This window comes from Natator depressus, chromosome 5 (genome assembly GCF_965152275.1).
Source record: "Natator depressus isolate rNatDep1 chromosome 5, rNatDep2.hap1, whole genome shotgun sequence".
Classification (NCBI taxonomy): Eukaryota; Metazoa; Chordata; order Testudines; family Cheloniidae; genus Natator; species Natator depressus.
Genome location: NC_134238.1, coordinates 9,924,988 through 10,213,345, shown reverse-complemented (window position 1 = coordinate 10,213,345; position 288,358 = coordinate 9,924,988). Strand labels below are relative to the sequence as shown.

General features: G+C 42.3%; 2 long non-coding RNA genes across 3 annotated transcripts; both read right to left on the bottom strand.

Moving 5' to 3' along the window:
• Nucleotides 1-143,933: 143,933 nt before the first annotated feature.
• On the bottom strand, nt 143,934-148,454 carry LOC141988051 (uncharacterized). 2 transcript variants are annotated; one of them, XR_012639642.1, is made up of 3 exons: nt 148,357-148,454; nt 145,412-145,605; nt 143,934-144,552 (listed from the first exon to the last, which is right to left on the bottom strand). It is a non-coding gene; the product is annotated as an uncharacterized LOC141988051 (long non-coding RNA). The 2 variants fall into 2 exon arrangements; XR_012639641.1 differs by lacking the exon at nt 148,357-148,454 and adding an exon at nt 147,270-147,330.
• A 419-nt stretch (nt 148,455-148,873) lies between these two features.
• On the bottom strand, nt 148,874-258,212 carry LOC141988052 (uncharacterized). Its single transcript, XR_012639643.1, has 5 exons — nt 258,082-258,212; nt 169,337-169,450; nt 167,798-167,865; nt 159,243-159,279; nt 148,874-149,026 (listed from the first exon to the last, which is right to left on the bottom strand). It is a non-coding gene; the product is annotated as an uncharacterized LOC141988052 (long non-coding RNA).
• Between the last annotated feature and the right edge of the window lie 30,146 nt (nt 258,213-288,358).

The following is a 288,358-nucleotide window of genomic DNA, read 5'->3' as shown; positions in this document are numbered from 1 at the left end:
TGGCTGAGGTACCATGGCTCAGGGCTTTTTGGAATAGTTTGCATGATTTCTGCCCATGAAATACCTGCCCATTAAATACCTGCAGTGGATAGACAGACTGATAGCTAGATTAGTGTGTGACATATATAGTAGCAAAAGGAAATAACTCTAATCACAGCACCAGTGTGACCTTTTCTGTGAGTGGAAGGATCACAAGGATGCCCCCTGCAGTCTCTTACTGACTTGGCATGTTAGCTCCACTGGAGAAACAGGATTTGTAAAAGCCCCCTGTGGTACTACGAGTGGAAACAATGGCATAAGAAAGGAGGTGGGGCATTCAGTGCTCAGCACTTGGAAAGCTCAGTTTAGAAAAGAAATGGTGGATTCTCTATCAGTTGAAGTCTTTAAATCAAGATTAGATGTTTTCTAAGGGGCTGTCCATAAGTTACGTAACACATTATTTGGTGATTTTTCAAGACCTGCTCATCCCCTTGTAACACTGAAACAAACATGCAAAATTAAAGACCCACCCACCCCCTAATGCTCTCTGTAATTTATGGATACCCCCTAAAAGACATGACCATGGATTGCTGACCATCTGGCTTCGTTCATAACCACACTTACAATACTTTTTTTCTTTATAATTCAAAGTGCATCCCTGCCAGACCAAGTTTATGGTCTGATCCAAGTTCATCTTTGCTGCAAGCCCTCGTTTTAAAGGCAGATAAAAGATGGACAAATATCCTGTATTTAACTGCATGCCAACTTCTGTGTCTTTTGTAACTACCGAGTAATTAGATGTTCTTGCAGACTGCTATCTAATAAGCAAGATTTTTGCAAACAAGTGTCTACTCTAAATGGCATGCATCTAAATATGTACACATGTTATCTGTGTGATCACTGAGTACACCATACAAATTGCTATTTGGGTAATAGTGTGTTCAAATAGTTGTCTGCACCCTCTATTTTGTTTGTATCCTGGGGCAAAACTAATTGCCTATTTAGAAAACGTACCCCACTAAATTCAGAGGTAATTTTCCAAATGCATGCTAAGTTAATGCCCATGCAATGGAGAATCAGGCTGATTAATTTTTAGGTCAAAATGTAGCCCCTCCCCATCTGACAATTAGTGCTGTTCTTCATTTCTCATTTCTAGGTTAGGTGTATAAAATGAGAAGCCATTGGATCTGAGAGGTCTCATATAAGTAGCATAATCCTCAGGCTGTCAGGGTCAAACCTAAAGTTTGATTAAATCAGAATAAATCTCCAAAAGTTTGGTTGCTTCTCTGAACAGTATCACTGAAGCTTTTACTCATTATTAATATCAGTGAGTATTACAACATGGTGGTCAGTTCTTTTTCCATAGGGCCATGTTCTGAGGCACTTAATCATTTTTTTATTCATCCCCTATGCAGGCAAAATTCCCCTTGAGTTCATTGTGAAGTTTGCCTTAGTAAGGTCAGAATAGCAAATGAAGACTTCAGGATTTGACCAACAGTGAAAATAAATCTCTTCCATTATAATTTTCTCTTCCATTTCACAGTGAGGAAAAACCCAATAGAGCTGAAGAGAGAACGATAACTTTCCAGGAGGATTCTGAATTCACTTTGTAAGATTTCCTATAGGATTTTTAAACTAGCATATGTTACATTGACTTCAGCTGAGGTACACTGATTTACACCGTCTGCGAATTTGGCCCATTGAGTTCTATAGCAGGGATATAATTCTCTGTAAAGGCCTGTTGGTTGGTTTAAAATTCTGTGTAGAGGTTTTCATTCTCTGTAGGATTGTACAGTGATTTCTATAGAACCATATTGGTTTCACCTCTTTTAAATTCTACAGGAGCTTAGGAATGATGTCTCTAATGCCAACCCAATTTGTAATTAGCTGATGAAAACTCCCATAGAAAATTGGAGAAAATACTTTGTACAGTTTGGTATGAAATCCTCATTTTCAATTTGTTAGATACGTCCTGCATTACACAGTATACACCAGATCCCCCTCCTCATCAGACTTCTACAGCCCACTAAGCCCTGCAAGAATATGTCTCTCCCTTTTACTTAAGAACTAAAAAGAACTTTTGATACAGTTTTACATGGTTTACCCAGTAATCTTATAGAGGTTACCATACAGCCTTTTGCTGCACCAGAATATATTGCCCTTGATAAACTCTTAGTCACTGCTGCCAAAGTGAATGCCACATGCCTTATTACAGATTCCAGCCAAGTACACATATTACCCTTCCAGTTCACTCCCTAGCATCTTTTCTTTTCAGTTTTGGTTCAGTCAGATTGCAATTCCTCAGTCTTTCTTGCCACTTTGTATTCAGTTGTGCTTGTGTCTGCTAAAATTTCTGGCTAATAACTGTCATTCCAAAGCGCAGCCTTACACAGCTCCTAGCACACTGGTACACACTGCCACGAACTGTCAGCTCCCACTGTAGCACTGAATTCTCGTCTAAATGGAAACCACCTTGCAAAGGCTTCAAATTCTGGATACTGCTTGGCCAAAGGGGCAACATTATCCTCACATGCTTGCCACAGTTATTGCTGATGGAAAGTGCTTCTAGCTTTCCAAATCCAAATTTACCTGATTGAGACAAATAATAATATTAGCAGCAGTGGTATTGTTAGGAGCACCTAAAAATCCTATTTTGGGGTTCAGATCCAACTGGCTATACCTAGGCACAGTATACAAACACAATAAAAAAAACAGTCCTTGCTCTATACAGTTTGCAGTCTAAACATAGCTGTGATAAATGAAGTAGGAGTTAGCTCCCTTTTGTGGACACCCAGCCAGCCGGTAGCTGTAAAATCCCTGTTAGTAGCTGTTCTCTACTTGCTTTACCTGTAAAGGGTTTTAAAAAAAGCCCATAGGTAAAAGGAAGGGAATGGGCATCTGACCAAAAGAGCCAATGGGAGGGCTAGAACTATTAAAATTGGGGAAAAAAATTCCCTTTGTCCATCTGTTGTTGTTCTCCAGAGAGAGGAGATGCAGAGCAGGAACAGGGCTGAGCTATGCTGTAAGAAGCTTTAAGCCAGGTATGAAAAACCATCAGATCATACCTAGAAAATACTTATTTAAAACCCCCAGATATGTAAGTAGATCAGGAAATGTCTAGGAAGACACGATTAAGTTTCTCTCTTTTATTTCTTTATGGCTTGTGGACTCCTCTGTGCTATCCCCAGGTGCTTTTGTTTTGCTTGTAACCTTTAAACTGGACCTCAGGAAAACCACTCTTGATGCTTAATTTTTATATTTGCTCTTTTTAAATCTAGCAATAGCCTACGTTCCAGATGTATTTTCTTTCTTTTTGTTTTTAATAAAATTTACCTTTTTTAAGAACAGGATTGGATTTTTTATGTCCTAAGAAGTTTGTGCATGTGTTGTTTAATTAGCTGGTGACAACAGCTGATTTCATTTTCTTTCTCAGCTGTTCCCTAGAGGGGGGTGAAAGGGCTTGAAAGTACCACACAGGGAGGAATTCCCAAGTGCGCCTTCCTGGGTCCAAAGGGGTTTTTTGCACTTGGCTGGTGGCAGCATCTACCCATCCAAGGTCAGAGAGAAACTGTGACCTTGGGAGTTTAATACTAGCCTGGAGTGGCCAGTATTAATTTTTAGAATCCTTGCGGGCCCCCACCTTCTGCACTCGAAGTGCCAGAGTGGGGAATCAGCCTTGACAATAGCACAAGGCCTACAAAACATCTGGTCTTAGGTAAAGCCATTTGCTGTCATGCCAGAGTCAGACTAGGAGCTTTCTTGACCTTTAGAGCTCTCCCTGAGGATAGAGTAAATATACACATGCAATGATGCAGGACACCTTAACAATGCAAGGTAGCCTATCTCCCCTTGTTTTTTTCCTACAAACCCCCCCCCCCCCCAAGACGTTCTGGTTAAACTTGGATTATTGCTGTGCACATTGTAAGATGAGCTATTGCCAGCAGGAGAGTGAGTTTGTGTGTGTGGTTTTTGGAGGGGGGGGTGTGTGTGTGGGGGGGGTGAGAAAACCTGGATTAGTGCTGGAAATGACCCACCTTGATTATCATGCACATTATAAAGAGAGGTTTCAAAGAGGGATGGGCTATTACCAGCAGGAGAGTGAGTTTGTATGTGTGTCTGTGGGGAAGATAAGCTGTTACGAGCAGGACAGTGGGGTGGGAGGAAGTTTTGTTTCATGGTCTCTGTGTGTATATAATGTCTTCTGCAGTTTCCACAATATGCTATGCATCCGATGAAGTGAGCTGTAGCTCACGAAAGCTCATGCTCAAATAAACTGGTTAGTCTCTAAGGTGCCACAAGTACTCCTTTTCTTTTTTCATTAAAGGTGGATGCTTTTTATCGGCAGGAGACCCTACAGACAGCAGCTACGCTGAGTGACTTTTTAGTGGCACGGCTGTAGCAACACAGACATGTTGTGAAAAGCTCTATAGAGTAGACATAGCCTGACAGAGAGTTTACCCTTGGGAGACTTCCTCAGAAACCCTTAATGGACAAGCCATCACATATCTTGTTCTGAACAACAGCATTTGCACGGTAGCTGGCATTGTTTTTAACTATTTGATGACTTCTTTATTTTTGAAGGGACAAATCTTGAAGTCCTTAGTACTTATTTAAAGCTGAGATTCAAACTCAAGGGTTCCATGTTCCCTGGATGTAAGCATAGACAAAATTACTTAAATGCATATTTCCTGGGAGAAGTATTTGCCTTCTGAACTTTCAGGGTCAAATCCCAAACTGGTATAAATTGGCCTAGCCCCGTTGAAGCCCATGGAGCGACACTGATTCACACCAGGTGAGGATCTGGCCCTCAGATTGGTAAAAATCAACAAAACAGGTAAAAAATTATTTTACTTCCTGTTAAAGGCAGCTGGGAAGGTGAGCTCTCTGGCACTGTATTATACATCCTTGGGGACCTTTACATTTTTCAAAGGCACCATGGCTTCATAGTTAACTACACGCAGGTCTTGATAACCTGGTGCCTTCCAGATGGCCAAACACATTCTGCAGTTATACTGCTGAGGCACCAGCCCTGGGGAGGATGTTCTTTCTACTCTGATTATTCATCTTCTCCATCCTAAGTGCATGATCCACTGTACCAGGGATCACAAATTTCTCTTCATTTCCACAATATAGACATGCAAATAGAAGGAATGCAGGAGGCAGCAGCTGAGTTCGTGTCACAGCCCAGCCCTCTGGTCAGGTAACTGGTAGGGGAATCCGGGCCTGCCACTACTACAGATTCCAGTCCAGGACCCCATGACTAGCAATCCAGGTCTGCTCAGTCTCAGATGCTGTTGTTGTTTCCTTGGGCTCCTTCCTACCCCACCTCTATCTCCTTGCCTATCTCTGGGTTTACCACAGGAGAGTCCTCTGCTCCCAGGGTACTTCACCTTTCTTGGCCTCCTGCCAGACTCCCTAGCCTAGCCAGGACTCCAGGGCTTACTCTCCCCCTGGATCTCCTCTTGTCCCTGGCCAACTCCCTTTCTCACAAAGGAGTGACGGCAGCCCCCTTCTGCTTTCCACTTCCTGGCTTTACACTAATCAGCTTGCTCCTGCCCAGCTGGGCTTCATGAATAGTTAAACCTGGCTCTCCCTCCACAAGCAGCCAGGTACCATAATTGACCTCTGAGACCCATATTAACTGCTTAAGGGCCGGTGTGGGGTTGCACACCCCACCACACTCCCCACCATGCATGGTTACATTTGCCCCCTTCGCAGAATACCTATATGGTTAATATACTGCCCAGCAAAGGAGGTCTGACCAGGGAAAAGGGAGGGAGAAGCCATCAAACAGGTTTCCTAAACTAGACTTTTCCGCCAGAATTGTGCGTGTAGGGCAGCAAAAGGAGACTCAAACTCCTGATGCTTGTGCCAATGTTGAATTATAGCTGCGCACTCTATGGGTCGCATCAAGTCTTATCAACGGTAGGAACACAAGTGGTATCTTAAAATGTGTAAGATAATATTTCTTAATAATCACATTCTTAAACACCAGTTAGCACCTAATGGAGAGAAAGACAGTGATATTGTCTCACATGTCACACTATCTGGAGTGGCTCACGATGGTGAAATCAAATGTCAGGGCAGATCGCAAGAAGCAGGGCAGAGACCCCAAACTGGTGGTGTGTTCTACAATTAGATTTCACCACCCCAGTAACAAATGTGAATTCCTGAAGTGCTATGAGAGTCTTCCCATGGGATCACAGACAGTCTCCTTGGGCATTCCAGTCTATCTTGCCACGTAGGCAAGCTAGAATTAATGATAAGTGGTTGCTATACACTAACACAGAATATTCAGGTTTCTCCCAGTCCCAAGAGACCAGTTGTCAAGGTTCCTCCCCCACTCTGAACTCTAGGGTACAGATGTGGGGACCTGCATGAAAACCTCCTAAGCTTACTTTTACCACCTTAGGTTAAAACTTCCCCAAGGTACAAATTAATTTTATCTTTTGTCCTTGGAATAACCACTGCCACCACCAAACTCTAACTGGGTTTACTGGGAAACATAGTTTGGACACGTCTTTCCCCCCCAAAATCCTCCCAACCCTTGCACCCCACTTCCTGGGAAAGATTTGGTAAAAATCCTCACCAATTTGCATAGGTGACCACAGACCCAAACCCTTGGATCTGAGAACAATGAAAAAGCATTCAGTTTTCTTACAAGAAGACGTTTAATAGAAATAAAAGTAAATAGGAGTAAAGGAATCACCCCTGTAAAATCAGGATGGTAGGTACCTTACAGGGTAATTAGATTCAAAACATAGAGAATCCCTCTAGGCAAAACCTTAAGTTACAAAAAAGACACACAGACAGAAATAGTCATTCTATTCAGCACAATTCTTTTCTCAGCCATTTAAAGAAATCATAATCTAACGCATACCTAGCTAGATTACTTACTAAAAGTTCTAAGACTCCATTCCTGTTCTATCCCTGGCAAAAGCAGCATACCGATAGAGAGAGACCCTTTGTTTCTCTCCCTCCTCCCAGCTTTTGAAAGTATCTTGTCTCCTCATTGGCCATTTTGGTCAGGTGCCAGCGAGGTTACCTTTAGCTTCTTAACCCTTTACAGGTGAGAGGATTTTTCCTCTGGCCAGGAGGGATTTTAAAGGGGTTTACCCTTCCCTTTATATTTATGACACCAGTCACTTACCCCAGATCCATTTGTACCTTAGATGTCACACCAAAGACAGTGCTTTTAGCCAGTCCTATAGTATACTATCTAAGGATTTATTAACTAAGAAAAAAAATAGAGTGTTATTACAAGGTTAAAACAGGCAAACATACAAACACAAATATGTTACAGTTTATGGTTTTAAAAGGTTACAGAGTTGTAGTAATTTGTCAGCTCTGAACATCTTTTAGGGGCTAACCCAGGTTGAGGATCTGGGGATCTCTGCTTCTGTTTCATAGCTCTAGCCTTGTGAGAGTCCAACATGCACAAGAGATGAATGATTTTCTTGTCAGCTGGTTTTATTTCCTTGTTCCATAATTCAAGCTGATGAAACAAGCCCTTTTGCAGGTAGCCTACCTCTTCAAAGTGTGAGGGGGGCAATTAACAAAGTCTTTGTACTGTGACGTTTCACAATGGCCCATTTAGTTTTGATAGGTTTTTTTGATGGGCAGGAGATGATCCCTGCTGACTGGGTTCGGTTTCAGAGCAAACAGTTTTACAGTTATAAAGCAAAAACTTAAATATTGCCTTATTGCCTGTGATAAAGATATTATAAGTGAAATTAATGCATGAAGCAATTTACAAACATTCTATAAAGTCTAAACACTAAACACATGGTTATAAGCTCAATACCCATGTGAACCATACTAACACACACAGGTGAAACAGACTAGTTTCCAGAAATGAATTTGTCAGTGCTCAGCTGAGGCCTAAAGCCTTGGCAAGAACGGGCACCTGGTCTGCCAGCGTCACAACACGTTTCAAAGATCACGGGCTTTGTCTACACTAGGTGCTAAGTGGTGTATAAAATGTAATAATTCATACATTAACTAACCAGTTTTCAAACATCACTCATTTCCACCTCTAGACGAGCCTGCAGAAGGGTCATAGAGGTCTGTGGAGGACAGGAGAGCCAGTGACAACACTGTGTGAATGCAGCCCTGCTGCCAGTTCTGGTACAGTGGTCAGAGATGAATGAAGACGGAATGTCTCTCTAAATAGCTGGAATAGGTCAGCAACAGGCTGGAGCCTTGCATTCCCAAACAGATCCAGACTCTGCAGCTTTTTCTGCCCCTGCCCTTCTCCTCCATCTATTAAAGGCAACACAGAAATTTGCATTAATTTATTCCCTAGTGTGTATGTGAGTGGAGCCAACATGACACAGTTTCCAAAACCAAATTAAATCTTTCTTTCTTTCTTTGTTCCGAGGGACTGGTTTCTTCATGGTGACTTTACAGAAACATCTTAGAAGGTCATGTCCCTGAAAGATCTAAAAGAGGTGGTTTCCCTATTCTGTTGGGACCCTAAAGCATAACAGTGTCAACTGGCGAGGGGGTTACAGGAATATCCTGGTCCTGGTATGTACATTCTGGGTCACCAAAGAGTGTCATGTGACATCTTAAATGAAAGCCAGGCTCATGCTGGTTATTAATATAATTGTTAAATGTATGTACAGATACTATGTAAGGAGTTATGTGTGCATAATGAAAATATGTTCCTGAAGTCTGTGTCAAGGCAGGGATGACAAAAAGATTTCTGCCAGACAAAAGATATGTATTCACCCATCACTCTGGGTGACAGGAGATGGATCACTTGGTGATTACCTGTTCTGTTCATTCCCTCTGGGGCACCTGGCACTGGCCACTGTTGGAAGACAGGATACTGGGCTAGATGGACCTTTGGTCTGACCCAGTATGGCCATTCTTAAGTTCTCTTGGTTCACATGTAAATTGAGCATTAGAAGCCAACACAATGAAAGTCCCATTTACATACAAAGTCAACAGGGCGATGTGAAGTCAACAGGGAGAAAAGACACCAGAAAATGAGCCGCAGGGGGTTGTCCTGTCTTTTGGGAAAACAATGCACTTTGTGGAACATAAAAAGGCAAAGAGACACCCCTTTATTCTGTACCTAGGAAATAATCGGGCAGTGCGATTACGTTCCTGAAAACAGGATCACAACCAGCCTTGGCTGAAATGCTGCAGAAGACCTTTGGGGTGAGATAAATTGAGACAGATTGTTAGCCTGTTAAGTTTAGTTTCTAGAAAGCATGTTATACTTGTGATTTATATGTAACCTGTTGTTTCCATTATCCTTACTCAATATCTCTTAAATTTTGATCTTTGATAATGAACTTAGGTTTCTTCTCATCTCATTATAACTATATCTCAACTGTGGTATTAATCGAGGTGCTGATCCTAAGTTGAATCATACAGATATACTGTTCCCTTTGGGTCAGCTGACCTGGTATTTCTGTGAGTGTTCAGTTGATAAAGGGCTGGACACTACAGATGAGTGCTTTGAAGAGACTTGGGGTATACCTGTTGTTACCCTGCAAGGCACCGTAAGGGCCGGTTTAGCCCAGGGGAGATTGTTAGCTAACAGGCTGGTAGTTTCAGGGAGCCGACATCCAGTCAATCACAAGCAAGCCTCTCTCTGGAGGGAGGAGGGTAACAAGGTGACTCATACTCCTGGGCAGCCCAAGAACAGTCACATCTGTATGTGGCATTGTCAAGGTTCCTCCCCCACTCTGAACTCTAGGGTACAGATGTGGGGACCTGCATGAAAACCTCCTAAGCTTACTTTTACCACCTTAGGTTAAAACTTCCCCAAGGTACAAATTAATTTTACCCTTGGAATTTCCACTGCCACTACCAAACTTTAACTGGGTTTACTGAGAAACGTAGTTTGGACACGTCTTTCCCCCCAACATCCTCCCAACCCTTGCACCCCACTTCCTGTGAAAGATTTGGTAAAAATCTTCACCAATTTGCGTAGGTGACCACAGACCCAAACCCTTGGATCTGAGAACAATGAAAAACCATTCAGTTTTCTTACAAGAAGACTTTTAATAGAAGTAAAGGAATCACCTCTGTAAAATCAGGATGGTAGATACCTTACAGGGTAATTAGATTCAAAACATAGAGAATCCCTCTAGGCAAAACCTTAAGTTACAAAAAAGACACACAGACAGGGATAGTCATTCTATTCAGCACAGTTCTTTTCTCAGCCATTTAAAGAAATCATAATCTAACACATACCTAGCTAGATTACTTACTAAAAGTTCTAAGACTCCATTCCTGTTCTGTCCCTGGCAAAAGCAGCACACAGACAGACACAGACCCTTTGTTTCTCTCCCTCCTCCCAGCTTTTGAAAGTATCTTGTCTCCTCATTGGTCATTTTGGTCAGGTGCCAGCGAGGTTACCTTTAGCTTCTTAACCCTTTACAGGTGAGAGGATTTTTCCTCTGGCCAGGAGGGATTTTAAAGGGGTTTACCCTTCCCTTTATATTTATGACAGGCATATTGAAAAATTAAAAGCTACCACTTTAAATGTAAGCAGTTTCCTGGACCTGCTTGCAGCCTGGGGGCTCTGTAGGGTGGCATGAGATCTGGGTATTCAGGCACTGAGTCTGGAAAGAAGCAACCTAGAATGTAGTAGGGTGAGTTGTGCTTCTCTGCCTCTGGAGCGCCCTGCTTTGACTCTTTCTGGTTTTGATTCTTGTGTGTTAAGGTTCTAGATTTTAAGAAATAAAGTACTGTTATGTTGCAGCGAGAGTATTTAATGTTTTAAAATCCAATTTATTTGTTTATCTACTATGAACATTGTATACCTGCTGTGACGAACACAGAGTGGACAATTTAGATGGACATTACAAGACTAATCAAAGATGTTTTAAATTCTATAAACAGTGCAAGAATCCAATATGAATTTATATTATTGGTGAATGAAACTCAAAAAATATGGATCTAAACTTAAATCTGAAAACTTAGGCTGGAAATCATATGCAATATGTGTTTCCAAGGAGTCACATTGCTTCTAAATTCTACTATGGATAGACATTTCATCATGGAGCAGCTGTTTGTATGTAATTTCAATGCTTCTGCTCAAAGCTGGCACCAGAAATTGTACAAATGCCAAACAACTTTATTTTTAATACAATATCAAACTTTTTTTACTTCAAAGTAATATTGGTTTTAATTTGGGGCAGATTTCCTGTTTGGTTGTTATTTTATCCAGACCAATTTGATGAGTGCCTTTTAAAGACTACAGAGCCTGATTTCATAATTGTCTGCTATGTTTCGCACATGTAAAAGTATATATAATATTGTGAATGAAATTTGTCCATGCAAGTACTGTGAATGTACATGCAGATCAAGGTGGTTCCCCACCCCTGCCTCCAAAATGTCCAATTGCTTGTGCAAATTACCATTTGCTCAGGCAGTTACCTGATCTACATATGCAATCACACTTATTAGACATGTAAATGATGTATGTGCTTTTGTTTGCACAAATGCATTTGCACAGTTTAAATTAATTAGGCCCTAATTGTGGCCCACTTTAGAGATGTTGGACCAGATTCTCAGCTAGTTTAAATTGGTGTAAATTGGTGTAACATAGTATTCAGTGAAGCTCTGGTGATTTACACTAGCTGGGAATCAGGCTTGTAAAATGTTGGATAACTTCTAAGAGTTGTTATTTGTAGATTGTTTTTAATGTCTAGTGGTATACCAATCAAATTGTAAAATGGATATTCATAAAGCGAGTATCAATGTTCCCAAAAAAGAAAACATCATTCTGGGATATATTAGCAGGCGTGTTGTAAGCAAGACACAAGAAGTAATTCTTCCACTCAACTCTGTGCTGATTAAGCATCAAATGGAGTATTGTGTCCAGTTTTGGGTGCCACATTTCAGGAAAGATGTGGACAAATTGGAAAAAGTCCAGAGAAGATCAACAACAAAGATTAAAGATCTAGAAAACATAACTTAGGAGGGAAGATTGAAAAAATTGGGTTTGTTTAGTCTGAAGAAGAGAAGACTGAGGGGGGACATGATAACAGTTTTCAAGCACATAGAAGGTTGTTACAAGGAGGAGGGGGGAAAGTTGTTCTTGTTAACTTCTGAGGATAGGACAAGAAGCAATGGACTTAAATTGAAGCAAGGTCAGTTTAGGTTGGCCATTAGGGAAAACTTCCTAACTGTCCTGGTAGTCAAACAATGGAATAAATTGTCTAGGGAGGTTGTGGAATTTCCATCATTGGAGATTATTAAGAGCAGATTAGACAAAGACTGGTCAGGATGGGCTAATACTTAGATAATACTTAGTTCTGCTATGAGTGCAGGGGAGTGGATTAGAAGACCTCTTGAGGTACCTTGAAGTCCTATGAGTCTTAGAAATCTTCCACTCCTGGTTCAGACCACTCAAGTGAAGTCCCCTAAAACTACTTAAAACACTTAGTTAAAGTGATCTTTGTTGATGGTTATAACAGATGGAACCCAATGAGCTTTAGAAAAACACAACAAAAATATTCTTTTTGACCAAACATAACATAAAAGGAGATTTATCTGGGATAGAACAATATTCTATATAGTTCTATTATAGTAGAACCTCAGAGTTACGAACACCAGAGTCACAAACTGACCAGTCAAACACACACCTCATTTGGAACCAGAAGTACACAGTCAGGAAGCAGCAGAGACAAAAGGAAAAAAAAAAGCAAATACAGTGCAGTGCTGTGTTAAATGTAAACTAATAAAAAATAAAGGGAAAGCAGCATATTTCTTCCACATAGTAAAGTTTCAAAGCTGTATTAAGTCAATGTTCAGTTGTAAACTTTTGAAGTAACAATGATCAGAATTACGAACGTTTCAGAGTTACGAACAACCTCCATTCCCGAGATGTTTGGAACTCTGAGGTTCTACTGTATGTGCTTTAGGAATGGGGCTAGGGAGAGCTAACAGCAAGTCAGAGAGATGTTATCACTGGCTGCATTCTTATGCCTGTGATAAAAATAGCAGCTCTTTCTCTATAAAATCTTTTTTTTAAAAAACCACCAAGTTTATATCAGCGGTTAGCAGGAGAAAGCCACAGACATTGATCTTAGAGACCCTTGGTGGCACTTCTGATTTCCCCTAAAAAAATTTAATTGAGGTTATCAAGTGCCATGAAATTTAACTTAAATAAAGCTTAAGAGGATCCAGCTCTGTTCAAGAATTACATAGTTAGCAGAATTGGTCAGCAACCTTTTTGACCCAGTCAGACAGCTGGTTCATATAGAAGTTGAGCAAAGTTACACATAGTAATATTACTTTGTAATTTAGGAAGCACCTTGTTTCAACCCAGACCTGTTCTTCAATTAAATGCTGCACCTAGGAGCTTGAGGGACGATGGCTTTATAATTAAGGACTAGCGGTTGGGAGCTTTGCATTCAGTTCCCAGCTGTGCCACAGCTTTCCTTTATGACTTTGGGTAAATAATTTAATCTCTCTGTGACTCATTTCCCCATCTGCAAAATGGGGATAATAATCCTTCCTGCCTCTACTTAGATTACAAGCTCTTTTGGACAGGGACTCTCTTGCTGTGTTTATTTATGGCATCTATTTTGGTAGACCCTACCATAATGCATATAAATATATAAATAATAGCAACATCCAATACCACTGAAATGCACACACTTCTGGGGTAGAGGGCAGGAGCAAACACCACAGGGCCTTGGAGGGAGAAGACACAGTGGCCAAGGCTCTCAAGCAAACCTCTGTTTTTTTGTGTAAAATGATATGAGATCTTTACTACCCTTGTAGAGTAGATAGTCTCTGTAGTATGAAGTCTCATCCATGCATGGTAAACTTCATGATACTCAATAAATCGCCAAGGAGCCAACATGTTAAAAAAACCTAGGCCCCTCTAAGGTGCCACAAGTACTCCTTTTCTTTTTGTAACACACAGCCACTCAGTGTTCCCCTCTATCGGTGGCTGAACCATAGTTGGAGATAGCCAAGGCTTTAGCAGGCAAACAGATGTGGCCCACACTCTGAGGGGGGTGTCTGTTGATTTTAGGGGCAGGATCTGCCCCCCACTCACACACATTCTGAGGGAGATCGCTGGGGATACTAGGGGCTGGGGCTGCAACCACAAAATACAACATCAGTGAGCATTAGAGCAAATGGACTTTTATTTTATTGTAAATAGTAGCTTTCTACACAAAGTATGCTTTTAGCACACAGAACCATTGTTTAGGTTCATCATAATAAGTTCCAGGCTATTTGCATGTGTGTGTGTGTGTGCGCGCGCATGTGTGTAATAAAATAGTAATAAAATAGTGTGTTTGGTAAAAAAAAAATGATGCCCATCATTTCAAGGGGTGTTCTCCTTCATTCAGGGTCATTTTTCCTCATGATAGAGTCTGGGGATTTAGAGGTATTTAGGTATGTTACATGCCCACTTTCTTCACACTTTGTATCAGTGTAAATGACTACACAAGGAACCTGGCAGTGCAGAATCAGTCTCATGATGTGTAGACCACTAAAACATCACTATTATTTGTATGGCTGGAGCCGCAAAGCCAGAGGCTGCCCTACAAAATACACTGCATAGACTCTATGGAAATGATCAACAGTAGATCTTCATATTCACAGGTTATATTTGACATGGGTTGTGATATAATTGACTGACAGCCAGAAAACTCCAATGATATAAGAAAAGGAGTACTTGTGGCACCTTAGAGACTAACAAATTTATTTGAGCATAAGCTTTCGTGAGCTACAGCTCACTTCATCGGATGCATTCAATGATATAGGAATTTTATAGCCATTTACGAGTATGCTTATTACAATATTACCTACATAGTATCATACATTTACATGGTATTTTATCAAGCTCCCTGCCCCAAAGATCTTGCGATCTAAGTTCTGATCCTGCTGTCAGATCCATATGGGTAGATACTGTTGTCCATGAAGACACCCACTGAGAATGAGATACCAGTTCTAAATGGGGCCTTTTGGTGCTACCATAATACAAATATTTTGTACTAGTGCTCCTGGAATGGGGTTCCATATGAGATTTGCACAGATCGCAATTTCAGAGCTAGGGCCTGAAACAAACAAAACAAATACACAGGACAGCAGTCCGGGTAGACAGCAAGCTGGGATAGTAGATGGGCTGATGCAGAACTAAGAACACAGCATAAGAAGGGTCTGAATGAGCTCTCCCCTGACACCTGGTGATGAGCTGGAGGAAAAAATTTCAGGTGCAGACCATGTTTGCATAGATACGCCTACTCTGCCTAGGTGCGCAGCAGATGAAGCTGCTTTGCCAAAATGATCATTTTTGACTGGTTTGGGGTTACAAATCACTCTAGTATTGAGAACAGGGGTAAAGAAAAGTTGTTATCCTTATTGTATGAGTAAAGGGCAGCAGAACTGTGCTTAGCCTGTCCTGATTGAGGGGGGTCATGCTACACTGAACCTCACTTGCTAAGTAAGGGGTAGGAATGCCAAATGCAAGTGAAGAGGAGAATGTGTAAGGACAGGTATCTGTAGACATCATTTGACCTGTTCTTTGCCAGCATTTAATGAAACAGCTGATTAGACTCAATTGAAAGTTCTTGTTTTCAGTGGGTGATTCCTAGTGTTGATATCATGGCGGAACAGGACTAGGAGCTAAGCCTTGTGTGGGGATAGTGAATGACGACATAGAAACTGCATTGGTAGTGAGGTTCCCCGCTACCTGCTGAAACTGCTGAGAGCTGGGTTAAGTGGTGGAACCTCATAATGTGATTTGCAGGACTAACAAGCAGTGGTGGCTAGTGCAGCAGAGAAACAGTGGCCAGCGCTGGCAGAGAAGCAGTAGCAGCAGCAGAGGCATTGCTCAACTACCCGGTGGGAGGGAAAGATGAACCCTGCAAATGCATCTCTGAACTCTGGGTCTTCACTAACCAGGGACATCCAACTGTGCGTGGGGTGCAGCAGAGAGAGAGGGAAGAGATCTGCTAAAGGTATATTCATTTGTTGGAATTTCCCACCACAAGGTGGGAAACTGAGGCAAGGGACACTACCCAATATGCTGTGGGGTGAGGTTTGCTTATGGTCATGTGCTTTTGAATGTGCTTGTGGTGTTTCTCCAAATTAATGCTTGGATCCCTTTTCCTTTTAATAAAAGTTCCATTTTGTTACACACAGGCTCAGTGCATGTGAGTGGGGAAATATTGCCTTTTAGAGCAACCCCAGGGTTGTGTTAGGTTTCTCCAGATTACTGGGTAGGGGCTCAAACTGGTTCTGTTTTGTATTTTCAAGAGGAACCCCTAGATATTGAACCTGGCCCTTGCTGCTGACTTTCACCTGACAGAAGGGTTGCAATAGTAATGCACTCTAGCAGATGAATGTCACACAAATCTTCCATAAACCTTGCAAGTTAGAACAGTTGCAAAGATCACTGTGATATCAATTAATTAGACTCTGCTCTAAGGTGCATTGATATAAGCAATATCGGGATTTGGCCTGATGTGCTTTTTTTTTTGTATGTAGGACAGAAACTACTCTTTATAGGGATTTTATTTCTTTATACAATTAGGCTCCTATTCAGCCAGGCACTTAAGCATATGCTTTAAACAGAGCCCCAGAGCAGCATATTAATTCAGTATATTACTCATTTGGCTGCAAAGCATTTATGCTTTGAATGTGAAGGGATAAAATTCATCATGTCTGCAGATGATCAGGACTGAGGGTGGTGAGTATGTCCTTTCCCTGCTCGGTTGGGTTGGTTGGTTTGTTTTCCAAGCCAGGGAATTCTTAACTAGAATGAAATATTTGATAAGCAGAGAACCTTGGTTGTCATTTTTGCTTTCAAATTGACTGTGTTGAAAGAGGTTGGAACATCAGTGTGCAAATATTTCCTCCACAGAATTTTTGGGGTTGAAACTTTCACAAAAAGGAGCCTAAAGTTAGGCTTCTGAATCTATATGTAGGCTTCACCCCAATTTTTCAAAAGTGGATAGCACCCACCAGTTCTCACTGAGGTCAAAGCGCAGTCTAATCTAGTGTTAAGGCTTTTCAGCAGGAGTGAAGGTTTAGTTCAATCTGAAGAAATGTCCATAAAGTCCCTATGCTTCTTCAAACTGCTGGCTGAAAGTAGCACAAAAGAAGACTCTCTCCTGGGACTGTATTTCCTGCTTCAGCATGAGCTGGAAATATCACAGGCACTTACAGTATTTCTCACAATATCTTGGCACTTCAGGTCTCAGAGGGAATCAACAAGGAGAGCGGAGTGTGAAAGTACTGAAACACTGTAATCATTTAAAAAAGTTCAACAGAATATTTTAGAATTTCAACTACGGTTCAGTTCTAGCGTCAGATATTCTCCGGATTCTTATTTTATCCAAAGTAGCATGACCAATTTAGTATTATAATAATTTAGCATTTTAGTTGTTTGTTTAGCTCTTTAGATCAAGCTGTAGAAACTCTTGCTTTCTACTAGAACTGGTCAGAACTTTGCTGACTGAATATTTATCTGTCATGGAACATATTGATTTTGACAAGATTGTAATGGAAATTAGGCAGGATGTGGATGGAACCCTGCCTGGTTTCCTGCCAGCTGCCGCACCCCCCCACTATTCCTCAAAAGGTCACGTAGCAGGCTGATGGGTAGCTATGAGTCTGGAAACACTGGTTTCCAAGCTCCCAGTTCCTAAGCAGTCCCAGCTCCCAGGCCTTCTTGTTCCCCAGCTTCAGGACAACTTCACTGAACCAAGGACCTCCAGAGGTAAAAAGTAGAGCTACATGGAAATTGGAATTCCCATTTGGTGGAAAACTCTGAATTTTCATAATAAATAATAAAATAATAATAATTAATAATTAATAATATCCTTCTGAAATGGAATTAAAAAAAAAACTCCTTTGTATAGCACTTTGAAATCTACTTGTGAAAAGTGCTGTATAAGAGCTAGGTTTGATTGTAGCTGGAATTTGCCTGTGGAGATCTACAGAGTCACAGGATATTCATGGGCTGGTTACCATGATAAATAACATATTACCACAAAATCTCCATCCATCATTCCTGTCAGTATCCCGAGACTGTTGGTTCCGCTTCAGGGCAGACGGTTCAACAACAGTGACATGAACCCGGTGCCAGCTGTGGCTCTAACTAGCTAACCATACTGCTTATTAGCTCCCTAGACTTTCACCAGCCTCAATGTAGAGTTGAAACAGTCCCCTTGGAAAGGCCAGTCCCTCCTGACACCAGCCCTTTTGCCATAACGTTAGAGAAAATCCAAGTTCCTCTGTTCCAAAAGGAACATACCACAGCCACAAGTCCGTTCCTCCTCAGATTCTCCTCCTTTACTCAATAAGGCCATGCTCAGTCTGATCCCATAGTAAACTCATGTTGGCTTTGTTAATTAAATGAAAATGAAGCAAGTGTTTTCACAGTGCTAAGGATACTAAAGACACAGATAGGCAAAAGCATAAACTTAGGTTATTGTCTTATAAAACTCCTGTTCAACATAACAAAGTCTCATAGGTTCATCTGCTGAGGCTTATCCCAGCTGTGGCAGTCAGGGGTCCTTTACCTGGCAGACAAAGTTCTTGCCTCTTAGGAGCCACTTTGGCAAAAAGAACCTTATTCCCTTCACTAGGCAGCTTTTATCTGAAAACCCTTCCATATGACCGTTCTGACCCCAAGGCTCATTGAGGCAAAGGTTTGTCTCTGGGGGCCCCTCAGGTAATTTTTTGGTGAAGTCATCCTGCTGGGAGTTTCCCCTTCTCCATTGTCCTGAAAACTGTATTCTAGCTGCTGTACTGAGAATTGAGGAGTTTCTTCCGTACATGCTGCTTTTCAATGGGTATTACTTGACCACTTTCTCACCTAAGGGGTATAGCCATTTCTATGGGCGACACTCAGCAACAATTAATGGCTCTTGTTATCATTGAGTCTGTCCCAGCCATGTGAGAGTTATGTAACACAAATGTTCAGATATTACTCTTAACATGAGAAATACAGAGATTAGCACATATGAGTATTAGAGTCTCCTGTTCACCAGCATTTAGGAAAGTCCAAGCACTGCATATTTTACTGCCATTTTAATTATTACAACTTAATTTTAATAACCTTCTACCAGCACTAAGCCTAACAGACTCTTAGAGTATGTCTACACAGAAAAGAAAAACCCATGGCTCATCCGTGGCAGCTGACTCAGGCTCATGGGGCTCAGGCTGCGGGGCTGTTACACTGCTGTGTAGACTTCTGGACCCTCCCACCTCACAGGGTCCTACAGCCTGGGCTCCAGCCCAAGCCCAGACGTCTACACAGCAGTGAAACAGCCCCACAATCCAGCTCTGCGAGACTAAGTCGGCGGAGATGGGCCAACAGCAGGTGTTCAGTTGCTGTGTAGACATACCCCTTAGGTGATACATAGGCCCACAGTATTCTTAAGTCACCAGCGCCACACCATCAACGAGATGCCAAGACATACAACAGGAATGTACCATTCCTCATAATAAAAATAAATACAGTTCAATATGTAGTACATCAAAGCAGATAATTACACATAACCCCTATGCAAGCAGAATTTAGAGAAATGACCATTTCACATGATTTATTTCATTGCTCCGCAGGCTTGGTGAAATGCTGTACATCTCTATTTTCCAGGAAGGTGGAAATAAAGCCAAGACGATGCATCTGTTAGCCTGGAAATATGTCTATGGCATTCAGTGAAAACATGGGCTAATGACCCCAAATTCTATAATCACAGGGGAAATTCACTACACTCCACGCTTAGTTTTCACTGCTTAGTTATGTAGGTTTTCTGTGCTATACAGAGACACTGTAGGCCTGACATGATGAATTGCCCCCTTGGTCTCAGCAAGGATAATTATTCTCCTAGCTACGCACACAGCCACCCCCATCACACAGAAAGAATGCAAAAGTCAGGCTAGCTGATATGAATGCGTGGGTGTTAAGGCTGCTTAGGCTCAACAGGTGTTTGAACGTGAACTGAGCTGATAAACACCTCTCTAGAGTGTTGCAAAGTGACAGCTGTAAACACTGGTTCCCAAGGAGGTGAAGAAGTGTTCCACCTGCTAGGATCCCAGCCTCCTGTGCCAACGGAAAGAATTTTCCAATTGACAGAAATGTTCATTGCACTTGGAAGCAAAACCTATACCGCCCAGAGGGGTAAGTGATGGCTGCAGTTAAAAGGATAAATGGCACTTGCTGGGCCTCTTGACTTCAGTCTGAATCACCTCTTTCCCCAGTCTGCCAGCACAGTGAGCAGTGCTAGTGTGCACAGCGTAGAGAGTACAAACGCACCATGATGCTGTCAAAATGAGTAAGGGGGAGCAAAGACAAAGTAGGAAGTGAGGGACTTCAGAATTGCTATTGATTTTATCTGCAGGGTGCTCAGATACTATGGTGATGGGTGGCAGTATAAAACTCTAAGAGAAATAGAGAGATTTTGATCATGGGAAATACAAGTATGTTTAAAATCACCCAGTGGTTATCCCAAGAGAACAATATGAGGGGTTGAAGAAAGGACCTAACTATTTCTAGGCTCATTTTGGGCCAGATTCTGATTCATTTTGGCCTGATTCTGCTCAAAGAATCATTTTCAAACTCCCTTATCAGAATGATTACAGATGCACTTAGAGGGCCTCCACTGAGACTGAAATTCCACTACGGTAGGTGCTGTGCAGCAGCCACAGTCTTGAAAAACTTACCAACTAAGTAGACTAGACAAAGGAGTATTCTCCTATTATACAAGATAGAGATCTGAGGCACAGAGAGGCTAAATGAGTTGCCCAAAGTCACACGGGAAAGCTGTGGCAGAGCTGGGAATCTTCTCCAGTACCTTACCTACAAGAGCACTTTTCTACTCCCCTTTGCCTTATGGAGAATCCCAAAAGATTTAACAGAGGATGATAACTTCCCTATAAGATCATCCTTTAGAATGTAATAGAAAAATATTAGTTCCCTACTATACATGCTCCTATGTTCCTATAGAAATGAGACCATTCACTGTTATATCCTGTGGCTTGCATAGAGTCTGGTGTGGAGCCAGCCTGCCCCAGGGGAAGGGATTGTTTCTAAGGGCACTGTTTGCTTGCTGCCCCTCCTGGAGCATCATGGACACAAAGGCAGCAGTTTCGTCAAATCTGAGTGAGCGGCGTTGTGATCTGGCGCATGGGGTCACAGTGCTACTTACATTTGGCCCAGCCACCTCTCCATTGTGACGGATAGGTGGCTGGACCGAACCTGAGTGGTGCTGTGATCCTGTGCACCAGGTCACACCACCCAGAACCAGGGAGCCAGACCCAGGCCCTTGGGACAGGAGCCACTGCTGTGGAGTGAGTGCTCAAGCTCCCGAGGGTGTTCCCTCCACTCTCAAGTTTGGCTCGGGGTGGCAGCGCTGCTTAGGTTTGGCAGCATGAAGCAGCGGATACCTATCAATGGAGTGTCAAAAACAACAAAAAAACCCACAGTGTTTTTAAACCCTTGGTTTTATGATTTTTGTGGGTGCCACTGAATCCATGAATCCGTGTTAAAGCTGCCCCTGGAATAATGTCCATAGAAAGTGACTGGTTTTGTCCCTATTAAATTCTATGGGACTTTTCCCATCAGGACCAGCTCAGTCAATTGTGGTATGAGACAGGAATCAGTTACATGGGGTGGGAGAAAAATATTTCTCACCCTTACCCAAAAAATACTACAGCTGACTGGGTTAGTGTGACCTGATATAGCTGGAGACCAAGGAGATTATATTGCTGTGCTGTTGTGTGCCACAACAGAGAGTGGTGAAGCCCAGGGCATTGGTCTGTGAAAGGGTTAATTGGATTATTTGTGTTAAATCCCCTTTATGAGTCAGCTGGAGAGGGCTGATTGGCCAAGACCTACCAAATGGTGTAGCTAAGGGACTATAAAGCCCGCTTACTCCTTCTGAAGTTCACTCCCAGTCTGGGAGTTTCAGTCTAGATGTATGTCACTTCAGCTCTAAAAGGCTGGTTAACTTTCAGAACTTTGTGTAGGCATACACCTGTTCAGAGGGTCTTACTCTGGATGGAAGCTGTAATTTAGCTGTGAAGGTTGCTTTAGTTTAAGAAGTTTATTCTGCACTGGAGAGATGGGTGATGTTAATAAGGTGATTGCAATCATAAGCTTTCCTACTCTTAGCAAGGTAGGTATTTTACAAGAGCTGTTTTGGGCATTCTAGTAATTTAAGGTTTCAGAGTAGCAGCCATGTTAGTCTATATCCTCAAAAAGAAAAGGAGGACTTGTGGCACCTTAGAGACTAACAAATTTATTTGAGCATAAGCTTTCGTGAGCTACAGCTCACTTCATCAGATGCGTGCAGTGGAAAATACATTGGGGAGATTTTATATAAACAGAGAACATGAAACAATGGGTGTTACCACACACAGTGTAACAAGAGTGATCAGGTAAGGTGAGCTATTACCAGCAGGAGAGAGAAAAAACCTTTTGTAGTGATAATCAAGGTGGGCCATTTCCAGCAGTTGACAAGAACGTGTGAGGAACAGTTGGGGGGGGGGGGGGAATAAACATGGGGAAATAGTTTTACTTTGTGTAATGACACATCCACTCCCAGTCTTTATTCAAGCTTAAGTTAATGGTGTCCAGTTTGCAAATTAATTCCAATTCAGCAGTCTCTTGGAGTCTGTTTTTGAAGTTTTTTTGCTGAAGAATTTTTGTTGAAGAACTTTTAGGTCTGTAATCAAGTGACCAGAGAGATTGAAGTGTTCTCCGACTGGTTTTTGAATGTTATAATTCTTGACATCTGATTTGTGTCCATTTATTCTTTTACGTAGAGACTGTCCGGTTTGGCCAATGTACATGGCAGAGGGGCATTGCTGGCACATGATGGCATATATCACATTGGTAGATGTGCAGGTGAATGAGCCTCTGATAGTGTGGCTGATGTGATTAGGCCCTATGATGGTGTCCCCTGAATAGATATGTGGACACAGTTGGCAACGGGCTTTGTTGCAAAGATAGGTTCCTGGGTTAGTGCTTCTGTTGTGTGGTGTGTGGTTGCTGGTGAGTATTTGCTTCAGGTTGGGGGGCTGTCTGCAGGCAAGGACTGGCCTGTCTCCCAAGATCTGTGAGAGTGATGGGTCGTCCTTCAGGATAGGTTGTAGATCCTTGATGATGCGTTGGAGAGGTTTTAGTTGGGGGCTGAAGGTGATGGCTAGTGGCTTTCTGTTCTTTTCTTTGTTGGGCCTGTCCTGTAGTAGGTAATTTTTGGGTACTCTTCTGGCTCTGTCAGTCTGTTTCTTCACTTCAGCAGGTGGCTATTATAGTTGTAAGAACGCATGATAGAGATCTTGTAGGTATTTGTCTCTGTCTGAGGGGTTGGAGCAAATGCGGTTGTATCGTAGAGCTTGGCTGTAGACAATGGATCGTGTGGTGTGATCTGGATGAAAGCTGGAGGCATGTAGGTAAGTACAGTGGTCAGTAGGTTTCCAGTATAGGGTGGTGTTTATGTGACCATTGTTTATTAGCACCGCAGTGCCCAGGAAGTGGATCTCTTGTGTGGACTGGTCCAGGCTGAGGTTGTTGGTGGGATGGAAATTGTTGAAATCATGGTGGAATTCCTCAAGGGCTTCTTTTCCATGGGTCCAGATGACGAAGATGTCATCATTGTAGCGCAAGTAGAGTAGGAGAATTAGGGGACGAGAACTGAGGAAGCGTTGTTCTAAGTCAGCCATAAAAATGTTGGCATACTGTGGGGCCATGCGGGTACCCATAGCAGTGCCACTGATTTGAAGGTATACATTGTCCCCAAATGTGAAATAGTTATGGGTGAGGACAAAGTCACAAAGGTCAGCCACCAAGTTTGCTGTGACATTATCGGGGATACTGTTCCTGATGGCTTGTAGTCCATCTTTGTGTGGAACGTTGGTGTAGAGGGCTTCTACATCCATAGTGGCCAGGATGGTGTTTTCAGGAAGATCACCAATGGATTGTAGTTTCCTCAGGAAGTAAGTGGTGTCTCGAAGATAGCTGGGAGTGCTGGTAGCGTAGGGCCTGAGGAGGGAGTCTACATAGCCAGACAATCCTGCTGTCACGGTGCCAATGCCTGAGATGATGGGGCATCCAGGATTTCCAGGTTTATGGATCGTGGGTAGCAGATAGAATATCCCTGGTCAAGGTTCCAGGGGTGTGTCTGTGCGGATTTGTTCTTGTGCTTTTTCAGGGAGTTTCTTGAGCAGATGGTGTAGTTTCTTTTGGTAACCCTCAGTGGGATCAGAGGGTAATGGCTTGTAGAAAGTGGTGTTGTAGAGCTGCCTAGCAGCCTCTTGTTCATATCCCACCTATTCATGATGACAGCACCTCCTTTGTCAGCCTTTTTGATTATGATGTCAGAGTTATTTCTGAGGCTGTGGATGGTATTGTGTTCTCCACAGCTCAGGTTATTAGTAATTTAAATGATCTTTCTTGTTAGTGTTCTACAATCAAAAGTTCAGGCATTATTTTATATTTTAATGGACTCCTAATAACTTTTTTCCTTCCCTGTTTTGATTAGCCTATGCCCCTCTACACGCCTTCTCTTCTTCCCACACTCAGGCTACAGCTGTCGCATGATAATTGCTTTGAATCAAATGCTTAAGAAACACTACAGAAGCTGCTGAGCTACTCTGGTGGGTGCAGTACAAACTACAGCTATATAGGTACACATTTCTGTAAAATGGGTTATTCTGCACAGTCATAGAGTTTAAAAAACGTAAAAGATGTATTAGGTTAATTGTTCTTTTCATTGCACTTCACAAAACCAAACAAGATGAGGAAACTACTAAAGCGAGCACAGTCGGGTCCTAATGAACTGTGTTTGTGAAAAGAATGAGGTGTACTTGTGGCACCTTAGAGACTAACAAATTTATCTGGGCATAAGCTTTCGTGGGCTAAAGCGCACTTCATCCGATGCATGCAGTGGAAAATATAGTAGGGAGATAGATTGATATAGATATATACACAGAGAACATGGAAAAATCGGTGTTGCCATTAGAGTTGGTATGGCAACACCCATTTTTTCATGTTTTCTGTGTGTATATCTCTCTCTCTTCCTACTGTATTTTCCACTGCATGCATCTGATGAAGTGCACTTTAGCCCATGAAAGCTTATGCCCAGATAAACTTGTTAGTCTCTAAGGTGCCACAAGTATTCCTCATTCTTTTTGCTGATACAGGCTAACACGGCCACCACTCTGAAACCCGTGTTTGAGAAATATGCACAAATACACAAGACCTATCTAGCTGCATACTGCTGCTCCAGCTGGCTACTGGCAATTTCTAAATATACCGTACTAGATGGCTTATGAACTATTTAAAGTGTTGCTGTTGTTGTAACACCTTGTTACTTTATTTTAAGGGATACTGATCTATTCCTGCACACTAAGGGTATGTCAACACTATAATGTAAGCCTAGGGTTAGTAGAACTTGAGTTGGCAGACCCTGAGTTTGTTAACCTAGGGCTAGAGACTCTACACTCACTTGTAACCCTAGGTTAGGAGTTGTTGAACCCTGGGGCTCTGGCCTCTACACTGCATTATGCAGGCCTGAATCCAATCACTCATATCCCAGATTTCCTAGCATCCTCCCAAAATGTGGCCACTCTATCCATTGTTTGTAGTGCAGTGTGGAAAAACTTGACTGTCAACCAAATGTGACTGTCCAGAAGACAAAGTAAGTCAGTCCGCAGGATACTTTTGGTGGACTCCCAGAGCACAAGTCCAGTGGGGCTGCATCTACACTGCAAAACAATAGACTTGAAACGTGGGTCCCAGCTTGCACTTTCCACCCCTAGGGGGTCCTGGGTCAGCACAATTTGTGTATAGACAGAAGTGGGGTTAGGCTTCAGCCTGATTTTGAACCATGGGCTTACATTGCAGTGCAGACATGTAGAGCCCTGCGCGGACACACATTTATACCCGCGGATGTGGATATCTGTGGATATAAATCGGTATCCGCGGAACTGCAGGGCTCTCCCGAGAACTGCAGCAGCAAAAGGAGCAGAAAGTGGGGCTGCCGCTCCCAGGAGCCAGCACCCAACACTGGCAGCTCCTCTGATGTGGCTGTACCACGCCTAGCCCTGCCCCCATCTCTTCCACACAGATGTCTGTGTCTCCTGTCTGGGGGCATGCGTGCTGCTTGAACACAAGAGCGCGACCAGGGACAGCTGCCGGTAAGCCTGGTGCCCGCCCCAGTGGGCAGGGCTGGGGGCAGTACAACCACACTGGAAGAGCTCCTGGTGTGGGATGCTGGCTCCTGGGAGCGGCGGCCCCACATTCTGCTTCTTTCGCCACTGCAGCTCCCAGGAGAGCCCTGCGGTTCCACGGATACCGATTAATATCCATGGATATCCACATCTGCTGGTATAAATTTGTATCTGCGCAGGGCTCTACAGACATGCCCTAAATGTACCTGTACTCTAGCCAGTTACATTGTTCCCTACAGCACACCCTCTGTCTCTGTGTTCAGTCTAGCTTTAAATACCCCAGCATGGGCGATCTCATTGCCAGGAAGGTTTCCGTGTCAATTCAACTCACTGTTCCTTTCTTTAATTTACTCCCATATTCCCTAGTTAGTCTCCTTTTGTATTGCACGCAACAAACATTTTTGTCACAGGCCATGGATAGAATGAGGTGATAAGCATTCAATTACTGACACATCTCTGGCAATAATGTATTTAGCGTGAAGTATTTATTAGAAGGAAATGAAAGTTCCAGTCTTCTTGAGGAAGTGTAGCCAGCTTTCAAGATTAACTGACAAGGAAATATATTGTGCGCTACTAATGGGAGATGTGTCTCATACCGTGGCTATTGAAGCTGCCACACAAAATAATGAAATACTTTACAAAATGTGCCCACAAGGTAATTTATACAGAACCGACACTTGTCATAACGTTGGTAGCGAGTGACCTATGATGTTCTAATGTGCCTGTAACCTCATTAGTTATTTTGAGGGTGGGGAGTGTTGCAGTCAGATGTCCTGAGATTGTGTGATGGAGGGAAGAGAGAGCATGAAAACAGACCCATGCCGACAGCCGTCTCAGATGATTACAGAGCAGATTTGTAAAGTTTATATGAAAAGTTCCTGTAGAGAACAGGAGATTGTCTCAGTTAACACACAAACAAGCTTTGAAGTGTGCCTGAGGCTGACCCACTAAGAAATCAGATCCTATCACATCTCACAAGCTAAGCAGAGTTTGGAGCATGGGGTCAGACATAGACCAAATAGATAGCTGTCTATGGAGCCTGTTTTTAAAGGAGCATCTCAGCCCCATTCTGCACCAGATGGGAGTTGAGCCAGCATGGCTATGGACCCTTTAAAGGTGATTTATGCTTCATTTGTGTCTGGATCATCTGCCATATCAGATCTCACTCTAGGGTAATGAGTAAACCCTAGCTTTAGTGTGGCTGCTTACAACATGGCTTCTTCAACCACACGGCTTGCCCGACAGTTGTTCTGGAGGTGTCCCTTCCAAACGGTTCCCCCCAGGGTACAGCATACTGCCTGAAAAAGTGTCTGCTAGCACTTTCATACTGCTACACCCCCCAATATCAATGGCATCCAGGACTGGGAGCCTAGAAGCTGCCACACTCCATCTCAGCTGCATCCTAGTACAGCGTGGGGGTAGAGGGGAGTATCTGCCCCTTAAAGGTAAGGATGCTCTTACTCCCCCCTCAGTCTCTTCAGCCCCTCCCCTCCCCCATCCCATAAGCAGTAGGGGCCAAGGCAAATGCTGGGAGCAAAGAGCTGCTGCTCCCAAGTTGTTATGGACCAGCACCCTGCCCATCACCAAATTTGTAGGTGTGGTGTGTGGAGTCTATTGCTAATGCTGGCCCAGATGGTTTGGGGACAAAAAAGTTGTTGGATAGGAAACCTCTAAGGAAGCATTTGGGGCTGCAGGGGTGGAGGTTGGGGATTAGCAGGTAACAAGCAACCTTCTGTGCATCCCAATAGCGAAACACTATTCCACTGTGCCTGAGGGACACATGCTACTGGAGATGTTCAATCACATCCTTGGCCCCCTCTGCAGCTTCTTTGTGCCACCCTGTTGACAGACCATAAAGCTGGCTTAATGCTCCAGCTGAGGATTCCCTAACACAAAGGACCTCCCGAAGTGATGTAGAGCCAGTGAATCTAGCTATCTGCTTCCCCACTCATGGCTCTTGGGCCGGGGGAAGGATATGGTCATAGCACCGTCACATTTTGATAATCACTGGCTGCTGGAATGGCCCTTGGGCTGCTCTAAATTGCTCTCCAGGTCTGGACCAGTGCGCAGTAGCCTAAATTGTGTGGCCAGAGAAGCCACACAAAATCAAAAAAATGCAGTTACCTTCCAATATAAGTGTTGCAATCTCTGGGCTAGATGGTACATCCCTGAGTAAGCGGCAGTCATAGTGGCATTACCACATGCAGAGTCCCTGGAAGGTTTGGTGCCTCTGAGAATCACAGGTCCTCTCTGCACTGGGATTAGGTCACTTTGACATGACTTGGCATTATTGCTGCACAGGACTTCTGAAAATTAGAACAATCTTTGTTAAACATTTCATGAGCTTTTGTACTTAACAAAACATTGCCAAGTGCACAGGGCACTAGATGAGATTTCAGTAGACCTGGATTCCATTCCTAGCTTTGTGGGACCTTAGAGACTAACCAATTTATTTGAGCATGAGCTTTCGTGAGCTACAGCTCACTTCATCAGATGCATACTGTATGCATCCGATGAAGTGAGCTGTAGCTCACGAAAACTCATGCTCAAATAAATTGGTTAGTCTCTAAGGTGCCACAAGTACTCCTTTTCTTTTTGCGAATACAGACTAACACGGCTGTTACTCTGAAATCTGATTTGCCTAGCTTTGCCATTGACCTGCTATGTTCTGTTGGGCAAGTCACTTCACCTCTCTGTGTCCGGGAAATGACGCTAACAATACTAAGTACCTTCCTTTCGAAAACAGATTAAGATCCATGTATGAAAAGCTAGGTATTGGTATAGCTTGGGATAAACTTCATTGAAACTGGCGAGTGTTAACAGCTGCCCTTCATTCAGAATAAATGTAGGAAACAAAAGGGACTTCAAACAAAAACACAATCCAGGTTCCTGCCCCAAACCCATACGAGTCCACTCAGAAATTTGAATAATGTGGGCAGAGGGATTTTACTGGGTCTTGTCTGGTGTGTGCCAGAGCATCAGCAAAAGCATCAGCAAAGCCCAGAGATAGCAAGGAGGCCCAGAGACAGCCTGAACAAGCATTGAGTATGTGGTGCTGAGAAAAGTTTAGAGGAGAGAGTTTTTGTGCTTCGTGCTGGCTGAAAGGGGCTTGGAGCTGTGGGCAAAGAAACAATCTCATCTGTTTGATTTCTCCTCTGTAACTAAACAGAATTGTCTCAAAGATACCTGACTCCATTACCAATTTTCCCTCCTAAAGTCAATAATGTGCAGGATCCTAGAGGGTTGAAAGGGGTAACAGTATGATTGAAAATGTTTATCTGTCAAAAGGGTTTGAATTTGCACAAAGAAAATCAAGTGTAAATCATCTTTCAATTGCCATTAAAGAACTATATACAACTAAAATTAAAGAGCAGGTAACACTCATGTTACTGGACTGATTGCACAGTTGCCACAATAAAATCTTCCTTCTCCTCTGACTGCACTTTGGCAAAGAGCATGAAGAAGTAAAATGCAATACTGATCAAAGAATATGTGTAACTAATTATCTGAATCTCTCTCATTCCTCCTTCTCTCTGCAGGCAATGACGAGTAAAATGAAATAGAGTTGTGAAGTAAGATCAAAAGAACATTACCTGAATGTGCATGTCTCTTTTCTTCCTCCCACCCCCAACAGTCTCAACTTCTCTCTGGTCTCCTGATTTTAGCTGCTGTTTATTGCACATCAGTTATTCTTTTTTTGTCTCTTTACTTTTGGACAGAGAGCTGTCTTGCGCACATTTAAGGCAAGAGCATGTGAAAAATAATTGTTCAGCTGGTTGGTGATCCTTTCTATTTTTCTCCAAGGAGGGGGGAAAATGTTTTCACTAAATTTAAGCAATAAAGGTTAAAAATTTCAGCTTACTCTGGCCTCAGCATTCTCTAAACTGAACCAGGAAAACAGAGACATATTCAAGAGGTGAGACAGAGAATTGCTGAAACTAAATGTCAGACCAAAAGCCTCTGTTGCAAAACCTGGGGTCACATGAAACTTGCTTCATTACAAATCTCAGCCCTGGTCTACACTAGGACTTTAGGTTGAATTTAGCAGCGTTAAATCTATGTAAACCTGCTCCCATCCACATGATGAAGCCCTTTTTTTCGACTTAAAGGGCTCTTAAAATTGATTTCCTTACTCCACCCCTGACAAGTGGATTAGTGCTTAAATCGGCCTTGCCGGGTCGAATTTGGGGTACTGTGGACACAATTCGACGGTATTGGCCTCCGGGAGCTATCCCAGAGTGCTCGATTGTAACCGCTCTGGACAGCACTCTCAACTCAGATGCACTGGCCAGGTAGACAGGAAAAGAACTGCGAACTTTTGAATCTCATTTCCTGTTTGGCCAGCGTGGCAAGCTGCAGGTGACCATGCAGAGCTCATCAGCAGAGGTGACCATGATGGAGTCCCAGAACTGCAAAAGAGCTCCAGCATGGACTGAACGGGAGGTACGGGATCTGATCGCTGTATGGGGAGAGGAATCCGTGCTATCAGAACTCTGTTCCAGTTTTCGAAATGCCAAAAGCTTTGTCAAAATCTCCCAGGGCATGAAGGACAGAGGCCATAACAGGGACCCGAAGCAGTGCCGCGTGAAACTTAAGGAGCTGAGGCAAGCCTACCAGAAAACCAGAGAGGCGAACAGCCGCTCCGGGTCAGAGCCCCAAACATGCCACTTCTATGATGAGCTGAATGCCATTTTAGGGGGTTCAGCCACCACTACCCCAGCCATGTTGTTTGACTCCTTCAATGGAGATGGAGGCAACATGGAAGCAGATTTTGGGGATGAAGAAGATGATGATGATGATGATGAGGTTGTAGATAGCTCACAGCAAGAAGCGGAGAAACCGGTTTTCCCGACAGCCAGGAACTGTTTCTCACCCTGGACTTGGAGTCAGTACCCCCCGAACCCACCCAAGGCTGCCTCCTGGACCCAGCAGGCGGAGAAGGGACCTCCGGTGAGTGTACCTTTTAAAATACTATTCATGGTTTAAAAGCAAGCATGTGAAAGGATTAATTTGCCCTGGCATTCGCGGCTCTCCTGGATGTACTCCCAAAGCCTTTGCAAAAGGTTTCTGGGGAGGGCAGCCTTATTGCATCCTCCATGGTAGGACACTTTACCACTCCAGGCCAGTAACACATACTCGGGAATCATAGTACAACAAAGCATTGCAGTGTATGTTTGCTGGCGTTCAAACAACATCCGTTCTTTATCTCTCTGTGTTATCCTCAGGAGAGTGAGATATCATTCATGGTCACCTGGTTGAAATAGGGTGCTTTTCTTCGGGGAAAATAGGGGCTTTTCTTCGGTGCCGTTCCTGCTGGGCTGTTTGCCTGTGGCTGAACAGAAATGTTCCCTGCTGTTAGCCATGGGGAGGGGGGACAGTTGAGGGGGTAGCCACGTGGTGGGGGGAGGCAAAATGCGACCTTGTAACAAAAGCACATGTGCTATGTATGTAATGTTAACAGCAAGGTTTACCCTGAAAGAGTGTAGCCACTGTTTTATAAAATGTGTCTTTTTAAATACCGCTGTCCCTTTTTTTTTCTCCACCAGCTGCATGTGTTTCAATGATCACAGGATCTTCTCCTTCCCAGAGGCTAGTGAAGATTAGAAAGAAAAATAAACGCACTCGTGATGAAATGTTCTCTGAGCTCATGCTGTCCTCCCACACTGACAGAGCACAGACGAATTCGTGGAGGCAAATAATGTCAGAGTGCAGGAAAGCACAAAATGACCGGGAGGAGAGGTGGCGGACTGAAGAGAGTAAGTGGCGGGCTGAAGACAGGGCTGAAGCTCAAATGTGGCAGCAGCGTGATGAGAGGACGCAGGATTCAATGCTGAGGCTGCTGGAGGATCAAACCAGTATGCTCCAGTGTATGGTTGAGCTGCAGCAAAGGCAGCTGGAGCACAGACTGCCACTACAGCCCCTGTGTAACCAACCGCCCTGCTCCCCAAGTTCCATAGCCTCCTCACCCAGACGTCCAAGAACACGGTGGGGGGGGCCTCCAGCAACCAGCCACTCCACCACAGAGGATTGCCCAAAAAACAGAAGGCTGGCATTCAATAAATTTTAAAGTTGTAAACTTTTAAAGTGCTGTGTGGCATTTTCCTTCCCTCCTCCACCACCCCTCCTGGGCTACCTTGGTAGTCATCCCCCTTTTTGTGTGATGAATGAATAAAGAATGCATGAATGTGAAGCAACAATGACTTTATTGCCTCTGCAAGCGGTGATCGAAGGGAGGAGGGGAGGGTGGTTAGCTTACAGGGAAGTAGAGTGAACCAAGGGGCGGGGGGTTTCATCAAGGAGAAACAAACAGAACTTTCACACTGTAGCCTGTCCAGTCATGAAACTGGTTTTCAAAGCTTCTCTGATGCGTACCGCGCCTTCCTGTGCTCTTCTAACCACCTTGGTGTCTGGCTGCGTGTAACCAGCAGCCAGGTGATTTGCCTCAACCTCCCACCCCGCCATAAACGTCTCCCCCGTACTCTCACAGATATTGTGGAGTGCACAGCAAGCAGTAATAACAGTGGGAATATTGGTTTCGCTGAGGTCTAAGCGAGTCAGTAAACTGCGCCAGCGCGCCTTTAAACGTCCAAATGCACATTCTACCACCATTCTGCACTTGCTCAGCCTGTAGTTGAACAGCTCCTGACTACTGTCCAGGCTGCCTGTGTATGGCTTCATGAGCCATGGCATTAAGGGGTAGGTTGGGTCCCCAAGGATAACTATAGGCATTTCAACATCCCCAACAGTTATTTTCTGGTCTGGGGATAAAGTCCCTTCCTGCAGCTTTTGAAACAGACCAGAGTTCCTGAAGATGCGAGCGTCATGTACCTTTCCCGGCCATCCCACGTTGATGTTGGTGAAACGTCCCTTGTGATCCACCAGAGCTTGCAGCACTATTGAAAAGTACCCCTTGCGGTTTATGTACTCGCCGGCTTGGTGCTCCGGTGCCAAGATAGGGATATGGGTTCCATCTATGGCCCCACCACAGTTAGGGAATCCCGTTGCAGCAAAGCCATCCACTATGACCTGCACATTTCCCAGGGTCACTACCCTTGATATCAGCAGATCTTTGATTGCGTGGGCTACTTGCATCACAGCAGCCCCCACAGTAGATTTGCCCACTCCAAATTGATTCCCAACTGACCGGTAGCTGTCTGGCGTTGCAAGCTTCCACAGGGCTATCGCCACTCGCTTCTCAACTGTGAGGGCTGCTCTCATCTTGGTATTCATGTGCTTCAGGACAGGGGAAAGCAAGTTACAAAGTTCCATGAAAGTGCCTTTATGTATGCGAAAGTTTCGCAGCCACTGGGAATCGTCCCAGACCTGCAACACTGTGCGGTCCCATCAGTCTGTGCTTGTTTCCCGAGCCCAGAATCGGCGTTCCACAGCATGAACCTAGGACCATGATGCATGCATTGGCAGGGCCCATGCTTTCAGAGAAATCTGTGTCCATGTCCTGATCACTCACGTGACCGCGCTGACGTCGCCTCCTCGCCCGGTATCGCTCTGCCAGGTTCTGGTGCTGCATATACTGCTGGATAATGCATGTGGTGTTTAATGTGCTCCTAATTGCCAAAGTGAACTGAGCGGCCTCCATGCTTGCCTTGGTATGGCATCCGCACAGAAAAAAGGCGTGGAACGATTGTCTGCCATTGCTCTGACGGAGGGAGGGGCGACTGATGACATGGCGTACAGGGTTGGCTTACAGGGAATTAAAATCAACAAAGGGGGTGGCTTTACATCAATGAGTATTTCAGGCAGGACTTCACGGAGGGTTCCAATAAGAAATGGTGCACCTAAGTAATTGTTCTTATTGGAATAAGCAGGTTGGTCTGGCCTCTGATTGATACATGGCTAGATTTACCTCGCTGCACCTTCTCTGTGACTGACTGCAGTGTGACCTAGAGGAATGAGTCCCCTAGACGGGAGGAGGGGGGGAAGCAAATGAGTACAAAACAAATCTGGTCTATTTCTTGTTTTGATCCACTCCATCTATCTTTTACATCTTTGGCTGGCAGCAGACAGTGCAGAAGGACTGCAAGCCATCCACATCTCATGGCTGCTCGGCAGAAGACAGTGCAGTAGGACTGCTAGCCATCCTCATCTCTTGCCTGCCTGGCAGAAGATGGTACAGTAGGACTGCTAGCAATCCATATCGCCTGCCTGCTCACCATAAGATGGTTCAATAGGACTGACTGCAGGACTAAAGAGAATGACCTGGTCAAGTCACTTCTAATGTAGTCCCTGCACCCATGTCTGCCCAGGCGACGTGGCCAGGAGCACCTCAGACATGACGATGACGGCTACCAGTCCTACTGCACCATCTGCTGCCACAAGGCAAGGGGTTGCTGCTGCTGTGTAGCAATGCAGTACCACATCTGCCAGCACCCAGGAGACATACAGTGATGGTTACCTGAGTGGGCTCCATGCTTGCCGTGGTATGGCGTCTGCACAGGTAACTCAAGAAAAAATGCGCGAAACGATTGTCTGCTGCTGCTTTCACGGAGGGAGGGAGGGAACGGGGGCCTGACAATATGTACCCAGAACCACCCGCGACAATGTTTTAGCCCCATCAGGCATTGGGATCTCAACCCAGAATTCCAATGGGCAGCGGAGACTGCGGGAACTGTGGGATAGCTACCCACAGTGCAACACTCCGGAAGTTGACGCTTGCCTCGGTACTGTGGAAGCACTCCACCGAGTTAATGCACTTAATGCACTTAGAGCATTTTCTGTGGCGACACACACACTCGAATATATAAAAACGATTTCTAAAAAAACGACTTCTATAAATTCGACCTAATTTCGTGTGTAGACATACCCTCAGACTCAGCATAGGTTTGTGAGAAACAAAGCCAAGTGTACTGTAAACCAGGGCGCTTTCGCAATTGAGCATGAAAACGATTTGAAACTTGGCAAAAGTGGAACAATGTGATAGCTTTGGCTGAGTCTTGCGTTGACTTAATAGATCAATTTGTAACTCAGAAACACAAAGCAAAATTGGAAGGTGTTGTGAGAGAACAGTAGAAACTTGGCACAAGCTTCTGCAAAATTAAACCACTGACCTTCACGTAACTCAGGCTATAGCATACGAGATTTAACAAACAGAGGAATGGAGGTGGGCCAATAAAATTGTATTTGGATCTAGAGTCAAACTAAGGCTTCTGATTTGGAATTGAAATCAAATCAGTGTTTGTGTTTGGGTTCTACAGCCTGGAAATCTCTGTGGTGGTGTTTGTAAAAAGCCTAGCAAACTGGGACCTCATTTTTGGTTGGTCTTTAGGCACTAATCATTCATAAATGAATAATAGCTTCTATAAATACATTATGAGTAAGAGAAAGGCAAAGTGTAGGTCCTCTGATTAGCAGAGAAACAGAGCTAATAACGGACGACCTCTGCTCTTCCCCAGGCCCCACACCCACTCCATCCCTTCCGCCAACGCCCCCACCTCTTTGTGCCCGGTCTGCCCTCTGCCCCAACTGCATCCTGTCCTTGCTCTTCACGCTCCCCCACAGCACCTCCTCCATGCGGTGGAACAGCTGATCCTGGCAAGTGGAAGTCTCTGGGAAGGAGCAGGAGGTGCTGATCAGTGAGGCTGCTGGTTCGTGCTCAGCATCCACCATTTTTTTCTCATGGGTGTTCCAGCCCAAGAGCACCCACGGAGTTGATGCCAATGTGAGAGAATCCATAGGAGAGTAACAAAGATGATGACAGTTTTAGAAAGCCTGACCCATGAGGAAAGGTTAGAAAACTGGGCATGTTTAATCTTACAAATGGACAGCTGGGGACGGGGGGACCTGATAAGTCTTCAAATGTGTTAAAGTCTGTTATAAAGAGGATGGTGATCAGTTAGTCTCCACATCCACTGAAAGTAGGACAAGAAGTAATGGGCTTAATCTGTATCAAGGGTGATGTAGGTTAGATATTAGGAATAACATTCTAACTATAAGAATAGTTAAACTCTGGAATAGGCTTCCAAGGGAGATTGTGGAATCCCCATCAGAAGACAAGAATATGTTAAGCGAACACATGTCAGAGATGGTCTAAGTGCTGCCTCAGTGCAGGAAGCTGGACTAGATGACCTATCCAGGTCCCTTCCAGCCCCATTGCCAGAGGGTGAAAATATTGTTTAGGATGGTCTGAGTAAAATTTAATAGCTCCCTCAGGGGAGGGCTGGAAAGTGAGCCCATGATGTCCCATACTCACCACAGGAAGTGGTGGTTCCTGTCCCACAGGGCCAATGTTATGAGAGGTGACTACAAGAATTTGGTTTGTTTAGCCTAGCAAACTGAAGGCTGAGGAGGGATATGATTGTTCTCTATAAATACACCAGTGGTAAATACCAGGGAAGGAGAAGAGCTATATAAGCTAAAAGACAATGTTGACATTAGAATAAATGGGTATAAACCGGCCAGGAATAAATTTAGGCTGTAAATTAGAAGACTGTTTCTAACCATCAGAGAACTGAGGTTCTGTAACAGCCTTCCAATATGTGCAGTGGGTGTAAACAGCTTAACTAGTTTTAAGATGGAGCTTGGTTTATTAATGGGATGTTATGATGGGGCTTCCTATGGTAGCAGGGGACTGGACTCAGTGACCCATAAGGTCCCTTCCAGTCCTATGTTCTGTGTTCCTAAGTCAGTGCATACTTACTTTGCATTGATGTAAATGACTACACAAGATGCGGAGAAGGGAGAATCGGATGCATGAGCTCCAGCATCAAATATCCAGCTTGCATTATAAAGAAAATGAGAGACCCAGAAAGAGCAATGGAAATTTCTCACTGAAAGTAGGAGAGGTGCCCAGGGAGAAGTGAATGTGACACTCAGTTATAATAACAGAGCAAGTGAAAGCCACAAAATTGCATACCTGTAAGTCAAATCTGTCATACCCGCCTGCTCTCCATTTCCCCTCTTCTTCTGCTCCTGCTGCAACAGAGGAAAAATTCTTGTGCTACTGACTGCAATCAAAGTAAGAGTTCAAAATGACAGATTCAGGGGAAAGACAAGGTGGGTGAGGTAATATATTTTATTGGAACAACTTCTACTAGTGAGGGAGACAAGCTTTCAAACCACACACGCGCAAGGGAGTCAGTGGCACTGCTGAATCTATCAGTAGCACTGGGCAACAGCAGGTTGACACAGCAGTTATCATCTACCTGGACATTAAAAGCCTTTCAGTATGCTTCTGCTAAAAGAGTAGTGTAGAGAAACGGGAAGTTCTGTGTTCATGGTGAAATTCTAATCTGAATGGAACATTGACTCAGTTACTGGGAACAGAGGGGAGTGGGAAATGGACACAGATCAGGGACAGATGACTAGGGAGGAGTATAAAAATATTGCTCAAGAATGCAGGGGTGTAATCAGGAAGGCCAAAGCACAATTGGAGTTGCAGCTAATAAGAAATGTGAAGGGTAACAAAGGGTTTCTACAGGTATGTTAGCAACAAGAAGAAGGTCAGGGAAAGTGTGGGACCCTTACTGCATGAGGGAGGCAACCTAGTGACAGAGGATGTGGAAAAAGTTGAAGTACTCAATGCTTTTTTTGCCTCAGTCTTCACAGACAAAGTCAGCACATGCACAAGTCCATGGGGCCAGATGCAATGCATCCGAGGGCATTGAGGGAGTTGGCTGATGTGATTGCAGAGCCATTAGCCATTATCTTTGAAAGCTCATGGAGATTGAGGGAGGTGCTGGACAATTGGAAATAATCATCTTCGATAATGATCTGGGTGATGGGATGGATTGCACCCTCATCAACTTTGCAGGTGACACTAATCTGGGGGGAGAGGTAGATATGCTGGAGGGTAGGGATAGGGTCCAGAGTGACTTAGACAAATTGTAGGATTGAGCCAAAAGAAATCTGATGAGGTTCAACAAGGACAAGTGCAGAGTCCTGCACTTAGGACAGAAGAATCCCACGCACTGCTACAAGCTGGGGACCGACTGGCTAAGTGGCAGTTCTGCAGAAAAGAACCTGCTGGATTACAGTGGACGAGGCGCTGGATATGTGTCAGCAGTGTGCCCTTGTTGCCAAGAAGGCTTATGGCATATTGGGCTGCATTAGTAGGAGCATTGCCAGCATTTCCCTCTATTCGGCACTGGTGAGGCCACATTTGGAGTATTGTGTCCAGTTTTGGGGCCCCCACTACAGAAAGGATGTGGACAAATTGGAGAGAGTCCAGCAGAAGGCATCGGAAATTATTAGGGGCACATGACTTATGAGGAGAGGCTGCGGGAACTGGGCTTTTTTAGTCTGCAGAAGAGAAGAGTGAGGGGGGATTTGATAGCAGCCTTCAACTACCTGTAGGAGGGTTCCAAAGAGGATGGAGCTAGGCTGTTCTCAGTGGTGGCAGATGACAGAAAAGGAGCAATGGTCTCAAATTGCAGTGGGGGAGGTCTAGGTTGGATATTAGGAAGAACTATTTCACTAGGAGGGTGGTGAAGCACTGGAATGGGTTACCTAGGGAGGTGGTGGAATCTCCATCCCTAGAGGTTTTTAAAGCCTGGCTTGAGAAAGCCCTGGCTGGGATGATTTAGTTGGGGATTGGTCCTGCTTTGAGCAGGGGGTTGGACTAGGTGACCCCCTGACATCTCTCCCAACCCGAATCTTCTATGATTCTATGAGAGGGCTGTGAAGAGGGAAGTGACACTCCCTGATTGACAGGCTGGGAAGGTGACTTCAGCAGCTCACCTCATCGGAGCATTTGTGAGGATTAATTCACTATTTACAAAGTACCTTGAGATCATCAGATAGAAGCTGTTATGCAAATGCAAAACGTTATGGGCTTGAATTTCAGAAGTGCTGCAGAGTACCTGCACCTCCCATTGATTTCAGCGGGATCTGAAAGTCCTCAGATCAGCAGCCAAAGAAAACCAGGACCCATAGATTAATGTTTTATTGTCACTAGTACCCACCCGAACCTAGACCCACATCAGACACACGAGACTGGAAGGGTTTCATACCTATTACCCAGGACCACCAAATACCCTTTGGCTAGTTTGTTTCATTTAATAACTTCTTTACTCTGAGATGCTCCACTCTTACTATCTATAATATTGGTTGGATTTACATTTCACAAGCATGTGACTATACTTTCTTAGAGTTGCAGTGCATATTGTGCGAGATCCACAATCCAATCTGTCACCTCTAGCTTTTCTTCTCTTAACTGTAGCTATGTCCTTCTGGTACATACCTCCATGTTTCAGTTAATCTTAACATCATTGCTCTAATCACTCTGTTTTAACCACTATGCATCCTTATATCATAAGACCTTCTGTGGGTTGTCTCTTCTTAATCTAAGACTAACTGTCAAGGAAAATTATGTCCTAAAGGCCTTTTTCATTAGCTTCTTTTGAACTTCTAAATGCTTTCCCTGGGATAGAATCATAGAATCATAGAATATCAGGGTTGGAAGGGACCCCAGAAGGTCATCTAGTCCAACCCCCTGCTCAAAGCAGGACCAATTCCCAGTTAAATCATCCCAGCCAGGGCTTTGTCAAGCCTGACCTTAAAAACCTCTAAGGAAGGAGATTCTACCACCTCCCTAGGTAACGCATTCCAGTGTTTCACCACCCTCTTAGTGAAAAAGTTTTTCCTAATATCCAATCTAAACCTCCCCCATTGCAACTTGAGACCATTACTCCTCGTTCTGTCATCTGCTACCATTGAGAACAGTCTAGAGCCATCCTCTTTGGAACCCCCTTTCAGGTAGTTGAAAGCAGCTATCAAATCCCCCCTCATTCTTCTCTTCTGCAGACTAAACAATCCCAGCTCCCTCAGCCTCTCTTCATAAGTCATGTGCTCTAGACCCCTAATCATTTTTGTTGCCCTTCGCTGGACTCTCTCCAATTTATCCACATCCTTCTTGTAGTGGGGGGCCCAAAACTGGACACAGTACTCCAGATGAGGCCTCACCAGTGTCGAATAGAGGGGAACGATCACATCCCTCGATCTGCTCGCTATGCCCCTACTTATACATCCCAAAATGCCATTGGCCTTCTTGGCAACAAGGGCACACTGTTGACTCATATCCAGCTTCTCGTCCACTGTCACCCCTAGGTCCTTTTCCGCAGAACTGCTGCCTAGCCATTCGGTCCCTAGTCTGTAGCGGTGCATTGGATTCTTCCATCCTAAGTGCAGGACCCTGCACTTATCCTTATTGAACCTCATCAGATTTCTTTTGGCCCAATCCTCCAATTTGTCTAGGTCCTTCTGTATCCTATCCCTCCCCTCCAGTGTATCTACCACTCCTCCCAGTTTAGTATCATCTGCAAATTTGCTGAGAGTGCAATCCACACCATCCTCCAGATCATTTATGAAGATATTGAACAAAACCGGCCCCAGGACCGACCCCTGGGGCACTCCACTTGACACCGGCTGCCAACTAGACATGGAGGATTTCGAGGACTTTCAGGCTGGCACTTCCTAACAAGCCTTTTGATGTAAACTTTCATGCCACTGTTACCATGACAATAGTGTAATACTGCAGCAGTGTTAATTGGAATTTCGATGACTTCTTTCACTCAGAAGGCTCAATAAGTTTTAACAACTGGTTCAACTGTGCCTCAAATAAATGCTTCCAGGCAAAGCTAGAATCTTTTGTTCTCTGTAAATTCTGAGTTAAAAGTTAGAGCTACAGGAGAGGCAGGAATGGGGGGTGTAAACGCCATCATAACTCAAACAAAATCAAAATTTACTGGTTTGTTTCATACATGATTTCCTATGATCAGCCCTTAAATGTAAAACATGCACCGTTGCATGCCTCAGAGGGAATTCTTACCCAGCTTCATATTATGTTTCCATGCCCAAAGTGCAAAACAGGTGACTCTAGCCTAAACTGACTTTTATCTTAGATTGAGGAATAAGGGAAGAGAGAACAAAAGTAATGTTTTCATGAGAGATCACAGTGTATGTGTTTTTCTTCTGGAAAAGGACACAGTAAGTTTGTGGACAAAATGGCTGCTTTCTCTGCAGATTGGCAGAGTTCTTGGAAATTTAAAGGTGCACTTCATAGAAAAGAAGGACATGTTATACAGATATACTACACTTCCCCTCACAGCTTAACTACTAGAGTAACAGGTCCCTTAGATAGGATACATAGAAAGGTATTGCATTACAGGTTGGGTTATTCCTAATCCAGAGCCAGAAATGCCAACATCCCTTTAGAAAAGCTATTCTAAATTATGTTTGTGGACAGGTTCAGTTGCAGAATATTCAATAGTCTCACAAGAAAGTCTGTTCTTCGGAGAGTTCAAGCAAAGGTTTCCAGGCCCAACTGCTTTGGATAAGCAGTGACTTCTAGATGCTTATTTAAACTCAACTCCAAATCTTTGGAGGTTCATTGTCTCTGGTAATGGGGGTGTGTTATCAGATGATAACCATGCCTGTTCATCTGTGTCCCCACTGTTCCTTTTTGGCCTTCTAATCTATTAATCTACCTAGATACAGATGTTTGACAGCTGAAGTGGTCAAGCTACACCAAACATGGAATCACTCGGCTAACCAGCACATGCTTTTCATAGCACTGCAGTAAAATAAAGTTTCAGTCACTGTGGAGAAGGGACTATGTTAACTTGAAATTGTATGAGAAGCTATTGTAGGGTAAGTGTTAAGTGAAATTGTATGGTGGGGTATGTTGTGAGACAACAACCAAACAGAACATATGCCGCTGGGTGCACAGAGACACAGAGGCTTGGACTCTGGGTTGGAAGTTTCACCCATACTGCTCATTTGGAACTCTGGGGGCTTGAATTTGAAGGATCATTGGTTGGCTCCTGAGGGAAGAGGAAGGAGGATCCCAGCCGGGGGTCAGGGAGCTATACTATGGTCAGGAAAGGAAAAACTGCTGGCTCTTTGAAGATGAGCTTTCCCTGTTAGAGTAAGAAGTAGGAAGGTTACTGAACACTATTGTTATATTTACATTTTGCTTACTATTGTTAAATAACAACTTAGTGATTTTTTTTTCAAACCCAGCGTTCAGAGGCATAATCAATCAGTGGTATTTTGAAAAGATCCGCAGCAGGGTCCTCAAAATGGAGTTAAGGGAAGCAGCCAAGATCACCTGATACTCACAGGCAAGTGTGCTGGGAGAAAGATTAGAGGGGTAAAAAGGCTGTACTAGTGTCCCAGAGACACTGGTGTTGAACAAGGTGTGCCAAGGAAAGGACCAGTCATGACCGTCATCAGGAATTTCTTTGAAGAATTCTAGAAGTAATGAAGGGTGTTCAGCACAAAATAAGCTTTATTCATTATTCTATCTGGATTTCAAATCCCCATTGTCAGTAATTCTGACTCCCCAGCCTATAGGCCTTGCTTAAACTGGCCGTTCTATTCGTGTCACTGGACATTGTGCCCATAAAGATACAAAATCCATCCTTTACTTGAGCAAAGTCATAATGTAAGTTGTCCTGTACAGCAAACCATATTCCCACATTATCAGAGACATGTAGCGTATACGTGGCCCGGAGAAATCAATAGGAACTGTCTTGAACAGCTTGATCAATGTCTGCCCCCACCCATCTCAGACTGGATATTCATCTCCTGTTGTACTGCAGACAACTCACGGATTAATAATGAAGCATAAAACCAAGTTAGTGGTGGCATATAAGCAGAGAAGATGTAGGGCCATGTATTTCACATTACGGCCACTCTGTACCAGCAATTCATCACCCTGCTCTGCAGTGTCTCCCCTCAAACACCCACAGATTGGAGACCACAGCTGGTTACTGAAATCAGTAGGGCTGTCATGGTTTACATCAGCCGAAGTTCTGTTTAGAGTAACTTTCTGTAGAACCCTATTGTTTTTATCCCTATTAAATTATACAGCATTTTTCTATAAGAACTATGACAACACTCTGGGGAGGTTTTGGGCAGCTGTGAGATGGTGATGTAATCCACTGTCCAGTAACTATTACGTTTCTGTGTTTCCCTGGCTGGGATGATTTAGTTGGGGATTGGTCCTGCTTTGAGCAGGGGGTTGGACTAGATGACCTCCTGAGGTCCCTTCCAACCCTGATATTCTATGATATTCTATGATTCTATGTCCCCCTCTGTACTGATCCACATGAGTCTAATATAGTTTCAGCTACAGGATATAGGACTTTAGCTTAAGCTATTGTTGCCTATGTTTTTAGCTGTGTGGAGGTCTTGGTTTAATCTCTGGTCATGCCCAAGATGGCAGTCCTTTTCTTCTTAAATCTGTCCTTCGCCAATTGTTTTCAAACTACAGGAGATAAAATCTTTTTTACTCTTAAAAAAAACCCAAAAAACAAATACAAACAAAGATCATGAAACTACTACTTTGCTGCTCCATTACTTGGCATCTGCCTTTTGTGTTTACACATTGTCTATCAAGACAGTGAGTTCTCTAGGGCAAGGCCTTCATACCTGCCTGTGAAGCATTTTGACACTCTATTGGCACCATACAGATCATAATAATAATAATAGTTAATAAATAATAAATTGTTCATTTTTTTCAAATTTCATTGAAATTTCAACGTTCAAATTATGAAAAAAAAATTGGGAATAACATCAGTGAAATAGTTCTGCATTTTCCAGCCAAGCCATTGAGTTGATCAATACTGCTTTGTTTTTGTATTTGAAATTTCAAATTTTGAAAGTTAGAATTTTTAAAAATGGGGCAGGGGAATATTTTGCAAAAAGATTTCTCTTCTTTTACAACCAGGTATTATAAATTATGCAGCTACCTAATAGGTACGTTAGAAATCTGATAGACAGCCACCATATCCATAACCAAGGATATTTTCAGGGGTGCTTTCCTGGTGAACATGGCAAAGGGAAAGTGCTACTGGTTTTAAAGCTGTGAATACCAGGTCCATCCTTTGCTTTGACACAATTTGAACCAATATTGTAATTCTGTTGTAAATATCTTACTCTAATTTCCCCAGGGTTCTCTAAAGCTTTCCCGGAAATCTACTGCTTTGGACAAACAAGAAAAAAAGAAAAAGACTGACATTTTCACGTAAAAAAAATCACATCTGCTCAAATCACTTTGCCTTGCATTTTCAGCTCACTGACAGAGCTAATAAACTGCAATCAGAAATCATATGTGAACCAGACTCTGTTAAACATATGCAAATATTGGGCAGGATAGTGGTGGAAAAAAAGCAGGCATTGGGAATCCTTGTAATGTTTTGCTTGTATAACGCTTTATAATTAGTCAGAAGGACCACACTACAGCAGCCCACTGTCTACAACTGAGTAGAAAAACCTAATCTTCTTAAGTGAGTGAATTGACACATCTTAACAAGACTGAAATACAAATACTGACTATTTAGGGGATTACATAGGGATTTTGGATTTAGTCTTTGCCTGCCTTCCTGTTTTGGTAATACAAAGTGAATGTTATTAGTAAAATTAGCAGTCAAATGAGAAAATCATCTTAATAACAAGAAGCTCTGCTACAAGATTAATTGTCAAGCATGACCCTTGTAGTGTAGAATCACCTACTGTATTTAACGTTCCTTTGAATGAATGGCCCATCAATGAATATTCCAGTAGGTTTTATATGAATCTATGAATCTATAAGTGATGGCCAACTCATCCTGTTAACCTGCCCATACAATGAAACACCAATAACCTGCATGATTACCTCCCAATTTAACTAATCTATTCTAGTAGATCTATTAGACTATATAATGATCTCCTAAAGGAAGAGGTGAAGACAATTACAACTAAAAAAATATATGTAGAGAATCATCCTTCACTAGAATGACCAAGAAGACATTCAAATATCTCATTTCTATGATCCTTGGCATCTCTGTTGATTGGATGATAGAGATACTGGTTTTGGTGATATGAACAGTTGCATGCAGGAACTAGACTAAGTTAAAATCAAACAAAAAGGTTATCAGTCACTCTTGGATGATTAGCCACTACCCCCTTTACTGAATATGAACTAGCAACCCAGAAATCAAAAGATTCATAAAAAGAACAGGAGTACTTGTGGCACCTTAGAGAATAACAAATTTATTACTCCTGTTCTTTTTGCAGATACAGACTAACACGGCTGCTACTCTAAAAGATTCATGTGCCATTATTCTTCCTTGAGCCATCTGGTTCTTCAAAAGTGTGATTTTAAGAATTACACAATGTGCCCACAAACTGAAAAAAATATACCCAAAACCTCTACACCAGGAGCATGATTTTCACACTTGTCACAATAAGCATAATCCTAATGTCAAGGAAATTAATCCTCCTTACTGAGCACTGTATTATTGAATTGCCTGGGACTGTTGATTTTGTACTAACAGGCTCCCTGTTTTTTCAACATCAGTTTTAAAAGTGTTTTGAAATCTCCTTACGGATATTTATTTTTGAAGAGAGCCATGATTTTCTGAGAGCAGCTCTAAAGTCGCAATTAATCTATAAGTTTTAGCAAACACAAAGGCCTCCTATAAAATGCCTCCTTCAAATTTCCATTCCTTCCTGATGCTAGATTACTCTACCCTGCCCAAAACAAGTTTCAGAGCAGCAGCCGTGTTAGTCTGTTTCCGCAAAAAGAAAAGGAGTACTTGTGGCACCTTAGAGACTAACAAATTTATTTGAGCATAAACTTTAAGCTATGAAGTGAGCTGTAGCTCACGAAAGCTTATGCTCAAATAAATTGGTTAGTCTCTAAGGTGCCACAAGTACTCCTTTTCTTTTTCCTAAAACAAGTGTTACTTTAACTCCTACTTTGTCCCCATATCAAGTGTGGTGTTGGATGTAGCCGTGAATTGAGTTCTGCATCACTAATACAGGCATACAGATAATGGAAAGAAAGTATGATATATGACAATTCTGCTACTAATGTTTTAAATGCAAGATCAAATTTGGGGCTCTCACCTCCTCAGACATTTAAATTTTCCAACCATGCTTATGTTTTGGCTACCATTAATCTACGTACAACCACTTGTGTGTTGAAGCAACCCTTCCTCTCTTCCTCTGCCTTATTTCTCCTATGCAAACCTGCCACCTGCCTTTGCCCACTTAGTCATATCTTCCTACATTCCCATTTCTCCAATGTGCCTTTTCTTTCTGGCACAAAACATAAAGCAACTTAAGAGGAAGAGAGAGCATTATCCATAAGAAGGGGTGGTAAGGGCGGAGGACATAGGACCTGCCTGAAATAGTTCATGAGTATTATATATTCCATTTATCTGATTGTTACTACATTGTTTGCTGTATGGTTATGAAGGGTTAATTCAAGGAGGAGTTAACTGCAGGAAAACATACAGCTTCATTTACTTATACTCAATGGACAATGCAAGGATCATTCCCTTTTACATTTACCTCTGATCAAGCTTTCAATACCCTGGGCGACACAGAGGAGGAGGAAATCCAAGCAGAGAGCTGAAACAAAGAACTTTGGGATGGATAAAAACTCATCTCCTTGCTCACAGGAGAGAGAGAGAGGCAGAAACTGTGGGGAAGGAGACTGAAGCCCAGTCCCCAGAAGTGGGGGTGTCTGGGATAAGTGAGGAGGCCTACCTGTGCTTTGTGTAAGGCAGATATGTGTGTAGACTGTTGTGTTAAAAACCTTTTTTCTCTGTTAGGTTTTGTTCCTGCTGTTGAGATTAATTAATACGTTGTTTTGTAAAGGTTGTTTTGGGTCACTGTGTTCACCAACTGCTGACAACTCCCAAAGGGAAGAGTTGAAGGTAGCCATACCTAGTCAGCTGAGCAATTACAGTTGTTACATAGGTTACTTGTTCCCTGGGACTGAGTCTGAGAGTGGGAGAATCATGAGATTCCGCCCTGAGAGAGTGAAGGTTCAGTGCTCCTCACTTGAAAGGGTGCACTCAGCCAGACTAGAAAGGACTCAAAGGTGCAGCTAGCCCTGAACTGTGACTATCACTGATGAAGGAATGTAAAAACATTCTGGTTCCATTCAAATATGTTCCCCTCACATTTGGATCGTAATCTAAACTGTCTGAGTGTCCTGAGTATAGAAATTTGGGCTGGAAGGCTAATCAGAATATTTCCATAAGATTTTCCGTATTTACTGCTTCTGGACAGGCCAGGAATGCCACCCAAAACAGCATTTCTTGTAGTGTTTCAGCTTTTCCTGTCCTGGTCAAAGTTCAGAAATTTAGGGGCATATGAAAATATTACCATTAATATTATTAATTTGTAACTTTATAAAGTGAAATGGTCTCTTGAGAAAACACTTGGTGTGCATTTGGGCAAAGGACTGGTGGAGGGAGTCATTATATTCATACCTATTCCACAAACCCTAGTCTTAATATCTCTTTGAGATACTATGGAATAAAATTAAATTGAGAATTCTCCCAAACTGTCATCTGGTCTTTATATATATAAAGATAATATAGGAAATTTTCCTTCTCTTCTCACTCAGTTCAGTCTTAAAATTGTGTCCCTCCTTTCTGTGACTGTGGGTGAACCATGAAAATGACCCTCACTATACCATATTGACCTCTGCATATCTTTTTCATAAGAACATAGGAATAGCCATGCTGGGTCAGACCAAAGGTCCATCCAGCCCAGTACGCTGTCTGCCGACAGTGGCCAATGCCAGGTGCCCCAGAGGGAGTGAACCTAATAGGTAATGATAAAGTGATCTCTCTCCTGCCATCCATCTCCACCCTCTGACAAACAGAGGCTAGGGACACCATTCCTTACCCATCCTGGCTAATAGCCATTAATGGACTTAACCTCCAGGAATTTATGTAGTTCTCTTTTAAATCCTATAGTCCTAGCCTTCACAACCTCCTCAGGCAAGAAGTTCCATAGGTTGACTGTGCGCTGTGTGAAGAAGAACTTCCTTTTATTTGTTTTAAAGCTGCTGCCCATCAATTTCATTTGGGGCCCCTAGTTCTTATATTATGGGAACAAGTAAATAACTTTTCCTTATTCACTTTCTCCACACCACTCATGATTTTATATATATATATATATATATATACACCTCTATCATATCCCCCTTAGTCTCCTCTTTTCCAAGCTGAAAAGTCCTAGCCTCTTTAATCTCTCCCCATATGGGACCCATTCCAAACCCCTAATCATTTTAGTTGCCCTTCTCTGAACCTTTTCTAATGCCAGTATATCTTTTTTGAGATGAGGAGACCACATCTGTACGCAGTATTCAAGATGTGGGCGTACCATGGATTTATATAAAGGCAATAAGATATTCTCTGTCTTATTCTCTATACCTTTTTAAATGATTCCTAACATCCTGTTTGCTTTTTTGACTACCGCTGCACACTGTGTGGACGTCTTCAGAGAACTATCCGTGATGACTCCAAGATCTCTTTCCTGATTAGCTGTAGCTAAATTAGCCCCCATCGTATTGTATGTATAGTTGTTGTTTTTTCCCAATGTGCATTACTTTACATTTATCCACATTAAATTTCATTTGCCATTTTGTTGCCCAATCACTTAGTTTTGTGAGATCTTTTTGAAGTACTTCAGTCTGCTTTGGTCTTAACTATCTTGAGCAGTTTAGTATTGTCTGCAGACTTTGGCACCTCACTTTGGCACCTTTCCCCAGATCATTTATGAGTAAGTTGAATATGATTGGTCCTAGGACTGACCCTTGGGGAACACCACTAGTTACCCCTCTCTATTCTGAAAATTTACCATTTATTCCTACCCTTTATTCCCTGTCTTTTAACCAGTTCTCAATCCATGAAAGGATCTTTCCTCTTATCCCATGACAACTTAATTTACATAAGAACCTTTGGTGAGGGACCTTGTCAAAGGCTTTCTGGAAATCTAAGTACACTATGTGCACTGGATCCCCCTTGTCCAAATGTTTGTTGACCCCTTCAGAGAACTCTAATTGATTAGTAAGGCATGATGTCCCTTTACAGAAACCATATTGACTTTTCCCCAACAATTTATGTTCTTCTATGTGTCTGACAATTTTATTCTTTACTATTGTTTCAACTAATTTGCCCAGTACTGACGTTAGCCTTACCGGTTTGTAATTGTTGGGATCACTTCTAGAGCCCTTTTTAAATACTGACATTACATTAGCTACCTTCCTGTCATTGGGTACAGAAGCTGATTTAAAGGACAGGTTACAAACCATAGTTAATAGATCTGCAATTTCACATTTGAGTTCTTTCAGAATTCTTGAGTGAATGCCATCTGGTCCCGGTGACTTGCTTTGTTAAGTTTATCAATTAATTCCAAAACCTCCTCTAATGACACTTCAATCTATGACAATTCCTCAGATTTGTCACCTACAAAGGACAGCTCAGGTTTGGGAATCTCCCTAACATCCTCAGCCATGAAGACTGAAGCAAAGAATTCATTTAGTTTCTCCACAATGACTTTATCGTCTTTAAGTGCTCCTTTTGTATCTCGATCGTCCAGGGGACCCACTGGTTGTTTAGCAGGTTTCCTGCTTCTGATGTATCATAGGTAACCTCTGTACCCTAATACTTCCTAATTCTGATGCATATTTCAGAATAGAATAATAGAACATAAGAATGGCCATATTGGGTCAGACCAAAGGTCCATCTAGCCCAGTATCCTGTCTTCCAATGGTGGCCAAGGCCAGGTGCCCCAGAGGGAATGAACAGAACAGGTAATCATCAAGTGATCCATCCCCTGTCACCCACTCCCAGCTTGTGGCAAACAGGGGCTAGGGACACCATCCCTGCCCATCCTGGCTAATAGCTATTGATGGCCCTATCCTTCATGAATTTATCTAGTTCTTTTTGAACCTGGTTATAGTCTTGGCCTTCACAACATCCCCTGGCAAAGAGTTCCACAGATTGACTGTGTTGTATGAAAAAATACTTCCTTTTGTTTGTTTTAAACCTGCTGCCTATTAATTTAATTTGGTGATTCCCTACTTCTTGTGTTATGAGAAGGAGTAAATAACACTTCCTTATTTACTTTCTCCACACCAGTCATGATTTTATAGACCTCTATTATATCCCCCCTTAGTCATCTCTTTTCCAAGCTGAAAAGTCCCAGTCTTATTAATCTCTCCTCATACGGAAGCCTTTCCATACCTCTGATAATTTTTGTTGCCCTTTTCTGAACCTTTTCCAAGTCCAGAATATCTTTTTTGAGATGGGGTGACCACATCTGCACATAGTATTTAAAATGTGGGCATACCATGGATTTCTATAGGGGAAATACGATATTTTCTGTCTTATTATCTGTCCCTTTCTTAATGATTCCCAGCTTTCTGTTTGCTTTTTTTTTTTTTTTGACTGCTGCTGCACATTGAGTGGATGTTTTCAGAGAACCATCCACAAGGACTCCAAAATCTCTTTCTTGAGTAGTAACAGCCAATTTAGAACATTCAGGAAACCACTAACTTCTGAGCTCGATTTCAGTTATAGGAAAGGTACGGTAATTATCAATAAGAGAAGAGACTATAAAACATTTAGAAATGCATAATTTATTAAGGGGCAGTCAGGATGGACTCATAAAAAGGAGAAATGTACTAGCATTGTTGGAGTACATTATTGCAGATATGTTATAGATAAGGGGGAAACTAATAATGAAGATTGTCTGAATTTCAGGAAAGCATATGGTAAGGCAATATATATTACATTGATTCACAATCTGAGGAATCAAGGAACAAGGGAGGCAGCTCACTAAATGGATCAATGATAGTTTAGGGAGAGAAAACTGAAAAAAAAATCTGTTCAGAATACTATAGAATTTTAGCCATGTGACTCCCAGGAAAGTCCTGAATAGTTTGTGCTAAACATCTGTTCTATGGTTTTGGATCTGAAGATTCTAAATTTTGGCTATCTTTAGGTTGTCTCTGATATTTACAAGGCACATCGCTAAGTATCCCCTATCTTGTGTGGGATTTCTGTATGGCACAGCTGTGGTATCTGTGCATACAGCCATGGATTTATTACAAACTCTTTGAAAATTGGAGTCCCGTGTATCAGCGAATGGGAGGAGCTCAGATTGGACAAAGCTGAAAAGTTTGGTTGTAAAAGTCAGGACTAGAAAACGTGGCACTGTCTAATTTCTCTTCTGCCAGAGGGTAGCGTGTCAGTGCTTGGCCTAGCTTGTGGGTACATATACCTAGGAGCCTCTGAATCACCCAGATCACTAGCCCTTTTAAATGTTTCTTTCCCAGATTTATTTATTCTGCATGAAAATTTGCACTGGGGCAGGAATGTCTTTCCCTAGCTGGCCTCTGTAAAATCGAAGAAATAGGATGGAACACGTATAAATACCTTTCTGGAGATAAATACCTTCTTATCTCCTTTACTGCGGTTTGGAGTTCATTAAGGCTATAGATTATTGTAATTATTTACTATGGCAGATACCACTTTTGACTCTCATGGCACCCAACCTCCAGTATGTTGCAAGAACTGGTTTCTATTATTCAGATGCTTTATATTTGGGGGGGAAGGTGAGGGAGGTGAGATCTCTTAGTAATTTTTCCATATCTCTTGTCTCACATTCATAACTGTTCTTATGGTTTTGTGATGGCAAAACTAGATGCAGACAAAGAAACTAAACTTAAAAAAAAAGAATTGCATTGTCCAAAAAAGATCTGGAAGATCTTATCAATGAGCAATTCCCCTTCACTGTTTGGCTCATTTTAAATAGGAATATAGTTGATTTTGGATGACCGAGTTCCTTCATTCTCAGTAATTTGTCAAGAAGCCTGATAAATTTGGTTACAAGTCTTGATGACCTGTTTTAAGACACCAGCTTAAGTCTAGCTTTTTAAAAATAACATTAGCTCCATGGGAGATCAATGCTGAATAGAGCACTGCCTGCTGGAGAGACTTTGATCAATGGAGAGTTTGGTGGGTTTTATCTCATTGATACTTGGATGAGCACAGATAATGACAAGGAAATAACTCCTTGATAGTTGATATATCTCCTTTCTCTTTTAGTTTCTGTGTATACACAGAAGGTTGACAGACAAGACACAAAGGACTGATAATAAGTTGATGAAAGAGACAAGCTCTCAAACTACACAGACCTGGGCTGAGACCTGAAGAAGAGTTGTGTGTAGCTCGAAAGCTTGTCTCTTTCACCAACAGCATTTGGTCCAATAGAAGGTATTACCTCATCTCTCTAATAACCTGGAACCAAGATGGCTACAACAACATGGCAAACAAAGTATAACAAAGGGAAACTTTACTGGGAATTGGAAAATAGGATCTGAGGTTCGGAAAGGTTAAGTGGGTTAACCAATTAGTATCAAACATTAACAAATCAACAAATTCCTCACCTCCCGACATTCACAATTGATCTTAACCCCCACCTCCCACCTGAGCATCTTCCCAGGGTGGTAACATACTGAAGATGAGTCCACAGGCTTAAGCAAAAAGATCCCCTAACAGTGTCGTTGCCCTGGGTGGGGCAGGGTCATCTCCGGGCTCCCCGTTTGAAGTCCTGTGGAGGCCTCAGGTGGTTCTTGGAAGCTGGCTCCAGGCTGGTTCTCTGCCACTCTCAGTGCTGGACTCCATACCTGGCCCATGCACTAGATCCCACGGCAGTTGAACCCCACCCCCCTTTTGTGGGGCAGGGGAGTTAATTAGAGGCTCCCTGGGCTGTTCTGCTTCTCTCAGCTGCCAGACTCAAAGTTGAAACTAAACCCAGTCTCTCTGCCTCTGAGTCAAACTGTGCCCTACCTCTGAGAGGCTGAGCAGCCCTGGCTCATCATTGCCCCAGCAGACTGCTTGGTACATGTCACCCCATGCAGAAGCCTCCCTACTGGCCTCCGCAGGAATTTCTAGTCCATTCTGTCCCCACATCTGACTTTCAGCATGCTGGGAAATGATGGCAGAGGGCTCTGGTTCTTACCCCAAGATTTAGATCACAGGCACTCCAATGACGGTTTGCCTAAGACTATGCAATTTGCTTTATCCAAAAGGGTAATAAGGTAGTGGTCCACCTTAGAGGAATTGCCCAAGTGTTACCAGGGGGCTTGTCTGTGACCCACAGAGGGCTCCCCAGAGCAAACTAATTTTGCGAACCCTTAGAAGGACATGATACAGCCTTCTGATCAAGGATGGACACACAAGCGGTAATTCTTCGAAAACAAACTAATATTTATTTAAAAGAAATAAGTGGTTACAATGTATCCAATAAAGCAGAAAGAATACATAAAAACATAGTAAAATACAATAGAATTACATTTAAAGAATCGTAATAATAAAGCGGCATCAAAAAAACCCCACAACCCACAGAATATACAGGATACACAGACCTTATAGCAGTTACACTGGAATAGGCATATAGAAACCCTGCATACACAAAAGCCTTAGTGTTAGTATAATGTAGTATGCATGACCTTTACACGCACGTACAAGAGACTATTACAAGGTTATCGATGAAATGAAATCATTAGGTGCACGCTGTGAGCGGATGGGTGGGATGGATCTCACTCAAACACAGGCATCCTGCTTTATTGACAGGCGCACCCAGACACCCTTTAAGGGGCGATGGCACAGTCACACTTACTCGCTTTCTTCTCAGTTCCCTCTGACTCGTCTCAGGGGGTCCTTCTGTTCTGTCGGTTGGGTGGGGTTGGCACCGGCGACGGTGGCCGGTGCTGGCTCCGCGCAGTCGAGGCAGCCGTTCGTCCTGAAGGAGCTGCCGCTGTAGTGGCAGTTAAAGCTGCTGCCGGCATCTCCCTCAGGACGTCGGCCTTCGAGGCTCCCGTAGCTGCGGGGTGCTAAAGCTGCTGCCCTCCAGAAGGCTCAACTGCTGCTGCTTCTGCAGGTAGCTGCTTTCCGGAAGCTTCTTAAGATGCTGCTGTTGTTGGCTCCGGTGCTGCGGTTCTTGCTGCTTCTTGAGGCTTCTGATCTTCACAAACCCCGCAACTAAGCCTCTCCAAGGTCTGCTCGTTAACATAATTTATTGCCCTGGCTCAGCCGATCAGCTTCCTGTAATTAGACTATTTCTAAATCCTTCTTATTCCATCATACCTATTTTTAGATCGCTAAGCTCCTCTCTCTGATGCCATTTTGGGTAGAGCGTCTCCCCCTGACCTATTTTTAGATAGCAAAGCTTCTCCCTTTGAGTTTCTGGAACTTTCCATACCCTAGCCCTGTGCTTTCATAGAGGATTATTGCATCTCCCATTTTGGATTTCTAATTTTAAACTATCACTAATTACTATTTATCTAAAGCCTTAATCTTAAAACGAGCTGCTGTTTTATGCAAGTCAAAGTATCCTGATACTCTCACCACCTTAACTATATTAATGGGGAGAGGTGAAATTTACGATATTTAAACCCCTTTTTTCAGTTTTTCTCTGCCGCTCTCTGTCAGGGTGCTGCAAGCCTTTTCAAAACAGCTAAAAGCAAAATTTCTCGTTATGTGGTGGCCATTGTTGCTGTAGTGCACAGGGTAGGATCCCTTAGAAGCTCAGTCCAGAGTTCAGGAGCTGGAAAACTTAAGTGGGGGTAGAGGAGGAAATAAGTTTAATGGGCATAGGAGAAAGCAAGAAGCTGGAGTTGCAGAGGGACAGCAAGGTCATGTAGAAAGGGGGGGTGATTGCTGCTCATGTAGGCCCTGATTCAAACCCCATTGAAATCACTCCCCATTAGAAATCTAGCAGCATGATTAGTGGTCCATAATTTCACAGCTCTTTAGTGGTATTTAGAATATAAAATAAATTTCATTGTATGTTGGCAATGATCAAAATAAGATATCAGAATAAAGAGAATCACCCATGAAATGCAACTCTATTAATCCAAAACATTTTTTTTTAGCTAAATGGCCAAATCCTGTAGTTACTACTCAGTTCTTACTTACAGTAGTCACTGGGAAATTTGCCTGGGCTTTAAGATTTGACCCTATTGGGAAATATTTTGAATTAACCAAAGACATTTCATAATATAGTCTGTACCAGCATATATCTGTTTAGGAAACAAAAGCAAATCACTGCATTCCCTTTAGGTAGACTGATAAAAAGGATTAGGTGCTGTGATTGAATGACAGATTGAAATAGGTTTGGAAATGCAAACATTTGCTGGTTAAAAGGATACAGTACACAAACCCAATGTGATTTTCTGGATTTTACATCCCGTAGTGGAATCCAAAGACACCATCCTTTTAAATATGTCTCATCAGTTTTGCTTCATTTTGATCTTCATAGAGATGTTCAACAGTGCAACAACCAGAGCTGGGCAAAAACTCCAGTTTCAACCTCAAAGTTTTATGCAAGTATTTTCTTCAGTTTTCATTCACATGCGTTTGCACAAGTTTCTCTTTGAGCTGTGGGTTTAAATGTCTCAAAATCTCAAAGTGAAACTTGGTGAACATGATCAAGTCTCATCTTGCTCCCCAATTAAATTGTGCAGTTTGGTAAATTTCCCATTATTCTGATGTGGGAATGTGGGGAAGAACACAGGATCATTAAAAACTATGTCCATGTTCACTTAAATATTCAGAACAACTTAGCAAACCTTTCAGTGAATCTGTTTGGGTTTGTAAGAAAACACATAGCCCATGTGAAACTGATGTAGTTTGTGTTTCATTATGTGGTGTAGTTGAAAACTATGTTGGAATTTGTAGGCCGTCATTTTAATTTGTACAGGGTTTCCTGGTCCTGCTTGCAGACTTTGGGGCTCTATAGGGAAGTGTGCAATCAGAATCAGTCTGGAAGGACCCAGCCTAGAACAAGGTGAGATGAGTTTTTCCTCTCAGTTTTAGGGAGCAGGCTGCCTTGTCTCTCTCTGTTTTTGTTACCGTGTGTTATCATTCTGGATTCTAAGAATAAAAGTAGTGCCTGTTAGGGGGCTTATTCCTTCACCCACTTACTTCCCTGGTCCTTCTCGCATGAACAGAGAGCAACAATACCCGAAGTCCAAAGGTGCAAACAATTCAGTGTTTATTGGGGTGAACTTCCAGCAAGCATGATTCCAGTTTCCTTCCTTAGTATCCTCCTTCCCAGCTCTGACACCACAGAGCCTTACACCTGTGTCCCTGTTCCCATTTCCCCCTTTAGCCAAACCTTTTTGCAACCTTCTAGAAAGAGTATTTGAAGTCTTTATCTAACTTTTCTGTTTGTATGTGTTGCAAATCTTTTATATGCCTCTAGAACCTACCCACTACTCTCTGATTTTGTTTCTAGAAATGCCATCAGTGATGGCCTTCACTCGTGGGGAGCATTGCTGAATATGCAGGGCTTAGGCCTTTCAAACTGGGAGGCGGGGTTGGTAGGGGATACCAAACCCTCCTACTCCACTGGACTCTGTGAGGGCTATCAAAGATCTGACAGTCTAAAGATCTAATTTTATAAGGGGCTCCTTAAGGCTGCAGTCCCTGGACCACTTCCTACTACCCCATGATTGCCCGAAGCTCACCGTCTGTGGTAAGGAGAGGTTCAGGGGGTAAGCTCACTGCTTTGCAGACACTTGTGGACGTACATGGTATGGTAAATCTTTCTTTTTTGAGGTGGTGGCTGCCTCCTCCTCTGGCTTGGCCCTCAGCCAGTTCAGTTCCAAGTGTCTCCCCTGATAGGGTAGTCCATAAACACAACAAGGGCAATTAACACAAACTGAGTCCACAGGGGAGAGAGAGGGGTATGCCTCCCTCTCAGGGTATATCTGAAGCAGGTCCTCTCTTCCCTCAGGGAAGGACCTTTGGGCAGTTGTTATAGGGAGAGATCTTGCCTTCCCTCAGCTTTTCTCTCAGGAGCTACAAGTTGCAGGTCTGCTCTCTTTCCTGGCCTGCACCCAAGTGAGCTAATCTGCTCCTTTTTAACTTCTCCTCTAGCCTGTGCATCTCTTGCAGATGTGGCAGGGTGGGACTGACTAAAGCCAGAGCAGCTTCTTAATCCCTTATTTTACCCAGTGTGGGGTTCATATAGCCATCATAAAGAAGCATTTAGTTCTTTCTGTAATGGCATTACATCACAGACCTAAAAGCAGTGGAAGAATTAAAATTAACTATGGGCCAAACTCTGAAAGTGCGGTTGAGGTAGTGCACAAAATTTTGGATGCTTTCCTGATGCTTGACTAAAGTACACATACCTTGTGAGTGTGCAAAATTTGGGTCTTCATTCTTCTTTCCGCACAAGAGCAAAATTCCCATTGAAACTGGCAGGAGATAAATGTAAGTAAAATTTACAGGGACAGGACACAGGAACATAAGAATTGCCATACTGGGTCAGGTCCATGGTCCATCTTGTCCACTATCCTATCTTGAACAACATGTCTAATGAGATTTCCAGTGCTTCCATCTTTTGTCTGAGTCACAATAATCTTTCTCATGGCAGCTCAGTACTTAGGGTCCCTGCTGAAACTCATAACTACAATGTATGAAAACAGTGTGGGGAAGTAAACAACATTCTTTGAAAACACCAATAAAATTCAGTTTGCCAGAAGCTGGGAATGGGCGACAGGGGATGGATCACTTGATGATTCCTGTTCTATTCATTCCCTCTGAAGCACCTGGCATTGGCCACTGTTGGAAGACCATTGGTCTGACACCGTATGGCCATTCTTATGCTCAAGGTTGGTTGAAGGTTCCAGGAGGTTCCTATTTTACCTGAGCCGGTTTTATCCATTAATGGCAAAAGCTGTGTGTGTTTGTGTTTAAGAGGAAAATTAGGAAGAGTTGAAGAAGAGGCATGATTTGTTCATAAGAAGGTGGAAGCTCTTTGAAAGGGTAACATGCTTAGAGAGATAAGGATATGCTGTGAATCAAAGCAAAGGTCAGGCACCTGGGGAGTTTAGGAGAAAAGTCTTTATGCACAGTGTAATTGGTGTATGAAACAGACTCAGACAACAAGACCATTAGAACTGTGCAACTGCGAACACATTTTAAAAAGGCATTAAGTAAGAACTTTGAAGAAAAAGCACAAGTTCCAGACTGATGCTAAGATATTACAGTGATGGGCATAGTATAAGCAGAGACATAGGAATGTAGACAGTCACATGGTCTCCTTGAATTATTATTACAGTGCCAGGCTTTTGATAGTATGGTATTTCTGACAAAGACAGTAACATCCCAAAAGAGCAAAAATTCTATCCTACCCACCTGGCGAAATGTTCTGAAGGCAAATAATTCTTTGCGATTAGTATAGCTCTTTATATGTTCAAAGTGCAATACACACAGTAAATAATCAATGGCCCATTAGAAGTTGAGATTATTAGTCATGACAGTATTTCTTACCTGGAGTGTCTCTTTCACAACTCTATGAAGCTACAGACACAAGAGTTATGTGTGGGGCATAACTCCCAAGGGAGTTAAGGGGCATCGTGTTCATACCACCAAAGATAAATGCACTATTGGTCAGTAGATTCCATATCTGACAGAATACATTGGTCACTCTTGCAGTGTGATGGTGCTAGCCTGTCCAGCTCGTAGACGAGTGCCATAAAAAACCAAAAAGCATGGTTTAGTAAAAGGCTTTGTTACTCTCCCCCCCCCCCACTCACACACACAGGAACACAGAAGTCCAGGTGCACTTAACCTATTGTCAGAGTGGATACAATGGAGAATAAAGTTCCATGCTTTTTACACTAATCAGACATGCTTATCAACAGGGCCCTCTCAAATGCAGGGTCCATTTTTGTCAATTTAATGGTCATAGGATTTTAAACATGGTAAATTTCATGATTTCAGATATTTAAATCTGAAATTTCACAGTGTTGCAACCGTAGGGTTCCTGACCCAAAAGGGGATGGGGCGGGGGGGTTGAAAGGTTATTGTAGCAGGGGTTGCAATATTGCCACCCTTACTTCTGCACTGCTGCTGGTGGTGGTGCTGTCTTCAGAGCAGGGCGGACAGAGGGTAGTGGCTGCTGGCCGGCAGGCCAGCTCTGAAGGCAACACCACCGCCAGCAGCAGCAAAGAAGTAAGAATGGCATGGTATGGTATTGCAACCCTTAGTTCTGCACTGCTGCCTTCAGAGCTGGGCCCTTGGCCTGCAGCTGCCACTCTCTGGCCACCCAGCTCTGAAGGCAGCAGTGCAGATGTAAGGGTGGCATGGTATGGTTTTGCCACCCTTACTTCTCCGCTGCTACTGGGAGGGCACTGCCTTCAGAGCTGGGCGCCCGGCTGACAGCCACTGCTCTCCAGCCACCCAGCTCTGAAGGCAGCCCAGAAGTAAGGGTGGCAATACCACAACCCCCCTACAATAACCTTTCAACCCCCCACAACCCTCTTTTGGGATAGGACCCCCAGTTTGTGAAATGCTGGTCTTCTTCATGAAATCTGAACAGTATACGTTAAAAGTACACAAACGACTTAATTTCACAGGGGAGACCAGATTCCATGGTCCATGATGCGTTTTTCACGGCTGTGAATTTGATAGGGCTCTACTTATCAAAGACTTCCCCTTTTGGGAAACTCCTAATGAATTTAATAGGAAATGATAAATATTCTATGGTTTTAATCATCTTATAGACTTTAGCAGTGAAATATATGCCTTCTGTAGAATTTTTAAGGTGGTTACCAAAAAACCTGTTCAATTGTACAGGACTTCAGAGTGATCATTATAGAGTCTTGTTAAATTTCCATTGAACTTTATTGGTTTCGTTGCTATTAAATTCCAAAGGACATTTGTATAATTGGTACTATTATAGAGCAGTGCCCACACCTAGTGATGAGCAGGGACTCAGGTGTGCCTGGCCTCTGCATCGAATGTACCCCCCCCCCCCATTGTACAGTCTCAAGCTGGTTGAAAAAAGGAGAAAAAATATCATGAGCAGTTGTTCTTGTTTTTTTAAATCCCCCCCACGCCCCCCCCCCCACTTTTTCTTTTTAAGTTGCAAAATGTAGAGATTTGAAAAAGTTGACCAGGTCTATAGTTGATGAAAAATGTGGGGACTTTTCTCCCACAGAAATGTCACCATTTTTCCTATTTTTCCCTCAAATTTAATTGCTTTTTCAGACTATGTCCACCAGGTCTAGTTTCCATGCAAAGATAATCTATCCTTTTCAGCTCAGTGATAGGTCAGTTGGTTGGGCCTTCAGACAAACCCAGGTTAACTCCCTAAGACCTTTGTCACAGTTGCTAAATTTATGACACTTACTTGCTATTGCATGGGAAAAAATAAACAAAAAAAAGATAAAACTTAATTTGCAGGATTGATCTGCAAATTAGGAGCTTAGACACAGTTAGGAGCTAAGACACAGGACCAGAGACTGGGTAATTAGCCTATCATTTTTAAAGTGATTAACCGTTTAAATATTAACATCAGAGTTGCACATTGGTCTCTGATGAGCTCGCTCTTCGGTGTCATAAAATGGCAACCTCTTGCCTGATTGACTTCCAGTATGGCAGAAAAATCCTAACACAGCTTCAGACCTTGCCTACCAGATTTGAGGCTGATATTTTTTTGCTTGTCTGAGGTTAAGGGAAGAACTGAGTTTGTTAAGAAAGCTGAATAGCAACCTTAACAATGGAGCACCCACTGCCTTTTCATGATTATAATTCAGGGATATTCAGTTATTCCATTAATCTATAATAATGCATGAACTACTTTTAGATCACAGAAAACCATGTAGAACTGAGTGCCATAGACTTAGCAGTCTCCACTGCACATTATTGCAAAGGTAATAAGGGCTCTAAATTGACTTTTGGCCTCAACTTGACAGTGGTTTGGTCACTCTGAGTGCTTCCGCCTTTAGACTAGAACTCTTTCTAGGCTATTAGGAGTTGAGGTTTGTACCATATGTCATTCAAATGATCCTTTTCCTTAGATTTCCAATAAAATTGCAGATTTGACCTATGATCTTAGTGTGACTTATGTTCTGGCCTTTATTCGAAAGGGTGTCTCTGTAATTTGTAATGATGGAATTTTTCTCTGAGTAGGTTATCATGTGGAAGAGGAGGTATGGGATGAATTAATTTTAAAGGAAAAAGAGATTATCAATAAAACTTAAGTACCAGGTTGCCTAGTGTTTTATTTTACTAGGCAACATTTCAATATAATCATTTCATCTTTAGTGTGTTGGGTGGAATAAAAGAGGTAAAAAACTACTATATAAAATTCTAATGAATGCAAAGACCTTGAAAGTGTTAGTGGTTCTGCAAGCCAAATGCTTATCCGGCTGATAGAATATGCAGGAATAAAATGGTTAGCAGTTAAAATGCGGCGCCACAATAATAATCTGCCCCTATAATTCTATTTCTCATTCCCTGATTATTGTCTGATTTTTTTTGTTTATCACTGAATCATACTCAGTCCCTTCATGTGCACCTCCCTGCCGGGGGAAAAAAACACGCATGTTCAATCTTGAAGAACACAAAAGACCACGAGAATAAATTTAACAATGTTTCTCTTCCACTATTTTTAAGCTGCAATGGCCCAGATAATTTTTATTTCTATTTTTAACAAACTTCTGCCTTTGAAGGATAAGTGGATCTGATCTCCCCCTAAATTACATGAAAACACCTGTGTTCTGCAATTATTGATATTTTTTCCGGGGCTCAAATGTACGTTCTTTGTTTAAATTAATGAGCTTGAGCAGAACTTATCTCAAGGGAGCCAAGCATGCAATTAAAGTGTGGGACACATACAGTCATGTTCCTCTGCATGGGAACGGGTGGGTGTGCATGAGGACTGTCCTCAGCAATGTCATCTTAAAATTGTCTGCAGCGCTGTTCTGAAAAAGGGGAGATCAGTGCGGGGTCTTACGTAAGAGATACTCACAGAATTGGCGTGGAAGTATTTGGAGGCGAAGTAAAAACTAACGGGGGAGAAAAATGCACACATGAGAAATTCAAATATTTGTGTTCACACCGCAGAGAAAGCAAACTCATTGACTTTATGAAACTTAAATTTGTATGGAGGATAGTAAAGGGCTCCATTTTCCTAGATAGGTGGGAATTCTAGGAGCTAAACATTTGCACATCTTAAAATTAAAGCTGCAATGAGCTGCTTACCTGTGATTCAGACTCAGCTGAACAAGATCACTTGCTGGAGCCCTGAATGAGTCCTGTATTTTTTTTTCCCATGAGGCCCTTGATAGACAGCAAGCTTAGAATAAAGCTGTAAATCCAAGCCACTGGAGGAACATAAGTGCCTCCAAACCTGGTAGCCAAAGGGGAGCTATTATTGTACTGATAAGCCTCATAGTGAAACAAACATGAGCAACATCATTATGATACAATCTCAGTAATGATAGGTGAATAGTTATGTTTGGTTAAGCACCCAAAAGTCTGGCTACTCCTCCTTATTTTACTTGGATTTTTGTGTGTGCAAAACAGGCCTGGAAATCTCTCCAGAAATGACTTTCATGCAAAATTGCCAGGGTTTGTTCTTTTAGTGCCTCGTTCATCTGGATTATTACAACCCTTCCCTACCTCTCTCCCCTTTCCAAAACACTTCAGCTAAAATAATCGTCCTGTCATCCCTCTGCCCAAATCTGCATCTTTGCTGACTTCCTTCTCTTTTAGGGTAATCAGATGTCTAGATATGAGGGGCTTTATCTTATATACACAAATAGACACCCCACCCCAAAAAAGTGTCCTAATTTTTCACACTTGCTATCTGATCACCCTATTCTCTTTCCAATTCAAGCTCAACCTCCTTGGCCAAATTCTGCTCTTAAGCACACCAGCACACTACCAGAGTAAGTGCACTGAAGCCAGTGGAAATACTCCAAATATAAGACCCCATAATGCAAATAATTACGCAAGTGCTCATCTTTACACACATGAGCCCATTAAGCGCATGTGTTAGTCTCATTGAGCTTAGTGGAACTATTCACATGTGTGAGGTTAAACATATACACAAATGCTTGCAGGCCTGGGTCCTTTCATTGGTTAAACTGATTGCAGGATTTGGCTCCTTGTTCTGGTCTTCAAGGGACTACTCAGCTCTGTCCATGTGATGTGTCAGTCTGTGAATCCTTCTATCCCATTTTCTTTTCCCCTGCTTTCTTCCATTCCTTTCCTCTTATTACCCCTTTCATTTCTGACTCCCATTCAAATCTCCTGCTCCTGATTCTCTTTACCTTTACATCGGTGTAACTCTATTGACTTCAAATGAGTTATTCTATTTAAAATAGTGTAATTTGGAATCAAATTATGGCCTCAGCCTTTTGTCATGCTGTCCCTTGTGCCTGGAATGGCCTCCCTAAGCTAGGACCAAACATCCTCTCACCCTCCTTATTGGAGTCTACCACTGAAATGGGCTTCTGCAGTTAGCCTCTCACTACTAACCTCCACTCCAGGGCCAAGTGCTGGTGATCTCATTCACCCAGATAAGAGGTGGATTAACAGATCTGCAACCCCAAGTTGTTTGCTTATCCTCCAAACAGAAACAATACAGGTGGCAGTCTTGCAAATTCCCACACCCACTACACCTCTTCCCTGAGAGGTGAGACGGTAACTCAGTCTCCACTACCCCCCCTCCCCTGGGTCATTGACCACTCTGCCATGGCTGTCAAAAGAGGAGCCAATTGCTACCAGTCATAGGGGTGGTTTTTGTTGTGGGAAACTGGGCTGAAACCTCATGTAGGTGTCCATCTGACAATATTTTGCAGTCATTGCTAACCTCAGTTGTATTTGAACCAGCTGTTTAGAGAAGTCTCTGCAGCCCATTACCCTGAAATGTCCAATCTGCTTGCTTCAGCTCTGATGTAGGTGGATGTTTTCTGAATAAAAAGCACAGTATATTGGTCTAAGATTTTCTTACCTAAAATACATTTCCATGGCATCCTCAGAAACTTTACCTTACTCAAGGTGAGGGTTTAAAAAAACCCAGCAATTCAAAGCTCACTTCCTAATGGGACTGTGATGCTTTCTCAGGAAGCCCAGAACTATGGGTGACTTTGTTACCTCACTGCCTTAGCAAAGAAGAGACTTGCTGGAGCCAAACGTGGTGACAGAATGTCACCCCAATCTGTTAGCCAGCCAACCAACCAAGCTCTGCCAGCTTTTACTTTTCCTTGTAGGTAACACTTGAGGTGCTCTAGTCCCCGACCCCCCCCTTCCCGGAAGCCCATTCCTCTGCAGTATCCAGCCCCTGTCACTGGATGCTCAGAGAAATTGCCCAGTGTTTAAAGAGACATTATGCACACCAGCCCGTTAGATTAGCAGAGGATTCACACTTTAGCATTACAACACTGAGAAGAACTTATAATAAAATCAAGAATTAGTTCATTTACAAAGGACAGAGATTTAAGTGATATTAAGTAAAGATAATAGAGACAGAAATGGTTACAAATAAAACAAACCAAAAAAAACCACAAAAAACCCCAACAACCAATCTTGCTTCTACAAGACTAAAACATAATTCTAGCAAGTTAATCTTATTTAAAACAGATTCTCACCTAAAACACTTCTGTACAGCTGGTATTCAGTCATACCAGGATCCAGATTTCCATTATTCCCCTACACCCTACAAGGGCTTTCCTCAATAAATGGATAAATTCTAAGTCTTTTCCACCTCTTCTTCTAGTCCAGTGCACCTTTGAAATGTAGGGCAATGGAACAGACTACCTACGGAGGTTGGGGAAGCTCCTTCACTGGAGATTTTCAAAAAGAGCCTGGAGCCATCTGTCTTGGATGGTTGAGATATAACAAATTCTGCATCTTGGCAGGGGGTTAGACTAGATGACCCTTGCAGTCCTCTCTAACCTTCTAATTCTATGTTCCTTTGAAGCATATCAGTAGACTGAGTTCCTCGCCTCCACTGTTTATTCTTCATGGTGTATACACAGTGCTATGTTGTTCTTTTGTTAATTTGCTTTTCTTGTTGTCGCACTATGCAAATATAACCTCCACTGTGTTTTGCTAAGTCTGCTTAATTTACATTACAGACAGGGAGATAAATACCTCCCCTCCTGTCTGAAAGAAAACCTGTTTTTCCGTTTGCTTGGTTACAGAATTTCATGCAATCATAGAATCATAGAATATCAAGGTTGGAAGGGACCTCAGGAGGTCATCTAGTCCAATCCCCTGCTCAAAGCAGGACCAATCCCCAACTACATCATCCCAGCCAGGGCTTTGTCAAGCCTGACCTTAAAAACATATAAGGAAGGAGATTCCACCACCTCCCTAGGTAACCCATTCCAGTGCTTCACCACCCTACCAGTGAAATAGTGTTTCCTAATATCCAACCTAACCCTCCCCCGCTGCAACTTGAGACCATTACGCCTTGTTCTGTCATCTGCTACCATTGAGAACAGTCTAGATCCAGCCTCTTTGGAACCCCCTTTCAGGTAGTTGAAAGCAGCTATCGAACTCCTCCTCATTCTTCTCTTTTGCAGACTAAATAATCCCAGTTCCCTCAGCCTCTCCTCATAATTCATGTGTTCCAGTCCCCTAATCATTTTTGTTGCCCTCCACTTGACTCTTTCCAATTTTTCCACATCCTTCTTGTAGGTGGGGCCCAAAACTGGACACACTACTCCAGATGAGGCCTCACCAATGCCAAATAGAGAGGAACAATCATGTCCCTCCATCTGCTGGCAATGACCCTACTTACACAGCCCAAAATGCTGTTAGCTTTCTTGGCAACAAGGGCACACTGTTGACTCATATCCAGCTTCTCGTCCACTGTAATCCAGCAGGTCCTTTTCTGCAGAACTGCCATTTAGCCAGTTGGTCCCCAGCCTGTAGCAATGCATGGGATTCTTCCATTCTAAGTGCAGGACTCTGCACTTGTCCTTGTTGAACCTCATCAGATTTCTTTTGGCCCAATCCTCTAATTTGTCAAAGGCCCTCTGTATCCTATCCCTACCCTCCAGCATATCTACCACTCCTCACAGTTTAGTGTCATCTGCAAATTTGCCAAGGGTACAATCCACGCCATCCTCCAGATCATTAATGAAGATATTGAACAAAACCGGCCCCAGGACCATCCCTGGGGGCACTCTGCTTGTTACTGGCTGCCAACTAGACATGGAGCCATTGATCACTACCCATTGAGCCCGATGATCTAGCCAGCTTTCTATCCACCTTATAGTCCATTCATCCAGCCCATACTTCTTTAACTTGCTGGCAAGAATACAGTGGGAGACCATATCAAAAGCTTTGCTAAAGTCAAGGAATAACATGCCCACTGCTTTCCCCTCATCCACAGAGCCAGTTATCTCATCATAGAAGGCAATTAGGTTAGTCAGGCATGGTGAATCAATGCTGACTGTTCCTGATCACTTTCCTTTCCTCTCCTTTATGTGCTTCAAAATTGCTTTCTTGAGGACCTACTCCATGATTTTTCCAGGGATTGAGGTGAAGCTGACTGGCCCATAGTTCCCTGGATCCTCCTTCTTCCCTTTTTTAAAGATGGGCACTACATTAGCCTTTTTCCAGTCGTCTAGGACCTCCCCCGATTGCCATGAGTTTTCTAAGAAAATGGCCAATGGCTCTACAATTACATCCACGAACTTTTTTAGCACCCTTGGATGCAGAACATCTGGCCCCCATGGGCTTGTGCTCATCCAGCTTTTCTAAATTGTCCTGAACAACTTCTTTCTCCACAGTTGGTCACCTCCTCCCAATACTGTGCTGCCCAGTGCAGTAGTCTGGGAGCTGACCTTGTTCATGAAGACAGAGGCAAAAAAAGCATTGAGTACATTAGCTTTTTCCACATCCTCTGTCACTAGCCTCCCCCATTCAGTAAGGGGCCACACTTTCTTTGACCTTCTTCTTGTTGCTAACATACCTGTAGAAACACTTCTTGTTACTCTTAACATCCCTTGCTAGTTGCAACTCCAAGTGTGATTTGACCTTCCTGATTTCACTTCTGCATGCCTGAGCAATATTTTTATACTCCTCCATGGTCATTTGTCCAATCTTCCATGGAGAATTCCATGCAGAATTTAAAGCATAATATCAATAAGTATCACTAATTTCTCCTATAGTGGTAATACATATATTTCACAATAATATTTATGACTGGTGTGTTATAAGTTTTCATACGATACCTTACACAACATGCTTTATGGATAAATGCTATCAGAGCAATGTGTTAGGTGAAGTGAGTTTGTGAGGCCTGATAGAAGTTGCTGTTATAGGACAGTGAAGTCTTATTGAGGGCCTCTTAGGGTCACAAGCTGATCAAGAAAAAGAACAAACAAACACATAAGGAGGTGCATCAAAAGTAGAAATCCTTAGATCCATGCTGCAGCAAACACAGGCTGAGAATGAAGACAAATAAGGTAGGGCAGCATAATCACCAACCATCTGCTTCCTGTGGTGTTTTTTTTTTTCCATTTGCTTCTTCAAAGAATTCCAGCAGTTCCTCCTCTGAAGTGTGACTTACTTAGACTAGGAGATATTGTACGTAAATTTTGTCTCCAGTACTTGGTACAAAGTGGCCCATTGCTGCAAGCAATATTACTCAGTGTCACGAGCCTGCCCCGCCCCGAACATAACCTCAGGGAGTATTCAAGCTGCCATCCTTTCAGCAGTGTATTTGGGACATGTTTTCTGTGACAGCTCTAGGATATAGTCATTACCAAACGGCAGAGGCTGAGGCAGGACGAGGATGTGGGGAGTAACACTTCAAAAAATAAACACAAAGGCGTTTCATCGTGCCCCCTGCTGCTGTGGCAGCTCTTGTAACTCCTGACATCGATAGCGATGATGAGGGCTGTATAATGTCAGTTCAAGATGAGTGGCTACTGCACAGTGGAAAAGATTCCTCTGAAGGTGAGTCCCATGGCAGCAGAGTAGCACTTAGCTGACTTTTTGCTGTCTAAGATGTGACAGGCTGAGAGGGCCTGTGAAGTGCCAGTTAGGGACTAGATCTGCCTGGCTATTGTGTAAGGGGCTGTGGGGCATGCACAGAGATTGCCCCCTCCTAGTGCCCCCTGGAAGGGAATAAACCATCCAAAGGGAGAGGGGTGGGAAGCAGAAACATGTCCAGTGGAGAGAAGGAAGCCACCATGTCTCCTTAAAAGGCAATACAGAGTGCACATTTTCCCTCTTTTCCCCAGATTTCCTAGAGGGATTTTGCCTGGATATCTCCACTCTTTTCCAGTGGGTCAGTGTACTATAGTGTAGACCAGACCAAACACCCATCCGACGGTAATGCCATTCAGAACAGTCAGACTCTGCCTGCATTTCATCTAGTGTCAAATGGTCTCTATAAGTTCTCCTGAGCCACTTGCATGTCGAATACAGTCTGATTCTGATATTTCTTGCTGCCTTAATTTTATTCTGTCTTTTAGATTCTCCATTAACTTTAATCTCCTCCCAGACAAAGAAACTGTGGTCTGAAAGTCTGAAGTTGTTTTCAAAATGAAGAGGAAAAAGTCTTGCTTGCTGGGTGTTTTTTCCAGCTCCTTCTTCTGCACAGAACAGTATTGCATCCTTCAGATCTCATTTTACACAGTTCACACAGTTCTAACTCCTATGGTTTATGAGCAAAGAGTTTCACTGGAGTCCAAAATAGGATCTAAAACAATATGAAAACATCAGACATATTCCACTCATCAGACAGGAATCTACAGAACCAATCTACAGAAGAGGCCAGAGATCATAGAGTCAGGATGGGAGGTGTGAAACTTGCAGTTTTGGATACAAACTCACACACCATGGTGTCTTTAAAAGAAACATCCTATAATTTATCACAGCGGTTCTCACTATCGCTGGCTGGAAAACAAGAATTCGGTAAAAAAATTCAAGGTTTCAACATTGGTTTTTGTTCTGCATCAAAACAAAACTGAGACCCTTCAAAAATTTTCAAAAACAAAAGGTCCCCCCCCAAAAAATACCCAAAGAGTGAGAGACAGACAGACATACCCCAGAAGAATCAAAAAGCTAGTGATTACGGCACTCCCCTGGGATGTAGGAGACCAAAGTTCTAGTCTCTGCACCGAATCAGGAAGACAAATGTCTGGGTTTTCCATGTCTCAGCTGAATGTTCTAACCACTGGGCTATTGGCTACTCTGGGGTGGGTCTCTCTCAACCGGAAATTGCATCCTGGACCTGATAAACCTTTCCCAACTGAAATTTCATCAAAAACAATATGTTTCTGACAAATTGGCAAAATAAAAAATAAAAGAAAACATTTTGCTGGAAAATTCCCAGCCATCTCTAGTTCTAACCCTTTTCCACATATGATCCCCTTTTCCATATCACAGCTGAACTCTTCTCCACACACACACATCACTACCACTATGGATAGGGCAGGGATGGCATGATCCCTTGACACCTCTTTCTGACCTCCAGGTTGAGCACCCCCTCTGTAAACAATAGTTCTGGATACTGAAATACATCCCTGCATGTTAGGAAGATCCTATATGAATTGCATAAGTTATTGCAAATCACATACATACCCACCTATTTTTATTCACTGGGCTCAAATCTACACCTATAATTTAAGTACAATTTGGCCTCTCCATTCCTCCACATTCTTGATTCAGTCACTGCTTGTTTTGCTTCATGCTTACTGTGTAAATGGATTTGTGTGTGTTTTCTTATTGGTAGAACTTCCAGGCTGGCCACAAGATTCACTGTAAGGTCTTCTCCTTTTGATGGCTGCAGGGCTCCTATCCCACCCACCCAGGGAGTGAAGGAATGGAATCTGGGTCTCTTATGTTGTATAATACAAACCACAGGACCCTTAAGTGAGTTGTCACGTGTTAAATGCTAAGGGACAGAAGAAACATAATGTATGTTGCTACATTATTTTTGAGCACAAGACATTGTGGCATTAGCTGGTACTGGAACACCTAGGAACATTTAAAGGCATGCATTTTGATGTATAATCCATGTATTCTCCAATAGGGCCTGAGCCAAAGTCCAGCAAAGTCAACGGGAGTCATTCCAGTGGTTTCATGGGGTTGTGGATCAGTCACTTACCTGAAGTGGCTGCCTTGTAACGTGGTTTAGCCTAAGTCCATGATTCAGGAGATCTGATAGAGGTCATGCATGATACAAGTTACCAAGGTAAGTTGTGAAATCTTCATCATTGGAGGTTTTAAGCCTCCATTTCCCCATCTGAGAAATGGGAATAATACTTGTCTACCTCACAGGGATGTGGCGAAGATTCTATATTAATGTTTTCGAAGTACTTTGGGATCCTTGGACACTTGTAAAAGGCAAAGTATTTCCATTAAGAATCCATTCCCATTGTTGAAATTTGAAATACCATGAAATAAATAAACCAACAGCCATTTCATCTCATTGTAATTACAGAGGCAGCTCTTTCTAAACCTATTCTCAGTTTGGCCTCTTCCTCCAAATGCTGAACAAAGTGGACAGTTGTCACTCAGATTTATGATGCTGTCCATTTTAAACCATTTACTGCAAACCTCCATAACTACTGGACCATAAAGAAAGTAAAAACTACTATTGAACTTTAGTTTGCCCTGCACACTGTTGAAATGCAGATATTGGCTGGTAGCTTAGAGCTATGTACGAAGAATAGATGTATATGTCATGAAAACTTCCAACTCTACTTTTTTTTTGTCATGGAGAATTTATCTTTTTCAGTTCTGCCCGGTATCATTTTTCACATTTGAATGGCTTTATGCTAGTTATAAGATATGCTTCTTTCTGGCTATAAAGATGAGTAATGCTTTTGAGAAATGTTTGATTAAAATAAAGGAATACAAACCATTTTCTGTCATTTTTTGGTTTTTAGACACAATTTGTACATTTTACATCTCCATCCAAACAAATGTTACTTTTCCCAAGAGGATGCTGCCTCAGGAGTACATAAACAAGAGTTATTGTTTGGAGGAAATTAGTTGTTCTAGATAAACACACACACACACACACAAGTTGTCTAATAAAAATCCATTAAATCTCCATATTATATGTATGTCCGACTGTGAAGCAATTAATAAAGCTACAAATGATGAAATCTGTAAAAAATCTTAAGGAGTATTTGAAATTCTAATAGGCCCATAGAGGAGACTGAACTGCAGCTCCAACGAGGCACCACAGCAGAATTCCAATTTCTGGGTCACTTATCCAAAGAATGGTTTCTGTGGCTGTGGTATCGGCTGTGGTATCTGTAGCACTCAGAGCCCAGGTTGATAACAGACTGGTTCCAGTCTGGTCACCTTTAACTGACCAAGACTATGGGGCTCTCTCACACATCCTTTGCTACTTAGGGATTGGTTCCTGATGGTCAAATTGATCCTTACTGGGTAACTTTCTGTGGCCTCACTTTTAGACTTGTCCAGGCAAAATTTTTGTTTTCTTGTTTTGATGAGCACACAGGAAACTCAAAGGACTAGATCTAGGGAGGCCTTCCTCATATAAGTACACTCATTGATTTTAATGGGGCTAAGTACTCATCCTCAATACTGTAAGTACTCATCCTCAGTAGTGAGGCCTGCACAATCTAAAACTTTGTCCACCACTATTTAAATTATATTAAATATGTGTTTTGAGATACCTACCATGATCAATTTGGGTGTATGACACAACGCAACAACCTGTGATTAACACACTCTGTGAAGGTCCTGTATTAGAGGTCCTGTATAATGGATTTTTGTGGTGAATTCTCCATCCCTGGCAATTTTTAAACCAAGATTGGATGGTTTTCTGAATGATATTATCTAGCTCAAACAGGAATTATTTCAGGGAAGTTCTATGGCCTGTGTTATGCAGGAGTTACCTCACAAGTGGAGAACCAGTGTTGACAGGGCCAATTTGATCAGGGTGGATGTGGTCCACTCCCAATAATAGATGAGGAGGTGTCAATTCCAGGAGAGGCAAAGCAGCTTCTGTAGTGAGCCAGCCACTCCCAGTCCCTATTCAAGCCCAAATTAATGGTGTTAAATTTGCAAATGAATTTTAGTTCTGCTGTTTCTCTTTGAAGTCTGTTTCTGAAGTTTTTTTGTTCAAGTATAGCTACTTTTAAATCTGTTATAGAATGTCCAGGAAGATTGAAGTGTTCTCCTACTGGCTTTTGTGTGTTACCATTCCTGATGTCTTATTTATGTCCATTTATTCTTTTACGTAGGGACTGTCCGATTTGGCCAATATACATGGCAGAGGGGCATTGCTCATTACAAAAGCAGCTTTGCCTCTCCTGGAATTGACACCTCCTCATCTATTATTGGGAGTGGACTACATCCACCCTGATCAAACTGGCCCTGTCAATGCTGGTTCAGTATATTTATACCTGCATCTGTAATTTGCACTCCACGCATCTGAAGAAGTGGGGTTTTTACCCACGAAAGCTTATGCCCAAATAAATCTGTTAGTCTTTAAGGTGCCATCGGACTCCTTGTTGTTTCTACCTAATGGAGCTACTCAGAGTCACCGTCCCTGTTCCTAAGTATAGCAAACTGCAATAGCAAAACCTGGTATGGATCCCAATGGCTATATTAGAGTCTCATAAGATAGACGTGCCATTTTCTATGGAAGAGGGGTTTTTAAGTGGTGTGGCTATCTACAAGCAATGAAGAGTCCAGAAGGATGGCTAACCTGCAGACTGGCAATGGGGTGAAATCCACTGATTATTTGATTATTTATTATCTGTATTACTATTTATTTTTATTTGTATAACATCTAGCAGCCCCAGTCCACATGAGTGCCCCATTGTGTTAAGTGCTGTACAAACACATAGTAAGAAGCAGTCCCTGCTTTGAAGAGTTTACAGTCCAAAAAGACAAAGGGTGAGAGGGAAAACCGAGGTGAAGAGACTTACTCAAGGTCACACAGCAGCTGAATGGAATGGAACCCATTTCTCCTTTCTGCTGGACCAGTCCCCTAGCCATTGGTCAAAACTGCTTCTCAGTTTAGAAATATTTCTCTCTTTTGATCACATCTGTTGTCAGTTGTTGGCTGCATGTGTTTCATCTGTGTGCTGCGCCAGGTCGCCAGTATAGCAGACCTCGATCAAAACTGCCCAAGAAGAGCTCATACTCTGTTCAGTGGTGAAGGTGCTCGGCCAGGTTTATTGCCAAGAAAGCACAGTCTCAGTGCCCTATATGTGCTACAGGTACACTTAATACATGTATGCCCATGACAATGGACCAGCTCAGTGAGCAGCAGGACTTTCCGCTCCCCCCCCAGGCCAGAAAAAGTGTTAAGGGGAGACATCCCAACTATAGACTGAGACAAACAACTTGCATATCACCTTACATGTTTCCTGACATGTGGGTTACCTCCCCTTGTACCTTTCTTCTGATGTTTCAGATGAAACATCACTATTCATTTCTTCTGTCAAATCATGTTATCGTGTGCTAGGTTGGGCAGTTCTTGTCCTAGTCTGCCGGAATGTATTTACATATTCAGTGTGTTTTAGCAATGCTAGCAAAACTGGTGCCGAGTTCATGTACCAGACAGAGAACTTGCAGGCAAACATCTGCTTTTAACATATGCTTTCGCTCATAGCATAACTTTCATAGAATCATAGAATATCAGGGTTGGAAGGGACCTCAGGAGGTCATCTAGTCCAACCCCTTGCTCAAAGCAGGACCAATCCCCAATTTTTGCCCCAGATCCCAAATGGCCCCCTCAAGGATTGAACTCACAACCCTGGGTTTAGCAGGCCAATGCTCAAACCACTGAGCTATCCCTCCCCCCCAAGAAATAAATTAAAAAATAAAAATAAAATTCTGAAGCTGATTGCCCCACCTCTCCATGGGGCTCCGCTCCGCTCCACCAGCCGTCCCACGAATCACTCTGTTCTGCCAGCCCCCCATGAGCTGTTCCAGCCGTCCTGCAAACAGCTCCACTCCGCCAGCCACTCCACTCTGCCAGCTGCCCCATGAGCTGCTCCACAATATATCTTCAGGCTCCCCCACTACTTAACACAACACTCAGTGATTTCAGCTCTTAGTAATTTTAGCTCTTTTGTGATTTCACCTTGTAGTAGAGGCACCTCATTGGTGGTGCACCATCAGCCCAAAGTGAACTTTTGCTGCCTTTGGTTCAGGCCTTGTACCAGGCCCCATGCTCCAGACTCTGCTACAGCATCACCTCAGCTTTTCCACATTACTGTTTGAACCCACTGTCCTTCATTCAGGTTCTAGCTTCCTCCATGCTCTAGAACATCTGCAGGGAAAGAGTAAGCTACACAAGGACTCTGCCTTGCCTCCAACACAGATGTGCAGTAAAACTTTGGATTGATGAGGACCAAGAAGAGAAAATAATAGGGACAGTAATTTAAACAGACATGTTCTACGCTCGTTCTGAGTGAGAGTGACAGAATCTGGCCCTTAGAACTGATTGAAGAAAAGGAAAGAAAATAAGTGTGTGGAAATAGTGTTTTTGTTACTCATGGTCATCAGGAAAGTGTCCCAGCTGGATCAGGTCACTGTTTTTTCCCCCCTTTCCTTTCAGATTTAATGACTGTTATTGCATAGCTCTCTTAGTTCTATTGTGCAGTGTCCTGTTTTTCTTCAACAGCTTTTAAGTGCAATGATGTTCTCCCCACCCAGCATTAGTAAATTCTTGTCAAGAAAAATGAAAACACAATTAACCTGATCTATTCAATCTCTCATATATCTTAATTTAGCATGCTGCTGCTATCTCAGAGCTGGTTTGACCGTTGCATAATAACTAGTGACCACAATGGCTCTGATGAAGAGATAGATAGAATAATTCAGAGGAGAGAGAAGCGCATCTTGTGAAGTTCAAGGATTTGCAAAATTAGGTCAAACACCTTTTCTCCCTCCCCCATAATTTAACTTCTTTTAATTCAAGGAAGATTTTTGTTTTAAAAAGACAACACATTTTCTAGCTAAAGAGAAACAGATGTAAGGCATAAATTACGTGTATGCCTACAGGCACCAACTTTCTAACGTGCTGGGAGGGTGGTCCCCCTGGCTCCGCCACAGGCCCCGCCCCACCTTTTCCCACCCCGTTATGCCCCCTACCCTGAGCACGCCCCACCCTCGCTTCTCCCCCCGCTCTAGCGCCTCCTGCACACTGTGTAACAGCTGATCTGTGGCAGGCGGGAGGCGCTGAGAGAAAGGGAGGGAGAGAAGAAGGGTGAGGTGCTGATCAATGGGGCCACTGGCCGGTGGGAAGTGGTGAGGGGAGCAGGAGGTGCTTGATGGGGGGCTTCCAGTGTGTGCTCAGCACCCACCATTTTTTTTCCCATGGGTGCTCCAGCCCTGGAGCACCCACGGATTCGGTGCTTAAGTGTATGCCTACTTTAAGGCCTCTTTACCCTGCCTTTGGTAAACCCTTGGATCCTCTGCATTTTTCACTCTGCCTACACTGTGTGATTTCCCCCCACTTTGCACTTCCATGCAGATAGATGAGGGATGGATTTGGCCCTAGTCCTCTTCTTCATCAGCAGTGATTGATATCATGCATACATATTGAGCAAAATCAAGCAATAAGGAATGCCGCTCAGGAGCATAACTACCAACTCATTCATAGAAGATGAATGGATAGATTAATAATGCATTTCTCTGACATGGGTGTCCTAGAACATAACGAGGGTGATCAGAGTGGGTTCCTGAAACCTGATGTTTGAAAATGGCTGCTTGTGCTTTGGACTTCTGCAGGACGAGTACTTAGGTGATATTTATCTTTACAAACATCTCAGGAGTCAGAGAAGAGATTCTGTTGAGAGATATTTAAAAAATGGCTTCCTACAAATGCTGCTCCCATGATACAGCCAGATTAAGAAAGTGGGACTGAGAATTATTTTGAACATCTCTCCAGCATGGCAGTGCTGACCACCATTACCAGAACACTGAACCCAAGTGAGAGTGAAACCACATTCCTCACCAGAAAGGAAGGATGGTCATAAACTCAGTATTGGTCCTGGACTTAAGCATGTGCATAAGTCTTGTCAGAATCAGGGGCTAAAATTCTACAGATGCAAAGATCTCTGCTTGTTACTTCTCCCTTTGGGGAATATGGCCCAGTGTTTTCAGACTTGCCCCAGCAGCTGTCATTGGGATGTGAGTTAGGAACAGACACGGAGCCTGAATTCTGAACTGACAGATGTCAAAGATTACATAGGATCTTTGGTGGGGTTTTCACAGATTTTGATTTAGAATCTCTATGGAGAATTTTAGCCTGGAACAAAGTTTTGTGACTATGTTCAGATCATCTTGGAAACAGGGGTTTTCTCAGGATGGGTACATTGATAGAGATAAAATAAGGATTTTGCTTCCCCCCAAACTTTAACTGGGCTTTGGTAGAGATTTGAAAGGTTTGGGAAAAAACAGAAGCGTGAATGCTGAAATACTCTGAGAAGTCAGGATCAAGGAGAACCAGTAATATCATGACACAGCTTTTTACCATGAGAATTCAAAATGAGTTTTGTAGACCCAAGCAAATGAAGGCTCGATCTGATGAAGTCTGAGCATCTCCTGATTTGGGGCTGAAGGCAGTAAACCTAGTATCATGTCAGGCCCATAGCTACACTTTGGATTGAGGGCCTAATTCTGCAGTCATGAGCCATGTTAAATACCATTGCACTGAGGCAAGTAGCTCTGTTACAGTGTGATTAGAGCACAGAACTGGGAGGCAGGGAGCTTGATCCCCAGTCCACCAATTGCTTCCACACAAGATGAGCCCTGCACCAGTGCAGAGCCTCATTGTAGTTAATGTGGCTCCATGCAGGCACATAGACTCAAAGATCAGAAGGGACCATTATGTTAATCTAGTCTGACCACCTGCCCTAGAACCTCACCCACCCACTCCTGTAATCGACCCCCAACCTCTGGCTGAGTTACTGAAGTCTTCAAACCATGGTTTAAAGACTTCAAATTACAGAGAATTCATCATTTAAACTAATTTAAACCTGCAAGTGATCCATGCCCCATGCTGCAGAGGAAGGTGAAAGACACCCCCCCAGGGTCTCAGCCGATCTGACCCAGGGGAAGATTCCTTCCTGACCCCAAAAATTGTATTACATGACTCCATCCGTTTGGAGGCAGTTCTATTATTAAGGCCTTGGATTGAATATTTGGAGCTCTGATACTGACTTGCCATGTGAACTTGTGCAAATCACTTCACCCTTCTGTGCTTCTATCTCCCTGCTGGTAAAATGCTGATCCTGATATTCTACCACCTTTGTAAAGTGCTTTGAGATCCTGACTGAAGCTTGTTATCAAAGTATTATCATTATTACTATTGACTCAGTATGACAGCTCGAATGAGTAAAGCACTGCAGAACTGGGCTTTGTGCTGAATCCCCAATACTTGGGATGTCTTGCCTGTCAGCTGTTCATATATAATAGAAATCGTGACAGACTCTTAACAAGAACACTTGTAGCAGGCAGCACTCACATAAAAGCAATCCTATTTACAGCAGGCCTCGAGATGTTGCTTTGAGTTGAAAAGTTCACCAGTGACTGTTTTCCTTAGCTTGTCTCCTTTTGTGCCATTTCCCCTGCATGCAGCTCAAAGTCTTGAATTTTATTAGAAAGGAAATAGAAATAAGAAAGGAAAAATACAAACTGAAGCAAATTCTTTAATACTGCGGGAGTCCCATCTCTTGGAGTTTAATGGCAGTGCGTTCTACATTTCCCTGTCAAAGAGACAATGCAGTTCTTATAAACTTAATCTACAATATCACATATCCTTTGTATGTTTGTGCCTGTTATTATCTGTTATCCATGGGCATTCAATCCTAACTTAATTAAGTTGGCAAGCAGCAGTACGGGGCTGTGCAACAGTCAGTGTCTGTTACGTTCACAAATCGGCATACACAGCTGGGTATCAAGATTCTTTAGCTGCCTACATTTCCTTTTGATCTTTGTGACACAATAAATCGAGTCTGCTACCAAGGGTGCTTGGTTCCGTACCACTATTTTCCTAAGAATTGGCAAACTAGATTCTTACACTAAAATTAAAAGCCATCCCTTATCCCTTAAGTCCATATGAACCCAAACTCAATCTTATTTTTCCTCATTTGATTTTTGGGGGGAGGGAAGGGTGTCAGTGTGTGTCTGCGTGCGTGTGTGATGTGCTACATTCAAGAACAGAAAATTCTGGCTATGTAGAGGCACAAGAGGTTGGCATGAAGCATCTATGGTTACACTGGTCAGCATTTTAGTACCCATATAGGATTAGGTTCTGGTTTCAGTTACATGGTTGTAAATACAGATGCGAATTAGGTCCAGTGTTTTTTGGTACTGGCATATGAAAAACACATTTATCTGGCCTGACTGATTCAACTCTTAATTAACAAAACAGATGAGCTGAATTGACCTTTTTGATGTGTGAATAACGATCGGTAAGCAGTCGAGTTTCACATAGGTACCAACTGAAAAAGAGCTTACGATTCACTGTCAGCAATTCCTGACAAGCCTAACAAACTCATTACACCCAACACATTGGTACAGGAATATTTATCCTTAAATCTTTTAAGGTATCAAATAAAATATTATGGCATATTGGTCATCATTGCAAAATGTATGTATGGATGTCACATAAGGAGCTGTATGTAGGTACTGAAATTATATTTTAGAGACCTAGACCAACAAGACACACACAGGTTCCCAAGAAGCCCACACTCCTCAAAATGAACCCACAAAACACTAACTGTGCTGATGTGGATTCGCCCAACCCCCACTCGCCCCCCGCAACAGGACCGGAAGGCATTAAGGTGGCCAGGTAGGCCTATCAACTCCTCAGGCTGCACCTGGAGGAAGAGCCAGGGAGCAGAGATGGAGTGCAAGCAGACTCAGCTGGGCAGGACGAGGCAGGGCCTCTAAAGCCAGGAAGCTGGCAAGAGAGAGAGAGAGAGAGGCCGCTGCTGGGAAAGGGCACTCGCTCCCTGGGAGGATTTGGAGCTGGTACACCCAGAGCAAGGAGGAAAGCCAGGAGTTTTAGGAAGCAGTCCAGGCAAGGAGGAGAAAGCCCAGAACTGGTAGCTGTAGGGTCCCTGGACTGGATCCTGCAGAAGAGGGCCCGCCCAGGTTCCTCTTCCAGCCACCCAGGGCATGGCATAGACCAGGCGCAGGGCACTGAAGGGTATGACGGCCTGGGTCACTGAGGTAGTGACAGAGAATGGAAGCACTGTACGCCGGAAGGGGGGAAACGCCGAGTCACCTAGCCGGAGGACTTAATCCCAAAAAGGACAGCTGCAGCTCCTGAGAGCGAGAGAGGGCTCTAGAGGAGTAACTGACAGGATGTAACCGCTGGTTGGGGCGTTGGCCTGATGGGGTCTATTCCCCAGAGGAGCCACAAGGACGCGCTGTCCAGCGGTGAGTGGACCCGGGCCATCACACTAACCAAATGGAAAGAACAGCAGGAAAAGCACCCCCAGAGAAAGACAAGCCCCCAGCCCCTCCGAATTCACCATAGAGCAGCAAAGAAACCATGGCAAGGGCTTGTGTGGGATTTCTCGCACCCTAGGCGAGAATCATCTCTCTAGACCAAGAAGCCCCCCTTGCCAGGGAGGGCTCGGCATGCCTTGGAAGTTTGGGAGAAACAACAGGCCGCTGTCGGCATAAAGTTGAAAAGGACTGCTCCTATCTTCACCTTTCCAAGGTCATCTCCAGGCTGGGTCTGTCACACCCTTAGAGCAACCAACCAAATGTACACCCTATCGCCACTCTCACGCCACAGGCCTGGGGAGAAAAACACAGGCAAAAGTTGGGGGGGGAAGAAAGGGACAGTGGCAAACAGACCCTTTTGCAAGTGCTTGTCCGGGAGTTGACCCCAGGGCCTCTCGCACCTGAAGCCACACTTGGACTCGCAAAAGTCAACAAACCATTTCTTTGGAGCCATAGCGAATATCATTTCTCATGATTTTCGCAACCAAAGCAAACAAAACCAAACCAAGCCCCACAAGAGCGGGCAGAGTTAGCCCTAAAATGAAAAAGTACTGTGCCTGTCTTCACCTTTCCAAGGTCTCCTCCTCGCTCTCTCACGCCGTAAGTGAGAACCATTCACCTGGACCCAGGAACCAAATTCAGACCCGAATGCAGCCCTCACTCTACAGGATGCTGGAGGGAAACAGGAAGAAAACCCCCTCAATGGTCAGCTGCAAACACAGGCTTGGCAAGGGCTTGGATGAAATATGGAGCCGGGATCTCTTGCTCCCAAAAGCAGACTCACGCTCCAGTCCAACTAATCCTTTTGGAACTCTAATGAAAGCAGCATTTCACAGGCATTTCCAAAAAGCAACCCAGAAAGAGCCTGGAAACACAAAGGTAGAACAGGAAACACAACCTCAGGGAGGGCTTGTCTGGGATTTGAACCTGGGACCTCTCTCACCCAAAACGAGAATTCTACTCCTAGACCAACAAGCCACCTTTGGCTGTGGTGTCTGCCATTGTCTGGCCTCAGAAGGTTAGGCCCAAAACCAACCTTCCTGTAAGTTTTCACCACTTCTAAATGGTGCCCCTCCAGTGCCATGATACCGTAGGCATTCGTCTCTGTGTGTGCCATTGGCCACCGGTAGGTAGAATCGAGTGCCTGCATCTTCACCTCCCAGGGAGGGATACGTTGAGCCCATGACAATCAGGAGAAGACTGGGTAGAAGAAAAAAGACAAAAAGTTGCAAGAGTTCTCCTTTCTGGCTGAGCTGAGTGCTCAATTCTCCACTCGGGGGGCTGCCCCGTACAGCTGGATGGATAGGGTGCGGACAACCCCAGCTCTGGCTGCACTTTCCTGGGTGAGCCGGGCACTCCATTCTTGGCTTCGGGGTGGGAGCGTCTGCCTCTGCCTCTGCCTCTGGGCGGATGGGCTCTGGGGAGCTCCCAACCGAAACAACCTGCGGAGGCCCACCCTTAAGCCTGTCCCTTTTCTTGGGGTGCCCAGCAGAAAGCCTCCCCACTCTGTGCTACAGCTCGATTCTTAAGGCTCCCTGCGTGGCTTGTGCTGGGGAGCATGAATCTCCACTGGGCTGCATTTGCGGGGACATCCCAGCAGGAAAGGATTTCAGCCACCAGGTCAAGCCTTTGGGCCCAATGGGTGGAAGATGACGCTGATTCCCCGTGCTGCCACCTCAAACCGGTTCTCCCACCAGTGGCCGAGGCCACTGCCCAGCCTCCCCTTGCCCTGCCCACCCCAGTCGCCCTTGCTCCACGTGCTCAAGATGCTTATTCCACCATTGGGAGAGGCAGCCACCCCGGCTCACCCTCTGCATCCCTAGCTCTGGCCCCCAGGCTCTGTTGGCCACCAGGGCAACCCCAGCATTACATTGAGACACTAAGGCAGCTGCGGTTCAAGAGACTGTTGGAAAAAAATGTAGGTTTGACAAAGCTTTCCAGGAAAAGGCACTGTTCTTGGGCTTGTCCAGGGCTGAAACCCATTCCCTCTTGCTCCCAAGGGAAGAATTCTGCGCTTAGACCTGCAGTTTTCAAATGTGGCCATCGGAGTCTTTTCTTGTGGTCACAGCTGTCACACAATCACAGGGTGGTGATTGTGGGGATTGCCAAGCATTGGCCCCTCCCCTGCATCTGCAAGTAGGGGCTGGGCCATTCTCTCCTTTTCAATGAAAATGCCGGCAGTATAGATAGCCGGTTCGAGTTCGCCAGCTTCCTGTGGCCCGTGGGGCTCAGGGTTCTGGCTTCAGCTCTGGGGTTGCCGGCAGCAATTCTCGGCCAAGTGGCAGGAGGCTCTGGCCACTGGATTTCAGGCTCACCACCACCCTCATCGCCTCTTGCCGCATCACTTCCCATGGTGCCTGGCCTATTCACCCTTGGCTTCCAGTGTCTCTCTACCCACTTCCCCATCCAGTTCTTAATGTGTCCCCCTGCTTGTCAAGGCAAAGTAAACCTGGTGAAAAGTGTTATTTGTATGTTTGTTAATATCACTTTTTACTGCCTCCCTGCTAGTTAACAAGTCTGTTGCTTTGAAAAGTGATATTAACAAACATACAAAGATCACCTTTCACAGAAGCAGATTTACTAGCTAGCAATTCTATTACCCCCCCCCCCAAAACCCAGAAACCTAAAAAGCAAAAGCTACAATGACCACAAAAATACAAGAACATGCAAAACACCTTATTAGTGTTTCTATTCTGTTTAGGTCCAGTAAAGAATAGAGACAACTGTATGACAACATTTGCAGATCATACAAAATTACTAAAGGTAGTTAAGACCCAGGCAGACCGCAAAGACCTACAAAAGGATCTTTCAAAACTGGCTGACTGGGCAACAAAATGGCAGGTGAAATTTAATGTTGATAAATGCAAAGTAATGCACATTGGAAAGCATAATCCCAACTAAAATGATGGGGTCTAAATTAGCTGTGACAACTCAAGAAAGAAATCTTGGAGTCATTGTGGATAGTTCTCTGAAAACATCCACTCAATGTGCAGTGGCAGTCAAAAAAGCAAACAGAATGCTGGGAATAATTAAGAAAGGGATAGATAATAGGAGAGAAAATATCATGTTGCTTCTATATAAATCCATGGTACGCCCACATCTTGAATACTGTGTGCAGATGTGGTCGCCCCATCTAAAAAAAGATATATTGGATTTGCAAAAGGTTCCGAAAAGGGCAACAAAAATGATTGGGGTATGGAACGGCTTCTGTATGAGGAGAGATTAATAAGACTGGATGTTTCAGCTTGGAAAAGAGGATATGATTGAGGTCTATAAAATCATGACTGGTGTGCAGAAAGTAAATAAGCAAGTGTTATTTACTCCTTCTTATAACACAAGAACTAGGGGTCACCAAATGAAATTAAGAGGCAGCAGGTTTAAAACAAACAAAAGGAAGTATTTCTTTACAAAATGCACAGTCAACCTGTGGAACTCTTTGCCAGAGGATGTTGTGAAGGCCAAGACTATAACAGGGTTCAAAAAAGAAGTAGATAAGTTAATAGAGGATAGGTCCATCAATGGCTATTAGCCAGGATGGGCAGGGATGGTGTCCCTAGCCTCTGTTTGCCAGAAGCTGGGAATGGGCAATAGGGGATGGATCACTTGATGATTACCTGCTCTGTTCATTCCCTCTGGGGCACCTGGCGTTGGCCACTGTTGGAAGACAGGATACTGGAACAGATGGACCTTTTGTCTGATCCAGTGTGGCTGTTCTTATGTTCCTCTGTTTCCAAAGTGCCAGTTGGGATTCTGAAGTGTGGTGTCCTAAGATCATTAAAACAAATTTCCAGGCCTTCTGCTCTTTTGTAGTTTACTCTCTGCTGCACAAACTGCTGCTTAATGACTATAAAAATTTTGCTCAGTTTCATGTCACTTGAACAACAAATATATACAAAGGAAATGGGCTTCAGTGAAAGCTGGGGGTATGTTTAAAATTAGAGGTAGCCTGAAAACTGCTTAACACATCCGTATTTTTTAATCTCAACCAAAAGAGTTTAAGCCACCTGCCTTGAAAAGAGGACTTGCTATGGGAACCACTCCTTAAATGTTTGACTCTGCAACAATTTAACAAGCCTGCTGACCATTTTTTTAAATCTGAAATAATTTTTTTATGGGTTCAAATTTATGACTGAAGCATATAAATGAAGCCATATATCAAACAAAGTGCACTATAAATTCCTGCAACAAAATCATTTGATGGTGAAACTAAAATATCCTTTTAAACACAGGCCTACAAATTAATCCATGTTAGAGTTTAGGGCATTCTGGGATGACATTGAGCCAAGGGAACAATTTGAAGTAAACAAACTTGCCTTTCCCTGCTTCAAAAACTAAAAAAGAGAAGAGCATGTTTGCTAAAAATAGAAAGGGTTAAACTATTGATGAGCTCATGCTAGAACAATTAAGAATGGACCTGAACCGGAATGCCACACCCAAACCCCGTCAGAGTTTGGGATGTGGATTGGAATAGAATTGTCCAGACTTTTCTCTCCTCTCAGTCAGGTGTTATTAATAATAACTACTGAACTTTATGTAAATACATGTTTAGCAGCATCTCAGACACAATTATGTTCACTTTGTCACAACATCTGGCAGCTTGAAAAGTAAAGATGATGAGGCATGTCGGGAAGTCATTGGGGACTTTAACACTCATATATTCTATCAGCATTGGGCTGAACAGGGAAGGCGCTGTGGTTGCTCACAGGTAATAACGATGCTTTGCCTGACAGATGGTTGAAAAATCTTCACCACACTTATACCCACTCCTTGTTTGGGGGAAATGGACTTTACTTTAGGTTAGTTTACCCACTTCTTCCTTCCTTTTTTTTTTTTTACCACTACAACCACAGATCTGTCATATCTTAGCCCTGTGCCCTCACCATTGGGAGAGAGAGCCTGTCTTCATTTCCAAAAGTCTAATTTTCATTCCACTGTAATGCAATGCAAACAATTTTTGAAACGTCAAATGTTTTGTGGAACAAATTAGTAGTTTTCTGGCCAGCCCTACAGATAGATAACATCATGCTTGTTTCCTTGACCTGCTTCCTGGATTTTAAAACAATATTGGTAATCTCGTGTGACTAGTCTTCAGGGATTGATCTATAGCTAAGGATATTAAAAATGTAGATTTACGTTACATATAGCCCCAATGCAGTGCCCATTTAAGTCAATGGAAAGATTGCAATTGACTTCAGTGGGCACTGGATGAGTCCCAGAAGGTTAGATGTTGATGCATTTATTAACACAGAGTGGTACCTTACTGCATGAGTAGTGCCACTTAGTTTGACCGGCTGTACTGATAAATTAGAATAACATACCAAGATCCACAGTGGATTTGACAGAGGACTCTACTCTTCATCCTTCCTAGGTTGCAATAAGCAGAGCCAGATGCTGAGTCCAGGAGCCCTGACTCCCATTTCTTTGCTATAACCACTGGTCAACATAGTCTTTTTGTTTTATAGCTCTGGTTTAGAGGTGGATATACGCACCTTAAGAAGCAAGAAGAAAGAAATGCAATACAACTTAATCCATTGTTTACATGATCCAGTCACTGTATTGCTGCACAGGAGAAATTTGGTGTCGTGGTGATGAAATCCAGCCATCTCACAATGCCAAGTGATGCACTAGTAGCCATGGCAACAAGGTATTTCCTTCCAGCAAATGCCCGTAATGGTGCTTTTAAGACTGTACATCAAAGCCGTAGCATAGTGTTGAATCACCCCTGAGCAAGTACCAATGTCCAAGCAAAAAGGTCAGAACAATCAGTCTTAAATGGAGAATAATTCCTTTCCATAATGTGACTTCTTTTTTTTAACTTTGGAATATGTTTCTAGATAAAAGTGGAACAGAGCATTACAGCAACTCTCCCATTGCTCTAGAGCAGGGGTTCCCAAACTTGTTCCACCGCTTGTGCAGGGAAAGCCCCTGGCAGGGAGGTTTGTTCACCTGCCACGTCCCCACGTTCGGCCGATCGCGGCTCACAGTGGCCGCAGTTCGCCGCTCCAGGCCGATCGGAGCTGCTGGAAGCGGTGCGGGCTGAGGGACGTACTGAAAAATATTTTGTCTAAGTGTTACATATGATGTAGATATTCTTATTCTTATTCTATTCTTATTAATAATTCACAAGCATCATTTTGACAAAGTCTTTTTGGCAAAACAATTTTTGGAGACATTTTTTCGTTTTTTATTTGTTTTGTTTTCTGAACCAAATTGAGAAAAAAGAAATCAGTGGCTAGGATTTACTTTCTATCCCTACTCATGAATGGTTTCCAAATGGTTCTGAGGACTGTGGCATTGAGTTCCACACTCCCCAAACTGAGAGCTGCAGAGGCCTTTCGGGAAGACTTTTATGGTCTTTTGGACAAATTGTGAAGCATTAAAAGTTCTGGTCTGTCTAGAAATCTAAACCCACAAACAGTTTAATTTTTTCCTAAAGCAAGTTCTATTGGGGATAGTGGATGAAATAATGTAATTTTGTCTGACCTCTTTTGCTTTTAGTTTAGTTTTCTACCTTGTGGAATTGGTGTCTGGTGGTTGTAACAGGGCAGAGGTGCTACTGGGGGGTTGATTTACAGTAAATGAGAAATAGGATGAAATTCAGAATAGGAAATTTATTGCAGAATATCAGGAACTGTTTGTTAACAGAGAGATCAATATTCTTATGACTAATATACTAAGGGAAATGGTGGAAGGCACAAGACAAGAATACAAGACAAGGGGACATTCAATGGAATTAAAAGGTAGCAAGTTCAAACTGATAACAGGTAATACTTTTTTCCACAAAACTTAATTAAACTGTAGAACTCATTGCCAAGGGAGTCATTGAGGCAAAAAAAAATCAGCAAGAGTCAGAGAGAGATTGGGCATTTACACGGATAACAACAATAGCCAGGGTCAGAACAGTAAATGCTAATAGGTTTCAGAGTGGTAGCCATGTTAGTCTGTATCAGTCTGTTAGTCTGTATTACAAAACCTAAACCTAATTTTCCCCATACTAATTTCCCCCTACTGTTGCTCACACCTTCTTGTCAACTGTTTGAAATGGGCCACTCTCATTACCACTACAAAAGTTATTTTTCCTCCTTTGGTATCCTGCCGTTAATTTAATTGTCTTGTTAGACTGACCTCACACTTGGTAAGACAACTCCCATCTTTTCATGTATTTATACCTGCTCCTGTATTTTCCACTCCATGCATCTGATGAAGTGGGTTCTAGCTCACGAAAGCTTATGACCAAATCAATTTGTTAGTCTCTAAGGTGCCACAAGGACTCCTCATTGCTTTTAGTAAATGCTAACAAATTTTGGAAGAGATATTAAACCTTATGCTTCAGGGTTAAACCAAGCTGTAACATGTAAAGATGAGGGGGAGACTTAATGTGTGTGTGTGGGGGGGGAGGGGAGCAGATAATCTCATATCTACCTTACCGCAGGTTTTTTGCTTCGTCCATTAAAGTATGTGGTGCTGTCTACTTTTGGAGACGGGATATTGAGCTAGATGGACCATGGATCTGATGCAGTATAGCAATTCCTATTTTTCTATCAATGTACTGTAAGGAACAATCCTGTCCTAGTCAGGGCATGGGATGGTCTCTCAATCTGTTTTTCTTCTTTGTCTTGTCATCCTATGAAATCCCAGAGGATGCTGTCATCATTTGGTCCAAACTAAGAACAATGGGGGGGGGAGAGGAAATCAGGAAAATAAAAACTAAATAATAAAGTTGGACCTGAACCAAAATCTGAAGCTGGACATCATTGAACTAAGAGAGGTCTGAAACCCAGATCACAATGGTGCAGCTCTTGTCTATGTAATGTCAAAGACAACTTCTTGACAACAAAATCTGTTAGTGGCTTAGTCTCCCAAGAATAGTGTCCCAACCTCTACTGGGACATTTGAAACTATGCCACGAAAAGCACTGGAGAATACGTGATAGGAAGCAGCCTTGCATTGGTCCTTGCACTGGTCTTGGAAGATGGTGAAGATAAACTAACAGGTTTTTCCATCCATTTCTTAATTATTCACAGTGTTACTGAATTCTCATTTTAGAATTCTTTTCCCCACCTCTGTCAATTTAGTTCTTTAAATTTTCTTCTCCAAAGCCCCAATTCAGCAAAGCACTTAAGCACGTGCTGACTAATTCAATTAGTTTGTTCTTTGACCAGAGGAGATGAGCAGACGATTGATTTTCTGAAGGATAATATGTCACATTGCTGTGTCACCGAACCTGTTAATAACCATCCAGTGTTCCATTTGAACTATTTAACCAATCTTTTTTTCAGGAACAGCAAATTATATACCTAGAAGTGAAAGCAATTCATCTTTGTAAGAGCTTTCATTCTATGCAAATCAAGGGCTATTTAGCAATGCTTAAAATTGTGATCATTTTGCCCCCACAGAGGTCGATAACTGCTCCAATAATTGCTCACTTGTATTGCTGTTTTTCTGCTTTTCATTTAAGCAAAGAAGCTTAATTAGAATTTGGAGAGTAATCTGCTCATTACGTGGGAAAAGATGCCAACCTCAGGGCGTGACATTCAAAACAAAATCAATACTTTTGCAGAAAATTTAAACATCTCAGGTAATATCACAGTACCCAAGTAATCTGTGCCATTTTCAAAGTTCTAATTAGAGATGCAACCGGAGTAGGGAATGTGTTTCATCATTACTCAGTCTGTGCTTTACCTCCTTTACTCATACAAAGCTATTGATTATATGTGCATGTTTATTATGCCTTCTTTGTTTTTTCCCCTGCTCATGAGGGTGAGAAATGAATGCTAGGATGGATGGAACATTTTCATTCCCTGTCAAGTATGTGATGCACTCAAGGTCAGAGGCAGATAAAAAAGAAGGAAAGAAATGGAAAGGTTCTGTTTAGGTAGGACTGAGCTACAGATGATTTCTATTTCCTAAAATATCCTCTTCATGTTCATCAAGGGAGTCACGCCTCAGAGCAGTAATTCATATTGTAAAAGGGGTTAGATTTGCTGAGATCATGATAGCCCCGATGCTTAAACAAATCTAATTCATGGGCCAGTTCAGGGACAAATCATGGAACACTTATTTACGTGGAGCGATGCCTCACTCCACAAGTTGTCCCAGTGTCTTCAAGAGGAATAGTTCAGGGAATAAGGTACTATTCAACATGAATAAGGGTCCTAGAATCTGACCCTCCATGTTTTCTTTAAGATGGTCTCTGTGTATTCCTCTGATACCAATGAACCCTCAGAACGTTTGAATATGTAGAGGAAAGAGTCATGAAACAACACACAGATTGGTAGTCCTGGGGGAATTCTGCACCAAAAATTTAAAAATTCTGCAAAATTCTGCATATTTTATTTATCAAAATAATGCAATATAATCACTCTGGTTTCAATTATTTCAGTAATTTATTTAAACTACTATACAATGGATGGAGAATGGGAGTGGGGAGCATTGGAGGAAATTCCTAACCCCCCTTTCCTAATAGTAATGTAGCTAGGTTTGACCCTTTATTTCTAGTTATTAGTCAACAAATATATGCAGCCATATGTTTAGTGTTACATCATAGGCAACTGAAGAGCAAGTGAGGGCTGGGGAATCAAAGTCACAATTTATATTGGCTACTGCCCGTCTCCGGAAAGGTCAGTAGCAAACAGTTCATGGAGCACATTTTGATAGGAATTTTTTTCAGTCCAAAAATTTAGACCAGTTCTTATCACAAAAGCGCCATAAGCATTTATAAGGCCATACTGTCCTTTACACCACTCTGGCAATGTGAAGGAGCCTTAAAACTTTTACACCTATTTTATACTCCTGGGGAAATTCACAAAGATAATGGGAACAATTCACTAAACAGGCAGCTACATTCTGCTCTGCATGAGTGGGACAGAACCTGCCCCACACCTACCTCCTCAGAAACACCCCAAAGCCCTGCCCCTCCATGCCAAGCGTGCTGCAATAGTGAGCGAGAGGAACAAAGTATGTGTGTGTCTCTCTCTCATTCTCATGACTACCAAGCCTCCTCCCAACCCGGCGGTGATTTACGGCTGCTCTGGGCACCCGAGCCAACCTGACTGTGCTGCCAGGGAGAGGCACATGACCACTCTTGCAGCTTCCCTTTGCTTTCCTGTCAGAAGTCATTTTTCTGCGTGGAAGCAAATAAATCTGTGGGGGACATGAATTCTGTGCACATGCAGTGAAGCAGAATTCCCTCAGGAGTAACTTGGGTAGATCATTTTCTGCCTAGCTGGAGCTGTGAGAATCAAGAAATTAATTAATAGATTCTCAGGTAGTTTTCATTATTTTTAAAGGGTCAGATGCCACCCTCTTGTGTGTGCAAATCCTATTATTTCAATGGGAGTTGAATGAGCATTTCTGATAGCAGAATTGAACAAAAAAATTTACACAACTAGGGTTGGAGATTCTTTCCTTGTAATGTTTAAGGGCCTAAATCTTGCCACCCTCTACTTCTACTGGGTTTGTCCTCAATTTACTCCCTTTCTGCGGTTTGCCTTTGTGTTTGGTGTTATAATGTTAACAAATATTACCCTAAGTGGATACTGGTGAATGGTAATGGAACTACTTGTGTGAATACAGCTAACTTAGGTGAGCAAAGCTGTGCAAAACCAGGCAGCTGATTTGTTGTGTAGTCTCACTTCATCTCTCTCTGCTTCACTTATCCCATTTGTACAATGGTTATGTTTGTGGACATTCGTACAGTGCATTGGGATCTATGGTAGAAAAGTTATATATAGATAGATGCAAAGTAGTACAGGTAAATGCTGATTATCCAAAACCCAGTTATCTGAAATTCAGAAATGTCCCCCAACATCAGAATTCTGAATTTCCAAAACCCTGATATTCTGAAATTTTGATCTGTCCCCGGAGCCATTCAGATAATCAAAGTCCACCTGTATCATTAATGGACAATTATCTGGACTATCATCATTAATGTGCAATCAAACATTTCAAGGTCCCTTTCAGTCCTACAATTCTAAGATTCTATTATTATGATTATGTAAGTGCCACCTGCCTAGCTATGATCATGTAATCTCACTGGGGCAGGGCACATCTTTTTGCTCTGTGTTTGTACAACACCTAGCATAGTGAGGTCTTGGGCCATGCCTGGGGTTCCTAGGTGCTCTGGCAATACAAATAATAAATAATAATTAGGTGGTCAAGCTGTCTGGAATGGCTCACGAACAAAGGCGCCAACTTCAGGGCAGACTGTCACAAACCAGGGCACAAACCCCAAACTGGTTGTGTGTTCTATAATTAGATTTCACCAACCAAGTAACAAATGTGAACACTTCAGACACTATAACTGCCTTAACATGGAATCACAGACAATGCCCTTGGGCACTCCGGTCAATCTTGCCATCCAGGCAAACCTGCCTTTGTGATAGATTGTGCCTTACATCAAAAATCACAACAATATTCAGGTTACTCCCAGGCCCAGAGTCACTTAGCCCACATCAATTGTACCTATGATCTCAAACTAAGGACAATGCTTGTAGTCAATCCTATAATAAACTAACTAAAGATTAATTAACTAGGAAAAAAGAAATAAGAGTTATTTACAAGGTTAATGCAGGTAAACTTACACACAAATGAATTACAATCTTAGGTTTCAAAAACTAATAGAAGCTGCTGTAGTGTGCAAGCTTTATATGTCCTTTAAGGTTAACTCAAGGTAAGCAACTTGGGAATCCCTTGCGTATTCTTAGAAATATTGTCCTCTTCAAATTCCAAGCAGCAAAGTGAACACAGTTCCTTCTTGTCAGGGATTTTTATTCCCTTTCCCCAGAGTTCAAACTGATTTAGTTGGGGATTGGTCCTTCTTTGAGAAGGGGGTTCGACTGGATGACCTCCTGAGGTCCCTTCCAACCCTGATATTCTATGATTCTATTATGGGACAAGAGATGGCACCTGTCTCCTCTTCATGTGTGTGTGTGGCGGGGGGGACGGGGATGACAACAAAATATTTGTCATTTGATGTTTCAGAGTGTCTCATTTGGCTTCCATGTGCCTTCCTGTGCACATGATCACCACTTTAATTAATTAGTGCTTCTTTCCTGTTTGAATTACATACTTTACAATGCAAAGACTCCATATAACTTTATATCATGAGATCCCACAGATAAGTGAGATCAATACATGCAGCATCCTACAAGCATTTCATTAAGTCTAAATACAAACCACATTCTTAAAAACATTACATCTATTTTAACAATGGTAACCCACAGGTCAGGTAGACTGGTTTGCAGATATGCATTTGTAAGTGTTCAGTGAGGTCTAGGGGCTTGGCCTGAGCTGGCACCTGGTCTGCCAGCATCACACTATCACAGTAGAGGTGGGATTAAAAAGGGATTAGAAGGAAGACAGGGTACATTTGTTCAGGGTATTAGAAGAAGGTATTCCTTTCATAAGGGACATTGTGGAAGAAGACAGAAAGGTGCTTATGGGAAAACTAGGTAAATGGGGATGGAGTCTGCCATCATTAAAAGAAAGAGAGGATGGGGGATGAAAATCATTCAAGGATTTTCTCTGTTCTAAATGTTACTTTTGCTAATATAGGGCAAAATATGCTTCTTTTTTAAGCTTGAACCTGGGAATGATTATTATGGAGCAGCCCTCTGGAATATATTTGCTGGTAATGGAAATAAGGCTAGTCAGTTGATACATTTTCTATTCAGTGAGGTTATGCTTTGAAAATTACCAAGTCTTTCAGCACTAAGATAATGCACTGCATGTAGCCATTCAGGCTCTGTTAACCATTAAACTAAATAGAATGCTATTTCATGCATGATTTCTTTCCGTTAGATGAAGAATGCAATAGTGGGTCGGAAAAGGTAATGGGCAAAAGTGGAAATAAAAAATCCTTTTGTCGGGTGGCATTTTCTTGTGACTTTAAATGCCTTATTAAGAGATCATTATGGATACCCCATTTTTGTGAGCTGAACATATTAACAGATGATTCTGCCCCTGATGTTGATAACACAGCTGTTTGTCTCTCTCCCAATAGAAAGGAACAGATTAAGTCTGGCTACTTGTGACCTAGGAGACTTGCATCACAGATAATAAGCACATTCTTTAAGTGCTCCTGAAAACACTGGATGGCATCATGCAATCAGTCTAATGAACAGAGCCCTGTAACTAACAGCAAACTAAATGATGCTATTTTCCTCAGATTGGCTGACATATTTTTATTCTATTCATGCCCTTTTTTGTGGGGGAAAATTGTGCAGGGATCCATGATATGCAATTCTCATTCCTGACTACACTGGCTACATCAATACAAGGAAAATAGTCACTGTGCTGAAACATGGCTGGGCCTGGGTGCCACGCGCTAGCTGTAACCCTCGTAAAGTACGCTATTCCCTTGTGTTATCTTCCAATAAGACACATCAGCTGCATCTATAGCTGTGAGAACCCTTCGTGCTGAAGTCTTGTTGGAGACATTCAGCACCACTTAACAAACCTTTTCTTGAACCTTGGGGTTGCCCCTGTACTCCAGACCACAAAGGCAGGGCATTTAGTGAAGCATTTACTCAAAATCAACAGTTTGGTGCTAGTATTTCATCTTAAAATGAAGGAAAGTCTCTGGCCTCATAGCTAGTGAGATGATTAGAGAGCAGACGGACCATCACAACTCACTGATGGATCAAATGGCATGTGTTGTTTTTCTCCACGTTTTGTACTAGATTTTTGGGTTCACATTAGGGTGACTAGGTATCAAGTGTAAAAAATCGGGATGTGGGGGGGGCAATAGGTGCCTATATAAGAAAAAGCCCCCAAAATTGGGACTGTCCCTATAAAATCGGGACATCTGGTCACCCTCGTTCACATGAACCTGATGGTCATGGGGCTGCTTCCAACTTGAACCTCTTAGGGAATCAATGTGTTTTCTACCCTCCAGGACATATCAAGCAAACCCCTTGCTTCTGTTAACATGAAACTTCCCTCTAATTTACCCTAATCTTCCTGCACAAACACACAGATCTATTCTGGATGAATTTATTATTCCCCTAGATGCATAGAGTTTAAGGCAGAGGGGACCATTACATCATATAGTCTGACCTCCTCTATATTGTAAGCCATTACATTTCACCCAGTTCACTCCTCTGTTGAGCCCAATAACTTGGGTTTGGCTAAAACACAAGTTTGCAGTCCTGATTTGAAGATACCAAGAGATGGTGACTTCACTACTTCCCTTGGTTACTTGTTCCACTGGTTAATCACACTGACTGTTAAAAAGAAATATGTCTAATTTCTAATTTAAACTTGTCTGTCTTAGCTTCCAGCCATTGGTTCTTGTTACATCTTTCTCCGCTCGATTAAAGAGCCCTTTAGCACCTAGTATATTTTTTCCCTGTGGAGGTACTAATACACTGTAATCAAGTCACTTCTGAAAACCTTTCTTTGAGACCCTAAACAGACTGACCTCTTGAAGTCTCTGTGTGAGGCATTTTTTTCCAGCCCTCAAATAATTTTTGTGTCTCCTTTCTGCTCCTTCTCTAATTCTTCAAAATCCTTTTTAAAATGTAGACACTTACGCACTATTCCATTATCGGTCATACTCATGCCATATATAGAGGTAAAATCACCTTCCCACCCCTACTCATTACTCCCCTGTTTATATATCCAAGTATCACATTGCCCCATCTGGCCACAGCATCACACCGAGTGCTTGTTTTCATTTGTTGGTCCACTATGACCTCTTTTCAGAAGCGTTGCTTTCCAGGGTGCAGTCCCCCATTATGAAGGTATGGCCTGCATTCCTTGTTCTTATATATATGTGACTTTGCATTTGGCTGAATTAAAAAGCATTTTGTTTGATTGGGCCCCGATTATTGAGCAATTTCGATTGCTGTGTCTGACTGTACTGTCCCTATCATTATTTACATCTGTGCCAGTCTGTGTCATACATACATTTCATCAGCAGTGATTTCATATTTACTTCCAAATCACTGATGAAAACGTTGAGTATCGCCAGGCCTATTACCAATCCCCTCCCGACCCCACTAGAAACTCCCCCATACATAGAGTGACCAGATGTCCCGTTTTTAAAGGGACAGTCTATTTCCGCCTATTACCCCCCCAACCCTTGTCCCGTTTTTTCACATTGCTATCTGATAACCCTACCCATCCAGTGCTATCTTCCCATTGACAGCTACTTTATGAGATCTGTCAGTTAGCCAGTTTTTAATCCATTTAACATGTGCTTTATTGGTATTCTGCAGTGCCCATTTTTTAAAATCAGAAACTTGTGTGGTAATAAGTCAAACACCTTATGAAACTCTATTACATCTACACCTTTATCAAGAAAACTTGTAATCTCATCGAGGAATGAAATTAGATTTGTTTAACAAGATGTGACTAGCATGACAAGAGGTGGTTGACTAGCATTATTAATATTCCTATCATAATTCTTTTTCAGTTCAATCCCATATCACTGTTTCCTTTATTCTGCCTGGGACTGATGTCAGACTAACTAGCCTTTTGTTACTCAGGTCATCCTACTTGCCCTCTCTCAATATTGGTACAATGTTAGCAATCTTCTAGTTTGGTGCTGTCTGACAAGCAAGCTGGGGTGGGGGAGAATGTTGGCTCAGCATTAGCACTCTTCCTGTCTTCTGGAATTTCTTCAGTTTTCTGTGGGTTGTTACAAATTAACTTAAGTGAGCCAGAAATCTCCAAATGTTTTTAGGACTCTTGGATGAAAGTTATCTGGTCCTACTGATTTAAAATGATGTGTCCCTAGGAGATGATGTCTAGCATCTTCCTCAGTTATTAATGGACTGGAAAGTACTTTATCATCCTCATATGACAGGAGTACATGATCTTGCTTCTTTCCAACTACAGAACAGAAATGTTTGTTGAACACTTCTGCCTTTTCTGAATCGTTATTAACAATTTTGCCATCTTCATTTAGTAATGGCCCTATACTATTGCTAGGATTTCTTTTGTTCCTAATACACCCGAAAAACTCCTCCTTATTGTAGGTAGACCTTCCAGCCATGGCTTTTTCCGTTATATTTTTAGCTTCCCTTATCAATTTCAGCATCCCAATCAGACTTAATCACTTCCAATTTATAAATCTATTTCCCCTGTTTCCATTTGTTATATAGTAACCTTTTATTTCTAACTGCTGCCTTCACTTTGCCACTCAGTCAGAATTAATTTTAACCAAAAGTTGACCTCTTTCTTCTTTGTGGAATTGTGTCTTTTTGGCCATCTAATAAAACTTGTCTTAAAGAACTTCCAATTTTCATTCACATTTTTTTGTCTAAATGTTTCCTCCCAATTAATTTCATTCATATTTTCCTTCAGTTTTGGGAAATTAGCTCTTTAGAAGCACCAAATATATACATATTAGTGGTTCAGGCTGTTTGCCCACACTGAAGGTCATTGGTCCCTTGGCAACAACCAATTTCCAGCCAATTAATTAATTCACCTTTATCTGTCATAATGAGGTCCAAAATAGCTATCTGGTAATTGGTGAACACCACTCGCCTTTTTCCAATATGTTAAACAGTAACCATTTAGTGTCAGGTAAGGAGAAGAAAGTCAAATCCTCTTGGACTTGCAGCCAGTCATTCTAAACCAATCGTTCCACAGAGGGACCCAGACTGGTAGAAGTGGTGGTCAGCGGGGGTACCCCTGAGCTCTGAGCTGCGCGGGGGACCCTGGAACTGCGAGCTGCCATAGGCAGTAGGCCCACAGCTCCTGGCTGCTCTGGGCAGTGGGGTTACCCTGGAGCTATGAGCCACTGGCGGCGGCAGGGGACCCTGGAGCTCGGAGCAGCCGCCGCAGCTGCCCAACCTCTGCAGACGGTGTGGGGACCCCGCAGCTGAGCTCTCCATTTTGTCAGGGATACTTTAGTAAAAGTCGCAGACAGGTCACGGGCTTCCGTGAATTTTTATTTATTGCCCATGACCTGTCCTGTCTGTGACTTTTACTAAAATTATCTGTGACAAAATCTTAGCTTTGTCCATGAGAACAGAATTTGAACCATAGCATTTTGAATTCCTTCTAGTATAAGCTCTGAGTCCAGTACTTGTCAGAACAGGAAACACCAGTTGAACTACACTAGTCAGAATCTTTAACAAGAACCTAAAGCAGAGTGGAATACTAAGAGCAAACGTCAAATTATCTCTTGGCTTCTTCCTAACACATGTACAGTACCTCCAGAGAAGCGTTCAGGAAACCAGGCAACCACAAAACTTCACCCAAACTTGACAGAATCTAAAAACCAGCCCACACAGCTCTCATAATTCCCCTGTTCACTGACTCCTGTCTTCATGTCTCGAATCACAGAATGGGGCTGGTGGAAAATTTTAAAATATTTTTTAACAGGAAATTGAGTTTTCAACTAATTGATATGTTTGGTGGAAAGCATCTGCTGTCCTCAAACAAGTTAGATTTTCCCTTGGAAAGCCAAACTTTTTTGGTTTTCAAGTTTTTAGTTTTTTGATCAAATATTTGTAATTGTGTTGAAATTTTCTATGGAAGAAAAAATCCAACCAAATCTATTAGAGAATCCTAAAAGTTAGAACTGGTAAATACTTAAAACACCAGGTTATTTAGTGCATTCCTGGGGCCAAAAAGAAATATTGTTTTGCTGAGACTGTGGGGTTTTTTTTAATTGAAGAATATATTTAATATATTTGCATCATAAAGCTTTTCTGGCCCTTTAAAATGCTTGTCACAGCATCGCTTTATCTCTCCAAACAGTGCACAATTTACAGCTTACGGACACTGGCAAAGGTTCTCTGCTCTCATTTCCTTTTGTACTTGCAATATTACCAAGTCATTTAAGCGTAATTCCCATACAACACATGCACTTTACAAAGTAATAGAACAATATAGTAGAGTAATAACCCTGAAGATAGCCCCACAAATTAGACAAAGTATGCTCAAAATACAGCTTTGAGAGTCAGTTTAAATGAGGACAACAAACAGGCCTTTATTTCTTTAAAGAGGCTAATCTCCGGATAAATGACTGCAAAAAAAGAGAAACCATTCACTGTGTGGTTTCCAGGGAGTCGCTGGAATACATATGAGCTGCCGGTGGAAGATCATATGCTACAGGATGGCTGATAGGGAATGAGCAAGACAACAAGACAGGAGAAAGATGGATTATAAAGAGTATTGGGTGGTAACAAGCAGAGCTGTGCTGGCATTGCAAAACCCATTATTATCCCATAGTGTTTACAGCACTTTCTCCTAGGTCATAGGAACGTATAAGAATGTGAAGAGCCCAGTTCCTCTCTGGTGTAACTCCATTGTCCAACATATCAGAGAAGGAGAAAAAAACACAAAGCTGAAGGAATATTTTTAGAACGATTTCTGATTCATCACTGGCTGCTGCTGGATGGGACTATCTTTAAAAGGCAGCCTTGTGTTGTGGATGAGTGAGCGGGAAAGATTTTCAAAGGCACAAATGGGAGACAGGAGACAATGGGCCAGATTCCCAGCTGGCGTAAATCAGCATAGTTCCATTGACTCTTTTACAGTGTGGCTCTGACTCTGAAAATGGTTGAAAACCTGCATCTAAAATATTTCTACTCAGATCTGTCCGGAAGCACCAATCTTAATCTGCAAAGCACTGTAATGCCATGGCCGCCACCACCCAAGTGTACCCCTCAAGCCCAGGGGTACCTCTGCTGTGCCCCTGTTTTTCCCTGCTTCAGGGGTCTTTAAACAAACTCCACACTGCCTTGCTCACCATGTGCAACACTTTTTGGGGTGTGGTTTCTACATTAGCGCAGTTTCAAAAAAGCAAGCTCAACAGTAAATCCTCCACTCTGCCTCAAATTGTACCCCGTGAGGTATGGTCCCTTCCTGCTGTCTCAGGGGCCAACTCCCTTCTTCAGGGACCACTGCTGGAGAGCCTCTCTCTTTTTGCTTCTCTCTGCAGCTCCCCTTCTACCACCACACTCACTGAACTCTCTTTGACCCTCTGTAGCCCAGGGGCAGCCCTGGCCCCTTTAATGGGCTCACTTGGGAGCACCTGCTCTGGCATGGAGGAGCTGGACCTATTGCAATCACAGGAAGCCAGCCACCCTGTGACAAGAACCAACTTGTGCGTAAAGCCATCGGTTAGGAACTATAGATTTCTGAGGTTTTGGCTCTGCCAGTACTGTGATGTTGGGCAAGACACTTAGTTTCTCTCTCTCTCTGTAACCCAGTTCCCCATCTGCAAGATGGGATAATAGCACTTTCCTACACTTCAAAGCTTCTTTGGGGGGCAATTCATTAAGGTTTGTGAAGAACTAATTTATAGCGAGGAGTGTCATAGAAAAGCCTCTCTTTCTCACTCCGCTCCCCTCCCCCAAGAAAATTAAAAATGGAAAATGCTATCAATTCTATGGAATCTGTTTTGAAGAGGACATTTTAGATGATAGCTATAGTGAATAACATTGATTGTGAATTTTTGCCAATTGCCCCTCAATAGTTCTTCACAAATACAATTTGCCAGCTCTGTAGAAAGTTAAATTATAGTAATCAAACACTTTATGATATTTTCTATCATCTATAAATGAATCATGTATTTGCAAATTATTTCCCTGCTCAATCATCTTTATCGTTAAGAGATCCAAGAAGCTCTCCATCATATCGTGAAAATAAAATGTATGTCCACTAAAAGCTGATCCAAAGTCCATTGAAATCAATGGGTCTTTCAATTGATTTCACAGGCCCTATTTCTAAGCCTCGTGGCAACAGTGTTTCCAACTTTTTTCCCCCTAACACATTCAGGAAAAAAAATAGAGAAGAATCAATGCAAAATGTTTCCGTGGTTTTCCATTGTTCACTGACTTCTGAGCCAGGTGTAACACGGCAGTGGCTTTGAAATATTGCCTCCACCTAAGAATATGATGTGACATACCAGGGTACAGTCTAGATCAGTGAAGGGATGTGCCACCCTTGCAATTTTGGGTGCCTTACAATGCCTTGCTGAAGTAGCTCTCACCTGGGCCGCTCACAAACAGCCTTCTGGCATGCAAGTCACACCCTGAGTATCTGTGTGTAACTGCAGCCTGCCAGCCAGACGTGGGTTACACTTGGGCTCTTACCTGCCTGGGTTATACTGCAGGGTGACCCTAGCACACCCCCAGTCCCAGATTTACCCCCAGAAATGTATGTTCTGTACTGCCCAGCCCTCTCCTGGACAGTGCAAATATTTTAAGTCCGTTATTCCTTAAAGGGAATAATATGCTAGCTTCTGATCTCAAATAGTTATTCAGACACTTCAATTTAAGCACACTGGATCTGATAAAACAGTAAAACAAGCTTATTGACTACAAAGAGAAAGATTTTAAGTGAGTACAAGTAATGAGGCATACAAGTCAGATATGGTTACAAGAGAAATAAAATGCTTATTAATGCCTAACTTAACAAACTGTATCAGAGTCACACAAAGTTTCTCACCATGTGCTTTCAGCACTCTTACTGAAACTCTGTAGGTCAGGAACCTTCCACCAGAGTTCAAAAAATGCTTCCTTTATCTCTTCAGGTGCAGTGAATGTGATGGGCAGGGAGACAGAGAGGGGTCCTTTGGGTTGTTTGTCCTTCCTTGTCATAGTTTCAAAGTCCCTCTCTTTAAAAACATCTCCAGCTGGGCCCTAGGAGACAAAGAGTCTATATGGAAGGATGTTCCCTGCTGGCTTTTTCTCACCTGTTCGAGCTTTTTTTTTTCCTGTCTGCTTGATGACTCTGTTTACAGTTTAAATGCAAAATTAAGCAGAGCACACATTCCTTTGTTTAGGACAGACGTTTTTGCCAGCTTCTGTTTGGGGAGGGCTGTGGGGTTAATAACACCATACAGGGAAATCTTATAACTTTACATACAATGTTGCCACACATTTTATCAGGACAGTACTGACCAGCAAATGATGAGTTTTCAAATTGTACCTCACAAGACATACTTTGTACAAAGTTTATTATAATAATGTGTAGGGTGTGAATACGGGGGTATATTCTGTCACTCACGAGTCCGGATAAGAAGTAATATTTTCACCAAAAAAGCAAAGGAGAGGACAAGTCTAGTGGGAGTGAGCAAGGCTGGAATGGCAATGAGAAAGCGGAACTAGGCAAAAGTAAAATCATTCTTTAAACAACCCTAAATTAAAGCAAAATGTACAGCTGTGGCTGCAATGTACATAAGCATCCAGCATACATTGGGCATTGTGCAATGGGCAAGGTATGCCCCTCAGATCAATAACCTTTTCTTTCTGATATAATAGCTACTACAAATAAATCATTGCTTCTCCTAGCTTCTCTTCCCTTCCTCCCTTTTCTCTGATACTTGACCCTGCATTTTATTCTTTCTGTCTCTGTTTTCTCTTCTTCCCATGCTTTTTAACTCTATTTTGTTCTTCCTGTTACTTCATTTTTCAATTTTCACAAATATTCCCATTTATGAAACAGGAGCATTCCTTCTAAGGTCATGTCTTATTGAATGAAGGGCACACTGACCTGCAAGAGAAATGGATTTGTTGTATCACACTGAGCTGAATAGGAGCTATGTGGGGAAAGAAAAGTACAGGTTTGATTCTGGGATGGATTCTCACCTGTCATAAATCAGTGTAGCTCTTTTGAAGGCAGGTTGATGGACTCACTCCATCATCTGCACAAGTGAGGCAGGGGTCTTATGGAAAAAACAGTATGCAAACATGTATTTAAAGACTGCTTTGTAATTAATATGTGGAAGTATGCAGAATTATGGTTGCTCAGAGAACCTTACCTCTGGTATTTCCTAAAATTTGAGCACTGGGGAGGGCAGGTAGCCTCAGAACTTTTCTTGTACAACTGATGGGCAAGCTCCAAAATATTGCCAAGCATTGGGGGGAAATAATCCAGGGAACTAGGGTTTTATTTAGCCCTGGAGTTTACCAATGCTGATGGTCTTCAAATACTACATATGAGAAAGAAGGACTTTCACTTGAAGTCCAGTGGATTGATATATCTGCATGCAGTGATGAAAAATTGCTGGCATGGATATGGTGCACATTAATAATGAAGAGAAAGTCGACTGGGGAAACATACTGGATGCTCTCTTGTCTCAAAATTGTAGCTGTCAAGTGATATATTAGCTCCACCTGGTGACCACCACTAATTCTGCTAGAATCAGATACCAATAACGCCATGTTGCATGTTTGCAGAACATAAGGATGGCCATCCTGGGTCAGACCAAAGGTCCATCTAGCCCAGTATTCTGTCTTCCGACCATGGCCAATGCCAGGTGCTTCAGAGGGAATGAACAGAACAGGTAATCATGATGTGATCCATCCCCTGTCACCCATTCCCAGCTTCTGGCAAACAGAGGCTAGGGACATCATCCCTGCCCATCCTGGCTGATAGCCATTGATGGACCCATCCTCCATAAATTTATCTAGTTCTTTTAGTTATAGTCTTAACCTTCAGAACTTTAGATATTGTCTGAACTAGAACCGAGTGAGCTGTTTATTTAAAAAGAAAAAGAGTACTTGTGGCACCTTAGAGACTAACCAATTTATTTTTGCGAATACAGACTAACACGCCTGCTACTCTGAAATCTGTTTATTTAAAGAGAGTCAATCACTGTAAAGATATTCCTCAAGGGTTCAGTTTTGCTCTTAGTTATATATGTCCATGAGATCAATGGGAGATGGGCCTTTGTATTTGAGAGCAGAAGTGGGCCTGAGAATTCTGAGTCTAACTTATTATAATTTACAAATTCTTCAGGTCTCCTCAGCATGTAAATAACACCAGTTCAGTCGCCCTACGTATCACTTCTGCATCTGCAATGTGAAGTACCCTGAATTCGAAAAGTGCTATATAAGTGTGAGGGATGGGCCACACTTCTTCAAAGTGTGAGTGTGGGAAGATTTTGGGCAAGGGGGAATCTGCCTAAAGCCCTATGTCTACGATTCTCGTTCCATTTTGGATCCAAAACTGGAAGGAACTTCTTTTTTCTGGTGCATGAAAGCTCACAGGAACTGTTGTTGAGGTTTCATCTTTTTGCTTTGATTTGTTTTGCATTTGGACCCAAATCCTTACTCTGTTTCTGTCTTATAACCATAACCCAAACACGGTCCTAAACCTAATCTGAATGCTGGTGCCTGTTTAACGCACATATTATATTTACCATCATTTTCTATTTGTCATTTAGCAATTATACAATAGTCATATAAAAGAATGCAGTATGCTGTTAAAATTGAGTAAATTGGCAAAGTGCCAATGACAAAGCACTGATATAATCTGCTTACAGGAAGCAGATTATATCAGTGCTTTGTCATTGGCACTTTGTTGTCCAACTCATTTCTGGGTGTTATTCTATAAAGGTCATAGTTTGGGTCCCAGCTACCACACAGGTTGCCTCTTTCTTCGTGTGTTGCCATGGCAATTGCGATTGGCTGGGGTCTTGAGTTAGCAGCCCCTGGATTGAAATGGGAAAGGGGTGTGGAGGCAGGGTGTTGACAATGGAATACATCTATGGTTTTCCAGGTTCAAAATTTGTTAGCAGACCAGTCAGATCAGGAAGGTTTTTCTGTGGGGAAGGCTGAGTGTGTACGAATGGATGTAGAGATGCTGACGAGGTGGTTTTAGTTTGGATGGGCAGAGGAGGATTTGAGTTAGGGACACTGGTGTAATTTATAGTTTATCCTGAGCAAATTGTGTGAATGCCCAGAGAGTGATGGCTAGGTGCTCTTGAAATAAAATCTAAATAAATAGAAATATGACCCTCCCTAATAGAAACTCCGAAGACCTGTTGTGTGAGCAAGTATAGTTCTGAAGCATGTGCAGCATGCAAGAAATAACATAGAGGTGTGAGGATAATGTGATGCTACAAGACAGTATCAGCCATTTAAAATAACTCATACATGTATTAGCCTGCAGCAAGCCAAACCCCCCTATTCTCTGTCTCCTGACTGCCCCACCCCCCGAACCTCCGCCCCATCCAACCGCCCCCTGTGTCCTCACTGCCCCCCGGGCTCTCCTGCCCCTTATCCAACTCCCCCCCGCTTTACCCTTACCCTCACCCTTACCAGGCCTCTCAGAGCAGCAGGACAGGCTTATTTGAAAGTCTGGAGGTGGGCGGGTGCAAGCTGTGCTGCCCGCGTGGCAGCGTTGCTGCGGGGGAGAGGGGACAGCGGGGGAGGAGCTGGGGACTAGCCTCCCCGGCCAGGAGCTCAGGGGCCAGGCAGGATGGTCCTGCGGGCCGGATGTGGCCCACGGGCCATAGTTTGCCCACCCCTGCCATAAACAATATGCATGTCTGTACAGGGCCTAGCACAATGAGGTCCTGGATCATGACCGCGGCTCTTGGGTGGTGTTATTGCAATACCAATTTATTATGAATTACCCCAAGCTTCTTCCCCAGCCATCTACTCTCACTTCCCAACCACTCACTCCTGCACTGGCAAAGAGGGGAGGTTCAGAATGCTAAACCAAAGGGAGGAGGTGGCGTAGAACTGGAAGTGGGAAAGAGGAGGGTGGCAGAGCCCATGGTACTATACTGCAGGCAGGCAGTGTGCGCCAATACCTATTGGACGACTACGTAATAGGAAGGGTTTATTTGGAAGAAGGGAGGAAAATCCCCCCACCCTGACAGACTCCCTCACTCTGTCTCCAGATGAGACCCTTCCCATACACTTAATCTACCTTGTCTATCAACTAGGCAGCTGGTGTGCTGAGACAACTATCTATCATGCTAGCTCATACTGTCTCTTTGTTTTCTTGTACTCCCTTGTCAATCTGTCTGGAACCACCTGTTGTCTCTTGACTTAGATTGTGAGCTCTGTGGGGCATGGACCATCTTCTTGTTCTGTGTTTGTACAGCACCTAACACAATGGGGTCTTGGTCTGTGACAAGGGCTCGTAGATGATACCACAATAAAATAACAAATAAATACAAATAAAATGAAGAGTGCTAAGGATGAGCATATATCTCACTAAAACTGTACAACCTGCTGTATGGAAATGGTTTCCTATAACACCAAATGCACCTTCTTGTAAGAGGAGATGATAAAAGTGGGATTTGTCAGTTTGGACATCTGACCTAGTGCATAGAGCACTAGACTAGGACTCAGGAGATCTGGTTTCTATTTCCAACTCTGCCAATAGCCTGCTGGGTGATCTTAGGCAAGTCACCTCACTGCTCTGTGCCTCATTTCCCCCATTTGTGAAATGGGGATAATCATACAATCCTCCTTTGTAAAATGCTCTGAGATCTACAGACTGAGAGCATGGTATTATATGTTATGCCAGTCATTCATAACCTAACAATATGGAGTATGCTGCCCATCTGGAAATAGGCTGGCAGACTAACCTGAAGAAGATTATTAAAATGTCTGTGGCATCGCTTCTCTGTCCTTCTGTAAATACTGTTTTGGTTCTTCTTCAGGGGTAAGAAAGTGCTCCATTTGACTAGAAGGGACTGTCTGGGTCACTATTCTAGTACCTTGCAATCACAGGAAACCCCATCATACAATCTGGTGCATGGTCACACAAGTAATCTGTAGCAGAGCAGGAAATTGAAACTGGATCTTCTAGGTCTCATGCTAATGCCCTAAAAACTGGATAATTCTCTAGTGAGTGTGTAAGCTAACTCCCTAAACATCAGAGAATTCATGTAATTAGGAATGCCTGAAAAATGGAATTGAATTCCCATAGAAAATATATTTTGACATTTGTTTTAGATGAAAAGTCAAAATATCAAAACATTTCACAGATTGAAAAGTTCCAAAAAAAAATTGATTTGGAAAGGAAAATGTTTCATTTTGACAATTTTTATCAAATGAAACATTTTGATAGTTTCAGAGTGAAATAATTTGTTTACATTGTCCTGATGGGAAATTCCAACAAAATCAACTTATTCCCCTGGAAAATTTCAATTTTGATAAAGCCCTGATTTCCAACGGGAAAATGATTAACTCAATTTTTTTTTACCAGCCATACTATCAGCTCTCCTGGCTGATTAATACATATTCAGATTTTCCAAGTGTTCCTTGGCTTGCCCCTTATTATTAATTTTCTTTTGTATTTTTCCATACTCATCATATAAACATCTTTACTTTATTTTCCTTGTTAACAGTTTGCCATTTCCGCCAGTTTTGAGTCCTCTATTTTCATTTTCCTCTTCACTTATAAAAAGGCTTGTTTTCTCCTTACCACTGCTCTTTCCCCTGGAAAAAAAATAAACATTTTGCTCCTAGTTACTGGCTAATGTGTATAATTTTCAAAAGCATCTAAGTGATTTAGGAGCTGAATTCCCATTGACTTGCACTTAGATTGTCAGCTGTTTGGGGGCCAGAATCATCTTTTTTGCTCTGGGTTTATACAGCACCTGGCACCGTGGGGTCCTGGTCCCAAACTAGGTGCTATCACTATAAAAATAATAAATAATAATAGGCAGTTTGGGAAATTTACTCAGCATTAACAGATGTTCCCTTACTTTGTTGCTTGCAAGCCAACTAACATGAAGAAGAGTTGTGTGTAGCTCGGAAGCTTGTCTCTTTCACGGACAGAAGTCGGTCCAATAAAAGATATTACCTCACCATCTTATCTTTCTAATATCCTGAGATCAACGCAGCTGCAACAACACTGTACAATTACAACTACAAACAAGTAAATGTGAGTCACATGTTTTAATTCACTCAATATCATTTATTTGTGTCTGATGCTTATGCTGCTTGTTACATAGCATCTATTATTTCTGTTGAAAAAAAAAAACAATAGAGCTTATCAGTAGAAATAATAGAGAAACTAGTGTGATTAAGGGAAAAATAAATTGTCAAACCTGGATTGAGAGAGCTAACCTCTCCAGCCTTCCTGGCTTCTCCAGTGTCCTATGGGTTCTACTTTTTCTAATACCATGTGCTGTAGAGTGATTCTGTGTCACGAGCTGAATGGTTCATGTCGTGTTATTGTTGGAACATGCTGCTGTGTTTGACAGGGGGTGTCTGATTGTGCTTAGCCATGTGTGCAGTTCACCCTCAGCCTTTCTCAAGCTCTCATCTGTATGTATTTAAGCTGAGAGCTGAGCAAGTGTACTCTGCGCCCCAGTCCACAGTGTGTCATAATGGCAACACCTAGGAAACCACCCATTAATATTTATGGGATTGGAACAAAGAAACCAAGCACTCACTAGGTCTTTTCATTATGATTAGATTAAAACATTTTGGAGAGGTCAGTGCTGGTACACACGCAAGGGGAGCCTGAAGCACGCATAATACAGAGGGTTTTATCATGATCTAGGAGAATCATGAGAATCATGCTCATTTCCTCCAGTTCAAGTAAATAGAAGTAGTTTTTTTCCCCCATCATCACCACTTTCATCTAGGATATTGCTTTTTGTTACTATGTTCTAACAAGCTTACAGATCATTGCCATAAAATATCAGAAACAAAGTGATAATCATTCCATCCATGAGTTTATTTTTTTTTCCTCAGAGAAACATTATGCGATGATATAATCATCCATGCTCGTCGTTTACCAAGGCGTGGTTAGCAGATTGCCACGTGAGCCTCTTTACACCAGGCAGCAAATATTTAATCTCTTTTGTTGCGTGTTTCCTAATAAGCACTTTGTCCCTGATCCTCAAAAGCATTTAGGCTCCTAATTAAGGGCCATTAGGAACCTAAATATTTTTAAGGATCTGGGCCTTTCGCCTCATTGAGGACCAGATGGTCCCAGGCCGTTATACAGGTGTATAAGGGGAACAAACAGCTTTTGTCCTCACTCACTCTCTTATATAGTCCATACAGGGGTCATGAAGAATTGATGTCTTGTGTACAGTGACTCCTTCACTAGTCCCCCAGATGCCCATATATCCTCACTGGGGGCAGAGAGGAAGAGAGATCACAGCTGCCACTTTCTTTCACCCAGGCTCATCAGCAGGACTGGCACAAAGAGGCTGCTCCTTCCATCCTTGAAGAGGTGCATTAATGAACCCCTTTCTGTGTAGATGGGATGGGTGGGCTGCAGAGTCCTTAGTACAGGGCTCTGTCTGCAAGGCATTATCTAGCCCTGCTATCATAGAATTCTGCAGTTCTGTAACATTTCCCAAGTGAGTGCCTTAAAGTGTTTTGCAAACAAATGTATCATCTAGCTAGGTATTTATATCATACATATTACCATGGGATCTGGGCGCCTAATGGATTTGGCCTTACTAACACCCTTGTGCGGATGCTAGGTAAATATCATTCACTCTCTTTTACAGATTGATGCACTGAGGCAGAAGGAAGATAAGTGATACACCAGTCAAGGAAAAGCAGTGCAGTCCAATGGGTAGGACATTGGTCTGGGACTTAGGAAACCTGGGTGCTATTCCTGGCACTGCCCAGCTGTGTAATCATGGACAAGTCAATTTGCATCTCTATTTCCCCACTCATTGTCTGTTTAGCCTGTAAATTCTGAAGAGCAGGGACTGTTCCTTACCATGTTGTATGTACAGTGCCTAACACCATAGGGCCCTGGTTTTGGTTAAGGTGTTTAGGTCTAACCGGAATACAAACAACACTAAATAAGTCAATGGGAATAAAACCAGTGTCTACTGACACCAGTTGTATGCATTAGACCTATGATCATCCTTCCTCCACCATCGTCTGTGATGATTGAGAGTACCGCATTCAGTACAGCTCTGTGGCCCAGGAATAGTAGAACGTGCTATTTCCCCAGCTGCAACAGAATTCTTTGTGCAGGACAAATCCTTTCAGTTTCATTTTTGGCAGTTCCAGGAGCTCATGTTGGGCTCCGGGTGTCTCATCCAAATCAAACTGCGGGCCCCTCTCTCCCACTAGTCAGAAAATAAAGGGATTTGCATGACTGTAAACAGAAGGGTCAAAGTCCTTGACTGTCAGTGCCTACACTGCTGTTGCAACAAAAGACTCAGGGTGCAGCATTTGCCTCTTCTACTGTGAGCTGCTTGATTTCCTACTGCTAGAGCTTTTTCCTTTAACTTCTGGCTCTGTGTGTGTGTCTCTCTCCGTCATCTCTAGAGTTTACTTGAATTTAGTTGTTCACTTTGTATTGTGTTATCTGCGGTATCAGCCTTGCGAAATGAGTCTGAAAATTTACCAGGGCAGGCACAAAGTCTATTCACCTGCCCTTTACTGCAAAGATAGATAGCAATTAAAAAAAGAAACAACCCTAATGATATTTTGCTCCTTTCCCATTATAAACCCAGGTGAGTGGAGTTTTGCAAGACTGCAGTGCATTTTTTTTCCCAAATGTTTTGCAGGTGCCTCTGAGATCGAAGGGAATGGCTAACCAGCTGATCTGTGCATGAAAGAGCAACATTCTTCTTCCATCTACCACCCAAAAGCCTCTTTGCAAGGGCACAGTCAGTATCTCGCTACCATCACACACTCACTGTTACCCAATTCTCCATCCCTCCCAGACCCCCAAACCCTCTGGGTCAGATTCTCAAAGATATTTACGCTCCTAACATCCATTGATTTGAGGATCTGAGCCTTTGGGTATATTGTCTACCTGTTGTGTTTTGTTGCAACATAGTCCCCAAGCTTGCCAGGAGTTGTGCCTGTGTGGACCCCTGTGCCCACACACAGCCCCATTAACAACGGTGGGGTTCTGAGCAGACACAGGTCTATTTCCACAAAGCACCATAGGGAACTGAGAATGTAGACTGCAAGCTGTGTGGGGCAGGGACTGTCTTGTTAATAAGTATATAGTGCTTAGCACAATGGGGTCCTTATCTTTGAGTTAAGCTTGTTTACCATGTCATATTGGTCTCCTTTCTCTAGTTCATTCTGATTTTAAAAATCTAACATTAGAAAAAGTAATATAGGAAAAGTATTTTAATTTTCAAACCCAGGCAATAGAACAGGGACTTCCAAAAATAAATACATCATATAATCATAGAAGTGCAGGGCTGGAAGGGACCTTGAGAAGGTATCAAATCCAGAGCCACCTTCACTGTGGCTGGACCAAGTAAAACTAGACCATCCTGAACAAGTGTTTGTCCAACCCATTCTTAAAAGCATCCAATGATGGGGATTCCACAACCTTCCTGGGAAATCTATTCCAAAGTTTAACTACCCTTATAGTTAGAATCCCCCCTCCCCCCACCCCCCCAATATCTAACCTAAATCACCGTTGCTGCAGCTTTTCTCCTTGTCCTACCAGCAGTGGACATGGAGAACAATTGGTCAAAGTCCTCTTTATAACTTTTCATAGGCTATTCATAGACTTTAAGGTCAGAAGGGACCATTATGATCGTCTAGTCTGACCTCCTGCACAATGCAGGCCACAGAATCTCACCCACCCACTCCTGTAACAAACCCCTAACCTATGTCTGAGCTATTGAAGTCCTCAAATCGTGGTTTAAAGACTTCAAGGTGCAGAGAATCCTCCAGCAAGTGACCCGTGCCCCACACTGCAGAGGAAGGCGATAAAACCCCAGGGCCTCTGCCAATCTGCCCTGGAGGAAAATTCCTTCCTGACCCCAAATATGGCAATCAGCTAAACCCTGAGCATGTGGGCAAGACTCACCAGCCAGCCACCCAGGAAAGAATTCTCTGTAGTAACTCAGATCCCACCCCATCTAACATCCCATCACAGGCCATTGGGCATATCTATTACTAATAGTTGAAGATCAATTAATTGCCAAAATTAGGCTATCCCATCATATCGTCCCTTCCATAAACTTATCAAGCTTAGTCTTGAAGCCAGATATGTCTTTTGCCCCACTGCTTCCCTTGGAAGGCTGTTCTAGAACTGCACTCCTCTGATGGTTAGAAACCTTAGTCTAATTTCAAGTCTAAACTTCCTGATGGCCAGTTTATATCCATTTGTTCTTGTGTCTACATTGGTACTGAGCTTAAATAATTCCTCTCCCTCTCCGGTATTTATCCCTCTGATATATTTATAGAGAGCAATCATATCTCCTCTCAGCCTTCTTTTGGTTAGGATAAACAAGCCAAACTCTTTGAGTCTCCTTTCATAAGACGGTTTTTCCATTCCTCAGATCATCCTAGTAGCCCTTCTCTGTACCTGTTCCAGTTTGAATTCATCTTTCTTAAACATGGGAGACCAGAACTGTAAACAATATTCCAGATGAGGGCTCACCAGTGCCTTGTATAACGGTACTAACACCTCCTTATCTCCACTGGAAATACCTCATCTGATGCATCCCAAGACTGCATTAGCTTTTTTCACGGCCATATAACATTGGCGGCTCATAGTCATTCTGTGATCAACCAATACTCCGAGGTCCTTCTCCTCCTCCGTTAGTTCTAATTGATGCATCCCCAGTTTATAACAAAAATTCTTGTTATTAATCCCTAAATACATGATTTTGCACTTTTCAATATTAAATTTCATCCTATTATTATTAGTCCAGTTTACAAGGTCATCCAGATCTTCCTGTATGATATCCCGGTCCTTCTCTGTATTGGCAATACCTCCCAGCTTTGTGTCATCCGCAAACTTTATTAGCACATTCCCGCTTTTTGTGCCAAGGTCAGTAATAAAAAGATTAAATAAGTTTGGTCCCAAAACCAATCCCTGAGGAACTCCACTGGTAACCTCCCTCCAGCCTGACAGTTCACCTTTCAGTGTGACCCACTGTAGTCTCCCCTTTAACCAGTTCCTTATCCACCTTTCAATTTTCATATTGATCCCCATCTTTTCCAATTTAGCTAATAATTCCCCATGTGGCACGATATTAAACGCCTTACTGAAATCTAGGTAAATTAGATCCACTGCATTTCCTTTGTCTAAAAAATCTGCTACCTTCTGAAAAAAAGAAAAGGAGTACTTGTGGCACCTTAGAGACTAACCAATTTATTTGAGCATAAGCTTTCATGAGCTACAGCTCACTTCATCGGATGCAAGCTGTAGCTCACGAAAGCTTATGCTCAAATAAATTGGTTAGTCTCTAAGGTGCCACAAGTACTCCTTTTCTTTTTGCGAATACAGACTAACACGGCTGTTACTCTGAAATTTCTCAGAAAAGGAGATCAGATTGGTTTGACATGATCTATCTTTTGTAAAAGCATGTTGTATTTTTTCTCAGTTACCATTGACCTGAATGTCCTTAACTACTTTTCCCTTCAAAAAATTTCCCAAGATCTTGCATACTACAGATGTCAAACTAACAGGCCTGTAGTTACCCGGATCACTTTTTTTTCCTTTCTTAAAAATAGGACCTATGTTAGCAATTCTCCAGTCATACAATACAACCCATGAGTTTACAGGTTCATTAATTTTTTTTTGCTAATGGGCTTGCAATTTCATGTGCCAGTTCCTTTAATATTCTTGAATGAAGATTATCTGGGCCCCCTGATTTAGTCCCATTAAGTTGTTCAAGTTTGGCTTCTACCTCGGATGTGGTAATATCTACCTCCATATCCTCATTCCCATTTGTCGTCTTACCATTATCTCTAAGCTCCTCATTAAAGACTGAGGAAAAGTATTTGTTTAGATATTGGGCCATGCCTAGATTATCCTTAACCTCCACTCCTTCCTCAGTGTTTAGCGGTCCCACTTCTTCTTTCTTTGTTTTCTTCTTATTTATATGGCTATAGAACCTTTTACTATTGGTTTTAATTCCCTTTGCAAGGTCCAACTCTACATGGCTTTTGGCCTTTCTCACTTTATCCCTACATGTTCTGACCTCAATAAGGTAGCTTTCCTTGCTGATCCCTCCCATCTTCCACTTCTTGTAGGCTTTCTGCTTTTTCTTAATCACTTCTCTGAGATGCTCGCTCATCCAGCTTGGTCTACAACTCCTGTCTATGATTTTTTTCCCCTTTCTTGGGATACAGGCTTCTGATAGTTTCTGCAACTTTGACTTGAAGTAATTCCAGGCCTCCTCTGCCTTTAGATCCACAAGTTCTTCAGTCCAATCCACTTCCCTAACTAATTTCCTTAATTTTTTTAAGTTAGCCCTTTTGAAATCAAAAACCCTAGTAACAGATCTATTTTTGTTTATCCTTCCATTTAGTTTGAACTGAATTAGCTCATGATCGCTTGAACCAAGGTTGTCCCCTTAACATATATGTGGACTATTATCAAGGCCTTCTTTAGTCTCCTTTTCTCAGGACTAAACATGCCCAGTTCTTTTTCACCTCTCCTCATAGGTCAGGTTTTCTCAATCTTTTTATCATTTTTGTTGCTCTCCTCTGGCATCTCCAATTTATCCACCTCATTCCTAAAATGTGGCACCCAGGACTGGAAACAGTACTCCACTTGAGGCCTCACCAGTGCTGACTAGAGCAGGACAATTACCTCATGTGTCATACACACAACACTCCTGATAATAAACCCCAGAATGATATTAGCCTTTTTCACAACTGCGTCACACTGTTGACTTATTCAATTTGTGAACCATATAACCTCCTGGTCCTTTTCAGCAGTACCACCACCTAGCCAGTGATTCCCTATTTTGTAGTTGTGCATTTGCTTTTTCCTTCCTAAGTGAAGTGCTTTGAACTTGTCTTTATTATGTTTCATCTTGTTGATTTCAGACCAATTCTCCAATTCGTCAAGGTCCTTTTGAATTCTAATCCTGTCCTCCAAAGTGCTTGCAACCCTTCCCATCTTGGAGCCACCTGAAAATTTTATAGGCAAACTTTCCATGCCATTATCCAAGAAAATATGCAATAGTACCAGATCCAGGATAGACCCTTGTGGGACCCCAATAGATACACCCTCCCAATTTGAAAGCAACCAATGATAACTGTTCTTTTGAGAATAATATTTCAATGAGTTATGCACCCACCTTATAGTAATTTCAACAAGACCACATTTCCCTAGTTTGCTTATAAAAATGTCATGTGGGACTGTGTAAAAAACGGTACTAAAACCAAAATATATCATGTCTACTGCTTCCCAACATCCAGTAAGACAGAAATTGTACAATTTATTCCAGTATCTTTCCAGGTATCAAAGTTGGGCTGATTGGTCTATAATTCGCTGGGTCTTCTTTGTTCCCCTTTTTAAAGATAGATACTATGTTTGCCCTTCTCCAATCTTCTTTGACTCATCCATCTTCCAGGAGTTCTCAAAGATGATTGCTAACGGTTCTCAAAGATGATTGCTATTGTGTCAACTAGTCCCTTAAGTACCCTCAGATGAATTCCATCGGGCCCTGCCAACTTGAATACAGTTAATTATCTAAATATACTTTAACCTGTTCTTTCTCTGTTTTGGCTTGTGTAACCCTTCTGCCCATCAGACTTGGCAGCAACAAGGGCCGGTTTCAATATCTAGGGGATCCATTCCAATAACACAATGCAAACCGGCTCGAGCCCGCACCCGGTGACCTGGGACAAATATATACCACCCCCGCTGGGCGCCTCCAAGAGGCAATACTTCCCCTCTCGCAAGCACATAGTCTGAGTGTAGCAAAAAGCCTTTTAATAACAGAGAGAAACAATGTGGCATTATGTTGGGGAAACACCACCAACAGGATTCATAACACAACCCATGAGCAAAAATCCACCCCAAGCAAATTGGGGCATGCCCTTTCCCTTTGGTTCTTGAGTCCAGCAACCCGAAATCACCCAAAGTCCCCAAAGTCCAATGACCCAAAAGTCTCTGTCCCTGGTCAGGGCAGCCCCAGAGTTCAAAAGTTTATCTGCAGAGCTTTAACTCCCAACCTGGGTGGAGATGGGGGCGGGGGGAAGAGAGAGAGAGAGGTAAGGGGCACCTTACATGATCTGAAGCTGACCACCCCACAGCTCCATAGGCCTTCACTCCACTCCACTCCACCAGCCGCCCCACAAACTGCTTCGCTCGGCTCCACTCCGCGTCCCACAAGCAGCTCCCGCCGTCCTATGAACTGCTCCACCAGCCTGTCCACAACGCATTCCAGCCGTCCCACAAACTGCTCCACAATATATCTTCAGGCTCCCCCACTACTTAACACAACACTCAGTGATTTCAGCTCTTAAGTGAATTCAGCTTGTAGTAGGGGAGCCTCAGTGCTGGTGCACCATTAGCCCAAAGTGAGCTCAGCAGCCTGTAACTAGACTCCTAATGGAATCAAAATTAGCTCTGATATTCCACAGTGGAGAGAGGAGGAAGTGCAATCAGCATGTAAGGCCCTCACCCAGGGGCCCATGCCGCCAAGTATTAATACTTGTCCCCAGCCTCTCTCAATTCACAGAGTTTTGGAACCCATGTCCCTTGCCTAGCAAGTGCTGGTTAGTTGATAGCGAGTCCTTCCATCATAACAAAAGGCCCAGTACAGTTCCAAGCACAGTTCCCATAATCAGGGTAATAACAATAACAAGTGACCATTTGGGCAGCTATGGGCTCATGCTAGGCGGGGTGGGTGTGCCTATGCAAATGAGGTCAGCCTCTGAAGTTCTTTTCCACAACTTGCCACACCTCACCACCAGATGTCAGGGTGGAGCTCATCCTGACTCTGCTTACATCTGCATTCCTTTTCCCTTGTTATTAATAGCAATTGTGTTGAATATCTGGTCACCATAAATCTTTTTAGTGAAGACAGAAGGAAAATAAGCATTAAACATCTCAGCCTTCTTGATATCCATTATTAGCTCTCCTTCCCTAATAAGTAGAGGAGTTACACTATCCTTTGTCTTTCTCTTACTCCTAATATATTTAAAGAACCTTTTCTTACTTCCTTTTGTGTCCCTTGCTGGGTGATACTAATCTTGTCTCTTAGCCTTCTGATTTTGTCCCTATATGCTTGTGCTGTTCTTTTATACTCCTCTTTAGCAATGTTTCCACTTTTTGATTTTCAGATCACTAAAAATCTCCTGATGGAGCCATATTGGCCTCTTACTCATCTTTTTATCTTTCCTTTGCATCGGAACAGTTTACAGTTGTGCCTTCAAATTGTGTCCTTCAGAAGCTGCCAGCTCTCCTGAATTCCTTTTTCCTTTAGATTTTTTTCCCATGGGACCATACTTACCAGTTCACTGAGTTTGTTAAAGTTTGCTTTTTTGAAGTCCATTGTCCTTATTCTGCTGCTATCATACCTTTCTTTCCTTAGAATCATGAAATCTATCATTTCATGATGACTTTCACCCAAATTGCCTTCCATCTTCAGTTTTGCCACCAATTCCTCCATGTCGGTAAATGAATAAATAAAAGCCAGCAAACTGTGTGGCTGGCACCATTGATGCTGCACTGATGTGGAAATTTGAACGAATCCATGAAAATAACATTTATTTCATCTTTATATTAAAGCAGCCTTACTAATCAATAATTTTCTTACAGTGGAAGCAAAGTTTGAATTCAGCCTGGCCAAAGTCAGCAAAATCAGGATGATCAATGGCGATAACATAAAATAAAGAAAGAGTTAACTATCCTAGCACAGGTCCTAATAAGGTGGAATCCACATCAGAAATGTTTGACACATTTGACAGCGGGCACTCCAAAGAAAGGTTTAGGATTAATTGAGCATGGAAAATGAACAAGCATCTCAATGTACTGTCCTCTAGTTAAAGGTTGATATGCTCTGGTGAAGCCAGAGACAGAATTTACCTTGTGGAAATGTCACTGTCTCACACTACAAGGGAGCTGTGGCTTAAAAAAATAAATAAATGAAAGCAATCGGATAGTAATGGGTATTAGTTGGAGAAGAGACTGACAGCTTTACCCTTTCCACTGCACACAGTGATTTTACTTCAGTGCATGACTTGCCAGCTGTCGAAATCTACCACTGCAACCCAAGGAATAGCATTCATCTGAATGTGCTTAACTGTAGGTTTCATTCTGATCAGCTGACAATTAAGACAAAGAATTAACCAGTTGCAATCACATGGGGTTTTGCAGATATAATATTTTTATTCATCTGGCATGTGCCTTATGGCCAAAAAAATTGTACAAATATTTTAGGTTCATTTCATGGGGCAGGGATCTATGGATTTGTGAAATTTCTGTAACATGATACATGCAGAACTCATGCATTTTCACTGTTGTATTGACGGGGCAGGGGTGTCTTGGGACCAAACAAGGTTTACAATGTTTTAAAAGCCTTGTTTATTATTCCAGCAAAGTGTGTTTCAGAGATTTGTCTCGAGTTCTCCCAATCTTTTACCCATTTAGAGCTAGTTGGGAATTTTCCAACTAAATACTTTTTGTCAGAAAATGTGGATTCCTCAAAACCAGAAGTGTTTGCACGAAAGAGTTGGTTCTGACAGCTCCCAGACTGCTGCGCTGGGCATCGCAACATGGGGAGTAGATGGCCAGCCCTCTGTGGAGAAAGAGGTGGTTAGGGACTATTTAGAAAAGCTGGACGTGCACAAGTCCATGGGGCCGGACGAGTTGCATCCGAGAGTGCTAAAGGAATTGGCGGATGTGATTGCAGAGCCATTGGCCATTATCTTTGAAAACTCGTGGCGAACAGGGGAAGTCCCAGATGACTGGAAAAAGGCTAACGTAGTGCCAATCTTTAAAAAAGGGAAGAAGGAGGATCCTGGGAACTACAGGCCAGTCAGCCTCACCTCAGTCCCCAGAAAAATCATGGAGCAGGTCCTCAAGGAATCAATCCTGAAGCACTTACATGAGAGGAAAGTGATCAGGAACAGTCAGCATGGATTCACCAAGGGATGGTCATGCCTGACTAATCTAATCGCCTTCTATGATGAGATTACTGATTCTGTGGATGAAGGGAAAGCAGTGGATGTATTGTTTCTTGACTTTAGCAAAGCTTTTGACACGGTCTCCCACAGTATTCTTGTCAGCAAGTTAAAGAAGTATGGGCTGGATGAATGTACTATAAGGTGGGTAGAAAGTTGGCTAGATTGTCGGGCTCAACGGGTAGTGATCAATGGCTCCATGTCTAGTTGGCAGCCGGTGTCAAGTGGAGTGCCCCAGGGGTCGGACCTGGGGCCGGTTTTGTTCAATATCTTCATAAATGATCTGGAGGATGGTGTGGATTGCACTCTCAGCAAATTTGCGGATGATACTAAACTGGGAGGAGTGGTAGATACGCTGGAGGGCAGAGATAGGATACAGAGGGACCTAGACAAATTGGAGGATTGGGCCAAAAGAAACCTGATGAGGTTCAATAAGGATAAGTGCAGGGTCCTGCACTTAGGACGGAAGAACCCAATGCACAGCTACAGAGTAGGGACCGAATGGCTAGGCAGCAGTTCTGCGGAAAAGGACCTAGGGGTTACAGTGGACGAGAAGCTGGATATGAGTCAGCAGTGTGCCCTTGTTGCCAAGAAGGCCAATGGCATTTTGGGATGTATAAGTAGGGGCATAGCGAGGAGATCGAGGGACGTGATCGTTCCCCTCTATTCGACATTGGTGAGGCCTCATCTGGAGTACTGTGTCCAGTTTTGGGCCCCACACTACAAGAAGGATGTGGATAAATTGGAGAGAGTCCAGCGAAGGGCAACAAAAATGATTAGGGGTCTGGAACACATGACTTATGAGGAGAGGCTGAGGGAACTGGGATTGTTTAGTCTGCAGAAGAGAAGAATGAGGGGGGATTTGATAGCTGCTTTCAACTACGTGAAAGGGGGTTCCCAAGAGGATGGATCTAGACTGTTTTCAGTGGTAGCAGATGACAGAACAAGGAGTAATGGTCTCAAGTTGCAGTGGGGGAGGTTTAGGTTGGATATTAGGAAAAACTTTTTCACTAGGAGGGTGGTGAAACACTGGAATGCATTACCTAGGGAGGTGGTAGAATCTCCTTCCTTGGAAGTTTTTAAGGTCAGGCTTGACAAAGCCTTGGCTGGGATGATTTGATTGGGGATTGGTCCTGCTTTGAGCAGGGGGTTGGACTAGATGACCTCCTGAGGTCCCTTCCAACCCTGATATTCTATGATTCTATGATTCTATGATGAGTTTCCCAATTAGACATTTTTTTAAAAAAGTTTTGAAAATGTCCAGTCTGTTTTTTTATTCAAAATGACTTTTCATTTTGAAATTTTAGATAACTGATGCTAACAATGTTATTTTTTAAAAAAATCAGTATTGAAATGAAGTATTTCAAAGTTATGGAAATGAAACATTTCAGGTGACTTGATCCAATTTGTGTTGTGGGAGAGGAAGGGCAGAGGGGATTATCAGTTTGCAAAAAAAAATTAAGATTTCAACTTTTTGTCCCTTTTTGGGATGCAAAAAATCTTGAAATCTCAAACTTTCATGGGACAGGAAAACCATTTCCTGCCCAGTTCTATTCCCATTGAACCCCATTAAAAATCTTTTACTATTTATATATTTAATGAGATTTTAAATAATCAAAAGATGCTTGTCCAAGACTTTAGGTGTCCTAACACCTCATTAACAATTCAAGGATCCCAGCAGCATTAAAGTATTCATTTCAGCAGAAAAAAAGACAGAAACCAACAGGGATTCCTTTCCACCCTTTCTTCATTATGGGAAGCAGAAAAAAGAAAGGGAAAACAGTTAAATAATTTTAAATGTAGCAAGTAATGCTTCCATTTTAACAATCTCTTTTATTCTCTTCCCCTGTAGTAGTAGAAGGTTTTTTACAGGGAAAAAAATGTCCCTCACTTGACAGTGCTTCGGGTGATATTAAGAGAAGGCATTAACAGTCCTTGTTAGGGAAAAGAAAAAAGTCAGTACAGAAGGTCTTGAGCCATTGTTAAAGTTTGATCCTGTTTCTTTAAATATAGAACACAAGAGATGCACACACATGGGGAGATGAAGATAGAATATGTAGATCTGGCCTTTGTGTTTTTCTTCCTTGCAGTCTACCTGCTGGGTAGTTATAGGCACCCACCAAGACTTAGCCACTTACCAGCCACTCCATGACTTGTGCAATTGGTACATCTGACTTTGCCATTTTAGGCAGATGGTTTATCAGACAGAATATATGTTAATTACTTATGCTAAACTATCTGTTCAACCTTGTATTTAGCTGTAACACTCAGAGTACCTTTTCCAGACCTGAGGAAGAGCTCTGTGCAGCTCAAAAGCTTGTCTCTTTCACCAACAGAAGTTGGTGCAATAAATAGGGCCCTTCCAAATTTGCGGCCATGAAAAATGCATCACAGATTGTGAAATCTGGTCTTTTGTGTGCTTTTACTATATACTACAGATATCTCACGAGGGAGACCAGCATTTCTCAATTGGGGGTCCTGACCCAAAAGGGAGTTACTGGGGGGTCACAAGATTATTTTATTTTAGGGGGGTTGTGGTATTGCCACCCTTACTTCTGCATTGCCTTCAGAGTTGGGTGGCCAGAGAGTGGTGGCTGCTGACTGAGGGCCCAGCTCGACAGGCAGCAGTGCAGAATTAAGGGTGTCAATACTATACCATGCCATCCTTACTTCTGCGCTGGTGCTGGTGGTGGCTCTGCCTTTAGAGCTGGGCTCCTGGCCAGCCGCTGCCACTCTCCAGCCGCCCAGCTCTGAAGGCAGCACCGTTGCCAGCACCAGCACAGAAGTAAGGGTAGCAGTACTGCAACCACCCCTACAATAACCTTGTGACCCTTCCACAACTCCTTTTGGGGTCAGGACCCCAACAATTACACCACCATGAAATTTACGATTTTAAAATCCTAATTTGGTAGGGCCCTACCAATAAAAGATATTACCTCACTCACCTTGTCTCTCTACTCTCCTGGGACCGACATGACTACAGCAACACTGCATATGAAGGTAATACACAGAAAGCAGTGTGCATGTAAGAAAGAGTGCAGACATCACCCATTGGAAGGAGGCTGGTTGGAGATTTTCTATGGAAACTGCTTTTTAATGAAAATTGTGTTTTCAGCTATATATATGTGTGTGTATAAATATATATACCAGCCACAAATATAAAATCTGTAAACACTGTCAGCTTCCCATGATTGTATGCAGTGTTGTTGTACCTGTGTTGGTCCCAGAATAGAGAGGCAATGTGGGTGAGGTAATACTTTGTATTGGACCAACTTCTGCTGGTGAGAGAGACAAGGTCTGGGACCTGAAGAAGAGCTCTGTGTAAGCTTGAAAGCTTTTTCTCTCACCAACAGAAGTTAGTCCACTAAAATATATTACTTCACTGACCTTGTATCTCTGCTTTCCATGAAACATATTGAGGTTTCATCAAAAACGTTTTGGCTGAAAATCCTTGGACCAAAAATGTTTTGATTTTCATTTTTTTGATGAAAACTCAAAATTTCCCAAAGATAGTATTGACAAAAACAATATTTTTTTTTCCATTTTCAGTGAAATTTTCCATGGACAGGGGGCAAAATTCTACCAAGCTGTAATTAGAAGATCAGGACAGAGAAACTCATGGGTTCAAAGAGGGAACTTGAAAAGATTTTAAGGAAAAATCTCATAAGTAGTGATAAGAGCGTCTGAAAAGTTGCATAATTATGAATGAAGGCAATCTGAGGTAGACAACTGTCCTTGGGAGAGATTGTATGCAGTGTTGTAGCCATGTTGGTCCAGGATATTAGACAGAAAAAGTGGGTGAGGTAGTATATTTTACTGGACTCACTTCTGTTGGTGAGAGAGACAAGCTTTTGAGCCTACACCAAGCTATTCTTCAGGTCTGGGAAACTTAGGTTATATCAATACTGTAAATTACTTTGGTACAACTTATGTCGCTCAGGGATGTGAATAATCCACACCCCTGAGCGACATAAGTTATATTGACCTAAGCCCTGGTGTAGGCAGCGTTACGCCGGTGGGAGAAGCTACCCATAGCTACCCATATTGACATAGCTACCACCTTTTGTAGAGGCAGGAGTTATTAATACCCATCCAGTTATAAGGAAGAAAGGAAGGAGGGAGGAAGAAAGTGAGGATCGGGGGTGTTAATAGTGGATTATAGATTGTTGTAATAAGGAGAGAAATTCTCAGACTGCTGTTTTTGCTTAATAAAGCTAAATGCTGTCAATTTAAAGAGTCAGAGCTCACAAGAATGAGCAACTGTTCTGTGGGTACCAGTGCTGATAAGCCACGTCTGTCTGATGTGGAGTGCTACCAATTGGTAAAACTATACCACAGGACTTTACAGCACCCTCTTAAAGGCAGAAGGGAAACCAAATAAAGAAAGAGCACCCCCCCCGCCCCCACCACCACCCCCATCCTGATGTTCAGCTTGGTCATTTCTTTTCATCTGCTTAGGGAAAACCACTTCTGGGCAGGGCATCTTGATAGCAGGGATCATTAGTTTTGAAAAAAGGCAAATGGAAAAGGGGGAATTTGTATTTCAGTCACAAAGCAGATCAAAGGAAACTTTCCTAGGGCAAAGAGCTGTTGTCAAGTTTGTCCTGAAGAAAGGAAAATCATTAAAGAGGATTATATATAACGGTGGCTCTCAACCTTTCTTTCAGCTTGTGTACCCCAAGGCAATACTTCAGTGTGACTGATTGTGATTGCCAAATGCCTAGAAAAAGGCACACATTTACTCTTATGTTTCTACACACATTCTGTACAGAGACTCAGGTTTTATTTTATTTTTATTTTTATACTCACACATACTCTAGTTTAAAAAAAAAATCCCTGAGTCACATTTCTTTCACATTCTGTCTTCCAGGTGATAAAATTCACTGAATTCAGTCAAGAATGTCTTCTGGTTTAGATGATCACAATACCTACTCCATTACCTTTCCTCAATGTCTGTAATTAGAGCTCTCTGGATGTTCTCATATGGCTGTTGATGAGCTCTATGGGTAGTGTTTAGAAGTACTTTGATTGATGATGAGAAGGCACAGTGATTTCAATAACTGCAGGAGCAACCAAATCAGTCTAAGTCTTCTCAGGCATCTGGAACCATACAGCACATAGAGCATGTTTGTCAGAAACAGTGGAGCTCTTAATTGTAGCTCTTTGTTGCAGGGACTCTCTTTGCTCTGTGTTCATACAGTGTTTAGCACAATATGGTCCTGGTGCGTGACTGGGGTTTTCTAGACACTACCACAGTAATAAAATAAAATAATAATAATAATAAAATAATAATTAATAGTAATGAGAAACCTAACAATTACCAGAATATTTTGTCCTACCACCTGTAGGTTCTCCAAGCAATGCACCACGTCATTCTGCATATGATAAAGGAAACCCATTCAAAGGTCTAGTTATGATCTTTCTGAAAACAAACACAACTTACTGTTTCCTTGATGTACCTGCATGATAAAACATATTTTTAAGAACAGGTAATTCCATTCTGTTTATTTAAGGGAAGCAAATGGGAGTATCTTATGGTTAATATCTAGGACTCAGAATCAGAAGACCTGTTCTCTGTTCCAGAGGCTTGTTATATGACCCCAGGCAAGTCATTTAAGCTCTCTGTTCCTCAGTTTCCTCATATTTAAATGGAGATAATAATACATTCCTCAAGGTTGTGGCGTGAATCTGTATCTGATAATATTTGAAAAGCGGTTTCACCCCCTTCGCTAAAAGACAAAAAGTATTTTAAAGACACATTTTTGACACATTATTATGACATCTTCTAAACAGATGCAGATTATTACTCCAGCAAGCTTCTTCTTGAAATTCCACACAAGTACAGTTGGTTGTTAAGTACGTTGCTGAAGAATGTTGTTACTGCTGCCAGGTTGTTATGGCTGCTCAGTGCTTCTGTGCTTGGAGCGCCGGCGTTATCAGCACTAGCAGACAATGCAGCCTGCTAATTCAGCAGACGTCAATGTTACTCATAAAGAAAGAGCATGGGCACAGTTCAGGGACAAAGGGACTCAAGTCAGATTTATTGCCCTCAAGGCCCCGTCATGGCCTCCCATAGCAGCTATAGGTACACTAGCACATGAGTGCCCCGTGGCAAGGAGCGGCTCAGTCAGCAGCGGGAATTTCTGCTGTCCCCTCGGCCTCACAAAGAGTTAAGACATGGTACCCCAACATTTATAGACTGAGGCAAGCAACTTACGTACCACCTTCTGTGTTTCAGGACATCTGCTTATTATGTCCCCTTATACCTTGCTCCGGATGTCTCAGGCAAAACATCTCTATTCATCACTTCTGTCAAACCCTCTCATCTTGTGTTAGGTCAGGATGTACTTATGTTAACCTTCTGGAGTGTGTTCACACACATACCCAGTATCTATTTCTTCTTAGGAGTGCCTATGTTTTAGCAACACTAGCATTATGCTTCCCAAGATCATATATCGGACAGTGAACTTGTAAGCATCTGCTTTAATACATGGCCTGACTTTGGTTCATGGCTTGGCCTGACTTTGCTGACTATGGTTCAGGTGTCAGGTCTTGCACCAGGCCCTGTGCTCCATCTCTCTTTCTCTTCTATGCAGTTTAATTAATTACAAAGCTGACACACCAAGAAAAACCAGAAGACCTAGAATATGACACATGTTTAACAATTCCAGTCAGGAGAAGAATTAACAAGAATAAATAGGATTGTCTTGCAAAAAAAAAAGTATATGAATGTATTAAATAGGTACCTATTTTCTGCATATACTCAAAGCATAAGAAGCAGTATGGTCTAGTAGAGAGAGCACTGGACTAGGAGCTAGAAAAGCTGTTATGCCATTGACCTGCTGTGTAAGTCACTTCACTTTTGTCCCTCTGTGTCCCCTTCTACTCTTTGTCTGTTTACACTGTAAGCTCTTTGGGACAGAAACTGTCTTTCACGAAATGCTTGTAAAGTGCATCCCCAATTTTGAATGGAACTTCTTAACACTACTCTAATAAAAATAACTAACTATAATGAGGCAAAGATGTATTTTATATATTCAGATATAGATATATGAAACCCTTTAAAAGCAAGGTGTTTAAATGCTGAATTTTATCAATACAGCTACACAGACAAATGCACTGGTGTGCTATTAGAGATCACACTTCTGCTGCCATTGGTTAGGTCTGTGTCTGAAATACTTGCCTGGGCTTACTCTGTTATATAAACCCGTTTGCAGATGGATTATGCTGGAGTTAAAAAGAGCAGAATGAAATAACATTCCCATCAGAGCCTACTTCACTGGAATTCCACAAAGCATACTCTTCTACATTTCCCTTGGAACAGAAGACAGCTGTGCATAGCTATGTAGGTTCAGCAGATGCTGAACGCCACTTATCAAACCCTGGTGGCTAGTTTAATTGCCCCTTTCCACTTATTTGAGATGGGGGGATAGAAGCAAAATAATAGAATCTGCTCCATCCCTCTCTGAACTGGCCACTCTGCCAATAAGGATGGATGTGAAAAAGAGAAGAAACTTTCAGATTCTTCTGAGACAGCCTGCAAGAAAAAAGATAAAGGGGAGGAGGGGAGAGAGGAGAATTTTATGACTTAATTGTGTAATTGGAAGCTCACCTGTAACTTTCATGAGGCAGCTGTGATTGTTTTACAAGTGATGGGATCGTCAACAGTAAAGATACAGCATGAGTGTTTCTGACATTTTGTAATAGTGTAAAACATCTCGGTAGATTTAATAAGCAGGGATGATCTGACCTCCTGCCTTTCCCATCCAATTTGCCCATTGCATCTGTCCAGTTCACCCTATTAATGGGGACACTGCAGCCACAGGAGGGGGGCAGAAAACGCCATTTTAAATGGAGATAGCATCTTTTACTTGGGCTGGTTTCTTTATTGGACACATGCCCCCCTCCCCCTTGAGTTAGACACGTTGGAGCCTATTTTTTCCCTGGGGCAGGGAGCTGTGGAGTGGAGGGGTTTGCGGCTTTCCTTGTAAATGTTAATTAATGGGACAAAGACAGAGGATATTAGAAGACTGATCTTTGGTGTTCATGATTTTTACAAGTTTTTGTTGTCATTTTGTTATTTATATGGTACCTTGCTTCCCAATAGAAGTTATAGTGTCTCCATGATCAGCAGGCTGCTTTGTTATTTCCTCTACTAAGGAGCTAATCCTGTAAGGTGCTGAGCACCTCATATGAGGCTCTCAAATTATCAGGCTTCTGGACACTAAGAACCCCTCAGCATTTCACAAGACCAACCCTACATTTCTGTAATTTAGAGATCTATGATTTCTCTCTGGAGCTGAAGGCCAGATCAGCAAAAGCAACAGCAAGAGAAACTGAACTGCTAAGTTTTCTCTATGCCTGGGGGCTATTATTAATTATTGTGACAGAACTGTTAATTTACATAGTGCATTACAAACAAAGCTAAAACATTTCCTTTCCAAAAGATCTTGCATTGCAGATAAGGAAACAAAAAGAAGAGGCATGTTAAACAGGGCTTCTCAAAAATTTTCCGTTGTTATTCTTTTTTGATGGAAAATTGTATTTTCCCTCAGACAAACATTTTTTCCAGTGCCTACTGCCCTCACTTTTTCTTTTGAATTTTCAATGGAAATAAAAATACTGGAAAACTAAAACTTTGCAGCTGAAAACTGAAATTTTCAGGGGATTTGGATGCTTTTGCTTCATTTTGTGTATGTTTGTTGTTTTTATTTTTGGCAGGTTTTGGCTCCAATTTTTATTTTATTTTATTTTATTTTCAGCTGCCAAAACCCAAACACTTTGGGGAGATGGGAGTTTTTTGACAAAAAGTAAATTTTTTCCACAGAAAATATTGGTAATTTTTTTTCTGCATTTCCATTGAAATTTTCCGGGGAAGGGGCAGGGGGGTTCTAATTTCTAATCAGTAAAGCTAAGATTTTGTCACATATATTTTTAGTAAAAGTCATGGACAGGTCCCAGGCAATAAACAAAAAATCACAGAAGCCTGTGGCCTGTCCATGACTTTTACTAAAAATATATGTGACAAATTGGGGAGCAAGAAATGTCCACCAGCAACAGCTTCTGGGGCTCCGGGGCCACCCACACTGGCTGCGGGTTCTGGGCAGCTGTGAGTCCCCCACCCACTGAGGTTGGGAGTTGCTCTGGGGCACCCCCACCACCCGCGGTGGCTGGGAGCTGTGTGTGGGGGGGGCTTGCCATCTTCCGAGGCTCAGCAGCTGCGGGGGTGTGCCCTTGGCAACTGGGGTGGCAGGGAAGCTGCTGGGGTTCCTCCCGCCACCCATAGCAGCTAGACAGCTGCGGGGTCCCCTTGTTGACCAGCGGCTGCGAGCTGCAGGAAGGCCACCAGCTGATAGCTCCAGCCCCGGTGCCGTGGGCTGAAACAGAAAATGCCACAGAGGCCTCATTCAATTCATACCTTCCAACTTCTGCAACAAATGAAGCAGGGTTCCTAGAGAGAACAATTTCCTTTCCCTACACTACCCTGATTGATCTCCACAGCAGGTCTCTCCGATGCAATGAAGGAGACAGGAGGTTCTGAAGTTGAAAACATTGTATTTAATAGTGTAATCATATGCACGAGGCGGAGGGGGAGAATGTGATTCCATGACCTCCGTGACATAATCATAGCCTTAGTAATCAGTTCTAATTTTGAGAAGGCATTTGAAGGAGGAGAAGGGGAGAGAGAGAGAGGAACAGGCCAGAAATGCTGGCAGAGGGAAAAAAGAGAGGCTGCGACAAGAAAAGAGAGAAATGAGAACAGAGATGAAAGTAAGGGACTGGTAGGTATGGCTGAGGTATGGAAAGAGAAAGGAAGCCAGTGAAATGTCAGCCTGCTTGTAAAGCAAATGATTGTTTAAATCCTTGTGTATTAGCCTGTGTTTCTAATGGCATTCACAGGAGTGTTTTACTCCTCTTGATGTGTCATTGCAACTCTTATTAAACTGATTGTAAGATCATCAGCTCCTTGGGGCAATCTTCTTATGTGCCCTGACAATAGTGCCCTGACCCTTAACTGAGGGCTCTGGGCCCTACTGCAATGCAAATATTCAGTACATTTTCTGTCACCTGTTTCCCATTCTGATGACAGAGTTGGTTGCTCTTCTGCCATGTGGAAGCAGATGTATGGGGCCTTGCAGGTCAGCTTCCCTGAGGAGGAGAAATCAATGGCATGGACTCTAGGTATATTGTGAATGTAACTTGTTTTATTTACACCAATACATTGGTCCTAAAAGGAGAGAGCCAAGTAACATGCAGGGCAATCCCTTCTTCCAGGAATTTCCGCCTAACCACCAATGTCCAGTTCCCAGGGTGCAATTCTATCTCAAGATCTGATTCTAATCACAGTCCAAGGCAGAAAACTAATTGTGTCCTACTGATCACACAGCTCTCTCACTCCTAAATCTGCCTCTAAACCAAAAGCTTGTCTCGCTCAAACGAAGAACAATACCTCATATCTTCCCAAGAGTCTAAACTTGCTCACACGTTAAGAGACAGCATGTAAAAGACTCCATAACAGCACCACCTGGTGATGCCTCCATGACAATAGAAACTATGTGGTCATGTGTTAGAAAGGGCTGCTCCGCTGATTTCAATAATCTGTCATTGGCAAATGTGCCTCTCAAGGTCAAGTATAATTGGTTCAAATATATGCGTATTGTAAATAGGACTAGAGGAGAATCTAGTGTCTGCCCAGAGAAACTGCAAGACAGAAGCAGTTATAGGTTCAGAATAAAATGCCTTCTGTGGTGATATTAATATCGGTTTCTATTTTCTAAGAATAAATGAAGGGGTGGGGAATTCTTGCTCTTATTTTCTTTTAATCCTTCAATGATCAGGGAAACTTTTGATGTCAAAGACTGATGTGTGTTAATTCCCTCTTAAATCCTGTATAAATATTATATGAACCAAATTACAGGGGGGAAAATATGTGCAGAAAATTCAAACCCTTTTCACGTTTTATCATAACCTGTCCAATCATAACAATTTTTATGTCATTCTTCGCAGCCCTGGTGAGTAATTTCAAAAGATAATGGATAGATAATTATATGGTAGGAGGCTTGAAAATGGTGATTCTTTTTTCAAAACTATTAAGCTTTTTCAGTATACTAATTGGTATCTATTCCTTACTGCTTTGTGCTGTTTCCTCCAAGTGGGCTCTGGAGAAGTAACAGTAATAATTAATAATATATTTTACTTGTGGAGTGCCGTCCATCCAAAGGATGTCTAAATATTTCAGAAACATTAATGACTTCAGCTTTTCAGCACCACTGCGAGGAAGGTCAGTATCATCATACCCATTTTACAGCTGGGGAAATTGAGGCACATCAAGGCTACGACTTCCCTAAGGTCAGAGAGGGAGTCTGGAATAGACCTAAGATATCCAGGCCTGTACTTTTATGACAAGACCATCCTTCCAAAAAAAAAAAAAAATCTTGTAATTCCCTCCCTAACCATTTGGTGTGAATGATCCAACCTTTTTGTTTGCCTAGGGTATTTCCAGGGATAATCGTAGCTTTTGTTAGGTCCTGTCAGAAGTAGAACATTTGAAATTCGTTCCCTACCTCATCCTTGATATCCTAATACCCACAAAATTGACCACTTCTTCATGTTTGCACTTATTTTGTGCTCCCTTTCATAGACTAACTTCTGCTAGCACAAATATTTGCATCTGGTAATTGCAGAGCTCTTCCTCCAAAATACTCAGAGAAAACAAATTTTCAAATTCACTGTCTGTGCCTCTTTTATCATTTATTATTTTTATTATATTAGAACCGGGGAGCCCCAGTCCTGGATCAGCAATCCATTGTGCTAGGCCCTGTACAAATAGAGAATAAAAAGACAATCTCTGCCCCAAAGAGCTGCCTGGAGAAACTTGCAAATAGTAACAATATCCTAGGAATTTTTGGATCAATCATAATGAGGCAGGAGTACTTGAATTTTGGATTTAGAATTCTGAAGAACAAAACAAAAAGTAAATTAACTTCGGGGGGGAGAAGTTAATGCATAAAAATGAGAAAATTGTAATGTTTTCATGAACAGAAACAGAGGCAACAGTCATAGAAAAAATGACTTGCGATGAATTATTTGCTCTTTACAATTCTTCGTTTTCCCAACTTCCTTGTTACTTTGTGAAGGCCACATATATTAACATATATTTAACATATTTAACATATATTTCCATGAAACTGGGTAACAGAATTAATAGAGAAGTCAGTGGTTTGGTTACTAGGAACATGTACATGCTCTGACAGTCAAAGTCAGATTTACAGGTCTGCCAGTCAGGTGTATTCATATTCACAAACTGCAGCATTTCAAAAATAAGTTACAGACCATGGGATCAATAGGAAGAGAAAGAGAGAACAGTGTCATATGAAGCATTAATTAATATTAAGCCCACACCTGGGTGTGGGAAATGTCAAATTCTACTGGATACATCAAGGCTGAGCCTGGGTTTCACAGCATCTCATGTCCTCTGTCCAATAAATTGCCAAGTTGTTTGCTTTGCCTGTCATTGAAATGTATCAGTTTTTCATGTGGTCTAAGAAGGAAGGGCCACATTTCTTTGGATCCCTGACTTTTCTCCATCATTAATAATGCATTAATCTAGCAAAATATTTGCTTCTGCTCAAGCTCTTGAGGTTAGGGAATTATATATATATGTGTGTGTGTGTGAAAAATACAGTAAATATTCAAGAAATAAATCTTTCTCTGATCCTCCCTTTCCCCTTTTCATTAAGGAAGCTCTCTTAGCTATGAGATTGGTTCTTGAATTTCAACTCACACAGAAAGTCTTCATTAAATTTGAGGTGAGGAGCTCAACTCTGTTTTTCCTGCATCTGTGAGTTTAAAACGCAACCTGAGCATCGAGTGAACCCAAGGCCCAATTCACCACTGTGTTACTGCAGTTTTACCCTAATGTAACTCCTCTGATTTCAATAAGAGTTACATGGTAGTAGTGAATCAGGCCACTAGGATTTTCTTTTTCTTTGTCTTTTAGCTTCTTGTCTTAGTCTGAATGTAAATCCTGAGCAACAGAGAGTTCCTTAAGGGCTGGAGAGAAGGAAACTTTGCCCCAGTTTTGCAGTGCCCGTTCCCCACCATGGATTAAATTGTGCGGATATGCCCACTGTGGAAGCTCCATCTCTCTTGCAGGTTCCCCAGGTGCAGAGAGAGAGAGAGAGCCACTGTGTTTACACCTTTCACATACATGTAAAGAGTCTTCCCCAGCCTATTCCTTAGCTTTGTTCTACCGCTTTAGAAGTGCTGGTTGAAACTGGGATTTTCCATTCTGCAGGAAATTCTGACATTTTGTGATGTGTTTTAGTTCCAAATCAATCAGAATTAAAAAAAATTAGGCTATCAATTAATCGCAGTTAACTCATGCGATCAACTCAAAAAAATTAACTGCAATTCATTAAAAAAATGAATTGCAGTTTTAATCACACCGTCAAACAATAGAATGCCAACTGAAATTTATTAAATGTTTTTGGATGTTTTTCTACATTTTCAGTTATATTGATTTCAATTACAACACAGAATACAAAGTGTACAGTGCTCACTTTATATGATATTTGCACTGTAAAAATGAGAAACAAAAGAAATAGTATTTTTCAGTTCACCTCATACAAATACTGTAGTGCAATCTCTTTATTGTGAAAGCTTCAGAGTAACAGCCGTGTTAGTCTGTATCTGCAAAAAGAAAAGGAGGACTTGTGGCACCTTAGAGACTAACAAATTTATTTGAGCATAAACTTTCGTGAGCTACAGCTCACTTCATCAGATGCATTCAGTGGAAAATACAGTGGGGAGATTTATATACACAGAGAACATGAAACAATGGGTGTTACCATACACACTGTAACCAGAGTGTGAGTTATTACCAGCAGGAGAGCAGGAGGGAAAAAACCTTTTGTAGTGATAATCAAGGTGGGCCATTTCCAGCAGTTGACATGAACATGTGAGGAACAGTGGAGGGTGGAATAAACATGGGAAAATAGTTTTACTTTGTGTAATGACCCATCCACTACCAGTCTTTATTCAAGCCTAAGTTAATTGTGTCCAGTTTGCAAATTAATTCCAATTCAGCAGTCTCTCGTTGGAGTCTGTTTTTGAAGTTTTTTGTTGAAGAATTGCAACTTTTAGGTCTGTAATTGAGTGACCAAGGAGATTGAAGTGTTCTCTGACTGGTTTTTGAATGTTATAATTCTTGACGTCTGATTTGTGTCCATTTGTTCTTTTACGTAGAGACTGTCCAGTTTGCCCAATGTACATGGCAGAGGGGCATTGCTGGCACATGATGGCATATATCACATTGGTAGACGTGCAGGTGAATGAGCCTCTGATAGTGTGGCTGATGTGATTAGGCCCTATGATGGTGTCCCCTGAATAGATATGTGGACACAGTTGTCAACGGGCTTTGTTGCAAGGATAGGTTCCTGGGTTAGTGGTTCTGTTGTGTGGTGTAATTGTAGATTTTTTTTTGTTACATAACTGTACTCAAAAACAAAAAAAGCCTACAAGTCCACTTAGTCCTACTTCTTGTTCACCCGATCACTAAGACACAAAGTTTGTTTATGTTTTCAGGAGATAATGCTGCCAGTTTCTTATTTACAGTGTCAACTGAAGGTAAGAACAGGTGTTTGCATTGGACTTTTGTAGCAGGCATTGCAAGATATTTACATGCCAGATATGCTAAACATTCATATGCCACTTCATGCTTCAGCCACCATTCCTGAGGGCATGCTGATGATGCTCATTAAAAAAATGTGTTAATTAAATTTGTGACTCATAGATTCATAGATACTAAGGTAGGAAGGGACCATTATGATCATCTAGTCCGACCTCCTGCACAACGCAGGCCACAGAATCTCACCCACCCACTCCTGCGAAAAACCTCTCACCTATGTCTGAGATATTGAAGTCCTCAAATTGTGGTTTAAAGACTTTAAGGAGCAGAGAATCCTCCAGCAAGTGACCCGTGCCCCATGCTACAGAAGAAGGTGAAAAACCTCCAGGGCCTCTGCCAATCTGCCCTGGAGGAAAATTCCTTCCCGACACCAAATATGGCAATCAGCTAAACCCTGAGCATATGGGCAAGATTCACCAGCCAGATACCCAGGAAAGAATTTTCTGTAGTAACTCAGATCCCACCCCATCTAACATCCCATCACAGGCCATTAGGCCTATTTACCATGAATATTTAAAGATCAATTAATTACCAAAATCATGTTATCCCATCATACCATCTCCTCCATAAACTTATCAAGTTTAATCTTAAAGCCAGATAGGTCTTTTGCCCCCACTGCTTCCCTTGGAAGGCTATTCAAAAACTTCACTCCTCTGATGGTTAGAAACCTTCGTCTAATTTCAAGTCTAAACTTCCTGATGGCCAGTTTATATCCATTTGTTCTTGTCTCTACATTGGTACTGAGCTTAAATAATTCCTCTCCCTCTCTGGTATTTATCCCTCTGATATATTTATAGAGAGCAATCATATCTCCCCTCAACCTTCTTTTAGTTAGGCTAAACAAGCCAAGCTCCTTGAGTCTCCTTTCATAAGACAAGTTTTCCATTCCTCGGATCATCTTCGTAGCCCTTCTCTGTACCTGTTCCAGTTTGAATTCATCCTTCTTAAACATGGGAGACCAGAACTGCACACAATATGCCAGATGAGGGCTCACCAGTGCCATGTATAACTGTACTAAAACCTCCTTATCTCTACTGGAAATACCTCTCCTGATGCATCCCAAGACCGCATTAGCTTTTTTCACAGCCATATCACATTGGCGGCTCATAGTCATCCTATGATCAACCAATATTCCAAGGTCCTTTTCCTCCTCCGTTACTTCTAATGAATGTGTCCCCAGCTTATAACTAAAATTCTTGTTATTAATCCCTAAATGCATGACCTTACACTTCTCACTAATTAAATTTCATCCTATTACTATTACTCCAGTTTACAAGGTCATCCAGATCCTCCTGTAGGATATCCCTGTCCTTCTCTAAATTGGCAACACCTCCCAGCTTTGTATCATCCGCAAACTTTATTAGCACACTCCCACTTTTTGTGCCGAGGTCAGTAATAAAAAGATTAAATAAGATTGGTCCCAAAACTGATCCCTGAGGAACTCCACTGGTAACCTCCCTCCAGCCTGACAGTTCACCTTTCAGTAGGACCCACTATAGTCTCCCTATTAACCAATTCCTTAACCACCTTTCAATTTTCATATTGATCCCCATCTTTTCTAATTTAACTAATAATTCCCCATGTGGCACGGTATTAAACGCCTTACTGAAATCTAGGTAAAGTAGAGCCACTGCATTTCCTTTGTCTAAAAAATCTGTTACTTTCGCAAAGAAGGAGTTCAGGTTGGTTTGGCACGATCTACCTTTTGTAAAACCATGTTGTATTTTGTCTCATTTACCATTGACCTCAATGTCCTTAACTACTTTCTCCTTCAAATTTTTTTCCAAGACCTTACCTACTACAGATGTCAAACTAACAGGCCTGTAGTTACCTGGATCACTTTTTTTTCCTTTCTTAAAAATAGGAGCTGTGTTAGCAATTCTCCAGTCATAAGGTACAACCCCTGAGTTTATAGATTCATTAAAAATTCTTGCTAATGGGCTTGCAATTTCGTGTGCCAATTCCTTCAATATTCTTGGATGAAGATTATCTGGGCCCCCTGATTTAGTCCCATTAAGCTGTTCAAGTTTCCTTCTACCTTAGATATGGTAATATCTACCTCCATATCCTCATTCCCATTTGTCATGCTACCATTATCCCTAAGATCCTCTTTAGCCTTATTAAAGACTGAGGCAAAGTATTTGTTTAGATATTGGGCCATGCCTAGATTATCCTTAACCTCCACTCCATCCTCAGTGTTTAGCGGTCCCACGTCTTCTTTCTTTGTTTTCTTCTTCTCTATATGGCTATGGAACCTTTTACTATTGGGTTTAATTCTCTTTGCAAGGTCCAACTCTACTTGACTTTTAGCCTGTCTAACTTTATCCCTACATGTTCTAACCTCAATAAGGTAGCTTTCCTTGCTGATCTGTCCCATCTTCCACTCCCTGTATGCTTTCTGCTTTTTCTTAATCACCTCTCTGAGATGCTTGCTCATCCAGCTTGGTCTACAACTCCTGCCTATGAATTGTTTCCCCTTTCTTGGGATGCAGGCTTCCGATAGCTTCTGCAGCTTTGATTTAAAGTAATTCCAGGCCTCCTCTGCCTTTAGATCCATAAGTTCTTCAGTCCAATCCACTTCCCTAACTAATTTCCTTAATTTTTGAAAGTCAGCCCTTTTGAAATCAAAAACCCTAGTTGCAGATTTATTTTTGTTAATCCTTCCATTCAGTTTGAACTGAATTAGCTCATGATCACTTGAACCAAGATTATCCCCTACAACCATTTCTTCTATGAGGTCCTCACTACTCACCAAAACCAAATCTAAAATGGCATCCCCTCTAGCCGGTTCAGCAACTACTTGATGAAGGAATCCATCAGCTGTCGCACCTAGGAAAATCTGAGCCCTATTATTATTATTAGCACTTGTCCTCCAGTCTATATCTGGGAAGTTAAAGTCTCCCATGATCACGCAGTTTCCATTAGTATTTACTTCATTAAAAACATTAAAAAGGGCTCTATCCATATCCAAATTAGATCCCGGAGGTCTATAGCACACCCCAAGCACTATCCCAGCGGAGGCTCTAATAGTTTTCTTCCCCAATGTAATTTTTGCCCTGACAGACTCTGTCTTATTCATTCCATCGCTTCTTATTTCTTTACATTCTACCTCCTCATTGATATACAATGCTACTCCACCACCTTTACCTTTATTTCGGTCTTTCCTAAACAGCACATACCCTTCAATACCTGTAGTCCAGTCATGACTACTCTTCCACCATGTTTCTGTTATCCCTATAATATCCGGTTTCACTTCCTGCACCAGTAGCTCTAGTTCCTCCATTTTGTTACCTAGGCTCCTCGCATTGGTGTACAAACATCTTAATTTTTGCTGTTTGGCCTCGATCACATTCTGTACCTGATTAGGCACGGACAGTCTACAGCCAGTATCACCTATTAGACTGGTATCCACACTGCCCTTCCTCCTTATATACATTCCCCTACCCACAGCTGTATCCTTTCTTACTTTGTTTTCTTCCCCCTCAATGCTAAAATCCGGCGTGGAGATTACCTGGACATCTCCCAACCATCTCCCCCAAATTCCTAGTTTAAAGCTCTCTTAATCAGTTGTGTCAGCCTCCATCCTAGAAATCTATTTTCTTCCCTACTCAGATGAAGTCCATCCCGAGAGAACTGTCCTCTGTCCATGAATGCCTCCCAGTGGCCATACATCCCAAAGCCCTCCTTATAGCACCACTGCCTAAGCCATCTGTTGATAGTCATAATCTTGTCACACCTTTGTTGCCCTTCTCTAGGAACAGGCAGAATCCCACTAAAGATCACCTGAGCCTTGATTTCCTTAAGCGTCTTCCCCAGCCTAGCATAGTCTCCCTTAATACTTTCCAGCGAGAATCTAGCTGTATCATTTGTTCCCACATGAAGGATAATTAGGGGATTCTTTCCTGCTCCCTTTAGAATCCTTTTCAACCTCAGGTCTACATCCCGTATCTTAGCACCTGGAAGACAGCACACCCTCCTATTCTCTGGATCAGCTCTGGTTACAGGCCTCTCCATTCTTCTCAGTAAAGAGTCCCTGATCACATAGACCTGCCTTTTCCTGGTGACAGTGCTATTCTCCAGTCTGATATTCTCCAGTCTATCCCCTGTTCCCTCTGGCTGCAAGTTCTTTCCATTCCTATTCTCCCTTGTAATCCTGTTCAACCCATCCTGTATCCTCCTGGGGCTCATATTTGGTGTAGTCTCCATTGATTCTTCCCCTTTTCCTATAGGACTAGCCGCTCTTCTCTTCTTCCTTGCCCTTCCACCTTCAGTGACTACCTGCTGAGCCCCTTCTTCATTTTCCAACTCTGCAAACCTGTTCTTGAGCTCTATTTCTCCTTCACTGGCCCGTCTTTTCCTCTGCCTGGTTCTTTTAGTCACATGCTTCCACTGACCACTTTCCTCACCCAGTCTCCCCTCAGAATTCCCCAGCCCTGATTCCACCTGCAAGTCTGAGCTTTTCCTTTCAGATACCTCATGTCTTTGCTCCATAATCTGCTTGAACCCCTTTCTAAACTCAACCAGACTTTCCACCTGCATCTCCAAACCTTGGATCTTTTCCTCCATCAGCTCTATCAGACGGCATTTCATGCAGACAAAACTCTTACCAGGTACCCCCTCCAGGATCATGTACATACCATAGCTTCCACATCCAGTCATCTTCATTGTGTCTTCCACTACATGAGTCACTCCCACTGCTGCCTCTGAACTCTTTGGGGGAGAATAGTATGTCTCCTCCTCTGTTTTATGCACATTCTGCCATATATTTTGTGTTATGGCAGTCTCGGATAATGACCCAGCACATGTTGTTCATTTAAAGAACACTTTCACTGCTGATTTGTCAAAATGTAAAGAAAGTACCAATGTGAGATTTCTAAAGATAGCTACAGCACTCGACCAAAGGTTTAAGAATCTGAAGTGCCTTCCAAAATTTGAGAGGGGAGAGGTGTGGAGCATGCTTTCAGAAGTCTTAAAAGAGTAACACTCCAATGCAGAAACTGTAGAACCTAAACCACCAAAAAAGAAAATCTACCTTCTGGTGGCATCTGACTCAGATGGTGAAAATGAACATGCATCAGTCTGCACTGCTTTGGATCATTATTGAGCAGAACTTGTCATCAGTCTGGAGGCATGTCGTCTGGAATGGTGGTTGAAGCATGAAGGGACATATGAATCTTTAGCGCACCTGGCATGTAAATATCTTGTGACGCCGGCTATAACAATGCCACGAGAATGCCTGTTCTCATGTTCAGGTGACATTGTAAACACAAGAACTGAGCAGCATTATCTTCTGCATATGTAAACAAACTGGTTTGTCTGAGTGATTGCCTGAACAAGAAGTAGGACTGAGTGGACTTGTAGGCTCTAAAGTTTTACATTATTTTATTTTGGAATGCAGGTTTTTTTGTTCATAATTCTACACTTGTAATTTGCACTTTCACAATGAAGAGATTGTACTTCAGTACTTGTATTAGGTGAACTGAAAAATAATATTTCTTTTGCTTTTTACAATGCAAATATTTGTAATAAAAATAAATATAAAGTGAGCACTGTACACTTTGTATTCTGTGTTGTAATTGAAATCAAAATATTGGAAAATGTAGAAAACATCCAAAAATATTTAAATAAATGGTATTCTATTGTTTAACAGCATGATTAATCGTGATTATTTTTTTAATCATGCGATTAATCATGATTACATTTTTAATCGCTAGACAGCCCTAAAAAAACACCTTAATTTAATTTTACAAAAACAAACAAACAACCTCCCCCCACCTTTTTCTTTTCAAATGAAATGTGAAAATCAACACAGTCTTGTGGAAAGTTTTGATTTTGACAAAGTGGCATTTTCTGGCAGAAAAACATTCTGTTGGAAATTTTCCAATGAGATCTACTATTTAGGCCACAAACCTTCAATATCATGTGTGGTGGATCTCTCTTCCTCTGCAGAGTTTCCTTGACTACAGTGGATAAACGGCAGCCTGGCTTGATCAAATAGCAGGATCAGGGCATTAGTTATTTTCATGTTTCCTCATAAATCAGCACTCCCAACCTTTTGCTAATTTCGGATGCACTTCTCTGAATTCCCCACAGTGTTAACATCTTTTTGCTATTATCTAGTGTTACCAAGGGGTGGCCAGATAGCCTGGTGATGGACTTGAGAAAGACGGGCAGACAGATCAGACTGAAGTGTACAATATGTAATTAATCAAATATCATGGGCCAGATTCCCATCTGCTATGCCAGTGTAAATCCAGAGTGTCACTGGGGATTCTTTGACTATACCGAACATCAGATTAACTGAGATTTGAAACTGGCTGATTAAGTAACACAATTCTTACTCATTGCATTTGTGGGGGCAGACAGTGGATGATTAGCCCGTGCTTGAATGCCACTCTACATTAACTACTGGAAGATATGTGAATTAAACTCTGACCACACAGCACTTATCCGCTAATTAAAAGTGCAAGCCAGCCCCAAGCTAAATTTCAAGGTTCCTTAAAGACAACAGACTTCATAGATTGCTTATGATCACTGAGCCCTGCAAAAATCAATATTTTAAAACAGTTAGTAATTACAGTAGAGAATAATAGCCCAATACAGTGTTTCCATTTGTTCCAGCAGCATATAAACTGGTCTGTTATAGTGGGAAAAGGTGTTCATAAAGAGACAAAATAATAGCCTGCGATAATTTATCCATGGAGGGAAAAGCTATTTATGATGAGGGGAGCGGCACATAATCCAAGCTAACATGCTGTGATACTTTGAGCTATTTCACCTGATCATACATTGCTGTATATGTGCTAGCCATTAAGAGGGACAGAGGCTGTCATGGAGTAGAGGAACATGTATTCACTGCAGCATTCAGTGGTGTCAATAAGAGAAGAAACAGTGGGGAGGATGCATAGTTCTTGTTCTCTGTGTGTCTGCAGACTTAATGGGAGCCAGGCAAGGGGTGGGCCAGAATCATCCAGAACTTGGGTGTGGCAGGCTCTAGGCATACTCATTAGCTGTTTGAAGTTACTTGGGTGATTTCCACAGTGGACAAATGGCTTGGCAGGATACACCCAGCTGCCCTCTGAAAGGGGGACCAATGGAAATCCTGGGGGGAGGGGGAAGAGTTTATAAATAGGCTAACTGGTAGTCTAACTAAAGAGCTTGGTGGTGGAGCAGTGCAAGGCCCAGTAGGGTCTGCTGTAAGGATTGAGTTCAAGGGCCTCTGTCAGTTTTGTTGGATTAGACTGTAGGCTCCCTATCCCCACTGAAGAAAAAGAAGAGGAGGAGAATTTGCTGCAGGGTCTACAAATTGCAGACTGTCATTGCAAAGACTAAAGGGGAGTTTGAAGGAGATGCTGGGACTAGCAGTTGTTCCTCACTTTTAAGGAGCTGGTATGTCCTACATGAGATTTGAACACCATTCCACAGATACTGAGAAGGGTAAATCCTCCTAGAGAAGAGCCCTGGGGGCGCATGTGTATGTGCATGAATATAACTATCTTTTGTATTTGAACTTGTGAGAGTAACATGTACTAAACTTGGGGGGGAAAAACCTTGAAAATGTTGTCTGTAGGCAATATTCAAAATTGCTTCAAGGGTTGTAAGTACTGTTATGTATGCATATATCCATACAGTCAGAGAGAAAGAAACTTAATGTTTTCCTTCAGAGATTTTGTGCCACTCTCTTTCCATCAGTGATTTAACCCTGTCTGCTATATATCTCTGCTCTCTTTTTCACCTTATTTTTCATTGGATTATATTCTCCTTCCCACTCTCGATTTCTCTTTCCGCTGTCTCTCCTTTTGACATAAATTGACATTTTAGCCCTTAATATTTGACTGGTTTGTAAATTAGGCAAAATGAGTTTGCTTATCCTTAAACCAAACATCATTTGTTTTTAGCAAGACAGGTGAATTTGAATTGCTGTTTTCCTAACTCACCTGCAGATGTCTAATTGCTGTGGCTTCCAGCATCTCCACAGCTGTTTGACAATAGCTTCTGCTGCCATTCCATAAATGCTATTCTAAACCAACGCAAATGTGTGGTCTTTTTGAAGAGAGCTTGTGATGCATCTTACATAATGGGATGCTAGAAGGGCAAACTGCACCTAAAACATCCCAGGGAATCTAAAATGCGGCCCTCCACCTCCCTCTCCTATTGTAGCAGGATCAGAACAAAACGATCAGCTGCACTGGTTTATCTATTAATTCAGTTTTCAGACTGTACCTCTTCATTTGGCAAACAGATCACTGGTTCCAATATTGTGATGTGAATTTATTTTTCCTTTAAAAGATGCATGTAAACATATGTACTATGGCCTCGGTCCCACAGGTGGTGATAGACTAAGGCACCTGCACACAGCCCCATTGGCAACATGGCGGACTGGCTGTGTGCTATGCACTGCAGGGTTTGAATCTAATTCAGGAGTCACCCTGCGGCTCACTAAAGTCAACAGGAGCTTCGAGGTATTCAGCAGTCAGATTAATTATTTAAGAGCCTAAATTTTCACTTAGGAAAAAACTTTGAAGCCCTATTTTGTCTTGACCCTGGATTCTGGGAAGTTGCCCCTGTGGCCCTTGGTGTCACGAAGATATGTCACCACGGCTGTGCTGCTGAGTTTTCATCAGCCCAGTTCACTGTATTAGTGGTTTCATAGATTCATAGATTTTAGGCCAGAAGGGACAATTAGATAATCGAATCCGACCTCCTGTGTATCATTCGCCATAGAATATCACCCAGTTACCCCTGTATTGAGCCTAATAACTTGTGTGAATCTCAAACCTTTGAGAGCAGGTTCCAAATTCAGAGCCAGAGCCAAATGTTGTGTCACCTTTGTTCCTAACTGTGGAACTCACCCTTGGAATGTTTCTATCAGGCTAGAAAATTACAGCCTCTGTTATGTGACATGGAATGTAAGTTACCCAGGTATTTACAGCCTAATGATGTTGCTAGAGCTCAAATTGAACTGTGCAGTATTTTGTAATACATGTTGGCTCTTTTTATTTGATGATAAAAGCAGTGAAGGGCAACTGCAAAAGCTTCATGTTCTTGTGTCACTGTGGACAGTTTCCCTTAACTTACCAACCCCTCCTCTGCAGATTCAGTAGCTGCCCTGCTACGGTGAGTATAAAAGTCTAATCAATCCAGCAGGTGCAACTTCCATGGAAATCTTAGGGGTGACATACATGGTGATTTAAGTTAATTGGTCAGATCCCTGGGTTCAGCCAAGCTGTGCTTATCACATGCCTTTAAAAGCTGGGGGCCAAATTCTTCCCCAATTCAGCAGACAACTGGGGGCCAAAACCACCTCCAGCATAATTTAGAGCAGCCTAAGGGCTGCTGTAAATTAGGCCAACTACAACAGTTCCCTAGGACAACTCCACAGGTTGAGATTAGCTGGAGTGCATCATTCTCCATTCTTCTTCACATGCCTAGCCTGAATACACCTACACCCAAAAGAGTATGTGAGGGGAATCCCTGGCTGCCCCCTTTGAGAAGCTCTCCATCTCCTTTGTGCTACCACAGATATAAGAGGAGATAAGAAGGGAAGGGCTAGACTGTGAAAGGCCTTAAAGGTGAGGATCTATATATAATCTACATGTACTTAACAGTAGATACAAGTTACAGAGGTGGTAGTGTTGGAATATAGATCCTGTTTTGCAGCTGGATTTGTTAGCTATGAATTCTCATGATGTTTTGGTCTGACATGTCAGAAATCTTCTGATTGGTTGTTGTTATTACTATTTTATTTGTACTGTGGTAGCCCATAGGAGCTGCAGTCACGGATCAGGACCCCATTGTGCTAGGGGCTGTGCAAACCAGAACAAAAAGAGATTTCCACCATCAGTTGTTCATAGATACTGTTTCTGAATGATATTGGCTACCTGAGCCAGAAATTAGGTCCCTTCTTGATTTTGATCAATAATGAAAAGGTGGATTTTAATGAAAATCACACTACTCCTATATTTTGCACCTAGTTATTAAGCACATGACCAGTGCGTAATAAATTATAAATCAGAATAATAATGCATTCACAGTCCCACTTGGGGCCCCTCCCAATATTTTTAAACAAACTAACATGTCACTATTTGCATCCCTTTATGAGCCAGGATGTTTCTCATGCGCTTGGCAAAGTTACGTTTTTAAATTCTGCAGCCACAACCTCAAACAATTTTGTAGAGTACTATGTTCTGCAAAGCATTTTGTGATGGATTTTTATGAACTCCACACTATCAAAGGTTTTATTATCATCATCTCAGGAATAAACAGGTATCACAGCCTTTGTGTATCCCGTTAATTGCTCTGATTGCAACTAGGCCGTGTTGTTGTAGCCATGTCAGTTCCAGGATATTAGAGAGACAAGGTGAGTGAGGTAACATCTTCTACTGGACGAACTTTTGTCGGTGAGAGAGAGATGCTTTCTTCTTAGCTTCCAGGCTTGTGTCTCGGACCAACAGAAGTTGGTCCAATAAAAGATTTTACCTCACCCATCTTGTCTCTCTAATGATTGCAACTGACATAGGAAGAGTGGAGGGTGCTTTCATTTCCTTTGGTGAAGACTGTACTGTGTCCAGTACAGTCTGGAGTACTGTGTCCAGTTTTGGGCCCCACACTACAAGAAGGATGTGGATAAATTGGAGAGAGTCCAGCGAAGGGCAACAAAAATGATTAGGGACTGGAACACATGACTTATGAGGAGAGGCTGAGGGAACTGGGATTGTTTAGTCTGCAGAAGAGAAGAATGAGGGGGGATTTGATAGCTGCTTTCAACTACCTGAGAGGTGGTTCCAAAGAGGATGGTTCTAGACTATTCTGAGTGGTAGAAGAGGACAGGACAAGGAGTAATGGTCTCAAGTTGCAGTGGGGGAGGTTTAGGTTGGATATTAGGGAAAACTTTTTCACTAGGAGGGTGGTGAAACACTGGAATACGTTACCTAGGGAGGTGGTAGAATCTCCTTCCTTAGAAGTTTTTAAGGTCAGGCTTGACAAAGCCCTGGCTGGGATGATTTAATTGGGGATTGGTCCTGCTTTGAGCAGGGGGTTGGACTAGATGACCTCCTGAGGTCCCTTCCAACCCTGATATTCTATGATTAAGACCCATGCAGACACAGTTAGCTACTACCAAACAGCGTGGCCGTGTAATGTTAGGGCCCAGAAAGAAGAGAGAATGGGAAGGGATCTACAGCTATTAAACTTGGGTAGGGACTGGCACAGTTGCCTCTGGTGAGTGACAGATGAGGTTATGTGACTGGACAACAATTTGAAGGGTTGAATTTTCATGACCAGTTCAAGGCAAAAGGGTTTAACCTGCTGATATCATCTTCTTGTGGTATTTCACTGGGGTAAGAGAGGCTATTCCGGACATATTTTATTTTTATGGAGTTTTTAGTATATTTGTGTATAAGATCACATGTACAGAAAAGAGTTAAAAAAACTCACCCAATTTTCAGTGAAACTTGGGTGCACACGTTACGCTTTCAGACCCAGGTGCTATTTAAAATTGGAGAGCTTTATTTCTTGTGCCATAATTAAAACCGAACAACTTGCACAATGCCACTGTTGGAGAGGCTCACAGGAGTACTCCACACACTGCTCTGACCACATCCTGCTCTTCTCACAGCGGAGTGCCGTTGACATCTTCAGCGAAGCATAAATCCTTGAAGAACCAGGTCGAGGAAGCTATAGCCCTGGCATGCCACCCAGTTCTTAAACAAAAAACGGGGACCAGTGGAGTGAGAAGGGGTGCCCTGTGTCGTTTTCATTGCAGGATCAAGGCCCTGGTTTGTAAACAATTCAGGACTTATTTGGGGGCTGTCTCAATATAACATATTATGATTATTAATCAGTATCCCCCTCCCTCTTGTAGTCAGCCTTCCTCTTTCAAACAGCACTTGCCACACTCTTGCATGACTTTCTACCAGAGTGTGTGGAAGCTCTGAGTTCTACACATATCAAGCAAGAGAAAGCAGTTGTAATGTTTTCTCCTCTACTTCATCCATGCTCCTGTCAGTCAGCCAGCCCTAACGTTAGCCAAGCCACTGGCCACTGAAAAACTGCTAGTCATACCATCCAGAAATATTTCCAGCAGTGTGTATAAAGGACCAAATTTTCATCTGGTGTAAACTGGCACAGCTCCACTGAATTGAATGGAACTGTGCCAATGTGTACTTGTGGAAAATTTGGGCCTGAATGTATATATTTCCTAGACAGCCAAGCATATAATAATTGAGGGGTGGGATTCTACAGTCCATACACATTTCCTATCCAAACAAAGCTCTCGCTAAGCTCAATGTGTAACATAAGAGTGCAGGTTTTGCACAAGGTAGGTAATAAAATAAGTAAAATGAGCAAATGGTAAAACTGGGGAGACACTGGACAGAAAAGGAAGACACCTGAGATAATTAGAGCTAAAGTACAGATTTCAAAAAGCCTCTATAACAGAGAGAGTAGCAAAATAATTCTTGAACCACAGCTCAAATCTCCTAGTGTTTGTTATATATTCCCCCACTAGTTTTTCATGCAGTTGTGTGTGCGGCTGAATGTTCTTTGCCCTGATTTTATAGAGTGAGCACAACAGAATGGAGAGCCTTTTGTCCATCTGATACTTACGTGTCTCCATTACAGAGTTCACTTCTCCATCTCTAATGCATTTACCCTCATGACGCTTGTGTGAGGTCAGGCTGTGCTATTATGTTCCCATTGTACAGATGGGCAACTTAGGAACAGAGAGGCTAAGTGACTTGCCCAGGGTCACACAGCAAGTCTGTGGCAGAGCATGGAATGTGATCTTGGCTCTCCCAAGTCCCAGCTAGAACCCTTACCACTGGACCATCCTTCTCCTCATGCTCAAGGAATACAGCGGCTTACAAAGACTTGTGCTGCAGTTGCCACTGGGCTGTGTCAACAGGACATAAAGGGACGGAGGAAGCAGAGACACAGGCCCATGTGTCTCCACACCAGCCAAAAGAGCTGGCCAGCTGCAGAGGGAAACCCAAGCTGCTCTCTCTTTAAGATCAATGCAGCATCCGTGCTCTTCAGTGGCATTGTGCCTCTCTGGGGCTGCTAGAGCTCGCAATATTTGGTGTTCTTCATGTCTCGGCTTCTGGAGTCAGGTGCAAATTTCCATCTTCATTTAAAAAAAAAAGAAGTTGAGGAGAAATGCTTGAAAATGTTACCCAAGCGTGCTCATGATTTTTAAACCAATCTCTCTTTTTTGGAGCCTGACTCCTGTTTTTGGAGCTCCTGCGGTTGGCAGTGCTACCTCTCTGACACCCTAATGCCTCTCCTTCCCCTGGGAGCCCCTACTGAAGTGATGCAGCTCGCGCAGTCCAAGCAGGGCTGCTGTGTAAAGCCACAGCTTAGCCCACCAGTTCGAACTCATGCCAATGGTTTTTGAAACCTCAGTGCCTGCTCTTTGGGGGCTTAGCCTCCTTCACTCAATTCTTTGGTCATTGTCAGGGCTGTGTTGAGTCTAGACAGGATCATATAAGGAATATCTCATTTAGCTTTCCTTTGGGGAGATGAGGAAGAGTGCTTTTCCTGTGCAACTCTAAGTTCACAGCCCTGACTATTATAATAATGCCACAGGGATAAAATCTAATCTGCCTAACGGAAAAGCATAACACAAGAAGTTTGGGGAGCAATAATTTTCACTGCATAGTGAATAATAATAATGAGAAAAAAATGGAAAGAGAACATAACGTTTAGTTAAAGGGTTTTCTTCCCCCCGTCTTTAGTTCCTTTGTAACTAGCACATCAGCTGTCAGCTTTCCTTGCTCAGAAACCTTAAACCCCATGCGGTTCCCCTTACACAAATAAATTAATTATTTAGAGAGTGATGGATTACATGACACAGAAGTAGCAAAAATGCCCCAAGGAGATGATGAAAGAGTAAAATCCGTGAAACCAGTGTTGGATGATGAGAGCAGAAAATAGGCCAGTTGTTTCTAAGCTTATATCCAGTGCAGGCAAAAGGCAGAACTTACCCTCTCGTGCCAGTCGATTGTCTACAGCTGTGCAATTGATTTTTACAGTCGGATTGTGTTCAGGCAGTCCCCTCACCTCCACTGCTGGGGAGATATGCTTGACATACTGTATGCTGCTGATGTTGTGGGGAGATGACTCTTGGAGTATCTTGATGCCTCTGATTTTCTTTACCCTTCTCAGCTGGGGTTCCAGCCTGCAAACAGTATGGAGGCAACCCTGTTCAGCCTGGTGGATCTCCTCACCCGCTGGAGCTGTGCTGTTTTTCACCTGCTGAGGATCTGGCCTCAAGTGTTCAAGCTCATATTAGATCTACCAGCTGCCTTTGTTACTGAGGAGCATGAGTTCACCTACCTGTAGTCCATGGTGGGAGTATACAGAGCGGCCCTCTGGTGGCGTTGTTCCTTTGGGTACATCTACACTGCAGTAAAAGACCCGCTGCATGGCTGTGGCTGGCCCAGGGCTTGTGGGGCTCAGGCTGCGGGGCTACAGCATTGCAGTGTAGATGCTTCGGCTTGGGCTGGAGCCCAGCCCCTGAAGCCCCGAGAGAGGGGGGTGGGCAGCCCGGCCTGAGCCAGAAAGTCTACGCTGAATTTTTTAGCCCGCAGGCTGAGCCCCACGAGCCTGAGTCAGCTGACTCGGGCGGTGAGATTTGGTGCCCCAGGTTTGTTTTATAGCAGGGTAGACATACCTTTTTCTGAATGAATCCAGAGGGTAATATTGGGCAGATGCTCTCTTGTCCGTAATGTGCGCTCTCAGGTCATTTGTTTGTCTCATAGGTACCCCAGGATTCTGTTACTGTCATTCCTCTTAATCAAATTGAGGGCTTTTGATTTTAGATTTTAATTGCTAAAACTGATAAAACACCCCTAATACATACACACACACACACACACACGACAGCAGTGTTTGTCCGATTAAACACCAGAAAGAAACCAGAAATGGCTACTCAATTCATACTGACTTAATCCCTGTCCCAGTGCAGTTTGTGTATCTAGGCAATGACCCTGCTCCCTGGCTTGTCTACAAGGGGCAGTAACGTGGACTACGGGTGTGTGGTTCCTAAAGTGCACTAATGTGTTGGAGATTAGTTGGACGTGTAGACCCTGCTGGTGTGTGCTAAAGGTTCCCTAGTTCGCTTTAATGTAAATGAAAGAGTCCTACATTTATATACACAGAGAAAGCCCTGAACCCTCTCAATTTTTGTACGTTTACACTGAACTCAAAAATTGCTAAAAAATAAACACGGAAAAAATGAAATTAATAAACCACAAAAAATAGAAGCTCTATCAATGTGCATATGACGCCAATAGGAGAATTAGGCCTGATCCAACTCCCTTTGAAGTCAATTGTAATTCCCTGGGGCAGGAGCAGGTCCCTATAGATGCGATATGGGCTGGCATGCTTTCTCAATGCTTGGTGCCATGAGGATAGGGAGTATCTGCATCTCACCCAGCTCGGAGAGTGCTGTTGAGTGTCTGTCTCACTGTCTGAGCGAAGCTGGGCATGGATGAGACTCCACATAGAAAAAGACTGAGATTATTATGCTGGGTGAGGGGAGGCTCCCAGAGGGTTGAATTGATGTGGACCCCTGATGAGGCTGATAAGGTTGTGTGATGTGAATCCCTGACCATTGGCAAACAAAATGCACAAGCTAGGGGTTTGGTTAGTCTCATTTGCTTATAGATGTTCAAATAGCCGCAGCGTCTAGGTGGTTTGGTCAAGGAGATTGCATCTTTTTTTCCAACAACAGACCTTGCTACTGAGATTCATGCCTTTGTCCTCTCTAGAACGGACTTCTGCCTGTGGGCTGCATCTTTAACCCATTCAAAAGCTGAAGTTAGCACGGAATGTGACTACCTGCTTATTAAGTGGAGCTTTGCACCATGACACGTGTCACCAGCGCTCCAGGATCTGCACTGGCTGCACCTTGGCTTCCAGGTAGGGTGTAAAGTCCTGGCTTCGACCTATTACCTATAAATCCCCAGTGGTCAGAGACCATTTTGTCTGAGGGACTGCCTTCTTATCCTTGCAATGCCGTCACAGTTAAGATTGTCAGACGTTGAAGCAGTGGTTTCTTTTTATATAGAAGAAAGGCAATTAACAGCTGGGCATTCTCTAAGCACAACCCCATTATTCACTCATCTTCTTGGTCTGAAATGGCCCAGGTTTCTTTGACTTTTCAGGACATGCCCGAAAATCCACGTTTTACACAAGGGTCTTGGAAAATGTTTGGTAGGCATCTTCTGCTGGGAATCTTAGAGCTGGGGAGATTGTGTTTTGTTATGATTCCTGCTGACTGGCTCTTTTATGTTAGGGCTTGAGGGTTGGGATTGCACAAATTGCCTAGGGGAGTTAGGGACCCAACTCTCACTGAAAGTCAATTCCTTTGGGACCCTTTGAAAATCTCTCCCTTTAGAGTGAGATATTAGAGCCAAATCTTGCTGCTGTAGGAGATGTTCCTGCAGTTACTGCCAGCTTCAATGGGAGCGGTGTGTATGGAAAGGTAGCACTTGGCCAAGAGATTGTAGGATCCCATTGCAGTAGTTCCACAATGAACTAGTTCTACGGCCCTCAGTCCTGCTGCTGTTCAAGTCAGTGGGAGAATTCCCATGGACTTCAAAGGGTGCAGGATCAGACCTTTCGTCTCTTTACTTTTCCCTTCCCTGCAACAACTCTGAAGATCACTCTTCTTCCCTAAAGTGCTTCATAAGGCTCTTCACATGATTTCTTTGCGTAGTCAGCCAAACCCCCCCCCCAAGCTTAGTTCACAGGGGCTTAATATTACAGTGGGTTTGATATGAAACCAGACAATTGACAAAGTCACCATTTAAATGTGAATGTACATTTCAAAGTCACACATCAGTGTGCTGGGAATTAGACTTTGATCTTTAAAAGGCTTGTAAACATGTGGATGCCAATATTTGCAGGTAAGCCACAAACACACCTTAGGCTGCGAGGGGGACTGGATGATCCAGTGGATTGGTTTGGCAATATGGAGGCTTTTGGTCACCTGTCTGAAGGGGGACCCCGGTCAGTGATAACTGAATGATGATTCCAACTAGTGGTTGTTTGCTGGCCTGGGTCGAGTGAGTCACTGGTTTCTGATATGGGCATCAGGTCAGTAAAACTTGGACTGAGAGCAAACAACCTAAACTAAACTTCCTAATCAGACCTGGTATTAATATCACAGGCTGAGCAGCGAAGTCCAAGTATAACAGAGGAATAGACATGAATGGTGTAGGCCAGCTCATGATCTCCCTATTCATGTTTATACTATCATATGGCACGAGTGGTCCTGCAAAAGTCAATGGGATCACTCCTGGAGCTAGGCACTCAGCAATGTCAGTGTGGTTATCAGAATTTGGCTCTCAACTAGAATCTCATCCCAAGAGGTGGCAAGGCACTTCTGGAACAGGTTTAAAATACATTGGCAGAATAGCTTCCACTTCTGCTCTCTATGCTGCCCTGTTCTGTGGGTAAATATAGGATGTTATTTTCCTTTGCCATGGGTCTGGTGTCTTTCAGGATCACAAAAATTCACCTCCCTTTGGACACTGAGTTGGAAGGTTCCACACAGCTGTACCATGTGCCAGTAGCAATGGAGTCTGGAGATCCTGGAGAGGAAGAAGAGGAGGACAAGAGTGAGAAAGTTCTGCTCATTAATAAGGTATTTTGCACTAGATTCTCCAATCCAGTAGGGAAATCCTTGGTTGATATAACAGTGTACGATGCATGCCCAGGAAAACGGAGCTTGTCCATCATATTTCCAAACCCCACTTAATCACAGAGTTGTTGCCAGACGGTACAGTCCAGCTGAGAAAGAGGGAGCCACAAATGTGGACCAAATCCACCTTTCTCCGAAATTCCTCTGCCCCAGTTTATCACCAAGGTTGCACAGACCAGAGAACGTGACCCATTATTTTATCAGTTGTCACTGAGCTTCATGCTTCCTTTTCCTTGAGATAACATAATCCCTTAAATCCACAGGGCAAAAGTAAAAATCTTTATTCAACGTTTTAGTTTGCAATTCAGAAGGGGGTGATAGATGCAGCCACAGCAAAGAATCTGTTAAGCCTGACATTTGACTAGAGAATCTGAATTTTTTAGATTTCTAAATAAGTGTTTTTGGTTTTGATTGTGTTTTTTTGCACAATAATTGAACACATTTGACACAGAGAGAGACTCTCAGTTGACATAAATTGGGAGAGTTCTGTTGAAGTCAGTGGGACTACATCAGCTTACATCAGCTGTGGATCTGGCCATTATATTTTTTACCAGAGATTTTTAATATGCTCTCAGGAACACTTTTTTGCCATGTAATGAAAATAGGATTCTTCATCAGACCATGATTAAAATACAGTGACATCTACATTTCAGCTCTGTAAGTCTTTCAGCCACAATGCTGGGTGTCATTTATCACGGGCTTTTGACTGTGCCTCATTCCGAATTGAGAACATTAGAGCTGTGACTTGACTTGCAAATAATCAAAGCGCTTCAAGTTACAAGAACAAATGTAGAAACAATTTTTCATGGGCACAATTATGAGTAATTTTAGCACTTTACTTTGTAAAAGTGAAAGCGCTTGTTGTAAAGCCAAATTCAGAACTGGCATAAAAATGCAACTTCCACTCATGGAAACCCAGACTGAATTTGAACTAGCATAACCATGTAGGATCCTTGCTGCAGGAAGCTGCAGTTACCAGAAACAATTCCAATGATCATGGAACCAACATTTTGCTTCGAGGATGGAAATATTCAGGTAAATACTTTGGGGGCCCACTCCTGCATGTGAGTAGCCCCATTCGATATCAGTGTGACTGTCTTCTCTATAAGGCCACAGTAATGGTTTCAGGATCGGACTCCTGAGTTGCATGATCCCCTGGGGCCCAATTCCTTAAGCAACCTCCCTGACATCTAGCTACACAGAAAAACAAGCCAAACCAAACCATGGCAATAAGTCTCAGAGCCTGGTCCAACGGACTTGGACTCACAGGACTAGCACTGCAGGGTTAAAAAATGGCAGTGTAGACGTTTAGGCTTGGGCTGCAGCCCCGGCTTCAAGCCCCTTGAAGGCTTTCAGAGTCCAGGCCCCAGCTCAATCCCAAATGCCTTATATACAAACCCATGCAAACTGATTTTCCATACTGCCCAAATCTAAACTTATATTAGTAGTGAACTGGGACATGCACATTCCTTTGCCACTTCAAGCCTTCTAAAGAAAATCATGATAATAAAGAAAAAAGAAAAGAACACTTGAACATACACTTGTCTTTAAGTATGTGAATAGTCCTGTTGAAGTCAATGAGGCTACTCTTACGCTCAAAGTTAAACACATGGTTAGTTGTTTTCCTGGATTGTAGCCTTAATTCCCAATCCAGCAAAAGATACATGCCAGAGGACCCTCATGGCTGTATCAGACCGTAAGCAACAAACAATAAATCTCATTTCTTGCACAGCGTCACAAACATTAACTTATTATAATGATCTAAATATCAGGCAAATCAGAGGCCTTAACTTTTTGTGCTCAGGTATTAAAACAAGGGCTAAGCAAAATTTGGGAAGTCTAGAAGGGCTTTTTCTCTTTGGAGAAAATCTCCCACCATTGCATTAAGACCAGTGCAGCTGGACCCCTACTGGCAGAAAGAGTGGGTATGCTAGTGTAGACAGAATATAGGCATTTTCACATCTATGTCATATATGTCATCTATCAGAGCTTGAACAGGTAAATTTAATATGTGACAAGGTATCCTCACGTTTCATGCAATGGGGCTGTGAGCAAGGGCACTTTGGTTGTATCCGTGAATCCAAATCCTGTATTGGAACTGTCACAAACTTGTATATTCAGATCTGGATTCATGGCTGGTCCAGTCCATATCTATATAATGGGGACAAGGGAAATCCTCAGTTTTGAGCTTGCTGCCCTATGGGGGAACACAGATTCATATCCAGACTTTGTGGCTTGAACTATCCCCAATCCCTGGAAGACAAGAAACTGTATTTTTATCTGGTTTCCTCACGGAGTTTATTATCCATCATATAACATTCAGATCTTGGATTTCTTTCCCTTTACTAACAAAGACTCAAAGGGCAGGGCCAAAAAAAATAATCCAACAACAAACCTTCAGTGTCATTAGCTACCCATTCTTTTAAAGAAATATACTTTTTAATTACAGTGGCAATGATCCAAATGGAGAACTTTACATCTCTGAGCTCATGTCCCCTCTTCATAGTCATGAGACATTTAACACTGATTCTCTTCCCCCATCTGCGCGCACACACACTTTTTGTTTGGCTATGGGGAGAAAAGGTGTATTTGTGGGGATTAACAGAGAGAAAAAATTCAACTTCTTGCCTCATCTGTTTATGGCCTTTGGTAGCTATAAACAAGCAGACCTGTGTCAATGGAATAAAATTATTGTTTGGGTTGATTTCCTGCTTGGGATTATTAGTATTGTTTTGTCCTTAGTCTTTTTCTTTAATATATAGCCATTAACTAAAGTGGGGTGGGGGGGGGGAATAATACGGCATAGCTTGGTACAATTACATTGGAATGTTGCTTTTCTAATTAGTTTGCAGAAGCTGTCATGCTGGTCGATAGTCTCTTCTCTGCTGAAGACAGCATTATTGTCTGATTTATGTTTTGACTCATCCCCTTGTCCCGTTTCGTTAATCGTCTGCTGTTGATAGCCATTTAACTAAATGTGTCTAGGGAAATAGGGCGAATAACAGTAATGTGGAAGACAAGGATTATAGCCATTACCCATAAAGAACAAAGGGTTTTACGTGTTCAAAAGAGATGAGCCAACTATTCCCTTCGAAGAAACAAATCTGACCTCTGTGCTATTTCTAGTCTCTCAGCGTAAGTTACAAGAAATAAAAAATCGCCTGTTCTTCCAATTGTCATGTTATTATTGTTGAATTATTTGAGTGCTGACAGTAAACAATACAAAACAGAAGAACCAGTCCCAAGGAATTTACAAGAATCTCTTGTAAAATGTAGAACGTTCAGCACTCCAGTACAGTCCTCTTCTCTACACAGCTAAAACATGTTTGCAATCTTTACTCCTGCCCTGGGGTAGATCGTTCTGTCTCTGAGTTTGCATAATATCAACTGATTTGTGGATATAATCAGTCTGGTGACATTGCAGCTAGGGCTGGAAAATTGGGTTTTCAACAAAATGTAACTTTTTGCAAATATTGTCTACCTTCCATGGACATTTTCGTTCTTTTTATGCAAATGTTCGTGTACAAGAGTAAATCCATTGAATTACCCTGGCTTACAGCAGTGGGGAATTTAGTAAAAGCTGTCCAAATCTGTGGCAAAGCCAATAGAGGTTCTCTCCTGTCTTTCTACATTTATTACAAGTTTTAGTAGTTCACTTTTTTTCTATGTTAAAGTAGTGATGGACATACAACATCTTCAGCAGTTAAATTCTGTTTATATACAGCACCAAAAATACAGATGCCAATTCAGTTCTTATGACAGAACTCTTAAGTCCCCAAAATTGGGTTAGATACCTCATGAGAGAGGGATTTTTCTCACAAGATTTACAGCAAGGCCATAAATAGCAGATGCCCAACCTCTTATGGCATTTCATCTCCTCTATTTCTAGTCATGTCTAGAACCAGGAGGAGCAGATACATGTAGAAACTAACATCATCATTACATAATTAAACAATTAATAAAAACCTCCAAAATTTATTTGAACTTGAAAGATTTTGAATAGGATTTTCAGAAGTACCTAGGTGACTTAGGAGTACATGTCTTATTGACTTTCAGTGGTACTGCTGCTTTTAAATCACTTAGGTCATTTCTAAAATCCCACCCTTGGTTCAGTTGGTTCTGTTTATCCAAAGTAGTTTGGGGACAGGAGGGCAGGAAGCTTAATGAACAAATTTTGAGGGCCTTACTCAATTTTCCTCAGTTTTTTCTTTGGTACTTTCCCAAACAAGCTCCTAGGACTGCAGGTGAAAATCAGAGACCTAGTATAAGGCTCATGTATAATCTAAACCCACCAAAGGCAATTTAAGATTAACTAAACATAGGTCTAGCACTGGCTTTCTGCGGAGGAGTGAATTTCACTCTAAGGAAGTGAAGACTTCAGAACATGACCTGGAGAGTCTTGGCGACATCAACTCTGTACTTTGTGATCCACCCTCTGCCTAGCACTGGTCTTTTGTGCTTTTGTACATTATTTTTTTAATCAAAAAAATGACAAAATTTTTAGCTCTTGAGCTAGTTGAAATGTTTTGCATTAAATATTTTGGTTGTAAAATGTCCCTTTAAAATGATTTGCATTTATATATTTGTTTATGAAATATTTTATTTGTGGAAAAATGGTGACATTAATATTTTCAATTTTTCCCAATATGTTTGCATTATTTTTTTCTAAACAAATTTAGTAACATATTTTGGGTCCTGAAAACCATGGATTGTTACTGGTTTTTTCCACAAATGGCATATTTCAAAAATGTTGATGACAATATCAGTTAAAATATTGCCCAAAATGTCTCCATAACTGGAAAATAGGGTCCATTTCAAACTCTGTTAAGGAGAAACAACTTCAGAAATGAACATGAAAATAGGTGATTATTTCCTTTGTTGCTATGTATAGCACTGAGAGGGGAGCTCTGGGGCCTTCATGGGTTACTTAGAATAAGATCTAAATAGACTGCCACAGTAAGCAGAAGCTGTTGCACATCAAAAGCTCAGAGCAAAAGCAGTGATTTTCTATATCATTTCACCAGATAATAGGTTTGATTCAAAAAGCCTGCATGAAATTGGTTTCACCCGTACCTATCCGGAACCAGTTATTTGAATAAAAAGACTAGGTGTGACAGTTAAGTATCCCTCTAGTATGTGGGAATAGAAATGTTGAGCCATCACTCTAAAGGCTGGAGCACAGCTGCTCTGTGCTCTAGGAATGAAACAAAAGTGCCCTGGACTCGAACAGCTTCAAGCTGATAAAGCTTCAAGCTTTAACCCACAAATGATCCCTTTTCTAGGTCCAAAAAATCGATAGGAAAGAGTTTAGTTCCACTCAGTTCCATAGGATTTTGGAGTCAGTTCTAGAGAATGCACTCTTTCCATCCCTGTTAAGATCTGCAGGGCTTTTTCCCAGTGCATGGTTTTGCACGTGAGGTGAATGTGTGTAGTGTGTGCGTTTGAACATGGAGAATGCAATGGATGTCTGAGGGGTGTGTATATCTGCTTGATGGATGTGTGCATGCATTGTTTGTGCAGAAAGAGTATCTGTTTTTGTTTATGGGGGGTGCAAGTGTGTGATGTATGAGTATGCTGGGTGAGAATCTTACTAGAGCTGGGCGATTTATTTTTGACAAATAGCTTATTAACCGAAAAAAAATCTTTTTTTGGTTGAACAGAACTATGAATTCAGGTCAAATTTGGCAAATAGTTCCAGTCAAATTTGGCAAGCAGTTTTGGCTGACTAAAAATTGAGGAAAGCCAAATTGAGAAAAAGTCCAAATCTTTTGTCTTTCTTTTAAAAAGATGTTTCTATATTTAACATTTGGTTGGTGTTTGTTTGTTTGTTAAATATTGCAAAGGTAAAAAAAAATCCCTGAAAACATTTTTTTACCTGAATCAAAAAAATTCTGTTTTTCATTTTGCTGAGGAAAAAAACCCAAATAATTGTAGTTTCTGGGTGGACCCAAAATATTTTTTTTTGGTCAGATTTTTCAGTTCGGCCACCAAACTGACAAATCAATTATTTACCCAACTCTGATCCTCTTGCCCCTTAACACGTGGTAAAAGGGCTGGAGCAGCATAAAGGGGCTGCAAATGCCCTGATTCTGGCCGCTGCAGGATTCACAGCACAGGCACTGTGGGACACAGCCATAAAGCTGCCCTCCACAGACTCCCTTCACAAGCTGTAGTGTAGGGGGTGTGGCTGGGGCAGAACCATGAGGGACGTCAGGGGCCAGGTCACAGCATGCAGCACTATGGATAGTCTGGGTAGTGACGTGGCCCATATGGAAGCCTGGCAGAGGCTGCTATCACTTCAGTGAGGTCCCCAGGGCTGTCTGTATTACACCAGGGTCTGCTCCAGCACCAACAGGAGCCCAAATTCAGGAGGGCACAAAGGTGGCTCACAGCCCCCTTAGCCTCTTCCCACCCTGTGTTATACATTATCTGCTGGACATGCCCAGAGTTGGGCAGGATTATATTGAGCTGGCTAGCCCGAGCTGCCACCTGTGTTGCTGTGGCCATGCTGCTATTTTAGCGTGGTAGCTTGAGCGGAGCTAGCAGGTGTATGTCTGCTCGAGCTGAGAATTGCATCTCCCAGCTGCTGTGTAGACATCTGGTAAGAGGTAGAACACAAAATGTCACCCAATGTGCACACAAGTGTGTGTACATGGATGTACAAGGGGAGGAGTGTGTATATTTATGTTCTTGGGTGGGTGGATTTGCATGTCTCCTCGGTGTATGTGATCATATAGAAATGAGACGTGTAGTAATAAACACTAGGTACCAGGGGGCAGGTAGGGTAAATTGTCATAACATTATGGCAGTCAATGGAGCTAGCAGCAAATATCTCCAACGGCTTGTGATGGGACACTAGCTGGGAAAGCCTCTGAGTTACTACAGCAAATTCTTCCCCAGGTGTTTGGCTGGTGGGTCTGGCACACATGCTCAGGGTCTCACTGATCAGCAGATTTGGGGTCCAAAAGGAATTTTCTCCTAGGTCAAATTGGCAGAGACCCTGGGGGGTTTTCACCTTCTTCAGCAGCATGGGGCACAGGTCACTTGCAGGTTTAAACTAGTGCAAATTGTGGATTTTCTGTAACTTGAAGCCTTTAAAGCATGGTTTGAGGACTTCAGTAACTCAGCCAGATGTTAGGGGTCTATTACAGGAGTGTGTGGGTGAGGTTCTGTGGCCTAAAATGTGCAGGATGTCAGACTAGACAATCAGGATGGTCTGTTCTGACCTTAAAGTCTGAATCTATGACCTAAGAAAATTTTCCTCAGCTGAGGATCTGCTTGCGTACTTTCCAAAAATGCCTTCAATTTAGTTATACAAGCCAGAAGAACAGCCTCTGATTCTTGCAAATGAAACAATGACTTTCCTGTCTAAGGATCATGGGGATCCAGGACAGTGACATTTCTGGCCCAGGCCAAACTGAAAATCTCTAATACAGCTTTTCCAGGCAGAAGGGGCTTCTTCTGAGAACATGAGCCATATCTTAGATTAGAAATGACTTCAAAAAATTCATTTGTTATCTATATTTGTCATCAGAGAAGGAATTCAAGTCACACAGCTCTGAAAACCTTTTTATGTTTCTTAAAGTCATTTCTTTCACTGAGCCGGCATGATCTAGCTGTTCATACAGGAGTTGGGGGAGGGGGAATAATCCATTTTGTATTTGTTACATATTTTATGGATCCCTTTGAATTTATGTTGAAGTTCAAGAGATTTTTTTCTCATCTATTTGAAGGATTTGGCATGAATGAGAATGAAGCTTCTCTTCGCAATGATATAGGAAAACACGACCTATAAGAATTTTTTATCTCTCTCCTTTCATTTTATTGACAAACTTTGGAGCACCCTTTCTATCTGCCATGAGATAGGGATTTGCATAAGTCATGGAGCAAAGCATAGTATCTTCCTTTTCGTATTCCTATAACCCTCTATGAATAAGTTCCCAGCTCCTGCTATGATCCATAGAGGTGATCAAAGAGAAAGTAGATAAATGGCTCAAAAATAAGTGATCCTTGCCCTTATATAGCTTTTCACTTTTTTATTCGAAAGGATAAACAGCTTTACTTGCTGGATTTAAAAAAAATGAATTTCAAAGTAAAATAGTGATAGATTTAAGGAGTAGATTTCTCATCCTAATTATTCAAGTTTCTCTTCCTTTCACATAAATCTGTATCTATCTAGATAGATAGATAGATTAGATAGATATAGATATATTCTATAAACTCTCCTGGAAAAGTGCTATAGAATTTAATAGGAAGAAAACCAATAGCTTTCCACAGATATGTAATAGAATTCTATACAAATTAATAATCTATAGAATGTAATAAAGAATTAAACCTTTTCTATAGAATGTTTCAACCATTCTATTATATCTGAGAATTTTATCCCTGGTATTGAATCCTGTAGGTTTATTTAAAAATCCTAGAAAGAGGATATCCTTCTTTATTATGTTCTGCAGAAGTGTATGCATGTTAGTAAAATACCCCTTAGACTGTATGTCCATCAATAGCTTTTTCAGTCTCTGGTTTCTCTTGTTTCAGTTTGAGTAAATAAATATCAACCTCTGTGGGGAAAAACCTACGGAAACTACTGGAAAATTGTAACCTCATTATAGGAGTTCTAAATGAACTTGAATAATTGTATAATATAATTTTATATTCTCTAGGATGGTTTAAAAATTCTATGGAAAAATTCTATGATTCTGCATTGAATTCAAGGGGCCATGCTCTTATTTATACTGAGGATCCTTTATAACTACTTTAAGGACCCTTCATGCTGCTAGAAGTGTATAAATCAGTCTTGCTACAAATGAGAATCTTATACTTAAATTGCAAGCTCCCTGGAGTGGGGCTGTCTTCGTGCTGTGTTTATACAGCCCCTGGCACAATGGGGTCCTGGTCCATAAGGGCTCCCAGGTGTTATGATAATGCAACTAATAAATAATAATTATAAGACATTTTATTTATCTAGATGTATTTCCCTAGATTTCACCCTATTAAATTCCACTGGATTTTCCTATAAGGGAAGCAAAAGCATAATGGCTACTCACACATCCCATAGAACAGTGCTAGTTTAGAAGTGGACACAGTGCATGTTCAACAAAAAAATCAGAGAATTTGGCAGGGCTGGTGTGAGAGATTTTACTGCCCTGGGCATGAGGGGGGTGCAGATTGATAGGGGACAGGACAGCTAAATCATGCTGATTTGGCAGCTCCGGATTGCTGATTATGATATGGGAAATGGGCAACTTTAAAGAGGCGGAATCCCTGAATCTGTACTGGGGGACAGCCAGGCCACAGCTATGCTAGTGGGGAATGGCAAGATTAACCCAGGCCAGAGGAACCCTCTAAAAATCAGCCCCTGAAGAGCATGTATGACGCATTGCATAGGGTATGCTGGAGAAGAGGCTATATGGTAAGTTGCACGGAGCACACTGGAGAAGAAAGTCGAGTGCACATTGGAGGGTGCCTACTGGAGAAGTGAGTATAGCCATGTAAAGGACTGCACACTGCCCATAGAAGTGGAAACTATGTATATGTTGTCTCTTTTCTGACTGATGTAGTCCTCGGATAAGGATCAAAATTGGTTGAGTTTTTTGGTTTTGGTTTTTCTCAAAATAATTTCCAAGGAAATGAACACATTTGTGTCCTTAGAAATTTTCCAGTTTTCTTTTTTGACAAAAAGAGAATTTCAAACAAAAGAAAGCTTTGTTTTGTTATTTTAAATGTTCATTTTGAATATTCAAGGATTGTTTTCTTTCAGTGATAGAAGGGGAGAAAAAAGGGAAAAAAAGTACTGCTAGAGGAAGGAAAGGATAGTGGCTAACTACAAATAGTCTACACAATTGTGAGTCATTCAGACCATCTTCACAGAGGCTCCTTGGGCACTGTCACACAGTAGAGAGACTGTAAGCAGTGGGGCAAGGTCAGGGTTAGCCAGGGAAGGGAGCTAGAGTATCTGCCATTGGACAGATCCTTCAACCCAATGAGCAGAGGAATCTGCCAGGTGCTCAGATACCAACACGATGAACACAGTTTAAATACCTAGATGGAGAATGTCAGATGCTAGTAACTTGAACACAGACACAGAGCCTATTCTGCTGACTTACCCTGATGTCAGATCAGGTGAGTCCTATTGTCTCCAAGCTACAAATATAGAAGACAGAAGAAACAAGTTACAGGGATAGAGGGGTCTTGGTGGGAAAAATCCTCGGAATAGCCATGCTCAATGGAAAGTTCAGGATATGGTTAATGATTAAGGCATGTCCCAGGAGGGGGTTAAATTTTGATCCTCCCTAGTATATGAATACTGTCTGAGGCGGGATGGGAATGCCACCTGCTTAGATAGAGCCATGTAGACTGCTACTCCTTCAGGCTTGTGGCTGTCTATATATTACTTCCCTCCGCTGCCATTCTCTGTAGAGATCCTCAGCTCTGAGCCCGCTTCCTGGGGCTGAGAATGAGGTATGGCCATAATGAACTAGAATAGAATTCCTGAACTGTTTCAAAAATTTTCACTTTAAAAGCGCGGCAACATTGTTTGCAGAGTACAGCAGGTTTTCCTGGTGATGCAACTAAATTCCTAACAAAGTGCAAGAGAATTTACATCCATTCCTAGCCCAAGCTAGTTAATTTTTGTCACTGCTATAGTATTGGAGTGATGATCAGTTGTACCAGCAATGATGGGACACTTTTAAATAAAGTGCCTATTAACTCTTAATAATTAACCTCTAATTCAGCAGCTGGACAGACACAGTTAATCTAAATATAAATCACCTAGCATAATTGGTGCTTAAAAATGTCATATACCAGCTGTATATTTTGCAGTATACTCATTTCTTTCCATCTCCATGTCAGATATCCTTGCTCAAAGGAGTCATTATTCAGCATGAAAGGCTGTGGTTAAACATCTCTGTTTCCCCCTTATGGATTTTATTTATGCCCAGGCTCTTCATGAAACACCAGTTTGTACTTGTGTTTTGACAGTGCTGTGACTTATATTGCAATTCTGACCTTGAAATATTAGGTTTTCCATAATTGTACTAAAGTATAGTTCAGTGAAAAGAAAGTTTAAAGAAATTATTTCCCTACTCCACTAGAAGCCTTCTTAAACACAGAAGGCCCGATCCAAGCCTATGGAAGTCAGAGAGGGAAGCTTTCTATTGACTTCAGTGGATCAGGCCGAAAGTTTCCCAACAAGCAACACACGAATACCACAGTCTGACATGTTTAGCATGCAGTGTGGTTATGTCTGCTCTGAAAATGAGGTGTAATTGTTGCATGTGTGGATGTACTCCAGCTGCCTCTCAGCCAGCCTCTGACAGGCAGAAATGGCTCCCTCCTATTCCCCGCCCGGCTACCAGGGAGAATGGTCAAATGTGGAGGGGGGAGGCACAGGGAGAGAAGGATGGTGTCTCCCCATGCAAGGTAACATGGTACGGGGAGAGTGTAGTGGCGCCGGGCTGGGCTCAGAGCGGGGGGTGGGGGGGTCACTGAGCAGAGGAGACACGTGGGGAGGTCACGTGTCCTCTGCTTTAGATTGGGGAGACACTAGTCGTCTATGAAATTGTCATAAATATAAAGGGAAGGGTAAACCCCTTTAAAATCCCTCCTGGCCAGAGGAAAAATCCTCTCACCTGTAAAGGGTTAAGAAGCTAAAGGTAACCTCGCTGGCACCTGACCAAAATGACCAATGAGTAGACAAGATACTTTCAAAAGCTGGGAGGAGGGAGAGAAACAAAGGGTCTGTGTCTGTCTGTCTGCTGCTTTTGCCGGGGATAGAACAGGAATGGAGTCTTAGAACTTTTAGTAAGTAATCTAGCTAGGTATGTATTAGATTATGATTTCTTTAAATGGCTGAGAAAAGAACTCTGCTGAATAGAATGACTATTGAATAGAAGGACTATTTAGAAAAGCTGGACGTGCACAAGTCCATGGGGCCGGACGAGTTACATCCGAGAGTGCTGAAGGAATTGGCGGCTGTGATTGCAGAGCCCTTGGCCATTATCTTTGAAAACTCATGGCGAACGGGGGAAGTCCCGGATGACTGGAAAAAGGCTAATGTAGTGCCAATCTTTAAAAAAGGGAAGAAGGAGGATCCTGGGAACTACAGGCCAGTCAGCCTCACCTCAGTCCCTGGAAAAATCATGGAGCAGGTCCTCAAAGAATCAATCCTGAAGCACTTACATGAGAGGAAAGTGATCAGGAACAGTCAGCATGGATTCACCAAGGGAAGGTCATGCCTGACTAATCTAATCGCCTTTTATGATGAGATTACTGGTTCTGTGGATGAAGGGAAAGCAGTGGATGTATTGTTTCTTGACTTTAGCAAAGCTTTTGACACGGTCTCCCACAGTATTCTTGTCAGCAAGTTAAAGAAGTATGGGCTGGATGAATGCACTATAAGGTGGGTAGAAAGCTGGCTAGATTGTCGGGCTCAACGGGTAGTGATAAATGGCTCCATGTCTAGTTGGCAGCCGGTGTCAAGTGGAGTGCCCCAGGGGTCGGTCCTGGGGCCGGTTTTGTTCAATATCTTCATAAATGATCTGGAGGATGGTGTGGATTGCACTCTCAGCAAATTTGCAGATGATACTAAACTGGGAGGAGTGGTAGATACGCTGGAGGGGAGGGATAGGATACAGAAGGACCTAGACAAATTGGAGGATTGGGCCAAAATAAATCTGATGAGGTTCAATAAGGATAAGTGCAGGGTCCTGCACTTAGGATGGAAGAATCCAATGCACCGCTACAGACTAGGGACCGAATGGCTAGGCAGCAGTTCTGCGGAAAAGGACCTAGGGGTGACAGTGGACGAGAAGCTGGATATGAGTCAACAGTGTGCCCTTGTTGCCAAGAAGGCCAATGGCATTTTGGGATGTATAAATAGGGGCATAGCGAGCAGATCGAGGGACGTGATCGTTCCCCTCTATTCGACACTGGTGAGGCCTCATCTGGAGTACTGTGTCCAGTTTTGGGCCCCACACTACAAGAAGGATGTGGATAAATTGGAGAGAGTCCAGCGAAGGGCAACAAAAATGATTAGGGGTCTAGAGCACATGACTTATGAGGAGAGGCTGAGGGAGCTGGGATTGTTTAGTCTGCAGAAGAGAAGAATGAGGGGGGATTTGATAGCTGCTTTCAACTACCTGAAAGGGGGTTCCAAAGAGGATGGCTCTAGACTGTTCTCAATGGTAGCAGATGACAGAACGAGGAGTAATGGTCTCAAGTTGCAATGGGGGAGGTTTAGATTGGATATTAGGAAAAACTTTTTCACTAAGAGGGTGGTGAAACACTGGAATGCGTTACCTAGGGAGGTGGTAGAATCTCCTTCCTTAGAGGTTTTTAAGGTCAGGCTTGACAAAGCCCTGGCTGGGATGATTTAACTGGGAATTGGTCCTGCTTCGAGCAGGGGGTTGGACTAGATGACCTTCTGGGGTCCCTTCCAACCCTGATATTCTATGATTCTATGAATGACTATTCCTGTCTGTGTATCTTTTTTGTAACTTAAGGTTTTGCCTAGAGGGATTCTCTATGTTTTGAATCTAATTACCCTGTAAGGTATCTACCATCCTGATTTTACAGAGGTGATTCCTTTACTTCTATTAAAAGTCTTCTTGTAAGAAAACTGAATGCTTTTTCATTGTTCTCAGATCCAAGGGTTTGGGTCTGTGTTCACCTATGCAAATTGGTGAGGATTTTTACCAAACCTTCCCCAGGAAGTGGGGTGCAAGGGTTGGGAGGATTTTGGGGGGAAAGACGTGTCCAAACTACATTTCCCAGTAAACCCAGTTAAAGTTTGGTGGTGGCAGTGAAAATCCAGGGTCAAAGGATAAAATTAATTTGTACCTTGGGGAAGTTTTAACCTAAGCTGGTGAAAGTAAGCTTAGGAGGTTTTCATGCAGGTCCCCACATCTGTACCCTAGAGTTCAGAGTGGGGGAGGAACCTTGACAAAATAAAGAATGATATCCTTGCTATTGAATTGTATAGGACAACAATTATTCTACACTACATGCAGTAGGTTTTCTGGAGTACATCCCCTGGCACTTTATTAGTTTCATCCCAGTTAAAATCTACAGGGCTGCTCCACAGCACGTGGAGTTGTTTCACCAGGTGAGGCTGTCTGAAAAGCTCAGCAGTGCTTTACATCACTCCACTTGGACCACTGGCTGATTTATTCATTTGAGAATGTGGTGTAATCTGCATAAAAATGGGGTCTGCAAACTGATTTGGATTAATCAGGTCTGAGTGTAATTCCTTCTGGTATACTCATTTGAATAGCACACCAATCATGATAACCTCTTTTGATAATAATGTTACTGTAATGTCTAATTTCATAATAATTCCATTGTAATTTACTGGGCATTCATTCAGATAGTAATTCTAATAGAATTACATCTGACATCCCCATGAATACCAAAATAATTCAGTGTGATAAATGTTATTACATCAAATACTGAAGGAGGTAATAACGATTTGCCATTTATAATAAAGTGTTGCCTGTAAACTATTAGATCACCATGTTCAGCATAGAATCATAGAAGATCAGGGTTGGAAGGGACCTCAGGAGGTCATCTAGTCCAACCCCCTGCTCAAAGCAGGACCAATCCCCAATCAATTCATCCCAGCCACGGCTTTGTCAAGCCTGACCTTAAAAACTTCTAAGGAAGGAGATTCTACCACCTCCCTAGGTAACGCATTCCAGTGTTTCACCACCCTCCTAGTGAAAAAGTTTTTCCTAATATCCAACCTAAACCTCCCCCACTACAACTTGAGACCATTACTCCTTGTCCTGTCCTCTTCTACCACTGAGAATAGTCTAGAACCATCCCCTTTGGAACCACCTCTCAGGTAGTTGAAAGCAGCTATCAAATCCCCCCTCATTCTTCTCTTCTGCAGACTAAACAATCCCAGTTCCCTCAGCCTCTCCTCATAAGTCATGTGTTCCAGACCCCTAATAATTTTTGTTGCCCTTTGCTGGACTCTCTCCAATTTATCCACATCCTTCTTGTAGTGTGGGGCCCAAAACTGGACACAGTACTCCAGATGAGGCCTCACCAATGTCGAATAGAGGGGAACGATCACATCCCTCCATCTCCTCGCTATGCCCCTACTTATACATCCCAAAATGCCATTGGCCTTCTTGGCAACAAGGGCACACTGCTGACTCATATCCAGCTTCTCGTCCACTGTAACCCCTAGGTCCTTTTCCGCAGAACTGCTGCCGAGCCATTCGGTCCCTAGTCTGTAGCTGTGCATTGGGTTCTTCCGTCCTAAGTGCAGGACCCTGCACTTATCCTTATTGAACCTCATCAGATTTCTTTTGGCCCAATCCTCCAATTTGTCTAGGTCCCTCTGTATCCTATCCCTGCCCTCCAGCGTATCTACCACTCCTCCCAGTTTAATATCATCCGCAAATTTGCTGAGAATGCAATCCACACCATCCTCCAGATCATTTATGAAGATATTGAAAAAACCGGCCCCAGGACCGACCCCTGGGGCACTCCACTTGACACCGGCTGCCAACTAGACATGGAGCCATTGATCACTACCCGTTGAGCCTGACAATCTAGCCAACTTTCTACCCACCTTATAGTGCATTCATCCAGCCCATACTTCTTTAACTTGCTGACAAGAATACTGTGGGAGACCGTGTCAAAAGCTTTGCTAAAGTCAAGAAACAATACATCCACTGCTTTCCCTTCATCCACAGAACCAGTAATCTCATCATAGAAGGCGATTAGATTAGTCAGGCATGACCTACCCTTGGTGAATCCATGCTGACTGTTCCTGATCACTTTCCTCTCGTGTAAGTGCTTCAGGATTGATTCCTTGAGGACCTGCTCCATGATTTTTCTGGGGACTGAGGTGAGGCTGACTGGCCTGTAGTTCCCAGGATCCTCCTTCTTCCCTTTTTTAAAGATTGGCACTACATTAGCCTTTTTCCAGTCATCCGGGACTTCCCCCGTTTGCCACGAGTTTTCAAAGATAATGGCCAATGGCTCTGCAATCACATCCGCCAATTCCTTTAGCACTCACGGATGCAACTCGTCCAGCCCCGTGGACTTGTGCACGTCCAGCTTTTCTAAACAGTCCCTAACCACCTCTTTCTCCACAGAGGGCTGGCCATCTACTCCCCATGTTGTGATGCCCAGCGCAGCAGTCTGGGAGCTGTCCTTGTTAGTGAAGACAGAGGCAAAAAAAGCATTGAGCACATTAGCTTTTTCCACATCCTCTGTCACTAGGTTGCCTCCCTCATTCAGTAAGGGGCCCACACTTTCCTTGGCTTTCTTCTTGTTGCCAACATACCTGAAGAAACCCTTCTTCTTACTCTTAACATCTCTTGCTAGCTGCAGCTCCAGGTGCGATTTGGCCCTCCTGATTTCATTCCTACATGCCCGAGCAATATTTTTATACTCTTCCCTGGTCATATGTCCAACCTTCCACTTCTTGTAAGCTTCTTTTTTATGTTTAAGATCCGCTACGATTTCACCGTTAAGCCAAGCTGGTCGCCTGCCATATTTACTATTCTTTTGACACATCGGGATGGTTTGTCCCTGTAACCTCAACAGGGATTCCTTGAAATACAGCCAGCTCTCCTGGACTCCTTTCCCCTTCATGTTAGTCCCCCAGGGGATCCTACCCATCCTCTCCCTGAGGGAGTCGAAGTCTGCTTTCCTGAAGTCCAGGGTCCGTATCCTGCTGCTTACCTTTCTTCCCTGTGTCAGGATCCTGAACTCAACCAACTCATGGTCACTGCCTCCCAGGTTCCCATCCACTTTTGCTTCCCCCACTAATTCTTCCCTGCATGTTCCTGTAAAACCTGCTCATATCCAGCTACTTCCTAGATGTCTCCCGTGCATGCCAAAGTGAGCATGAAAACCTTTATTTGCTCAGATACCCCTTCTCAGGACTTGGACATATCTGATTTTTTGACCACTGCTTGGCCCTTCACGGTCAGTGCTCTTGAGTCGAATCTCGCAAGCAAAGTATGTGACTAAGGGGACCTCAGAGGAAAACCTAGACAGCTGCAAGGTGTGCTGCTGCTGACCCAGCATCTGGCATTCTTTCTTCCTAAGTCACTACTAAATTAGTCCCTGAGCAGAGTGCTAGGAACACTGTGCTCCTGAAGGGTTCTGCCTTTTTCATTGGGCGTGGAACTGTGGTCTTGATCACTTCAGTATTTCAGTATATATACCTCTGAGAGGTGTACTCTCTGACACACCGTACTCTAAACACCATCCCAGCAGAGGAGGCAAGCCAGGGTCAGTCTTCCCTCCTTTGGGACAGAACAAAGCAGAATTTGACTGGCTTGTGCGGGCTGAGGAGCAGTAGTGTGGCACATTCATGTTAGTCAGCTCTGCTCTGGAGGTGAGCCCAGCATGCTGAAACAAGTGCAGCTACTAGGTGAATCTAAGGGCAAAATGGAGTGGGTTGCAGCCATCACATTTTACTGTGACTGGTTCATGGGCCATTGTTGCTAGGTCCACATACCCCCCCCCCACACACACACACACAAGGGCTTCATAGTTTGTTTGTAGATTGTAAAGCCAGAAGGGGTCATTGTGATAATCTAGTCTGACCTCCTGCATAACACAGGCCATGGGACTTCCCTGAATTAATTCCTGCTTCAAGTTCAATAGCTGTGGTTGAACTAGAGCAATCTTTTAGAAAAACGTCCCATTTGGAATTGAAAATTTCTTGTGATGGAGAATACAACACAACCCTTGGTAAGTCCATCCAATGGTTAATTACCCTCACTGTTAAAAATTAAGTTGTCTAGCTTCAACTTCCAGCCATTGGCTCTTGTTATACCTGTGTCTGCTAGACTGAAGAGCCTGTATTATCAAATTTCTGTCCCCTGTGTAGATACCGACTGACTGTGATCAAGTGTTTTAGTTGGGGATTGGTCCTGCTTTGAGCAGGGGGTTGGACGAGATGACCTCCTGAGGTCCCTTCCAACCCTGATATTCTATGATTCTATGATTCTAAGTCACTCCTTAACACTTTCTTTGATAAGCTACATATATTGAGCTCCTTGTATCTGTCACTATAAGGCGTGTTTACCAACTCTTTAATCGTTCTCGTGGCTCTTCTCTAAACCTTTTCCAGTGTTTGAAATTTCTTCTTTAATTGTGGCTATCAGAACTGGATGTAGTACTCCAACATTGGTCACACCAGTGCCAAATACAGAGGCAATATAACTTCCCTAGACCTACTTGATTTTCCTCTATTGATACATCCACGCTTCTTATTAGCGCTTTTGGCTACAGCATCACATTGGGAGCTCATGTTCAGATGATTATCCACCAGGACCCCCATGATGTTTTCATAGTCTCTGCTTCCCTGAAATAAAATCCCCATCCTGCATTCTTTGTTCCTAGATTGATGACATCACATGTGGTCCCATTGAATACATATTGTTTGCTTGCCAGCTTACCAAGTGATCCATTTCACTCTGTACCAGTAATTTGTCCACTTTATTATTTATCACTCCTCCAATCTTTGTGTCATCTACAAATTTTAACTGTAATGATTTTATGTCTTCTTCCAGGTCATTGATAAAAAAAATTAAATAGTGTAGGGCCAAGAACACACCCCTGTGGGATGCCACAGGGTTTTGTTTAGCGAAAGGAAGCAGGTGGTGTTTCTGTGCAGTGCAGCTACCTGAGCATCTAGGAGCAGTGGGAGTTGATCAGGAACCTGAAACTGTGCATGCCTTTGATAAGTGGGTCCTATGGAAAAAAAAGAGAGAATATAGATTGCAGATAGCAGATGAAGAGCAGCTTACAAAAGTTTAGCACTGAATCTGAATCCAGATCTAATCACTGCCTCCTTAGCCCATTGCTAATTGATATCTGGAGGGTTCAGAGGTCGTGGGTGGGTTTTGTGCTCACATGTGTCATTTCGTTTAGATAAGAGCCAAAGCAATGCAAATTTTAATAAGGCTTTACATTCGGCTCAAGCTCACTCACCCACTCACTCATTCAGACACCTCCCCTCCCCGAACCTTCTTCTAACACAGCAGATTTTCCTTTCCATCCAGAAGTAAAGCACAACTGCATGCCCTCTTGATAAAATCTGGCAAGTGTGGTTAATGTAACAAATGACTGAAGGAAATTACTAATACTAAATATAGTACTGGGAAGAAAGTCATAGCAGCAATGGATCACCACATCACTTAAAAAGAAAAGGAGGACTTGTGGCACCTTAGAGACTAACCAATTTATTTGAGCATAAGCTTTCGTGAGCTACAGCTCACTTCATCGGATGCATACTATGGAAAGTGTAGAAGATCTTATTATATACACACAAAGCATGAAAAAATACCTCCTCCCACCCCACTCTCCTGCTGGTAATAAGCTATTACTAGCAGGAGAGTGAGTTTGTGTGTGGGGGGGTGAGAAAACCTGGATTTGTGCTGGAAATGGCCCAACTTGATTATCATACACATTGTAAGGAGAGTGATCACTTTAGATAAGCTATTACCAGCAGGAGAGTGGGGTGGGAGGAGGTATTTTTTCATTCTTTGTGTGTATAATCTATCAAACACATCACTTACACTCATAGGAACCAGGGCAGCAGCTGCCTGTGTCACCCATTTCTTTCCTGCCAATCCTTAGTGTTAATGGACACTTTAAGAAAGGCCTGGGGAACTGGCTTGGATAGATGGCTATGTTAATTTTAATTTTTAGCACTAGACGCCACATCCTCGCTTGATTTTTATTGGTGTAACTCCACTGAAGTCAGAAGTATCCTTTAGCACTGATGGTTGGCAGGAAGTCAGTGGAACTGCACCAGTTTATACCAGGTGACAATCTGGCCATTATTCCATTATAAATAAATGATAAGGGCCTGTCATTTACCTCCTAATTTATGGCCACTATTTTATGGGATCAAAGAATTGTAATCACAAGTTATTGTAGGGATATTTAGACGTCTAACTGCTCCACTCAAAGGCACCTGCACATCAAGCGTGGAGATGTTAATTATCTGTGCCACAGTACAAGCACTAAAATCAGCAACTAAATTGAGATTGCTCTGGAAACTGAGACCGTATGGCCACAGTCTGATTTCAGGTATTCTGATGTAAATCCAGAGTAGCTCCATGGTCTGACTGAACTTACACAGGTGGAAATCCAAACATATTTTTTCTTTAATGTTTTATTATGTAGTTTTTAAAACCTGTTCAGCAATGAGTTTTACCTTTGCACGCTTTTCTTTTTCTGTTGCTTGAGGGTTTGATGTCTTTATCGTAACGAGAAGAGCATTTCCCTCCACAGGATAAGGATACAAAAGAGGCTCTTGGCTAGATAGCAGCTATCAAGATTCATTCAAATCAGACAGTTGAGGAGTTGGTGGCACATGAAAAATAAATAGTATAAAAATAAGTGACATAAGGCATGATAGTTCCATCTCTTTACAACCTGTGTATTTAATGTGTTCTCACACCCACTGTTTTTTTTTGCCCCTCTACCAAGTGCTTGTTAAATTCTGCATAGCGGTAACATGGGAGCCGAACACGCTGTGCAACCCAGCTGTGACAAATGCGGTAGAAATTGTTTCACATAAATAGTGTTCACTTGCTTAGTTAATCTGTTATAACAGCCTTGAGATGAAGAAAAAAACAATTCTGCCTGATATGTCTCATTTCATGGCCAGACTGCTTCCCCGCTCCCCACACCTGCACCCCAAAAGTCCACCCACAAGAAAAATGTAAGTAGCCTCCAGAAATGTCAGAGAAAGCCAGAGCTGGTCAAAGACAAGCCAACACCCCTATCCTCCATTTTGTAAATGTTTTAATGAATAAACGTGTCCAGTTTATTTCATTATGGCTTTGTGGTGGACGTAGTATTCATTGCTCCCAAGTATTTAGGCAACCTGCAGATATGCCTAGAGATGCTTGAAAATTCCCCAAATGTCCCAATATGCAGCATGACCCATTATTCCTCTGACAGCTCACATTGGAAGTGAGTAATTAACTATTTTTACCCTCCCACCTTTGTCTGCCTTGTTCATTTAAACTGTGAGCTCTTTAGAGCAGGGACTGTCTCTTATTATATGTTTGTACTAAAGTCATGCCTACAGCCTCTATTGTGGTAGGCACTGTACAAAGAAGTAGAATTACTTCACTGTTTAAAATCTATCAGTCATCCAGCAGAAGAGCACAGCGCATGACTTGGTCATCCTTTCGCCCAACACAAATGGAAGTAAAGAGGGCACCAACAACCTAGAGTCTGGAGAACTAATTATCCACCGTCAATGGCACTCATCTCACCAAAAGAAAACCATGGTTCAGCTCACAAAAGATAAAAAAAAGGGGGATAAAGTCCTAACAAACATTCCTGGGAAATAGTTTGATGGGTTGATGTAGAAAGTATTTAGCCTGCAAATCCTGCCTGAGTCTTTGGCCTCAGACACTGAAGGTACAGGAATGGCAAGATCTTTTCCCCACTCCATCACTCCACAGGAATGGCATGGTGATTCCTACTCCCACAGCCCCATGGATCTCCTCTCTGGTACTCAGGTTGGAGCCAGGGATGGGATTGAGCCCTGTGACGGCAAAGAGCAGCAGCCGGAGAAATGCAATGAACGGTAACTTTTGTGTTCTGAAAAGTCCAGCTGTTTGACTGTTCCGGCCCTCTGTACTTATGTGAATTAGCCAAAGCCATATGGCAATACTACTTAGCGTTTCTTTTTACCTGTTGAAAGCACCACACACACAGGAACAGCCAGATTCTGTCACTCTTGCTCATGTGGAATAGTACCATCCTCCAGGGCTTCCTCACTGAGACTTCGCATGGACTGAGATGCTACTTAGTGTGGGTAAATTTAGCAGATACTGGTTAATCCCCACAGCACCCTTGTGGGCTGCAGAGAGTCAGAACAATTATAAAGTTTCCTTTAGCTCTTTACTCATTCTGAGTGCCAGAAAGACCTACTCATACTAGCAATACCAAGAAAGGTCAAAGAAAACTTTATATCTGTACCCGCTCTGCGTATTAGCGCCATTTTCCTGGTGAGTGAACTGAAACACAAAGAGGTTAAGCATCTGATCCAGAGCCCACTGCGGCCAATGGGAGTTTTTCTAGTGACTTCAGTAGGTTTTGGATCAAGCCCTAACTGACATATCGAAGGCCACATGTGGGAAATTAGTGGCAGAGCTTGGAGTAAAACTCTGGATCTTCATGAATACCAGTAGCTCGGATTGCTAACCCTGTGGGAATGTTTTCAAGAAGTCCAGTGCCTTAAACTAATCTTCTAGCAGAGCAGAGCGACTCCCCTGCTATAGCCCAATATTTTCATATAGGCAGACAAAAAGTTGTAGCCTTTTTTTTAAAAAAAAAAGTGACCTGGCTTAACTGTGAATTTTGCCCTTCTGACCACAGTATCACCCCTTTTCCTTCCAGAATTCTGTGCTCCATGCCCCTAAATTCTTTGTGTCCTTAGAGTATCCTTTAGCCCAGAAAATAAATTCTGCTGGTGTCTGCTGCATTTCTACCACCACAGCCAAAAGCATTTTTGCAAGCCAAACATGCTTGCTGCCATTCCTTCACATTTGTAACATTTAACTTTAATGCCTCTGCCCCCGAGGAGCTGCAGAATAGCATTTCAATTTGCCATCCCTGGATTTGTCCTAAAGAACTAGAGACATGTCAGCTTATCAGTCTGTGACCTTTTCTATTAACATTGTCTTCAGGTTGGCTTGGCAGCATGCAAGGAAAACAAATCTTGTTACCAGGAGCTGGTCTGGCTGGCCAGGATAGTGCAGCTGTGGCACAAATCTGTTAAAATTTTAAATTGAGAACATTGCTACGGCTACATAAAATGTATTAGGTAGAAGAATCCCTGGGGGGGCAAAAATTTAACAGAATTGAAACTATTACAGTGAATATAAAGGGGGGAGGGATTCTTGCGAAGTCTGGAAAGTTGCATTGTTTAGCTTATTTTCACTGGACTGACACTCTGGAGATAATGCAGATGGAGTCACCACATTAAATTATGTGACCTTTTCATGTTGCAGTCTTCAGGAGATCTCAATGGAAATATTTTTCAAAACAAAAAGCATGGCCCTTTTGTGTCTTCTTGTCTTTGTTTATCACTCTCTCCCAGAGTTTTGTAATTTCCCTCTCTCTGGTGATCATTTGATGAGGGAGGGGAGACATGACCTGAAGACTTAGGGCTTGCCTTAACAATGGGGGAGGTCGACACTGCTGCAATCGATGCAGCAAGTATTGATTTAGTGGGTCTCGTGAAGACTCACTAAATCAACGGCAGAGTGCTCTCCAGTTGACTCCGGTACTCCAGCTCCACGAGTAGCCTAGCTTAGGTCGACTTATCACGGTAGTGAAGACAAGCGCTCTGTGTCATGAGACGGAGCTGTCATGGCAATACAGCTGCAGCTTTTCCTGCTCCTTTGCTGTTCTGTGGCATCCCAGCAGAGAGCATTGTGGGACCTACCTTTCCCAGAATGCTCTTTGCTATAATGTCACAACATGTTTAAAAGGGAGGGTGAAGGTGGCCACCACCTTTAGGGATAGGGAGAGTACATCTAAAATGGGCTATCTTTAAATAAGTTTAGTACAGGCAGTGTAGCCAGGGTGCTGAACTAGGCATTTGAAGATATGGGTTCTAGTCCTGCTTGTGCCACTGTGTGACCTTGAGCCAGTCTTTACAGAGATCTGGAGTTCCCTAATTGTTGTACGGTGCCTAGAACGCTGGGTCCTGGAGCTGCTATTATAATACAAATAACAAATCATAATTAATGATTGTGAAAGGTGCTGTGATTGACAACCTTGTAGACAAATCCTCTGTTTATCCACACAAAAGGAGCAATGAAGGCAGAAACACCAGCTTCCCCATGGTGACTAAACCAGAAACATGCTTCCCGTCACGACTTGGAGAGACAGTCTCAACATGTGTAAAGGCAGTTCAGTCTCCCTGGCCCATTCAGTCCCAGTCCCAAAGTTGCCAATGGTGTTTTTATGATAAGGATATTTGTGCAGTGGTACTGGCCTGAGAACTGACAAATTTCCTTATTTCTCACTGTACAGCCTTCATACAGAAACCATTCCCAGTGCAACTTAGGGTATAGTCAAAATGGGGACCAAGAAATAAAAGGCTTTATCCCATTTCTAGTCCTATTACTGAAGAGCAATACGGAAACACATCATGAATATTAATAGCCCAACACACAAATGACTAAACTGTATGACGTATCTAGGAAACATCGCTTCAACTTTGCAGATATATGCCCCTGAATTTTCTATTTCTCCGTCCTGCTCTTTTGAAGGAAGGCAGCATCAAAGCTGAGCAGCGAGAATTCTCTGCTGTCTTTCCCACTGTGCAAAATGTGTTCTGACCCACTTTTTTGGTTTGCATGATGTCCCTGATTCATGGAACAGAGCAACATGGAATCCCCTGATCTCAGCTTTTTGTTGTCTCCTTCATTTTTCTGAGCATGCTAATACCCAAGGCTCTACTCTGCCCAATAGTGTATCTTAAGTTAATTTCTGAATAATGACATTCTACAGCTATTAGAAGCACAATGGTTTTGGTTCAGAGGGGCTTGTGCAATTCCCCCCCCTCCTTTTTTTCCCAGGTGTTGCTTCATGGGGACTTACAAAGAATTTCAGCCAAAATACAGTGAGTTTCACTGGCTTTAAATAAACCTCAGGCAAGTCAACTGACAACTTGTCTACACGCAGACTGGAACCAAAATAATTAAACTGGTTTTAATCCTCACATCTAGTTATTTTGGTGCAAGTCCGCATTTGAACAGTCTTAATCGGAATACAAATGCCCTATTTTGATTGAAGTAGGTTTTTTATTGAGTTAAGGGAAATTAAAATAGGGTGCTCTTATTCCACACATACCCTTGCACTGACTAAAGGTGTGAATTGCAATTAGAGCTGGTTGGAAAATGTTTATTTTTCTTATGCAACATTTCAGTTTTTCAGCAAAAAATTGAATTCCAGAATTAAAACCATCTCTAAGACCGGTGAAAGAAAATCTTGGTCCTGGAACGAGAGAAAAAAGGATCTGAACATTGGTCATTTGGTCATTGATTTCAATAAGAACCTGATAGGTTTTCCAGGGTATGTCTATGTAGCATTTTGGTGTGAGCAGAAGCGAGCCTCCCAGCCCAGGTCGACAGACTCAGAGTAGCAGGGCTCATGCTAGCACTCTAAATCCAGCCACATAGGGAGCACTTTGAAGTTGCAGCGCAGGCTCTGAAGCGTAGGGAACAGGGTGGCCTTCAGAGTCCAAGCTCCCTTTCAAGCTGTGACTTCAAAGTCCTAGCTACACTGCTATTTTTAGAGCACATGTGTGAGCCCCGCTAGCCTGAGATTCACAGAAAGAAAGAGAGTTCCAGAAAGTGCTATAGTCAAAAATAATGTCAGAAAGACCTACCCAGCCATAGCAGCTCTGCTCCATGTGAAGGTTATAAGTCAAGCTTAGTGAATAAAGCACAATATAGAATGTATATCTGACACATTTAGCCTCATTTCCTCTAGTCTATTCATCTTTCGAATTTATTTGAAATAGCCATTACAATTATTTTTAACCTATGGAACAATCCTGACTATTTGAAATCTGAGCAGTTGCTTATCACATTGATTGATCAGAGGGGGCGGAGGGTGTTTTGTTTTGTTCCATGATTAGCCCATCCAAAAGACAGCTCAGTGCCTGCTGGTTTAGATCTGACCTATGGAGAAGAGAATCCTTTATCAAATCAGCAATTCTTCTTCCTGGATCAACTTGAGTTTTCTTTGAAGGTCTCCCTTCCAAATACTGACCAGACTTGACAATGCGGTAGATGGGCCTGTGTCCCAAGGTAGAATTTTCAAAGCCCCTGTGTGTGACAGAGAACCTTAAGTAAAATAGGTAATTACGGAACATTTTCAAAAGAACTTGGGACTTAAGCACCTAAATCACATTGAGAGTTAATAGGACTCATGGTTTTGTTTTTTGTTTTTTTGTCACTTAGAGGCTTTTGAAAATGTTACCCAGGAAATTCAGTTCCAACTCTGAATTTTCAACCCCTCAGAGAGTTTGATCTGATGTTTTGGTTCAGACTCACAACTATATAATACGATTCCAGGAATGTCACTCTGTGTGTCACTCTTAAGCCTACGGTGTCTGTTGACTCAACATGAAGTGATGGAAATAGCTGCAAGCAAGGTTGTGAGCTCTTCTGTTTAGAATATCACCAGGTTCAACTGTCACTAAGATTTGTGGTCTGTCACCATCACATTTTTAAATTCTCAGCCATTTTTGGCTTTTTTATATCGGTATGACAGACGGCTTTCGCCTAGATATAGTTATAACAGCATATAGGCCAAGATTTTGAGACATGACTAATGACTTGGGGAGGGACTAACATTAAGGTGCCCAACTCGAGACACTTGAAAGGGGCCTGATTTTCAAAAACCGCTGAGTACTGCCTGAAAAAATAGGCCTCTTTTAGGGTGCGTCAGGTCTGCAGTGTGGCCAGCTCTATCACAATTTTATCACAGTATTTGGCATTTTTCTTAAAAATCCCCAGCTCCAGGAGTCAAGTGATAGCTTGAGAATATCAACTTCCATTTATAGAAAGTAAGTTTCTAGCTCTCACAGTTGCAGAGAAAAGCTGGAAATCATGACCAGAGAGCACAGTAAAGGCTCAAAATCCAAGGGGCAACAAAAAGGACCCCCAAATTTACTATTTTTAAAATCATTATTGTAAAGCCAGTCTCATGATTTTTGGGGTCCTGACTGATGGGTTTTTTAATTCTGGGGGTTGGCAATACTGAATTTAGTCCCCCCAAATCGCTTTTCACTTTTGAAAATCTTGGCCAATAGACCAAAGAATCGAAATGTACTGTCAGTATAGAGCACATGCCAGAGTGTGCTGACGGGTTATTTAAGCCTAGAAGGAGTCAAACAGACATTTCATTGGAAAACCAAACATTTAAACAACATGCCAAATTGTCGATTAAGTGACTGACTGATCATTGGGTTTTCATTAAATTATTCACTGATTTATACCCTTCTTGACAATACCAGAAATAGTTCCATTCTTCAGCAAGAAGGCAGGTGTGTTAATCACCCAGTTTGACAAAGGGCACCTCAAATTCAATATTTTGAGCTGAGCTAACACAGAGGTTGGTGCTTTGGGTTTATCTTTACAACTTCTTCTTGCACAGGGTGTGGAATTTGTGTAGTCGCTAATGCACATGGAATAGGATGTCAGCAAAGTGCACAAATTTCTGCTTTACATATTTCATGATCTTCATAACTTTCCTTTCCCTTTGCATTTTTAGTACCAGCTTCATCTCTGTCTCTGTAAGAGCTGCCACTAATCATCTGACACATTTAGCCTCTTTTCCTGCTCATGGAATATCTGCAAATAGAGTGTGATTTCCTGAAATGTATTAAATAAGGTTAAAATGTCCCCCCATGCAAAGGCTCTGCAAAAGACTTATGGAGCACATATAATCCTATGGCTTACATGGGAGTTATACATTTTGTACTGGTCCTTGCAGAGACATGAATTTTATTCTCTATGAAAATTTTCAAGAAATGTTTTTGCATATTTTTTTAACTTTATGGTCTGATCACAAACAGGCCCAACAAAGAAAATAACAGAATGCCACTAGCCATCACCTTCAGCCCCCAACTAAAACCTCTCCAATGCATCATCAAGGATCTACAACCTATCCTGAAGGACGACCCATCACTCTCATAGATCTTGGGAGACAGGCCAGTCCTTGCTTACAGACAGCTCCCCAACCTGAAGCAAATACTCACCAGCAACCACACACCACACAACAGAACCACTAACCCAGGAACCTATCCTTGCAACAAAGCCCATTGCCAACTGTGTCCACATATCTATTCAGGGGACACCATCATAGGGCCTAATCACATCAGCCACACTATCAGAGGCTCATTCACCTGCACATCTACCAATGTGATATATGCCATCATGTGCCAGCAATGCCCCTCTGCCATGTACATTGGGCAAACTGGACAGTCTCTACGTAAAAGAATAAATGGACACAAATCAGACATCAAGAATTATAACATTCAAAAACCAGTTGGAGAACACTTTAATCTCCTTGGTCACTCGATTACAGACCTAAAAGTTGCAATTCTTCAACAAAAAAACTTCAAAAACAGACTCCAATATGAGACTGCTGAATTGGAATTAATTTGCAAACTGGATACAATTAACTTAGGCTTGAATAGAGACTGGGAGTGGATGGGTCATTACACAAAGTAAAACTATTTCCCCATGTTTATTTCCCCCCCTCCACCCCCCACTGTTCCTCAGACGTTCTCGTCAACTGCTGGAAATGGCCCACCTTGATTATCACTACAAAAGGTTCCCCCCCCCCCCGGCTCTCCTGCTGGTAATAGCTCACCTTAAGTGATCAGTCTGGTTACAGTGTGTATGGTAACACCCATTGTTTCATGTTCTCTATGTATACAAATCTCCCCACTGTATTTTCCACTGCATGCATCCGATGAAGTGAGCTGTAGCTCACGAAAGCTTATGCTCAAATAAATTGGTTAGTCTCTAAGGTGCCACAAGTACTCCTTTTCTTTTTGCGGATACAGACTAACATGGCTGCTACTCTGAAATTCTCATTGTGAGTGGTCAATAGCAACATTCTGTCAGCTAGATGTGACTGGTCAGCTAAGTCATCTGATATTGTTTCTTTCCCCTGATTGGAGGAGTTTTTAGGCACTTTGAACACAAATACTTATATATACATGAATGACAAACTTGGTTTCTATGAATACTACCACCTGTGACTCGGAAATAAGTTTTCTGGAAATGTTTAGAAGGTACAATTTGAGGGCTTGAACATTTGAAGAAAGTTAACGCACAAGGAGCTGAACATAGTGCAGTCAATTCATTTGAGAATTTGAGTGAATATTCACAGAATTGCTGTAAAGTATTTTCCCAGCTCATAGAATCATAGAATATGAGGGTTTGAAGGGACCTCAGGAGGTCATGTAGTCCAACCCCCTGCTCAGATCCTGGTGGCATGCATGTGGTCATGGCAAGGTCCTTCTCTGCAGCCCCTGCCATCTGAAATAGTCTCTATGTATTTCTTTGCATTGTCAGCTCCCCCATCTAGCTTCTGACCTCATTGCAAGATGTCTTTTCTTCTTTGTTTAAACATCTTCATGTCTATCTTCCTATGGGATATTTGTTTTTAACTTTGTAACTGTATCATTTAATTCAAACCATTTAGAGATAGGGATTATATGAAATCACGTAGATGGGAGTTAACATAGTCACTATTAGGCAGCCCGTTCTATGGCTGAACTTTTAATTAAGTTATTCACTGTTCCTGAGAGGCTGTAATCGCTGTTAGTTTCCAGGGATGTCAGGGTTAATTGTCTGTACAGACCTTGGGAACACTGTTCCTTTAGCTAGCTGAAATTGCTAAAGGAGAAATGAGTAAAGCTTTTGCTGCAGAGTTGTAGTTTAACAATTAAGGGGCAAATCCAAAACATCTTATCAGATGCTGCAGAGGCCCAGGTGGGGGCTTCTTGCAGGGAGAGAATCAGGACCACAGAGCAATAATTTGGAAAGAGCAGCTAGAACAAGGTCCCTGCAGCAGCAAAGAGCTATTGATGTGGATGAAGCAGAGAAAGCAGACTCTGGCAGGGGAAGTGGGTTACTGCATTTCTGTTTGAGTACAACAGAGACAGCTGAGTCAGGAGTGGTTGGAGAGTAAAGGGCATTGTTCACTCTGAAACAGATATGGTCTAACAGCCACCACAATGGATTATAGGTGCAGAGAGACAATTAGCATTAAACCTGGGTGAAACCTACAAATAGGTTTCGTTGACAAAAAATGCAGTTTTGGTCAATACAAAACTATTTGTGGATTTGAAACAAATATTTTCAACCTGTCACAAAATGTCCAGAAGAAGAAGAGGAGGAGGAGGAAGAAGTGGTGAGGATGCTGTTACTACTTGTTTAACCTGTAGCCCAGTGCTTAGGGCACTCACCTTCAAATCCCCTCCCTGGAATAGATCCCACGTTGACTTGTTGAATTCACCCAAAATTCCAAAATAAATTCAGATTCAGTTTGACACAAACTGTTTCTTTTCTGTGATTTTTTTCAGAACTGTCACCAAAGCAAAACGTTAGTGGGGGTGGGTCGAGTTACCCGTTCTGGGATTTGGGCAGCATGGCTGGGTTCATACCCTAATCTTTGCAAAGAAGAGGATGAAGAGACCAATGACTTCTTTAACCCTCCATTCCCCCAAACATGCATATGATGCATAGCACCATGGTTTTATATCTCATTGGTCAGCACAGAATTTATGTATTTATTTCCTTTTGTAACTCGTGTAAAAGTTTGATCCAACCTTGTATTTAGCACAAGCCATGTTGCCTGGATGGGACAGCCAGGTGCCACAGGTGATACAGTTTTGAACTGTTTCTTGGGCCCTGCCTGCATTCCCGGTGGCTTTCAAGTCACCCTAGGGCCTCTTCTTCTTGTAAGGAATAAGTATAGAGTACTTGTGACTGGGGAGATAGAGAGAGAGAAAGGGATAGTAAGAGCTGAAGCCAGATAGATTGTGGTTGCCATGTTCTGAATCCCAGAACATTTAAATCCTCCAATGATTATGTAAATGAGTTTTTGCATATTCATCAAATATGAAAACCAGGCTGTTACAGCATGAATTAAATCTCCATATTTCTGGATCTTCAGACTTAACATATCTTTATTTAAACTTTTCACTGAAAGTATACGTCTTAAAAGGGACATTCAGCCAGACTGGAGCCAGAGAGAAGGTTTGTTAGAAATCTAGTGAAACCAATCTGTTTAGACTATCACAGCCATAATTTATTGCTGCTGTCGATAACTTTCTCAGACCTTTTCTTTTGGAGCTCATGTCTCTTGCTCAAACTTAGCCCAACTCTTTTGGAAACCTTGAAGCGATTCCATTCCACTTGTGTTTTGAGTTTTCTAACTATTAACAAAAACCATAACAAGGTTTTTCCTTCCACAACCAAAAACTAAATAAACCCTCTTCCACCCTGTTTTCCCCCATTCAGATACCTCAAAAATAGCTTTGCTTTTAAACTTCAAGCTTAGCATGTCAGCACAAAATCCAATTTTGCCCTTTTTGAAGACAATGGCAAAAATGTCGACTGATTTCCATGGGATTTCCATGAGCACACCCACCATCTGGAAGGAAGGAAAGACTTCTACTTGCCGTGTTCAAAAATCTTGCCCTTAAAATGTGTCTCATAGTTAGTTTATTGGATTTCAGAATGTGCTGATATTTTGCATTCTCTGAATATGCTGCTGTATCAAATGTACTGTGCTTCTACCTTAGGTCAAAAGACCATGTAACCTTTTCTCTGACAGCTGCTGCCATATGGGCGAAAGTTTCTGGTTCTCAATTCTATTGACCAGTTAGGAAGATAGCAGAGTAAGATCATGTTGGGTCACATGTCCCTGAGAATTGTGCTCGGCAATCCAAAGGTTTTTATAATGCAATAAAACTTGTCTTGAACAACTATTCAAGTGTCCAAAGTGTAGCCTTTTATTTGATTTAAAGTGAATTTAGTAATGTTTTATTACACCATCATGGGTTCAGCTCTGGTGGCTACACTTCTAAGCTCAAGAGAGTGAAGTCACCTCTGCTACTTGCTTCAGATTTAGAATCTCTAGGAACACATAAAGACCAAGGATAGTGACCACATATACATTTCACAAGTAAAAGGTCTAGTCTGTTTTACAAGTTTTATTAAAACTACAATTAAAGTTATGATTACCCAAGCATATAGAAATTCTATGAAGACCTATGCACAAGTTACAAATACATTCATACTCACATCCTTAATGGTATTCTTAAAGTCTGATGGCTGCCTTGCCAATTGATCATCAGTAGAGGGATAGTTCCAGCTGGAGTTTCCCATAGGGAGCACCCTCTTTATAAAATTTGATTTGGGGGCACCCTCTTTTGAAAATTTGGTTTTGACTGTAGACCATAGTGCACTCTGAGGTTAGGGCATGTGTTAGAAAAATGTGACTACCAGGTATCTTGTAAGCAAAAAATTACTCTTACTGTTAATTTTTCACAATATCACCCATTGGTACATCTGTTCCCGTAACCTTGTGGCACAGGGTCATTCTTTGGTCACTTTCTTATGTCAAGCATTTCTTAAGCCTGAGTCCTAGTATGGGTAAGCTGAAATCTTACAGGCCTCAGCCTGTATGCCTTGCGTTTCAGCCTTACTTACATGTATACCTAATACATAATTATCCCTTCTAACTGCTGATCAATCTTATAATCCTACAATTTAACACTATTTAGCATACAGTGATTATATATGACATAACATGTAAGTTAATCATAACATCACACAATAAGTGAACACTAAACTAAAATCATTGGCTACAGAAGGAAAATCTGACCTCCTCTCTGTAGCAGAGTTTGCCTTCAACCAAAGGTTAAAGAAAATGTTTAGTAGAAATGATGGACCAAATTCTGCTCTCAGCTCATCCAGTGCAACTTCAATGAAAACCTCACAAAGGGCAGACTACATCAGATCCGACTATCTAGTGTAGTATCCTGTCTCTGACCATGGCCAGTACCAGATGATTATATAATAATCTACCCAAAGGAAGTTTCTTCCTCATCCCTTTCGTTTAGTGGTTGATTTATGATGTGAAGGGTAAGGGTTTACATCCCCCATAATTTTTCTTTAATCCTACATGGACCTGCATTGGATGCTTTAAGATGATTGCTAAAGACAGGAGAGTTACTCACTGGAGCTGATCCTTAGTACGGATTTCACCTACACATCACTTTCTGTAGGAATATGACTAGATCATGGCAAAGTCTCAGAAATGCTCTGTGTAATAAAACATCTGTGCCCAGTGCTGTCCGAGGTCTCTCACATTGTAGCCATTGCTCATCAGTTCCAGTTCAGCTAGAAAAAATTCTGGATCAGTTCTCTGGAAAGAGAGAGGGAAATATCATGGTTTCCATTCTCTGTCCAGGGTAGGAATAATTCCTGATAAAGTCAGTGGGAGGTATTCTTGTCCCGCAGTGGGAGTAGAGGCATCCTAACAGCTGGAAGGACGGTTTAGGTAGCAGAGTGGATGTCCTGGGGTGTCCACCCCATACAAGACTGGAAGGGGTAAAAGTGGCCAGGCAGGCCTGGAGGAAGAGCCAGGGAGCAGGGAATTGATTGCAAGCAGACTCAGATGGGCAGGAACAGGTGGGACCTATAAAGCCAGGAAGCTGGCAACAGACAAGGGCTGCTGAAAAAGGCTGCTGCCACTCCCTGGGAATAGACTGAAATATGAATTAATTAAGAGAAAGAAATCCTGCTACAAGATGGAGTAATGGTGTAAGGCCCAGATTTTTAAAAGTATTAAGGCATTACTCCGCTCAGTGGTGAAAGGGCTAGTGACTTAGGAGCCTAGGTCTCCTTTCCAAAAGTAACTTAAGAGGATTCAGTGAGATTTTAAAGGTATTTCGGCATCTGACTTATTGATTTCAATTTATTTCACTTAAATACTTTTTAAAATCTGGGCCTTAAGTGTCACTGAATCAGTTGATTCCAACAAGTTAGTCACCTAGACACCTTTGAAAACTCCTCTAAGTGCCTATCTGCATCATTAGGCACCCAAGTGCCTTTAAAAACTTGGCTCATGGGCTTGCCATTGCTGAGCTCATCAATGCCCAAATACCTTTAAAGATCTGGGCTGAAATAACCGACTCTTGGCCCCTTCCAACCTGATTCTTTGATACGGTGAAACTCATTAGAGAAAGCACAAACAGAAATACTTTACTACACACCAGCTGAAGACAAGTAGCACAAATGCACCAAGGGCTAGACTCACTAAGGCAGGCACTTAGGCATTGTGACACTGAAAAGAATAAACCTTTGACTTAAAAGCATGCCTTAAATATAGGCTAAGATCTTGAAGCTGCTCCCAAGATTTAGACACACTATTCTCATGGAAATTAATAAGAGTTTGGAATCTGTACCATCCAGGTGGCTTGAAAATCTTAGCCAAGATTTACAATGAATTTTAAAAATTGCAGAATATTGCAGAAAAAATGGCCCTGAATATTTAGACATTGTCTCAGCTAAAATAGATTACAGGGCAGAATGCAGAGGAGGCTGTCTAAAGTGCATGATAAATGCAGTTTATCACATAGTTGGCAATTTATTTAATGGATACCAGCACAATTTATATAGTACAATAAACGTATTTATATACACTAATCAGTTCACTCATGACTGACAAACTGTCACCTCTTGGGTGCAACAGGGTAGCTATTTACCAGCACAGATGAGAACTATAGAACAGATTAGGACAGGGAGTGAAAAATACCATGTCAAATTGCTAATTGCAAGGAGAAATCCATTGAATTCAATAGGCTTTGGATCAGGTCTCACATGATCCTTTCTATTTGATGCCTGGAGAGAGCATTTTTATATCATACCAGCTCTGTCTGACTTCAAAGTCTTTTTCTGCTTATGACCTTTAGGGATTTCACAGAATTTGGTAGCTGTTGTGCAGGATTCCTTATCCTTTAAGAAATCCATAATAAACACCTGTCAGATATTGCTGCAACAAGATAACATATTACCTCCACACTGGGATCAATCAAATCCCAGAGCCTGAGATTCAATATGTCTTGTCTAAAGGATGTGAAATTTACTGAATAAATTAAGGGGGAAGTTTGCAGCCATTGTAGACTTACAAAATCTAGCTGATATACTTCCAGGATGCAGAATCCTCATGAAGAGTATAGCTAATGAGCTACGTTACTGCTTTAAAAACACAAATAATTCCAGAGAGGGAGCCAAAACTGTTAAGGCCATATAATTTTACTAATTATAACAACACCCTTTTTCATTGCTGTATTTATGACTCTGCTAGCATTTCCATCTAGACGGGTAACAATCAGTGCATGTATTGCCAGTATGGACTCGTGGGACCCAACGCACTATTACTCTCTCTACCCTGTGTAGTCATTTATACAAGTGCACAGTGGGTGCAAAATGCTACTAATTCAGAATGATATTGTTTTGCACTCCCTTTGTACTAGGGTAAATGGCTATCCAAGGTGCAGGGCACTGGAGACTTGGTCCCATGGCTTCTATCCCTGACTTGTTATGACCTTGCTCATGTCACTCCTGTGTGCTTTAGTTCCCTAGCTCATGAGGGTGTTGTAAGACTGAGGGCTTGTCTTCCCTACCGGGGAGATCGACTGCAGCTGCAATCAATGCAAAGGGTGTTGATTTAGTGGGTCTAGTGAAGACCCGCTAAATCAATGGCAGAGTGCTCTCCAATTGATTCCAGTACTCCAGCTCCACGAGAAGAGTAAGGTGAATCGACTGGAGACCGTCTCCTGTCAACGCAGCTCAGTGAAGACACCGGAGTAAATCAACCGAAGCTACATTGACTCCAGCTATGTTATTCACATAGCTAGAGTAGCGTAATTTAGGCTGACTTACCCTGGTAGTGAAGACAAGCCCTTAGGCCTGGTCTACACTTAAAGTTAGGTCAACCGAGCTACATCGGTCAGAGATATGAAAAATCTGCACTCTTGATCAATATAGCTATGCCAACCTAATCCCCAGTGCAGATGCAGCTTCTGTTGACATAGCAGCCATCGAATTCGGGGTCTTCCTACGCTCATGGAAAAACCCTTTATGTCAGGGTAGGTCGTGTCTACACTAAAGGGATTATGCCAGCATAGCTATGGCAACATAGAGATGGCAGTATATTCGCCATAGTGTAAACTTACCCTACATTATGGTAGGACTAGATTCTGACACTCTTACTGATATTGAATAATATCTTACCCTGGAAGTAGTCCTGAGGAAATCAATGGGATTATTTGCTCTGTGGGTTATTACTCAATATGAGTAAGGGTAGCAGAATCTACCTTTTTAAAATATATATATATTTCCCTAATGCACTTTGAGAATCTAGAATTAAAAATGTTATATCATGTTAATATATTATTATTGCTATTTCTTTTAATTTAAACTTGGCAGTAGAAGTTCACTCTTGACATTCACAGTTAATTTAAATTAACTTGGCATTCAAGGACTGTACCTGGGGCAAATTTTCTTCGCTAAATATGAAAAGAGGTTTGTGTGGCTAATTTTAGATTTTATAAAATTTGTAAAAAACTAAAATATCTAGATAATGCTGCAGTTGTCATGGATAAATCCATCCTATTCACTTAATCCAATGATTGCACAGTGTTATTAGGGTACTTTTTTATCTACCATATTGAATTTAGGCTGTGTAATCTGAGTAGTGACAGACCTCCTTTTTGAAGAAGATTTATAGATATGTAGATTTTAAAGATAGAAGGATTCATTATGATTATCTAGTCTGACTCCCTGCATAACACACACCAAAGAACTTTGCCATCAAGCCAATTTCATCATCAAGCCCATAACTTCTGTTTGAGTTAGAATATATAGTTTAGAAAGATACCCCATCTTGATGTAAAGGACTTCAGGTGATAGAGAATCCACCACATCTCCAGGTAAGTTAGTCCAATGGTTAATTACCCTCACTGTTAAAAATGTGCACCTTTGGGCTATTTTAGTATTCTAGTCTACTATAGCCAAAATGATTGTTACAGGGTTCCCCCATAAATAATTTATTGGCTTTCAACAAATATCAGAAAAGTCTCATTTTTATGCTAGTTACTACCCCTATTCTGGACAAAGTGGGGCTCCCTGATTCCCCCAAGTACCCTTTTCTTACTGTTTACTGTGCTGCAAAGCAGAACAAAAAAAGGATGTCCAGCTTTTCAACACAAGAGCATACACAGGAAGTCCAAACACATTTGGGCATTTAAATCAGAATGTAGAAACATAAAATGAGAGCTCACTTGCCATCATGCCAATTTGGCTGACTAACTGATGGGTTTGAATAAGCTCTTGCATCCAGCCAGTCTCTTCATGTGAAGTTTTTCCTTTTAAACAATACATTCAGTGAGTAACCTAAAAATGGAAGATTTATTTTGTCACTCAAGAGATTATACAGGCTAATCCTGACACCAGACAACTTTAATGTTACAGAATCTGGGTAACCTGGAGATTTAATAGTTATGGAAAGGGTCACCATACCTAGGAACCCATCTACAGACATTTAGAGTTTTTGAGCTTCAGTTTTACCATTTGTTTAATGTATTTATAGGTTTTACTTTGGTTTTTTGTCACTGGACACTTCACATACTTCAATAATTATCACAGATAAAAAGATCACAGATAAGAAGATGAAGTAAAGACAGATATAGACCCCAATCCTGCAACTTGCTGCATGCAGGCAGAGGCCTTCTCCTGCTCAAAACCATGTTGACTTTAATGGGGCTCCATATTGGTGCATCTGTGTAGTCAGTTGCAGCTTCAGGGCCTAAGTGACTTGTCTAAGGTTACACAGGAAATCAGTTGCACAGCTGAGAACAGAACCCAGTTCTCCTGAAACCTGCTCTAAACTCCTTAACCATAGAACCATTCTTCCTCATCCTCAAGTGTAACACTGTACCCCATATTCTTCATAGTGGTACAATTATGTTATGATTATGACATAATCATGCTGCATCTTGTACAAGTTATATCTTGTCAGATGTCTATGGAAACGTTATGATTTCCTGAATATGAGTATTCTATTTGTATGCATGTATCCTTTTTGTATCTGAAGTTATGAATATTGACTATGTATCTGTATTCCAAATGTGCTTACTCTGGGTAATACCCACAACTAGCCTTTCAGGTACAACAGTGAAGAAGCCAGACGGTGCTAATGGCTCATCAACAAAGACAATGGGCCATGGAAGAGCTTAGCTTTCCTGTGAATGTTTCAGCCAGCCTATAAATAATGGCTGCTATGACTCAGCAGGGCATGCTAGGACATGTGACCAGACCACAGGACACTGAACTCCATTTTGGTACCTGTAGTTTTCCACAAACTGCTCTGGGAACTGAGCTTGGAATAAAGGTTTCACTCCATATGGAAAAGCTATATAAAGCGGGGAGTGACATCATCTCTTGGCCTCACTCCCCACACAAGAAAACTCCTGAAAACACCTGAGAAACAAAGACTGAACAGGGGGAAGTGCTGGTTCCAGGCTAAAGGGATTTCTAGCCTGTGTATGAAAACTTGGTGGACTACTTATATCATCAGTCAGGGTGAGAAATTGCTAATTCCCATCCTATCTATCGAGTAAATCAGGCTTAGCTTGTGTTTTTATTTATTTCCTAGGTAATCTGCTTTGATCTGTTTGTTAGCACTTATAATCACTTAAAATCTATCTTTCTGTAGTTAATACACTTATTTTATGCTTTATTTTAACCAGTGTATTTTGAGTGAATTGTCTGGGGACAATCTCAGCTTCGTTAATGCAAGCTTGTTATGCATAGCTTTCCCACATCGAGGGGAAGGTGAACTATACTAATGAACTTACATTGTACAGATCCCTATGCATTGCCAGATGGTATAATTCTGGATTTATACTCCAGCAGGGGTGCAAGCCTGGAGAGCTGGGAAATTGGCTGTCTGTCCTCGAGTGCCTTAGATAAACCACTTAGGTAACTCAGTTGCGTGTGTGGCACTACCTGCTGTTGTGTTGGGTGTTAGGACCTGGGGAGGCTGGCTGAATCTCCAGCAAAGCAATGTGAGAGTAGCCTGCCCATCTGGGAGATTGGGGGTAGAGCAGTTCCCACAGCTCACAGATTGCTCCCCTGCGGTGACAACCCATCACACTAGGAAAGGTAGGAAGAGTGCAAAAATATGAATTAAAATTAATTAACCTTAATAAGATCATGGTGCATCTTGTTCAACAAGACACCCAAATGCATGATTTGAGTGACAGTGATCAAATACATTGGACAGATGGGATCTATCAAACTAAGATACTTGTATGTCCCCCATAGTATCTGAACACTTCACAATCTTTAATGCATTTATGCTCACAACATCTTGTGAGGTTCAGCATTACTATTATCCTCATTTTAAAGATGGGAAACTGACACAACATAATTTGTTCATGGTCACACAGGAAGTCTGTGGCAAAGAAGAGACTTGGACTCAGGTCCCTCATATCTTAAGGTAGTAACCAAACTCTTTTGGAACATACTTCCTCACCCGCTAATGAGTTTTAAATTAAATTATAATAAAATATAGAGGACCTCTTGAGGTCTCTCCCAGCCCTACATTTCCATGATTCTATAAATAATACAAATAATGTAAGGTGCGTGTTCAAATGTGGCCTGCTGAGCAATGATGTGTGCTGGGAGCATAAGGGTAAAATTGGTATTTTACACATATTATTTGGCAGTGGCTTAAATATTTGACATTTTTGTTAGAAGGTTCTAAATGTTAGAGAAATAATCTGGCATCATACATTACAAGGTGAGTCAGAGCTACATTTGCTACATGATTTTTCTTCATTACAGAACTCTTAAGGAATGGATTTCAAATGTCCTTGGTCGTGCAAAATGATCGGTCCTTAGAAGGCGGAAAAGCTCTTGTGGTCCTCTTTTAAAAGATTGGGAGGTTGACATGGCAGAAATTGCTTCATATAAGCATCTTATTTCTAAGATTGATGACTAATTTGAAGAATTTCATGTCATATGGGGAGAATTTACGTCTCTTCTAAAGGAAAACATAGACGGGCAAGTGATAGGTACAGGAGATTGCTTGGAAGGTTCTGTAGGGACATATAGCAGAAAAGATTTTTTTAGAAGTGTGTGCATGTGCACGCAGGGTTTTTTTTTGTTGTTGTTGCTTCCCAGAGGTTATTCTCCTTATATAGAGTTTTATGCCATGGTTTCATTGCTTTCGAATTGTTAGAAGACATTTATAATACATTTTCATATAAAACTAAATGAGAACTGCAGCTGTTCAGCTATTTGAAAGATATTAAAATAATGAATAATGATTGAAAACCATGACAAAAAATCAGAATTTGGCCCATTTACTTCAGTGGAAGTTTTGGCTGAATCAGGATTTAGACAGAGACTACAAGATTTAGCTTAAATCTTAGCTTAAAGTTTACTCTTAGCTTAAAGTAAAACCTGTTACCTGTATTATTACTAATAATAACACCTTCAGTTATTTATCACTTCTGACTTTTTTGTTATCATTTATTCAGTTACCACGGTAATTGAATAAATGATAACACAGGTCCTAACACATTCAGGCTCCAATCTTGGTTGTGGCCTTTGGGCACTGTTGTAGTAATTATACAGGGACTTGCTGTGGCCATTGGAACCTGAGCTATACCCAGATCATGTAAGTTCCGAATCTACCCTTGGTAGGGAGGTGATGTGCCTACTGGATAGAGTACTATACTGGGATACAAGAGACATAGGTTCTCCATAAGCCCTACTGGTGACCTTGGGCACGTCATTTCACCTCTCTATGCCTTAGTTTCCCCATCTGTAAAATGAGGATGATATTTAAATCCTTTGTAAAGTGCATGGAGATCTACTGATGAAAGATGCTATGTGAAAGCTAGGTATTATTCATAGTAATAATTCACATGTATAGTTATCCCCACTCTAGCCACCAGCATGTCACAATCATATTTAAACCTGTTTTTGTAGTGTATACAGGATTTAAATGTTTCACTGAAGCCCACACAGCATAACTCTCCAATAGAAGACCTCTAGCTTTTTCTTTTGCTTCTGTCCTCAAATGCTGCTGCTTTTTTTTTAAAGTTGTTCTGATACCCTCTTAAGCCAGCCTTGCAGAGAAATGACTCTAGCAAATAGGTCAGCTTGGTTCTCTTTCAAGCTCTCTCCACCTCTGTAGCTTGTGAATTCTACTTCCAGGAACCTGCTTCATCTTAATTAAGTATGAATGTCAAACTCTAGATGGGATTGTTTCCATATTAGCAGGCACAGGCAGCTTCTTCTTTGTTTCATTTTTTTAAATGAAATAATTGTAAAAGATAAGAACAAAAAACACCCCCTATATTAATTTAATGGAAAGGATACCCATTTAAACACTCAAGGAATGCAGAAATTATGGTTCTCAATCAAGTATCATCATCAAGGCAAATCCCAAAAGGGACATAGTCTCCTTGCAGACTGAACATGACCCAGATCAATCTCTAGCTAGGTCCTTAAGATGGTCTGGCTGAATGGTTATTCTATGTCCAACTTTTGCAGTCTTATTGCACAAACAAAGCTTTTTGGTGACCACATGCTCACTGATAGTGGCACTAATAAATGTGCTCTGTAATTCGTTGGTCTTCCATCTTACTAATATGTCCATATCAAGGATGTCACTAAAACTGAACAAGTGCTGATGGAGAATGCTGATGGGTTTGGCTACAAATTGCCTAATTTCAGAGGTTGTGCTGCCCCTTAATATGGGACAGCTGATGAAGATAATGAGAACTGAAAATGTCAATCTGCCACTCTTCAGTCTTCCTCAGTGCCCATGTTTCCTTGCCATACCATAATGTTGGTATAACGGTGGTTCTATAGATCTGTATCTTCATAGCAAGCTATGGTTCTCATAGTAACATTAACTCACCCATGCAAAATATGTATTATAACTTTGATTACAGGCTGGAATATTAATTGTTGTTAGTATATAGGTCTGTTTGTTAGCCTGGGATAGAATTTTGGGTTTGACTTTTGATAATCTTTTACTAAAATGCATAAACAAGGGACAAAGACACTGTAATGTTGCTTCTGCCAAGTCAGCTGTCTTTGTTAGTACAATAGGAACAGATAAGAGCAAGGCAAAATCAAGCAACCAGTCGGGAGGGGCAAAGGGGCTTGGAGGGGAGAGGTATAAAACACCAAAAGACCAAAGAAATGCCCATCCCTGACCAGAGCACAACCTCACTCCTTACCCCTCCCATGGGGTACAAAGGGGTGGGATGAAGACCCCAGACCCAAAATGGAACATGACCCTAAGTTGTAAGGGGTGGGACTGTGGGCGTGCATTGCAGGTATATTTGGGTCTGCTAGGAAGGAGGAGGTGAGAATAGGGGAAATGAGAATGGGGAATAGGAAATGGGGAATGGGGACACAGGCAAGGCTCTGAGGCATCAGAGCTGGGAAGGGGGATATGGAGTAAAGGCTCTGTGGCGTCAGGGCTGGGAAGGGAACACTGAGAAACAAACTCTGCCAGCATGTAGAGCTATGGATATGCTTGCTTGGAATTAACCCCAATAAACATCAAATTGCTTGCACTTTGGACTTCTGGTCTTCTGCTTTCTGTCTGCATGACAAGAACCAGGGGAGAGGGTGAAGGGAAAGACTTCTAACAAATGTATACCTATTGTACCCCATATGGTTAAACTCTACAATTAAATATTTATACATGGTGAGCATGGAGGCTGGGGAGGCCAAAAACACTTTGCATAGGACACCACTATCCCTGAAGCTCATCTGGCTGCTCTGGGCTGACATTCAAGTTTGTCATCAATTCCCAAACCACATAAATTTTGCTTTCTGTGAACAATTTGCACAGCTCACATCCATGAGAAAGACAGAAGCTGTGATATACCTCCTGTTTAGTCATGAGCAGCTTTATGAATGGGACTTCTTTTTATTTCTTAGACACTATCAAGAATAAGATCTTGTTGTGCTGGGAGACTCTAGAGAGTTTTGGTATGCCCAGTTCTAGCCTTGCTTGGGGGAGTGGGAAACTTTTGTTGCTGGCCTTTAGCACATGTAGGCTTTCTGAACTTCTGTAATCAGGACCCCAAGAGTCCGAAAGCTGTAATAAAGCCTTTATATTTTAGGTGGCTGAGTTTGATTGAGTTATTGTCCTCCAAACATTAGGAATAAGAATATCCATCAGTCTGTCTCTTGGCCTTGAAACAATGAAGTGACTTGGTTTCATATTTTTCTATAGTACTAGTATTCAGATTTGCAGCTCCATGGAATCTAAAGAACCACAGATTGATCCTTACACCATACAGTCATCTTCATTGGTACAAGGAGATAATGGGAGGCAATTCTTGGTTGTGAGTAGGGAAATGAGCATCAGCAAAGCTGTTGGAGATGGAGATGCAACCCCATGCTCTGGGTGTACTTATGCCTCTGACTGCCAGAAGCTGGGACTGGGTGGCTGGGCATGGATCATACCAGTTGTGGATCTGCCACTGAGATTCTCCATCTCTCTCACAGGGTAGCACCTCTCCATGACAACAGGGCCAGAAACCTCTTTCCCCCAGTCTTCTGGTCCAGCAATTCAGGAGATATCCACATGTCAGGCATTCCTGGCAAAACTGTGTTGTTGGCTCCTTCAGGTGGTGGTCACCCTAGGGCAAAGGTTCTGGTGCTTATATGTCCCTCCACAAGTGGACATAATCCTGATGTTGTCTTACGACTTGAACGTCACTTAAACAGACTTTGAAAGCTAAGAGTCCAGTTTGTTCCAGGGTAATACACAGAATCCATGTTGGGTGGCAAGTATTGAAACTTTAGACCAGATACTTTGGACTCAATTTTTTGTCTTTAGCATGATTGTCGTGGTTTTGTTTTTGAAAAGCATTCTTCCTCAACACCTCTCCCTCCATGCTGAGACGGATTACGTCCAAATGAGTTCTTATCATCCCAGCAACAGCTGGTCTGGTCTCACTCCTGTCATAGTTTGAGGAGTAGTTCTGTATTTTTTTAAAAAATTTGAGTCAGCTTCATGTCCGTGTTCCAATTAATCAGTGTCTTCATCCCCTCTTTAAAAGTCCTCATAGCTCCTATATTAGGCCATTGGGAGCTGGATAATATGAGGAAGTTTAAATAGGTTTTATACCATTTTGCTCAGAAAGTCTTAAATTTCCATGCTCATAAAATTTGGTCCATTGTCTGTGATAAGTACCTGTTGCCTGTGTATGGCAAAGATGCACCTGAGGTGCTGAGAGGTGGAGGTCCTTGAGGGCATCATATGCACCGCTAACCATTTTGAATGTACATCCAATAAGATTAGAAACATCTTTTCCACGTATGGGCCGGCAAAATCTATATGTATGCAGAACCATGGGCATCCTGGCCTTTCCCAGGGGTGAAGGGATGCCATATGCTGGGGTCTGCTGGTGTAATTAACATTGGTGACATTCCTTTATTACTTTTTCCAGGTCCTTAGCTATGTTTGGATACCATACATTGCTTTGAGACCAAGATTTCATGCATGAAATGCCAGGGTGTGTTTCATGAAACTCTGTCAGGACTTGATTTCGTTTTTGTGGGGGAATAACAACTCTTCTGCCTTCCCGATATGCATCCTTTCTCTATACTTAGTTCTGTACTCCTGGCCCTAAATGAATGGAACTCTTCCCCCTTCATACTTATTTGGCCAGCCCTGCAGTATGTGCTGTTGCACCTGGGACAGGATAAGATTCTGTCCAGCATGTTACCTTATCTGGGAAGCCCTGACTGGTGTCTGGTCAAGGTGTTCCATGAGAAAAACAATCTCTTCTGGAAGCTCAATAGAACATGATTATTCTGGTAACAGAAGTGAGCTGATACCCTGTCTTGTAAGCTATCCCATTCTGATGGCCAGTTTTGTAAAGTGTCTGCTCAGTGCACAAGAAACACATTTTACTTACAGTGCTGCAGGCTGGGAACATGCTGCTTTATTTAACTTTATACAGAATGGAAGAAGGAACATGCTAACTCAACAGGAAGTAAGAGATGGTTGGAGCATGGCTTCCACCCATAATACTCTGAGAAATCCAGTTAATACCTTGATGACTATTTACATATAGAGTCTATGGTTGAAAAAAAGCAGAACTGGGTAGAAGACTCTAGAAGAAGGCCTGCTGCAGGTTTCCTCTTAAAAGATTTGTGGACTTTTTCCACATGACTTCTTCAGACTTCCTGCTGTGTGTGCAAGTGAGAGAGAGACAGAAAGAATTTCTGTCAAAAGCAAATTTCTCTTTGAAAGACAATAGCAGATGTGAAATCTCCTGCTAAAATAGGAAGGCCAGGCCTTGAGGCATAACTTGGCATTTATCTTTGATCAAGAAAGACAAGAATCTTACTTAAACAGCATGACTTAGTGTCTTTCTAAATGTCACCGAATGAGAATTTCCCTTGTCTGTGTCTCTCATTTGTAAAGTCATTACTAGGCGATCACATGACATTTAAAAAAAAAAAAACAAAGCAGCTGACAATGCAAAAGAAAATAATTCATAATAAATAATAGTGTAAATGAGGGTGCACCTGTACACAGCTTTCCAAGGACTTCAAATCTCTTAATGAATATCCACTAATTAAGTCTCACAACAAGCCTGGGAAATGCTTAAGTATGTTCATCTTCATTTTGTGTTTGGAAACACAAAGAAGTTAAGTGACTTGCACAAAATCAAACAATAAGTGAGTGTCAGAGCCAGGAACATAACCTACAAATCCATCTCCATTTCCCTTTGAGGGACTAGCACTACTGACTGACTCTAATCTGTGTAGTCACTGTCCCTGAGAACCAGGACTGTGGGGTGTGGAAAGGAGATGAACAGATGTGGAAAGTTCCTTCAGTCCTCTTTTTTTTTTTTTTGCCCATTTTCATGGGTAGAGAAAGTCTGGATCCATATGTACGCTATTGATAGAACAAGTACTACATGGGAGATGAAGACTTTTCTGCAAGCATCTGAAAGAGGCACACACCAAGGTCGGCACAACAGCATATAACGAGGAGTAATGGGATGGAAATAAGAGATGGAAAGTGTTGGTGGAATACCTGGCAAAACTTCAAAACTGTGAGATCTATTAGCGTGTGAAATAACCTTCTTGGTGGAAGTCCTATTGCAAACTGTATCGGACATTAGTGCATGGGAGGAAGAGAAATAGATAAGTTACCTGCTTCAAAAATGATACAAGTACAGAAAGGGGGTAATTTGGATTTTATTATGGTTAACACAGTCTTGTAGATTTCACTCCAAACCTTAAAGGCAGTACCATACATTTAGTATCATCCTTCTCTTTTTCACAATATCCTCAGTAGGAACAACCTGAAAAATGGGAATGTACTTGTGGGTTATAGGTACATAGGCCCTGGCCAAGTGGCAACCTCATGTGGGTAGTGATGTTTGCTTTAAAAAGTCTGTATAATTCTACAAGGAATTGGCCTTTAGGGCATGTAAACTGCAACTACACACTGGCCTTCCAATTCGTGGGACCTAGAAATATAAAGAAGAATCTCATTTTTAATTTTTTAAAAAGTTTGCAGCCTCTTCTCCTCACACAACCTTGGAGATGTAACCTGGCTCAAGAGTTGAAAGCTTTTTGCTGATTTTTGCTAAACCAAGTTTCCTACAGTGCTCCCCTGCCTATCCAAGGGATGACAATTGGCATCCATGAGGACCATGGCCACAGATCATGGCCAGTTTTCAGGAGGACGCCAGATCACTTTGCGCAGGCCATGCCACCCAGGCTGAGTCTGATAGCTCTAGAGCTGCAACAAGCTCTCTCCCAGCCATCTGCCATCACCTGATCATGAACCTTTGCTGAGCAGCTCCCCTTTACATCTGTCTACAAGGAGGGGCCAGCTCACTAGAAGGAGAGGCAGGGTTTTTCAAGGGAGTAAGGCCTGAAATTTGAAAGAAAAAGCCTCTGGTTCATGCCAGATGTCACCCTGACCACTTGCTGCTATGGGTTGTTCCTCTCCCCAGCTCTTCGTCTGCCTTGTCTATGTAAACTGTAAACTCTTTGAGGCAGGGGTGTTTATTGCAGTGTGTTTGGAGAGTGCCTAGTGCAATGGGGACTCAATTGTGCTGTTCGGGCACCACCAGAATATCAACATATAATAATATATACATACTTATGTGCTTTGCTTTGAGCAACCTATAAAAAGATTAGTTAGAGAAGTTTAGAGAGAGAGTTCAAGGAGCTAGGAGACTGTCATTTAACTTCCCAGCAGCTAGGAGGAAGACTGGCCACTGGAAACCTGCTACTGACCGCTCAACACCACCTCAGACTTTGGGTAACTATATCTGGGGTATTCTAGACTATTGTTAATGTTGATGTGTGCTTTAGACTCAATAAAAACAAGGATTTTGGAGTGAAAGCAATCTTATTTGTACCAATCATTTATCAGACAGAGGAGCTGTGTCACCATTGATTTATGTCCTGAAAGCACCCGGAAAACAAAGACTAGTTACCATAGTTTGGGGTTCAAAAAACCCCAGGTGACAAAATGGCAATTAGTGCCTAAATCATTCCGTGAATATAATCCAAGGTGCCTATCTGCAGCCATAGGTGCAATACCTTTACAAAACTGGGTCTGACTTCCTACTGCCTTGCAGCTTGTGTGGTCATTTGCACCTATCCAAAATGGATACAAATCTCTACCATTCGGAGTAGGTAACAGCTTGCATCTGTTTTGCAGAGGCATAAATGATGAGCCAAGGATCCGGGTCGTAGAAAATTTGGCAAAATAACATTTAAGACTTGTCTGCAGCAGTGCAGACAAGAAGGGTGTGAACTGTAGAGTGCAGTAAGGCCTGGTCAACACTACAGAGTTAGGTCGATGCAAGGCAGCTTATGTTGACCTAACTATATGAGTGTCAACACAAAAATAACTGCCCCGCTACACCGACTTAATAACTCCACCTCCAAATGAGGCACAAGAGTCAGTGTCGATGTAGTTAGGTCAATACAGTATCAACGTAAACACTGTGTTGCTTATAGGGACTGTTACTAGCTTTTAGACGCCGTTCCACAATGCCCCACACTGACAATACAGTCAGTACAAGCATTCCCGCTGAGGATGCGCACCACCAACCCAAGGAGCATAGTGTGGACATTCAAAAGCAATTTAATTACTGTGGCAGCTGTATGCTAACATGACTTAGGTTGGTATAGTTCTGTAGTGGAAATATGCCCTAAACTGCCCAGCATGGACCCTGCTGATGCACTCTTAAAACTATGTTGGTGTAGTCCTGTTTGAAACAGTACTATCTTAACATGTGCTAGGAACCTTTTAGCAGGTCCAGGGGGGCAGTTAGAGCAAAACACTTTAGAGTGCACTACAATTTGCACTTCTCCTGTGCGCCTTGCTACACTGTGTAGACAAGCCTTTAGACCACCTCACAGAGAACGTTGTGGCTATTAAGTTGTTAGCATTGGTAAAGCGTTACCCATGTGCACTTACAATAGGGTGATCAGACAGCAAGTGTGAAAAAGCAGGGTGGGGTGGGGGTAATAGGTACCTATATCGGACATAGCCCCAAATATTGGAACTGTCCCTATAAAATTGGGACATCTGGTCACCCTAATTTACAACCCCATGGCCACTCTCACTGACAGCATGGCATTTTATTGTTTCCATAAGTGTAAGGGATGTAGCACCAAATCTTGTACCTTGTAGCAGCTTTGATCATGGGACTTTGCAGGGATCCCTCCACCATCTCCTTGGCACAATACAATTCCCTTTTCAATGTAGATTCATAGATTCATAGATACTAAGGTCAGAAGGGACCATTATGATCATCTAGTCTGACCTCCTGCACAACGCAGGCCACAGAATCTCACCCACCCACTCCTGCGAAAAACCTCTCACCTATGTCTGAGCTATTGAAGTCCTCAAACCGTGGTTTAAAGACTTCAAGGAGCAGAGAATCCTCCAGCAAGTGACCTGTGCCCCATGCTACAGAGGAAGGCGAAAAACCTCCAGGGCCTTTTCCAGTCTGCCCTGGAGGAAAATTCCTTCCCGACCCCAAATATGGCGATCAGCTAAACCCTGAGCATATGGGCAAGATTCACCAGCCAGATACTACAGAAAATTCTTTCCTGGGTAACTCAGAAATAAAAGCTTTGTAATAAAAATATTATGAGCCACCAACGGCTTATGTGTCTGCCCAGAAATATGCTTAATCAGATCATGCTTCCCAGCCCATCTGGGCTCCCAAGGCACATGAGGATTAGCTCTTTTTACTGCAGGCAAAGCTATACAGTAAATGGGAAGACATAAAGTAGGAAGCTGGAAAAAGTGTAACTTGCTGCCTCATGAGCTGAAAAGTTTGTGACGAAGCTACTTGGAGAAAACAGCACGAGCAGTTGCAATAGAAGCAGCCAAGTTAGCTGGAGATGAAAGAACACCTTTTGCTAAATTTAGAATGTGCACAAGCACTGTAGCTCTAAATTTAGAACAGAGCTGGAAGGCTTTGAGATCTGATTCCCAGTTTGGCAAAGTGCCGCTTCTGGGCTGCTGCTGACAGCACCAGCACTGAGCGAGGAATGCATCAGTGCTCTCAGCCATCATGTGGAAAAGGAAAGAAGAAAAGTAACTCTGGTGATCTTCTTCCCCCTCAACTCCCTGGGATGGGGGGAAGATGCTTGTGGCAGGTTGTCAGGGTTCCCTCCCCACTCTGAACTCTAGGGTACAGATGTGGGGACCTGCATGAAAGACTCCCTAAGCTTATTCTTACCAGCTTACGTTAAAAATTCCCCAAGGCACAGATTTCTTTCTTGCCTTGGGAACCAGCTTAGGTTAAAAACCTGGTACACTGCCACCACCAAATGATTTAAACAAAGAACAGGGAAAGAGACCACTTGGAGACATCTTCCCCAAAAATATCCCCCCAAGCCCTACACCCCCTTTCCTGGAGAAGGCTTGATAAAAATCCTCACCAATTTGTACAGGTGAACACAGACCCAAACCCTTGGATATTAAGAACAATGAAAAATCAATCCGGTTCTTAAAAGAAGAGATTTAGTTAAAGAAAAGGTAAAAGAATCACCTCTGTAAAATCAGGATGGTAAATATTTTACAGGGTAATCAGATTCAAAACATAGAGAATCCCTCTAGGCAAAACCTTAAGTTACAAAAAGACACAAAAACAGGAATACACATTCTCTCCAGCACAGCGAATTTCACAAGCCAAAAAACAAAAGAAAATCTAACGCATTTTCTAGCTAGATTACTTACTAACTTTAGAGGAGCTGGAAGGCTTGCATCCTTGATCTGTTCCCAGCAAAGGTATCACACAGACAGACAAAATCCTTTGTCCCCGCCCTCCAGATTTGAAAGAATCTTGTCCCCTCATTGGCCATTTTGGGTCAGGAGCCAGCGAGGTTACCTTAGTTTCTTAACCCTTTACAGGTGAAAGGATTTTGCCTCTGGCCAGGAGGGATTTTATAGCACTGTATACAGAAAGGTGGTTACCACATCTCCTTCCCTGACAACAGGCATAGGTCTCCTCTCTTATCTCCTATTTAGATAAGTCTTCTGAGAAATGGGCAGTCACCTTTCAAAACATCATTTTTGTAGATTGTTTTTCTCATTCAAAAAAATGCAATTGGTTCAGTTCATGGCTCCAGGCAAGCTAATAGCCAGCCAAACAAATGTGTGTGTTTGGCCAGGGGCAGTGTATGGGTTGGGTAGGAGCATATTCCCCGTGCTCCCTCCCTCCATTTGTATCATAACACCACCAGTAAAAGTACTTAGCTTTTATCTAGCACTTTTTATCCATAGATCTCAAAGCACTTTAAAATGGAGGCCAATATGGTCATCCCATTTTACAGATGGGGAAACTGAGGTTTGGGGGGGTTGAAGAAGTGACTTGCCTAAGGTCATCCAGCAAACCAGTGGCAGAGACAGGGATTGACTCTAGGTCTCCTGCGTTCAAAGCCAGTGCCCCATTCACTCATCAAGACAGGTTATAAATATTGCAACTTGGATGCGATCAGAGTGGGACATCTATCCTGACATAAAATTAATCTTCAGGAAACTATCCACTGTGATTTTTCCTCAGGGAATTTTGACATTTCCAATGAATTTCCTTCATTTTTCAAGTTTTTAAGACCTTTTAAGGGGGATTATAGTTAAAATTATTTTGATCCTGCGTTATTCATCCTGCTCCCCTCACTCATACCCCAGAGAGGAGAGTGAACTAGAGAAAGCAGAGCTTATTCCTGCCCTCACCCTTGAAGGGATAAATCCTCCTACAGTGGTAAGGCAGGTTTAGCTAGGACAACCCTAGCAAGGTCCTAGGACTCAAGTCCTGAGTGCTTGTTGATCTGAGTGAGACTGATTTGTGAGTGGACAGAAGGAGGGATTGGGCTCAAACGTCATCCCAGAGTCTTGTGTGCAGCATAGACATACTGTTGAAACCCCTTCCTACCCCCTAGCAAGTCACTGCTGCGGCTCTCATTTCAGATTCCTTTGCTTGGGGAGTCCTTATTTAATCAGCCAAGTGTATCTGTCTGGCACTTCAGGAGCAGATGCTGGGTTTTGCTCTTAATAACACTAAGGTATTCAGTTTACTTAAAAACATTACAGACTTGTAGAGTTGCCTGCCTCCAAGGATCTTAAAATACTGTACAAATATACGTTAAGCTTCACAACAGCCTTGCAGAGGCAGGTTGGATTGCCTAGGGTCACCCAGAGATTCAATGGCAAAGCCAGAGGTCCAAAGCTGTAGTGTTGACCTGCTCTAACCCTGGCAGACCTGAAGAATGTCATGTCCAGAAGAATATTGAAAATGGATATTGCTCCCTAACTCCCTGGTGGTCCTCATGGGAGGGAAAAGCCCCTCAAGTGGAGAATTTCCTTTCCCCCCAATTGATTTCTTTGTGGCTAATTAGAAGGGTTTGTATTAAATACTAAATATTGATTTCTTTAGTATCTTTTGTTGTTTCGTATTTCAGAACACTTGTACCGACATTCTCTTGACAAGGAAAGCTCATGTTAATGACTCTCACCTGCGTGGATAGCCCCACAACCAATTAAGAAATTCTGCCTGGAAAACTCACCAATTGATTGAGAAGAGTTTGGAGCATGTGAGAGGCTACACAGAGCAATGGGAAGCTAGTAAAGAACCAGCCCCAGGTAGTAAGATGGCAGGGCAGTTCACTAGGTGTGATGTTGACAATCATGCACAGTATGGAAATGCTCCTGCACTTTAGCCATATGAGTTCTTTACATTTCAGCACACCTAGAATGGCCCCAGCCTACACCGGGGGCTCCTAGCCCCTATCCTTTAAACACTTAAAGCAGACCATGGGGCTGATGTACATGTAAGGTATTTGCCTCTCTGAAAGCCCAATCAGCACCAGCAGTTGCCTCTCCATCTTAGCCAGCCTGACGCTCACATCATAGCCTCTCAGTTTGCTCAGTTGGTGGAGCTTTGATTGGGTTTGCAATGTATTTTGATGGCATTTTGTGGTAGGTATGGTGGGAAATGCACTGCTGCTCTGTCGTGCATTTTTAACTAGTGGTAAGGTCACCTAGTGCATTCATTTATGTGTCTCTGTTTAAATGCCAATAGATTATATTTATTTATCTGGAGAAGTCATGGTGATATATTGGACACAGCCATTGCTCATTAATGCACTATCGACTGTGGATGAAAATTGAATCATATCTGACAATAGTACTGTACGTGTATTGATCTGGTATCAATAACTGATATAAATTATCAACCAGCGTTTCACATCGCATACCATATTTTATCTATAAATAAGTGTGTATGTATGTGTATAATTGTATATTTATATAGTGTGATACAGCATGGCCAGAAGGCAGCAGGAGAGTGATATAGGAGAGATATGTAAGTCCCTGGATGAGGAGAAGCCTTATTCCCTATAGAGGGAAAAATGGTTTATATAGATTAATTAAAAGCACCTGAAGCCAATTAGAGCACCTGAAGCCGGTCACCTGATAAAAACCCCCTGCTCCAATCAGCCAGGTGAAGGAGTTGGAGCAGAGTGGAGTTGGAAGGAGGAGCAGAGTGGAGAAGTGCCGTGGCTGGCTAGAAGACCAAGACCCTAGGTAAAGAGACACCCGGCTTGTGCAGAGAGAGAGAGAGAGAGAGAGAGAGAGAGAGAGAGAGAGAGAGAGAGAGAGAGAGAGAGAGAGAGAGAGAGAGAGAGAGAGAGAGAGAAGCCCACAAGCTGAAGAGCAGGAGAGGGAGGTAGCCCAGGGGAAGGAAGCACTAGTTCAAGTGGTTTGCCACTACCCCTAGAGCCCCTGGGCTGGGACCCAGAGTAGAGGGTGGGCCCGGGTCCCTCCCTTTCCACTACCCTTCTCTGGGTTACTAGTGGGACAGTAGATACCCTAGTTCAGGGGTAGGAAACTGCGCCCTGAACCCCCACCCCACCCCCAAGAAGAGGAAATGCGGGACCCATCATAATTGTGCCAGCAATTTGCCACAATAGATACACAGATAAAAAGAAATAAATGAAAATCAAGCATCCAGGGTCAGGAATGTTAATCCAGGGGCAAAATTCAGTCCTAAAAATGAACATAAATACTATAGTATAATATAATCTCCTGTTAGCACTGATTGGTATGTATGTAAGATACCAAAGAGAAACCTCTTTGTATTTTATCTCATTTACATTTCTTAGCTGTACTCAAAGGCAAATAAACTTGTGACTTAAAGCATCAGACTGGGAATCTCGCTTTCCTTACTGGTTCTGCTATAGGCTTACTGTGTTGCATTGGGCAAGGTATTTAGGTCAAAGTTTCCCATGTTGAGTACTTAAAGCTAAATCCACATTCAGATTTATGTGCTTAGCTTTAGGTACCCAACTCTGAAAATGTTGGCCTTTTTCATAACCTCTCTGTGGCCCAGTTTCTGTACTGGCAGTGCTACCAACGCTCACGATTTTATCACAGGAGTCTTGATATTTGGTGTTTTTCTTAAAGCCCCACCTCTGAAAGTTATGTGATTATTTGATCATTTCAGCTTCCATTTTTTTTTTAAAAGCAAGATTCTAGCCCCCATGGTTGGGGAGAAAATCTCAAAAATGTGACAAAAGTGCAACCCTAACGACCTTAAAACCCAGAAGGCAAATAAGAACCCAAAATGTGTTATAAATCTCATGATATTTAAACAAATCTCCTGATTTTGGGGGCCTGACTCATGATTTACAAATGCTTGGTAGCACAGCACTGGTAAATTGAGGATAACAATGTCTGTGACATCCTACCTGCTATTGTGCATAACAGATCTTGACAACCCTATCTTGCCCTCATTAAACAGTTGCTCCTTGGCAGGAATTGCCAAGTGTGGCTGACATTGTGCCTGGACTCTGAGTAGTTTAGTTTTACTAGTGGGTTGGGGAAAATAAATGGGACAAATCATGGTAGGTATAAGCCCTCGGAATAAGAATAAATATAAGAATACATTGGCTAGGGAGGTTGTGGAATCTCCATCACTGAGGATTTTTAAGAGCCAGTTGGACAAACGCCTGTCAGGGATGGTCTAGATAATACTTAGTCCTGCCTTGAGTGCAGGGGACTGGACTAAATGACCTCCTGAGGTCTCTTCTAGTCCTATGATTCTATGGCAGGGCTTCTCAATGAGTGGGTGTGGCTAACAAGGTGGGGAGGGGCCTGTGAGATGCATAAATCAAGATGGAATAGGCTTGTACCAACACATGGGTTTTGATTTTCCTGAGGGAAAGCTGCACTTTCAAATGTGTGGGAAACACAGAATTATTGCATGACTTGAATTTGACTTCCTGCCTCTAATGCTTGATTTGAGCTTTCTGTGCAGTCAGATAATGTAAAAATCTTCCAGCAATAGTTTGTCCAGTGCCACTGGTTGCACAAACCCTATGTGTGGGCACTAGGATCATTTAACAGTAACAATGTACCTCCCATGTGAGGGTTCATTATTATTGGTAAAACACTTTGAGACCATCTGAGAAAATGCACAACAGATATGCAAAGCACTATTTTTATCATAACTCTCTTCTCTCTGAGCAACTCTGTACTCTATGTTAATGACTCCTCTAGTTTATCAATAATCATTCCCCTATTTCAATGTTAAATGAGATTTACTTTTCATTCAAATGTTATTTAAGAAGTTACTGCATCTAATTAAGGGTTTTTGTCTCATTTATGGCAGTTTTTAATGCTTAATCGTTGATTCTGAAGGCCTGGGTGAACAAAATTATATGAACCATGAGTTACAGTATGAATTTCTACATTTTCTGTATCATTAAACTCTAAGATTCATTTGCTGGCAATGTGACATCTATCTTTCTATCTATGTGTATATTATGCATGTGTGTAGTGATATCAATGCAAGAAATAGTGAAGCAATGTGATGAACTATATTTATCAGGTACCATTACCATACAATGAATGCAATGTTGGTCCCACTCTACTAATCATATTCCATCAGCACTTTCAATTCCAGTATGAATATTTGAATTTAAAATTTGGTTTCTAAAATTCAGAGACTTTCAAAGATGCTTTCTTCTAACACTGATATCAGTAAAGCATGCAGAAAGCAAACACAAAGGGATTGAGAGTACATTATGCATACATGAGTGGCAAATGATCAGGTGCACTTAATATCTTTAAAATATACAGAACGCTGGCACCTTGTGGGTTTGATCCTGCAAACACTTAAAGAGGAAAGAAATTGCATGCACACAAGTAGTCCAATTGAGTTAAAGAGGACTATTCCCATGAATAGTAAAGCTATTTATGTACTTGTGAGTGAAGTGAACCTTGGAATCAGACAGGGTTCCATAGGATCCATAATGGGTAACATTTTATTATCGTATGTAATGGTTTATTATAGGCAGGGCTTGTAGCTCTGCCAATTTATTATTAAGGTTTCCCAACACTTCCCATAAGACCCTGCTTTCAGTTGCTAGTAACTTTGCCAAAATGTAACTGTTTAGGCTAAAATGTTCCACACCCGGTGTCTGCTTCTGAGTTAGGGAGGGTTGTTTTTTTTTGAAAGCTTCATCCCAAATGGTTCAGTCATTTCCAAGATTAGGGAAAAATGCACTGTTTTGCTTCCGTAAAAAAAAATCATACAGCCCTTTTAGTGAGCTGCTTCAGTGCCCCCATACTTTGGAGCAGGACCTTGACATTTGGTGGAGGGTTGGCTTTTGTGCCAGGAATATGCCTTTTGCCTTTTGCAGTGCATATGACAATCTGCCCAAATGTGGCCAAGTTATAAACCTTCAAAAAATTGCATTTCTCCCATGCACAATTGAGACTTCTTAGAGTCTAGCAACTAAATACCCCAAAGACTCCATGTGCACTGGGCATGCCCCAGCCCAGGGCTTAGCAAGACTTTCCTGCAAGTGCAGCTCTGGGCTGCTGTGGGCCCCGCTGGGTCTGGGTCTCAGCACGTGAAAGGAGAGAATGGAGCCTGTCTCTCCTGTGCTCTCACTTACACCTCATTCTCCCCACCCCTCAGGATCAGCAGGAGGTGGTGGGGGTGGGGGTAGATTGAGACAAAAAGCCTAGGGATGGGAGAGGAGACTGTGACTGGAGGCTGGGGGGAGGGGAGAGGGAATTTGGGACTATCTGGGCAAGGAGACTGGGACTGAAATCCAGTGTGTGGGGGGGTGGAAGGAGGTGAAGGGGGAGACAACTCATGAGAAGTCAAGGGAGAGCTGGGGGTGACTGGGCAAAGAGACTGGGACAAGGAGCTGTGGGGACAACACTGAGACTGGGGAAGGAGATTGGAACTGCGAGCCGGTGTGTAAGGGGAATGTGGTTGGCAGGGGGGCGACTGAAGGCCAGGGTAGGCAAGAGTGACAGATCAGATGAGGAACCGGGGGAAAGGAAGGATGGGAATGGCTGGGCAGACCGGGACTTGTAATAGCAGGGGAGAGACAGAATCTGAGACAGAGTCCAGAGAGTGAGAATGGGATTGGGATGAAAAGCATTAAGTGAGCATTGTCCATGTGCACTGACTGAGACAGGGGTCCAATGGAAAAACTAGTATGTGATCATGTAATTAAAAACTGTACCATCATGCATGCACACAAGGGGGCTGAATTAAGCTTGGTCAGGCAACCGTAATCCTGGCATTGCCTAACTTTTGAGTGATTGACTTTGTAAACTTAATAATGTTCTTTTAATGTAGGTTTGTGTGGATTGTTACTAAAGATGGTGTGTGTGTGTATATATACACACAAACAAAATCCAGTTGTGCACTCATCCAATCGGTGAAGATGAACAGTACCCTGTGACCTATCTAACCAATCGCAACCAAGCTCTAATTTTGAGTATGAAGTGCTTTCAGTGAACTGCTTGGAAGCAAAAAAAAACAAACAAACAAAAAAACACATTTAGGGAAATGTGTTACATAAATTTAAATAACAGGTATATTTGAGGAAATAATGATTTGATCGTGGATAGTCTGCAAGCAGAGACAGACGCTGTATTATTTGGATAAATTAAACATTGCAAATTTCTTGCCCAGCTTTAATGTTGGCCGACTCCAGCTGTACTGTGGTACTTACAAGAGTGAAACACAGACTTGAGGCCTAGTATGTGACAATATGGAGTTTGTTGTGAGGGAGGTTAATGGGGGACATGGGCACACAAGCATATTTCAGTGCTCACCCATCCATCTCTGGTTTAGGTAGTTGATGAAGAGAAGTATTCCATCTCAATATTTTCCTTCTAAATAGCTGCAATCATCTTCTATCCATCATGCCACGTTTCAAGGGAGAAGTTAGAAATCTCTCAGCATTCAAGGACTGACTGATAAGGATGTGAATAAAAATGCCTCAAACTTCAGCAAACCAAAAGCAAAGCCAGCAACAGCTCACAAGCTGCAATATTTTTTGATTTTTTATTAGATGTCAGTTCAGACAGGGAAACAATCTAAACTGACACTATGTAAGCTATCTAGAGACTCAATCTCTAGTCTAGATATAGAGAGATACTATTTTTTTTTAATTTGTTCGGCAATGATCGTTTTTCAGGGGCCTTACAGACAAGAACAAAGACAAAATCTTCGCCCCAAACAGCAATCTATTGAGACTTTGGATTAATGCATGAAGTGGGATGGAATGCAACAGGAGGTAATGTGAAAGAGTTGTGATCAAGGTTGCTAGAAGTGATCGGTGGTACCTCCATTTCTGGATGTTCCATTTGAGACTCCTAAAGGGGGCCTGGTTTTCAAAAAAGTGCTGAACACCTGGTCTGGAGATCAGAACATAGATTCATAAATTCCAAGGCAAGAAGGGACCATTGGGATCATCTAGTCCAACCTCCTGGATAACACAGGCCAGAGAACTTCCTCCAAATAATCCCTAGAGTAGTTCTTTCAGAAAAGCAGCCAATCTTGAGTTAAAAATGGCCAGTGATGGAAAATCCACCGCAACCCTTGGAAAAGTGTTTCAATAGTTAATAACTTTCACTGCTAATAATTTACTCCTTATTTCCAGTCTGGATTGCCTAGCTTTGACTTCTAGCAATTGAATCGTGTTACACCTTTGTCTACTACATTGAAGGACCCATTATCAAATATCTGTTCTCTGTGTAGGTGCTTATTATAAATTTTGATTGTCGCTCTGTGACTTACACTCCATATTCTTTATGAAAATATGCTTATGATATGAATATGGCATAACTGAGATACTTTTTGCAAAATGGCTCCTGTAAGATATCATTGGAATGGTTGTGATTTACTGAATGTGATTATCCAATTTGTATGCCTCTATCATTTCCGTATCTGAAGTTAGAAATATTGACTATGTATCTGTATTTCAAACGTGCTACTTTGGGTGTCACCCACAACTAACCCTTCATGTACAGTAATGAAAAGCCAGACAGGGTTAATGGCCCATTAGCAAAGACAATGGACTCTGAAAGGCTCTGTCTTCCTGTTGGCGCTCCAAACAGCCTGTGTGTAATGGCTGCCACAGCCCTGCAGAGACATGGGTCTGAGTCAGCTGGTACTGGACACCCCACCCCCTTGGAATGTCAGTGTTTTTTCCACTGGAAGACAAAGGGTTCCCGCCATACACAAGAACTATATAAGGCAGGGGAGTGACATCATCATGGTTCTCCTCTGCCTCCCCATCCAAAGAGACACTGATCAACTCCTGGAAGCAAGAACTGAACTGGGGTGAGAAGAGTTGATCCCAGGCTGGAAGGGCATCCAGGCTGTGAGTGGAAATACCTGAAGTTTCAAGCTGCAGGCCAGTGTTGTTGGCTTTCAAGACACTCTGTAATCTACCTGTGACAATATTGAGGATGAGAAATTACTATTTGTAGCCAATTTCTTTAGTGAACCAAGCTTAGTTTGTGTGTTTTGTGTTCTTTGCTTAGTAATCTGCTTTGTTCTGTTTGCTATCACTTTAACCATTTCAAATCTGCCTTTTATAGTTAATACATTTATTTGGTTTATTATTAAACCCAGTTTGTGCAATATCTAACTGGGCATGGGGTGGGGAGATAAGTTGTGCATACCTTCCTCCACAGTGAGGGAGGGGTGGATTTCATATAGCTTTGGGTCTGCATTCCAAGAGAGGTGGGCACCTGAGTGCTGTGGCAAATCCCTTAAACTGAGTCTTCTCACAGCTGATCTCAGTGTCTGTGTCTTTCTGCAGTGGGGTGTGGCCCTGCCTATGTGTGTGCTAGAGGAGGTTTAAGAGCCTGGCTCAGCAAGACAGGTTAAAGGGGGCTCATGCTGGCAGAATAGATGGGCTCAGTAGCATCTCAGTACATCAAGTGGCACCTTGAAGGGGGGCAACCTGTCACACACTCCTTAATCTTCTCTTTGTTATACTAAGTAGATTGGTAATAGATCAATTTGGGCACCCAAAATCACTGGTCACTTCTGAAATTCCTGGCCCAAGTTTGTACATTGCCGAGCTCAATGGGGCTCTGATTCCTGATTGGCACCCATAGGCACTGTTGCAATACAAAAGAATAATAATTCATTGGCATAAAAGGGTTGTCAATGCCGCGTTAAGATTTCCCTGTGGTATATAGTGCCTTTCGAGAATGCTGAGGTAAGCAAAACTCAAACTTCTGAAAAACAGGAAACAGAATGCCCATGCAGCCTGAATGCTGCCCCCTAGGAGTTGGCAATAGACACTGGGAATTATCTTCATGTGCGCCAGATGCATTCACTGTGTTAAGTATAGCTGTATTGAATGGTGGAGAGACTAGCTGGAGGAATCTGGAAGAGCTGTGATTGTGATATGAAGCAATCTGGTGTGGTTGTGCCCTCAGGGGGGAGGATAGGGGAGGAGTGCCTCTCCTTGTCCCCATGTATGTGATGAAAGGAAAGAGGTGTCTGGGTATCTTGAGAGATTCGGTAGGACTCATTTTAGCACTGTATGCATAGGTTGTGTCAGTAGCAAGATGCTGGTGTCTTGTTGCCATTGTCAACAGTTAGGTGAGAGATGAGTGTGGACGGCAGGTTTAATGAAGGGTAAGTGAAAGGATAGTGTTATATGGCATCATGCACATAAGAGTGAAGGGGTTCTCAAAGGAGTTGTAAAATTTAGCAGATGGGGTTTTTTTTCTGTGGAGTAGGGTAAGTGATCGAGTGAAGGTCGGGTTTAGGGAACTCCTGTTCAGTACAGTGTAAAGGCAGAGTGCAAGTGTGTGTTATAGGCATTACTCAAAGAGGGCAGAGTGTGTATGTCTCATCCCCCTCTAGTGGCTGGTTTACACAGACGATAGCCCACTATTACCAGTTGCTAAGCTAGCTCAGGTGGCAGAGGTCTATGTGGTAGTTCTAAAGGTCCCACACTGCTGATGACTCATGTGGTTCCACTCAATGGATTTTTTTTTCTTATTTAGAGAAAACACAACACAGGAGATTGCATACACTGTCTATTTATACGGTCACCTGGGAAACCCTCATTCCCCTTTGTGGTGTCAGCGTGGGGAGGGCTCTAGAGCTGGAACCAACTGAGCTGGAAAGGGATAGGGAAGCAGAGGGAGCAGGTGATACTTTAAAAAATTGTTCACCGTTGATCTGAGCACTGAGGCCCAGATCCGCAAAGGTGTTTAGGCTGCTAACTTCCACTGATTTCAATGTAATTTAGCATGGCAGATATGACATTACCCTGTAATATCCTGGACAAACCATACTGAAGTGAGTTAAACCTTATTGAACTGAGTTTAATGTCTCTGGAGTCCATTATATTTAAGCTGCAATTGTCTATGTGGTATTGAGGGATTGGATGTATTTTCATGGGAAGGGTAAATAGGACAATAGCAGGGAGTGATTAGGCAAATTCACTCAGGTTATAACATCTCCAGAGAATCACCACTCCCTGGAGAGATCTGAATATATTAGTTCTGACTGGATTCTCCAGGGACAAAGAGACAAAAAGAGGGTTGTTTTTTTTTTTTTTGAACAAATACCTTGGTTTTAAACTGGCTCAGGGCCTTATGAATGGCCAGCAAATGGGCAGGACCCCATGGAAGGCCCCAATCCTTAGGTAAGGGTTGGAAGAACTTGGCCTACTGAGACCTGATAGAACAAGGTGTTAGTTATGATCTGAGGGATTTTGTTTTTGGAGGAATACTACTGAGAGTTGCCTGAGAGTGTGGATGACCTCTCTGAAGATTTAGCTCCCCTTCGGTCCTGTGCTGTCCACATACCTAGAGTCATAGCTCATCCATCTTCACCACCATTGGAGAACTTAGCCCTCTTCAGCTGAGTCCGTAGTTGGCATTTGTTTATTACTCTGATCAGGGGCTCTTGTTGGGTACTACCAACTTGAGTTAGCTGTACCTGAGGCTTGCGATGGCAAGAACAACAACACCCTGAAGTAGAGCAGCTAACACCACTACTACCTCTGGATGCCCATGGACACACCTCAAATATGTCTACACCCCAACGCACATCTTCAACACTCACATGCTGTTCATAACTATTCATGAATCCCTCTGAAGTATCTGCATACCAGCGTGATATGCGCCAAAATGCAACACTCTGATGTTGTTCCCAAAGAGTAAGTACTCTGGTATTCTGCTCTGCCAGGAATGATGTGATAGCACCAGCAGCCAAATCAGTATTTCCAATCCAGTTTGAGGTTTACAAGACAATGCACTCCCAGAAACGATGTCAGAAACACTGGAACACTCACACTGCTTAGACGGTCAGTCATGGAGGTGGCAAAAGACCATTTCTAGTTGCCTGTCTCAGTCTAACCCACTGAAAATGAATACTGAGTGTCCCCCCACCCCCAACTTAAGATTGTATTAAAAAAACGTTTGGGTGAAATTCCCAGGTGGTGTAGACAAGGGCAGCTCCAGTACCTTCACCCATTTACACTAGCAGGTAATTAATTCTTTAGTGAGGGGAAAACAAACCAACTCAGATAAAGTCTAGTCATACCTTAACCATCACTCAGAGCTCAAATCCATACAGAACAAAAGGTACCAAAATATTGCGTTAATTTCCCCCCATTACATGATTATTTTCATTTTTACACTCTGCTGCCCTTCGTGGGCCAGACTAGAGGTAGCAGTGCCAAAATATTGGGCACAGCCAATATTGTGTTGTTTCTTCCAGGAAGTGACAAGTACTGAAAATCCCACAAGAAAAGACTTCTTGGAAAATTTAGGTTAGGTCTTTCAAATGTGCCTTTGTTACTTACATTACAAGCCCCATTGAAATTCAAAGGGACACATGCTTCTAAGTCACTTAGGGTGGGATTCATAAAAGGATTTAGGGCCTAATTCCTATCAATTTCAATGAAAGGTAGGTACCTAAATACCTTTGTGAATCCTACCCTTAGAGCCCATTTTTGTAGACTCAGAAAGTTTTTTATCTCAATGAACAATTTTCACATTACTTGTCCAAATTCAGCCTTTGCATCTTTTGAAATTTTTTCATCAGCCAGTCAGGTCAATAATAAACTGTGATGGAGTTATAACAAGGCCTTCTGGGGAGCTTCAGATAAGCCTTCTACAAAAAAGCCATATGATTTCACCATGGCAGGTCAGTCTAAACAGAAATCCCTTCCCCTTACCCATCCTGCTGCTGGTTCTGGCTGATAATTGTAACACTGGTTATTAACAAAGCAATTTATAGAAACACTTGAACAAATCATCAAAACAGCCATAACCCAGAAAACATTTGTGCACATGCATTTTTGAGTATTATAACTTCTACATGCAATGACAAATCTATTCCTTGTAAGTGCAATAGTATTTGGTGTTTGTTTGTGAAAAAGCTCATGGAAAGGGAGGCCACATTTTGAAAAATTTTCCCATGTCCACTTCATGCTCTAACTCAAACTTTATTAAGTATTAAACCTAAAATCAATCAAGGAGTCCCGGGGGGAGGAGGAGTTAAAGGAAAGTGTTGGACTGGCTCAGTAATGACGGAGATCAAATTGTGGTAAAGGGATTGGTCTAGATGACCCAATGCCAACAGAATATTCTAAATTAAACCTCTTACATGAGGTACTTAGCTCCTAAACTCATTATGGAAACCAGAACAGCATGTTCTTACTTATGGCTAATTGATGCACATTTGAGCACCTACTGCCCATTCTATAAACATTTATTTTGCCAATCTATAAAAAGGGGAATAAGGACAACCAGAGAATTACAAACTGGTCAGCTTTACTTCAGTAGCCAGAAAGATAATGAAGCAAATAATTAAGCAATCAATTTGCAATCACCTATAACAGAATAAGATGATAAGTAACAATCAGCATGGATTTGTCAAGAACAAATCGTGTCCAATCAACCTAATAGCTTTCTTTGGCAGGGTAACGGGCCTTGTGGATGGGGAGAAGTGGTAGATGTGGCTTTACTGATTTTTTTTTAAGGTTGATACGGTCTCGCATGACCTGCTCATAAACAAACTAGGGAAATGCAACCTAAATGGAGCTACTATAAGGTGGGTGTATAACTGGTTGGAAAACCGTTCCCAGAGAGTAGTTATCGGTGATTCATAGTCATGCTAGAATGGCATAATGAGTGGAGTCCCACAGGGATCACTTCTGGGTCTGGTTTTGTTCAATATCTTTATCAGTGATTTAGATAATGGCATAGAGAGTACACTTATAAAGTTTGCAGATGACATCAAAGGAGGCTTGGCAGGGGAAGGTATAAAACACTAAAAGACCAAAGAAATGCCTGTCTCTGACCTCACTCCTTACACCTCCCATGGGATACAAAAGAGGTAGGATGAAGACACCAACTCATGATCCTCCAGAACGGAACATGACCATAAGTTGAAAGGGATGGGACTGTGGGCGTGCATTGCAGGTATATTTGGGCCTGCTAAGAAGGAGGAGGTGGGAATAGGGAATGGGGAATTCAATAAGAATGAGGAATAGGGAACGGGGACACAGGCAAGGGTCTGCGGTGTCAGAGCTGGGAAGGGGGACACTGGGAAACAGACTCTGCCGGCGTGTAGAGCTATGGATATGCTTGCTTGGAACTAACCCCAATAAACATTGAATTGCCTGCACTTTGAACTTCTGGTCTTCTGCTCTCTTTCTGCATGACAAGAACCAGGGGAGAGGGGGAAGGGAAAGCCCTCTAACATGGGTTTGTTTAGTGTGGAGAAGAGAAGACTGAGAGGGGACATTATAACAGTTTTCAAGTACATAAAAAGTTATTACAAGGAGGAGGGACAAAAAATGTTCTCCTTAACCTCTGAGGAGAGGACAAGAAGCAATGGGTGTAAATTGTAGCAAGGGAGGCTTAGGTTGGACATTAGGAAAAACTTCCTAAGTGTCAGGGTGGTTAAGCACTGGACTAAATTGCCTAGGGAGGTTGTGGAATCTTCATATTAAGAGCAGGTTAGACAAACACCTGTCAGGAATGGTCTAGATCAGTGGTTCTCAAACTAGGGCCACTGTTTGTTCAGGGAAAGCCCCTGGCGGGCTGGGCTGGTTTGTTTACCTGCCGTGTCCGCAGGTTCGGCCGATCGCAGCTCCCACTGACCGCGGTTCACCACTTCAGGCAAATGGGGGCTGTGGGAACCAGCACGGGCCGAGGGATGTGCTGGCTGCCCTTCCTGCAGCCCCCATTGGTGTGGAGCGGTGAACTGCAGCCAGTGGGCGCTGCGATCGGCCAAACCTGCGGACGCGGCAGGTAAACAAACTGGCCTGGCCCACCAGGGGCTTTCCCTGAACAAGTGGTGGCCCTAGTTTGAGAACCACTGATCTAGATAATACTTGGTCCTGCCTTGAGTGCAAGGGACTGGACTAGATGATCTCTCGAGGTCACTTCCAGTCCTATAAGAAAAGGAGTACTTGTGGCACCTTAGAGACTAACCAATTTATTTGAGCATAAGCTTTCGTGAGCTACAGCTCACTTCATCGGATGCATACTGTGGAAAGTGTAGAAGATCTTTTTATGCACACAAAGCATGAAAAAATACCTACTCCCACCCCACTCTCCTGCTGGTAATAGCTTATCTAAAGTGATCACTCTCCTTACAATGTGTATGATAATCAAGCTGGGCCATTTCCAGCACAAATCCAGGTTTTCTCACCCCCCCCCCCCCACACACACACACACAAACCCACTCTCCTGCTGGTGAGAGAACCTGGATTTGTGCTGGAAATGGCCCAGCTTGGTTATCATACACGTTGTAAGGAGAGTGATCACTTTAGATAAGCTATTACCAGCAGGAGAGTGGGATGGGAGTAGGTATTTTTTCATGCTTTGTGTGCATAAAAAGATCTTCTACACTTTCCACAGTATGCATCCGATGAAGTGAGCTGTAGCTCACGAAAGCTTATGCTCAAATAAATTGGTTAGTCTCTAAGGTGCCACAAGTACTCCTTTTCTTTTTGCGAATACAGACTAACACGGCTGTTACTCTGATTCCAGTCCTATGATTCTGTGATTCACGAATATTAAAACATGTGTTTCAAAGTATTTGTTAAAAGTTAGTCTCACTTTCCATAGGGTCTGAATAGCTCTTGCAGAACCAGGCATAATGAAAAATTATATAACAGAGCACAGGGATGGATGACTACGAAGCAACGCATGTTAGAGCCTGTATTGATTCCATTGTACTGTAGCACTTCAGAAAAAGGGGAGAGATGCTGTGATAAAAACAAGCAGTGTAATTTGATAATGAGGGGGCCTGATGTTTCTAGCTAAATGGAAATGGAAATAAATGAGAATTCCTGCTATCTGAGCACTTAACGGGAACACTGGTGTATTTCATAGTCCTGTGCTTGCAAAACCGCTACTAAAAGCCTGTGGTCTTTGACTCCCAGTGGCACTGAACTTGTCAGGAATTTCAACTGCCACATCCCAACGGAGGGTTTATGTTCCTCAAAGAAGCTGTGACCTGGAAAAAGGAGGGTTGGAAGCAATAAACCGGCCCCTCAGCTTTCACAGAGTGCCTGTCATTGAATCCACAGCTGCTGCTGGCAGAGCTCCAGCTTGAGCCATTGGAGACACAGGACAAGGAGGCATTGTTATGGAGGCTTTTGTCAGGCTGGAAGACTCTGGCAAGGCAAAAGCAGGGCAGGAGCCAAACAAAAACCTTTCAAATGGCAGATATTTCTTTTTTCCTGCGGTTAAAAATGACAATTTCATTTTACAGACACTCCTGCTGTATAATCTAGTTTCACCCCCTGCTCAGCGTCTTTATAAAGTGTAAACAGAACATAATGGTTAAACAGCAGCGCCTTGTACAATGACACAGTCAATAATGCTAATTTGCAGCTGAATAACCTTTCTGCATCCATACCAAAATAATTCACCACAGATGGACATCATTATAAAAAGAAAGAAAAACAAAACCTAGCTGCAGGAAGAAGGATCGGCCATTTATTTGAACATGTTACTGATCAATCTTTACAAACTATTATTATCTTGGGAGCCAAGGAACTTGTCAGCTAGATCCCCTTCTCTGGGAGCTTGATTGCTTGCCAATGTGAATACAGGCTGTACATATACTCTCTGAGTAAATTCTATTCATGTCAACATTTACTCAAGTTGGTGGGCACTTACTGTCCCATTGACACCAAGCCTTACTTACTTTAGTGATCACTGTCTCATTGAGTAGTCCTGTTGGCATCAACCATTACTCACACCGGTGACCACTTACTCCCGGAGTCATTTTATCGATATAAACCTTTACTCAAGTTGGTGAATGCTTATTCCAACGACTTCAGCATGTCTACTCAGTGGGTAAATACGCACCAGTGTGTGAGTAAGGCCTCCACAATCTAGTCCTCAGGGTTTATATGTAAATGATACAGGGAGGTTGGGGGAGGGGCGGTTAAATAACAACAAGGACGTAAAACATTAGCAAGAGAATAAAGATTAGAAGTAAAAGACACTAAGAATGAAAACAATAGTCTTTTATTAACGTTAAAAAAAAAATATCAGCATATGTGCAAGCTTGTATTTTACAACATACATGAACACACCCTATATGGGCTTGGTCATCCTTTTAGGAAATGGGCCTTTTTTCAAATTTGTAATGAAATGTGAAAAACTCAGATTATAAGTGCCCTTTTGATGCCAATATTTGTCACTTTTCTACTTGCAGTGTAACCATGATTAAGGCTTCAATTTTGTGTTTTATTGACCTCTTGTGGTGTCTATTCTCTTTTAACTATTTTTACGCTTATTTTCGCATCTACAAATTGTCTTATATTTCATCCAAAGCGAACCTACCATAGTACAGGTCACTCTCTGTTCTGATCCACTGCCTTTACCATTCCAGCTGGACTTTAGGAAACAGGCATTGTATAACCAAAACCCTCCAATTTTCAGCCTCATGTGAGAGAAGCAGGAAGGATTAGATACTACCATTTACGACATTTGCCATCCCTACTTGGCAGTCACACAGAAGAGGACAGACCCTATTTAGCCTTGGTGTAAGCAAGTGCAATCCCTTTGAAATCCGTCCTTGAGCTGAATTTGACCCATTATCTAACAGCTGAAAAAAAAGTAATAGAGAGTTGCACGAACTAGGATTATTTAGTTTGGAAAGAAGAGACTGAGTTTTAAAAGATTATTTATCATAATCCATAGCGCTTATGTAGCATCTTTCAACCTAAGGTATCAAAGTATTCTATGGAGAAGGATGCATTTCATTTTCCTCACTTTACACTTGGGAAACTGAGGCAAAGAGAGGCAAAGTAGCTTGTCCATCATCACACAAAAGGGCAGGGCCAAGAACAGTGTGCATGTCTTTAAACTAGGTTCACCGGGGGAAGGAGACCAAAGCCCTGAGGTAAGTGGGAAAGTGGGATACCGGGAGGAAGCACAGACAGGAATGTCTGTGAGGGGAGGGCTCCTGCCTCATACTGGGAATGAGGGGCGATCAACAGGTTATCTCAAGTGCTTATATACAATGGCACAAAGCCTTGGAAACAAGCAGGGAGAACTGGAGGTCCTGGTGATGTCAAGGAACTATGACGTGATTGGAATAACAGAGACTTGGTGGGATAACTCACATGACTGGAGTACAGTCATGGATGGTTATAAACTGTTCAGGAAGGACAGGCAGGGCAGAAAAGGTGGGGGAGTAGCACTGTATGTAAGGGAGCAGTATGACTGCTCAGAGCTCCGGTACGAAACTGTGGAAAAACCTGAGTGTCTCTGGATTAAGTTTAGAAGTGTGTGCAACAAGAGTGATGTAGTGGTGGGAGTCTGCTATAGACCACCGGACCAGGGGGATGAGGTGGATGAGGCTTTCTTCCGGCAACTCACGGAAGCTACTAGATCGCATGCCCTGATTCTCATGGGTGACTTTAATTTTCCTGATATCTGCTGGGAGAGCAATACAGCGGTGCATAGACAATCCAGGAAGTTTTTGGAAAGCGTAGGGGACAATTTCCTGGCGCAAGTGCTAGGGGAGCCAACTAGGGGGGGCGCTTTTCTTGACCTGCTGCTCACAAACCGGGTAGAATTAGTGGGGGAAGCAAAAGTGGATGGGAATCTGGGAGGCAGTGACCATGAGTTGGTTGAGTTCAGGATCCTGACGCAGGGAAGAAAGGTAAGCAGCAGGATACGGACCCTGGACTTCAGGAAAGCAGACTTCGACTCCCTCAGGGAACAGATGGCCAGGATCCCCTGGGGGACTAACATGAAGGGGAAGGGAGTCCAGGAGAGCTGGCTGTATTTCAAGGAATCCCTGTTGAGGTTACAGGGACAAACCATCCCGATGAGTCGAAAGAATAGTAAACATGGCAAGCGACCAGCTTGGCTTAATGGTGAAATCCTAGCGGATCTTAAACATAAAAAAGAAGCTTACAAGAAGTGGAAGGTTGGACATATGACCAGGGAAGAGTATAAAAATATTGCTCGGGCATGTAGGAAAGATATCAGGAGGGCCAAATCGCACCTGGAGCTGCAGCTAGCAAGAGATGTCAAGAGTAACAAGAAGGGTTTCTTCAGGTATGTTGGCAACAAGAAGAAAGCCAAGGAAAGTGTGGGCCCCTTACTGAATGAGGGAGGCAACCTAGTGACAGAGGATGTGGAAAAAGCTAATGTACTCAATGCTTTTTTTGCCTCTGTTTTCACTAACAAGGTCAGCTCCCAGACTGCTGCGCTGGGCATCACAGAATGGGGAAAAGATGGCCAGCCCTCTGTGGAGATAGAGGTGGTTAGGGACTATTTAGAAAAGCTGGACGTGCACAAGTCCATGGGGCCGGACGAGTTACATCCGAGAGTGCTGAAGGAATTGGCGGCTGTGATTGCAGAGCCCTTGGCCATTATCTTTGAAAACTCGTGGCGAACGGGGGAAGTCCCGGATGACTGGAAAAAGGCTAATGTAGTGCCAATCTTTAAAAAAGGGAAGAAGGAGGATCCTGGGAACTACAGGCCGGTCAGCCTCACCTCAGTCCCTGGAAAAATCATGGAGCAGGTCCTCAAAGAATCAATCCTGAAGCACTTGCATGAGAGGAAAGTGATCAGGAACAGTCAGCATGGATTCACCAAGGGAAGGTCATGCCTGACTAATCTAATCGCCTTTTATGATGAGATTACTGGTTCTGTGGATGAAGGGAAAGCAGTGGATGTATTGTTTCTTGACTTTAGCAAAGCTTTTGACACGGTCTCCCACAGTATTCTTGTCAGCAAGTTAAGGAAGTATGGGCTAGATGAATGCACTATAAGGTGGGTAGAAAGCTGGCTAGATTGTCGGGCTCAACGGGTAGTGATCAATGGCTCCATGTCTAGTTGGCAGCCGGTGTCAAGTGGAGTGCCCCAGGGGTCGGTCCTGGGGCCGGTTTTGTTCAATATCTTCATAAATGATCTGGAGGATGGTGTGGATTGCACTCTCAGCAAATTTGCAGATGATACTAAACTGGGAGGAGTGGTAGATACGCTGGAGGGGAGGGATAGGATACAGAAGGACCTAGACAAATTGGAGGATTGGGCCAAAAGAAATCTGATGAGGTTCAATAAGGATAAGTGCAGGGTCCTGCACTTAGGATGGAAGAATCCAATGCACCGCTACAGACTAGGGACCGAATGGCTAGGCAGCAGTTCTGCGGAAAAGGACCTAGGGGTGACAGTGGACGAGAAGCTGGATATGAGTCAACAGTGTGCCCTTGTTGCCAAGAAGGCCAATGGCATTTTGGGATGTATAAGTAGGGGCATAGCGAGCAGATCGAGGGATGTGATCGTTCCCCTCTATTTGACACTGGTGAGGCCTCATCTGGAGTACTGTGTCCAGTTTTGGGCCCCACACTACAAGAAGGATGTGGATAAATTGGAGAGAGTCCAGCGAAGGGCAACAAAAATGATTAGGGGTCTAGAGCACATGACTTATGAAGAGAGGCTGAGGGAGCTGGGATTGTTTAGTCTGCGGAAGAGAAGAATGAGGGGGGATTTGATAGCTGCTTTCAACTACCTGAAAGGGGGTTCCAAAGAGGATGGCTCTAGACTGTTCTCAATGGTAGCAGATGACAGAACGAGGAGTAATGGTCTCAAGTTGCAATGGGGGAGGTTTAGATTGGATATTAGGAAAAACTTTTTCACTAAGAGGGTGGTGAAACACTGGAATGCGTTACCTCGGGAGGTGGTAGAATCTCCTTCCTTAGAGGTTTTTAAGGTCAGGCTTGACAAAGCCCTGGCTGGGATGATTTAACTGGGAATTGGTCCTGCTTCGAGCAGGGGGTTGGACTAGATGACCTTCTGGGGTCCCTTCCAACCCTGATATTCTATGATTCTATGATTCTATGATTCTCATGAATTCCAGTCCAGTCTACAGGACCACACTGCTCTCCTTGAACCCAGTCCATCTCCCATTCAAATCAGTGGGAGTTTTTCTATTTATGTTAATAGGAGTTGGATTGGGCCCTTATGATGGATATAGAGCCTGATCCATTACCCACTGAAATCTATGGAAGTCTATGAGATTAGGCCCATAGTAAAAATGGACTGGTCCATACTTTTTTACATTATTCCATAACAGGAGAGCAGTGGGTTATTTGCTCAAATTAATAGCTTGTATGTTTGAATCAATAAAAGTGAACTTTTTTCACACCCTGTATACTGTGAAATTCACTCTGATGCAAGGCCAAAGGGTCAAACTTCTGTGTCTGTATTTATGAATGTTTAAAATAAAAGTGTGGAAATCTCATGAAGAGGTTAGGAATGATTTCTTCCTTCCATCGCACAAATTGGTTTAGTTAGATGAGGTATGATGATTTCTTCTGAAGCAGTGGGCACAATACTGCAGAACTGGAATATTAGACTAGATGGCCTGATGCAGTATCAGTAAATCCTATTTGAGCATAAGCTTTTGTGGGCTAAAGCCCACTTCATCAGATGCATGCAGTGGAAAATACAGTAGGAAGATATATATATCAAATAAATTTGTTAGTCTCTAAGGTGCCACAGGTACTCCTCGTTCTTTCTGCTGATACAGACGAACGTGACTACCACTCTGGAGTAAATCCTGTGTGTATTAAACTATATCACAATACTCTAATTTTCAGTTAGGGTTAAATAAGCAGTGTAACAGGTTTGTGCATCTGAACATGTCTCCTGCTGGTCTGGACATAACTAGATATACTTAAAAGAGAGCATATAAATGTGTAAAATGGGCTATGGACATTTATTAGTGGGCAAAGAATCAGGCCACAGTTTCTCTGAAAGATACCAGACAGCCATGCCCCCCACCCCAGCCCCTGAAAGATCTCTCTTTTCAGTGCCATAAATTCTCTATCTGGCGTTTCATTCATTTGGCAGTTCAAATGTTCGTTATACACATTCCCACTGCTGCACTGAGATTCTGTTGCCTTTTGCATACTTATTCATTTATTAAATTATTTTCTATCTGCCCAGATGAAAGGAGGCCCCCAGCAGCTTAGTACTTGGAATCCTCACGCTTTAGTCAAATTATGTTCCCTTTCTTTCCTCTAGAGACTGTCTCACTTGCACACGGAGTGGAATACAACTTTCCTGCAGTGGCTCATAGTCAGAGCTCATCAAGGGGATCTAATGCTGGACACAGTCTCCAATTTTTACAGTATTGACTTAAATATATGTTTATTTTTAAACAACAGGTTTAGCTCAGAGTCAACTACCCAACTATTTTATTTTGTTTTTTTTTTCAAAAAATGCTGGTTTAGAGAAGAAGGTTGCTCTAATGGCTGAGGCAATGGTCTAAGACTCAGGAGGGGATTGTCTACACAGTACTTTAGTCCTCACCATAGGGGTATACATTTTAGTCCTCACTAGAGTGTCACGCACTAACTGACCCATGTTGATCCTGCTGGCATAAACTAAAAATTCCCTTGCGTGCATTAACATAGTCCTGTTTCAAACAGCTCACTAGGGAACTTCCAGTGCATGCCAGCAGGGTCCACATGGCCCACTCAGTGCAATATATGCTAACGTGGTCTAAAATTTACACTCCTCTAGTGTGGACTAATGCACCATGTAAACAAATCTGAGATGTGGGTTCAGTCCCCAACTCTGCTACTTACTCCCTTACTGACCTTGGTCAAGCCACATTGGGCCAGATATTCTGAACAGCTCAGCAGCCATTAGTAAGTCAGATTTCCAGAAGAGCGACCCTTCTTGGAATCAAGAGGAGTTGCCACATTTTGAAAAGAGTGCAGCAAGCTGCATTGTGTGCATACTTTTGAAAATCTCGCTATTACTCTCTCTCCACCTTACTGGGGAGAAAGTAAATGCGGGTAATATCCTCACTGGCTCAGGAATGGTAATAAGAACCTAGGTGCTCAGGAATTTTCAAGTCAAATTATATTTCCGTGGAAAACAACTTCTGCACAGTCAAACTTTGCCACAGAAAAATTTTAGTTTTGCCAGAAGTTTTAAATATTCCACCAGGAAAATCAAAACAAAATATTTGGGGGGGAGGGAGGTCAGTTTGACCTGAATTGTTGAAACACAAGTGGCATTCAACTGCATCTGCTTATGGTACCACCTTGCCTCATGGCACTTGTAGTTTGAGTGTTTTTCATATCCACATTCTCTCCTTACCTGGACTACATTCCCATGAAGCACCATGGTCTTTTGTCTGATTGATCTATGTGGAGCATTATGGGAGTCACATGAATTCTGGTGCATCATGGGAGATGTAGTCCAGTCAGGGAGCCTGGACTGTAAAAGAATAAGGGCATTAGGTACCCAAACTACAACTCCTATGAAGCACCCTAAGCACAGTTGTGCAGAGGCTTGTACTCTGAAGGCTTGTCTACACTGGCACTTTACAGCACTGCAACTGTCTCGCTCAGGGGTGTGAAAAAACACCCCCCTGAGTGCTGCAAGTTTCAGCACTGTAAAGCACCAGTGTAGACAGTGCACCAGTGCTGAGAGCCATACTCCCAGTGCTGGGAGCTATGCCCCTTGTGGAGGTGGGGTTTTTTAGAGTTCTGGGAGAGCTCTCTCCCAGTGCTCTGCCGCAACTACACAAGCCACGTTAAAGCACTGCCTCCAGATCTGAGGAAGAACTCCATGAAGCTTGAGGACTGGTTCCTTCCACCAACGGAGGTTGGTCCAGATATTTTATCACCTGCCTTGTCTGTCAAGGTAACAAAAGTCCAACTCAGCCTATCACATAAAAATTGTTTCTAAAACTCCGCAAAAGTTGGAGACAAATAGATTGGTACCAACTGGATTGTTTAGGTTAAAGAATTGTTTGGGTCTTCAGGGTTCCTGGTGAAGTCATGAACTGGCAGGACAACTCTAAGACACTCTAGGAATGGGAGGAAATGTTTATAGTTCGCCTATGTCAATAAGATGAGGCTGTTGCCCCTTTAATACTAATTATTAATTATTTTTATTATCATTAGGTGCCTCAGTCATGTATCAGGGCCCCATTGTGCTAGGTGCTATACAGACACAGAACAAAAAACCAGTCACTGCCCTACAGAGGTTTTAATCTAAGTATGCGGCAAGAGACAGATGGATATAGACAGTCCAGTGGGATAGCATGATAAGCAATGATCGCTGGACATTGTTTATCTGGGAGGCAGTGAATGGGAGTGTGGTGGGGAAAATGGATGGACTGAAAGAGAAAGCTTCACCATCATGATTGCCTCCCCACTGTCTCCTGGGTCTCTGGGATGCACTATGATACCATTGGGCTTTCATCATACTGAACATGAGAGTTGTCCTGACCAAATTGGGCCAGCTGGTAACACCTCCATTGACTTCAGATCAATCCTGAACAATACCCGGTATGTGAGACTGGGGTTTCTGCTGTTACCCACTCCCCCATGTGTCCTTTCCTTTGCACACCTTACTTCTTGTCTTTCCTATCTCTTTCTTGTTGTCTTCTGTTTAATGAGAGTCTGGCTTAGCTGGTCAAGACTGGATCTTTCACAAAAATGCCATGAGCCCATGACCAGTGAGGCAATAAAAAGCAATGCCCTTATCAGCCCGATGCTGATACAAGTTTGCCAGGTCTTGAATGGCTGATAAAACTGTGTTTTGTCTTGTGTTTCTCCAGCAGTAAGGTTGCAAGTGAGAATCAGCACCAGAGACAGAAGCTGCATTTTCTCTCTTTGCCATTCTTTTCTGTCCCCTTTTGTGTGTGTTTGCCTTTTTTTGTACTAGACTCCAACAACAGCAGCTTCAGACCATTTCAACTAACTTTTTCTCTTTCCCCCCAAAGGACAGTTATTATCATCTTTAAAACCATCTAAAAGACTGTCAAGCAGGGAGACGTTCCTTCTAAACACTCTCTGCAGCAAAAGAAAACAAATAAGGGATGTCATTAAGATGAAAGTCTTACTTAATATCTTACACTTCAGATACTGTAACTTTTTCTTCTTCTTCCTTTTCTTTTAATAAAAGGTAAAAAAAAAGTGCTGATTGTTACAGTGGGAGCAAGCCAGCAATACAAGGACAAAAGGACAAAATCCCTGAAGCACACTTAACTGTTTAACATTGCAATAGTGAAAGAGGGTTTCATTAACATATTATCCTTTGCTGGGCCCAAGACACCCCCATTTCAGCACAACTGCACCATATAAAAATGTAATGAATGCTGAACTTAATAAAAATTAACATTTCAATTCAGTTCAACACACTGAAACAAAGCATGAACTCATTGCATCGGTCTTGAATTCTAAGTATTGGTCTTCACGGCAGAGGATGTGAGGGAGATTCCAACATCTGAGCTATTTTTATGTGACAAATATGAGGAACTGTCTCAGACTGAGGTGTCGATAGAGGAGGTTTTGGAACAAATTGATTAATTAAACAGTATAAGTCACAAGAAGTAGATGGTATTCACTCAAGAGTTCTGAAGGAATTCAAATATGAAATTGCAGAATAGCTAAGAGTGGTATGTAAACCATTGGTTAAATCAGTTTCTGTACCAGATGACTGGACGATAAGTAATGGGATGTCAATTTTTAAAAAAGGTTCCAGAGGTGATCCTGGCAATTACAGGTTAGTGAGCCTAACTTGAGTACCCGGCAAATTGGTTGAAACTACAATAAAGAACAGAGTTATCAGACACATAGATGAACATGATATGTTGGGGAAGAGTCAACACAGCTTTTGAAAAGGCAAATCATGCCTTACTAATCTATTAGAATTCTTTCAGGGGGGTCAAACATGTGGACAAGGGTGATCCAGTGGATAGAGTGTACTTGAATTTTCAGAAAGCCTTTTACAAGGTCCCTCACCAAAGTCTCTTAAACAAAGTAAGCAGTCATGGGATAAGAGGGAAGGTACTCTCATGGATCAATAACTGTTATGTTTAAAGACAGGAAACAAAGGGTAGAAATAAATGGTCAGTTTTCACAATGGAGAGAGGTAGATAGTGGTGTCCCTAAGGGATCTGTACTGAGACTGGTACTATTCAACATATTCATAAATGTTCTCAAAAAAAGGGGTAAACGGTGAGGTGGTAAAATTTGAAGACAATGCAAAATTACTCAAGATAGATAAGTTCAAAGACCGCAAAGAGTTACAAAGGGATCTCACAAAACTGTGCAATGGAGTGACAAAATGGCAGATGAAATTCAATGTTGATAAGTGCAAAGTAATGAAAACATAATCCCAACTATACGTACACAATAATGGAGTCTAAATTAGATGTTACCATTCAAGAAAGAGATCTTGGAGTCATTGTGGATAGTGCTCTGGAAACACTTGCTCAATGTGCAGTGGCAGTCAAAAAATCTAACAGAATGTTAGGAACCATTAGGAAAGGGATAGATCATAAGACAGAAAACGTCATAATGTCACTATATAAATCCACGGAACGTCCAGTATTCCAGCGTTAAATACTGTGTGCGGTCCTGGTTGCTCCATTTCAAAAAAGATATATTAGAACTGGAAAAGGTACAGAGAAGGGCTACAGAAATGATTAGGAGTATGGAATGGCTTCCATATGAGGAGAGATTTAAAAGACTGGAACTGTTCAGTTTAGAAAAGAGATGACTGAGGGTGGATATGAGAGAGGTCTATAAAATTATGAGTCACGTGAGGAAAGTGAATACGGAAGTGTTATTTACCCCTTCACAAAACACAGGAACCACGGGTCAACCAATGAAATTAATAGGGAGTACGTTTAAAACAAACATAAGGAAGTACTTCTTTACACAACATGCAGTCAACCTGGGAACTCATTGCCAGAGGATGTTATGAAGGCCAAAAGTATAACTGAGTTTAAAAAAATATTTAGATAAATTCATAATGGATAGGTCCATCAATGGCTATTAGCTGGAATGGTCAGAGATGCAACCAATGCTCTGGTATCCCTAAGCCTCTGACTGCCAGAAACTGAGACTGGACAACAGGATCACTCGATAATTGCCCTGTTCTGTTCATTTCTTCTAAAGCATCTGACTTTGCCCACTTTTGGAAGACATGATACTGGGCTAGATGGCTCTTTGTTCAGGCCCAGAATAATCATTCTTATGTTTTTATGCTCAAAAATGTTGCAGCACAATGCTTCAGTATTGCTAAATCAAAACTTTTAATATAAGTGAAAAAACTTATATTTCAACTTTTCATCCTGAATGCTGAAATACTGGAATTTTCCACAGGTTGGAAATTCTGATTTTTCAGAGTTGTAATAACAACCAACGCTTTCTCCCACCCTTTGTGTCATCTATTTCTACTGAAGATAACTCTGTGTGTGAACAGCAGCGAGCACAACAAGGCTTCAGTCTCAGTTGAGGCTTCCCAAGGCTACTAAAATACAAACAATAATAACACTTTAGCTAGACTCCAGACTGCTAAGTAATTTTCAGGAAAGAAAGGAATGCTTGGAAAAATATCAAAGTCCCTGAAGAGTGAATTCTGGGAAATCAGCTTCTGGACTTTTTAAAAAACGATTCATTGAGAAAGCTCTTCATAACTGACTTTATGAATGATGGATAAAAGTGATCCCAGTCTGCTTCCAAATCACCCTGGCTGTATACACACACATATACTGCCAAATCATTCCAGAGTACTAACCAAACAAGCAACAAGTCTCTATTCCAGCTCCAACAGATTTTTGGACAAGCCTCTGATAAGCTTGTGAACTTTTGGAGGCCTAATGAAAACAAACCTTTTTGATGTGCACGCCTCAATAATTATATTCCAGATTGTGCTATTTGGAGAAATTAAATCCAGCTCCTCTCATACAATTAGCCCAGTTTATCCTGGAGCATGATGGGCTTTAAAGGAGGTGAAATGGGAGAAATGTAAATGTATTAGATTAAAAACATGGATCTATTTAATCTTTGAGGTGTGGGTCAGATCTTTACTTTCTTCTTTCTACTGATTTCCAAAGCTTCCCATTTGCCCTGAAGCTCCAAGCAAATCTTTTCCAAGCATGCCTCCCACATAGACAGATCCCCTTCATTCCAACAAGACTTGGGCAGCGTCATTAATAGAGAGTTATAGCCCAAGGCCTTGATCTTGCATCGTTCTTCACACAGGCAGACCCTGGTGCTACAAGGGGCTCATCCAGATTGAGTGCCTAAGTTAACAGTGGACCGGAGTTGCTATTGTATCTGCAACCTGTTCTGAGGCTTACCTGAAATGAGCTGTTGGTTCCAGCCCAGCTTTTTGCAGACAGCTCTCCATCCTGCATTCACACTCATGGTTGGCACTGGTCAGCAGACACAGCAGAGAAGCCAGTCACCAAATGGGCATGAAGAATGACTTACCATACTGGCAATACCTGTAGGGTAGGGCTAAAGCACAAAGGCAGGGAGAGTGTGCGGAAGCTTGCACTATTTCACCTCCCATTGTACCTAGCAGGCAACTGCATTTTCAAACTAAAGAAACAAGGACACTTGGGTGGCAAACACTTTTCTAGGGTCACAAAATACTCAAGTGCCCCATGTTCTGGCTTCTTGCTTTGAGCCACTCCACCGGGGTAGAAGTTGCCTTTGGAGCAGCTCAAAGAATGGATGAGATCTGCCCTTGTACCCTTCTGTCCCTACTTCCCTCTTTCTATGATTCTGGTGAGAAGAGGGAAATGAGGGATAGAGGAATCACCAAGAACCCTCCCTTTCTAGCCCCTCTAACCAACATGGCTGCTAAAAAGGAAAATCATGCTTCACTATCTTTTAATCTTCTTTGAACATGCCAATAAAGTAATGAATAAAAGAAAACTGATTGGCATAATTTATGTAAATTGGCAAAAGGCCTTTAAAAGGTCCCAGGTAAGAGGCAAAATATAGTCATTAATCGAAAACTGCCTAGGAAACAGAAAGCAGAGTAAGATTAGGTGGTCAATTGCCTTGATGTCAAGCGGTTAACAATGGGGACCTCAAGTTTCTAGACTAGGCCCCGGGTTGTTATTAATGATCTGGAAAGGGGGATGAACAGCAAGGTAGCAACAGCTGCAGATGACACAAAGTTATTCAGGTCAGCCAGGACCAGAGAGGACTGTGAGAACTTCAGAGGCACCTAACTGAGTTAAGTGAACAGTCAACACAATAGCAAATGATAAATGCAAAGCAGTACACATTGTAGAGAAAAATATAAAACTACTCATACACCTTACAGGGTTCTAGCTTACCTTATCAAGTTAAGAAATGGATCTGGGCATCAGTGTAAACAGCTCAATGAAGACCTGAGCTTAATGTACATCTGAAGTCAGAAAAGCAAACAATATGAGAATGCATAGGGGAACAAGATGGTGGAGAGCTCAGAGAATATTACAATGCCATTATATAAATCAATGGTGAGGACCAATCTGGAACACTGTGCAGTACTAGTCACCTCATCTCAAAATGGATATTGCAGAACTAGAGGGGGTTTAGAGAGGGAAGGTGAGAATGATCAAGGACGAGTAAAAACTCTCAGATGAAGAGAGATTAAATCATTCCAGTATTTTTACTTTAGGAAGGAGATAAATAATAGGGGAGAAGCTATGAGTATATAAAATAATGAACTGTCTAGAGAAGGTAAATTGGTTACCTATGTTCTCCTTGAACAAGGGAATATTCAATTAAATTAAAAAATGGAAATCCAAAACCAACAGAAGGACATGCACATTATGTGAAAAAAGTAATTAGACTGTGGAACTCATTTCCACAGGAATTCGTTGAGGTCAAGAATTAAGCTAGACTCAAATAGGGTCATGTTATCAATTTAGATACATAAAGAGAGAGATCCAGAGTTATGATAAATATTAATACCAAAAAACGTATGCTTCAGGAGGATTGTAGGTGATTTCTAACTATTCAAGACTAGGATGAGACCGATATAGGGGGAAGATTATGCTACATCTGCCTTATGTTAGATTCTTGCACTTTTCGCTGAAGCATCCAGTGCTGGCCCCTGGCAGAGACAGGAGAGTAGACTAGATGGGCCTTGAGTCTGATCCAGTCTGCAGTTCCTACTTTACTCTGTCACTGATGGGGTTAGAGCAGGAGTCCTGCTCACTGAATGCTCAACTCACCAGACTTATATGGCAGTATTGTCAACTGACTAGTTATGACAAGCTATGGCCTGACACAATGGCTAGATCAAAACATATGCTCACTCCAAAATGAGAGTGACAGGACCATGACATATATTGGGACCGTAATACATCTGGAACAGATAGCTGTAGTGATAAAAAAAAAAACCTTGGACATTTTGATTGGTGAAATGGAAAATTGGGGCATTTCAAGCCTACTGAAAGAAGTAACTGAGACAATTGGGACATCACATGAAAATTTGGGACTGTCTGATTAAAACTGGGGCATATGGGGTGAAATCCTGGCCCTACTGAAGTCCATGGGAGTTTTGCCATAGCCTTCAGTGGGGTTAGTATTTCAGCCATGGTCTCTTTATGTACCAAGTATCTGAAGAACTTCAAACTCCAGATCATCTGTCCTTCTTAGGTGCTAATTTTACTGGTTTTTCTCTTTCCCTTTTTAGCTTTTAAATTGTCAAGTTATCTGCTTGCTAACAATCAGCAGATGGATCAAGGGCACAGCGGGTTTTACAGTAATGTACAGTAGCTTGGCTAAGATGGAAACTCATGGGAGGCTCTGCTCATTATCTCATTTCCCAATTGCAATATTTTCACTTATGAAATCTGATTAAAATGTGCAATGGGTATTTCATACTCTAGACTTCTGAGTTCTTTAGAGCTGGAGTTCATGTTTGGGAATGGTGAGGGTGACTGTTAATCAAATAGCACACGACAGTGGCACGTAAGTGTAACCCACTAGTGAGTGTGTGTTATAGAGCCCTTCTGTGCTGATTTGCAGAGGATATGAGTTGTTACAGCCCCTCCTTTACCAAAGCTTGGCTCTTCAGCTCAAGCTACAGTAATTTGCTCTTTTAGCTCTGGAAGTCCCTGGCTCAATCCCCAGTATGCTGGCCAAGAAGGTGAACATCACATAAGTCACCGACCATAGGTCTTAAAGTGCTTCACAAAAGAGAGTGAGCATCAGATCTCTGATTTGCACATTGGGAAACTGAGGCACAAAGAAGTCAAGTGACTTGCTCAAGGTCACACAGTGAGTCCAAAACTGACCTGGGAATGGAGCCCCAATTTTCAGAATCCCCGTCCTGTGTTCTATCCACTGAAGAATGGTGGCTCCCACTCTCTACATGGACTGCTGAGGTACTCCTCCTCAACTCCAGCAGGCATTGAGCCTGTCTTTAGACATTATGACTCCAGGACGGTTGGGTGGTCATAGGCCAGTGTGGTCTTTGAAATAATACCACATGCTTTTGCCCAGCCAGTGGAGAATGGTGGATGACCACTGTCCTGGCCTTCACATGGCTTTAGGGGAGGCCCGTGCCATTGTCAGAGCTGACCTAAAGCAATCCACAGGCCAGGAGGACAACTTTAGGAGCACTGGTGGAGGACATTTCTTGTGTCCTCTTCACCTTATTTCATACACACATAAGGCTAATTACAGTTTAGGTTTGAAATCAATAGGGCAAAGCTACAGGCTTAGTGGCAGCATGATCTAGCAGCTAGACCACTTGCTAGGTAGTCAAGAGACCTGGGTCTATTCCCAGCTCTACCAAAGATCATCTGTGTGACCTCAGGCAACTCACTTCACCTTGCTCAGTGTTGGGATGGTCACTAACTGTAGGTTTGTACAAAGCCCTGTGGACACTTCTGCTAATATTAATAGCAAGGCTCTTGGCTTGAGAGAGTAACAGCTGAGAACACGAATCCAGGATTCCTTACTCTCTGTTCCTTGTACTGGCCAACACTGTTTCATTGGGGGCAAGTAAAACTTTTCTGTTTGGCTGTGAACTGGGGAGATAAAAATAATAGCAGAAGCGGGGGAGTGAAAAATGAAAACGTCACTGACTATCACAATCAATTGGTAAGATCAATTCGCTCCAAATATATGAAGCTGGTGCTTACAGGGAATGCTAAGCAGCTGCTTTTTCAGATTGGAAAAAAAAGTCATCCCCTTATAAACAGGTAATATTAATGGTGTTAAGTTGTTGGTGAACACAATGCAAACTGCACCATGATAGATTAGAGCTAGCACGAGGGGGGGGAGGGGAGCAGAGACCGAGCACATGCACATAAATCAGAGATTACATCAAGCTGGGATCATGATAAATAGGCCCTGAACATATTTACTGAGCAAAGTTTAGTGTGAGATTTAGGGAGCATGCAATATGCCAGAATTAAAAGACAGCTGAATTGAAAACTGACTGTGTCCTGCAGGCATAGAGGAAATGTTTGTTGTTCTCTTACTACAGCTGAAGTGTAATCACAGCCTACTGTGCATGAAAGAGCGCTTGCCCTCCAAGCAGGATCATTGCAATATGTTTTACTGAAGGGCAGCTGTGGCATTTGGAAACTGAAATAAAAAAAGATTTCTCATTATAGCTGAATCTTGGCTCCGGTGCCATAGACAGGTTTGGGCAGGAGAGTTCTGTTCTGCAATTTAACATCTCCCTCCTACACTGAGAAATCTCCCCTGCCTGTCAGCATTGAACCGTTGGCTCGATAGAAGAGATTATTCAGAGATGGTTCTTCCTTATGAAGTCAAATGAGTTTATACCCATCTAAAGGTGCCTTCCTTTGTCCCCACACAAACCATTTCCCCAGGCAGTGAGTTATTTGGTGTCACAGAGACAGAAGAGCCCATCCACAAAGCAAATGTTCCCAAAGCTCTTTAAGATATAGCACCTGTCTTTCTTGTAAGGAGGGATTTGCAAAGCCTGTAGAATTCTGAAGAGAACTATCTACAACTACGCATTGTTTCTGGCCTGTAAACACAGTTTTAGGGGAACCTGCAGGAATCTTTATCATCCTCCTATTTGTCTTATCTACACTTAAAAATTAGACTTGACCCTTAGATGGCATATTATAAGCCTTTTATCACGAACTAAGTCTTTAATGAACCTTTAACAGTGGGCTAGATCCTGAGAAGTGCTCAGCATGGCTGAGGAGAGGATCTGGGGGGAATGTTAAACCACCTTTTGACCTTCATGATTCTGGAATCACAATGCATTGATCTATTCCTCTGGAACAAATTATAGCAACCCGAAGGCTGTTCCAACTTTCATCAGCTACCAGTAGTCCCAAAACTCTGTTTTTCTCTCTGAACTATCTCTTTTGTTGTCTGAAAGAAAGAGGTGGTGGAGCTCCATGCCACCAGACATCCCCAGACTCAGTGCAGATTCTTACATGGCTGACTATGCTAGCTATAGGGCAGCTTCTCAGCAGATCTAAGACAGAGGAGGATGTGACTCAATACCTCTGATGCAATATGCTATGTCTCATAGCTACACACAAATTGAAATGACTTCTCTTAGCACAATGTCATTACATCACAGAGAGAACACCTTATGAGGCAAAGGGAAGCCTTTACAAATATTCCCCCAGTTTATGCTGAGAGTTAGTGAGAAGTACATTGCCAGAGATGTACGAGATGAATCAGACCTGATAGATCATCTAGTCATTTCCCTGTGAGTGTTGGATTGGTCCCTTAGGTGCACTATCTACAGTTAGATTCACAAAGAAACACAAGCCTGGTGATGCTGAGCATCGCCATGTGTAATAGGCACCTCAAAAATCATTGGGATTCACAAAGCCTGAGTTCAGCACCTAGGCTTCAGCGATTAGGGTTCTCACCTGGGAGATGGGAGACGCCTGGTTCAAATGCCCCCTCCACCTGAGAGCGAGGAGAGTTTTGAACAGGAAGATACTATCTCTTATATGAGTGCCCTAACCACTGGTCTATGAGATGTTCTCATACAAAGAAAGGAGGGTGGGTAGTTTCCCTCAGCGTCTCATGTTGGAGCAGTTCTACTGTGGATAAATAATATAAAAAGTCATTGGTGTGGGGGGAGTGGATCTTAGATCTTCCATTCTAGCTAAGTGATTACCCACAAAGCTACAGAGCCATCCTTGTGTCTGTGTAGTCTCTCTCTCTGATCACTCCCTCCACCCCCCCCCCACACTTTCACAATCTTGGGCTCGGCAGGTGAGTTCGTCAGAGGAGCACCTATCTTCCCCCCCAGTTTATGCATCACTCTGAAGCTTAGCTTCTGGATCTCTGGACTGGGGCTGCAGCATGTATGCTCAGAGGCAGAAGCATAGGCACCGAGAGAATTTTTACTGCAAAAATTTAGGTGACGAGCAAGTTTAGGCACCTACACAGCTCACAGGCAGATTAGTGGCTCTTTTGTGAATCCCAGAAGGGCCTGATTCTGGGATTTAAGTGCTTAAAGTAGCAGTTAGGCATCTAAGTCCTTTTGTGAATCTAGTCTCTCGTATTTTGTCTTGTGTATTGTGCGTCAATGGGAAAACACTAATTCTAAATAAATCTTCTGCCTACGATCCTAAGGGAGCAACACTGCAATAGGATCTGTCAAGGGTGCAGGGTCCCAGCTCTCGGGCTCCAGCCCAAGTCTGAACATCTACGCAGCGACTTTTAGCCCAAGCCCTGTGAGCCTGAGTCAGCTGACCTGGGCCAGCCGCGTCCGTGCCGCAGGTCTTCTATCCCTGGTAGAGGTACCCTTTGTGTTTCAGGGGATAGCTCGCAAGGCCAAAAAGGTGTTACTCCTTAGATCAGGTCAACAGTTTCCAAGTTTTGAAATACTGAGGCATTTTTTTTAATTTGAGGGGTGAAAACGGATATCTTTTAAATTTAATGTTCCTTACGCCCACCCCCACCCCCCCGCGCAATTTTTTTGACACACTGAAGGTGTGGGACAAGTTTTTCACATTTCAAAATGTTGATGATATTGAAAATTTAAAAAGGGGTAGGGCTCAATTTTATTTATTTATTTGGATGATTTTTTTAACCCATTCTTTTCCACCAGCTCCATTTTTCATGAAGCTTGGCTGAGTCTATTTCACTTTTGAACCAGGAACCAGAAAAGTGAACATATCTGTACAACGAAAGGTTTCCTCAGCTTCTGTTGCAAATTACAGTACATTACAACTCAAACCAGGCACTACATACTGCTACCAGTAAAGCTGTCCAGAAAATGGAGGTTTTATTCCTGGAAATTTTTGATGACAGTGAAAAAAATATTTTCATTAAAAGTTTCTGCAGAGAAAAACCAAAAAGGGAAAAGTGCTTGACCTAAAGAATGAAAAAATAAATAAATTTTCAGATTTTTTTTAAACCGTTGAAATTTTCTGCAGAAAGAAGACACTTGCGAAAAATAAACAAAAATGTTTAAAAAATTTGTTTCCTTAAAACCACAATTTTCTATTTTGTCCAGCTTTACCTATCAGTTTATAACCTTAGGAATACCACCTTGACTCTTTGAGGCAAAAGGCATTAATTTAAGCACACTTTGAAAATAGGTTAAGCTAAAGAGGAACAAGGCACTCTTATTCCAGAATAAGAGTATCCATATGGCAAGTTATTCAGGAATAGCTGTTCCCAAATAACTCCATGTGTAGACAAACCTTAAACTGCCTTCTTTGTACAATAGGAATTAATTAGTCAGTAGCTACCTTAAGTTCTGAGAGGTCATCCTGGAATATATTTAATAAAACAATTTCCCTTAAATGCTATGGATATTTTTGTTTGATTACTCATGGTACATTTTAGGATTAGTCATAGCTTTTATATGAAAAGAGCAATAAAATGCCAGTAACATGAGTAGGGCCTGGATACTGCAAACTTTTCAGGCTTGCAAAAAGCAGATTTGAGGAAGGAGAAGTTATTATCCTTGCTGTCTGAGCTAATGCATGAATTTAACTCTGAGAAGTTGAGATGTAGCCAAGTTGTCATTGAAAACCAATTCTTGAGACTAGTTCAGTACAGGTATTTTAGTTTCTACCTATAAATTTTTCCAACCATGCACATGCACACAACTGAAAACTCCATCCTGCAAGGACCCGAAGCCTCATTTTGATCTCACATTTTTGTATAGTCAGATTGGCTTATGGTGGTTCATTGAACTGGTACTTTTCTCCAGTGATTGCTATCTTGTTCTCCTCAATGTAAGCTTCCATTTAGAGAATAAATGATATCTCTAGCACCAATGAATGTGAAGTAAACTTTCCAGTTGTCAGCTGGATGCATAAGGATACAGTGATGTTTTCTGAACGGCAGGCAGCCTGAACAACAGTGCTAAGACAGGTGAATGCCCTCTTCTTCATGTCAAAGGGCTGTAACATCTGAAGCTTGAGGGGGATAATTTAAACGTCAGCATTGTTTAACTATTTCACAGCTGATCAAAGCATGGAAGAATAAAGAGAGGCAATCCTGTTATGAAGATCGGCACAATATACTGAGAGAGGCATCTCATTTTATTAGGGGACTGGAACACATGACTTATGAGGAGAGGCTGAGGGAACTGGAGATGTTTAGTCTTCAGAAGAGAAGAATGAGGGGGGATTTGATATCTGCTTTCAACTACCTGAAAGGGGGTTCCAAAGAGGATGGATCTAGACTGTTCTCAGTGGTAGCAGATGACAGAACAAGGAGTAATGGTCTCGAGTTGCAGTGGGGGAGATTTAAGTTGGATATTAGGAAAAACTTTTTCACTAGGAGGGTGGTGAAACACTGGAATGCGTTACCTAGGGAGGTGGTGGAATCTCCTTCCCTAGAAGTTTTTAAGGTCAGGCTTGACAAAGCCCTGGCTGGGATGATTTAGTCGGGGATCGGTCCTGCTTTGAGCAGGGGGTTGGACTAGATGACCTCCTGAGGTCCCTTCCAACCCTGATAGTCTATGATTCTATGATTTTGGTTTCACAAGTGGGTGGAGCTTGGCTTGTGAGCGGAGCTCTGGAGAATACAACCCGCACCACGAACCCTGTCAATGTCAAACTGATCAAACTGCTATCAGTATAAAATCCAGAATGAATTCACCCCGTCAGTCCATTTTCTAATGAGGGTGCATGCAGATAATACTTTTTATACTAGATAGTAAAGATCTGGCACAAATGAGTGCTGCTCAGAGACCATGCTTTATTTCCTGGCCCTTTACCTGACACAGCTTAGATTCACAAAAGGGTAGCAGCTCTGTCAGGTGTCAGTACCAATGGACTCCACTGGCTACTGTTATGGTCAGAGCTAGGTAGGAAATAGTTTTCCCATCCTGCAAAAATTTGAGATTTCAGAATTTTTTCCCTTCCCAAATTGTGACCAAAAAAATCAATTTTTTTTTTTAAAAAATCAAGAACCTACAACCCCAACCCCCCCCCCCCCCATGTTAGTTAAGGTGAAGGGAAATGTTTTGTTTCAATCATTTCAAAACATTTTGTTTCCGTTTGAACATTGAGAAACATTGAGAACATTGAGAAAAAATGTCCTGTAAGTCGCTGATACTTTAAACAAAAAGATCATTTGGAAACTTTTTTTTCCCAATGATTTTTTTTTCCGTCCAAATCAGGAAATTTGTCAAAACTGATATTTTCCCACAAAAAGATCGGTGTCAATGAATCCGCATTTTTTTCAAGGAAAAAACATTTTGTTGGAAAATTTCTGAGCTGCTCTAGTCACAGTCCTGAAGTACAGCGGGGTGAAGTTATATACCCCAAAGCAGAGTAAGGCTAGGTCTACACTACGCAGCTTTTAGTGACATGGCTGAGCCACTACAGCCGTGCTGCTAAAAAGCAGGCAGTGTGGCCACTGTGTGTCGGCAGGAGAGCTCTCTCCTGCCGACAAAAAACGTCCACTCCCAATGAGTGCCATTAGCATTGCTGGCAGGAGAACGCTCCTGTTGACAAAATGCTGTTCACGCTGGTGCTTATCGTTGGCAAAACGTTTGTCTTTCGCGTGGCGGGGGTTGGGGGGGGGAGTATTTTTTAACACCTTAATAATTTCTTTACACAGTTAAATATGCAGAAAGTTAATGCATTTTGCAGAAACTGAATTGCCTCGGCAGGCTCTGTGTTCTCACCTCGCAGGGATAACAGAGCCAGGAACAAGGCTACCAACTCAGTCATGTGATAATGGCTGTGATTGGTGGGATAGAAGAGGCGAATAAAGAGACTATCCGTCTGTGCATCTGGCTGGAATCTATAGGGCTGGGACAATGTACTGTGACTCCCTAGTCCTCTGCTTGTTGTGACAGCTGCATGGCCACTGCGGAATACCCCAATGCAGAAGGCACAGGGTCAAACACCCTTGCAAGAGCCCCTAATCAGAGGGTCCACGCCCGGGCATATCAGGGGTTGGTGAGGGAGGGTATGGCAGGTATAGTCAAGACCAGTTCTAGGCACCAGCAAAGAAAGCAGGTGCTTGGGGTGGCACAATTCCACCGGCAGCATTCCAGCACCCCCTTTTTTTTAATTTTTTTTTTTTTGGCTTGGGTGGTTGTGCTCTTGGAGCTTGGGGCGGCAAAAAACCGAGAGCTGGCCCTGGGTATAGTCTTATGTCTGTATTATTTCCCAGCTGTTGCAAGACCTTTTACAAGCCACTAGTCACACATTTGTGCAGTCTCCTGGGCTTCCCTAACCTGTGTCCGGGGCTAAACAGGCTCTGGCAGCCCCAAGATTGGGAAGTAACAAGTTCCCTAGATTTGACTTTGCACCATCACAGGGATGAATGAGAGTCTCTGCATGCTGGCCTCATGGCCCACGGGGAAGGACAGAAAAGTGTACCAATTAGAGATGTTTGGGTATTGTACATTTCAGCACAGGAGGGGATCTTACAGACACAAATGAGCTGCATAAATCTGACTTCAGCTGTCATGTCGTTTCCCTGGAACACCAAAAGTGACACTGATAACTTGGTAGAATCAATGTGCCGTAGCATTTAATTTTAAATCCTTTGATGGTGCTTTTGCTCATCTTTCTCCTTTAAAACAAGGCAAAGATGTGTGCAATCATCCTGACATGGCATGAATAGTAAGGCCAGACATAACCCCTGCTGTCAGAGTAGGAGTTCATTTACTCACAGTTCACCTACTTTTCCACATCTGATTGCACCAATTACCAGCAAAACCAAAGTTCTCTGTTGCACTCAGGTTTCTGATTGAACTTCCAAAGAGAGCAGGATGCTAAGTAGCTCCACCCAATCAATTATAATTAGCCAACTCTTTTCTTCCAGTGAACTGGAGCTCATTAGACATCCCTCAGCCCGCGCCGCTTCCCGCAGCCCCCATTGGCCTGGAGCAGTGAACGGCGGCCAGTGGAAGCTGCGATCGGCCGAACCTGTGGATGCGGCAGGTAAACAAACCAGTCCGGCGCACCAGGAGCTTTCCCTGAACAAGTGGCAGACCGGCTTTGAGAACCACTGGGCTACAGCAGTGCACCCAAATTGTACAGCCCAAACTGAATAGCATGATCTGTGCTATAAATATATTTAAGAGCACTCCAGTCAATAAAATCAGATTTGAAGGCGGTATAACAGGTTAATCCAAATGGCTCTGGGTATTGGGAATAAGCCATGCTCATGACTGGGCTCAGGATAGCGGCAGTGCTGGAAATATTCAAGTTTAGAGCAGTGGTTCTAATCTGAACTGACCAGCAGTTGACTTGTTACCTCAGCTGATTGGATTCCCACCCTCCCCCAGAACATTTCAACTTCTCAGAGAAAAATGAACAATCAAAAACTTTCAGCCACAGCTGAATATATTCAGCAAAAAGAATACATCTTAAAACAGCAAATTTTCAGTTTGGAAATGCTGCTGCAGTGTCTCATACCTCCTTTCTCATCTATGGCCCTAGATCCCTGGCCAGACTGCATTTCCCATGATGCATCACAGTCTCCCTTCTCACTGAGCCATCACAGTGCATCATGGGAGTCCCTGACTAAAACTGAAAACTTTTTGGTTTAAGTCTTCAGGTTTTTTCAATCAAAAAGTCAAAACTTTCCACAGAAATTTCCACATACTTACTTCAAAACACATTTGTTTAGCTGAAAGCTGAATTTTTCCACCCAAAAACAGTTTTGATGGAAAATTGTTAACCTGCTCTATTTGTTGCTATCTGATGGTTGTTCAGTGACCTTTGTGAAAAGTGTTGGGGGTTTCAGTCCTGTTCTTCATGGACAAGGATTTATCTCAAGAAGATACTATCACTAATCCCACCCTCCTTGCAGGCGATCTCCTCTGAGAATCCAGGGAATGATTAGACTATGGAAACTGCTTATCCTAGGAATGGTCCATCCAGGACACTACTGGGATTCACAGTGTAAGGAAGCCTGTTCTGCTGTCTCCTATTATGCAGTGAAAGAGGACATTGTTTTCCAGTGCCTTGCCACTAAAACATACTTTGTGTTTAAAAATGTTTTTACAGTAGCATAAGACTTAGTATAAACCGGTTCTAGAGTCACCAAGTGATGGGGAGCCAGGTGCATCATTTTACAAACAACTATCCACTCCTCCCCGACCTCTCTTTCCAATTGATCATTAAGGTTGGACAACATTTTGAAGTGGTAGCCCCTTCATGGGAGCCCCTTTAACTGCAATTGGTACATTAGGTCTTATTCAGTCTTTCTACTTGAAATGCTTCTGTATCTTAGTACAAGCAAATCTAATTTATTTTGGATCATTTACACCACTTTAGCTGATAATGCCAGGTTACTTTGGAGGGTAAATTACCATGAAGAGTATTAGGAGTAAAAAAGAAATAAATGCCATTGGGATCATTTCAACCTAGATGAGGCTATATTTTCTTAAAATAAACAACCTTTCTTTCTTTCTTTCTTTCTTTCTTTCTTTCTTTCTTTCTTTCTTTCTTTCTTTCTTTCTTTCTTTCTTTCTTTCTTTACCAAAGAGGAATAAACCCTTCAGTAATGTGAATGCTTAACTGCCTTATTATTACATTTTAGGGCATAACATTCTGCTTGTAGCCCTTTTACAGCTGAGGACAGATTCTGAGCTCGCTTACTCTGCTGAATATCCAAAGACATCAAAAGAGGTACTATGGGTTTTCAACGATGTAAGTGACATCAGAGTCTGGCCCTGTATCTCTGACTATCAGTAGTAGCCATGCTCTTCCTGAATGCTTCACAGGCCATGTCTACACTAAATTCTTTGCTGTCAATTAAGGGCTTAGACCACAGTAAACCAGAAAAGTTTGTGTCCTGGAAAGAAGTTTGAGGAGCGTTACAAAATATCAGCTAACTTGAGTTTAATTGCAATGAAGTAACTGTAGCTACAAAAGCAGAAAAAAAATTCTAGATATACACAGAATATGAGACTTAAGTGCCCAATCTAACTAGCTTATAAAAAAGGTTTTGTATTGGGATAACTATTTTGGTTAGAAGTGTGATTTTTCTATCAAAATAATTAAATGAGAGCAAACACTAGTGTGGATGCAATTATGTCTGTTTAAAAGTGCTTATAGCTTATTACCATTCCCTACACATGTAATGTGCCTGAATACTGATATAGCTGTGTTCACACTTGGAGGGTTGTACACCTTTAACTATACCAGTAAAAGTATTGGTATAGTTAAGATGGTAAAAATGTGTAGACAAGGTCGAAAAGAACAGTAAGAGGCAACTTATTCACAGTCTATATATACCTACCCAAGGAAAAGACATTAGGGACCCGTTTAGTCAAACAGAGAAAGGCATAACAAGATCCAGTGGTTTAGTAGGATGCACCTGCCCTGGCTTTATTTTCTATGTTACCATGTATGCCTCCATCAGCTTCTTCATATTTTTACATAGCCTTGAGGCAGGAATGCTGAGAATTTCCACTACACTATCCATTGAGTGTTCCTTAAATTGTCCCTCCAAAAGCCAGACAGCTCCTGACTGTCATAGGAATAGAGCATCAAGAATAAACAGCGTCACCTGCCATGGTACTGCACCATTCCATTTTATAAAATGATATGTCGTTAACAAGCAATGAACAATATTGATTTCTGTGTCTCCTTCTTGCTCTGTTGCTTCAACAATAACAACAACCTAATGAATGCTAAATAGACTTCACTGATCTCACTAGCTTTATTCTTCTATAGTCGCTAATACAGTACTTACAATTTGTATCTGGCAGCCAATTAAAATCCCATATGTCCCACTTGTTTACTTTTGTTGCATTGTCCTAGGAGCAATTTGATGTCTGTTACAGATGAATGATCACAGAAGAAGAAAAGTGTTCTTAAGACAGGGAGATAACAGGAGGCCTTCCCTGGAGACATTTCTGACAGGTTGCAGAAGGAGTTTGGTGTACAGCTTGGGTGGGAAAGGTTTTTTTGAGATTTTGAAAAATATTCCCATCCTGAGTCAGGCCAAAAAGGCAAAATCTTGAAAAATATCAAGAACCAAAAATCCTCCCTGCAAAAAATCAGTTTGGGTCAATTGAAATTTTCCATTTTAATAATTTTGAAAAGTTTCATTTCAATTGTGACCTTTTTTATTTAAATAAAAATATTATAATTTTACTGAAATTTCAGAACAAACAGTCATTTCTAACCCAAATAACTTGAAGTTTATTTTTAAAAGAAGAAAGTGGGACGTTAACAATTCCAAACTTTTCCTTCCAATTCTTTTTTCAAAATGGAAATTCATGTAAGCTGACCCTAGCCAATGAAAAGTTTTGATTTTGATGAGTCAGCATTATTCAATGGCAATACATTTTGTCAAAAAATTCCCAACCAACTCTAGTTTTGGGTAACATTTTCAGAAGCACCTAAATAATTTGGTAGACTAAGGCCTATTGACTTTTAATGAGGTTAAATTCCTAAGGGAAAAATGTCCAAGATAGTTAGATGCCTAAAGATGCAGATAGTTGTGGGATTTTCAAAAACGCCTACGAATGTTAAGCGTCTAACCCTGTAGAATTTAGGCATCTAAACCTAAACCAACCACTCTCCCAATCAAAAGGTTTTTCATGTCCAAGGTTGCAATGACTACAAAACCGTAATTCCAATGGCATAAATTGGAGCATATGCCTTATTTCCAAAACTGTGAGTTGCAGGTTCTCATGCAGTGGATGTTTGTGTACACAAATCAAGCACACATAACTGCTGTACATGCCTTTGAAAATCTAGCCCACTTCCTTGTCTGAATGCTTCATTGACACTCCACTGCAGACATCAAATTCACTTGGGATGTCTTGTGTGTAGAAGATGTATGAAACTTTTCACTTTAGTCCAGTTATGTTGTTGTTGTTGTTACTCAGATGTACAGCAAGTTGAGTTCGTGAATATGGCAATGATTCACACTGGAGAATATTCAAAATGTAGAGCACAGAAATACATCTTTCTTCAAGTTTTTCCTGACAAAAGCAAGAAATAAAGCTCTAAATTCATCCACCATGTTTAACATAGAACACTTTTTAGTACATTTGAAAAGAGAATTTCCTTTGCATCATAAGAACATCAAAAAATACCTTGCAGGCTGTAACTCATCCCTTGGGTAATAAAAGTTTGGACATTTCTTAAATAGAATTCATAATGAATAGATCTGAAAGATTCATTTGGATGAAAATAATAAACTGAAAGTTAGAATCTTAGGGCCAGAACCTTAGATGGTGTAAACTGACAATTTATACCAGCTAAGGATCTGTCCTTGCAGTTTGAAGGTAAGGTCTTAAATGAAACTCTTGCGTAACTTTGAATGGTCTTATATTGAACAGTCCTGTTTGCATAGAGAACATTCATAATTACGACCGCACGATCACCCTGTAGACATTTAATGGCTTAATAAGATTTTTAATGACTATCTTTAATCCTGCTGAGTAAAAGAGACATATAAAATATTACACAGCTGCGCAGGGTCCTCTTAGAAAGAGAAGACAGCTACCATTAAGTAAAGGGTGCCGTGTTCTGCAAGATGCCAGCTGTGTTGCTCTGCACAGAATCCTACACCACACATTAAATACTCATCACTGAGGCTACGTTTACATCACGGAGATCATGGAAGTCACAGAATCTGTGACTTCCAGAGACCCCTCGTGACATTCTCTGCTTCAGCTGCAAGGCCTGAGGGACTGGAGCTGGCAGCCAGCAAGGCCCTGGGAGGGTTCTAGCCCCCTTGCAAGGTGACAGCTTCGCGCTGGGAGGAGGCACCTTGGACATGCGGCTGGGGGTGTCCCATTTTCTGTTTGGGAAATATGGTCACCATGCAGCTCCCAGCCGCCATGGGTAGAGGGTGGCCCACCTGCAGCTTCTAGCTGCTGCGGGCAGAGGAGGCACCCCACAGCTCCCAGCCACCCTGGTTGCGGGGGGAACCATGGAGCCGCAGCAGCAAAAGTCACAGACAGGTCACAGCTTCCGTGAATTTTTGTTAATTGCCTGTGACCTCTCTGTGACTTTTACTAAAAATAACCAAGACAAAACCTTAGCCTTACTCATAAGTTTGGCCAACTACGTTGGATTCCATGTCGGAGCATCAACAAACATCACAAATGGATCCTTCCCAGGAGCTTCATGTGCCCAGCAGACTGCAAGATTAAACGGAAACTACTGGAGCTGTGAATTAACTGGAAAACAAGGATTTCAATGGGTTTGTGTATTTCAAGGCTTTTTTAGTGAGTTTAACACTGATGAACTATTTCAGATTGATGGTTCTGGAGCTGGAGATCCTAGGCCAGATCCTCTGCTGGTGTCAGTCAGAGTAATTCCATTGACTTCAATAGAACTACTCTGATGTACACTGGTAGAAGGTTCTGGCACTGTGTGTTTATCCACAGAACAAGTACATCCTGGCAGAGACTGTGTAAGCTTCCCTGGCAATGAACCTTCCCATGAAGGATCACTTCTGTCGGCAAGAGGGTAGCTCGCTTGCCACAAACCATGTAATCCTCACTGCTGAACCGAGTTGCATTTGTGACGCAGACACTAGAAACTCAGTAGAGATAACATAGGCCCAGATCCTCAACTGGTGTCAATCAGATTAGCTCCACTCTGGAGCTACGCTGATTCATACCTGCCGAGGATCTGAACCCTTATATTTATTTCACTGACACTACTGAACAGCTTTGCTGCTGATCGTGATTTTCAGTCTGTATTCATGAGACTTGAAATTGAACCAGTGATTTGAAAGGTGGAAAGCTTTCAATCTTTAGTACTATATTACCAATCCCTGCACCATCTAATCCCCTAAATCTTGGGGTTAATTAAAAACAGGAGTGGGCCCAAAATGAAAACCCAAATCTGAACATCCCCAAATTTTGCAATCTGAAATGGAATCCAGGTCCACATGTTGCAGAGAGCTCTTATCTTTATAATGCACTGAAAACAAAAATCCCAGATCGGGACACCTCTGAGGTGTAAAAAATCCTATTCCCATTCTAAATTTTACAGCTTCGGACCATCTCTAAATAAAACAATAAGATGTTACTGCCGACAGTTCACAAACAGGCTTTCTGATGCTTTTCGCCTTAATTATGTAAAAGGAGGACACCGTCAAGAAGCCCTATTCAGCTAGTCTTTAATACAAAACCTCAAAGCTTCCCAATTTGTATCAGTTGAACGGTTGCATTTCACATGCACAAACCGCCTTGTAAAGCAGGTGCATTCCTGTTTATTTAGCAGTCAGGAACTGGCAGCTGTAAAGCTCAGCTTTTCTGTTATTGTGTGTGATGAAGAGCATGGTGATCCCTAGGGGCATGCTGACAAATTGCTGCATAATGCTAGAGACTAAGGCCATGCTTAGCTTGAGTTTGCACGATGCTTTTCTCTTAGTGATATAGCTGCACACCAAGATTCCTTTGGGGGAAAGTGCTTTCATTTACTCTAAACATTAAGATATCAACAAACTATGTTTGTCTCCTGGATGCAGGTGTCATGGTAGACTCTTAAATGGTCTTACAGGACCTGGGACTGGAAGGGATCTTCTGAGTCATTAAATCCAGGCTCGTGCTATTGCAGGTAACCTCATCATATAATCTAATTCATCAAGCTCCATTTTAAAACTAGTTTGGTTGTTTGCCCCCACTACTCCGACAGGAAGGCTGTTCTAGAACCTCACTCCTCTGATGGTTAGAAACCTTCTTCTAATTTCCAGCCTGAACTTTATTCATGGCTTAGTTATATCCATTTGTTCTTGTGCCATTGTCGTTTAGCTGAAATAGCTCTTGCACCTTCCCGGTGCTTACTCCCGTAGAAAGCAATCAGATCCCCTCCTAGCCTACAATTTGCTAGGTAAATCAAGCCAAGCTCTTCAAGTGTAGAGGTTGTCAACCTTTTTCTTTCTGAAGCTCCCCCTCCCCGCGCCCTGCCCAGCATGCTATAAAAACTCCACAGCCCACATGTGCCACAACAACTGGTTTTCTGCATACAAAAGCCTGCGCTGGCATTAAGGGGTAGCAAGTCAGGCCGTTGCCCGGGACCTACACCACAGGGTGCCCTATGAAGTTAACTTGCTCAGACTTCTGTTTCAGCCCTGGGTCGCAGGACTCAGGGCTTAGGATTTCTGCCATGGGCCTCAGCGAATCTAACACTGGTCCTGCTTGGCGGACCCCCTGAAACCTGCTCGCGGCCCTCTAAGGGGCTCTGACCCCTGGTTGAGAACCACTATTCTAGTGTCCTCTCATAAGATAGCTCCACCAGTCCCCTAATTGTCCTAGTAGCACTTCTCTGCACCTTCTCTGTTCCAGTTTCAATTAATCTTCCTTGCACATGGGTGACCAGAACAGTACACCACATTCCAAATGAGGTCTCACCAGCGCCTTGAAACATGGTTTTAATATTTCCCTATCTCAGCTGGAAATAACTTGCCTGATTCATCCTGGTCTTCTTGGTCCTATGCGTTCTTTAACCACATATGTTTCAATATCTTTACACTTTGTAAGTTATCATCTTTAGGGAAACTGTTAAGCTGTGATACAGGTTCTGATCCTGCAGCAGTATAAACAATGGGGGTATTGCCATTGACTTCAATGGGATCAGAAATAGGCCCATAATTAGCAGTGACATTGCGATAGGCAGAATATCCATTTAGACATGGTTCAACGACACTATTGTGTTACTGTTCTGTTTTTGAAATAGCGCATTTTCAGCTGCTGTAAATGAGCATCCCTGTACTGCAATCCGAGAGAGCCTGTGCTGAATGTCAGAGTCATAGCACAGAACTCATATCCCCAGGGGAAAAGGGCTCAGATGGTTTTAGAGAATTTTTGGATGAAAAGTTTTTTTCAAATCAGAAAATGCTGATGTAGCAAAAAAAATCTTTTTGCAGGAAAGGGTCAGTTTTGACAAAATTCTCAACTAGGAAACAGTTGAGGGGGGAAAGAAAGATTTGAAACCATCAAAAATTTTTGTTTTGATATTGTTTTATCACACAATTCTTTTCTTCAGGTTCAAAATGACTTGTCATTTTGAAATATAAGCTAATTAAAAAGTCAAAATCAAAACTAAACATTTTGAAATAACTGAAACAAACAATGTTTCAATTGTGGTGAACCAAAAATTTTTTTGGCTTTTTGGTTCATGAAAAATTTTGAGATTTTGACTTTGTGTCCAGATTGAGGATGGGACATTTCTGTGATACCTTGAAAATGTTCATGGGACAGGAAAACGATTTCCTGCCCACCTCTATCTTTAAGCCACTTTTGCATCATCCCATTCCTGGGCTGTTCTGATGCTCTCTGAGTAACGTAGATAGTTCTGAGGCATCTGTGGTCACAAGTAGTAGCAAATCAGTAGCAGAACTGGGCTAGAATCCAGGCATCCTGTCTCTTAGTCTGATTCACTAACTGTATATTTCAGAATTCCAACATGAATATTGGACACATGCTGCTGAAATAATGGAGACCTGAAAATGGGAGCTCAATAGAAAAAGCCCAATTTTCAAAGGACACCTCCTTTTTCTAGGTACAATTTATACCCACAAAAGGTATGCATGCAGACTTGTGAAAATGATGAACACAGCCAGTGCAAATGAAATCACTTGTAGGTGCAAATAATCTGAATCATGTCTACAATTCTTCTTATGGGACCAGAAATGCTGGCACAAATTTTGAGGTGTATGTTCATGGATTTTAAGCCCCAATTTAACCACTATGATTGTTTACTCTGACTTGCATAACACAGACCATAAAATTCCACCAAGTATTTGCTGCACCTACTCCAGAACTTCTCACTGAACTACAGCATATCTTTTAGAGAGAAACATCCAATCTTGATTTAAAGATTTCAAGTGATGGAGGATCCACCATAGCCCATGGCATGTTGTTCCAGTGATTAATTACCTGTTAAAATATGCCCTTGATTTAATCTCAATCACTTAGCTTCAGCTTCCAGCCATTGGATGTTGTTACACAATCCCCTCTAGTGGCTTGGCCACAGAGGATATGAGATGATACAGCTCCTGGCTACAGGAGCTGCTTCTTTAGCTCAAGCATGAGTCTCATGGATTCAGCACTGGCGAGCCTAGCTTCAGTTCCCAGTCACCATCCAGGATGTCAGCAACTGTGTCTGCCAAGGACATACAGTAAAGGAGGTTGGGCCTTGTCCTATTTTAAAACATTCATGCAGAATTTGTAGAATCTGAAATACAGTTCCATCCACACCTTATTTGTCAACATGTCTCTCCATACCACTAGAATGTATTATTGGACCCTTGAGGGAAGACCTGCCCACTCTGACAAACATTTCAGACAAATATTCTACCACTGTTTTTTGGGGAAAAAAAAGAAATTTCCTGTTCAAAGTACCTAATACTGAGAATTTAAACACAGCCTCCCAGCCACAATCCAGGATATTTCCTTTGGAGAAAAAAAAATACAAAATAAAATATAGCTGTTATAAACTGTTAATTATAGTTTATAATAGTAATAATCCCAGAGAATTTGATCATTACTATAGTTAATGGCCAGTTTGTTAGAGTTTTAACTGCCTTCAGCTCCATCTAGGGATGCCCAATTAGCAAGCCAGTCATTAAATAATAGTAATGACTAATTACTCAAGGATTAAAAGCTTAAATATAAATAAAAGTGAGATTGAGACTCTTAAAAATAATGTGTTAATGCATCCCTTCCTTACCATGAGTTACACAGTACATTCTGTTCTTATGACTAGCATATCTTCTATAGGGGATTCATTTCCCTATAAATGGTTTTCTATTTTACGTCCCCTCCAGATGTTTAATTCACATACATATTGGCCATTGTTTTACAAGTCCTCATTCTTCCATTTAACAGAGTACCTTAAACTGAGCTAAAATTGTTAACTTCCTTTCCAGCTGTCAGGGTACATTAGTTTTTCCTCTGCTTTTCTTCCTGCCTTAAAACCTTATTTCACATCTCTTTCATTTTCTTCAGTGCCTTGTCACTAGTCACATCAGCTACAAATTGACTTCAATTAGCTTGAGAAATGTTATTTGTTATGTGAGCCGTCAAATATACTCACACAATAGAATCAAGTCTGCCTGTGGAGAGACTATACAGTGCTGAGACCACAAATTATCATGCTGTCCAATATTGTTTCATTGTTTCCTTGTATTCCCCCATTTGTCTGTACCCATATGTTGTCTCTTGCTTTATACTTGGTGTAAGCTCTTTGGGACAGGGGCTGTCTTTTTGTTCTGTGTTTGTCCAGCTACTAGCACAATGAGTCCTGGTACATGACTGAGGCTCCTAGGTGCTATGATAATGCAAATAAATAATAATAATATTGGCTTGCTTTTTGCAGTTTGTACAGAACCAAACATTTTGTTCATGTTAGACAAATGATAATGGCACCAGAGATGGCAGGAGAGTGGAAAGACAAACTAATGGTGTGATGAAGGAATCTCAAAAGGTTCACCTTGGATAAACATCCACAGATAAGGGTGTTTACCAAGGGTAAAGGTCAGGCCTATGCAGAATACCATTATGTTTACCACTTAGGTCCTCAAAGTAGGGCTTAAGTGGGACTAAAGTAGGGCATAGGGCTTGTGCTAGCTTTCTGCACAGGGGAACAAATTTCACCCCCACAAGCGTGTCCAGACCTCTGTGCTTTAGAAACCAAGGCTGAAACAGATACATGAACATATGTGTTTAAAAATGGCAGCTGAATAACCACAAGAATGGGGTTCCTGGCAAGATTATTTTCTGGTTCTGGACAGGTCATAAGTGGCATGACATTGTAGCAGGATAGTTTACACTTTTAAGTGAATACTGTATGTTTGTTGTTTTTCCCTGTATTACAAAGAAATCTTCCGAGGAATGGCTCTCAGGGAGATTTTGTGGCAAAGAATGAGGTTTCTCTTCATCTCCTTTTTGAGGTGCTATTTATACAGCAAACCCCAGGCCAGCTCCTCTGCTGGGATAAATCACGCAGTTCTATTGAAGTCAACAGATCTATGCTCTTTTACCCTAGTTGGCTCCCCGTGACTAAGGCCATGTCTACACTACAAAATTATCAACGTAACCTACATGAGCATACAGCCACAGCAGTTATTAAATCACTTATGTGTGTGCACATTTGGATCCTTGTGTCGACAGTGTGCACCCTCACGAGGAGCCCTTGTATTGATTGTATTGTCAGTGTGGGGCATTATGGCTCCTGAAGGCCAGTAACAGTCGACGTAAGCAACACAGTATTTACACAGACACTGTGTTGACCTAATTTCATTGACCATGACTCTACACCAATCAGGGAGGGGGTGTTACTAAATTGACGTAGAAAGGCACTTATGTCAACAGGAGCCACATTTAAGTGAAGACACTTCCACAGCAAGGTCAATGCAAGGCAGCTTACATCGACTTCACTGTGTAGCGTAGACTAGGCCTAATGCTCATCAAGGGAGAGAGTAGCAGCTCCATTTCTCTGCCACCATCTCCTTTCAAAGTCCATGCAGATATTCCCACCAACCTTATACAGCTTCATGGCCTCGCGTCCTTTTCTGGTGGGTATGTGATGTGCCACATTTAGCTATGTATCTGTTATGATTTTGTTTTCTGTGGATTATACCTTTATAAATCTCTGAGTTCTCCAATGCCTGCAGAGACAGGCAGTTATTTTGTGTTCAGTTCAATGCAAACTGTCATTGCGGACAGGCAGCCATTTTGTGTTCTTTTCAGTGCAGACTTTTCAGAGAGAGGCACCATATCCCTTTTCTGAGAGGCTTTACTTTTGTTCTCTCTTTATCAAACATTGTCTAACTCCAAAATAAAGGTTGTTCTGAATGAACATATGTGTTTGTTGTTTGTGTAACATAACATGAGATACAAATAATGTAGGAGTGGTACTTTACTCTTTTTCTTTCTTTATTTTCCCCTTAAAATGTTACGCTAATTTCTAGAGAAATTTCAGAGTAAATTTTGGTTGTTAAGAATGTGCCAAATTGAGGCTTTTAATACAAACCATTTTTCAGCTTTAACTATGGAGGCTTCCTATTTATATATAAACACTTGATACTTACTGTATGGCCATGGTCCCTGAACTTTTCAAGGTTGCACACATCCTTATCCCTTCCCACCCACCCCCATTCCCAGAGGAACCAGAAAACTGGATTTTTTGTTTTGTTTTGAAAAACTAAATAAAACATTTCATCACTTTCAAAACTCTTCTTTTTCCCAACATGGTTTTGATTTGGGAGCTTTGTCAAAACTGACTCTGTTTCACAAACAGTTTCTATCTTGACAAATTGGCACTTTTCATTGAAAAAAAAAATGCTTTGTTGAAAAATTCCCAACCAACTCTATGAATAGCTCTGGTCTGAGGCTCAGGTCAGGTGACATTCTGTTTTACACCAGAGGTAGGTTTATAGCCTCATATCTCCAGGACTAGAAACAGGAGCTTCCTACCATGAGAAAGCTAAGAAACTCAGCTTCACAATGGCTTGCACAACATTTGCTTCTTTTCAAGAGGTCTATAATGTTGCAGCAGTTCAACCCCATTAACACACTGATCAACAAATGCACTACTCCCCCAGCAATGTGTCTCTCTGTCTGATATGGTTAATGTACAAAAATATAGAATATGATAATAGTATGCCTTAAGGAGAAGAGGCAATTATTCACTTTCTGTGAATTAGAGATGTCTTGTTTCTTTTTTGGTTCACATGATGAAAAAGACGAGAGTGCTATCAGGATATGTTTTGTTCCCTCCCACCAATAAAAAAATGTCTAGTATAGTTCTGGCATTCTCAAACCAGACCTTATAAAACCATGATTTATGAATCAATGGAAATGGGAGCTGTGACTAATTAGTGAAGCATTTACTGCTGAAATATCAGAACTGTGCATACAATCAATCTGGTGTGACTGCAGCCATACTAACAAGGAAATAGCCACCTTTATCTGTTTTCCCACCACAATTTCCACACAGGAAAACTATTCTTTCTTCAGGGAAACCAATGCTTCTGCTGAGCATAGGTTTTAGGAAGCTATGGTAGCTTGAAACATTGCTAATAATACTTAGCTCTGACCTAATTCTTTTCATCCGTAGATTTAAAAACACTTTACAAAGAAGGCATTTCACGCATGGGAGACAGATGCAGTGGATTGAGAAGATCACCCAGCAGACAACAGAACTCAGATCTCCTGCATCTCAGTTCAGTTCTCTAGCCACTACACTACACTATCTTCAGACCACATTAGGTTATTTGACCTGGTGTCAATTGTATTAACCCAGTGACTAAACTGGCATTGAGGGGTACTTTGCATTGCCAGAGCAACAAAAGCAGCTACAGAGTATTGGTGAATCTTAAACAGGGATTAGCATCAGCTTTCCATGCAATGTCTTAGAAGAACCACTTTTAGAGTAACCTCCGGTTTCTTACTCCTTATACCAATGGAGCTCCAGTGCATTACATTTGTGGCATGCTTGGCAGGGCTTAACGCCATACACTGATACCAGCTGGCCATTAACAATGATCTCAGACAAGGCCATTTTCATTCTTATGGTTTGGAATTTTTACTAGATTACCAGCTTCTCAGGTGTGGAAATGAGAGATCAAGGTTGGATGAGAGAGTTATCGGTGGGTTGATAGATGTTTGCTTTAGTAGAGATTGCTGAAGTATATTCAATACTGTGATCTGGACCAAACTTTCTTCTAGATGGATTTGACTATACCGCAGATGAATAGTAAAGTTTGGCAGAACAATATTCATTGCCCAAGATATATCATCTTTGTCTATGTTTCTTCGTTGTTGAATAACCCTACAAACAGAGGGAATTAACATCAATTGGTGTTACCATGTTGTCTTATTCAAGTGTGATGGCCACCATTTTGGCTGTCACGTTGGGGCAATGAACTGAGGACCTCCAGAGCATGACCAGCTACAACATGAGGTAAGGCTGCTTTGGTGGGGGCTGTAGCAACTCATAACTTCTGTCAATCAGGACAGAAAGGGCCTCTGATACACTTTCACCAGTGGGTTACAAAAGCACCTGTTGGAAATCCAAAAGCCCTGTTGGTAACAACCACTACAAAATTAAGATGAACAAGGAAGTCACAGAGTCAGAACAGGGATGAAGAAGACAGAAAAAATGGGGGTGAAGGGAATAGGGAGAGAGAGAAAGTGTTAATGAGAAAGATAACAGGACTGCAAGAGGGACATAGGGAGAGAATGAGCCTTGTATTTTTAGCCTAGCTGATGCCCAAACTCCTTTATTGTGGATGCTATTTGTGCCCGTTTCTTTGTGCCAGCAGACTCATTTCAAGTGCAAATCAAGAGCACTTGCATCTCTAAGTGACTGATATATCCCTGTGGTCAGGCAGCTACAGAAATGGGTCTGCAAATTTGTGTCTGCAATCCAAAGACAGTGCCAGAATGAAAAGACCCAAAGTTATGCATTGAAATCATTCCCCCAACAGAGAGGCTGACTTTTGGAAAATTTGGCCCAGCAGGACAGAAATGACAAGAGGGAAATATTTAATACCACAGCTATTCAGCAAACTCAAAGGACTAATGTCCCAGGCTCCTCCTAGGCACAGAACTTCATCAGTCTGGGGATTTATGATGATATTTATTAACATCACTTCATTCTGACTAACCCCTCCCACTCCCAATTTGTGATGTAATCAAGCATTCAGAAGGTTGTCGTACTGAAGGCCAAGCATCAAAGGAAGCCATTCACCTTGATGACCAATGGAAGCCTTGATACACTTGATGGAGCCGCAGTAATACTTTTTAGTGTCCCATGATTCTGAAGCCATTCACTATTTATTGAGATTGTGTTGTAGTAATTTTGGGGGGGTATTTATATGGATATTGTATTTGCTTCTGTACAAGTTGAGTTGTAACTTAAAGTAGTATGAGCTTAACATTCCATTAAAACAGAAGGCTAGCAAATAGCAGTACATACCTTTTGTTTTCATAACTTTATGCAGCACACCATGCTGGGAAAAAAATATAGACTCTATTTCTGCCAGCCAATAACTCCAACATTGAATACAGCTAACCAAGCTGTGAAAAGTGACCCATTCTCCTGAAGCTAGGGAGGATTTTTAAGTGGGTACATCAGGACTCCTGAGTCCTGTCCATGTGTCTGCCACTGACTCACAGTGTAGAATCATAGAATAGAATACCACAGTTGAAAGGGACCTCAGGAGATCATCTAATCCAACCCCCTCCTCTAAAGCAGGAGGGATCCCCAACTTTTGGCCCAGATCCCAAATGGCCCCCTCAAGGATTGAACTTACAACCCTGGGTTTAGCAGGCCAATGCTCAAACCACTGAGCTATCCCTGCCCCCTTTGGAGATTCCCTTATCCTTCTGTGCTTCAGTTTCTCCATCTGCAAAAAGGCTATAGTGATACTTACCCAGCTGACAGAGGTCTTGTGAGGCTAATCAATTTAATATTTCAGTAGAAGGCACTAAATAAGATCCAAGTAATAATAACAACAATAAAAAGACCATAGAAATAGAAAACAGGATCCCCCACAACATTGCACTCATATTTTGCAATGCAAGAAGTGTGTAAGGTGAGATGGGATAATCCCTTTTGATCCAAAGAGACGATTGTGATGGGTTGGATCACAGAAACCCCCTTGGGAACTGCCAACTGATGTGCCAAGACTACTTCTGCCCCTGCCTTCCCTGCCAGCTTGGGACTCCAGAACCCTGCCTGGTTGTGCCAGACATGCTTACCAGCTACAAACACAGACCCAGGTCTGAACCACATCCCACAAACTGCAGGCTTAACTGAAAGCAGTTTAAGGAGTGTTCCTGTTTCTGACACTCAGATGCCCAACTCCCAGTGGGGTCCAAACCCTAAATAAATTTGTTTTACTCTGTATAAAACTTACACAGGGTAAATTCGTAAATTGGTCGCCCTCTATAACACTGATAGAGAGCTATGCCCAGCTGTTTGCCCCTCCCCCCCAGGTGTTAATGTATACTCTGGGTTAAATAATAAGTAAAAAGTAATTTTATTAAATACAGAAAGCAGGATTTAAGTGATTCCAAGTAGTAACAGACAGAACAAAGTGAATTACCAAGCAAAATAAAATAAAACTCGCAAGTCTAAACCTAATAGAGTAAGAAAGTGATTACAGATAAAATCTCACCCTCAGAGATGTTTGAATAAGCTTCTATCACAGACGGGACGCCTTCCTAGTCTGGGCACAATCCTTTCCCCTGGCACAGCCCTTGTTCCAGCTCAGGTGGTAGCTAGGGGATTTCTCATGACTGCAGTCCCCTTTGTTCTGTTCCACCCCCTTATATAGTTTTGGCACAAGGCGGGAATCTTTTGTCTCTCTGGATCCCCACCCCCACATTCTAAATGGAAAAGCTCCAGGTTTAAGATGGATTCCAGTACCAGATGACATGGTCACATGTCCTGTGAGACCCCAAGCCCTCATTCCTCCCAGCCTGACTCACAGGAAGGCCTGCCTGCAAACAGAGCCATCCATAGTCAATTGTCCTGGTTAATGGGAGCCATCAAGATTCCAAACCACCATTAATGGTCCACACTTTGCATAACTACAATAGGCCCTCAGAGTTATATTTCATATTTCTAGTTTCAGATACAAGAATGATACATACATACAAATAGGATGACCACACTCAGTAGATTATAAGCTTTGTAATGATACCTTACAAGAGATCTTTTGCATGAAGCATATTCCAGTTACATTATCTTCACACTCATTAGCATTTTTCATAAAATCATAGAGTGCAACGTCACAATGATCGTGGCTAAATGAAGTAGAAAAAGAAGTTAAAACTCCCCCCTACACAGAGAGAGAGAGAGAGAGAGAGAGATGATCCTGGCTAAATGATTTAGAAAAAGAAGTCGATCCTCCCACCCCCGACACACACACACACACACACAATCCCTGATATGACAGAAAGTATGAAAATGGGAAGCAGTATTCTCACAGATATTCACAAATGCGATCACTGGGATATGCCACCACTGCTACCTCTGTATGACTGCAGCTTTCCACATCAAAGACCAGTATTTTACATTCTGTGCAAAAGCATGAATTTGCATTTTCAGGAATCAACCATTTCTGCCATTTTCAGTACAAAAGCAGGCTCTCATCCCCAAAACAACAGAGATCCAGCTTTGTGAATTGCCTTAGCAATAATTACAGGTGCAAAAGGAAGACATTTTGCTTTCTTATGAACCTCTAAGATGCTGATGAATTTTCAGCCGCCTTGAAACTGCCTCACTCAGAACTCTAGCGACAAGGCTCTGGGAATAAAGAAGAGACTCCACCAAGTTGTGAGAATCTGAGGCAGGTAGTTCCAAATACAGTGGACATCTAGCTACACAGAGAATACTCAAACAAGAAGTTAGGGAGGCTCCTTGCCCACCCCATCTTCTCTTCTTTGGAGCTAGGTTGGGCCCTTTGTCATACTCAACCAAGAGGGAGAGCGAGGTCCCCAACCCGTCCTTTGCTCAGTCTGCCACAATCTTGGGCCCACGCCTGGTATGAAGTGTAGCCCCTGCTCTGTGGATACCTCCTTCTGTAAACAAGTGGGTGAGGATGAGGTAGGAAGGACACAAAGTCTCTGCTTTCTCAGATAGTCTGACCATGCACGGGATGTTAGATGCACCAATGTATTCCCTCTCCTCTTCCCCCTTAAAGAGGGTGCAGGTGAGAAATTGTGACTCACTCCTTCTGGGGCTGCCCCCTGGGCACATCAATGATGTGTTGTCCCCTTACTTAAGGCTGAGCCTATACACTCAGTCTAACTCTTCATTGGCTACAACCACCTGCCCTATCCATGAAAGCTGTGCAAACATAATCATATTTTCCCCCATCAGTTTCACTGCTGGCCACTTCTCACCCCCTCTTGGGATGTAACTTGAACAAAACAAATTTGGCTTTGAAACAGGAAACACTTTGCATGCTTCAGCAAAACTGCATTTAAGCCAAAATGGAATTTTAAATGTCAAGACTTAAATCGTCCAAGAATGAGGATTTTTTGCTCTTAAACAGGACTGTATCTCATAGATTAGATACAAAACCAGATTAGATAAGATGATTTTGCAAACCACAAACAACCGGCCAGATGCTCAGATGGTACAGCGTATTAAAATTAATAGAGAGACACTGACTTACATCAGCTGAGGTTCTAGCCCCAAATGAGAAAACGTCACATTGCAAAGCTTTCATGTTTCTATATAAATATTTTCCACAGCTCTACCAGCAATAAGGTGCTCTGTAGCTCCCATTAGTGGTAGTTTTTTACAGTGGTCTGTAAGCAAATTAGAACACAGGTTAGTATAAATGAATGGCTGATTTAGACTATTGCATTCCATGAACAGTAAACTCGCTTATGTCAGACTAACCTTGAAAGTATGTTATTGTTGTGTTTAATCCGTTAACTGGAGAAGGACCTGTAGAAATGTAACAGAATGCCAGAGGAGGAAGAGAGGAATTCACTCCCATATAACAAACAGAATTCTTTCCATCATAGGGCTTGATTTGCCACTGAATCACTCCAGTTCTACACCAGTGCTGATTTCTGTCAAGGCTGAGTTTTTCATGGATTACACAGGCATAAAACAGCAATAATGCTGGAATAAATCAGCCCCATAAACTGTAGGCTTTGTATCTCAGGTAAGGTTGGTACAGCAGGTAATGATGTTCACAGCACAATAGCTAGCTTGCTATTCTTTCTATAGAAATCATCCTTCTTGTTGTGTTTCCTTTGTTGCTCATAAATACAGAGTAAATAACCCTGGCAATCTATGAATGATCCTTTTTTCCCCTCCATATTCAATATGTTAAACCATGAACAAGTGTCCAGGGTTTACGTTATTTATCAGGCCGAAGGAGTTGTATCATAGTATCAGATGCTGCGAGAGCTGAAATCCTGGACTACTGTGTGATGTTTGTTGGGCCAAAAATATTTTAAACATTAACCCCACATGGACATTCTGCCATGCGACAATTGAAACCGATGTGGGGACCCTGCACCTGCACTCAATAGATTTCAGAGTAGCAGCCCTGTTAGTCTGTATTCTCAAAAAGGAAAGGAGGACTTGTGGCACCTTAGAGACTAACCAATTTATTTGAGCATAAGCTTCCGTGAGCTACAGCTCACTTCATCGGATGCATTCAGTTAGTCTCTAAGGTGCCACAAGTACTCCTTTTCTTTTCACTGGATAGATTGTTTTTTTTAAGCTTTAGGCTTCATGGGGGAATGGAGACAAATCTTTCTTTCAATGCATAAGTTAGCACTCCAGACAAGGACTGCTCTTTCTGACAGCATGCTGCACTGTGCTTGTGCAGCGTCTGAGAGAGGCTGTGGTGGAGATGACTGCAAATGTAAATTTCATTAGAGGATGGCATGGCTTGTTTTCCATAGTGACATGCTGCCAGGGCTTCTTTTAAATGTCCATTTAGCAGGATGATGAATTTATGTCTGCAGTAATGTATTATTTTTAATGCTTATTACATAGTTACTCATTGCAGAATCATAGAACTGGAAGGGACCTCAAGAGGTCATCTAGTCCTGTTACCCGGAGTTCTTTCAACCCAAAGCTCTTGGTAACTTTTACTCTGGTGTCAGGAAATAAATCAGGGGAGACATGGCCATCTGACCGATCGATGGCTGGCACAAACAGGACAACACAAGAGTGCTTTCACTTACAGCTAAACTTTACTTAGTCTCAAGCACTTACATACGTCCACAACAGGTTAGTAAAACACCCCAACCCTTGATAATTACCGAAGCTGAGTGTGGCTCTCGAGTGGCACAGCGGCAGGCTTCTGGAGGCCAAATCTTCCGTCTGCCAGTGGGGACTGCAAGATGTATCCAGACGGACAGTCCAGAAGAGTCCAACTACTTCAAAATTTTCCCCCTTATTTTATACATTAGTAACACAATGACATGTCCCTTAAAGAAAACTTGTTAAGCAAGCAGTTTCAATGGTCAGGCTAGAGGTTCCTTCTGATTATTGATTAACCAGGTGTGGGTTTTTCCAGAGTTTGCAGCCTTTAGGTGGTAATAGACATTCCTGAGGGCACATCCTGCTCTTCTAAAATGCATGTATCAGCAACTTCAACACAATTCTTATCAGGAAGGACGTGGGGTCAAGCTGCCCTTTCTGTGGCACCCAAAACCCCCTCCCCTCCTGCCTTGGTCAAGCTGAGGCTGCTGCATGGCCAATTTACAGCCTGCTGACTTGGCTGCTTTTAACAATATACAATAGTGGTTTCAGGCACTTTACTGGTTTGCTGACATCTCCCCGTACAGTACAGTCCCCCGCACTCATGGCAGGACTAAGTATTATCTAGACCAGTGGTGGGAAACCTGCAGCCCATGGGCTGCACGCAGCCCATCAGGGTAATCCACTGACGGGCCACCAGACAGTTTGTTTACATTTGCATGGCCTCCCGCAGCTCCCAGTGGTTGCGATTCGCTGTTCCTGGCCAATGGGAGCTGCGGGAAGTGGCAGGTGTTTGTCCAACCTGCTCTTAAAAATCTCCAATGATGGAGACTCCATGACCTCCCTAGGCTATTTGTTCCCGTACTTAACCACCCTGACAGTTACAAATTTTTTCCTAATGTCCAACCTAAACCACCCTTGCTGCAATTTAAGCCCATTGCTTCTTGTCCTATCCTCAGACGTTGAGAAAAAAAAAATTCTTCCTCCTCCTTGTAACAATCTTTTACATTCTTGAAAACTGTTATCATGTTCCCTCTCAGTCTTCTCTTCCCCAGAGTAAACAAACCCAATTTTTTCAATCTTCCCTCATAGGTCATGTTTTCTAGACCTTTAATCATTTTTGTTGCTCTTCTCTGGACTCTCTCCAATTTGTGTACATCCTTCCTGAAATGTAGTGCTCAGAACTGGACACGATACTCCAGTTGAGGCCTAATCAGTGCAGAGTAGAGTGGAAGAATTACTTCTCGTGTTTTGCTTACACCACGTCTGCTAATACATCCCAGAATGATGTTTGCTTTTTTTTGCAACAGTGTTGCACTGTTGACTCATATTTAGCTTGTGGTCCACTATGACCCCAGATCTCTTCCTGCAGTAGTCCTTCCTAGGCAGTCATTTCCCATTTTGTATGTGTGCAACTGATTGTTCCTTCCTAAGTGGAGTACTTTGCATTTGTCCTTATTGAATTTCATCCTGTTTACTTCAAACCATTTCTCCAGTTGGTCCAGATCATTTTGAATTATAATCCTATCCTCCAAAGCACTTGCAACCCCTCCCAGCTTGGTATAATCCGCAAACATTATAAGTGTACTCTCTATGCCATTATCTAAATCATTGATGAAGATATTGAACAGAACCATACCCAGAACTGATCCCTGTGGGACCCCACTCATTATGCATTTCCAGCACGACTGTGAACCACTGATAACTACTCTCTGGGAACGGTTTTGCAACCAGTTTCCCACCCACCTTATAGTAGCTCCATCTAGGTTGCATTTCCCTAGTTTGTTGATGAGAAGTTCATGCGAGACAGTATCAAAAGCTTTACTAAAGTCAAGATATACCATGTTTACTGCTTCCCTCCCATCCACAAGGCTTGTTACCCTGTCAAAGAAACCTATCAGGTTGGTTTGACATGATTTGTTTTTGACAAATCCATGCTGACTATTACTTATCACTTACACATCAGAAGAGCCTGTTCAAATCCACTCATTTCCCAGTGTCACAGCCAAATCTGAAGGTAAATAAAGCTTTTGTATGGCTCATGATTGGCCTACACCTTGTTATTGTTTATATGATGGCACTGCCTAGATTGGGTCCCCATTGTGCTAGGCATTATACACATAGTAAGAGGCTGTCCCTGCCCAGAACAGCTTACAACCTAAGCAGAGAAGACAAAGGGACGTGCCCAGGGTCATACAGCAGATCAAATGACAGAGCTGAGGACAGGTCTTCTGGCTCTCCATTCAGTGTCTTGTTCACTAGGCCCCAGTGCTTTTAGTCCACAAGGGGCAATCCAAATTTAGGCTAAAGCTCAGGCTTTCATTTCCCCAAAGCTACAAGGAGCTGCAAGAACAGTACATCTCTTCTTCTGAATGCCCTACAGAGTCCGGTGGAGAATGAAAACTTTTCTATAACATTTTTACCCAGTAGAATTCTATAGCCAGGTTCTAATTCATGAGCAAGTTACACAGATTGCTTAAAACAAATTCGATAGAAAGGAGAATGTAGGTATCAGTGTCATTTCTACAGAATCCTGTTTAAATTTCTGCAGAACCCAATTAATATCATTCCTTATAAATTCTTCAGGATCTTTCCATACGGGACTAAGATAGAATTCATCCCATCACCACCTATAGCCTGGGATGGCGTTTCACAAGCATGGCAAAGTCCTCCTTAGCAGAGAGGTAGGTAGCCACAACTAAGGGGCCTTTGAGGATGCAAAAAAAGGAGACACAGAATGGGAAATACCAAAGAAGCCACTGTTCTTTAAAAAAAAAGGGGGGGATCCAAAAGGAGGTGTTTCAGGTTTAACCTTTAGCAATATTGTGGGGCCACATGCAATCTGCAAGAATAAAGAAAGCTTGTTTGAAACAACTGCTGTGGGGAGGTGGAGACAGGCAGGGCCCTAATCTCTAATTCTCCAGTGTTCTTGCTTTTCAGTTCTACCCGGGGTGATTACTACATTTGTCATCTCTGAAAGGGAGAAAGAAAGATAGAGTTGCAATTTCTGTACAGATTCACCAGCAACCTGGCAAACTGCTGATGCATTTAAAGTGTCCATCTGCTTAGCTTTTGACTGCTGCATAGTGCCATCTGCTGGCACGATTGCTAACAGGCGTGGAAATTTCCAAGTCGGTATTTGTTGCAGAATAAACGTTACCCATGCTGCTAACTTTTCTGTGTTAGAGGAATAGTATATGATGCTCAATGCGGGGCTGGAGAGGGGTCTCAGAAGTTCACCAGAGCCTCCCCAGTGACTTGAAGGGGGGGATGGGATACATTCTTGGTCTCTCCTGCAGTGCCTCCTTTCAGAACTTTGTTAAATCATTCATACTAGAGACAGCTAATCCCTGTCGTCGTTATTACAGGGGGGACTGGTAGTGACCTTAGTATGTAGGTTGCCTAAGATCTTTTCATTATAAAGGATTCTTCTGCCTTTCTTCTCTGCTGAGTTTTTTATCAAAGTCCATTATGAAAACACTCAGAATGACCCGCTGACTCCAAGGCATATCCTGCACAATTCAAATAGAGTGCTGTAATAATAACCTATTGTTATTTATACAATGAAAACAAACAAATTGCAATTAAAATAACCAACTCAGAAGATGGAATTCTGGGTAGGCAATATTGTAACTGATGAAAATGAAGCTCGCCAGAGCTGGCTTTTCCCCCCTTCTCCGTACAAAAGAAGTAGAAAGATCCATCTCTCTAAGAGCTCTGGCCTTGTGATTTACAAACGCAGTTATTAAATATGTATATTTCAGTCGCACTCAGAAGTCATGGGTCGTGACCAGGGACCCACGATGCTGTGCATTGTACAAACACACACAAAAACACAATGCCTGCCCCAAAGAATTCACAGTCTACGAAGCCAAGTCACATAGAAAAGGGGGAGACAGAGACACCATCAGCTATGAACAATTGGCAGAAGCTCCCCCATCAGCTAAGCGCTACCGTGGCTGCTGCAGCACTGTAAGTGTACACAAGCCCTAAGACTCTGCACTTTTCTCTGTGTGGATGCTGAAGGACTCATGGTGTTTGGGCTTTTTCCAAACATCCCCCTCACTCTTGTGCAGCCTGCTTGTTTGCTTCCCACCAAGGATTCTTAATCAGAATAGGCGCAAGCTTCATGGAGCTTTATGCCCCTGAGTGGGAGGGAATGATTACTCTCCCCCGTTTTAAAGAGGGGCGGAGAGGTGAAAAGACTCAGACAAGGTCACTGAGGAAGCTGGTGTAGGAGTCGGAATAACAGCTTGTAGAACCCATTGGTGAGTGTGTGCTACGTGTGTCCCACTCTGCCTGATCCAGGGAAGATATGAGCCTGTCACAGCCTCCGTTAGGCAGTCTTGGCTCTTTACTTCAAGCTGCAGCAGCTTATGCTTTCAGCTCTGAAGTTAGCCAGGGTGGCTCTGTAGGCCAAGATGGTGGCTGCCACACTGGGATATTCCTGGCTGCCATATCATTAGATCACACTTCTCCCCTTTCCTCCCTCCACTGTGTGTCCAGTTTGTAAAGTCCTTTCAGGTGAGAAGTGCTTTATTATTATATTTATTTATTAATCCATTACTTGTACTGTATTGCACCTGGAACCCCCGTCAAGCATCAGGACCCCGTTGTGCTAGGTGCTGTACAAACAAGTAATGTAAAGGCAGCTCCAAAGAGCTCACAGGACAGGTGTAAAGCTGCCTGGAGTGGCTAAGGAGTGTGAGTACCAAGCTCAGGGCAGACTGTTAAAAAATGAGGGCACAAACCCCAAACTGGTCGTGAGTGCTATATTTAGATTTCACTAACCAAGCAACAAGCATGAACTCCTCAGGCACAGACGGTCCCCTTGGGTACCCCGCTTTATCTTGCCACCCAAATAAGACTGCCTTTGTGACAGATGGTCCCTTACACCCTAAATCACAAGAATATTCAGGTTATTCCCAGTTCCAAAGGACCAGTCGCTTACCCCAGGTCAATTGCACAGTAGAGTCTATATCAGAAACAACGATTGTAGCCATTCCTATAATAAATTAACTTAAAGATTTATTAACTAAGAAAAAGAAATGAGAGTGTTATTTACAAGGTTAAAGCAGGTAAACATATACCCACCAATGAATTACAGTTTTAGGTTCCAAAAGGTGATAGAAGCTGCAGTAATATGCAAGCTCTCTATGTCCTGTATGGCTAACCCAGCCTAAGCAGCTGGGGATCCTTTGCTTATGCTTAGATATCTTGCCCTCCCAAAGTCCAAGGAGCCTAGAAATCCAATTTCTTCTTGTCATGGATTTTTATTCCCTTCCCCCAGAGTTCAAGCTGACAGGATGAATCCAGGTGCATGTCTCCTCTTCATGACTGGGGGCTGGGGGAGGCAATTAAAGTCTTTGTCCTTTGATATTTCACAATGGCTCATTTGGTTTCAATGGTTCTTGTGTGCAGAACCTAAACCAGCCTTTCTATAGGAAACCAGGCTTTACATTAATTAATGCTTCGTTCCTGATTAGTGAGTTACATAGTTACATAGGTTTACAATGCAGCACTTAGTATAACCTTATAACATGAGGTACAGATGTTAAGTGAGATTAATACATGGAGCATCCTACAAGCATTTCATAAAGTCTAAACACTAAACACATTTTTATAAATCTAATATTTATTTTAATAACACTAACACACAGGTGAACCAGACTGGTTTCCAGCTATGCATTCGTCTGTTCAGTTGAGGCCTAGGGGCCTTGGCATGAGCTGGCACCTGCTCTGTCAGTGTAACAGTAGGTTTATAATGAGATTCAACCAGTGGAGGAAAGAGACTAAGGCAGGAGAGGGAGTGGAATGATGAGGTAACAGTAATGAGATTTCATCTCAGCCACCTGCCAGCTATTAGCCCCTGGCAGATTTTGGGTAAGCTTGAAGTCTATAATCTTGAAGAAGAAGTGACCTGAGTCCCTTCTTGAATATTAATAATGTTGTATTTAGCACATAGATACCATGGTGACAGGCATATTAGAAATACCATAGCAATATTAATGATTCTCAGGATTTTATCGTGAGTCTCGCAAAATTTGGTGTTTTAATTGAAGATCCAACTCCTGGAGACATGTGATTAGATGTGAATCTCGGCTTTTATCTTTTAAAGAAGTAAATTTATAGCTCTCATGATTACTCATAAAACATGACACTATGACCAAAGTGCACCCTGTAGGCTCTGAAACCAGAAGGCAAATAAAGAGAACCCAAAATGTATATTATATTAATTATTAATTATTATTAATTATTATTAATTATTAATTATTATTATTATTGTTTTGGAACCTGCCTCATGATTTTGCCAGGGGACGTTGTGAAGGCCAAAAGTATAACTGAGTTCAAAAAAGAATTAGATGAATTCATGGAGAATAGATCCATCAATGGCTAAGTCTATCAATGGCTATTAGCCAAGACGATCAGGAATGCAATCCCATGCTCTGGATGTCCCTAAATCTCTGACTGACAGAAGCTGGGACTGGACAATAAGGGATGGATTACTTGAAATTGGCTTGTTCTGTTCACTCCCTCTGAAGCATCTGGCACAGGCCACTGTCGGAAGACAGGATACTGGGCTGGATGGACCATTTGTCTGACTCAGTCTGGGCATTCTTATATTCTTATGATTTTTGAACACTTGAGGATTGGTAGTGTTGCCATACACAGGCAGGAAAAGGCAATATATACTATATGGTGGCCTTCCCCTTCCACCCTTAAAGACATTGGCATTGTTGGCCAATAATTCCAACAGAAAAGCAGACCTGGGCCCTGTAGCTCTTGCAGATTGAATGAAAATCGTGGCTCCCTTTAAGTCAATGGACATTTTACTATTGACTTCAGTGGGTCAGGAATTTCCCCCCTAATACTTAGGATTGAAATAAACTTCAGTTTAAAGAGTTTTGCAAGTGAAAGTGTAGAACACTTTTATTTTAGTCACCATTTGTTCAGCTAGGGAAATAAACCCTTTGCTTTTTTAAGAATTTGTAGAGCCAACTTCTGGGTGGACTGAGGTGCTTTGAAATAAAATGTGTGTCAGCCCCTAAGGGCCTCAGGAAAGATACTGGCATCTCTTACATCACTGTCTGGTGTTTGCTCATATATATATATTTTAGAGACAGCAGCTGGAGCGGGGTGTGGGGGGGAGGAACCCATTTTTAAATATTGACTGATGGTGGAAATCATTTTTTTTTAAATAAAATGTTTGGTGTTTAGAGCCCCTGAGGAGCTAAAATGGAATTTGAAGCCTACGCAAAAAACCAAAAACTACAACAACAAAAATTTAATAGCATTACCTGAGCAATTTGTTTCCCTCCCCCTGGCTCAAGTGTCAATGTCTTCTGCTGTAGCAACAGCAGCTGTCTCTGGAGTCCATAGGCAGTTCAATGTGGTGCTTTTCGTACACTCAAGTCAAATGGTAAGTCTAGTTCTTGCAAACACCGTGCAAGCAGGGCTCATTACTTGTAATAAGTTCCTGGGTGACTTAAGCTGACTAAATTTTCCAAGTGAAAAAGGGGGTGACACCTGACACCAGAGAGCAAGAGAGAGATGGGTCACAGAGGATGGTTTTAGAGCGTTGTCAGAGGGGTTTGTGTTGTGGAAGAGAGTGTGTGAGAGAGAGGTGACAATTCCTCCACCTCCTCCGCCAACAAATACCATCCTTTTCCTTCTTTTCACCTCCAGTAGATATGACACTCCCTCAAAGCTGGTTAGGAAATGATCTTTGTTCCTGTGAAAAATGTTGACAAAAACAAAAATGCTTTTGTTTCCAGGCCATTTTTTCTTCGTAAGTTTTCAGAATTTCATTGGAAATTTTTTCAAGTTTTGGCCAAAAATTTTCAGTCACTGAAATCCAAAACATTTTTGGATCTAGGGTTTTGTTTTGGTTTTGGTTTTTTGGCAAAAATGCCCCCCTCCCCCAATCCACAAACTGTTGAAAATGTACGTTTTTCATGGAAAGTTCCTTTTTTATGAAAAAAAGAATTTTTGTATAAAAAGACCCCTGCCTGCTCTCCCACCAAAAAAAAAAAAAAAATCACCAGAAACAAAAATACCACTTCAAGTGAATAATGTTGACCATGCAGGGGAAGGCTTGCTCAATCACTCATGTGGCGAGGGCAAAGAGTAGGGTACTGGAAGGCCTGGCACAGGGAAAGCAAGGTGTCAACTTGTGGATAGGGCAGGAGATGAGTCTTGAAATGCACATATTCTGAGCCAGTCTGACAACTGCTTCTCTGGCTCAGGTGGCCAGCCCTTAGGGGTTTACTAAAACAAAGACAAACTGTGACATGGTTGCAGACAGAACCCCTGTGCATGGTTCAAGCAGAGTTTCTGGTGGGGTTTGCTGCTTCCATTCTGTATGCAGTTTTGTGGGGAGCTGAGATTGGAAGAATCGTTACAAAAAGCTTCCTGCAAATATTTTTATAAGAGGCTCCCCCTTTGCTTGTGATAAGCCATATGTGCAATCTGAAGGGTGCATTTGGCCTTGGAGAGGGTGAGGAAATAGACTGGGGTGTCTATTTATTTGCATTCTGGTAGGGCCTACAGGAGAGTTTCTGCCCTACAGGCTTAAAGAGACAATACACCAAAGAGGCACTTAAGGTAATGCGATCAGCCTGATAAGCAGCACATTATTCCCCCATTAGCCTTCTGGTAAGGAAGCAGTTCTGGTTGTTTAAGAAAATTAAATTTAAGTGCCCTTGCTGGAAATGCTTGTATGTTGTTCCTAAGAACTATCGTGAGAATATTGATCGTACAGTACAGAGTTCAGCTTGTGACCCTGGAAGGGAAGGGGGAGGAAGAAGGAGATCCTGGCATATCTCCCACAACTGGGGTGAAATCCTGGCCCCACTGAAGTCAATGGAAGTTTTGGCAATTACTTGGATGAGGCCGGGTTTTCACCCTTGATGCTTGCAGCAAAGCTGGTCTGTTCTAAAGGCAAACACTTTTCTCTTGCCAAGGATTGGTCTGAACTCTTCTCCGACCCCCTTGTCTCTTTAGGCTCTGTCTGTAGAACACACCACTGGCAGTTGCATGAAGGGCATGGGCAGCTACATGCCACAGTGAAAAGCAGTCTGCGACCACACTGCAGTGAGTAACTACATGCGGCAGGGAAAGGTTCAGGCAAGGGAGAGGCAGTGGGAAAAGGCTCTGGCGGCAGGGAGGCAGCGGGATACTACATGCTAAAAATAACAATGTAGATGGGGGAAGAACTACTTGGGTGTGTAGACAGCCTCATACGGTACATACCCTAAGGGGTCAGCTGGTCTGTACTCTACTTTCTAAGCAGTGCCTCACCATCTATACTGCTATTTATACACCTACTAGGGGGCATTCAGAATATGTGCTCTACATGCCGCCGTAAGGAGTGTGCAACCTAGACATACCCTGATTGAATCATATCCCCTTGCCTCTTTGCCTTGCCAGAAATGCCAGTCTGTCACCATGCCTCAGTGGGTCACAGCTGAGGATGCCAAATTCAGGATAGACTGCTGAGAAATAGGGCCGACTCACCCTAAATTGGTGGTTATTCTATTATTAGATTACACCAAGCCAGGAACGAAGTGGACTTCTGTCTCACTACACTGGTTAACAAGAAGCCAAAAATGCATGCCAGCCCTTGGCTGCCCACCCAGACACTGGACTTTTTGATGGGTGGTTACTGAAAACCAATTTAATCATATATAGACTCAGTCCTTCCAATCCCAAGAGATTGGCCACTTAGCCAGATCAATATCTAACTCAGATTTTACCCAATAGTCACTCTGATACCAATCCTTTAGTAACTAAAAACTAAAGGTTTAATAAGAAAAGAAAAGAGAATTATAAATGGTTAACAGATCATATATACACAGCTGATTTTTCAGTGTTCATAGATCAGGATCAAATGGAATAAATTGTTAGCTTGCAAAAGTCTCTCTGAATTACCCAAACAGGTTTAGGGTCATCAGTTTAGAGCTTCCTTGTTAGAAATCCAGTCCAGAGAAACGAAGCAGGAAATGAAGACAAAATGGAGATATCTCAGGTGCCTTTTATATCCTCTGCCACATGCATGGAATTTTACTGTCCCAAACACAGCCCACAGCCTCTGTTTGTGGAAAGTTACTGGCCCAAGATGGAGTCCAAAGGGCACATGAATATATCACATGCTTTGATGACTCACAGAGGCAGCCATTGCCCATATTCTTTCTGAGGCATCCACAGGAAGAACTGTCTGGGCAGGATGAACTTATACAATGTCCCAAAGTGAGAGCTAAGTGTCCTCAGTACATAGCTGCCTGACACTAACGTAAATTCTATCTGGGGTTGTTACCCGGGAGTACAACACATGTGTAAGATATTAGTACATAGACAATATCCATAACTTCAGATACAAAGAGGTTACATGCATATAAATAGGATACTCATATTTAGCTTATCATAACGTTTCCATTGACATCTTACATGACATACTTTGTACAAGATTTGTTGCAATTGTATAACAGCGGCAATATCAATGATCAAAATGGTTATATTCAATCATTCAGCATCACACAGCCCCAGCCAGCTATCAACTTCTCACAGAAACTTCTCACAGCTATCAACCCCCGTCAACTTCTCACAGAAACATCTTCCTGCTTTTTTCCATACCACCCGTTATCCCAGGGATGTACTTCCTGAACTGATCCAATGGTCTCCTGTAAATCTCATCTCAGGATTAACTTCTCCTGTGATGCCTTCAAGCAATCAGCCGGTGAATGAGGGCTGGGTGTCACGCTGTATGTCACGCTGTATGGAATATGGGAGACACTTTATGATATTGTTGATACCAATATTATAAAATTGCAAGGAATCTGATCAGATATGCCCATGTAATGTATCAGTGAAAATGTTATGATTTGCCAAGTATGATGATCTTATTTATATGTTTATATCACCTTTGTATTGTGAGCTATAGTTATGTATGGTATATTTATATTTCAAAACTTGTGCTGTGTTTCTGGGTGACACCCCCAGGCAGATGGGCATCAGCACTAAGCCTGCTTGCTGGCCCATCAAGGGACATCATCTGTAGAATGAACCCCTGGAGAGAAGGCCAGGGCTACATCTTATGAGTCAGCAAGGCATGTAGAGGCATGCCTACAGACAGACCGCTAAAGCTTTTCTGTGCCATGTGCTGTGAAGCTAGTGTTTGAGACAAAGGAAGTACAGGCCACATGGCAAAGGATATAAAAAGTCAGCTGCATCTTCTCCATTTTGTCTTCGTTCCTGCTTCTTACCGCTGGAGGAACTTTTCTACAAACTGAAGCTCTGAACAAAGGCCTGAATGACCCATCCAAGCTCTGGATGTGTTCCAAGCCAGCAAACTCACCAACACTGCTAAGAACCTGATATATGGACTTTGTAGCCTTATGTATGTATCTGATTGCTTTACCATTGAACAACTGTTTCTTTTCTTTTCTTTTCTTTTCTTTTCTTATAAATCTTTCATTTTAGACACTAAAGGATTAGCTGGCAGCATGGTATTTTGGGTGAGATCCAAACTAATATTGACCTGGTAATGTGGCTGGCCCTTTTGGGGTCAGAAGAACATTTTGTATAGTGAGCAAACTTCCCACTGTCCTGGACCTGTGTGCTGATTGGAAGCCAAAGAACTGGCATGCTATAAAGGGGGCTGTGTGATCTCTTTTTTCAACTTCTTGATAACCAGTGTGGGGGATCAGGAGCCCAGTTTGTGACTGGTTGGTCAATCTAACTTCAGTGTTAACCACTAGTTTTGGGAAAATCTGCTCTCCCTTTTGCAGCCTGCCCTTGGCATTTTCAGTGAGGGCTACCTCAGGCAACATGGGTCACACTGGGTTTCGGGCAGATGGGGATAGATGGTGCTTAGTGTATCTATTGATAATAATAGCAAATGAAACATCAGCATAGCTACTCCAGCTTCCCAAGAGGCAGCCCTGGTGCTAACATAGATCTGTCTACACTGGAGTTTGGTCAGGATAACTGCATCCCGCAGCGAAGTAATTATACCAACATAAATTCGCTGTGTAGACTTGGCCTCAGTTTGTGAGGTCTGAGATAAAAGACCAATTATCATGGAAGCCAATTATCTCCTTCAAAAAGAACAAAAAGCCATGTCAGCAATGCCCGGATAAGAACTTGTGGTGTGAGTGAGTTTAGGCATTTCATGCTTGCTGTTGAGGCTATTACACCATCCTTGAGCTATGCTAAACTGCTGCATAATTATAGCCCAATCTCACCAAGATGTACATGCTGTAAAATTCACGAGCAGAGAGTTTACAGATATATAGCCGACTATTTGGAATAGGATAATTTACTCTGTTTCTGTCAACAAGGTTTACAGTCAGCCTATTCCACTGTCACAGTTTACCAGATCTTTCATGAATTTTCTTGTGCCCTTACTAACAGTGAACAGATGGATGTTATCATTTCAGATTTTTTTTTTCCTGGTGGAGCAAAGGAAACTGGGTTCCTCACAACAAATTCACTTCAAATTTAAAATATGCAGTATAGAATAATAAGGTAAACTTATCAACTGGAGTTAGCTTTATCCTTTTTTTTTTCAAGAGTTTACATGCATTGAAAATTCCTGCGCCATGTGTGTTCACTTGACTTTTTAATAATGCCCATTATTTATTTATTTATACGGTGGTAGTGCCTAGAGGCCTGAAAGGAGGGCACTCAGGATCCAATTGTGCTAGGCTCTGTCTGCTCAGATAATGAAAGGACAGATTCTGGCCGCCTTTCTGTCATGATGGTGGGGGTGGGGGTGGGGGAGAGGGAGACAGCTAGGCCAAACCCGAGCAGCACAGAAACCCCATGTGCCAGGTTGTAATACTGAAGCAGAGAGCCAGGTCCAGTCCACAGGACATGAGACACAATAGCTGCTACTGCAGGGTAAGTTTTTTGTTGTATTTCTTTTTATGGGATTTTTTCAGGGGGCTTTGTGTTATCTCACATTTGTGAAAAACATGGGGCTCTACAGAAGGGGCCTGATTCTGCTGGCATTACTCACCTTGAGTAGCACTGACTCACACTAAGAGTCCTGTTGTAAATTGAAATTAAACAGTCCTGGCTGTTTTCCCTCTTTTAAATAAGGATAATACAAATATTTAACTATCCCTAGAGTGGTGTCGTAAGAATTAGTATTTTATACAGTGCTTTAAAAGTGTGAAGCAGTGTATAAGTGATGTGTTATTGTCAAGAGCAACATATTATCGAGTCATTTCTGAATTCCAATATTATATAAGTGGTTAGACTGCATTAAAGTTCAAAACATTAACTATGATGACGGTTAAATAGATAGTGGGCTGACACCACCACTTATCATAGAAATGTAGGGCTGAAAGGGAACTAGAGAAGTCATCAAGTCCAGTCCCCTTAGCTGAGACAGGACCAGGTAAACCTAGACCAGTGATTCTCAAACATTTCTTTTTCGCAGACCACTTGAAAATTGCTGAGGGTCTCGGTTAACTACTTAATGATCTTTCCAAATGTTGTTTGTACCATTAGCTAGCTATTGTAAATGCTTTGAATAAAAGCACTATATAAAAAATAAATAAACAATAATTAACGTTTTTCTGTTTTACAAATAAAAGCACACAAATATATTTTAATATCAGTAGTCTTACCTTTCTAATGCGATGGATGTGCCCTCTCTCCCCCTCCACGGCAGCCCCCAAGCTGGGGCTGGGAAGGAGGGGGGTCTCCCCCACAGTGGCAGCCACTGAGCTGGGCTGGGACATAGGGGGGATACCTCTCCCTCTCTCCCCCGCTGCGGCAGCCCCCAAGTTGGGGCTGAGAAGGAGCGGTGTGTCTCCCTCTTTCCCCCACCACAGCAGCCATACAGGTGAGGCTGGGAAGTGTAACCCGGGGTTTTTTCAACCCAAAGCTCTTGATAACTTTTACTCCGTGCGAGGTGGTGTCAGGAAATAAATCAGGGGAGACACAGTCGGTCGTCCGACCAACAGATGACTGGCACAAACAGGACAACACAAGAGTGCTTTCACTTACAGCTAAACTTTACTTAGTCTCAAGCACTTACACGCATCCGCAACAGGTTAGTAAAACACCCCCAACCCTTGATAATTCCCGAAGCTGAGTGTGGCTTTCGAGTGACACAGCCGCAGGCTTCCGGTGGCCAAATTTTCCGTATGCTGGTGGGGACCGCAAGATGTATCCAGAGGGAGTCCAAAAAGAGTCCAACTACCTCAAACTTTCTCCCCTTATTCATATATTAGTAATAGAATGACGTGTCCCTTAAAGAAAACTTGTTAAGTAAGCAGTTTCAATGGTCAAGAAAGAGGTTCCTTCTGATTACTGATTAACTAGGTGTGGGTTTTTTTAGAGTTTGCAGCCTTGAGGCCCCAATAGACATTCCTGGGGCACATCCTGCTCTTCTAAAATGCATGTATCAGCAACTTCAACACAATTCTTATCAGGAAGGACGTGGGGTCAAGCTGCCCTTTTTGTGGCACCCAAAATCCCCTCCCCTCCTGCCTTGGTCAAACTGAGAGTGCTGAATGGCCAATTTACAGCCTGCTGACTTGGCTGCTTTTAGCAATAATCCATAGTGGTTTCAGGCACTTTACTCGTTTGTCAAAGTCTCCCTGTACAGGAAGGAGGGCCGTCTCTCCCCAGCAGCTGCAGCCCTGGAGCTGGGAAAAGTCGCCTCTTTCTCTGGCCGCTGCAGCCCTGCACGTAACAAATTCCCTCCAGCCCCTCTTATCACACCACTGACTCCTCCCACCTACCCCTTATTCCCCCCAAAGCCACCACCTCAGATGCCTGTCTTCTCCAGGGTCCAGGCACCTAATTAGTGAAGCCAAGCCTGCGCGGCTCCACTAAATAGGTGGGGTGGCCCTTCATTCTCTCATGTCTGACCACCCAAGCATGCACCTAAGAGGGAACTATCCATGGACCACAGTTTGAGAACCTCTGACCTAGACCATCCCTGACAAGGGTTTGTCCAACCTGTTCTTAAAAAACCTCAGTGATGGGTATTCCACACCCTCCTTTAGAAGCCTATTCCAGAACTCCACTACCCTTGTAGTTTGAAAGGTTTTCCTACAATCTATCCTAAATCTCCCTTGCTGCAGTTTAACTCCATTACTTCTTGTCCTACTTTCAGTGGACATGGACAACAGTTGATCACAATCCTCTTTATAACAACCCTTAACATATTTGAGGACTGTTATCAGCCCCCCCCGCCCCGCTCCCCCACTTACCCCCCCCGTCAGTATTTTCTCAAGACTAAATATCCCCAGTTCTTTTAATCTTTCCTCAGAGGTCAGGCTTTATAAACCTGTTATCAGTTTTGTTGCTCTCTTCTGGACCCTCTCCAGTTTATCCACATCTTTCCTAAAACATGGCAGCAAGGACACAATACTCCAGCTGAGGCCTCACTAGTGCCACGTAGGCCGGGGCAATTACCTCCCATGTATTACATATGACACTCCTGGTCTTTAAACCATGATTTGAGGACTTCAGTAGCTCAGACATAGGTGAGAGGTTTATTGCAGGAGTGGGTGGGTGTGATTCTGTGGCCTGCATTGTGCAGAAGGTCAGACTAGATGATCATAATGGTCCCTTCTGACCTTAAAGTCTGTGAGTCTATGAGTCTATAATGCATACTAGAATATTAGCCTTTTTGCAACTGCATCACACTATTGATTCATTCTATTCTCTAACCCACAGATCCATTTCAGCAGAGCTACTGCCTAGCCAGTTATTCCATTTTGTTGTGTGACTTTTCCTTCCTAAGTGAAGTATTTTGCATGTCTCTTTATTCAATTCTATCTTGTTGAATTCAGATCAATGCTCCAGTTTGCCAAAGTCATTTTGAATTCTAATCCTGTCCTCCAAAGTGCTTGCAACCCTACCCAGCTTGGTGTCATCAGCAACTTTTATAAGCATACTCTCTACTCCATTATGCAAGGACTGACCACTGTGGGACCCCACTAGATTCATTCTCTCAGTCTGACAGAGAACCATTCTTCGAGTACGGACTTTCAGTTAGCTTTGTAACTACTTTATAGTAATTTAATATAGACCACATTTCCCTAGTTTGCTTATGAGAATTTCATCTGTGACTGTGTCAAAAACCTTACTAAAATCAAGATATATGACATCTACTGCTTCCCCACTATCCACTAGTAACCCAGTCAAAGAAGGAAATTAGGTTTGTCTGGCTTGATTTGCTCTTGACAAATCCATGCTGTCTATTGCTCATAACCCTGTTATCTTATAGGTGCTTACAAATTAATTGTTTAATAATTTGTGATCACTGTAATGATTTAATAATTTGTTATAATTAGGATTAAGATATTGTCACAGATCTTTTTAGTAGAAGTCATGGACAGGTCACAGGCAATAAACAAAAGTTCAATGAACCCTGTGACCTGTCCCCGACTTTTACTCAAAATAACTGTGACAAAATAGGACTGACATGGTAATGAGAGCCCAAGCCCTGGTGCCGAAGAAGAGGGAGGGGGATCCAGCATTCACCGGTGGCAGTGGTTCAGAGCTGTGGAGTTCCCCCCCGCCACACATGACAGCTCAGAGCTGCAGGGACCCTATTGTCTGACAGCTCCAGCCCTACTGCCCTGGGGCTGAAGCGGAAAATGTCATGGAGGTCTTTGGAAGTCACAAAATCCATGACTTGGTGACCTCCATGACACAATCTTAGCCTTTGTTATCATGAATCTTCATCTCATTACCTTTGGCTGCCTCTGTTTATCATATTCATTTGTCTCCTGTCATGAACTAAACGCTATATCCTGAAAATGGAGCCATATGGATAGATTTCTGCATAGGCATAGGGGTCAGCCCATTGCTGATCCATTGGCAGGATCCACCATTTAGGCTTCAAACTCTTTGGGGCATGGATCATCTTTTCATTTCATGTGAGTACAGCACCTCTCCCTAACTGGGGCCTCTAGGCATTAATGCAATATAAATACTAAAGAAAATAAAATTTATATTAATAATGGTAGCTGATTCTTAGAATCACAGAAGTAGGAAATGGAAGAGACTACTTAGGCCATATATCCATTTGCCTCCCGGTGAGGTATTGTTTCCTGCAGTAACTTTTCTCGCCTATTTGTCCAGTCCTGTTTCACAGATTTGTAGATTCTAAGGCACGAAAGGGACACTATGACAATCTCGTACGATTTCCAGCATAATACAGGCCATAGAACGTTACCCAGTTTTCGTCAATGTTCCAGTTGCTAGCACTGACACCTCCCTTGAGAAACTGTGTCACCGTGTAACAGAGCGCACTGTCAGTAAATATTTCCTTATTTAAACCTACTTTGTTCCTTTCTTAGCTTCATCTTTTACTTCTAGCGAAACCCTCGCAGAGCACCCCTAAACAATTTCTCTCCATCATTGTTTTTTTTAAGCCTTATAAATATTTTTAATTGTTCATATTATTGCTGCTAAAAAAAAAAAAAGGATGGAACAGTTGTCCATTGGAAAAGGCCATTTCTGTGTGTACGTGTCAATTTAGACAACATTTTGTTTTCAAAAAATGCTCTGTTTTGACTTTACCAGAACGGAACGTTTCAGTTTTTCATTTTGCAAGACTTTTTGATTCAAAATGTATTTGATTTTATATTATAAATTATAAAATAAATTAAAAATATTTAGATCGAAAAACTATTTTTAAAAAAAAATTGTTTTGCGGGAAATTTTGAAATATAATGTTTTGCTGAAAAAAATTGAAATGTCAGAATTTCCTGCGGAATGGAAATTCGGGCTCTAGCACAAATCCAGTTGGCATGGCCCTGACCTATTTTATCTGAATATATAACCTGACCTGGGGCCCCTTGTCTTTCCCTAAATAGCTTTCTATGTTAGGATTTTCCATTGTACCCATCACTGCCTAGATGTAAGAAGACTTCCTTAGCATTACAGTGCATGAGTGAAGTATAGTTCCCTTAAACATCTTGTGCATCTGAAATGGATGTACTGTACTAAAACAAAATCAGGTAGAACCGTGGGTGGGTTTCAATTTGTTTCCCCATGGCTAATTCTTTTCACTGGGCCATAAAAACTGCAGGAGCAATTACCATGTTGTTAAAGTTTGTAATAGCACTTTTAAATAATTAAAAAGTGAGCTGTTTTTAATATAATTACTATCATTTTTTTACTTGTGAATGAATGAAGAGATAAGTATCCTATGAATCAATAATTGTGTGGCCTGAAGCCCTGAAACCTTATTTATTTGTGAACTGTTTATCTTACTGAATCCTCCATAGAAAAACAAAATAATTATTGCTTAATGATAATAGAAGTGAATTTTCTCTTTCAATTATAAAGTAGAATGCTTAAAGTTTTTCCATTGGTAAACAATTTTCTCTGGAATCTGGAACACAGAATGAGGAACTGAAGTGAAACACAGCAAATAAACTTTGTGTTCACTCCTTTAACTGCCCCAAAACATGCAGTATCACATTAAAATCCCAATAAAGTCAATGGGGCTTCTTACAACTGGTTTTAGGTGATCAAGCCCTTAGGGAAGGAAGGATCCCATTATCCTAATAAGATTTCAAGGGTCATAAAGAGAAGACTTTTCATCATAATGGGTATTGTCACTGTGCCTCAGTGGGTCACAGTTGAGAATACCAGATTCAGGACAAACTGGTGAGAAATGGGGCAGACCCACCCCAAAACTGGTGGTTATTCTTCCATAACACATACTAAGCCAGTAACTAAAGTAAACTTCTTTATACAAGACTGTTGAAAAGAAGCCAGAAATGCAGTCTCCTTAGATATCCCAGCGCTTGTTTCACCACCTAGATATTAGACTTAACGATGAGTGGATATTTAAAAACAATTTCATCAAACAAAGGGTTCTTCTAATCCCAAGAGATCAGCCACACATCCAGGTCAATATATAACTCAGATCTTACCCAATAATCATGCAGTTGCCAGTCCTTTCGTATCTAATATCTAAAGGTTTATTTATAAGAGAAAAGAAAGAGGAGAGAGTTAAAATGGTCAAGCAAAACAAATACACACACTCATTGAAAAGTTTTCATTTCTGTTTTGAAGGAGTGATGGAATAAACTGCTGGTTTGTAAACTCTCTGGTAACTTCCAAAAGATTGGAAGGTCCTCAGTCCATTGATTGGAATGCTCCTTTTAGTGTAAGTCCATAGACCAGAGATCAGAGTATGAGAGAGGCATAATGGAGATCCTTCCAGGATCTTTTATACTTTCTCCCATGTGGAGGGAACACTCTCAGTCTTAGTTTGTGGGAAATTACAGGTACAAGATGGAGTCCACACGAGCTAGTCACTTGTCCTTACATGGCTTGATGACTCATAGGAGCAGCCTTTACCTATATTCTGGCTAAAGTGTCCACAGGAAGGCTCAGCAGGTGGAGATGAGCTTCTTCTATGGTCCACTGTAAGAGTTAAGTGCTCCTTAATGGGCCATCTTGAATAGTTCATTCACAATGTGCTGGCCAGACTGGATGTAAATTACCTTTTGGGTGTTACCAGAGAAGCAAACACATTTGAAATACGGGTACATAGTCAACATTCATAACTTTATATACAAAGATGATACATACGTACAAACAGGATAACCATACTCAGCAAATCATAACTTCCATGACATCTTACGTGACAAATCCTTTGTACAAGATTTGTTGTAGTTGTTTAACAGTGCCAATATTAATTATATAAATGGTCATATTTCAATCACACAGCATCACAGGTATGATTTAAGAGCTACGGTAAAATATATGCCAGGGTGCAGTGCTAAGACATGTAATCTCTCCCTTAAACTCTTAATATAAACAATTGCCTCTCTAATCTATCCGCACAGTGCTAAAGGAGTTGGCGGATGTGATTGCAGAGCCATTGGCCATTATCTTTGAAAACCCATGGTGATCCTGGGAGGTCCTGGAAGACTGGAAAAAGGCTAATGTAGTGCCCATCTTTAAAAAAGGAAAGAAGGAGGATCCAGAGAACTACAGGCCAGTCAGCCTCACCTCAATCCCTGGAAAAATCATGGGGCAGGTCCTCAAGGAATCAATTCTGAAGCACTTAGAAGAGAGTAAAGTGATCAGGAACAGTTAGCATGGATTCAACAAGGTCAAATCATGTCTGACTAATCTAATTGCCTTCTATGATGAGATAACTGGCTCTGTGGATGAGGGGAAAGCAGTGGATGTGTTATTCCTTGACTTTAGCAAAGCTTTTGATACGGTCTTCCACAGTATTCTTACCAGCAAGTTAAAGAAGTATGGGCTGGAGGAATGGACTATAAGGTGGATAGAAAGCTGGCTAGATCATTGGGCTCAATGGGTAGTGATCAATGGCTCCATGTCTAGCTGGCATCTGGTATCAAGCAGAGTGCCCCAAGGGTCGGTCCTGGGGCCAGTTTTGTTCAATATCTTCATAAATGATCTGGAGGATGGCGTGGACTGCACCCTCAGCAAGTTTGCAGATGACACTAAACTGGGAGGAGTGGTAGATACGCTGGAGGGTAGGGATAGAATACAGAGGGACCTAGACAAATTAGAAGATTGGGCCAAAAGAAATCTGATGAGGTTCAACAAAGACAAGTACAGAGTCCTGCACTTAGGACGGAAGAATCCCATACACTGCTACAGACTAGGGACCGAATGGCTAGGCAGCAGTTCTGCAGAAAAGGACCTAGGGGTTACAGTGGACGAGAAACTGGATATGAGTCAACAGTGTGCCCTTGTTGCCAAAAAGGCTAACGGCATTTTGGGATGTATAAGTAGGGGCATTGCCAGCAGATCGAGGGATGTGATCGTTCCCCTCTATTCGACATTGGTGAGGCCTCATCTGGAATACTGTGTCCAGTTTTGGGACCCACACTACAAGAAGGATGTGGAAAAATTGGAAAGAGTCCAGCGGAGGGCAACAGAAATGATTAGGGGACTGGAACACATGACTTATGAGGAGAGGCTGAGGGAACTGGGATTGTTTAGTCTGCAGAAGAGAAGAATGAGGGGGGATTTGACAGCTGCTTTCAACTACCTGAAAGGGGGTTCCCAAGAGGATGGATCTAGACTGTTTTCAGTGGTAGCAGATGACAGAACAAGGAGTAATGGTCTCAAGTTGCAGTGGGGGAGGTTTAGGTTGGATATTAGGAAAACCTTTTTCACTAGGAGGGTGGTGAAGCACAGGAATGCATTACCTAGGGAGGTGGTGGAATCTCCTTCCTTTGAGGTTTTTAAAGTCAGACTTGACAAAGCCCTGGCTGGGATGATTTAGTTAGGGATTGGTCCTGCTTTGAGCAGGGGGGTGGACTAGATGACCTGCTGAGGTCCCTTCCAACCCTGATATTCTATTATTCTAGTCTGAATTCAGGAAAATACATAAATTTATGCTTAATTTTAATCATGTGTTTAAATCCCATTGACTTCAGTGGATTCAGGCACGTGCTTAAAGTATGTGCCTTAAGTATATTTGCTGAACCAGAATGCTTTCCTGAATGAGGGCCCATAATGTGCACATTTCACTGACTATGACAGCTGGACAAGAAACGGTTTTCTCATCAAGTGAAAGTTTTCAAGATTTGAGCAATTTCCCGTTCCACATTGGGATGAAACAGAGCCCTTCTGAAATTTTACATGAGAGACCAGAAAGAGACCCACCAGAAGAGCCAGATGATTAGGGTCCTCTCCCAGGGTATGGGAGACCCATGATCAAGTCCCTGAATCAGACCTGAATCAAGCAGAGGAGGGACTTGAACTTGGGTCTCCAAGCACCCTAACCGCTGGGCCAACCACACCACAAAAAAAAAACCTTCCTGACAAAAATTTTGTCAAAACCAACCCTTTCCTGCCTAAAGTTTTATTTCTGACAAATTGTCATTTCCAATGAAAAACATTTGTCACAAAATTCCTATCCAGCTTCACTGTTTAGGACATGGACAAAAGTATATGTAATAGCCAACTCATTTTTGGACTTCCCTAAAATCTTGGTTTTGAGAGCCATAGAAGGAGTATCATTATTATTACATTATTGGTAGTAAGACAGCAGTCCTAGAAGGTCCCCACTGTGCTAAGTACTATACAAACTCATAGTCAGGCAGGTCCTGAACCAATAGCTTACAGGGTGACTATCCATTCAAACATGAACCTTAATCCCTTCCTTTAATGGAATGGTCTCACAAATGAGATGGTAGAAGTTCCATTATGAGAATCATTTAAAATGAACTGGACAAAACATTTGAAGATATACTTCAGGGAAGAATCCTGGCCTGGCAGGGATATGAACAGGATATCCTTCTGGGTCTCTCCATCTCTAACTACAAGGATCATGTGTTTGAAATGATCTTTCTGAGCTTTCACCGCCCCACTATGGCAGAAAAGGTCAAGAGAGGAAATTAGGCTGGAAACTCATTTGGGATTGAAATGAGTGAGAAAATATTAGAGAGACAAGGTGGGTGAGGTAATATCTTTCATTGGACCAACTTCTGTTGGTGAGAGAGACAAGCTTTTGAGCTTACACAGCGCTCTTCTTCAGGTCAGGGAGACTCACTCAAGGTGTCAGAAGATCTCTGTGTAAACTCTGTGTACGGGTCTCTCATGAAAAGAAGTTGGTCCAATAAAAGATATGACCTCGCCCACCTTGTCTCTCTAATATCCTGAGATCAACATGGCTACAACAACACTGTGTACAATAATGAGGGGGAAATTGTGGTGTGGCCAGTTTCTGAGGGTTGAGATTCAGGAGAGATTGGTCAAGCATCAGGGAGTTGTTGGTGTAAGTGAGATTAAAATAGAACAAGGAAGGAGATAGGAGAGTTGCTGACCCTAAGAACAAGGAGTATGTTAACAGAGAAAACAGACTAGTTAGAATTATGGGAGTCAGTAATAGAAAGGGAGACGGAGGAGAGAATGCCAAGGAGGCAGTCAGCACATCTGGTGAAATCCCTTGGGAAAATGAAACCAGGCACAGGAAGTCAAAGAACTGAGTGAGGAAGGATGGGAGCACTAAACCACAAGGAATGCAAGAAATATTATGACATCTCTTAATGAGCAGAATGCACTTATTCTTTTCTTACAGATGCCATTACAGGGGATGAATAATGAAGGACAAGAGTACTTTAGCTGATGCAGGAACAGTATCCATCAGTGTCTCCAAACCCCTTTCGGCCTGATATATGTTCAACTATAGCCCACTCCCTCATACTCCATGGGCTTTCAAGCATCCTAATCCATATCTAAACCAGACAAAGAAAATAAACCTCTTCTGGCTTTGGATATGATCTAGAATCAGTACCGCAGAGGCAGGTTTGGATATGAGGATTCAAAACCAATACACACACATATTCAAAACCGATACACACACACACACATCTCTCTCTCTCTCTATATATATATATATGAAAAGCACATTATTAAGGTTTCAAGTCAAGCACTCAAAAGTTAGGAAATGCCACAATGAAGGTTGCCTGTGAAACCATTCCAAAGAGCACATCCAGTAGCTCCTTTTCTATGTAAACATATGCCCTTTTTTGTCTTTCAGGGCTCTACTGACAAATACTGTGTGCTTTGCATCAGTGCTGCTCCCAGGCCTCCTTCTGAGACATCAAAGCCATCTAGCAGCTCTGCACTGTTGTACTTTAGGACCGGAGTCTCGCTTATGGTTTTCTTTATTCTTTCAAATGCCTGTTATTGGGTCCCTGGCCCATCTCTGTCTGTTAACTGTTCACAGGCTTCTGCTAGGTATGTGCAGAATCTGGCCATCCCTATAAATCGCTGGATTCCCTTCACATCTTTGGTCTAGGAATTTCTTTAATGGCTCTCACTTGCTCAGGGACAGTTTCCACCATCTATCAAGTATTGCACGCATGAGCAGATTTTCACACAAATAGCAAAAGGCACATCCCTGACAAATGCCGCCACCAGTTTCAAGTCCCTGCTCCAATGCATGTGGATACTAGATCTTCCCAAAGTGAAGCTTGCCGGAATTTTTTAGTATGACCAAAACAACTTAATTTTCCCTGGCCTTATTCTTGAAAACTGCTGAACTGTTTGAAATTTTCCAAAAGCGAATTCAACCTGAGGCCGACACATGGCATGGAAAATTTCAGCTCAGACAGTTAAAGCATAGCAAAGTTATGAGCAGCTGGAAACAGGATCTTATAATGGGAAGTATCTGGCTACCTTAATAGTAAGGGTGGCTACCCACCCTGTCTATAATGTATGTTTATGAGGGTATAGTAGTTCAAATTTGAGTTTCTGCTTCAGGCCCATCTCTGAAATCAATGGATAGTTAACCCCCAAAGTCTGACATTTTCACTGGGTCACTCATAAAACTATGCACTTTTCAGTTTGAGCCCATAATAGCCATATGATCTTTTCCCTCACAGGGAAGCTCTGCTTGATCTTGAAGAAGTCCCTTCTGATCCCAGATATTTTGTGTTAGAGTGAAAAGCACAGATATCCTGATGAGACTATCTCCATTATAGGCTAGAGGAATGTCTTTCTTCCATTTTCGCGCTTTCCTATGTCAGTGGTTGCTATTTGTAATCTGGTGAATGGGTTTGCCTTTGTTTTTGTGGGTTTATATAAACATTTATGGGGCTGATGTTTGAAATGAACTCCCCGCCTTAATGAAAAAACAACTTTCTGCCTAAACCAGTCCCATCAATACCATTCCAAGAATTCCCCCATTTCCCCCCACCCCCTCCCCACAATTGTCCTCAACTCTCTGGATGAGAAATATATTGCTACAAAGGTGCTCGTCAAAGGTACTCCAGAGGAGGGATAACTCAGTGGTTTGAGCATTGGCCTGCTAAATCCAGGATTGTGAGTTCAATCCTTGAGGGGGCCATTTAGGGATCTAGGGCAAACACTGGGGATTGGTCCTGCTTTGAGCAGGGGGTTGGACTAGATGACCTCCTGAGGTCCCTTCCAACCCTGATATTCTATGGCAATACCTTTGCAAACTGGGTTTTCCTGCACAACCCAGTGCTTTACACTTTGACTCCAGCGCGGTAGATCCAAAGATTTACTACCAATCTGACAGAAAGCCGATATGCTACCATTTCTTTTTAGCCACCTTTCCAAACAATATAGCGCACGATGTAATCCACACCTGTTTGCCCTGCTTAGTTAAAAACATTTGCAAAATGCAGAGGCACATCTTTGCAAGCTATTGAATGAGGCAACAATGATGTATTGAGTTCACAGCAGTGAAGGGAACTCTATTGGAGTCAATACCCTGTGGCAAGTGGTTCAGAGAAGGGAGAATGAAAAGAGAGAGGATTTGAGAGCCAGATTAACCCATAATCATTGCAAAACTTTCTGTAATGGAAAACCCAGCTGCTGCTTTTCATGGTTCTATTCTATCTGACTTGTTCAGGCTGGCATTAAACAATATAAGATTAAGCACTTGTCAGGCGAACTAATGAGTTTTTGATTGATTTCTGTCTTCTGCAATGCTACCAGCATTTTTGACAGGTATGATTTATAGGGCATTCTTTGGATCTGTTCATGAGAGGAGCTGTTTATTTTCGTTGATGGACAGGGTTTCTAATGTTCCCAGGGGAGTGTGCAGATGGCAGGAAGGACAGTAATATTTGAGACCATCTCTCAGTGTCCAGCATATGTCTCTTATAAATTTGTAATCAAGATCTCAAGAAACTAATGTGGGCAGGCTGCCTCTGAAATTGTTTTTGCGACCTTTGGCCAATGTAATGCTTCCTGAAAAATGTATGTCTCCTACTTCTCCTGTTTAGTAAATGGAGCTTGTACAGGGCAATCAAGAAACTATACTTTTTGTTTTAACTGATGTGCCATGCATGCATGCGCGCACACCCACACCCACACCCCCCCACCACACACACAGAGTTTTATTTGTTTACAGATCTATTCCCTCCGGCTTTAGGAAGTTTTCTGTACATTTTATGTCCATGGATATTTAGTGAGCAAGTAGACTCGGAAAAGGAACCAGGAACATTTGGAAACTTAATGGAATCTCCAAGGGAACGTGAGACATCTAAATAACTGCCCCATTGAATAATTGTTTTTCTTGTCTGTGTTTGCTATTATCCTCAGTTGTGTCTTGTTTCTAATTAGATTGCATGATCTTCAGGGTAATGGGACTATGGTTTAGATCTAAAGCAGGTGCAAATCAGCAGAGCTCCACTGAAGGCAGAGAAGCCAGGTCAATTTAGCGGATTTGGCCGTATATATTTTATATTTTCTATGGACTGCCTAGAATACTTAGAGGGATATAAAATATATAAGATAATCATAAGAATACTACAAGTATGAATATTACCTGCAAAGTTAATACAAAGGATGGACAGATACATATAACTGAGTATTCTAATGGTTAAAACAGAGGACTGGGAATCAGGACGCTTGGATTCTATTTCAAGCTTGGCATCTTCTCATTGAATGATCTTCAATAAATCACATAAAGCCATCATTTTAAAACTTGGGTTCCTAATGTTAGGCACCCAGATAGAAAACCCGATTGTCACAGATGCTGAGCACTCACATTGATTTGGATGTCTAACTTTAGGCATCCAAATTTGAAGATGTTGTACTACCTTGATACTTACGTCATGCCCGTTTTACTAGATTTAATGAGTAGGGTTCTGGTTTTGTTTTTTTGTAATATTTATTTGTTTAAACAAATCTCAGAGTCGTGGGTAAGACAAGAACGTGGCCATATAGATAGGTGCAATATATGGAATTATTCAACATATGATTTTAAAGGCTTCTCCTTGAAAGAGATGGTGAATAGTGGTCCAAACACAGAAGCAGGTTCTATGAACTCCTGTGGCCTAAGTCTTTAAGGCCAAACAAATCTGTTAGTCTTTAAGGTGCCACCGGAATCCTCATTGTTTTTGTGGATACAGACTAACACGGCTACCCCCTGCTTCAGGTACTGACATACTTTGTGGCCATGGTCATAGTCTTTAACCTTCCTGCCTCAGTTTCCCTATCTAAAAATGGAGATATTAATACCTAACCACTTCAGGAAGTATTAGTAAGGACCAAATTCTGCCCTTAAACATACACACATATTGCCATTGAAAATATGCACCAAATATACAGCATGGGGCCATGAGATTAGAAGCAGGATAGAAGCATATTCCTTGCTGGTGTAAACCAATGGAATTACCAATTGAGATGAGAACTTGCCCCTTGCTGCTAATGGTGGTAAGGCTGGAAATGGTGGTAAGGCTCTTGACTGCAGAGAGTCCAGAGGATCCTCGGGCACTGGTTCCTTTTACTGTACCAACATCACCTTTGCTGGCTTATGCTGTAGTCACCATTCTTCATACTAAAGGGGACAGAATGCAAGTCACTGCAAAGCTCTTCATTGCTTCTGCCCATTCATCCTTTGTATGACATGAGGTTCTCCTCTTTCTCTGTCACTTGTTGTCTCTACAGCCCTGACTGGCCCAGAGAGTGATGGCATGACACTGTATGGAATCATGGGGACACTTTAGGATATTATGAATACTAATATTGTAAAATAGCAATGTGTTGTGCCAGATAGGCCGTGTAACGTATCTGCGGAAATGTTATAATTTGCTAAGTATGATAATCTTGTTTATATGTTTGTATCACCTTGTGTTATGAGTTATAGATATGTATGGTATGTCTGTAGTTCAAAACGTGTGCTGTGCATCTGGGTGACATCCCCAGACAGTTTGGCATCTGCACTGCCCAGCCTGCTTGATGGCCCATCAAGGGACATCAGCCACACAACTGACCCATTAAGAGAAGGCAAGGGATACACCTTATGACACAGCAAGGCATGCAGGGGCATGCCTATGGACAGAACTAAGGCTTCCAGGTCATGTGCTGGGCAGCTTGGGTTTGGAACAAAGAAAATACAAAATACTGCGTGGCAAAAGACTATAAAAGGCAGCTGCATCTTCTCCATTTTCTCTTCATTCCTGCTTTTTACGTCTGGAGTAACCTTTCTACAAATGAAGCTCTGAACAAAGCACTGAATGACCCATCCAAGCTGTGGATGTGTTCCAAAGGGACTTTCAAGGCAGCAAACTCACCAATACTGCTAGGAACCTGATATATGGACTTTGAAGTCTTTGTATGTAATTGACTGTTTTACCATTTGACATCTCTATTCTTGTACTTTGTTTAAATAAACCTTTAGTTTTAGACACTAAAGGACAGGCTGGCAGCATGGTATTTTGGGTAAGATCCAAACCTATACTGACCTGGTGATGTGGCTGACCCCTTTGGGGTCAGAAGAACATTTTGTAGATGTGAACAGAGTTTTTTAAATAACTTCTCACTGTACTGGACCTATGTGCTGACTAGGAGCCAGAAACCTGGAATGCAATAAAGGAGACCTTGTGATTTCTTTTCTTGCTTCTTGATAACCAGTGTGGCGGACCAGAAGCACAGTTTGTGACTGGTTGGGGAGCTTAACTTAAGTGATACCCACCAGTCTTTGGAGTATCTGCTCTCCCTTTTGCAGCCTGCCCTGACCTTGGCATTTCCAGTGAGGACTGCCTTAGGCACACCAGGTCACAGATGGATCCAGGGCTAGGAGTGCCTCCTCAATGCCAGGGCAAATGGTTCTGTCAAGGTCAATAGACAAGAAAGCATAGGGGGCGGGGCAAGGAAATCCAAGCCAGCCTGATTTGTTGACTCTGGGCCATAAATTGCCTTTCCCAGTGTAAAGTAGACATGCAGGTAGTTTTGGTTTTACAGCTCCAGAGTTCAGGGGCACAGGGGCATGGAGGCTTTGTATAAATTGTCCAGGCTTTTGACCTACCTCTGTTTTCAAAGGGAGGGTCTTCTTAAGCTGCACTGCTTTGGGAAAGAATTCTAGCTCAGTCACCATTCCTTCCCTGCTCACCCCTGTTCCCAGGAGGAAATTATTTTTACCTGCCCTTTACCAGGTGCTAATTACTTCCCCCACTCTGCTTCCCTCTAGCTCTGCTTGCTGGAGCATTGGAGAATGGCACTCCACACCCTCCTACTCACAACAAGATGTACGAGCCACATGGAGTTTGCTTTCCCCCAAACCTGGAACAATAACCCAGCAGGTTGCACATGTTATGAGGTGTTTTTACACTGCTTACACCCTGGCATGGCTGTGTTGCATTTCAAGGCATACAAACAAAGAAGTTAAATAAACCATTAAAAACTCTTGCAGGAAGATTACAACACAACACTACTTTATTTCATAGAATTGAAAAGGCTAAAACACAAGAACCACAAAACAGAGAGAGACAAAGCAGGCTGCTCCCTAAAACAGAGCAGCACAACTCACCACACTTACTCTAGGCTGGTTCTCTTCCGAACTGACTGCTCAAGGCCCAGGTCAGACTATTTCCTACAGCACCCCCAACCTGAAAGCAGGACCTGGAACCCCCTGTGTTTCATTGTGTGTCATTTTAACCCAGTTTTCAACAAGCCACAGACTGCATTAGGCTGGGTGATAATCTGCTCCTAAATCAGCAAACTGTAGTTGGTTTCTAACATGCACATTCAAAGTTCCTGATGACATTGGGAAGAAGGATAAAGAAGCTTGAGGCGCAAGTGGTGTTCTCGTCCATCCTCCCCGTGGAAGGAAAAGGCCTGGGTAGGGACCGTCGAAACGTGGAAGTCAATGAATGGCTACGCAGGTGGTGTCGGAGAGAAGGCTTTGGATTCTTTCACCATGGGATGGTGTTCCATGAAGGAGGAGTGCTGGGCAGAGACAGGCTCCACCTTACGAAGAGAAGGAAGAGCATCTTTGCGAGCAGGCTGGCTAACCTAGTGAAGAGGGCTTTAAACTAGGTTCACCGGGGGAAGGAGACCAAAGCCCTGAGGTAAGTGGGAAAGCAGGATACCGGGAGGAAGCACAGGCAGGAACGTCTGTGAGGGGAGGGCTCCTGCCTCATACTGAGAATGAGGGGTGATCAGCAGGTTATCTCAAGTGCTTATATACAAATGCACAAAGCCTTGGAAACAAGCAGGGAGAACTGGAGGTCCTGGTGATGTCAAGGAATTATGATGTGATTGGAATAACAGAGACTTGGTGGGATAACTCACATGACTGGAGTACTGTCATGGATGGTTATAAACTGTTCAGGAAGGACAGGCAGGGCAGAAAAGGTAGGGGAGTAGCACTGTATATAAGGGAGCAGTATGACTGCTCAGAGCTCCGGTACGAAACTGCAGAAAAACCTGAGTGTCTCTGGATTAAGTTTAGCAACAAGAGTGATGTAGTGGTGGGAGTCTACTATAGACCACCAGACCAGGGGGATGAGGTGGATGAGGCTTTCTTCCGGCAACTCGCAGAAGATACTAGATCGCACGCCCTGGTTCTCATGGGTGACTTTAATTTTCCTGATA